Genomic DNA, 269,410 nt, shown 5'->3' with positions numbered 1-269,410 from the left:
GAGGGTATGGAGAGAGGGGAACATTCTTGTAATATAAACTGATACAGTCACTATGGAAGACAGTATGGAGACTCCTTAAAAAGCTAGGCATAAAACCACCATATGACCCAGCAATCCCACTCCTAGGCATATACCCAGAGGAAATAAAAACAGAAAAAGACACACGTACCCAAATGTTCATTGCAGCACTGTTTACAATAGCAAGAACATGGAGGCAACCTGGATGTCCATCGACATATAAATGGATAGAGAAGCTGTGGCACATATATATACAATGGACTAGTGCTGCTGCTGCTGCTAAGTTGCTTCAGTCATGTCCAACTCTGTGCTACCCCAGAGACGACAGCCCACCAGGCTCCCCCGTCCCTGGGATTCTTCAGGCAAGAGCACTGGAGTGGGTTGCCATTTTCTTCTCCAATACTCAGCCATGAAAAGGAGCAGACTTGAATCTATTCTAATAAGGTGGACGAAACTAGAGCCTATTATTCAGAGTGAAGTAAGTCAGAAAGAGGAATATAAAAACTGTATACTGACACATATATGTGGAATCTGAAGAAATGACACTGATGAATTTATTTTCAGTGCAGCAATGGAGAAACACACTTAGAGTACAGATCTATGGATAGAGTTGGAGGAGAGGAGGGAGAAGGGGAGATGTATGGAGAAAGTAACATAGAAATTCACAATACCATATGTAAAATAGATAGCCAATATTAATTTGCTGTATGACTCAGGGACCTCAAACATGGACTCTGCGAAAGGCTGAAGGGTGAGGTGGGGAGGAAGATGGGAGGGAGATCCAGGAGGGTGGGGACATGGGTATGCCTATGGCTGATTCTTGTTGATGTATGACAGAAAACTACAAAATTCTATAAAGCAATTACCTTTCAATTAAAAAATGACAAAAACTTTTTGTTTTGAATAGGTGTTCAGTGAATGCCTTTCAGGTGCAGGACCACTAGGCCAGATACAGAGCTTACGAATATGGGGGAGATGTCATAAGACCTCTATCTGCACTTGTTTACTGATCTGAAATTGTTCAATACTACAACTAAAAGAACAATAACAAGTGATGGAAAGGATGTATAGAAACTGGAAGTCTCATGTATTGCTGGTGGGAATATAAAATGGTACAACCACAAAGTTACCACATAACCCAGAAATTCTGCTCATAGTTATCTATCCAGAATAAATGAAAACATATGTACACATGAAAACTTAGTTACTAATGGTATAACACCATTATTCATGAAAAGGTAATAATTAAGGGTGTTACGGGTGGGAGGAAGCAAGTGTACACCACCTAATGAATGGATAAATAAAATCTGGTATTACATGCAATAGGATATTATTTGTAATGATAGATACATGTATGTATGCCACAACATGGATGAGCATTGAATATATTATGTTGAGTTAATGAAGCCAGCCATTGACAAAACAATATCTAAGGAGAAATTCAACCTTGTTGGACTTGATGATTCATTTCCAAATAAACCTCATGGATCATGGGGGAAATCTGTATCTGTGCAAACTATAAATTATTATATGGTCTACAGCGGGAGTCCCTAGCCCCTGATCTATGGCCTATTAGGAACCAGGCCACAGAGCAAGAGGTGAGCAATGGGCGAGGAAGAGAAGCTTGATGGGTATTTAGAGCCACTTCTCATCACTCACATTGCCATCTGATCACCACCTTCTGTGAGATTAGCAGCAGCATTAGATTCTCATAGAAGCATGAACCCTACTGTGAACTGCTCATGTGAGGGATCTAGGTTGAGCACTCCTTGTGAGACTCTAATACCTTATGATCTGAGGTAGAGCTGAAGTGATGATGCTAGCACTGGGGAACACCTGCAAGTATGATTATCATTAGCAGAGAGGTTGACAGCAGAGGGTCCATAATAAGCCAGTTGCTTGCAGACTCATATCAAGACCCTTTCAATGAGTGGCAAGTGACAAGCTGCATCTGTTGGCAGGCCGTACAGTAGCACATGAGTTGGTACTTCAATTGCACAGCTGCATCTTGTGACAGACTTTAAGGCAGAATCCAACACTAATTTTAGTGTGCACAAGGCCTGCCCATTACTTCCATCAGTGCCTCTTTCCTGCACTGCATACTGTCACAGTTTTGGTAAGCCCACAAGCTAACTTTAGCCAAAATGAGTAAAAAAAACAAACAGAGTCACATCTTCTTTGATAAGGGGGAGAGACCCAATGATGAGACAGCAAAACAGTCTAAGACTGCCAACAAAAGAAAACTTCAATTAAGATAAAGTATCAAGAGTTCTACTTCAATTACATGTTAAGTGCAACACATATATTTGCAACCAGTTTATGCAATGAAGCCATGAAACCGTCACAACTGTTTTCACATGGAAAACAAGCACCCTGCATTGAAAGACAAGCCTTTGGAGTTTTTCAAAAGGAAATACGTGAACACGAAGAACAGAAGCAATTAGTGATGGCCACAACCTCATCAAATGTGTCTGCACTGAGAGCATCATTCTTAGTGGTGAACATCATTGCTAAAGTTAAAAAGTCCTTCACTCTTACTGAAGAGTCAATCCTACCTGCTGCTGAGGACAGCTTTCATGAATTTTTAGGAGAGGCTGCAGTTCAAAAGGTGGCACCTTTCCCTCTTTTGGCTAGATGAATTCATCTAGACCATAGCTAGATGAATTGGTGAAACAGCAGAGGATACTGAGACACAATTGTAGGAAAGATTAATGAGTCACCATGGTATGCAATCCAACCTAACAAGTCTACTGATGTTGACAAAAAGGCAACAATGCTTGTTTCTATGAGCTATATTTTCAGGAGGATGTGCATGAGGATATGTTGTGTGTGCTTTTATTGCCAAGCAATACCACAGCTACAGAACTATTTAAGTCTTTGAAATTACATATCAGGAAAACTGAATTGGTCATTTTGTGTTGGTCTGTGCACACAGTGGTTGCCATGACTGGATGGCCTTCTTGTTTCACTACTTTGGGTCAAAGAGCTCACTTTTAAACATGAGTCGATATACACTGTTATCCATAGAGAAATGCTGGCTAGCTGAAAAGTGTCACCTAAATGTAACAATGTTTGCAGGATGTGACTAAATGATCAACTACATCACAGTGCGTGCCCTTAGCTCACGTCTGTTCATGCAGTTCTGTGAGGAGATGGATGCAGAGCACACACATTTCTTATGCACGAAAAAGTGAGAAGACTTTCTAAAGGTAGATCACTGGCCAGAGTTTTTGAGGTACAAGAGATGCTCCAGAGATTTCTGGCAGTACCTTTCAGTGACACAGAAGTGATTGCAAATCTTGCTTACCTGTGTGACATACTAAACCTTCTCAATGAATTAAATCTGTCTATCACTTTGGGGGAGAAGGACAACTCTGTTTAAGCCAGCAGATAAAGTGGCTGCATTCAATGCCAAACTGGAATTATGGAGGTAACAAGTGAACACTGGGGTTTTGACATGTTTCAAATATTAATGGAGATTTTGAAAGAGACTGAGCCAGAGCCTTCTTCATCCTGGCTGGTGTGTGATCACCTATTTCAGCTTTTGAAAGAGTTTGAGCATTACTTCCCAACCACAAAACACTCTTGAACTGGGAAGGAATAGATCTGTGATCCATTTGCAAATAAGCCAGGTGAATCAACTTTATCTGCTGTAAGAGAGGATCACCTTCTTGAGATTGTAAGTGATGATGATCTAAAAAGTATGTTTGAAACAATTTCAAATATCTATGTGTTCTAGATTAAAGACAGAATATCCTGAGATTGCCACAAAGCACTGAAAAGTCTGCTTCCATATTCAACAAGCTATCTTTGGGAAGCAGGCTTTTCTGCGCTAACAGCAACCAAAATCTGATTGCAGAGTACATTGGACATAAACAGTACACTTCAGATGTCAGTCTCTCCCATCACCCCAAAATGAGACTATCTAGTTGCAGAAAAACAAGCTCAGGGCTCCCACTGATTCTGCAGTATGGTGAGTTGTATAATTATTTCATTATATAGTCACAACATAATAATAAAAGAAGTAAGTACACAATAAATGTAATGAGCTTGAATCATCTCAAAACCATCCCACCCTCCCTGGTCCATGGACAAACTGTCTTTCATGAAACTGGTCCCTAGTGCCAAAAAGGTTGGAGACCACTGGTCTATAGGATATCTGACATATGGTCAAAGCTGTGTTAAATCTGCAGCAGGTTTAACAACAGAACTAAAATGGCTCAGGTGGGACAAGGCTAGTCCTCAAGCATTTTTCTATCAAGACATACATGACAAATGGGATTCACAATTTAAACATAATCCTGTGGGTATCCATAGTTCTGAATATGGTGACAATCTCTGTATCACTCCTCCTTCTAGTAATATATCTACCTCTGTAAACTCAGGGCTGGGCACCCAACTGAAATCTAGCCAATCATAATATGTCATGTCAATATGCAAAGGGATTGGCCCACATATAACCTCATGGCTAACCAGACCAATTGGATTTCTTCCTTGAGAATGTTGAGCGGAGGGTAATTTCTGTTTTCTTTTTTGCTGGAGCTAGAAAGAGAAAACCTCTTTTTTCCTTTCTGATGAGGGAGTTTTAAGGACATGACACATGATTGGTAACCATGTGCCCCATTTATTTACATGGAGAGCCTAAAAGAGTAAAGCAGGTACTCAGGGAAAGCCATACAGTCAACAGCTATTTATTGAACACCTACTATTCCAGGAACTAGGGATACATAAGTGAACAGGACGATTGGTACAAAGCAGAGTCTCAGTGACATAAGTCCCTAGGGCTCCTGAAGCTAACAGGATCCCTCCTTGGATGGTGTGACCTGCTGGAGCAGAAGCTGTTACTTTCTAGCTCGTGTCCTCTGACTCTTCTCCAGGACTAAGGAGCTCATTGCTTATCTGAAACTCTCCACTTAGGGCCTCTTTCTAGCTATGGAACCACACTGGGGCCATATGCAAAGCAAGTAAAAAACCTTGGATTCAGCCCTTAACCAGTGATGGATGGGGAGTGGGTAGATAAATGCCCCAGTGCCCTTGCCTGTCAGCTGGAATAATTCTGTCTCCCAGGGTGACTCTGAAGGAAGGAACACAGTTGCAAAAGCAGTAACTTTCTTGATAACACACAATTTTATTGGTTTCCTTTCCTTTTTTGTCTCACTTATCCACTCCATACATGTGTTTTCCTTGGATCACTTCTAAAATAAACCACTTTCATGCAAATGTTTGCCTCATGGTCTGCTACTGGGGGAACCCAAACTATGACACCTATGAGGAACATCCTTCCAATTATGAAAACTACATTAACTCTCTTGAACCCATGAAAATCCTTATTAATATTATAAACCCTGGGTTGTCAAATACAGTAACACTATTCTCATAATGATTTTGAGGACTTTAAATGCTTCTGGTCCAAATTGGGGTGTGCTTTAACAGTACAATCGGAAAAGGCAATGGCACCCCACTCCAGTACTCTTGCCTGGAAAATCCCATGGGCGGACGAGCCTGGTAGGCTGCAGTCCATGGGGTCGCTAAAAGTCGGACACGACTGAGTGACTTCACTTTCACTTTTCACTTTAACGCGTTGGAGAAGGAAATGGCAACCCACTCCAGTGATCTTGCCTGGAGAATCCCAGGGACAGGGGAGCCTGTTGGGCTGCCGTCTATGGGGTCGCACAGAGTCGGACATGACTGAAGTGACTTAGCACTTAACTATACAATACACTACACATTTCAAAGATAGCATAAAACTCTTTTTTCATCTCAATGATTTTTTCCTGTTTATTACATGCTGATATATTTCTGACACATAGTTTCAAAAAGGTCTTACTAATATTACTTTCACTTGTCCCTTTTATCTTTTTCACATGTTTATTGCAAACTTAAATTTATAGATGTGGGTCACTATATATTTCTGTGGACAGCACTGCTGTAACCAATGGACAGAATTTAACACCACAAATTTCTCTCCCACTTAAGAAAGAAAGTAAATAAGGATCATGTTAGTATTCAAATCTTGAATGTGATCTAATTCATGGAAAGAAGTCACACTCACATTTCAGAACTTTGTTATTAGTAATGAGTTACCTGTGTTACTTCCCACTGGCCCTCAGTCATTTCTGAATCATTATACTATCATATAGAGCCCTGATGTAAAAACTGAAGCAAAAGTGCTCAATGTGAGCCAATGACTTCCCTGGAGGCTCAGTGGTAAAGAATCTGCTTGCCAAGCAGGAGACTCAGGTTTGATCCCTGGGTCAGGAAAATCCCCTGGAGAAGGAAACAGCAACTCACTCCAGTATTCTTGCCTGGGAAAACCCGTGGGTCGAGAGAACTGGCAGGCTACAGTCCATGGGGTCACGACTGAGTGACTAAACCACATTAAGATATCATAATAATAATAGGATCTTCAGTTATTTTGATTTAAGCCTTTTGGAAAACTAGTTCATTATTTATATAAGTGTCCAAAAACTGCTAAGAGTTGATAAAGGTGTCCTCAGAAAAGAATATACCTAAAAAGATGAAATCCCTGTTTTCATTACACTCACAATCTAGAAAAAGAGTAAGCAAAAAGAAAATTACAGCAAAGTAATACAAATAATAAGATAATCAGTTAAGTTCAGTAGCTGAGTCGTGTCCAACTCTTTTAGACCCCATGAATCACAGCACGCCAGGCCTCCCTGTCCATCACCAACTCCCGGAGTCTATCCAAACCCATGTCCATCAAGTCAGTGATGCCATCCAGCCATCTCATCCAATGTCATCCCCTTCTCATCCTGCCCCCAATCCTTCCCAGCATTAGTGTCTTTTCTAATGAGTCAACTCTTCATGTGAGGTGGCCAAAGTATTGGAGTTTCAGCTTCAACATCAGTCCTTCCAATGAACACCCGGGACTGATCTCCTTTAGGATGGACTGTTTGGATTTTCTTGAAGTCCAAGGGACTCTCAAGCGTCTTCTCCAATATGAAAGTTCAAAAGCATCAATTCTTCGGCCCTCAGCTTTCTTTACCATCCAACTCTCACATCCACACATGACCACTGGAAAAACCATAGCCTTGACTAGATGGACCTTTGTTGGCAGTGTAATGTCTCTGCTTTATAATATGCTGTCTAGGTTGGTCATAACTTTCCTTCCAAGGAGTAAGCGTCTTTTAATTTCATGGCTGCAATCACCATCTGCAATAAGATAATATAAACATACAAATATATTCAATCTCATCTATTAAATTAGCAACACTTTTAAAAAAACAGAATCAGTTCAGTTCAGTTGCTCAGTCGTGTCCAACTCTTTGCAACACCATGGACTGCAACACACCAAGCCTCCCTGTCCCTCGCCAACTCCCAGAGTTTACCCAAACTCATGTCCATTGAGTTGGTAATGCCATCCAACCATCTCATCCTCTGTCGTCCTCTTCTCCTCCCACCTTCAATCTTTCTCAGGATCAGGGTATTTTCAAATGAGTCAGTTCTTCACATCAGGTGGCCAAAGTATTGGAGTTGCAGCTTCAACATCAGTCCTTCCAATGAACACTCAGGACTGATCTCCTTTAGGATGGACTGGTTGGATCTTCTTGAGGTACAAGGGAATTTCAAGAGTCTTTTCAAATATCACAGTTCAAAAGCATCATTTCTTCAGTGCTCAGCCTTCTTTATAGTCCAACTCTCACATCCATACATGACTACTGGAAAAACCATAGCCTTTAGTAGATGGACATTTGTTGGCAAAGTAATGTCTCTGATTTTTAATATACTGTCTAGGTTGGTCATAACTTTCCCTCCAAGGAATAAGTGTCTTTTAATTTCAAGGCTGTAGTCACCATCTGAAGTGATTTTGGAACCCCCCAAAATAAAGTCAGCCACTGTTTCCAGTTTCCCCATCTATTTGCCATGAAGTGATGGGACTGGATGCCATGATCTTAGTTTTCTGAATGTCGAGCTTTAAGCCAACTTTTTCCCTCTCCTCTTTCACTTTCATCAAGAGGCTCTTTAGTTCTTCTTCACTTTCTATCATAAGGTCATTTACATATCTGACATTACTGTTATTTCTTCCGGCAATCTTGATTCCAGCTTGTGCTTTATTCAGCCCATCCCACACTAATTAAAAGTGTGATATGCACTGTAATCTACTATTGGTAAACTATAAATTAGAATAGCCTTTTCAGATAATAATTTGACAATATTTATTAAAAGCCTTAAATTGTTCACTTTCTTTTACCCAATAGGATTTTTACCTACAAGATAATGAAGGCAAAAAAGTCATTTACAGAAAACTATTCATGCACAACTTTATCTATATACAAATGTTTCTCAGAGCAATGATTATTATTAAATTATAATAGAATTTAGAAACACCCTAACTTCAAAGTTTAGCACCAGCAACATGATTAAATAAATTATGAATTATTTTTAAACAAGTGCTTTTGAACACCTATCACACATCACATACCCTTCAAAGTGCTAAGAATCAATGGCTTACAAAACGTATAAGTTTTATCTTCTCACAGTGTTTACATTGAATTAGTAGGAGATAGACAGTAAACAAGTTAATGAATGAACAAGATAATATCAGAAGTGCTGACTCATTGGAAAAGACCCTGATGCTGGGAAAGATTGAGGGCAGGGGGAGAAGGGGATGACAGAGGATGAGATGGTTGGATGGCATCACGGACTCAATGGACATGAGTTTGGGTAAACTCTGAAAGTTGGTGATGGACAGGGAGGCCTGGTGTGCTGCAGTTAATGGGGTCACAAAGAGTCGGACACGACTGAGTGACTAAACTGAACTGATGAAGAACAAGAAGTGAGAATAGCTGGAGATGGCTGGCAAGCCCTGATTTTAATTAGGTAGTCAAGAAGCCTACTCAGATGAGAAACAGCCAAAACATGAAAACCAAGGAGTCAGTCTTCTATAAACCTGGGAGCAAAAAGAAAAAATAAAAAAACCAAAAATGTAAAAAAATGAAAAACAGTCCTTGGTATTGGATAAGATAACTTAGGTGAGTGTAGATTTAAAAAAGGAAAGGGAGACTTCCTTTTGCATCTGTCAGAGGAGGCAAACTGCCACCCCCAAGACTGGGGAGGCCCACAGGTGAACAGAGGAAGTTGAGGCTTCTCAGGGTGAAACCACCATGGTAGCCTGCGCTTGGAGAGGAAACCAGAGCCATAACCGAAAAACTGCTGGAGGCTCAGTGTGAACAATCTGAGAGTAAAAAAAACCTCAGGGGGACCTGGTAATGAAGGGACTCATAATACTGTGAACCTTGCCTCCAGGAGTTTCACAGGGATCCTACAGAAAATACCAGGGAAAGTCTCCTCAGCCTTCCTGCTGGGAGTAGGGGGATGAGGAGGAGCCAATTTGAAATAACCAGAACACTCAGTCTTCTGAAGAAGGCCTTTCCCAGGGGAAAACTAGTACTAGAGTCTAATCCTCTAGAGTATTAACTGAGCCAACTGACCCAGGGAAGGGAATACCCAGCTCTAGCTGGCTTGAGCTATTCTGTCCCATATAAGAGAAGGGGTGGGGGAGAAAAAAATGAGAAACACTTGTGAGGTTCACAGTCCAGAGGAAGAGGCTCACTGAGGGGCTGAGACCTAATCGTGGGATCTGCCTGCCCTCACATCTCACCTCCTCATTACTAAAATCCACTAATAGCAGTGCCTTTAATCCAGGACATCATGTCTACATTTCAAGAAAAAGTTACAAGGCACAGCAAAATGCAAAAGAAAAAAAAATTTTTTTTGAAGAGACAAAGCATCATCAGAACCAGACATAGCAGGGATGTTGGAAACATCAGACCAGAAATAAGCCAGAAAGAAAAACACCAATACAGCATACTAATTTATATATATATATATATATATATATATATATATATATATGGAATTTAGAAAGATGATAACAATAACCCTAAAAGCGAGACAGCAAAAGAGACACAGATGTATAGAACAGTCTTTTGGACTCAGTGGGAGAAGGCGAGGGTGGGATGATTTGAGAGAATAGCACTGAGACATGTATATTATCTGGAGAAGGCGATGGCACCCCACTCCAGTACTCTTGCCTGGAAAATCCCACAGATGGAGGAGCCTGGTAGGCTGCAGTCCATGGGGCCGCGAAGAGTTGGACACGACTGAGCGACTTCCCTTTCACATTTCACTTTCATGCATTGGAAAAGGAAATGGTAACCCACTCCAGTGTTCTTGCCTGGAGAATCCCAGGGATGGATGAGCCTGGTGGGCTGCCATCTATGGGGTCACACAGAGTCAGACACGACTGAAGTGACTTAGCAACAAAATGTATATTATCATATGTGAAATATATCGCCAATCCAGGTTCAATGCATGAGATAGGATGCTCAGGGCTGGTGCACTGGGATGACCCATAGGGATGGGATGGGGAGGGAGTTGCGAGGGGGGTTCAGGATGGGGAACACATGTACACCCATGGCTGATTCATGTCAATGTATGTCAAAACAACTACAATATTGTAAAGTAATTAGCCTCCAATTAAAATTTAATAAAAAATAAAAGCAACTCCGGCTTTCCTGGTGACTCAGTGGTAAAGAATCTGCCTGCCAATGCAGGAGACCTGGGTTCAATCCCTGGGTCAGGAAGATCCCCTGGAGAAGAAATTGGCAATCCACTCTAGTATTCTTCCCTGGGAAATCCTATAGACAGAGAAGCCTGGTGGGCTACAGTCCATGGGGTCACAAATGAGTTGAACACGACTGAGTGACTAAACAACAATGACAATAACATAATTAGTATACCAAGGGCTCTAAAGGATAAAGTATACAGCATGCAAAAATAGATGGGCAATAGAATCAGAAAGATGTAGATTCTAAGAAGGAACAAAGAAGAAATGCTAGAAATAAACAGCAGTGTAACAGAGAAGAAGAAAAAAAAAACCCTACAACTATGCTTATTATTTTCAAATTAAAGAAAAACACTTTGTCTATAAAGGAATAAAGATAAGAATTGTATCCAATTCTACTCAGAAACCATCCAAACAAGGAGAGAGTAGAGTGAAAAAGCTTTAAATGTTGAGAGGAAAAAAAAAAAAACACCAATTTAGAATTCTATAGTTTGTGAAATGATTTTCAAAAGTAAAGGAAAAATGAATACTTCTTCAGACAAACAAAAAATGGGAAAGGAGTATGACAAGGCTGTATAATGTCACCCTGCTTATTTAACTTATATGCAGAGCATCATGCAAGGTGCCAGACTAGATAAAGCACAAACTGGAATAAAAATTGCCAGGAGAAATATCAATAACTTCAGATATGCAGTTGAAGCCTAGTGTTCTGCAGTCCATGGGGTCACAAAGAGTTGCACACGACTGAGCATCTGAACTGAACTGATGATGATAGCACTCTAGAGGCACAAAGAAAGAGTAACTAAAGAGTCTCTTGATGAGGGTGAAAGACAAGAGTGAAAAAGCTGGCTTAATGCTCAATAATCAAAAAGCTAAGATCGTGGTATCTGGTCCCATCATTTCATGGCAAATAGATGGGGAAAAAGTAGAAGCAGTGAGATTTTATTTGGGCTCCAAAATCACTGCAGACAGTGACTGCAGCATGATATGAAAAGACACTTGCTCTTTGGAAGGAAAGCTATGACAAACCTAATAAAATCTAAAGGGAAGATGTAGACGTTCTAGGGATGGATTCACAACAATGTGAATATAATTAATGTCACAGAGCAGTACATTTAAAAAATGTGGAAATGATTAGTCTTAGATTATGTATATTTTACTGTGTAGGAGAGAGGAAAATTCCTCTTTCTTTTACTCTTCTAGGCTCTCTGGCTGGGGCCTTGGAGATTCAAATGATGTAAGACAGATGAACAAGAGAAATACAGTTTATTAACTTTTATAGCATGCACAATTATGGAAAAATCTTCTATCATTTACAGATTGTTATTTTTGTACTCAGATAGTATTACAAAGTGCTTCTTCTTCAAGAAGATTCATAGGAAGGACTTTTGATAAATACAGGTTTCTGATAACTTTCAGACCTTGCTGCTAAACTTTGTAAGGAATTATATAATTCTAACAAAAAGTCTGATGGGTTCATAAAACTGTTAAAAAAAAGGACTAGATGCTGAGTGAACTTGTGAATATGGTTATAATTTTTATGATTTTTGTCTAAAATATTACTGGTTTTGGCTAGCATTTTATAGATATAAGGAAACCCTTCTTTTCAAGATAATGATGACTTAAAGGGAACCCTCTTACACTGTTGGTGGGAATGCAAACTAGCACAGCCACTATGGAGAACAGTGTGGAGATTCCTTAAAAAACTGGAAATAGAACTGCCTAGAGACACATGTACCCCAATGTTCATCACAGCACTGTTTATAATAGCCAGGACATGGAAGCAACCTAGATGTCCATCAGCAGATGAATGCATAAGAAAGCTGTGGTATATATACACAATGGAGTATTACTCAGCCATTAAAAAGAATACATTTGAATCAGTTCTAATGAGGTGGATGAAACTGGAGCCTATTATACAGAGTGAAGTAAGCCAGAAAGAAAAACACCAATACAGTCTACTAATGCATATATATGGAATTTAGAAAGATGATAACAATAACCCTAAAAGTGAGACAGCAAAAGAGACACAGATGTATAGAACAGTCTTTTGGACTCTGTGGGAGAGGGAGAGGGTGGGATGATTTGGGAGAAAGGCATTTAAACATGTATAATATCATATATGAAATGAATCGCCAGTCCAAGTTCAATGTATGATACTGGTTGCTTGGGGCTGGTGCACTGAGACAACCCAGAGGGATGGTACCGGGAGGGAGGAGGGAGAGGGGTTAAGGATGGGGAACACGTGTATACCTGTGGTGGATTCATGTTGATGTATGGCAAAACCAATACAATATTGTAAAGTAATTAGCCTCCAATTAAAATAAATAAATTTATTTTAAAAATAACAACAACAACAACAATAACAAAAACAAGTTGGTAAAATTAGACCTTTGTAAGTATAATTAAAACATGTCTTTTCTTTCTACCTGATTCCTCCAAAAACTGGAAACTCTTAGGTTCCCAGCAGATTTATCAGATAAATAAGGGAGGCCACCTCCTAACAGGGGCATTCTTCCAAACTCCAGTTGATAATTATATTCTCTGAATGAAATTTTTCATCTGTAAATTGGGTACTGAAAAGTAATATCAATTTCATGGAGTTATTGTTGATGTAAAAGTGCTTACTGCAGTTCATAGCACAGAAGAGAAAATCAATAAGTAGAAACTATTACAGCAAACTATTTTACCAGAGTATTAAATTGTCCCTTGCTATGGTGTGAATGTTTGTGTAAAAGGAATGAAAATGGAATTCTTGAGGTTATAGCTAAGGAGCACTGGTGCTGGTATAAAGAGTACAGTTGGCAAGGAAAGAGCCAACCAAGACTTCCTCCACAGAAGAGAGATCAAAACCCAAGTCAGAGGCGAACAAAGGTCTGGGAATGAGAGGCAGAGAGCTGGAGAGGCCTGTCCCCGGTGATCACCATCCCCAAAGTTGAGGGGACACAGGATATGATAGAAACCCCTTCAAGTATGGCTCAAGCCTTACCTCCTGCTAGAAGCCAGCAGCGTTATCAGCTTTGTAGAGGAGACTCCCATGCCATAAACCTGTGTTATGAGTGAAGTAAAAAACTCCAATTTCCCACTTGGAGTCTGAAAAATTCAGAAAGAGGGAGACAGCAGGCTTATGGACTCTACAGCCAGGGTGAGAGAATGCCATAGAGGGAGATGAAATGTGTGTCTTCCAACTGGAGAGCAGATGAGAACCAGCTACATCCTTCTTTCTAATTGAGAAGTTCTATACACTCGGCAAAAACAGGACAAGGAGCAGACTGTGGTTCAGATCATGAACACCTTATTGCCCAATTCAGATGTAAATTAAAGAAAGTGGGGAAAACCAGTAGATCATTCAGGTATGACCTAGATCAAATCCCTTATGATTATACAGTGGAAGTGAGAAATAGATTTAAGGGACAAGATCTGATAGACAGGATGCCTGACCAAAGAACAGAGGTTCATGACATTGTACAGGAGACAGGAATCAAGACCATCACCTAGAAAAACACTCCAATATTGTAGAGTAATTAGCCTCCAAATATAGTTTTTTAAAAAAGGCAAAATAGCTGTCTCAGGAGGCCTTACAAATAGCTGTGAAATGAAGAGAAGTGAAAAGCAAAGGAGAAAAGGAAAGATATACCCATTTGAATGCAGAGTTCCAAAGAATAGCAAGGAGAGATAAGAAAGCCTCCCTCAGCCATCAATGCAAGGAAATAGAGGAAAACAATAGAATGGGAAAGCCTAGAGATCTTTTAAAGAAAATTAGAGATACCAAGGGAATTTTTCATACAAATATGGGTACAATAAAGGACAGAAATGGTATGGACCAAAAAGAAGCAGAAGATATTAAGAAGAGGTGGCAAGAATACACAGAAGAACTGTACAAAAAAGATCTTCACAATCCAGATAATCACGATGGTGTGATCACTCACCTAAAGCCAGACATCCTGGAATGTGAAGTCAAGTGGGCCTTAGGAAGCATCACTACAAACAAAGCTAGTGGAGGTGATGGAATTCCAGTTGAGCTGTTTCAAATCCTGAAAAATGATGCTGTGAAAGTGCTGCACTCAACATGCCAGCAAATTTAGAAAACTCAGCAGTGACCACAGGACTGGAAAAGGTCAGTTTTCATTCCAATCCCAAAGAAAGGCAATGATTAAGAATGTTCAAACTACTGCACAAATGCATTCATCTCACACACGAGTAAAGTAATGCTCAAAATTCTCCAAGCCATGCTTCAGCAATACGTGAACCATGAACTTGCAGATGTTCAAGCTGGTTTTAGAAAAGGCAGAAGAACCAGAGATCAAATTGCCAATATCTGCTGGATCATCAAAAAATCAAGAGTTCCAGAAAAACATCTATTTCTGCTTTATTGACTATGCCAAAGCCTTTGACTGTGTGGATCACAATAAACTGTGGAAAACTCTGAAAGAGATGGGAATACCAGACCACCTGACCTGCCTCTTGAGAAACCTATATTCAGGTCAGAAGGCAACAGTTAGAACTGAACAAGGAACAACAGACTGGTTCCAAATAGGAAAAGGAGTACGTCAAAGCTGTATATCGTCACCCTGCTTATTTAACTTCTATGCAGAGTACATCATGAGAAACGCTGGGCTGGAAGAAGCACAAGCTGGAATTAAGATTGCCAGGAGAAATATCAATAACCTCAGATATGCAGATGACACCAACCTTATGGCAGAAAGTGAAGAGGAACTAAAAAGCCTCTTGAGGTAAGTGAAAGAGGAGAGTGAAAAAGTTGGCTTAAAACTCAACATTCAGAAAACGAAGATCATGGCACCTGGTTCCATCACTTCATGGGAAATAGATGGGGAAACGGTGGAAACAGTGTCAGACTTTATTTTTGGGGGCTCCAAAATCACCTCAGATGGTGATTGCAGCCATGAAATTAAAAGACGCTTACTCTTTGGAAGGAAAGTTATGACCAACCTGGATAGCATATTCAAAAGCAGAGACATTACTTTGCCAGCAAAGGTCCGTTTAGTCAAGGCTATGGTTTTTCCAGTGGTCATGTATGGATGTGAGAGTTGGACTGTGAAGAAAGCTGAGTGCCGAAGAATTGATGCTTTTGAACTGTGGTGCTGGAGAAGACTCTTGAGAGTCCCTTGGACTGCAAGGAGATCCAACCAGTCCATTCTAAAGAAGATCAGCCCTGGGTGTTCTTTGGAAGGAATGATGCTAAAGCTGAAACTCCAGTACTTTGGCCACCTCAGGCGAAGAGTTGACTCATTGGAAAAGACTCTGATGCTGGGAGGGATTGTGGGCATGAGGAAAAGGAGACAACAGAGGATGAGATGGCTGGATGGCATCACTGACTCGATGGACGTGAGTCTGAGTGAACTCCGGGAGTTGGTGATGGACAGGGAGGACTGGTGTGCTGCGATTCATGGGGTCGTAAAGAGTTGGACATGACTGAGTGACTGAACTGAACTTAACTGTGCCCCCTCTTCATTCTGTTAATAACTGTGCCCTCTCGTTTCTATCTCAAAAGCATTCAGTTCAGTTGCTCAGTCATGTCTGAATCTTTGTTAAAAGATGGACTGTTAAACGCCAGACCTCCTTGTCCATCACCAAATCCCAGAGTTTACTCAAACTCATGTCCATGGAGTCGGTAATGCCATACAACCATCTCATCCTCTGTTGACCCCGTCTCCTCCTGCCTTCAATCTTTCCCAGCATCAGGATATTTTCAATTGAGTCATCTCTTCACATCAAGTGGCCAAATTATTGGAGTTTCAGCTTCAACATCAGTCCTTTCAATGCATATTCAGGACTAATTTCCTTTAGGATGGATTGGTTAGATCTCCTTGCAATCCAAGGGACTCTCTAGAGTCTTTTCCAACATCATAGTTCAAAAGTGTCAGTTCTTTGGCATTACAGTCCAACTCTCACATCCATATATGACTACTGGAAAAATCATAGGCTTGACTAGATGGACCTTTGTGGACAAAGTAATGTTTCCAATTTTTAATATGCTGTCTAGGTTGGTCATAAATTTTTTCCCAAGGAATAAGCGTCTTTTAATTTCAAGGCTACAGTCACCATCTGCAGTGATTTTGAAGCCCAAAAACATAAAGTCTGATACACTGTTTCCCCATCTATTTGCCTTGAAGTGATGGGACTGGATGCCATGATCTTAGTTTTCTGAATGTTGAGTTTTAAGCCAACTTTTTCACTCTCTTCTTTCACTTTATCAAAAGGCCCTTTAGTTCTTTTTCACTTTCTGCCATAAGAGTGGTGTCATCTGCATATCGGAGGTTATTGATATTTCTCCCGAAAAGCTTAATTCCAGCCTGTGCTTCTTCCAGCCCAGCATTTCTAATGATGCACTTTGCATGTAAGTTAAATAAGCAGGGTGACAATATACAGCCTTGACATACACCTTTTCCTATTTGGAGCCAGTCTGTTGTTCCTTGTCCAGTTCTAACTGTTGCCTCCTGACATGCATACAGGTTTCTCAAGAGGCAGGTAAGGTGGTTTGGTATTCCCATCTCTTTCAGAGTTTCCCACAGTTCATTGTGATCCACACAGTCAAAGGCTTTGCCATAGTCAATAAAGCAGAAATAGATGTTTTTCTGGAACTCTTGCTTTTTTGATGATCCAGCAGATGTTGGCAATTTGATCTCTGGTTCCTCTGCCTTTTCTAAAACAAGCTTGAACATCTGGAAGTTCACAGTTCACGTACTGCTGAAGCATGGCTTGGAGAATTTTGAGCATTACTTTACTCATGTGTGAGATGAATGCATTTGTGCAGTAGTTTGAACATTCTTTATCATTGCCTTTCTTTGGGATTGGAATGAAAACTGACCTTTTCCAGTCCTGTGGTCACTGCTGAGTTTTCTAAATTTGCTGGCATGTTGAGTGCAGCATTTTCACAGCATCATCTTTTAGGATTTGAAACAGCTCAACTGGAATTCCATCACCTCCACTAGCTTTGTTCGTAGTGATGCTTCCTAAGGCCCACTTGACTTCACATTCCGGGATGTAGGTAAGTGATCACATCATCGTGATTATCTGGGTCATGAATATCTTTTTTGTACAGTTCCTCTGTATATTCTTGCCACCTCTTCTTAATGTCCTCTGCTTCTGTTAGGTCCTTCCATTTCTGTCCTTTATGGTACCCATCTTTGTAGGAAATGTTCCCTTGGTATCTCTAATTTTCTTGAAAAGATCTGTATTCTTTCCCATTTTACTGTTTTCCTGTATTTCTTTGCACTAATCACTAACAAGGCTTTCTTATCTCTCTTTGCTATTCTTTGGGACTCTGCATTCAAATGGATATATCTTTCGTTTTCACCTTTGCTTTTCACTTCTCTTCATTACACAGATATTTGTACAGCCTCCTCAGACAGCCATTTTACATTTTTACATTTCTTTTTCTTGGCGATGGTCTTGAACCCTGTCTCCTGTACAATTTCACAAACCTCCATCCATAGTTTATCCAGCAGTCTGTTTATCAGATCTAGTCCATTAAATCTATTTCTCACTTCCACCGAATACTCATAAGGGATATGATTTAGGTCATACCTCAATGGTCTAGTGGTTTTCCCTACTTTCTTCAATTTAAGACTGAATTTTCCAATAAGGAGTCCATGATCTAAGCCAGTCAGCTCCCAGTCTTGTTTTTGCTCACTGTATAATGTTTCTCCATCTTTGGTTGCAAAGAATATAATCAATCTGATTTTGATGTTGACCATCTGGTGATGTTCATGTGTACAGTCTTCTCCTGTGTTATTGGAAGAGGGTGTTCACTATGGCCAGTGTGTTTTCTTGGCAAAACTCTATTAGCATTTGCCCTGCTTCATTCTGTACTCCAAGGCCAAATTTGCCTGTAACTCCAGGTGTTTCTTGACTTCCTACTTTTGCATTCCTGTCCCCTAAAATGAAAACATCTTTTTTTGATGTTAGTTCTAGAAAGTCTTTTAGGTTTTCCTAAAACTGTTCAACTTCAGCTTCTTCAGCATTACTGGCCAGGGCATAGGCTTGGATTACTGTGATATTGAATGGTTTGCCTTGGAAATGAACAGAGATCACTCTGTTGTTTTTGAGATTGCATCCAAGCACTTAATCTCAGACTCTTTTGGTGACTCTGATGGCTACTCCATTTCTTCTAAGGGATTCTTGCCCAGAATAGTAGATATAACGGTCATCTGAGTTAAATTCACCCATTGCAGCCCATATTAGTTTTCTCATTCCTAAAATGTTGACATTCATTCTTGCCATCTCCTGTTTGACCACTTCCAATTTGCCTTGATTCACAGACTTAACATTCCAGGATCCTATGCAATATTGCTCTTTACAGCATCAGACTTTGCTTCCATCACCAGTCACATTCACAACTGGGTGTTGTTTTTGCTTTGGCTCCATCTCTTCACTCTTTCTGGAGTTATTTCTCCACTCATCTCCAATAGCATATTGGGTACCTATGGACCTGGGGAGTTCAACTTTCAGTGTCTTATATTTTTGCCTTTTCATACTGTACATGGGGCTTGTGTATTCAAGGCGAGAATACTGAAGTGGTTTGCCATTCCCTTCTCCAGTGGACCACATTTTGTCAGAACTCCCCAGCATGACCCATCTGTCTTGGGTGTCCCTACACTGCACAGCTGATAGTTTCATTGAGTTAGACAAAGCTGTGAGCATAGATACACTGTTTCCATAGTGAAGAGGCCATCTTAGCCCCTTTCTCAGGAGCTCAGACCTGGTTCTCTTGCACCCTGATGCCTAGGCCCTTCCCTTCCCTATTTAAACAATACTCAGTTGTCTTCCTCAACTGCTGGGCACCAAGGACTTCCACTCATTTCAGGAACAACATCAAGCCCCTGCCAAGAGAGACTTACTTTATGGGTAAGAAAGCTACAAAACAAACAAAATTGATTATATGACTACCTTCCTTCAGTTTTAGGAAACAAATTGATTTCTTTCTTTTCATCAGGGTGATCACGACAGGAAACAAAGGAAGCCGTCATTAAAGGTGAGGCAGTGCCCTTAATATTCCAGGAGGCTGGGCACTGATAAAGCAGTCACTAGAAAAGCCCATCAATTCCCTGGTGTAAAAGTAGACTCTGGGTCTTCCCAGGTGGCTCAGTGGTAAAGTACCGGCCTACCAATGCAGGAGACACAGGATATACGGGTTTGATCCCTTTTCAGGAAGATACCCTGAAGAAGGAAATGACAAACCACTCCAATATTCTTGCCTAGGAAATCCCAAGGACAGAGGAGCATGGTAGGCTACAGTTTATGGGCTCACAAAAGAGTTGGACACGACTGAGCAACTAAACAACAAAAAGTAGAATCTGGGTCACAAAATAAAAATTTAACCTTTTTTCTTTCCCTTTGTGCTGAGTTGACTTTCACTTCTCACAGGTCACCTCCACATTCCCAGCCCTTTAGACCAGGTTCCTGGGGAGAAATGGCTGTGCGACACCTCAGCTCCGAGGGCCATGTGGAAAGACGCTGCTTAAGGTGCTGTAATTCAAGATGGCGGCCAGGGGGCCGTGTGCAGAAATGATGCACCTGGCCCTGTGATCTGGGCGCACAGCTATGCAGCTGAGCCCACCCAGCGAGAACTGAAACCCTCTCCGCTCACATGAACACAAGCAGCAGCCCCTTGGAGGGTTTTTAGGGGAGAGCATGTGCTCCAGAGCAAGTTCTATTGGAACAAGCCACACCTGGCAAAGGACACTTGAGGTCTGATGTGGGAGGGTGGGTAACAGACTAGGAAGAAATCCAACCCTCTTCTGCCGAATAACAGAATGCAATTCTTCAAGAGACCTAGATAAGGGAGAAGCAGCAGACTAGTTTTGCAAACTATTACTTAATGCCCATGTAGTCTGCATCATTCCCTTTAAAAGTGATGTTTACTCTTAGAAATGTGCCTCCCCTCCTTATAGAAGCCAGGTGAGACTTACAGACCTTCCAGTTCTATCAGGTTAAAGACATAAAGAACCAGAAACTCAGGAACCTCTCAGAGTGGCATTCTTGAGGGAAATCCGTTGTCTGGGAGACCCAGGCTCATGCTAGACCCAGAAGCCAAGAGCATCAGAGTGTTTTCTCCTTCAGACTTCCCCACCCTTCCTGACCTGAGCCCCAGGAAATACCCTGTCATGCTAATCTGAGGATTTAAACTCGAGATTTGGTGACTAACCAGGGAATGGAGCCTGACTCAAGTGATGCGACCTTCATAAGGATGAGATTTTCCTATGAGGATGTATCTCCTTCAGGAGGCAGGTACAGATTCATGTGAAGAGAGCAGAAAGGGGCCCTCAATTAAAAACAAAACAAAACAAAACAAAACAAAAACAAAAACAAACAGGTTCAAGAGGGATGGTGTTGCCCTGGGGATTTTCCCCAAAAGAAAGAACGTGTAGTTGTTCAGTCTTGTCCAACTGTTTGTGACCCCACTTACTATAGCCTGCCAAGCTCCTCTATCCATGGGATTTTCCAGATAAGAATACTGGAGTGGGTTGCCATTTCCTTCTCCAGGGGAGCTTCCCAACTCAGGGGTCAAACATGGGTCTCCCACATAGCAGGCAGATTCTTTACCATCTGAGCCACAAGGGAAGCCTAAAGGCTCAGTTCCCCTTTTTTTTTTTTTTTTATAAGGTGTGCCTTTTTTTTTTTAATTTTATTTTATTTTTTAACTTTACAATATTGTATTGGTTTTCCCTTTAGAATATAGGGAAAGACTATTGGAAAAACTTAAGCTACTTCCCTGCTTACTGAAGTAGATATTTTAAATGTATTCTGGTTCTTGAGTTAACTGAGACCATTCCTGCCCAGTGCGGGGCTGCAGTTCCAGGGAGGCTGATGGGACAGTATGGTGAGATGGGAAAGGGGAACAGTCTCCCCATCTCCACTCACTGACCTACTGCGGAGAGAGTGTCATCTTGTCAAGTGGACTGTGACTCAGAAACTCAGGTCCTGAGAACAGTCCAGTGAACAGGACAGAGCAGGAGGTAAGGGGAGAATTCCACACAGTATCAGCAGTCCTTGGAAGGGGACAGAGCAGGAGGTGAGGGGGGAATTCCCCACAGTAGCAGGGAGTTCTCCTTACTGCACAGTTAGGAACATCAGGGAGAATGAATCTACTGTCTGTCACTACATCAACCACCTGAGACATCAGTAGCCTAAAGCTGTGGTCACTTTTTCATTACTCAGTACAGTTGTGAGGGCTGATGAGGCAAGGCTATTGCTGGCCTCCTGGGCTCACTCACAGGCCTGCCCACAGCCGGGGGCCCCGCTGGCACTGGGTGTCCAGATGGGCCTCACTTCCACTGTGGGCTGAGCTGGGATAGCCGGAGGACCTGGGGTAGCCTGGTTTCTCTCCCCACTGGTCTCTCATCTCAGGCTGCTGACAGCTCGGTGGTCAGGGAGGGAGTCTGTGATGGAGTCACCTCCAAGCTGATGTCTCCTAAATGATTAGAAGGCAGCAGTGAGCAGGGAAAAGGGGGAGAGGTTGGTGAGAGGGTGGAAATTGACTTATAAGAGAGAATAACATGTGCCTATGAGGTAGGAGGAAGTTTGACACTTTCTTGAAAAACAGGAATAAGGTTAGGTTGGTTAGTGCAAGTAATATAAGAAAAGGGGGGAGGTGAGTATCAGGTCATGCAAGTTCAAGGAGCTAAGGAGTTTTTTTTCTTTGTTTTTAATCTTTGTACCAAGAGTGGGAAACTGTTGAAAAGTTTTAAATAATGGGGTGACATCTGATGTTCTCTTTAAAGAAAGAGCAGAGAAAGAGCAGTATTATGCATTTCAGGTTTTACAGGGGGACTGGCTCAGGCTTTCTCAACCTTAGCAGGGTTGACATTTGGACCAGACAAGTCTTTGTTGGTGAGGGGACCTGTACATTGCAGGGTGTGTCACAGCATCCCTGACCTCTATCTACTGGATTCAGTAGTCACCTATCCCTCAGTCGTGACAACCAAAAATGTGTCCAGACATTGTTAGCGAGATATCCTCTGGGAAACCAGTTCCTGGTTGAGAACCACTGGGCTGGAGTGAATGCAGTGTTTCCTCTGTCTTCTGGGAGAGAAATACTCCTCACCGGGATTGAGTGGTGGAGGTCAAGCTGAGATGAGCAGATGGGACTGCAGAGACCAGGAGATGAACTCAGCAGTACTCGGCGGGGGTGGGAGGGGTGGGGGGGGGGGGGGACAGACCCGTCACGATGATCCAGTTCTCAATCCTCTCTCTGCTTCCCTCCTTCAACATTCCACCTGCTCTGAGGAAAGAGTCTAGTCTTGTGTTGGGGGTACTCATAGTTGGGTGGCAAAAGGATAGTATGTGGAATGTAAAGTTCTCTTTCACCCTGTTGTAGATTGTTGATGCAACACTCATATAGTGTCGAAGTCTGATCAAGGAATTGATTGCTCACGTAGGGTCAAAGGTTGATCAAGGAACTGATTGAAAATCAGCAAGGCAGGGCAAAAACCCCCAAAAGTTAAACAACAAAAGGGACTTCCCTGGTGACCCAGTGGTTAATAAGACTATATGCTCCCAGTGCAGGAGGTACAGGTTTAATCTTATTTTCCCTGGGTGGGGGGGGGGGGGAACTAAAGTCCCATCTGCTACACAGTATGACATTAAAAACCAAAAAGAGAGAGAAAGAAATAAGGTCGGTTATTCCCAGGTTTGTTTGTTCACTTATTTTTGGCTGTGCTAGTCTTTTGGTCTTTGTTGCTTTTATGCATATTTCTTTGGTGAGGAGAGCAGGGGCTGCTCTTCATTGTGGTGTGTGAGATTCTCATTGTGGTGACTTCCCCTGTTGTGGAGAACAGGCTCCAGGCATGCAGGCTTCAGTAGCTGCAGCATGGGCACTCAATAGTTGTGGCACACAGGCTTGGATGTTCCACAGCATGTGGAGTGTTCCCGGATCAGGGATCGAACCTGTGTCCCCTGCATTGGCAGATGAATTCTTATTTACTGTACCACCAGGGAACTTGTCCCAGGCTTATTTTTGAGTGAGGGTAGTGTAAAGGTCTGGAGAGCAAACTGAGACATGAGGGCAATGGAGAGAGGGCTCTGGAATGAACTTCCTGAGGCACTTGTAGCAAACCTTAGAACATCTGTCTGCAGATGCAGCCATGTTCTTTTTAAATATAGTTGTGTCCCCATTCCGTTGGTTTTTCTTGTTCTTATTCAGTCACTTAGTCATGTCCAACTCTTGGCGACCTCATGAACTGTAGCACACCAGACTCCTCTGTCCTCCACTGTCTCCTAGAGTTTGCTCAAATTCATATCCATTTAGTCAGTGAAGCTATTTAACCATCTCATCCCCTACCACCCCCTTCTCCTTTTGCCTTCAGTCTTTCCCAGCATCAGGGTCTTTTCCAATGAGACAGCTCTTCACATCAGGTGGCCAAAGTATTGGCCAGGGACAATCCTTCCAATGAATATTCAGGGTTGATTTCCTTTAGGATTGACTGGCTTGATATCCTTGCTATCCAAGTGACTCTCAAGAGTCTTCTTCAGACTATAATTTGAAAGCATCAGTTCTTTGGCCCTCAGCCTTCTTTATGCTCCAACTCTCACATGGATACACGACTATGGGAAAACCCAGAGCTTTGACTATATGCACCTTTGTTGGCAATGTAATGTCTGCTTTTTAATACACTATCTAGCTGTGTGACACCTTTTCTACCAAGGAGCAAGTGTCTTTTAATTTCATAACTGCAGTCACTGTCTGCATTGATTTTGGAGCCCAAGAAAATAAAATCTGTTACTGCTTTCACTTTTTCCTTTTCTATTTGCCATGAAGTGATGGGATCATATACCATAATCTTAGTTTTATTTCATGTTGAGTTTCAAGCCAGCTTTTTCACTCTCCTCTTTCAATCAAGAGGCTCTTTATTTCCTCCTCACTTTCTGCCATTAGAGTTGTATCATCCACATACCTGAGGTTGTTGACATTTCTGTTGGAAATCTTGATTCCAACTTGTGATCCAACCAGCCAGGCATTTCACATGATGTACTCTGCATAGAAGATAAATAAGCAGGGTGACAATATACAGCCTTGCTGTACTCCTTTCCCAACTTTGAACCAATTAGTTCCACATCTGGTTCTAACTATTGCTTTTTGATCCACCTACAGGTTTCTTTTTTACATAATGAATAATAATTCTCTATACTGTGCCCACCTGTTAAGGAAGTATCATGAGGAATGGTGAGTTCCCAACCCTAAAACACTAGGAATTCACCTGATCAAAGACCCTGTCCTTAGTTCTTATTTGTTCATATCCTATCATGGGAAGTAGGTGTTTGAACTTTTTATTATGGAAAATTTCAAAAATGTCCAAAAGTAGAATAGCACAATGAACTTCCATGAAACAAGCTTCAACAATTATTCATGTTGTCCATCTCATTTCATCAAACTCTCCTCTTTTGCCGCAGTGCCACCAGTATTGAGCATGACTCCAAGATACATATAATTTCACCAACTGATACTCCAGTACACATTTCTAAGAACTAAACACTTGAGAAAGATAAACACAGTACCATTATCCCTTTCCTAATCACCTTAGCATCAATATATATGGGTGTGTAGCGCGGGGGGCTGCGAAGGCACACATAGTGTAGCTGAGAAGAGCTACCCCACGTCCAAAGTCAGGGGCAGCGGCCAAGAGTGCCAGGCTGCGACAGCGCAAGAACGGCCGGGAGGAGCTACCCTGCGTCTGGTGTCAGGGGCCGCGGCCGGGAGGAGCAACCCCACATCCGAGGTCAGGGGCAGAAGTCGGGAGGACCCCATGCCCGAGGGGCGGTGGCCAAGAGGAGTTACCTCATGTCCGAGGTCAGGGGCAGCGGCTGAGAGTGCCAAGCTGCGACGTGCAGGAGCAGCCGAGAGGAGCTACCAAGTCCGAGGTCAGGGGTGGCGGTGGACAGGAGCTACCCCATGTCCAAGGAGCAGTGGCTCCACAGGCACAGGAGGCCCTAGAGGAGCTATTCCACGTTCAAGGTCAGGAGGGGCGGGGGTGAGGAGATACACCTCGTCCAAAATAAGGAGCAGCCGTGAAGAGATACCCCACATCCAAGGTAAGAGAAACCCAAATAAGACAGTAGGCGAGAGGGCATCAGAGGGCAGATACACTGAAAGCATAATCACAGAAAACTAGGAAATCTAATAACACTAGCACCACAGCATTGTCTAACTCAATGAAACTAAGCCATGCCCTTGGGGCCACTGAAGACAGGCAGGTCGTCAGGGAGAGGGCTGACAGAATGTGGTCCACTGGAGAAGGGAATTGCAAATGCCTTCAGTATTCTTGCCTTGAGAACCCCATGAACAGTATGAAAAGGCAAAATGATAGGATACTGAAAGAGGAACTCCCCAGATCAGTAGGTGCCCAATATGCTACTGGAGATCAGTGGAGAAATAACTCCAGAAAGAATGAAGGGATGGAGACAAAGCAAAAACAATACCCAGCTGTGGATGTGACTGGTGATAGAAGCAAGGTCCGATGCTCTAAAGAACAATAATAGGAAACTGGAATGTCAGGTCCATGAATCAAGGCAAATTGGAAGTGGTCAAATAAGAGATGGCAAGAGTGAATGTTGACATTTTTGGAATCAGTGAACTAAAATGGATGGGAATGGGTGAATTTAACTCAGATGATCATTATATCTACTACTGCGGGCAGGAATCCTTTAGAAGAAATGGAGTAGCCATCATGGTCAACAAAAGAGTCTATAATGCAGTACATGGATGCAATCTCAAAAATGACACAATGACCTCTGTTCATTTCCAAGGCAAACCATTTAATATCACAGTAATCCAAGTCTATGCCCCAACCAGTAATGCTGAAGAAGCTGAAGTTGAACAGTTCTATGAAGACCTACAAGACCTTTTAGAACTAACACCCAAAAAAGATGTCCTTTTAATCATAGGGGAATGGAATGCAAAAGTAGGAAGCCAAGAAACACCTGCAGTAACAGGCAAATTTGGCCTTGGAGTACGAAATGAAGCAGGGCAAAGACTAATAGTGTTTTGCCAAGAAAATGCACTGGTCATAGCAAACACCCTCTTCCAACAACACAAGAGAAGACTCTACACATGGACATCACCAGATGGTCAACACTGAAATCAGATTGATTATATTCTTTGCAACAAAAGATGGAGAAGCTCTATACAGTTAACAAAAACAAGACCAGGAGCTGACTGTGGCTCAGATCATGAACTCCTTATTGCCAAATTCAGACTTAAATTGAAGAAAGTAGGGAAAACCACTAGACCATTCAGGTATGACCTAAATCAAATCCCTTATGATTATACAGTGGAAGTGAGAAATAGATTTAAGGGACTAGATCTGATAGATAGAGTGCCTGATGAACTATGGAATGAGGTTCGTGACATGTACAGCAGACAGGGATCAAGAACATCCCCATGGAAAAGAAATACAAAAAAGCAAAATAGCTGTCTGAGGAGGCCTTACAAATAGCTGTGAAAAGAAGAGAAGCAAAAAGCAAAGGAGAAAAGGAAAGATATAAGGATCTGAATGCAGAGTTCCAAAGAATAACAAGAAGAGATAAGAAAGTGTTCCTCAGCGATCAATGCAAAGAAATAGAGGAAAACAACTAGAGATAAGAATAGAGATTTCTTCAAGAAAATTATAAATACCAAGGGAACATTTCATGCAAAGATGGGCTCAATAAAGGACAGAAATAGTATGCACCTAACAGAATCAGAAGATATTAAGAAGAGGTGGGAGGAATACACAGAAGAACTGTACAAAAAAGATCTTCACGACCAAGATAATCATGATGGTGTGATCACTCACCTAGAGCCAGATATCCTGGAATGTGAAGTCCAGTGGGCCTTAGAAAGCATCACTATAAACAAAGCTAGTGGAGGTGATGGAATTCCAGTTGAGCTCTTTCAAATCCTAAAAGATGATGCTGTGAAAATGCTGCAGTCAATATGCCAGGAAGTTTGGAAAACTCAGCAGTGGACACACGATTGTAAAAGGTCAGTTTTCATTCCAATCCCAAAGAAAGGCAATGCCAAAGAATGCTCAAACTACCGCACAATTGCACTCATCTGACACACTAGTAAAGTAATGCTCAAAATTCTCCAAGCCAGGCTTCAGCAATGCATGAACCGTGAATTTCCAGATGTTCAAGCTCGTTTTAGAAAAGGCAGAAGAACCAGAGATCAAATTGCCAACATCCTCTGGATCATGGAAAAAGCAAGAGAGTTCCAGAAAAACATCTATTTCTGCTTTATTGACTATGCCAAAGCCTTTGACTGTGTGGATCACAATAAACTGTGGAAAACTCTGAAAGAGATGGGAATACCAGACCACCTGACCTGCCTCTTGAGAAACCTGTATGCATGTCAGAAAGCAACAGTTAGAACTGGACATGGACCAACAGACTGGTTCCAAATAGGAAAAGGAGTATGTCAAGGCTGTATATTGTCACCCTTCTTATTTCACTTATATGCAGAGCACATCATGAGAAACACTGGGCTGGAAGAAGCACAAGCTGGAATCAAGATTACCATGAGAAACATCAATAACCTCATGTATGCAGATGACACCACCGTTATGGCAGAAAGTGAAGAGGAACTCAAAAGTCTCTTGATGAAAGTGAAAGGGGAGAGTGAAAAAATTGGCTTAAAGCTCAACATTCAGAAAACGAAGATCATGGCATCTGGTCCCATCACTTCATGGGAAATAGATGGGGAAACAGTGGAAACAGTATCAGTGTTTATTTTTTGGTGGGCTCCAAAATCACTGTATATGGTGACTGCAGCCATGAAATTAAAAAAACACTTGCTCCTTGGAAGAAAAGTTATGACCAACCTAGATAGCATATTGAAAAGCAGAGACAATACTTTGCCAACAAAGGTCCATCTAATTAAAGCTATGGTTTTTCCTGTGGTCATGTATGGATAAGAGAGGTGGACTGTGAAGAAAGCTGAGTGCCGAAGAATTGATACTTTTGAACTGTGGTGTTGGAGAAGACTCTTGAGAGTCCCTTAGACTACAAGGAGATCCAACCAGTCCATTCTGAAGGAGATCAGCCCTGGGATTTCTTTGGAGGGAATGATGCTAAAGCTGAAACTCCAGTACTTTGGCCACCTCATGCGAAGATGACTCATTGGAAAAGACTCTGATGCTGGGAGGGATTGGGGGCAGAAGGATAAGGGGACAACAGAGGATTAGATGGCTGATGGCATCACTGACTCAATGGATGTGAGTCTGAGTAAACTCCGGGAGTTGATGATGGATAGGGAGGCCTGGCGAGCTGCGATTCATAGGGTCGCAAAAAGTTGGACACGACTGAGTGACTGAACTGAACTGAACTGATGGATATATATACTCATACTCATTACTATATCTCAAGAACATCTTAAGAAACTGACAGTTGCCTGCTAAAATCTTAATGCTAGGATTTCACTACAGTTTTCTTCAGATCCATCAACCTTTATAAGCATATGCATTTGATTCAGCATTACAATCCTTTATTTATTGAACCCAAAAGGTTGTTCCAATTATGACCGCTTCCTTTTCTAAATCATCACAAGCCATTGATTTAGTACTGCACTTGGGCTCCCCTGGTGGCTCAGTTGATAAAGAATCCACGTGCAATGCGGGAGACCTGGGTTCAATCCTGGGTTGGGAAGATCCCCTGGAGAAAGAAAAGGCTACCCACTCCAGTCCTCTGGCCTAGAAAATTCAATGGACTATATCCATGGAGTCTCAAAGAGCGGGACATGACTGAGCCACTTTCACTTTCTTTCACTTTTTCTTTGGAATTTTACATTAGGGCAGTTTCTGGAATGATTTATTTCTTCCCTTTGAAACACTGGATAAAGAGCTTAAGTCTTATTTTGATACCACTCCTTTTCTTTTGTCATTATTATGCAATTAAGCTAATGAGATAATTTTCCACCCAACAAATGGAGTCAGATAATAAACATGAGTTCAAGGGTTTCCCTGTGGTTCAGATGGTTAAGAATCTGCCTGCAATGTGGGAGACCTGGGTTTGATCCCTGGGATTGGGAAGATCCCTTGGAAAAGGTAATGACTACCCACTCCAGTATTCTTTCCTGGAGAATCCATGGACAGAGAAGCCTGGCAGGCTACAGTCCATGGGGTCACAAAGAATAGGACATGACTGAGTGACTAATACTTTTACTTTCACTTTGAGGAGAGATAAGAACAGATCAAAGACCTGGAGTATATTGGGAGGGGCTACTGGTGACATGAAGGTCAGGGGCCAACAAAGGTAACTCTTCATCCCTGTCACAGTTGTAGGGGATCTGGTTCTGGTGAAAATGCTGTGATGTTTGCCTTTGCTGTGTGTTAAGTGCCCCGCACCCTAGTTTAAAAGTGAGATAAGAAACTAATCAACACCTCAGACCCTCCTGGCTTTTCCATACTCATGGTTCTCCCCTTCCTCCTGAGCGAAATCACTCAACTATCAAGGAATAGCCTTTAAACAACAAAGAAGATAGTTTAAGAAAGATTTCAGCTCTGAGATAGAACTCTGGGAAACCTTGCATGAATATGAGAAGAAATCCAAGGGCAAGTCCAATGGCAGAGGGAACGGAAGGGTGGAGGTGCTGGGGGCAGGGCCGGGGGAGGACTGGCTGTGGGACCAGAGGACACTCATTCACCTCACCTCCTCCCCACCTCTCAGTCATGGGCTCACTCAACAGTCAGGGAGATGGGGATGGAGACACGACAAGCCTTCTCCTATCCTCAACCCTGCTCTTCTGGGGAAAGAGAGTGAAGAGTTCTCAGAGGTTGAAGGGTAGGACTCAGGGATAACCAGTCCTTCCTTCCCTGGGAGTGGATGAGAGATTTGGACACTAAAATGTGTGCCATCCCTATTTAAGCAGCTTATTTGGGGGTGCTAGAGTAGCAACCATTTATACAAAGAGACATAACACGTGTTTCCCTCGAGTTGAGTTTCCATTCACAGCCTTGACCTCAGAGCCTCAGCCTATCAGAGAACCAGCCAGAGTGAGCCCTCAGGGAACACCTCCATGGTGTGTTCATCCTGGGAACCTCTTTCACACACACAGGACAGGCTTTGTGTGAATCACAGCAACTGGCTGTTGGCCATGCTCTTCCTGAACTTCCCGGTTCTTTTCTCCCTTCTCTCACCAACTGTCTTCTATTTAAATAATGCATGTGTCCTTACCCTCCCCCAAACACCTGAAGTTTATTAGCCACTAAGTCCTAAGTCCAAGAGGAAAAGAGAAGCAAGTGGACACATTTGAGACTTGGAAAGTTGTTCGCCTACCACCTGGGTGCTTTCAAAGTCATCCACTGAATACTGAGCCCTCCTGTGCTCAGGCTCCCAGACAGGTGCTGGGGTCCCTGGAGGAGACACAGCTGCCGCTCTTCCAGGCTAAAGGAGAGGAGAAAGGAGACAACACAGGGGAGTCGGGGGGTGGGGGGGCGGGGGACAGGGAAGACAGGGGTTCATTTCAGGGAGAAAGAGTCCTGCTGGGTAGAGCCATGTCTCACTTGTGACCTGAGAGGAGAGTAAGAGTCAGTCAATAAAAGATGCGGGGGTGGGGGTGGGGGCGTTCCTTGGCAGAAAAGGATGAACCCAAAGGTCCAGAGCAAAGGAGAGGTTAGTGGATTTGAGAAACTAAAACAGGTAAGACACGTTGGAGCTCAGGCTAGAGTGAGACAAAGTCTGGAGATGAAGCAGGAGAAGAGGCAGGACTCAGCTGGTGGAGGCCTGTCCCTCTGGACAGACTAGAATCACTCCCACATCCTCCTGTGGACACAGCCTTCTGTCCTAAAGGTGTCCTTCCCTAACTCCTTACATGCACCATTAGGATTTTTCACTGAGTAGTTAAAATCCAGCCTTCCTCAGCACCTACTAGGGCAGGCCTGGGACTAGACCTGGAGGAAAAAGTATTAACACTCAGCCCTCCTAATAAGGGGGCCATGTAATTATGTTCTTTTTGAAACACCAAATATTAACCACAACGAATATACCTAAGACATAGATAAAATTAAAGACTACAAAAAATAAATAAAACCCCTCACATAATCAACTCCTTTCAGTTCAGTCACTCAGTCGTGTCCGACTCTTTGCAACCCCATGAACTGCAGCACGCCAGGCCTCCAAGTCCATCCCCAACTCCCAGAGCTTACTCAAACTCTTGTCCATAGAGTCGGTGATGCCATCCAGCCATCTCATCCTCTGTTGACCCCTTCTCCTGCCTTTGATCTTTCCCAGCATCAGGGTCTTTTCAATGAGTTGGTTCTTCACATCCGGTGGCCAAAGTATTGGAGTTTCAGCTTCCACATCAGTCCTTCCAATGAATATTCAGGACTGATTTCCTTTAGGAAGGACTAGGTGGACCTCCTTGCAGTCCAAGGGACTCTCAAGAGTTTTCTCTAACACCACAGTTCAAAAGCATCAGTCCTTCAGCGCTCAGCTTTCTTTATAGTCCAACTCTCACATCCACACATGACTACTGGAAAAACCATAGCTTTGACTAGATGGACCTTTGTTGGTAAAGTAATGTCTCTGATTTTTAATATACTGTCTAGGTAGGGCATAACTTTTCTTCCAAGGAACAAGTGTCTTTTAATTTCATGGCTGCAGTCACCATCTGCAGTGATTTTGGAGCCCCCCAAAATAAAGTCTGCCACTGTTTCCATTGTTTCCCCATCTATTTGCCATGAAGTGATGGGACCAGAAGATACAATCTTCATTTTTTGAATGCTGATTTTCAAGCCATTTTTTTCACTCTCCTTTCACTTTCATCAAAAAGCTCTTTAGTTCTTCACTTTCTGCCATAAGCGTGGAACCACCTGCATATCTGAGGTTACTAATATTTCTCCCGGCAATCTTAATTCTAGTTTGTGCTTCCTCCAGCCTGGGATTTAGCATGATGTACTCTGCATATAAAATAAATAAGCAGGGTGACAATATACAACCTTGATGTACTCCTTTCCCAATTCGGTACAAGTCTGTGGTTCCATGTGCAGTTATAACTGTTGCTTCTGACCTGTATACAGGTTTCTCAGGAGGCAGGTCAGGTGGTCTGGTATTCCCATCTCTTGAAGAATTCTGTGCAGTTTGTTGTGATTCACACAGTCAAATGCTTTGGCATAGTCAATAAACCCAAAGTAGATGTTTTTTTCTGGATCTCTCCTCCTTTTTCTATGATCCAATGGATGTTGGCAATTTGATATCTCTTTCCTCTGCCTTTTTTAAAGCCAGCTTGAACATCTGGAAGTTCTCAGTTTATGTACTGATTAAACCTCTCTTGGAGAATTTTGAGCATTACTTTACTAGTGTGTGAGATGAGTGCAAATTTTGTGATAGTTTGAGTATTCTTTGGCGTTGCCTTTCTTAGGGATTGGAATGAAAACTGACCTTTTCCAGTCCTGTGGCCACTGCTGAGCTTTCCAAATTTGCTGGCATTTGAATGCTGCACTTTCACAGCATTATCTTTAGGATTTGAAATAGAGCAACTAGAATTCCATCACCTTCACTAGTTTTGTTCATAGTGATGCTTCCTAAGGTCCACTTTACATCACATTCCAGGTTGTGTGACTCTAACTGAGTGATCACACCATTGTGGTTATCTAGGTCATTAAGATATTTTTTGCATAGTTCTGGTTATTCTTGCCCCCTTTTCTTAATATCTTCTGCTTCTATTAAGTCCATAACTCTTCTGTCCTTTATTGTGTCCCTCTTGGCTTGAAATGTTCCCTTGGTCTCCCTAATGTTCTTGAAGAGATCTCCAGTCTTCCCCATTCTATTGTTTTCCTCTATTTCTTTGCATTGATCACTGAGGAAGGCTTTCTTTTCACTCCTTGCTCTTCTTTCGAACTCTGCATTCAGAGGGCTATATCTTTACTTTTCTCCTTTGCTTCTCTTCTTTCTCAATTATTTGTAAGGCCTCCTCAGACAGCCATTTTGTCTGTTTGCATTTCTTCTTCTTGGGGGTGACTTTGATCATGGCCTTCTGTACAATGTTATGAACTTACATCCATAGTTTTTCAGGCACTCTGTCTATCAGATCTAATCACGTGAATATATTTGTTACTTCTACTGTATAATCATAAGGGATTTGATTTAGGTCATACCTGAATGGTATAGTGGTTTTCCCTACTTTTATAAATTTAAGTCTGAATTTTGCAATGAGTTCATTATCTGAACCACAGTCAGCTCCCAGTCTTGTTTTTTTCCCACTGTATGGAGCTTCTCATCTTTGGCTGAAAAGAATATAATAAATCTGATTTCAATATTGACCATCTGGTGATGTCCATGTGTAGAGTTGTCTCTTGTATTGCTTTGATGAGGGTGTTTGCTATAACCAGTGTGTTCTCTGGGCAAAACTCTGTTATCCTTTGCCCTGCTTCTTTGCCCTACTCCAAGTCCAAATTTGCCTGTTATTCCAGGTATCTCTTGACTTCCTGCTTTTGCATCCCAATCCCCTATGATGAAAAGGACATCTGTTTTTGGTGTTAGATCTATAAGGTCTTCTAGGTCTTCATAGAACCATTTAACTTCAGCTTTAGTGGTTGGGGCATAGACTTGGATTACTGTGATATTGAATGGTTTTCCTTGGAAACAAACGAGATCATCCTGTTGTTTTTGAGATTGTGCCCAGGTACCTGCATTTAGGACTCTTTTGTTGACTATGAGGGCTACTACATTTCATATAAGGGATTCTTGCCCACAGTAGTAGAAGTAATGGTCATCTGAATTAAATTCACCCATTCCAGTCTATTTTAGTTCACTGATATCCCAAAGTGTCGATGTTCACTCTTGCCGTCTCCTGTTTGATCACTTCCAATTTACCTTGATTCATGGACCTAACATTCCATGTTCCTATGCAATATTGTTCTTTACAATGTCAGACTTTACTTCCATCACCAGTCACATCCACAACTGGGCATTGTTTTCTCTTTGGCTCTGTCTCTTCACTCTTTCTGTAGTTATTTCTCAACTCTTCTCCAGTAGCATATTGGGCACCTACCAGTCTCGGGAATTCATCTTTTAGTGTCCTATCTTTTTGCCTTTTCATACTGTTCATGGGGTTCTCAAGGCAATAATACTGAAGTGGCTTGCCATTCCCTTCTTCAATGGATCATGTTTTGTCAGAAATATGAATGAAAGCATTTTTCATTTGGGAAGAAATGAGATCTTTTGCCTCCAACAGTGGTCCAGTTGGCTGCAGGGTGGAATCACCTGTGGGGTTTTATTAATAAAAAGTGTTGACTCCTGCCTTCCCTCCTTGAGATTCTGATTTAGTTGAGATGAGGCCTCAGCACTGGGATTTTATAGAGTTCTCCTGGTGATTCGAATTTGCAGCCAAGTTTACAAACCACCGTCCTTTGCCATAATGAGGATATAAAGGACTGTACCTGGAGAAGATAGCTGGATATACATGGATCAGGTGATTCTGCAGGAGCAGAAGTGTGCCTTTCTGTGTGTGGAAGGTGGGGTGAATGAGGGTGAGGCAATGCTGGAGGCCCCTCTTTTTTATTTTTATTTATTTTATTTTATTTTTAGACTTTACATAACTGTATTAGTTCGTGAGGCCTTCCTGGTCCCTCATTCCATGGCCTTTCCATGCTCCGCACCTGTACTCGTGGATTCTGCTGCCCTCTGGTGGTGATTTTCAGTATGGTACAGTTGCCCCTGGAGGTTTCATACAAGCCTAGCCTTGGTTCATCACAAACATATGAGCAGGATTCCCAAGATGTGGTTTGCCGGGAGGGAAATTCTGGGAACGAAGCCAGGGAGCAGCTCGGCAGAAACTTCAGGAGTCTCTCCGGACAGGGAAGCTCAGTGAGCTCTAGGTCAGTGGCCAAGTGCGGGTCTGACACATATCTGTGACTGGAGCCTTCCTGCGCCTGTGGTCTGAGGAAATTGGTCTTAACAGCCAATGACAAGAGCCTATGCTATTAAGTATCAAGAAGTGCAGAGGTGTAAGGTGACAAGCTTCACAGTAAACAGCAACCGCCCTGCTGTCTATTCTGCCCTGTATAGCAAAGGTGTGTTTTTACGTAATTACCATGTTTACCTGTAACACAAGCCTAGAGGGTGTTAGGATCCCCATCTCACAGACAAGGAAACAAGCCTACAGAGCTTAAGGAAATTGCTCAAGATCATATGACTCCTAATTAACAGATGCAGCCTCTGAGCCCAGGCAGGTGAGACCACACAGTCTGTCCTAGCTACTCCCGTGTCCTGGCAGGACCCGGAGTTCTCTCCTGTCCAACGATCTTCCCAGCCCTTCAGCTCGACTCCCTCGGTGGGTCCGGATGGTCCCTCCAGGCTCCCACAGCCCCTTTGCTCCTATTGCCCCTGATTTGGATCCCTTCTTCTGCAGGGCAACCCCACCCACCCACCGAAAGCCCCAAGGTCTGCAGGAGGACACCCTTGCCCTGTTCTGGCAGCTTCTCCCTGCAGCCAACTCCCCAGGGGTGGAGTCAGGCCAGGTTGTGAGAAGAATCATGAGAGAAGCAGAAAGGTGTGAGCTTGTGGTCAGCACCTTCCTCTGATCTGAGACCTCCATCACTCATGGCAGCTCCCCTCTACATCCCCCTGTCCCCCATTACAAGTGTTCCTACAACTCTGCTGTGGATCAGAGTCACGAGGGGAGGGGTCAGAATGCAGGTTACTGGGCTCCAGCCCCAAAGATCTGATCCAGAGAGTTACACAAGTGGGGCCTAGGAATTTGAATTTTTAACCAAAAATCCAGTCGGTTTTGATGCACGGGGGTCCTCTGAACACATGCTGAGAAACATTTAGCAGACCTGCCACTCATATCTGTGAGCCCTGGGTCAAGAGTGCAAATGAAGTACATACTATATGTTTAAATATTTAAAAGTTATAAATCAATCAAACAAAACTGTCAAGTACACCTACATAACTATTAAAACCTGGTGGACTGGGGTTTTAGACACTGAGCTCCAAGCCAGAAGGCAGGACAACAGAGGGAGGGGCCGCCCCAGCCCCCAGCCTTCCCCCTGCTCTTCCCCTCTGGCTCTGACACTCTCTGCCCTGAGGAATCTGCTGCTCAAGCAAGAGTGCCCCCGGCCTTCAAGTCCAAGCTTAGGCCACCCTCTTCCCACCCATAAACAGCTGTATCTTGACCACCTGTCGGGCTGGGACATGGGCACCAGGAGGGAGGCCTGCACTGGGGCTGGGAGCAGGGGTTCTAGGGTCCAGGTGCTGAGAGGATGGCCTGGAGGGGGCGGGGCTCCATGTGGCCACACCCCTTGGTCCTCTCTGGCTGTCTGAACCTGGGGAGGGTGCAACCACAGGATGATAGAGCAGGGCCTCTAAACCAGCGCTTCTCAAACTGTACTGTGAGCAGGACTCACCTGGGATCTGGAGATTCCGAGTCAGTAGGTCTGGGGTAAAGACAAGATTCCATGTTCTAATGGCCTCCCAGGCCAGCCGATGCTGCTGGTCCACAGACCTCGCTTAGAACAGCAGAGCTCTGGGGCAGGGTGGGCAGAGTTTTCCTGTAAAGGACCAGGAAGTACATTTCCAGGCTTTGCAGACCATACGGTTTCTGCTCAGAAAAACATCTACTTATGCTTCCTTGACTATGCTAAAGCCTTTGACTCTGTAGATCACAACAAACTGGAAAACTTAAAAAGATGGGAATCCCAGACCACCTTACCTGTCTCCTGAGAAACCTGTATGTGGGTGGAGAAGCAACAGTTAGAACTGCACATGGAACAACCGCCTGGGTCAAAATTGGGAAAGGAGTATGACCTGCATATTGTTACCCTGCTTATTTAACTTAAAAGAATGTATGTATATGTGTAACTGAATCACTGCTGTAGAGCAGAAGTTAACACAACATTGTAAATCAATGATACTTAAATTTTTAAAGAAACAAGAAAAAAAGCCAAGGGTGTCAGTAGGTTCGCTATTAATAATATTTACTCTGGTTACTTGCTTAGCCAGATGCTTGCCAGATAGTTCTACTTTGAAAATATAATTCTTTCCTAAAGAATTAGTCTGAGAAGATACTTGGAGTCCATGAAAATGCTGTCTCCTCCAACCCCAGAACTTGCACTGTACATTCAGACAATGATGGATTTTGTCTGAATTATTTATGACAACAAGGGCTGCTATTTTTCTGTCAATCTGTCTACATTTGTGAATTGACCTTCTACTTCAAAAAAGGGCTTTCCCTTCCTATTATCTATTTTATGTCTTATAAAAATCAGTATAAACTCATGGATTTTTAAAATTTTTAGTGTTTTAAAATGTAGGGTTTAAAAGCCATTAGTCCTCTATAATTATTTACTTATGACATTTCTAATGTGAGATAAACTCCATCTCAGAGACTAATTTTTTGTCTGGGCAGTCTGCAAAATTCAGATGAATGGATAAGAAAGCTGTGGTACATATACACAATGGAGTATTACTCAGCCATTAAAAAGAATACATTTGAATCAGTTCTAATGAGGTGGATGAAACTGGAGCCTCCTATTATACAGAGCAAAATAAGCCAGAAAGAAAAACACCAATACAGTTTACTAACTGCAAGGAGATCCAACCAGTCCATTCTGAAGGAGATCAGCCCTGGGATTTCTTTGGAAGGAATGATGCTAAAGCTGAAACTCCAGTACTTTGGCCACCTCAGGCGAAGAGTTGACTCAATGGAAAAGACTCTGATGCTGGGAGGGATTGGGGGCAGGAGGAGAAGGGGATGACAGAGGATGAGATGGCTGGATGGCATCACTGACTTGATGGATGTGAGTCTCAGTGAACTCTGGGAGTTGGTGATGGACGGGGAGGCCTGGCGCGTGCTGTGATTCATGGGATCGCAAAGAGTCAGACACGACTGACTGACTGAACTGAACTGAACTGAACTGAATGCATATATATGGAATTTAGAAAGATGGTAATGATAACCCTGTATACGAGACAGCAAAAGAGACACAGATGTATAGAACAGTCTTTTGGACTCTGTGGGAGAGGGTGAGGGTGGGATGATTTGGGAGAATGGCATTGAAACATGTATAATATCATATGTGAAACGAATCACCAGTCCAAGTTCAATGCACATTACAGGGTGCTCGGGGCTGGTGCACTGGGACGACCCAGAGGGAAGGGATGGGGAAGGAGGTGGGAGGGGGGTTCAAGACGGGGAACACTTGTACACCCGTGGCAGATTCATGTTGATGTATGGCAAAACCAATTCAATATTGCAAAGTAATTAGCCTCCAATAAAATAAATAAATAAATAAAATAAAGGGGGAAATTACCTAAAAAAAAAAAAAAAAAAAGTTTTTCATGTAATGTCCTCCAGAATTAAATATGATAAGCTTTTGGATCAAACACTGTTTTGGAATACCCAAGGCTTCCACCTATTGGGATGGATACTTGTGAGCATGGTTGCTGAGTGAAAGAGTGAATTTAGTCAGAACCATCCAATGTAAACTTCTTGTAGAACATTCTTAGTGTGTCTAAGTCTTAACCTTGGTTCTTCTTAAAAAAAAAAAAAAAAAAAAAAAAAAATCACACAATCCCAGTTTGACTCCTAAGGTGAATCAGATGGGCCTGAAGTACAGATGAAGGTCTCATAGAGCTGGGGCATGTGATTCCTATTAGTAATGTTATTTTTTATGTCTAAATTCAAATAAGTATATATTTCTCCCAGTTTTCAACACATATTGCTGTTTTAGTTTTTTTAAAAAAAGAAACACTTTCCTTAGAACATTAGGTTTAAAAAACAAAAACTCTGTTAATCCATATTCTTTCCGCTTTTAAAGGAAAATGAATAGCTTACACTTAAAACCTTGTATTTTACAAATCTCTGAAGGTTTAAAAGTAGTCTGTTGTGCTTCCAGAGACCTTGTTCAACCTTAGGATGATGCTGTTGATTCAAGAATAGAATCTGTAAAAATTCATGTACAGTATTGATTTTAGACTTGAAACAAACCCCTTAAACTTAAACAGGAGTTTACTTATTTCTAACTTTTTATTTATTTTATTTTTATTTTTTTAAATTTTATTTTATTTTTAAACTTTACAATATTGTATTAGCTCCGCCAAACATCGAAATGAATCTGCCATAGGTACACCCGTGCCCCCCATCCTGAAGCCCCCTCCCTCCCCCGTCCCCACACCCTCCCCTGGGTCGTCCCAGTGCACCAGCCCCAAGCATCCAGTATCGTGCATCGAACCTGGACTGGTGACTCGTTTCATACATGATATTATACATGTTTAAATGCCATTCTCCCAAATCTCCCCACCCTCTCCCTCTCCCGCCGAGTCCAAAAGACTGATCTATACATCAGTGTCTCTTTTGCTGTCTCGTACACAGGGTTATTGTTACCATCTTTCTAAATTCCATATATATGCGTTAGTATACTGTATTGGTGTTTTTCTTTCTGGCTTACTTCACTCTGTATAATAGGCTCCAGTTTCATCCACCTCGTTAGAACGGATTCAAATGTATTCTTTTTAATGGCTGAGTAATACTCCATTGTGTATATGTACCACAGCTTTCTTATCCATTCATCTGCTGATGGGCATCTAGGTTGCTTCCATGTCCTGGCTATTATAAACTGTGCTGCGATGAACACTGGGGTACACGTGTCTCTTTCCCTTCTGGTTTCCTCAGTGTGTATGCCCAGCAGTGGGATTGCTGGACCATAAGGCAGTTCTATTTCCAACTTTTTAAGGACTCTCCACACTGTTCTCCATAGTGGCTGTATTAGTTTGCATTCCCACCAACAGTGTAAGAGGGTTCCCTTTTCTTCCACACCCTCTCCAGCATTTATTGCTTGTAGACCTTTGGATCGCAGCCAATCTGACTGGCGTGAAATGGTACCTCAGAGTGGTTTTGATTTGCATTTCTCTGATAATGAGTGATGTTGAGCATCTTTTCATGTGTTTGTTAGCCATCTGTATGTCTTCTTTGGAGAAATGTCTATTTAGTTCTTTGGCCCATTTTTTGATTGGGTCATTTATTTTTCTGGAGTTGAGCTGTAGGAGTTGCTTGTATATTCTCGAGATTAGTTGTTTGTCAGTTGCTTCATTTGCTATTATTTTCTCCCATTATGAAGGTTGCCTTTTCACCTTGCTAATAGTTTCCTTTGTTGTGCAGAAGCTTTTAAGTTTAATTAGGTCCCATTTGTTTATTTTTGCTTTTATTTCCAATATTCTGGGAGGTGGGTCATAGAGGATCCTGCTGTGATGTATGTCAGAGAGTGTTTTGCCTATGTTCTCCTCTAGGAGTTTTATAGTTTCTGGTTTTACATTTAGATCTTTAAGCCATTTTGAGTTTATTTTTGTGTACGGTGTTAGAAAGTGTTCTAGTTTCATTCTTTTACAAGTGGTTGACCAGTTTTCCCAGCACCACTTGTTAAAGAGATTGTCTTTAATCCATTGTATATTCTTGCTTCCTTTGTCAAAGATAAGGTGTCCATATGTGCATGGATTTATCTCTGGGCTTTCTATTTTGTTCCATTGATCTATATTTCTGTCTTTGTGCTAGTACCATACTGTCTTGATAACTGTGGCTTTGTAGTAGAGCCTGAAGTCAGGCAGGTTGATTCCTCCAGTTCCATTCTTCTTTCTCAAGATTGCTTTGGCTATTCGAGTTTTTTTGTATTTCCATACAAATTGTGAAATTATTTGTTCTAGCTCTGTGAAGAATACCGTTAGTAGCTTGATAGGGATTGCATTGAATCTATAAATTGCTTTGGGTAGTATACTCATTTTCACTATATTGATTCTTCCAATCCATGAACATGGTATATTTCTCCATCTATTAGTGTCCTCTTTGATTTCTTTCACCAGTGTTTTATAGTTTTCTATATATAGGTCTTTAGTTTCTTTAGGTAAATATATTCCTAAGTATTTTATTCTTTCCGTTGCAATGGTTAATGGAATTGTTTCCTTAATTTCTCTTTCTGTTTTCTCATTATTAGTGTATAGGAATGCAAGGGATTTCTGTGTGTTGATTTTATATCCTGCAACTTTACTATAGTCATTGATTAGTTCTAGTAATTTTCTGGTGGAGTCTTTAGGGTTTTCTATGTAGAGGATCATGCCATCTGCAAATAGTGAGAGTTTTACTTCTTCTTTTCCAATTTGGATTCCTTTTATTTCTTTTCTGCTCTGATTGCTGTGGCCAAAACTTCCAAAACTCTAACTTTTTAATACTATTAAAAATCTGATCACACAGACCACAGTCTTGTCTAACTCAATGAAACGAAACCATGCCATTTGGGGCCATCCAAGACAGTCGGGTCATGGTGGAGAGGTCTAACAGAATGTGGTCCACTGGAGAAGGGAATGGCAAACCACTTCAGTATCCTTGCCTTGAGAACCCCATGAACAGTATAAAAAGGCAAAAAGATAGGAGCTTAAAAATTAACTCCCCAGGTCAGTAGGTGCCCAATATACTACTGGTGAATAGTGGGGAATTAACTCCAGAAAGAATGAAGGGATGGAGCCAAAGCAAAAACAACACCCAGTTGAGGATGAGACTTGTGATAGAAGCAAGGTTGGATGCTGTAAAGAGCAATATTGCAGAGGAACCTGGAATGTTAGGTCCATGAATCAAGGCAAATTGGAAGTGGTCAAACAGGAGTTGGCAAGAGTGAACATCGACATTCTAGGAATCAGCAAACTAAGATGGACTGCAATGGGTGAATTTAACTCAGATGACCATTATATCTACTATTGTGGGCAGGAATCCCTTAGAAAAAAATGGAGTAGCCATCATAGTCAACAAAAGAATCTGCAATACAGTACTTGGATGAAATCACAAAAACTACAGAATGATCTCTGTTCATTTCCAAGGCAAACCATTTAATATCATGGTAATCCAAGTCTATGCCCCAACCAGTAACACTGAAGAGGTTGAAGTTGAATGGTTTTATGAAGGCCTACAAGACCTTTTAGAACTAACACCTCAAAAAGATGTCCTTTTCATTATAGGGGACTGGAATGCAAAAGTAGGAAGTCAAGAAACACCTGGAGTAACAGGCAAATTTGGCATTGGAGTACAGAATGAAGCAGGAAAAGGCTAACAGAATTTTGCCAAGAGAACACACTGGTCATAACAAACACCCTCTTCCAATCACACAAGAGAAGACTCTACACATGCACATCACCAGATGGTCAACACCAAAATCAGATTGATTGTATTCTTTGCAGCCAAAGATGGAGAAGCTCTATACAGTCAGTAAAAACAAGACTGGAAGCTGACTGTGGCTCAGATCATGAACTCCTTATTGCCAAATTCAGACTTAAATTGAAGAAAGTGGGGAAAACCACTAGACCATTCAGATATGACCTAAATCAAATCACTTATGACTATATAGTGGAAGTGAGAAATAGATTTAAGGGACTAGATCTGATAGACAGAGTGCCTGATGAACTATGGACAGAGGTTCATGACATTGTACAGGAGACAGTGATTGAGACCATCCCCAAGAAAAAGAAATGCAAAAAAGAAAAATGGCTGTCTGAGGAGGCCTTGCAAATAGCTGTGAAAAGAAGCGAAGCAAAAAGCAAAGGAGAAAAGGAAAGATATACACATTTGAATGCAGAATTCCAAAGAAGAACAAGGAGAGATAAGGAAGACTTCCTCGGCGATCAATGTAAAGAAATAGAGGAAAACAATAGAATGGGAAAGACTAGCCATATCTCAAGAAAATTAGCTATACCAAGGGAATATTTCATGCAAAGATGGGCTCAATAAAGGACAGAAATTATATGGACATAACAGAAACAGAAGATATTAAGAAGAGGTGGCAAGAATACACAGAAGAACTGTACAAAAAAGATCTTCATGACCCATATAGTCACAATGGTGTGATCACTCACACTCACCTAGAGCCAGACATCCTAGAATGTGAAGTCAAGTGGACCTTAGGAAGCATCACTATGAACAAAGCTAGTTGAGGTGATGGAATTCCAGCTAAGGTATATCAAGTCCTAAAATATGATGCTGTCAAAGTGCTGCACTCAATATGTCAGCAAATTTGGAAAACTCAGCAGTGGCCACAGGACTGGAAAAATGTCAGTTTTCACTCCAACCCGAAAGAAAGGCAATGCCAAAGAATCCTCAAACTACTGCAAAATTGCACTCATCTCACATGCTAGTAAAGTAATGCTCAAAATTCTCCAAGCCAGGCTTCAGCAATACATGAACCATGAACTTCCAGATGTTCAAGCTGGTTTTAGAAAAGGTAGAGGAACCAGAGATCAAATTGCCAACATCCGCTGGATCATGGAAAAATCAAGAGAGTTCCAGAAAAGCATCTAGTTCTGCTTTATTGACTATGGCAAAGCCTTTGACTGTGTGGATCACAATAAACTGTGGAAAATTCTGAAAGACATGGGAATACCAGACCACCTGACCTGCCTTTTGAGAAAACTGTATACAGGTCAGGAAGCAACAGTTAGAACTGGACATGGAACAACAGACTGGTTCCAAATAGGAAAAAGAGTACATCAAGGCTGTGTATTGTCACCCTGCTTATTTAACGTATATGCAGAGTACATCATGAGAAATGCTGGGCTGGATGAAGCACAAGCTGGAATCAAGATTGCCTGGAGAAATATCAAGAACCTCATATAGGCAGATGACACCACCCTTATGGCGGAAAATGAAGAAGAACTAAAGAGACTCTTGATGAAAGGGAAAGAGGATAGTGAAAAAGTTGGCTTAAAGCTCAACATTCAGAAAACGAAGATCATGGCATCCGGTCCCATCACTTCATGGGAAATAGATGGGGAAACAGTGGAAACAGTGTCAGACTTTATTTTTCTGGGCTCCAAAATCACTGCAGATGGTGATTGCAGCCATGAAATTAAAAGACGCTTCCTCCTTGGAAGGAAAGTTATGACCAACTTAGGCAGCATATTAAAAAGCAGAGATATTACTTTGCCATAAAGGTCTGTCTAGTCAAGGCTATGGTTTTTACAATGGTCATGTATGGATGTGATTGTTGGACTATAAAGAAAGCTGAGTGCCAAAGAATTGATGCTTTTGAAGTAGATAAGACTCTTGAGAGTCCCTTGGACTGCAAAGAGGTCCAACCAGTCCATCCTAAAGATCAGTCCTGGGTGTTCATTGGAAGGACTGATGTAGAAGCTGAAACTCCAATGTTTGGGCCATCTGATGCAAAGAGCTGACTCATTCGAAAAGACCCTGATGCTGGGAAAGATTCAGGGCAGGAGGAGAAGGGGAAGACAGCGGATGAGATGGTTGGATGGAATCAGCAACTCAATGGACATGGGTTTGGGTAAACTCCAGGAGCTGGTGATGGACAAGGAGGCCTGGTGTGCTGTGGATCATGGGGTCACAAAGAATCGGACATGACTGTGTGACTGAACTTAACTGAAGTGAAAATATTGATAATACACAATACGGCCTTTTGAAAGCCTGTGTGCTCTAATTTTAAGTTAAATATGATGGTAACAATTAATAAAGTGAATAGTTCTAGAAAAGGTAGTACTGATTGACAGCTAATCCCATATACAGCATTGTTCAAAAGCATTGAACATATCCCACATTGTTTCTTATCTGTCTTGGGTTATCTAATTTTCATTTTCAGCCCATTGCTACCTAATCAATGATCCACTGTGCACAGCTAGTGTGCAGCTCAGCCATGGGCCCTCCCCCCCCCACCCCCATAGTGCAACCCTCACACTGGTCCCCAGGGTGTTCAGGATCCCACTCATCCTGAGGGTGGATGTCACAGCAATACAGATGGATGTGAGTTTCTAGCTTTCTTGAATTTCCTGTACTTCTAACCGGGTTACAAACAGGTCATGAACTGGCACTAGTGCACAGTCCACACTGTATCACTGTCACAGTTAATCTTGGCAGCAGCCCTCTGTGAATCATACTATCCCCAGCTCAACTTTCAAAGACACTGAACCACAGTGGGCTTCCCAACCTTAAGAGCCCACACTAACCAGGTAGCAGAACTTGAATCCAAACCCATTCAATGCCCAGAGGAGCCAGTATTTGTCCCTGACTCCAGAGCTTGTGCTTCTCCCCGTGTGCTTGTGTCATTTTAACTACATGTGCAGGAGGAACAGTCTGATTTAGGCCATCAGATGAGGCCCTCCTCAAGTACACCTTCTTCAATCTACAAACCTCCTTCATCCACACCCATCCTGTTCTCTCCTGGTGATAAGAATCTCCAAGGTCAGTGATTCCACCCTGTGTCTTTGGATGCTCTTAGTCCATCCATCATCCCAACCAAAGCGATGGTTCAAGAGCAGAAACTATATTCATTTTTCAGACAAAGAAGCTGAGATTCAGAGGTTGAGATGCTTACCCGAGCATGTAACTAAGACTACATGACTGTAAGTGTCCAGAGCCTATTTTGTAAAGGATGGTGCCATTCTAGTGTCCTGGTACCTTGGGTGGCTACTGCTTTCCCACACCCACAGTGCTAGTGAGTAGTAGAGAAAGAACCGACAGATCACTGTGACTGACTCCAAAACCAGGGCTTTCTGTTATCCCAGGCTACCTCTTAAAATCTCAAAATTATAAAATTGAGAAGGAAGGTTTGCTCTAGGTTATCAGTTATTCATTCAACAAACATTTGCTGAGCACCCTCTATGTACAGATACTCTGCTGGAAGACATAATTAAATAGTGGACAGGGCACAGTTTCAAGTGCCCTATACTAGGTGAGAAAAAGACCACATGTGACCATTCACACTCAGGGCAGGCTACATGCACAACAGAAAGAACAGGCCCCTTGTTTAAAAATAAAGTATCTCAAGATGGTGACAACAGAACACTAACCGAGTATGGTTCAGTTTAACACGAGAGGCGCTCAGGGTAACACACAAATCCGAGTTACCTAGGATGACGACTGATCTTAATGTGACTTCCTAGAAGAGGCAACAACTGGGCTGACCCTGGAGAATGAGGGTTTCTCTACTACATGGACCTTCTCAGACCAGAGGGTATTGAGGAGAATCTCTGAGTCATCATTTTGCCTTGAACATCAGTCATCAAGAGTTTCCCCCACAGTACACCCTCATCACCTACCTCTGGAGCTGTGATACATGCCCAGGGGGAACATGGAGACATATTGTCCTGACCTCCCTTCAAGGACTTGTTGTCCAGCAGCTGTAAGTGCTGCCAGTGGGTAACCTTAAACCGCCAGCCCCTGTGGGGGCAGCCTAAGTGCAATGATCCATCCAGGTGGAGGTATAAAGGCCTGGTCATTGAATGTGTCAGGAGAACCCTGAAAGGTCATCGTCACTCCAAACTCTCATGGGGTCAGCTCAGGTCGTCTGGCCAGTGATCCAGCCTGATCCTTCCCTCTGCTTTACCCTGTTTCTTCCCTCCTGATTCCACAGCGTTGACCCCAAGGGCACCCCCGATACACATCCCAGCACTAAACTCCATCCGAGTGTGCATCCCAGAGAGCCAGCCTGCAACACGTATCAGAAAATATTCCAGTATTCGGGGAGGACTTTTATTGAAAATTACTGGTTACACATGTACTTATAACATTTTAAAAACCCCCAATAAAATACAAAATGGTAGAAACAAGGACCTTTAGTGTGAATGTGGTTACCTTTGGTTTATTTATTTATTTTTTTCTATAGTCAAACACATCTTTTCTTTATTTATATTTTTTAATTTTATTTTATTTTTAAACTTTACATAATTGTATTAGTTTTGCCAAATATCAAAATGAATCCGCCACAGGTATACATGTGTTCCCCATCCTGAACCCTCCTCCCTCCTCCCTCCCCATACCATCCCCCTGGGTCATCCCAGTGCACTAGCCCCAAGCATCCAGTATCGTGCATTGAACCTGGACTGGCAACTCGTTTCATACATGATATTTTACATGTTTCAATGCCATTCTCCCAAATCTTCCCACCCTCTCCCTCTCCCACATAGTCCATAAGACTGTTCTATACATCAGTGTCTCTTTTGCCTGACCAAATGAAATTAAGTTATATATTAATAACAAAAGAGAACTATATGTTGAACCATATGAAACTGCTACTTTATAGCTTATAAAAAGATTGAATGTTAGCAGTTCCACATGGCTGAATCTAAAAAAAAAAATCTATTAGCATTTGAAATTTAGAGAACATTATACATATGAATAACTCATGGGTAAAAGATATAGTTAATGAATTAAATTAGGAATTAGAAAATACATAATACTATGTCTATTGATGGTGATGAGTACCAAAACTTGCAGATTGTAGCTAAAGTGGATTTTAGGGGGAAAAAGTCAGCTTTATATATTTATGTTAGAAAAATAATGATGTTAATAGTCTCTTTTCAATTTAAGAATTTAGAGGAAAAACCTCAAAGTTAAGGAAAAGTTGAAGGAAAGAATCATATGATGAACTAGGGGAAAAAGAGAGCATCAATAAAGCAGAAAGGTGATTCTTGAAAACATGAAAAAGTTATGCAAGATAATTCATAAAAAAGAAGGCGATAATAAAATTAAAAAGCCAAAAGAACACAGTTAGAGATGCTGCGGAGATTAAACATATAAGACATTGTGAATAAATTTATGCCAATCAAGCTCAGAACTCACAGGAAACAGATTCCTCCTAGAAAAATGAAACTTATCAAAATGACTCTGCAGAAATAACACACTGAAGAGGAAGCACTTAATTACCAAAAGTTACCCAGACCGTGTGGCTTCACAATACTGTGAATGTGATTAATGCCACTGGATTATGGGACTGAAAATGGTTATATGGCAAAATTTATTTAACCTCTGTGCCACCAGGGAAGCCTTATGTGATATATACTTTACCACAATTTGTAATGTAAAAAAAAATAAAATAAAATCCTCTATCTAGAAGACAGTCTAGCACACGTCTGTCCTTCATTAGCAAATCCCCTAGAAGGGCTCCTATTTTGAGAAAACATATTTTCTCTTCCTTCTCTTTCAGAACATATGATATTGTCCTTCTGTATTTAACCATATATTCCCCCCCCCTTTTTCTTTTTTTTGGTTACTTAAACTATAGTATATTGTATGTTTATCCTATCAGTTTTCTTTATAGTATTTTAACCAGAGGTCTTTTGGTGGAAAAATGGATCCTAGTCATGTTAAAGGAAGTGGACACAAAACAGTAACTTCACACAGTCTTCAAGTAAACAGAATCCCTGATATAACTGGAAAGTAATATGTAATTCTGGGAACAGTAAAAAAAAAACATCTGTAACAACTTTGTCTCAAATCTTAGAAAATGAGTTTGGCTCTGGAGTCTCTCAAGACACAAAACCTGGGAGACAGCTTTTATTGGTGGCCTGCACCTCTGATTTGGATAAGAAAGCAAGTAATATAACATTTAAATAAACATCATAAATCCTTTTTCAAGAGATTGAAATCATTGAGGTTGGAGAACTCACATTTTGTAATGTATAAATATTTGTTGCTGGTGTAAAAAAAAGTAGAATATAGTTTATGTAGTGCAAAACCTATTGGAAAAAAGCCTTTGGAATAGACATAAACCCATGGGAGAATCACAGTGTTGACTCAAAAATTGTGAAGGCTGAGGGCTGTCCACTGGAAACATTCATAACCCCATGGTCACTGTGAGTGATATCTGGCTCTCTCCTTTTGAGGTACACCTGAGGGAGAAAAAGACAAAAACAACATGTTTAAAAGTTTTAAAGTCCTCCTCCTAAGGCAACACATTTCTAGGTTTCCTTCTTCATGTGAAGCAATCATATTACTATTGGAGATACAGTTTTAGAAAGCCAGGGCTGTATTTATTCTATGGAGGAAGTAGCCCCATTAAAACCCCCAGTGGGGCTGGACGTAATGCCAAAAACCTGTAGATCTACTAGATTTCTGATCATTCTGATTCACAGATATGCTTTATCACTACAGCAAATTGATATGCAAAATCATTTTATTCCCTGAAATAAATTAAAAACAGGGTAACAAAGAGGATAGGAAATCTAGCATCTGAACAGGGTTTGTCATTTTCACACATAACAGCAGCATAACAGATTTGGATATTAATATTGGGTTATTATCTTTATATTTTATAAACTCTGATTGACAAGCACTGAAACACTGGCATATATGTATGAAATATCCTGGTGTTTAGTTTGTGTGGCAAAGCAGTTATAGTCCTATAGAAATGTGATCTGTGGATAGTGGGTCCCAAGAATGAAAAGAAAAGCAAATGCTTTAACAATGACTCAACCAAGAGACTTCTCTAAAATGTTAGATGATACCCAATAATAGGACATATGTCTGCCAGACCTTTGAGCTCTTGAATTCTACCAAATTCTAGCTGAACTGGAAGAGATACAGGTTTTCTCAGTGTATAAGCAGAACACAAAGGAAAGAAAGTGCCCTCAAGTTCCACAATCATCAGGTTTTAGTAGCTGTATTGTATCTCAGTTCCTTACAGATGCACATAACAAAATAAAATAATGTCAGGGCTTGTGAAACTTTCTCTGAACATGTTTGGGCAAAAAACAACTTCAAGTGAAACTCTTTTTCCTCAAAGAAGAATGTGAAAAATTTCATTTGAGTCTTTAAAACAAAAAATGTATCGTCTGTCAGAGGCTAACTCATGTCACAAAATGAGTTGCTTAGACATACGATTACAGGTCTCTTTTATAGAACCTGACTACAAGTGCATTGTGGGTGCTGTAAACAAAGGTATCATGAGAGAGAATGAACTTCACGCGTGAAACAGAAAAGCACTAGGACACCTACCTTCATAGTAAGTGCACTTTCTTACTCTCTTGTCGCTAACATATCCTGCTCTGCACATGAAATGCTATATATTTAAATGTCACTTAAGGAGAAAAGTAAACCCTCCAAGAATGCTTGGGGCCACTGGCTGCACTGGCTGAAATCTGAGACTATTTCCATTTAAGGGAAGCATTTAAGAATAAAGCCTTTGGTGGGAATGGCGGGGCGGGGGGGGGGGGGGGTGTGTTAAATCCATATCATCACCCTCTTCCATTTTCTTAAGCTAGACATATTTTGTGATTATATATGTATGTACTCTTTTGGTGAAACTGAAAAGAGTTAAAGGAACAAAAGAAAATTCATTTTCTACTGCTTAACATTCTTTCCAAAATCATCTGGTTCCTTTCTCTATAACTCTTCTCCATACAATTTTTTTATAAAGAAAATATTGTTTTTAGCAACTTTTAACTGAAAAGGACTTTGCTTCATGGTCTGAAATACCTGAACTGAATACTGCAAAAGATCTTCAGCAGTTGGGGACCCCTGATTTAGAGACTCAAAAGCGACCTAGAAGAACTATGGGTATATTTGTTTTATTATTGGGAGGCAAGGTTTCTATTTACAGCCTTTTACAAAATGATCCCACTTTTATACCATAAACCCCTCTATATTCTCAAAGCCCTTAAGCATCTTCTCTCTCATCTGATCCCTGTGATAAGTGTGAAGAAGCCAGCAGGGCTGTAATCCTGCCCTACACACAGGTGAGGACCTGAGGCTCAGAGGCCCTGGGGGACACAAGGCCACATGGATGCTAAGTGTCTCCTCCATCTATCCAACTGGACCAGGCTCCTTGAGCTAGGATATGAGAATTTTATAATTTCTGGGCTGTATTAGGTGATTTCATGGATAGACAAAATGACACCTCTGTTACACACTGGGAACAAAGAAACTTTAAAAATCCTCAACCACATCTGCTTCATCACAGAACAGAATGGATGCTGCTGCTGCTAAGTTGCTTCAGTCGTGTCCGACTCTGTGCGATCCCACGGACAGCAGCCCACCAGGCTCCCCTGTCCCTAGGATTCTCCAGGCAAGAATATTGGAGTGGGTTGCCATTTCCTTCTCCAATGCATGAAAGAGAAAAGTGAAAGTGAAGTTGCTCAGTCGTGTCCAACTCCTAGCGACCTCATGGACTGCAGCCTACCAGGCTCCTCTGTCCATGGGATTTTCCAGGCAAGAGTACTGGAGTGGGATGCCATTGTTTTCTCCACAGAATGGATGGCAGACATTTATTCTTGGAGCTGAACCATGTCCCTTCTGAAAGGCTGTTGCTGAACCATGAAAGACGCCATGATTCTTGGCCTCCAGAGGAGAAGAATTCAATTTGGGGCCAGTGATGAAGCTTGATCACTCAGAGCTTTTGTGTAATAAAGTTTTATTAAAGTATAAAAGAGATAGAGAAAGCTTCTGGGATAGACATCAGAAGAGGGCAGAAAGAGTGTCCCCTGATAGTCTTTAGGCAAATGGTATATAGCTACTAATAGTAGTAGTGTTTTGCTCAGTCATGTCTGACTCTTTGCGACCACATGGACTGCGGCCTGCCAGGCTCCTCTGTCCATGGGATTCTCTAGGAAAGAATACTGGAGTGGATTGCCATTCCCTTCTCCAAAGGATCTTTCTGACCCAGGGATCTAACCTGGGTCTCCTGTGTTGCAGGCAGATCCTTTACCATCTGAGTTACAAGGAAGATCCATATAGCTGCTAGCAGTCTGCTAATTAGAGAAAGGAAATGTGTCAAAACTCAGAGACTGGCACCAGGCCCCTCACACACAACATGTATTTTGAGATAACATTGGCACAAGGTGAATTGTCCCTGGCCATAAGATGATTGACATGAATCTTGAGGAAACTCAGGTTTCCAAGCAAATATAGTCTCACTGACATAGCTTAAGAGAACATTTGCATGAGTAAAACATACTGGTTTGTCAAGTCTGTTCTGAGTCTTAGGGGGAGCCCACTTGAATACAGAGTCTAGGGTAAATGCATAGTTCATTAACATAGCTTAAGACAAACATTTCAATAGGAAAAACACATTGGTTAGCTCAAAGTTTGAGAAAAGTTAACTTCAGGTGGAATCAGGTATCTTCATGGAAAACAAAATTTTAAAAGAAACCTCTTTTTAAATTTGCATCAGTTCAGTTCAGTCCCTCAGTCCTGTCCTACTCTTTGCGACCCCACAGACTGCAGCACGCCAGGTTTCCTTGTCACCAACTCCCGGAGCTTACTCAAACTCATGTCCATTGAGTTGGTGATGCCATCCAACCACCTCGTCCTCTGTCATCCCCTTCTCCTGCCATCTTCAATCATTCACAGCATCAGGGCCTTTTCAAATGAGTCAGTTCTTCGCATCAGGTGGCCAAAGTATTGGAGTTTCAGCTTCAGCATCAATCCTTCCAATGAATATTCAGAACTGATCTTTAGAATGGACTGGTTGGATCTCCTTGCTCTCCAAGGGACTCTCAAGAGTCTTCTACAACACCACAGTTCAAAAGCATCAATTCTGCAGTGCTCAGCTTTCTTTATAGTCCAACTCTCATATCCATACATTACTGCTGGAAAAACCATAGCTTTGACTAGATGGACCTTTGTTGACAAAGTAATATCAACTCTGCTTTTTAATATGCCAATGGCACCCCACTCCAGTACTCCTGCCTGGAAAATCCCATGGACGGAGGAGCCTGGTAGGCAGCAGTCCATGAGGTCACACAGAGTCGGACACGACTGAGTGACTTCACTTTCACTTTTCACTTTCATGCATTGTAGAAGGAAATGGCAACCCACTCCAGTGTTCTTGCCTGGAGAATCCCAGGGACGGGGGAGCCTGGTGGGCTGCCTTCTATGTGGTCGCACAGAGTCGGACACGACTGAAGTGACTTAGCAGCATGTGGGTCATAGCTTTTCTTCCAAGGAGCAAGCGTCTTTTAATTTCATGGCTGCAGTCACCATATGCAGTAATTTTGGAGCCCAAGAAAATAAAGTCTGTCACTGTTTCCATTGTTTCCCCATCTATTTGCCATGAGTTGATGGGACCAGATGCTATGATTCTCGTTTTTTGAACATTGAGTTTTAAGCCAACTTTTTCACTCCTCTTTCATCAAGAAGCTCTTTAATTCTTTGCTCTCTGCCATAAGGGTGGTGTCATCTGCATACCTGAGGTTATTGAAATTTCTCCCGGCAATCTTGATTTCAGCTTGTGCTTCATCCAGCCCAACATTTCTCATGATATACTCTGCATATAAGTTAAATAAGCAGGGTGACAATATACAGCCTTGATGTACTTCTTTCCAGATTTGAAACCACTCTGTTGTTCCATGTTAAGTTTTAACTGTTGCTTTCTAACCTACATACAGATTTCCCAGGAGGCAGGTAAGGTGGTCTGGTATTCCCATCACTTGAAGAATTTTCCACAGTTTGTTGTGATCCACAGAGTCAAAGGTTTTGGCACAGTCAATAAAGCAGATGTTTTTCTGGAACTCTCTCGCTTATTTGATGATCCAACGGATGTTGGCAATTTGATTTCTGGTTCCTCTGCCTTCTGTAAATCCAGTTTGAACATTTGGAAGTTCACAGTTCACATACTGTTGAAACCTGGCTTGGAGAATTTTGAGCATTACTTTGCTAGTGTGTGAGATGAGTGCAGCTGTGCAGTAGTTTTGACATTCTTTGGCATTGCCTTTCTTTGGGATTGGAATGAAAACTGACCTTTTCCTGTCCTGTGGCCACTGTTGAATTTTCCAAATTTTCTGGCATATTGAGTGCAGCACTTTCACAGCATCATCTTTTAAGATTTCAAATAGGTCAACTGAAATTCCATCACCTCCACTAGCTTTGTTCACTAAGGCCCACTCGACTTCACATTCCAGAATATCTGCCTCTAGGTGAGTGATCACACCATCATGATTATCTGGGTCATGAAGATCTTTTTTGTATAGTTCTTCTGTGTATTCTTGCCACCTCTTCTTGATATCTTCTGCTTCTGTTAGATCCATACCATTTCTGTCCTTTATTGTACACATCTTTGCATGAAATTTTCCCTTGATAGCTCTAGTGTTCTTGAAGACATCTCTATTCTTTCCCATTCTACTGCTTTCCTCTATTTCTTTGCACTGATCACTGAGGAAGGCTTTCTTAGCTCTCCTTGCTATTCTTTGGATCTCTGCATTCAAATGGGTATATATTTCCATTTCTCCTTTGCCGTTAGCTTCTCTTATTTTCTCAGCTATTTGTAAGGCCTCCTCAGACAATCATTTTGCCTATTTGCATTTCTTTTTCAGCGGATATAAATTTGTACAGAGAAGGGGAAAAAATATAACACTAGTAGTTTGTTTCCTCCTGCAGCTTAAGAGAGAAATTAAAAAAAATGTCTGAAACTTGCAGACTATTTCCTCCTTTTGGAGACCCCTGGCCTTCTTGCCTGTTACCCTCTCACCTCCAATTTTACATGTTGAAGCCCTAAACCCCACAGTACCTCAGAATGTGACTGTATTTGGAGATGGCATCTTTAAAGAGGTAATAAAGTTAAAATGAAATCATACAGGTGGGTCCTAATCTAACAGACTGGAGATCTCATAAGAAGAGACCAAGACACAGGCTCACACAGAGGGAAGAACATGCAAGACACAGAGGGAAGATGGTGTCTACAAGGCAAGGAGCGAGACCCCGGAGGAAATCAACCCTGCTGTCACCTTGACCTCAGACTTCCAACCTCCAGGGTTGTGAGGATATAAGTTTCTGTTTTATAAGTCACCTACTCTTTGGTTTTTGTATGGCAGCCCTAGCGAACTACTGCCCCCTTTAGCTTTTTGTATCTAAAATGTACTTTCTCTACTATTTCATGGATCATCCAAAAGAGTCAATCAGACAGTGATCAGCTCCCCTGAGCTACAAGTTCAAGAAAATGTGATGTGGAAGCACCCTCTTCCAGATGTTGGGTTTTCTTTTCAGATGAATGAATTCTGTTCTAATAGAGTGAAACCTCATGACTTAGGCTAACGTGCCCCGTGTTACAGCTCTGAACATTGCATTGATATCTGATGTTTGCACATTAAAAAAAATTGATAATCTGACAGCTTCTCCTCCTAAGAGGATACAGAGTATGCAGAAAAAATGTCAAGATGGCATGAGAATTCAGAAATGTATTTCTTTCTGTAGAGGGACCTGAGCCAGTGGCAGGACTGAAATCCAAGAGTGAAGTTCTGTCACCATGAACTTCGGTGACTGGCCCTACCTTGGCTACCAGGTGACAGGAGCAGTGTTCTCAGGCTCGACACAGAACGTAGTACCTAGGACAGCACCCAGCCTCCCTCAGCAATTCCCCCTCTGTGCTTCCTGGATCAGCTCTGTGACCTTGGGTGAACTCTGGACACGCTCTCCTCATCCATGACATGGGATAAAAATGGACCATCAGCAGAGTAAATGAAATCATACATGTGAGAACTGTATAAATTATAAAGAACTACACAAATGTAACTTACCATTAATAATGTTAAAGCAGGTGCAGGATTACTAGACCTGAAATCACAAGCTTTCTAATTCTATGACCTATGTCTGCTTCAGTATGTATATTACACTTGATTTAAAATATTTATTAAAAGACCAAATTTCTAATTCTGTGTCTGCTTCAAACTAGCTTAACACCAGTTATATACATAGGACCACTTTCCTTCTGAAGTACCTTAGTTTCCTCACCTGTACAAAGAGAGGGTTGACTCCTATTATCTTATTATCTGGGCCAATCTAAAATTCTGTGTTCCTTTTCTCATTACTCAATGTTATGATAATATAGTTTTAAAATGAAGACTTTGACATACAGGTGGGAACACTACTTTTTGATGTGAAATGCCTAAGGTCAATAGAGCAAAAGGGTTTGGGAGATTCCTGGCTCTCGAGGCGTCAGGAGGGATGGTCTGACTGGGAGACACTCTAGTGGATAAAAGCACTCTGTGAATTTCAGGCATAAAAAAATACAGAGTTTCTTCTTGTTCAGCTTCTCTACATTTGCACACAATGTAAGTACTCATGAAAAGTTCAGAACACAGACTTCCTTGTCCCTAAACCTAAGCATGAACTCTAGCTCTGTCAATTCTTCAGCCAGCTCTGGGACCAAGGAAGTCTCCTACCTGATGAGCAGTGGAAGGTCCTGCTCTGCATTTCCTCATTTCTAGAGAGGACTGAGAGGAGAGAGTGATGAACTCAGGCCGCATTTTAGATAAATCTTTCATATACAAGTACTTAAGACACTGGGACATGTTTTCTTTAAGACATTTCAAATATTACACAAATAATCTTATTCTGTTTACAAGTGAAAATCTTGGAAAGACAGAAAAGTATGAAGAATGGAAAATACATCCATAATTTAACACCCAGAGATAAATTTTCAGTGGGGAAGCCACATCCCACCCTGAGTCACACATGTTAAGGAACAAGAACACCAGACCTTCCTTCCTTCCTTCTATCTTCCCATTAACCCCAATCCCACTCCCACCTGGTTCCAGAAAGACTTGCAGATGGCTGCATGACAGTGGGTAAGTCTCTTAAACCAGACCTTGGTTACCACTACACCTCTGTTAGGAAGATACCACGTGACCTGAATGTTACTCACTGAGCCCCTTCCTCACACCACCCACAGTGCTTAGTGCCTCACACACCTCATCTCTGAGAAAGTGCTCTGTAACCTTCAGGTACCATTCAGACTACAGTGTGAAGCTATTGTGAGTTCTTGATTTGTACTGATGACAAGTTCATCATCTAGAAGGTAGAGGAAACATAGAGGGGGACGTAAATGGACCTAATTCTAAACAACAAAGAATTAGGTAGAAAGTGATAATTTCAGGTAAGAATTTTCTTTACAGACTAGGAAACAGAAGAGACCTACACCTTTCTCTGTAAGATCTTCCTAGAATCAAAATATTCCTATTTTTTTCCCCTTAAACTCTCAAATTTCCTGGATATTATTTGATGGAACTTGTATCACAATTGTGTTGAGTACCAATCAGAATGAATGGAAAGGGTCTGCAAAATGAAAATGTTCTATGTTCCATGAGAATTTGAACCCAGAGTCCAAATATGTGGAAAGCCAAATCCAAAATCTCTCTCTCAGGCACAGGTGTACGCACACAGAAGGGTGCACACATCCCGACCCCACCCCCAGCACTGCTGCAGATTCCCAGCAGACCTGCCTTCCACCTGCCATGTGTTGTTAAAGACCCATTCATGCAGCTTCCTCTCTGGAGGCTTCTATTGAAAAGAACACAGAGTGCTTGTTCCCAGACCCTTGGTGGAGATCCTGTGAAGAGTGAATCCTGGAGGCGAATTTTAATTACAGCTTCCCACAACAGCCTCACCTATTTTGCCATTTTACTGAGGACAGCAGCCTTCGCCTCACCCAGTTGTTGCACCATCTTGTAAAATAGGTTGTTTTCATCTTGCAGCAAATTATTTGGCTGATTATGTTCTTTCCGTGTCCCTGAATCCAAAACCTGTGAATAGCAGAAAGAAACCCATTAGCACACAATATCTCCCAGTAACATAACTCAGACAATATCTCAAAAAGGGGCAGGACAGGGAGAATTTGGGTGGGAGGATTGGTGGTATTTACATGGTTTGATTCCCCTGTTTCACTGGGAAACAAGAGTCCAGCCCAGCCTTTCATTATTACATGGTTATAGGAAAGGAAGAAAATGAAAGTTCTTTCATTTTCAGAAAAATGAAAGCTTTAATCATGATTATGATTACTGGAACTGAACACTCTGTAGCGTTTTATATTCTGCCCAGGGCCTTTGGGGTTGTTATCATTAGTTAGTGCTTTTAGCTCTCAGACTCTGAGCTTTGAGGGCTATTTATAAGATACACAGCGTTGGGAAATGTCTTGACTCAGGAAAATCAAACATCTGTCACTTCTGCAGCCGCTCCTTCAGGCTGGCCACTTGCCCTCTGGAACATTAGACTTTGTAGTAGATTGACTTGTCTTTATGTCCTTAGAGCTTTCAGTACAGACAATCACTTGCTTTCCAGAAAGGAAACAGGCACAGTCATCCCTCAGAGCTATTGTGGGTTCAGTTTCAGAATTCCAGAATATAATGAACATCACAGTAAAGTGAGTCACATGAATTTTCTGGTTTCCCAGGGCACATAGAAGCTTCGTTTACATTATACTGTACCCAAGCATGTGTGCAATATCATTATTGCACAATAATGAAAAAAACAATGTACATACCTTAACTTAAAAAATAAAGTATTGCTAAAAAATATTAACTATCATCAGAGACTTCAATAAGTCATAGTAGTAATATCAAAGATCATTGATGTTACAGATCACCAGAGCAACTTCAATGATAGTGAAAATGTTTGATATATTGTGAGAATTACCAAAAGGTGACACAAAGACACAAAATGAGCAAAAGCTGTTGGAAAAATGCCACCCATAGATGTGCTTAATGTAGGTTTTTGACAAACTCTCAATTTGTAAAAAAAAAAAAAAAAAAAAAAAAAAAAGCAGTATCTGGGAAACACAATAAAACAAGGTATGTCTATATTTCTAAAGCAAGCAATAAAAATAAGATTGCCTCAAAAATTAAAGGTTTGAGAAAGAACATTACTGGTGATGTTTTTGCTGAAGTGAAAGCCAACTGGTAACCAGAAGCTCTAGAAAAATATCCAAGCTTTACATCTGGGGTGAATGGAGCACAGAGGACAATCCCCAACTCTGTAACTGGGGGGTGCAGCGGTCCTCTGAGGTCTAATCCTGCCATTCCTACCAGAGGAGTCAGCAACCACAACCAGTTCAGAACAAGATATAAACAAGTAGCCAAGTTTACATCTCCTGGTGGGATCTCCCTGTGACATCATTGATGAACGCAACCAGGGAGCCCTACACTGAAGGTCTCCCAACACAGGAGTGAGAAGGGAAGCTCCACAGTGAAGGGTAAGATCCTTTCCTAGAAACAAGGTCATTCATCACAAAGGTGACAGGCTCCAAAGAGAACTCTAGCATCTCCCTTCTCCCTCTGTCTTCCCTACTCACCCAGATGCTCAGTCTCTGTACCCAGAAACCAACATCAACTTCTTTCTTTGCCCTCAGATCCCATGTTCAATCCATCATGCAGTCCACTTGGCTTCACTTCCTTATCTACCCCAAGTCCCACCATCTCACCATTGCCACCACAGGCACCTTAGACTAATCCAAAAGTCTAGAGAGGGCACACTGTAAGATAGTGAATACTGAATTTGGAGAACTGAAAGACCATCAGTGTGATTTTAGCTATAAAGGAAGGAGGGCAAGCAGAGTGGGACAGAACTAGAAAGTTGGGGAGAGACTGGCTGGACATTGTTTAATAAAAGTTCTTTAAAGATTTGTTCAAAAGCATTGATCAAGAGAGAAAAATGTGAGATTATAGAAATTTACCAGGAGATATTGGTAAGTAAAAAGACACTTGCTTTTTGGAAGAAAAGCTATGACAAACCTAGACAGTGTACTAAAAAGCAGAGACATTGCTTTGCTGACAAAGGTCCATTTAGCCAAAGCTATGATTTTTCCAGAAGTCATGTATAGATGTGAGAGTTGGACCATAAAGAAGGCTGAGCACTGAAGAATTGATACTTTTGAACTGTGGTGCTGGAGAAGACTCTTGAGAGTTCCTGGACTGCAAGAAGACCAAACAAGTAAATCCTAAAGGAAATCAACCCTGAATATTCATTGAATGGACTGATGCTGAAGCTGAAGTCCAATACTTTGGCCACCTGATGTGAAGAGCTGACTCACTAGAAAAGACCTTGATTCTGGGAAAGATTGAAAGCAGGAGGAGAAGGGGACAACAGAGGATGAGCTGGTTGAATGGCATCACTGATTCAGTGGACATGAGTTTGAGCAAGCTCTAATAGATAGTGAAGGACATGGAAGCCTGGTATGCTGCAGTCCATGGGGTCACAAAGAGGTGGACACGACTGAGCAACTAAACAACAAATCTGTAAGTAAAGCATTAAACAAATGAACATATTTTGCTAATAGCAACAAAGCTGCTTTGTTCAGAGGATACAGATGTTCACATCTGCAGATCAGGTGCTGAGTGATAACACTTTAGGACTGACAAGGTGACAGTTCAGCTCAGTTCAGTCACTCAGTCGTGTCTGAGTCTTTTCAACCCCATGGACCACAGCATGCCAGGCCTCCCTGTTCATCACCAACTCCCAGAGCTCACTCAAACTCATGTCCATCGAGTCAGTGATGCTATCCAATCATCTCATCCTCTGTCATCCCCTTCTCCTCCTGCCTTCAATCTTTCCCAGCATCAGGGCCTTTTCAAATGAGTCAGGTCTTCACATCAGGTAGCCACAGTATTGGAGTTTCAGCTTCAGAATCAGTCCTTCCAATGAATATTCAGGACTGATTTCCTTTAGGATGGACTGGTTTGATCTCCTTGCAGTTGAAGGGACTCTCAAAAGTCTTCTCCAACACTACAGTTTAAAAGCATCAATTATTTGATACTCAGCTTTCTTTTTGGTCCAACTTTCACATACATACATGACTACTGGAAAAACCATAGCTTTTAACTGAACAGACCTTTGTCAGCAAAGTAATGTCTCTGCTTTTTAATATGCTGTCTAGGTTGGTCATAGTTTTTCTTTCAAGGAGCAAGTGTCTTTTAATTTCATGGCTGCAGTCACTATCAGCAGTGATTTTGGAGTTCAAGAAAATGAAGTCTGTCACTGTTTCCATTGTATCCCCATCTATTGCCACGAAGTGATGGGACTGGATGACATGATCTTAGCTTTTTGAATGCTGAGTTTTAAGTCAGATTTTTCACTCTCCTCTTTCACATTCATGAAGAAATTAGTTCTTCAGTTCCTCTTCACTTTCTGCCATAAGGGTGGTATCATCTGCATATCTGAGGTTATTTAAATAGCTGATAAATGAAGAGAAGCTAAAGGAGAAAAGTAAAGATATACTCATCTGAATGCAGAGTCCCAAAGAAAAGCAAGGAGAGATAAGAAAGCTTTTTTCAGTGATCAATGCCAAGAAACAAAGGAAAACAATAGAATGGGAAAGACTAGAGACCAGGTGACATGTCCAAATTCTGTCCTTCCTCAGTTTCCCTAACCAACCACACATTCCAAGGTGGCAGTATTTCTAAGAATTAGATAATAAAAAGAATCTGCTACCATTAATGTCATTAATGCTATAATACCAAAAACCAAAAATAAATCTTTAGGGCACATTTAGGAGCAAAGAATTTAATTGAACAGACCCTTAATTGAGCTGGAGATCAAGCCATGTTTCTGATGCCTGCCATGTTTCTAAAGCCTAAAAAAGGGCTTGAAATAAGTAAATTTCACAGCATCATTTATTTATAATGGAAGAATGGTGCTTTAGGGGACAATTTTGAAATGCAATGTTGAGAGGTAAGAACAAAGTGACAGGTAAAATCTAGCAATAAAAGGTTACTTTTCCAATTAGCATCAAGAACACAAAATGAACGACTAAGGATGCCTGACACAAAATATTTCTGGAAATTAAGAGTTACTGTTGGGCAATCTAGAATGTCACCCCATGCCTCATGAAAGTCTGCATGTAGAGCCCACTTCCTACTGTGATGTCTAGTCCAGGTGACCAGATGCACTGTTTGGAGCCTAGAGCATACCTTTGGTTGGGGATGCCCCACTCCTGTCATCTGCCTCCCCAGAGCTCACTCCTTTGCACATCCAGCTCAAGGAGTGAGGCTACAGGCACTGCCTCAATGCTGACAGCCTGATCTACTCAGTGCCCCACTGATGTCCCATCTAACAATGCATGTGAGGTAGGATGGGAGGTGATATTCCAGGAACTGCCCAAGTCAAAAGAGACAGTTCCATTATCATCAGACATAAAGAACTGTGGGTACTATTGACCACTCATTAGTGATTATTGTCTGTTTTGTATGGACCATCAAAATACCTTAAAGTATCTTGCATTCCTTGAGATTATTTGCTGCCAAAGTTTATCCTTTGAGGAATGCTTTTCTTGTTTCATAAAGCCCCGTCCTAACATGTATTGAAACTGAGCAAGCAACAGAGGAAAAGGACAAAGAAAGAGAGAAAATGAAAAAGATAGAGAAAATGAATCGATGGAGGAAGGAAATAAAGCTAAGGAAGGAAATGTTAAATTACTACGGAAGAAAGAGCCAACCAAACCTGGAAGGAATATACTAGACAGATATACAGAGACCAAAGCCTGGAGCTTGCCATGTGTGCAGAACAGAACTATTGTGTAAGAAATTCGCTGGTTGTTTATTTAGTCTCTGATCCCTGATTTGCCTTTCTTTCCAAACTCTCATCTGTGATGCAGAAGCTGGGTCTCTGCAAGTCACTGCAGCAGTTCACTCTTTTGTCAGGTGGCCTTCGTTAGGTTGCCAGTAGGTGGCACTAGAGGGCGACTGAAGGGAAACACAGCTAATGTTCTACCTGATTCTGCTACTAGAGTCCCCTCAGCACTGGGACCTGACTCAGCTCCCAGCTATTAGCACATGGAGAACTAGCCCCATCCTGCTGCTGCTGCTGCTAACTCGCTTCAGTCGTGTCCGACTGCGCGACCCCAGAGACGGCAGCCCACCAGGCTCCCCCGTCCCTGGGATTCTCCAGGCAAGAACACTGGAGTGGGCTGCCATTTCCTTCTCCAATGCAGGAAAGTGAAAAGTGAAAGTGAAGTCGCTCAGTTGTGTCCTGACTCTTCGCGACCCCATGGACTGCAGCCCACCAGGCTCCTGCCTCCATGGGATTTTCCAGGCAAGAGTACTGGAGTGGGATGCCATTGCCTTCTGCGCCTGCCCCCTCACAAATATGACCAGCAAGCAGGCAGTGTCCTCTTCTTGGAGGTCTGAGTATCAATTCCTTAGGGCCTCTTTTGTGAGTTCTCAGGTCTGGAGATCTGTCCTAGGATATGGTAGCTGCTTTCTAAAATTGTTACCCCAGTGTTTCACTTTTCTAGCCCTTTAAATCCCTATGTAATAAATACTGTTTTTCTCACTAGGCCTTTTCTTCTCATGGACTCCTGAGAAAATCTACAACTTTAGCCATAAACCTCCCAGCAGTCTAAACTAGAGGCTAATTTTTTTTATAAGGGGATCCAAAAATGCTGAAAGAACTATGACACAGTGAAAATCACTGTGTTCTACCCCACTAAAATATGGAGCTATAACTTGGGTTTGGAATATTTTAATGGTTGGCCATCATAAAAAAAATGACAATTTAAATAAACTTTTAATACAAAAATATAAGATTATTGGATATATTATTTAATAGTGCATTCTAAAAGTATAGTTAAGTACTTGAATAACTTTCAGGAATGAGAGAAGAAACTAAGAGAAAAATTAATGGAGCTTCCTAGCAAATTTTACACAGAAGGATACATTGAAAATTGAACATAAATGGAAACAACTAAAATGGAGAGGGTCTTACCATTATCCATTCACAGTCAATAATGTTGCTCAACCTGTGTGCAATGGTCAGCACAGTGCACTGGGCAAATCTCTCACGAATTCTTTTTTGTATTAACTCATCAGTTCTAGAAACAAAGAAGTTGATTTAATTCAGTAAAGACAGGAAAAGCAGACTTAAGACTTAAAAACATCCTATGATATTTTTACAATGTTTTTTAAAATCAATACTTTAACATATAGTCTTGTTCCTAAAAAACTAAGTATAAAATGTCTACTTAGAAACTTACTATTTTTCATAAAATGATGGAAAATTAGTCTTCCCTCAAAATTTCTTGAAACTATCAGGAGCTGGATTTAGGAATTCAGCTTTCTTAGGGTGCCTCATAACAACATTAACACCATATAACATGTCTTGTTTTTTTCCTTTGTTTTCTGGAATTAATTTTATCAACTGATATCCATGAGGCCAAGTGAGCACTTAGAAACATTTCGAAGATTCACTAAATGTTTTCCATTTACCACATTTACAAGTCAATTCAAGATTTCCTGGGGCTCAGCTCCATACCTTGGATCCACGTATGATGTGGCTTTGTCAAGAATCAATATCTGATTCTTCCTGAGAAGAGCCCTGGCAAGGCACAGCAGTTGTTTCTGACCAGCACTCAAGTTCAAGCCAGATTCTGCTAATTCAGTATTCATTTTAGCAGGAAGACCTTCGATAGATTCTTTGAGTTGTACCTGTGGATTCAGAAAGAATGACATTTTTCTAAGCAAACTGCTACTGAAGTAGACATGCCTTTTAGACATTAGAGCTTTGACATCCTCAGGACTTCTTACGTGTCTTACATGTACAGCCAGGTGATGGGGAGAGCTCCTTCCAATGAGTGTTCACTGAGAAAGATGGTGGAGTCAACTCAGGACAGAAAGATCTCAGTGTCCCCCTTTCCCACCACAGGACATCAACCAACCCTGCCCCCCCCCACCCCAGGGGTTAGTTAAGGAAGTTTCTCAACAAGTGAAGCTATTTCTCCCAATATGATTGAAACAGAAAAGTTAAAAGGATCTTTATGGTTGAGTCAAGTTTCCTAAAGTACATTTTGCATAGGAATTGGTACACTAGAGAAAAGTTTTCAAAAATTTTACAGAAAATCTGGTTCTCTGAAGATATAAGCTTATTGGCCCTTTACTATTTTCTAAATTTTAATATATGCAAGTCCAGCAATAGCAAACTGCCACTTATACATTAGTAATCCTGGAGCCCATTCTGATGATGGTTCTTTCCCAAGTTTATTCCTACAAATAGTGGACCAATCAAGTGCATTTTATTCAGTGTCCTAAATGCATTGTTTGTGAATGAAAACACATGAAAAATAAAACACAACATCTTATTCCCCCCAGTATATGGATATTGTCCATATACTTATTGTCATCCAGTTGCTGAGTCATGCCCAACACTTTGCAACCCCATGGACAGCAGCAAACCAGTGTTCCTAGTCCTTAACTATTGCTTGGAGTTTGCTCAAACTCACGTCCATTAAGTTGGTGATGCCATCCAACCATCTTGTCCTCTTTCATACCCTTCTCCACCTGCCTTCCATCTTTCCCAGCATCAGGGTCTTTTCTAATGAGTCATGTCTTCACATCAGGTGGCCAAAGTATTGGAGCTTCAGCTTCATCATCAGTCCTTCCAAAGAAAATTTGGGTTGATTTCCTTTAGGATTGACTGGTTTGGTCTCCTTGCTGTCCAAAGGACTCTCAACAATCTTCTCCAGAACCACAGTTCTAAAGCATCAGTTCTTCAGCGCTCAGCCTTCTTTGTAGTCCAACTCCCACATTGGTACATGATTAGTGGAAAAACAATAAGTTTGACTACATGGACTTTGTAGTCAAAGTCATGTCTCAGCTTTTTAATATTCTGTCTAGGTTTGTTATAGGAGAAGGCAATGGCACCCCACTCCAGTACTCTTGCCTGGAAAATCCCATGGATGGAGGAGCCTGGTAGGCTGCAGTCCATGGGGTCGCTAAGAGTCGGACACGACCGAGTGACTTCACTTTCACTTTTCTCTTTCATGCATTGGAAAAGGAAATGGCAACATACTCCAGTGTTCTTGCTTGGAGAATCCCAGGGACGGCGGAGCCTGGTGGGCTGCTGTCTATGGGGTCGCACAGAGTCGGACACGACTGAAGTGACTTAGCAGCAGCAGCAGGTTTGTTATAGCTCCTCTTCCGAGGAGCAAGCATATTTTAATTTCATGGCTGCAGTCACCATCTACAATGATTTTGGAAATAAAGTCTGTCATTGTTTCCACTATTTCCCCATCTATTGCAATGAAGTGATGAGATAGGATGCCATGATCTTAGCTTCTTGAATGTTGTTTTAAGCCAGCTTTTTCACACCCCTCTTTCACTTTAATCAAGAGGTTCTTTAGTTCTTCTTCACTTTCTATGATGAGGGTGGGGCATAGACCTGGATTACTGTGATACTGAATGGTTTCCCTTGGAAATGAACCGAGATCATTCTGTCATTTTGGAGATTCCACCAAAGTACAGCATTTTAGGTTCTTTTGTTGACTTTTTTTCTTTTTTTTGCAGCCAAACAAAAATAAATTGGAGACTTGAAGCCAGGCAGCCTGGGGATTAAGTCTTGCCTGGCTGTACCAACTGGGCAAGTTCCTGAACCTACTCTATCTTAGCTTCCTAAACTCTAAGACTATAATACCATAATTATAAAGGTGTGTGCCTCCTAACATTGTTAAGAATATTAAATGAGTCAGTACATGCAGAATTTGTATCAGATCAATATATATTGTCCATTATTAATAATGCTATTGGCTAGCCCCTCCTCAAGTTCTGCTCCACCTTTCTACTTTGCATGTATCAGCACTGAGATTTCATTACATATGCATTGGCCTGCTTTTCAACTTCTTCAGGAGAACTTAAGCTCCAGAAGGACAGACATTTTGTCTCTTGATGACTGTGACAGCCCCAGAACCTGCAGCATTGCCTAACAAGCTCTCAGTAGATATTTGTTGGCTGGATGAAGGTGGGCTTCCCTGGTGACTCAGTGGTAAACAATCCACCTGCCAAACAGGAGACTTGGGTTCGATCTTGGGTGAGATTCCCTGGCTAAGGAAATTGCAAACCACTCTAGTATACTTGACTGAGAAATCCCATGGACAGAGGAGCATGGCAGGCTACAGTCTATGGGGTTGCAGAAGAGTCAGATGCGATATACAACAACAACATGAATGAAGGCATGCTGCTGCTGCTAAGTCACTTCAGTCGTATCTGACTCTGTGTGACCCCAGAGATGGCAGCCCACCAGGCTCCCATGTCCCTGGGATTCTCCAGGCAAGAACACTGGAGTGGGTTGCCATTTCCTTCTCCAATGCATGAAAGTGAAAAGTAAATGTGAAGTCGCTCAGTCGTGTCCGACTCCTAGAGACCCCATGGGCTGCAGCCTACCAGGTTCCTCCACCCATGGGATTTTCCAGGCAAGAATACTGGAGTGGGGTGCCATTGCCTTCTCCGAATGAAGACATAAGTGACTCTAATTGCGTGACATACCTGTTTCTGTAAATTAGAAAGCAATTAACCTCCAATTAAAATAAATAAATTTATATTTAAAAAATAAAATATACCATAGAAACTAAATTCATATGGATAATTAATTTATATATAACACTGTTTTCTTTTTAAGTGTAATTGTAAAAAGGATATATTCTTATAACAATTAACTGGCTCCAAGATATCATATCACACTTTAAATAAAGGAAAGCACTGAAAAAGTTATAATTTAAGGAAAATATAACAAATAACTCCTATTCAAAACTATACATCAGTATAGAATACTTCAGATTGTTTTTGAGCTTGGGAAAATAATAGAATATAGCGAAACTGAAGAATAATAAACTGGACTTTAAGGCACCCTGTCTCACCATCATCTCTGTGTGCACTCTGTGTAGTAGGTGCTGACACCTCTCACAGGAAGGGAACACAGAGGTCAGGTGGTTTCCACATTTTGTGGAACTTTCTTACTTTTCAAGAAGAAAATCTGGTGTGGGTCAGAAGGAGACACTGAAATGCAATCAACAGATGGGGAAGAGCTTGTACCAGAACAGGGCCAGCAGTAAAGGAAGTTCACCTAACACAAGGCCCTGGGAAATGGACATGTGACCTGTCTCCACAGCAAGGACTGAACCACGTGGTTGCTGATGCACAGGCTGCTGATGCCCAGGTTTCTGTATCTTGGTTTCCTGTGTGATGAGACACGCTTGTGTCCTAACAGAGACACTATCAATGTCAGACATTTAACTGTACAATTTCTTCCCAGTTTTGACAGGACATTTTTGTTATTGTTTAGTTGCTAAGTCATGGACCTTACGGACTGTAGCCTACCAGGTTCCTCTGTCCATGGGATTTCCCATGCAAGAATATTGGAGTGGGTTACCATTTCCTCCTCCAGGGAATCTTCCCAACTCAGGGATCAATCCCATTTCTCCTCCATTGCAGGCAGACTCTTCATCACTCAGCAACCGGGGAAGCCCCCATACTCTACTCTTAATTCCAAATCCAAGTGTCTAAGGTGTTTTGTTTTTGCTTTTTAATGGATACAACACATCAATGATTCACTTCCAGAGTTTTATCTACTATAACCTTTTAACCTCTGAGTGATAAAGTGCTTCATCTTCAGGCACTACTCATGTTATATTTTTGGAGCTGCCTTTGCTTTTTAGCACCCCAATAGCACTAATTTCTGGTGAACTTTTATCAGTTTACAGTAAGTTGGAAAGTTTTCAGTACATGAAAAATGTATTTTAGGCATATTTAGAAAAATAACCAAAATGAGACAGGCAGCATCCATAGGACTGTCTTCCTTCTGAGTGTCCATCTCTGCCAAGGAAGAAGGAGGAAACAGAACTAGAGGACCTTAATTTTTTTTTAATGCCATCTTTTCCTTTTAATTGAAGTTCATAAAGAGGAAAACAGTGGTTTCCTCCTACTCATTCTCAGATTAACTCTGTGAGTTTGGGTTCACATATTCAGTTAGGCATCCTTTACAAATTAATAACTAGGGTTTCTGGTGCACTTAAAAATTGACTTCATTGAGTTAGTGATACCTCTTGATGAGGGTGAAGGAGGAGAGTGAAAAAGCTGGCTTAAAACTCAGCATTAAGAAAACTAAGATCATGGCATCTTGTTCCATAATTTCATGGTAAATAGAAGGGGAAAAGATAGAAGCAGTGACAGATTTCCTCTTCTCGGGCTCTAAAATCCGCACAGATGGTGACTGTAGCCTTGAAGTTAGAAGATGATTGCTTTTTGGCAGGAAAGCTATGACAAAACTAGACAGTGTGTTAAAAAACAAAGATATCACTTTGCTGACAAAGGTCCGTATAATCAAAGCTATGGTCTTTCCAGTAGTCATGTACAGATGTGAGAGCTGGACAATAAAAGAGCGCTAAAGAATTGATGCTTTTGAACTGTGGTACTGGAGAACACTATTGAGAGTCCCTTGGAAAACAAGGGATCAAACTAGTCAATCTTAAAGGAAATCAACCCTGAATATTCTTGGAAGGACTGATGTTGAAGCTGAAGCTCCAATATTTTGGCCACCTGATGTAAACTCATTGGAAAAGACCCTGATGGCTGTGAAAGATTGAAGGCAGAAGGAGAAGAGGGAGACGGAGGATGAGATGGCTGGATGACATCATCGATTCAATGGACATGAACTTGGGCAAACTCCAGGAGATGGTGAGGGACAGGGAAGCCTGGCGTGCTTTAGTCCATGGGCTCACAAAGAGTCAGAGGTGACTTAGCAACTGAGCAACAATAACTTAGAGTGATAAATCACCCCTTTACCCAGATTCTTTAGGAATTATTTCTTTATCACATTTGTATGTTTTTCAATGAATGATTTCATAAGTTTTCTTTTAAAACAGTCATAAGGAATCAATTCCTAGAGAAACACAATGATGGGATGATTTCTCTAAGTGATATCACCAAAGTTAACAGAGCTAATTCCAAAACAATACATGAAAACGATATACTTCACTTTGTGAAATAAACTCACATTTCTTTCTTTTTATAGAAAGTTCCAAATGTAGTTTAAATAGAAGTAGATTTTAGTATTATCTACCACTTCAGCATTTTTATAATTTAGATTAACATTGTTTCTCTGTCCATGGAAAAATATATTCTAAAATTCTAGAGTAATGCTATCTGAGAATCTGTGAAAAAAGGTCTAAATCTGGGAGATAAATTAAAAAATAATTTACCAGTACTTCCAGTTATTTTTTTAAAGATGAAATTTGTCCTATGAATTCAAGAGTAGTGGATCATCCTATTGTTCTTTATATTTAATGGTTAAATGCTCTACACACCTCTTCTCTTGCAGAATTTGATTGTAAAAGACTCACAAACTTAAATGAAATCAGAGGTGCACTGCTTTTCAGGCAGGAGAAGGTGAAGCAATCAACCCAATTTAAGAAAATAAAATACACATGTTGCTGAAAAGCAGGGTGGGTGTATAAAGACTCAGCAGTAATATCCTTCAGAAACCAGAATTACTGACTGGAAATGGTTATACCTCCAAATCTGCCTGCTCACAGTCAAGGCTCATCTGTATATTACAGATTTCAGAGCTTCCATGGAAGGGTGACACTAAATGACAAACACACCAATTCAAGCCAACATGAACAATCAATCTCTCAGATTTGTGTAACAACAAACAAACAAACAGAAAAGATTTTAAAAAATATGCCACACCGCTCTGAAACGAAAAGATCAATCAAACATTTAGTAGTTATTTATGTAGAGTGTTTTCCCTGTGTTTTCCTCTAAGAGTCTTATAGTATCTGGTCTTACATTTAGGTTTTCAATCCACTTTGAGTTTATTTTTGTATGCAGTATTAGGGAATATTCTAATTTTCTTATTTTACACTTAGCTGTCCAGTTTTCCCAGCACCACTTACTGAAGAGACCACCTCTTCTCCATCGTATATTCTTGCCTTGTTTGTCACAGATTAGCTGACCACAGGTGTGTGAGTTCATCTCTGGGCTCTCTCTAGCCTGTTCCATTGATCTATATTTCTGTTTTTGTGCCAGTGCCACACCATTGTGATTACTCTAGATCTGTATTGAACTAGCCAAAAAGTTCATTTAAATTTTTCCATAAAATCTTATGTAACAAATTTTTGGCCAACTCAGTGATATATTCTGAAGTCAGGGAACCTAATTTTTCCAGCTTCATTTTTCTTTCTTAAAACTGCTTTGGCAACTTGGGGTCTTTTGTGTTTCCATTAAAACTGTAAATTTTTTGGCTCTAATTCTATGAAAAATGCCATTGGTAATTTGACAGGGATTGTATTTAATCTGAAGATTCTTTGGGTAGTATAGTCATTTTCACAATATTGTTTCTTCCAATCCAAGAACATGGTATATCCCTCCATCTGTTTTACATCATCTTTGATTTCTTTTGTCAGTACCTTGAAGTTTTATGAGTACAGGTCTTTTGCCTCCTTAGTTAGGTTTATTCCTAGGTATTTTATTGTTTTTGTTGCAATGGTAAAGAGATGGCTTTCTCAATTTCTCTTTCTGATCTTTCATCGTTAATGCATTGGAATACTCATTCTTACTTTTTTAAAAGCAAAAGACTGAGCTAGGTCCTAGGAGAAATTAGAAGTCTGTCTATGGCTTAGAAGTCTATGGTTTCTTCCAACAGTAGAACTGATTTGTAAAACTAGTACAAATACACAAAATGGTTTGTATTAAAATACAAACTGATAGCAACTTAGTAGTCAAAATTTTTTTCATGCAAGGGTGAGGAAATTCAAAGAAGCAGAGCAAGCAAAAACATGACACAAATAACAGAAAATTCTCTAGAAATGAACCTCCCATGTAAAAGCTGAGCAGATGTTCCAGGGTTCTGTTATCTGCATTCAAGCTACAGCATTAAAATGACATAATTGCCAATAAATAATCATCATTAATTCTGACTATATAATTGACCTTTATAAACACTTTCCTATGAAACTTCTACATTTTATTAGTATGATCTTGTTTATATCTTTTAGTTAATAAGGAAAAACTACTATTGTCTCCACTTAGGAGATGTTTCCTAAGACCAGAGGAATAAAATGAATATTGGAATTTAATGGAGTAATTAATTCACTAGGTCACTAGTAGAATTTGATCCCACAGTTTTAACATCGAATTGAGTACTCTGCTAAGGACAAGATAATGTGTCTATTTGTTCAGGGTTCTAGGAAAATAGCTAAAATGAAAACATGTCACATTATATTGTTGATTTTCATCATCAATACACACATTTTTAAGCATGTCCATGTCATCAGTGTTTTCCTATTACCGAAGTCAGTGAAACTGACACGCTCCCCTTAATTATCTGCAAAGCTCTAAATGTAAACACACATATACAGATGCTAACAAGTTAATTTCAGTTACTATTAATAAATTACCTCTTCTAAGGCATTCCACAGTTCATTATCCGTATGCTCATTAAAGGGATCCAGATTTTCCCTCATTGTTCCAGTGAATAAAACAGGTTCCTAAATACCCCAAAATAGTGAATGTTATTACCTTAACCTCTTTTCATTTTATTCCAATGTGTACAAATGTCAAAATTCAAATGTAAAAACATCTAAATTAATTAATTATTAATAATATAGTTGCAAATGTATAATTATAAAAAAGCATCTCTAAAATAATTTTCCATTGTATAAAGTGTGCTACAAAATATCTTTTGGACTACTGAACACTAACAGAAGAAAGTGTTGAAGAAGTTTTTTCATCTTAAGGAAAAAACTGAAGACAAAGGAAGATTTTATTTTTTTAATACTACCCTGCTAATAAATATCTGCTTAAACACTCACACAAGCATGAGAAACTTAACATCAAGATCTACATAAATTAACTGTCAATGCTGGTGTGACTGGGAAATACCAACAGCATGATTAGTAGAGGTTTGTGCCTCAAAGCAAACCACTAAATATTTACACATTAGCACTGAAGAATAAACTAGGCTATTTTCTCCATTGGTCAGACTGTCTTCTAGGGTCTGGAATCTCTCCACATGTGTGAAATGAACATTCCCACATGTGTAAGGGGAACATAAGCTCCTGGAGTCTGCAGCACCTCTGTCCATGGAGAGATCATCTCTGATTTTGGCATCAGCTGGTCCCCACGTTCTCTCACCTGTGTGTCAGGATAACCTGCCTCACAGAACCTCGTTACTAACTGCAAGGCCAGGAGGACCTGAAACCCACCGTGACCTGTGTCATGATACTTTAATTTAAATAGTTCTTCCTATCCATCTGCTTCAGGAGGAGCCATAAGTAAATTACTATGGAAATATATGTGTCCTCTTGGCTTCAAGAGAGAATCCTGTACATAAGCTCATGTAGGCCATTTACATTTTATTCTGGAAGGCTCTAGTAAGCCAGGTTATAAGAATATGGATAGCAGTGAAGAGCCCAATAAGTTCCTTTAAGTGAAGGGGGCAGAAAAGGGAATGCACTCGTGTGGGAACAAGAGGAGAACTGACTCTTCCACAAGTGCCTGGAACTGCGCTGAATCACCATGTTCAAATCAGCCTTGGGGCTGGACTTTCCTCCTCACTTCACAAAAGCCTGAGAGGAAAGATGAAGATAGACAGACATTTATTTCCCCTAATCATAAGGAAGAATGATACTCAGGAAGCCTTCCAAACCTTCTTTCAATATGGTCTAAGTTTTAAGTCTGGGGAGAGAGGAAAGAATACAGAAAACTCAGGATGTGCCACCAAAAAAGAGATATCTCTGAGCAAATCCACAATTAAAAAGACATTATAAAGGGAGATTTATTTGCACAAAGTTGATTAAGTAGCCAATATGCCTCCAAAGCACTGAAAATCACTAGTCTTACAATATTTCAGAATGAATACTGAACTGAACTAAAAAAACTCAAAACATAAATTTAAGGTCTCCCTTAAAACTTGAATTTAGAATCAAAGACTAAACAACCATCTAAACAATGGTAAGCATGCCTTGTCAGGCGACTAACCATCATTCTACTTCAGATTTTTATAAAAACTTGTTACTTTTTGTAATTATCAACCTTAAGATTCCCACATGCAGGTATCTTCTGCATGTCTCCATGAGGTTTACACAAGCGACATAGCCAGGCGAGGGGAGGCTGGTCCCCAACATTCTTCATCCTTCCCTCCATTTTCTAGGTTCTTTCAAGTAAGCAGTCTACTCCCTGCATATAATCTCAACCTGTGGTCTTTCTGGGGGACATATTTAACTACTTCAGATCCTAAGCATAAAGAACATACATACTTCAGCTACCTGTTGTGTTTAAGGAAATTATTTAAGAACTTTCATTTTTTCTTATTCCTGAAATTTTGAACAGAAGTTGAGGAGTACCTTCTTAAGAACACAGTATTCATCTTTGAAAGTTCCACCCAGGACTGATGGTCTATGTCCCCACTCCCCTGTCTCTGCTCCTACCCAGGTCCTTGTTATCATCATATCTCCCCCAGTTCTGACCTGTTCATGCGGGGTCAGCAGTGACGGGGATGAGCCTGGGAGGAAGAGAGACCACCATGGAAGCTCTCTGCTGCTTCCAGGATCACAGGGACCAGGGATCCAAGGAAGATGATGTGGGCCTGGCTGAGCTAAGAGAGGCAACTCAAAGAAACAGCACTGGGCTCCCCCTCCGCAGAGTCTGCTCTCAGCTTCCTAAATTCCCTAAATTGGGGTGTTGAGACACAAGCATCAATGCTTCCTACTCATTTTGGGGGGGAGAGGAATGTAAGCTTTTGCACTTAGACAAGTAAATTACAGTAGCCAAACTAACAGACTTTCTCCACCTCTGCAGCTAGCAAGACACTGTAAAGACAAAGGGCTCTTGGTTGGGGAGGGATAAGATTTTGAGTATCTTCTCCTGACACATATCAGCCCATGACATACAAGTGCATAAACCCATTTCTAAACTGATATTTCCAAATGAGGGACAGAGCAATAGGAGTAGTATCTTCTGGCTGTGTTCTATGCTTATTCACTCTTGCTATGGTTTGGGGAGTCCTTTCAAGTGGGATGGTAGGAAAAAGGGGGAAAATATCTAATGAGTACAACACAGCTGAAGAATTGATGCTTTTGAATTGTGGTGTTGGAGAAGATTCTCGAGAGTCCCTTGGACTGCAAGGAGATAAAACTGGCCAATCCTAAAGGAAATCAACCCTGAATATTCACTGGAAGGACTGATGCTGAAGCTTCTTCTTCTTCTTTTTTTTTTTTAATTTTATTATTATTATTTTTTTTTACTTTACAATATTGTATTGGTTTTGGCATACATCAACATGCATCCACCACAGGTGTACATGTGTTCTCCATCCTGAACCCCCCTTCCACCTTCCTCCCATACCATCCCTCTGGGTCATCCCAGTGCACCAGTCCCAAGCTTCCTGTATCCTGCATCGAACCTGGACTGGAGATTAGTTTCTAGCTTCAATACTTTGACTATCTGATGTGAAGAGCAGACTCACTGGAAAAGACCCTGATGCTAGGAAAGACTGAAGGCAGGAGGAGAAGGGGATGGTTGGATGGCATCACCGACTCAATGGACGTGAGTTTAAGCAAGCTCCAGGAGTTGGTGATGGACAGGGAATGCTGGCGTGCTGCAGTCCATGGGTTCACAAAGAGTCGGGCATGACTGAGAAGTAGACAATGTGGAGACTGGAGAGCATAGGTCTCTGTCATATGACTAGTACTTTGGATTTTACTCTGCTGAGATGGGAGTATTTGGAGATTAAGCTGAAACTCTTCGCTATACAATTGAAAGACTGTAAATCAACTATACTTCAATTAAAAAAAAAATCAGTTCAGTTGCTCAGTCGTGTCCGACTCTTTGCGACCCCATGAATCACAGCACGCCAGGCCTCCGTGTCCATCACCAATTCCTGGAGTTCACTGAGACTCACGTCCATCGAGTCAGTGATGCCATCCAGCCATCTCATCCTCTGTCATCCCCTTCTCCTCCTGCCCCCAATCCCTCCCAGCATCAGAGTCTTTTCCAATGAGTCAACTCTTTGCATGAGGTGGCCAAAGTACTGGAGTTTCAGCTTTAGCATCACTCCTTCCAAAGAAATCCCAGGGCTGATCTTCAGAATGGACTGGTTGGATTTCCTTGCAGTCCAAGGGACTCTCAAGAGTCTTCTCCAACACCACAGCTCAAAAGCATCAATTCTTCAGTGCTCAGCTTTCTTCACAGTCCAACTCTCACATCCATACATGACCACAGGAAAAACCATAACCTTAACTAGACGGACCTTTGTTGACAAAGTAACGTCTCTGCTTTTCAATATGCTATCCAGGTTGGTCATAACTTTTTGAATCCTGGCTCTGCCTCTTACTTGAAAAGTAAGATAAGCTCCCAGTGACTCAGTTTTTAAGTTTGTCAGATGAGGATAACAACAAATTGTGAGGATTAAGCAGGAAATGGTGGGATAAGAAACTAAAATGTGTTAATGATTCCATAAATGTTAGGAATTATTATTAATACTTGTGTTACTTTTCAGGGACTGCAGCAAGCACTAGAGGAACAGAAATGAGAGATACAGGCCCTGTCCTCAAAGAGAGAAAGAAAATAGTCAAGAGTGTGTGGAGGGCTGAGAAAAAGGCCAGAGGTCTTGGTGGGGGATTGGAAAGAAAGAGTTTGTACAAGCTGATAGTCAGAAAAGAAGCTGGTGGGAGGAAAGCCAGAAATCAAAATACAAAAATATTTTAGTCTGATTTTTTGCTCTTGGTGGAAAATGTTAGATACATTTCTCTGTTATACTTTTCCCCAAAATTCCTATTGTGTTGGTTAGTTTGCTTTTATTTTCTGTTTCTTGGCTTTACTATTCATATTTATGTAAACAATTTAGTTTTTATTATTAGACAATAAATATAAAGAAAATCACCAAAGACCATGAACGCGTAAACAGAAATTGAAAAGTAAAGTCATTTCAAAAGGTGTTACTCTTTTACTTAAGTAGAAATAATACCCATAAGGCCAGTGCCCTGATTCTTAAGAATAATAACATTTCCTGATGACTGAGCATTCTTAAGAATGAGACATGGGCACAAACATTATCTCACTAAATTACATCTTCATAACAAATCTGTGGGGCAATTATTTCCAGACTGGGTTTAAGTACGAGGATGTTGAAGCTTGGCAGCCAAGTGACATCAAGGCCCCACAGTCGACGAGGCAGAGCAGGAATAAACTGTGGGTCACACTGACACCTGGTCTACACTGTTACACATTCTAGCCCTCTCTGTCTCCTGAATGGCTTCCTGGGAATCTTTACACATTCCAAGTTCTCTCCAGATTCTTTCTCTTTAATCAACCAACACTGCACCTTGGAGATAAAGTCATATAAAGTGGAATCTACATGGATACAAAGCTTAGCACTATTCTGTAAGCATGCTCTCTGAAGAGTGTACCTAGAACATGCTCAAAGGAAAGATGGAAACCAACAGAACAGAACCAAAACATGCTGATGTCAAGACATGCTTAGTCTTTGCTCAGATATGCTTCCAAATATTATTGGCAGAGCCAAGATTCATCTAATGTTATTTATTTACAGAGTTATTTTATGTACACAAGCATACAAATTTTTCCTATTACAAAACATTAAAAAGAATGCAGGGAATGTTTCTAAAGCTTTGTATCCAAGGATATGAAAGGACTTTACAGACATGCCCTTTATTTCTACTAACTAATTTCACATGGCCATTTCAGAGATGAGTACCATCAAAGCATACAACTTGGGAATTGAAGCTCATTTATTTTCTACTGTAACCATAAGTCATAAATCTAATAGCCAGAGGAAATCTTTAAATATGGGGACTATCCAGGTTTTCTGAAAGGGATACCTTTGGGAAAAAATTTTTCAATTGCAATAAAATACACATAAATTTCGGAGAAGGCAATGGCACCCCACTCCAGTACTCTTGCCTGGAAAATCCCATGGATGGAGGAGACTGGTAGGCTGCAGTCCATGAGGTTGCTAAGAGTCGGACACGACTGAGCGACTTCACTTTCACTTTTCACTTTCCTGCATTGGAGAAGGAAATGGTAACCCACTCCAGTGTTTTTGCCTGGAGAATCCCAGGGACAGAGAAGTCTGGTAGGAGGCCGTCTATGGGGTCGCACAGAGTTGGACACAACTGAAATGACTTAGCAGCAGCAGCAGCAGCACACATAAATTTGCTAGATTAGCCACTTTAAGTGCACATTTCAGTGGTGTTAAATACATTCATATTGTTGAACAGCCATCACCACCATTCAGTTGTAGATCTCCTTTCATCTTGAAGAACTGAAACTCCGTACCCATTAAACAACAACTCCCCTCTCCTGGCCACTCCTGGTACCCACCATTCTATATACTGTATCCATGAATTTACTAGTCTAGGTAACTCCTATTAGTAGAATCATACAGTATTTGTCCTTTGTAAATGACTTATTTCACTTAATTTTTTCAAAGTTCATCTGTGCTGTAGCATGTGTTGGAATTTTCTTCTTTATTAAGGCTGAGTAATATTCTACTGTATGTATGCACACCACATTTTGTTTGTTGATTCATCTGTCAATGGGCCCTTGGGCGCCTCCACTTTTTGCTGTTGAGAATTATGCTGCTATAGCATGCATGTCCCAGTATCTCTTCAAGACCCTTCTTCCAATTCTTTTGGGTTTATATTCTAAAGTAGAATTGCTAGGTCATATGATAATTCCATCATTAACTTTTCTGAGCAACCAACAAGTTGATTTCCATAGTGGTTGCACTATTTTACATTCCTATCAGCAATGAACATGGGTTCTAATTTCCCTACATCCTTGCCAACACTAGTAATTTTCTTTTTTTCTCTCTCTTTTCTTTGATAGCAGACATCTTAAGGGGCGTGAGGTGGCATTTCAGTAGAGTCTGAAAAGACTATCTTGATTTAAAAATTACTTAGAGTAATCCCAAGTATTTTTAAGGTCACGGGCAGGTAGCAACAGCTGTCCCCAAGTCCACATTCACCTTCCTTTGGGTGCCATGTTGTACATGCTTCCTGATAACAGGTTTTTCAGGACACATTATACCCGCATTCCAGGAAGTACATTTGCCTGGCTCATTCTGTCTCATCTCCTCTCTGTTTCTCATCTCAAGAGGGTATTTTTCTGAGCTTCCTTTGATAGGCAGATGATTGCTAAGTATATAAATAAAAACTTTTTTTTTTTTTTTTTTAATCAGCAAGTCTGTCAAAGCAGAGGGCAGGATGATAGATGAGGACACAGGATCGAGGTTGTGCTTGGCTATATACTTGGAGGATAGTAATCTCTCAGTAAATATCACAGAATTATGTTGAGTGAATGAACCACAGGAATGACAGGAGTGTCTACCATGCATATAATCCAGTCTCCAAAACACTCCCTGAAAGTTATACTACTTTACAAAGAAGAAGAAAAGAGAACAGAATCAGAGCCCAGGAAGAGCTGGCCAACTCAACACTCCACCATCACAGCAGGCACATATGGGTCTACATGAAACACTTCACACTCATTGACCTATTTTATCCTCACAACAGATTGAGGGGGTGATACTGTTATCTGCCTTGTAAGACAGAGAAAACCAAGTACATAGAGACAGAATTCTGAGTCCCTTTCTCTTCCTCACTATTCTGTATTGCCTCCCTGGTGAAAATTATTAATTAATGGCTAAATTGTCAAAATCTCTCCAAAGCATCTGAATATCCTATGATTCTCAAAACCCCACAATTTCACAGAAAGTTCTCCAAGGAGATAATCACTTTTTAAAAGATGTCCTGGTTTCCCACAACAAAATTACATCTGTAAGACACTTATTAATAAAATTCATGTTTCCCTATAGGAACCTCTCCAGTGCTAAACAAACCATTTATCCTTCTGTTCTCAGAATTATGTGATTATCAGTGAATAAAATTGTGGAAACTAAGGAAGTCTGAGTCAAGAAATCTATCTAAGTAAGTTATTAAATCACATGCACACAAAACTAACAAATGAACAACAACAACAACAAAAAACCTGGTATCTGATGAAAGTATATATTGAAAATACCTGCTGCTAAAAATATGCTCTACTGGGGGGAAAAAAAAAGGATCAACTCATTCACTTAATTTGAAAAAAAAAAAATCAAATTAAAAGCACTTAAACTTAGATGCCTTATAAAAAGAACATGTGAGAGCGCTCTGCTGTGCGTACCTGAAGTGCAACTGACAATTTCTTCCTTAAATCGTGCAGTCCAATATGTGTTGTCAAGATTCCATCAATATAAATGCCACCTTCAGGTTCTGACAGTCGAAAAAGGGCAGCAATGAGGGAACTTTTTCCAGCTCCTGTTCTTCCCACGATGCCATACTGTAAAGAAACCCAGGAGGGATGAAGAATTAACAGGATGCCTAAAACCCAGGAGAACCCTGATTGTTGAAGACGGATTTTTAAAGTTCTATTATATATAAAGAGTAGTCTATAAGTTTCCCAGGGCTTCCCTGGTGGCTCAGACAGTAAAGTGTCTGGCTGCAGTGCAGAAGACCCAAGTTCAATCCCTGGGTCAGGAAGATCCCATGGAGAAGGACATGGCAACCCACTTCAGTATTCTTGCCTGGTGAATCCCATGGTCAGAGGAGACTGGCGGGCTACAGTCCATGGGGTCACAAAGAGTCAGACATGACCGAGCAACTTCTTAAGTTTCTCAAGCATGGCCCTGCTGACATTTTGGACCAGATAATTCATTGTTGACGGTTAGGGGCCTGTCCTGTAAATTGTATGATGATTAACAGTAGCTATGAACCCACTAGACACCAGATGCAACCCCCAAATTGTGGCAACCAAAAATGACAGAAATTCACAAATGTCCCTGATTGAGATCACCATCATCCCAAGAATACACAACATAAACTATAGTGATTTTCATGCCTTCTAAAAATGTCAGGCAATTTTATTCAGAGTTCCCTGAATAAATGTTTAATATGCTGAAGATTGTTTGATTTCTATAATTATCATATAAGGAGCAGAAGGGGATAACAGAGGATGAGATGGTTGGATGGCATCACTGACTCAATGGACATGAGTCTGAGTAAACTCTGGGAGTTGGTGATGGACAGGGAGGCCTGGCGTGCTGCAGTCCATGGGGTCGCAAAGAGTCGGACATGACTGACTGACTGAACTGAACTGATCATTATGTGGTATGTTAAAGGGGGAGACATATATGTGTATGCAGTGTGTGTGTGTGTGTGTGTGTGTGTGTGTGTGTGTGTAACTAACATTCACAAGTAAAGGAAGAAGACCTGAAAAATAATCTGCCTGCACTGAAAAACTAGCAGTCTCCTAAGTGGCCCATAAGAAGTCAGCTTTTAAATTAGTTTTATTCCTACTCCCTGGATAATTTGACCTTGAGTATTATATGGGTAATTTTACAGAGATGTCGACAAGTCAAGTCAGAGTGTTAACACAAACAAGTGCTCACTTTCTGTGTTATTTATTTAAGAGGAATTATTCTTCGGTAGAAAAATGAAATCACTTCCTGATATTAAATATATTAATTATATTATATCTTAAAAGGAAACATCTTCAAATATAAAATGCAGGTCTCAGTCTTGAAAGAGGCCAGTAGACAAAATTTCCATAATGAGATCAACATTGATACAAATAACCTTTGCTATTTACATGAGACCTTTCATCAGAGCAGGTCAAAAGGCATTTTATCAATACATTAATATTTACAACTGAACCTTGGAAAAACACATGTCAGGTGTCAGTCTATTTACTAAAACCAGAGCAGAGAGAAATTAAACGCACTAACAGTAAGATTAAAGAATCAGTACAGAGTAGGTAAAATGCTGGTGGCTGGTGGTTTAGTCGCTGACTCGTGTCCAACTCTTGCGACCCCATGGACTGTCGCCTGCCAGGCTCCTCTGTCCATGGGATTCTCCAGGCAAGAATACTGGAGTGGGTTGCCATTTCCTTCTCCCACGTAAAATGCTGGTGAGGAATAAAACTTCATTCAAATATATATGCAGAAACTGGCCTTTTTTACCAATGAATTTTTAAGTGAAAGAAAGTATTAATCACTTGTGTCCAACTCTTTGCGACCCCCTGGACTGTAGACTACCAGGCTCCTCTGTCCATGGAATTCTCCAGGCAAGAGTTTTGGAGTGGGTTGCCATTTCCTACTCAAGGGGATCTTCCTGACCCATGGATGGATCCCAGGTCTCCTACATTGCAGGCAGATTCTTTACCTTCTGAGCCACTGGGGAAGCCCAACTGCAAATTCTCTGAAGGAAGCTTTCTAAGAGATTATTTCATCTCTATTTAAAATCTGGAATTGATGATAGTGTAAGATATGCTTGGATCATTTGTAAATCAATAAAGTTTTAAAACTCATGGCTTTAAAAAAAGAACTACTAAATCTTTCTGAGCAATATAATCAGAATGCTTGGAATGTTTCATGTTTTCTGATTTGAATACTTCTAAAGTTTCAAATCTTAGTCTGTCAAATCAATCATGGCATTTCAAAATGAATTTATCTTTATAGAGATTAAACATAAGAAAAGTGGGTTTACCTAATTTTATTATCTTATAAAGGTAATACAATGACTATAAGACATTTTATTGTTGTTCAATCATTCAGTCATGTCTGACTATTTGTGACCCCATGGACTGCAGCATGCCAGGTTTCCCTGTCCTTCACTATCTCCTGGAGCTTGCTCAAATTCATGTCCATTGAATTGGTGATGCCACCCAATCATCTCATCCTCTGCCATCCCCTTCTCTTCCTGCCTTCAATCTTTCCCAGCATCAGGGTCTTTTCCAATGAAATGGCTCTTCACATCAGGTGGCCAAAGTATTGGAGCTTCAGCTTCAGCATCAGTTCTTCCAATGATTATTCAGGGTTGATTTCCTTTAGGATTGACTGATTTGATCCTCTTGCTGTCTGAGGGACTCTCAAGAGCCTTCCCCAGCACAATAGTTCAAAAGCATCAGTTCTTCAGTGCCCACCCTTGTTTATGGCCCAACTCTTACATCCATACATGACTACTGGAAAAAGCATAGCTTTGACTAGATGGACCTCTGTTGGCAAAATAATGTCTCTGTTTTTAATTTGTTGTCTAGGTTTGTCATAGCTTTCCTTCCAAGGAACAAGCATCTTCTAATTTCACAGTTGCAGTCATAGTCCACAGTGATTTGGAGCATAAGAAAATAAAGTCTATCACTGTTTCCATTGTTTTCCCATCTATTTGCCATGAAGCGATGAAACCAGAGGCAATGATCTTAGCCTTTTGCATGTTGAGCTTTAAGCCAGCTTTTTGCACTCTCCTCTTTCACCTTTATCAAGAGGTTCTTTAGTTCCTCTTTGCTTTCTGCCATTTGGGTGATATCATCTGCATATCTGAGGTTACTGATATTTCTCCCAGTAATCTTGATTCCAGCTTGAGCTTCATCCAGCCCAGCATTTTGCATGCTGTACTCTGCATGTAAGTTGAATAAGCAGGGTAACAATATACAGCCTTGAAGTACTCCCTTCCCAATTTTGAACCAGTACATTGTTCCATGTCTAGTTCTAACTGTTGCTTCTTGATCTGCATACAGGCTTCTCAGGACATTTTGTACCTTATGTTAAACTCTAATTCATATAATATTAGATGTGCCATTCTCTGCATGCAGGCAGGTTGTAGTGTGTATATATGTGGCTCATCTGTTCTGTGTACAAGCAGGCCTCAAAGATATTTTGTATTTGGCTCCAGACCACCTCAACAATGTGAATATCAAAATAAAGCAAGTTATATGAATTTTTTTGTTTCTCTATGCAAATAAAAGTTATGTTTATACTATACTGTAGTCTGCTGCTAAGTCACTTCAGTCATGTCCGACTCCGTGCGACCCCATAGACAGCAGCCCACCCGGCTCTGCCGTCCCTGGGATTCTCCAGGCAAGAACACTGGAGTGGGTTGCCATTTCCTTCTCCATTGTGTGAAAGTGAAAAGTGAAAGTGAAGTTGCTCAGTTTCGTCCAACTCGTAGCAACCCCATGGACTGCAGCCTACCAGGCTCCTCCATCCATGGGATTTTCTAGGCAAGAGTACTGGAGTGACTTGCTGTTGCCTTCTCTGATATTGTAGTCTAATGAGGTACAATAGCATTATATAAGGTAATAGTACACACTTTAATTTCCAATACTTTACTGCTAAAAGAATGCTAACCATCTGAGCATTTATAGGGTAACATTAAAAACCACTGGTCACAGAACAGAATAATAAATATAATAATAACGAAATGGTTTGAAATATTGCAAGAATTATCAAAATGTGACAGAGACATGAAGTGAGCAAATGCTATAGGAAAAATGATTCCATTGTACTTGCCTAACACAGCATTGCCATAAATGTCCATTTTTTTTAAGTATTATCTGTGAAGCACAGTTAAACAGGTGTGCCTATATTTCTGTGTGTTCTCATACATAAATCAACACACATCAGGACACAGGTGAGAACTGATCTGTGAGAATGTGTGTATGTTCCCATGTTACCAGCTCTACTGTAACTGACCCATCTGTGCAAACAGGAATATCTATAAACTTTAGGTAAATAGACTGAGATATGTTGGGGCACCAAGGAGTGCTCATGACCACAGGACTGTGAGTTCCAAACTCCAGTGAAGAGAACTAAAAAACCAGGGGACTTCCCTGGCATTCATTCCAGTGGTTAAGATTCTGTGCTTCCACTGCAGGAGGCATGGATTTGATCCCTGGTCAGGGAACTAAGATCACACATGCTGCATGGCCACAGACCCCCCAAAAAGAAAAAAGCAACTCAAAGAAAACCTGACTCTGATTATTCCAGAGTTCAGTCTTCAAAGCTATAGTCTGAATGTCTTTTCTGAGTAACCAAAGGGTTTATGGGAAATAGATGGGGAAACAGTGGAAACAGTGTCAGACTTTATTTTTTGGGGGTCCAAAATCATTGTAGATGGTGACTGCAGCCATGAAATTAAGAGATGCTTACTCCTTGGAAGGAAAATTATGACCAACCTAGATAGCATATTCAAAAGCAGAGACATTACTTTGCCAACAAAGGTCCGTCTAGTCAAGGTTATGGTTTTTCCTGTGGTCATGTATGGATGTGAGAGTTGGACTGTGAAGAAGGCTGAGCACTGAAGAATTGATGTTTTTGAACTGTGGTGTTGGAGAAGACTCTTGAGAGTCCCTTGGACTGCAAGGAGATCCACCCAGTCCATTCTGAAGGAGATCAGCCCTGGGATTTCTTTGGAAGGCATGATGCTAAAGCTGAAACTCCAGTACTTTGGCCACCTCATGTGAAGAGCTGACTCATTGGAAAAGACTCTGATGCTGGGAGGGATTGGGGGCAGGAGGAAAAGGGAACGACAGAGGATGAAATGGCTGGATGGCATCACTGACTCGATGGACGTGAGTCTGGGTGAACTCCGGGAGTTGGTGATGGACAGGGAGGCCTGGCGTGCTGCGATTCATGGGGTCGCAAAGAGTCATACACGACTGAGCAACTGAACTGAACTGAACTGAAAGGGTTTTACCAATTGCCCATGGAGACTGTCACCAGTATCAGTAACCTTACATTCTTCAATCTAAAGACAGTTGGGGGACTTCCCTGGTGGCTCAGTGATAAAGAATCTGCCTGCCAATGCAGTAGACATGGGTTCAATCCTTAGTCCAGGAGAATCACACATGCTGTGAAACAACTAAGCCCGTGCACCACAACTATTGAGCCTGCGTTCTAGAACCCAGGAACCACAACTGTTGAGCCGACGTGCCACAACTATTGAAGACCTTGCATCTTATAGCCCATGCTCTTAACAAGAGAAGACACCACAATGAGAGGCTCACATGTGGCAACTAGAGAAAAGCCCAAGCAGCAACAAAGACCCAGCACAGCCAAAAATAAATAAATAAATAAAATTATAAAGACTCTTATTTTTTTTTTTTTATGTCCTTTATAGGAATAAAAACTATTTATTTTGAGGGTTATTTTAAAGAAAATGAAATGATTGAAGTTCAGTCCAGTTCAGTCGCTTAGTCATGTCCAACTCTTTGTGACCCCATGAACCGCAGCACGCCAGGCCTCCCTGTCAAACACCAACTCCTGGAGTCCACCTAAACCCATGTCCATTGTGTCTGTGATACCATCCAATCATCTCTTCCTCTGTCATCCCCTTCTCCTCCTGCCGTAAATCTTTCCCAGCATCAGGGTCTTTTCAAATGAGTCAGCTCTCTGCATCAAGTGGCCAAAGTATTGGAGTTTCAGCTTCAGCATCAGTCCTTCCAGTGAACACCCAGGACTGATCTTCGGAATGGACTGGTTGGATCCCCTTGCAGTCCAAGGGACTCTCAAGAGTCTTCTCCAACACCACAGTTCAAAAGCATCAATTCTTCGGTGCTCAGCTTTCTTCACAGTCCAACTCTCACATCCATACATGACTACTGGAAAAACCATAGCCTTGACTAGACGGACCTTTGTTGACAAAGTAATGTCTCTGCTTTTTTTTTTTTTTTTTTTATTTTTTTTATTTTTAAACTTTACATAACTGTATTAGATTTGCCAAATATCAAAATGAATCCGCCACAGGTATACATGTGTTCCCCATCCTGAACCCTCCTCCCTCCTCCCTCCCCATTCCATCCCTCTGGGTCGTCCCAGTGCACCAGCCCCAAGCATCCAGTATCGTGCATCGAACCTGGACTGGCAACTCATTTCATACATGATATTTACATGTTTCAATGCCATTCTCCCAAATCTTCCCACCCTCTCCCTCTCCCACAGAGTCCATAAGACTGTTCTATACATCAGTGTCTCTTTTGCTGTCTCGTACACAGGGTTATTGTTACCATCTTTCTAAATTCCATATATATGCGTTAGTATACTGTATTGGTGTTTTTCTTTCTGGCTTACTTCACTCTGTATAATAGGCTCCAGTTTCATCCACCTCATTAGAACTGATTCAAATGTATTCTTTTTTTTTTTTTTTTTTTAATTTTATTTTATTTTTAAACTTTACATAACTGTATTAGATTTGCCAAATATCAGAATGAATCCGCCACAGGTATACATGTGTTCCCCATCCTGAACCCTCCTCCCTCCTCCCTCCCCATTCCATCCCTCTGGGTCGTCCCAGTGCACCAGCCCCAAGCATCCAGTATCGTGCATCGAACCTGGACTGGCAACTCATTTCATACATGATATTTACATGTTTCAATGGCATCAAATGTATTCTTTTTAATGGCTGAATAATACTCCATTGTGTATATGTACCACAGCTTTCTTATCCATTCATCTGCTGATGGACATCTAGGTTGCTTCCATGTCCTGGCTATTATAAACAGTGCTGCGATGAACACTGGGGTACTCGTGTCTCTTTCCCTTCTGGTTTTCTCAGTGTGTATGCCCAGCAGTGGGATTGCTGGATCATAAGGCATGTCTATTTCCAGTTTTTTAAGGAATCTCCACACTGTTCTCCATAGTGGCTGCACTAGTTTGCATTCCCACCAACAGTGTAAGAGGGTTCCCTTTTCTCCACACCCTCTCCAGCATTTATTACTTGTAGACTTTTGGATTGTAGCCATTCTGACTGGTGTGAAATGGTACCTCATAGTGGTTTTGATTTGCATTTCTCTGATAATGAGTGATGTTGAGCATCTTTTCATGTGTTTGTTAGCCATCTTTATGTCTTCTTTGGAGAAATGTCTATTTAGTTCTTTGGCCCATTTTTTGATTGGGTCATTTATTTTTCTGGAGTTGAGCTGTAGGAGTTGCTTGTATATTCTCGAGATTAGTTGTTTGTCAGTTGCTTCATTTGCTATTATCTTCTCCCATTCTGAAGGCTGTCTTTTCACCTTGCTAATAGTTTCCTTTGATGTGCAGAAGCTTTTAAGGTTAATTAGGTCCCATTTGTTTATTTTTGCTTTTATTTCCAATATTCTGGGAGGTGGGTCATAGAGGATCCTGCTGTGATGTATGTCAGAGAGTGTTTTGCCTATGTTGTCCTCTAGGAGTTTTATAGTTTCTGGTCTTACGTTTAGATCTTTAATCCATTTTGAGTTTATTTTTGTGTATGGTGTTAGAAAGTGTTTAAAGAAAATCTTCTGTTATTGGTTTTGCAATGGCCGCTTTCTGTTTTTCCAACCAGGTTGGTCTCTGATGATGACACAACTTATTACACACTTGCTTTTGGATCTCGCCTCACACACCAAACTCAACATATTCAACACCCAATGCCCCACACAAAACAATCCCTTCATCCGTCTTCCCTACTTTATTCTCATTACTTCTCTCCCAGGCTCACAGTGCTTAAAAAACAAATTAAACTCCTTAATCATAATCAGTGCAAATAAATTTAAAAAGTAAATAAATACTAGCTATAGCCCATCACTCTGAAAAAAAATTCTTAAAATTATATTTTTACTTTCTAGGCTGCTGTATGTATTCTTTTTGTTGTTTCTGTATTTTTTTGTATGTGTTCTTAAAGACACAGTTCACATTTTTAAGCAAAATGGGATTAATGTGAACATACTATTATATGTGTTTTCATTTAGTATTTCATAATGCTTTCATAATATTATAGTACATGTGATCATTTATTTAACAAATCCTCTATTGCTGGATATTTAGGCAGTGTGGAATGGTTACCTACTAGAAATAACTCTGTGTTAAATATCTCTGAAGCTAAATCTTTGCAAACAACCTTAAGCATTTCCTTCACGTAAATTCTCAGATTTGGAACTGCTGAGAGTCAAGTATGAACCCCTTGGACAGCAAGTATGAATCCCTTGGATAGCAAGGAGATCAAACAAGTCAATCATAAAGGAAATCAGTCCTGAATAGTCATTGGAAGAACTGATGCTAAAGCTCCAATACTTTGGCTACCTGACACAAAGAACCAAGTCATTAGAAAAGACCTGATGCCGGGAAAGACTGAAGGCAGGAGGGGAAGGGGACAACAGAGGATAAGATGGCTGGATGGCATCACTGATACAATGAGCAAGAACTTGGGCAAACTCCAGGAGATGGTGAGAGACAGAGAAACCTGGTGTGTGTCAGCCCATGGGGTTGTGAAGAGTCGGACACAACTAGGTGACTGAACAGCAACAACAAAGTATGAACATTTTCAGAGGAAGCTTTTAAGCTGCTAACCTACCCTCCAGAAGTATGATACCATTTTTTGCTCCCACCCATTGCCCTGCACATTCACAAATCCAGGTGTTAGAGATTTGTTTTAATTGACATCAATTTGATTCCAAAAAGTGGCATCACTTTCCCACGATGTCTTACTGGAGGGAAAACAGCTCCCGCCTCCCTGCCCCCTGCACCAGCCCCCTCTGGTCCATGTGCTCTCACTTCTCAGATTAAACTCCCAAATGCCAGCTCAGCATCCAACACTACACTCTAGGATGTCTCTTCTACAAAACTGTCCTCTCATACTTTATGTACATGAGTCAGCTTCCTTGGCATCACTAGGTAATTGTGAGGGTTGAATGCAAAAACGTGTGTCACACACTTGGTAGTTCATTTTCCTGAATGCTTTGCAGATGTCTAGGTCTTCATTCACTGGATCAGAGCATCATGCTTTTGCTTATTTTGGTCTCGCCTCCCAGAATGCCTTTCATATGAATTTCCACCTGCTGAAACCCTAACCACACATCACTAAGTCTGTCTCACATGTCTAATTCCTTGAAAATGATCTCCCTGTCCTCTCATGTGGGCTTGTTCCAACTCTAGCTGATGTTATGTCATTTTATATAAATGTCTATAAAAATCGTGACCTCCTTCTAGCTTACAAAGTTAATATAGCCATTTTCTTGTTTCTTCAACTAGACTGTATACATTGACATCAGGATCTGTATTGGATTTGATTTTTTCTTATTTGTATTACCTGTGGTGTCCTGAGACAAAGAAACTTCCACTGGGAGATGAGATTTTTAACTCAGGTCAGAGAAATTTATGGAAAATCTATTACCATATTATTTAGGTATAAGATAAATCAGACAGAGACAGACACAGCAGATGGATCCTATAGCCATAAATACAATTTCAAATAGCCAACAGCTCATTTTCATGGGACAGACAACACTTTCTGCAATGTAGGTGGTTATGGTCATTTTACACCCTATGAAAATGATGACCATTTTGTCCAAGCATTTACTCTGGGTGCTTTACATGTCTTATGTTGTTTAAGTTGTACATCAACCCTACAGGTTACATCCTATCACTTCCATTTTGCACAAGAAAAGATTGAGGCTTAGACGACTTAGTCTGTCTGAAATATCAGAGCCCATAAATAGCAGTGTGGGACTCATTTCCACATCTTTTGGCCTCTTTTCCATCTGCTGATGGGACTCTTTATCACCTGGATAGCCTGACACCTTATCATGTCCCTCTGTGTAGCTAGAACACAGAGAGTGGGGAGAGGTGTAGTTGCAGTTAAAAAAACAGGCCTACCATAGAGAACTTACAGTCAGAGACTTAAAGCATGACTTGGACACAAGTGTATATGTGGTGAACAGGAGCAAAGAGGGTACCTGAAGTCAGGTGGACCAGCTGTCAGCAGAAAGAACCGGCATCCACAGCCAGATTGAGAGAAACCTGCAGCTAAGTGGGACACATGATGCCTGGAAAACAGGTCAAACAGACCTCATGCCCTGCTCGGGGCAGCAAGACTCATTTTTTTATCCCATCAGGTGGTGAAACAGCCACACAAACACTGCTGCACTGGGCTGTCTCTGACTCCAGGTCCAGACAGGGCTGAGCCTGTGGGAAATCCCGCTGGTCCCTGCAGGAGGCTGGTGTGGGGAAGGAGGGACAGCAGAATGAAAAATGCCTGTGATGGAAGACAGACTCCACTGGAAAAACACAAATAATGCAGTGGAATCACACAGAATTAGATTGTAATGTAAAAGTGCAATTTATAGAGCATAAAGGTAAGGACATCTAGTGGCACAGAATATTCTAGAGCCTCCTGCTCAGTCACAACAGAGATTTGGGAATTCTTGAGTTCAATTTCCAACTGTCAAAGCACACTTCTTGGGAATCACAGGTTATCACTCATCAAAAACTGCCCATGGGAGGGAAAGGAGGAGGTTATGTTCAGCTGTAATGCTGAGTCAAGAGGTCTGGGTGAGCCTGAGACTCTGCATTTCTAAGAAGCTCCAGGAGATGCTGGTGCTGCTGCTCTGGCACCACGGTTTGAGTCATAAGGAATTAGGAGGCCAGCAGGGGAGGGGGGACAATCTGGGAGTAAGGAGAGTGCATTTTAAGGAAATATTATGTAAAAAAGGAGAAAATGTAAGAAACTAATACTTTTGCACATTATAGCACGGTCTACTAAGCGTCTGTAAAAATGTATCATCCAAATAATAGCTGTGAGCAAAAACAAAGCAAAATCAATCTACCTCGAGAGCTGGAAAATACTTTATTGCCCAGGATTCTCTAAAATGATCAAATCAACCACAAAATCATCTAAATGAAAAATGTAGCCTGTTTTCAAACTCTAACCAGGAAGTCTAGGGTCCCATTTACCTCATGTTGGCTTTTATGTTCGGCTGTTCTGGGCCCTGATTGCCTTGGAAGAGCTGTCTCTAGCTGTGATGAGTAGGGGCTACTCCCTGTTGCAGTGCACAGGATTCTCACTGAGGGGGCTTCTATTGATGCTGAGCAAAGACTTCAGAAGTTGTGGCACATGGGCTCAGTAGTTGTAGTACAGGGCTTAGTTGCTTTGCAGCATGTGGAATCTTCTCAGATCAGGGATTGAACCAGTGTCCCCTGCACTGGCAGGCAAATTCTTATCCACTGCACCACCAGGGGAGTCCTAGTTCCTTATTTTTACTTTATATTTCTTCTGTGAATTAAAATCCTGCATCAGTTCAGTTCAGTCGCTCAGTCGTGTCTGACTTTTTGTGACCCCGTGAATCACAGCACGTCAGGCTTCCCTGACATCCATCACCAACTCCCAGAGTTCACTCAAACTCATGTCCATCGAGTCGGTGATGCCATCCAGCCATCTCATCCTCTGGTGTCTCCTTTACCTCCTGCCCCCAATCCCTCCCAGCATTCGGGTCTTTTCCAATGAGTCAACTCTTCACATGAGGTGGCTAAAATACTGGAGTTTCAGCTTTAGCATCAGTCCTTCCAAAGAACACCCAGGACTGATCTACTTTAGGATGGACTGGTTGGATCTCCTTTCAGTCCAAGGGACTCTCCAGAGTCTTCTCCAATACCACAGTTCAAAAGCATCAATTCTTCAGCGCTCAGCTTTCTTCACAGTCCAACTCTCGCATCCATACATGACCACTGGAAAAACCATAACCTTGACTAGACAGACCTTTGTTGGTAAAGTAATATCTCTGTTTTTTTTTTTAATTTTATTTTATTTTTTAACTTTACAATATTGTATTGGTTTTGCCATATATCAACATGAATCTGCCACAGGTATACACGTGTTCCCCATCCTGAACCCTTCTCCCTCCTCCCTCCCGGTACCATTCCTCTGTGTCATTCCAGGGCACCAGCCCCAATGCATATATATGGAATTTAGAAAGATGGTAACAATATCTCTGCTTTTGAATATGCTATCTAGTTTGGTCATAACTTTCCTTCCAAGGAGTAAGCGTCTTTTAATTTCATGGCTGCAGTCACCATCTGCAGTGAGTTTGGAACCCCAAAAAATAAAGTCTGACACCCTTTTCACTGTTTCCCCATCTATTTCCCATGAAGTAATGGGACCAGATGCCATGATCTTCATTTTCTGAATGTTGAGCTTTAAGCCAACTTTTTCACTCTCCTCTTTCCCTTTCATCAAGAGGTTTTTTAGTTCCTCTTCACTTTCTGTCATAAGGGTGGTGTCATCTGCATATCTGAGGTTATTGATATTTCTCCCGGCAATCTTGAATAGTACCTACTATACTTTCCTATTGACTCTAACTTCCAGAAATCAGGACAGAAGAGGAAATACGGGAAAGAGAATAAAACCCCACTTCTGCTGGGCTGGCTCACTCCCATGTCCCCTGCCCACCACACCCCTCTCCCCCACTCCACAACAGCCTCTCTCAATCAAATCCAACACCAAAGGGCTGTCCTGGAGTGATGAGGGCTGGGACAGGTGAGCAGGAGAGGGAACCTGGGAGGTAGACAGGTAGAGTGAAATCAATTCATGAACACACTGCCCAGGTATCATCTCCAAACACAGAAATGAAACTAACAGTAATACTGAGTGGACCAAGGCACAGATCAAAAATCAAGTTACTGCAGTTATTAATTCAGTTTTCAAATTCAATTTTCCCTCAAACATTTCAGAATCTCAATCCCATGATTTTCAGCGTTTAGAAGGAAGTATAAGAATCTGTTATATTCCTAAGTTGTACTACAGAGTATTTTAGATAAGTCATATTTTATGGCTTTGGGGAAATTTTAAGACAAGTGCAGGTTAACAGAATTACATTTACAACAGAAAATCTGACAGACACATTGTCTAAGAGTAAGTAAACACCACCTACAGTGCTCTCAGGGAAAAGATTATATCAAGAGCTGTGGTTAATATTTTCCTGACACAGCAGTTCACATTTTTCCTGACCTATACTAAAACTGGAAGTAATTAGGAGGGAGCTTTTGCCCTGTAACTAACTGAAGCTGCTCCCTGGGTAGCATTCGGGCATTACATTGAATATTCTTTCATGTTACAAGGGTTTCATTCATTAAATTATAGCTACAGCCATTAGATGGGTCTGGCATGGTAAGCGTTTTAAAGAGCAGTTCTTTCAGTTATTTATGAAGTTGTCATGTGTGTGTGCTTGTTCCTGCTTGCTCACACCTGTGTAACTCACTCACTCTCACAACCAGCAGTCCCTCAGCACCCTCTCTGTGCCCTTTAGAATGCTACTTTCTGGGAACAAAAACGAAAACAAGATGCTCCCTGATTATAAAAAGCCTCAAAGTACTATGAGATGCAGATCCCAAATTACAAAGCATGCCACAGGTGCTGTCTTTTAATTATGATGAAATTCACATAACATAAAATTTAATCATTTAACCATTTTTAAGTGGATAGTTTGGTGTTCAGTACATTCACATTGCTGTGCAACCAAGCTTGAGAATTTTTTTTTTTTTTTTTGCTTCGTAAAACTGAAATTCTTACCCATTAAAAACAACTCCCCATTTCCCCTCCCCCAGTCCCTGGAAACCACCATCCTTCTTCCTGTCTTCTTGGATTTGACTACTCTAGGAATCTCACATAAATGGGATCAGAGTATTCATTTCTTTTGTGTCTGGCTTATTTCATTTAGCAAGATGTCATCAAGGTTTATCCATAGGTCAGAATTTTCTTCCTTTTTAAGACTGAATAATACTTCATTGTAAGGATTTAGTTCCTTCCAACTTTTGGCTGCTATGAACATAGGTGTACCATAAATGCTACCTTAAAAGAATATAAAAGACACTAAGGGTATATTAGTGTGTGTGTGTATAAAAGTATATATATACACTAATACTAAAAGTATATATATATATATATATGCACACACACACACTAATATGTATATTAGTATATTAAATATATGTTAGTACATTAAGTATATATTATGTTAAGTATGTATATTAAATATATATAATATATATTAGTATATATAAGGGTATATTAAGGGTACATTAAACTGAGGGTCTCGAAGATGCATTCGAGTTGACTCAGAAAATGAGGTTTTCACCATCCAGATGATGGAGGGCCTGGGTCTCTGAGGTAGAGGACCAGTGTGTGCACTGGGAACAGGGAGGATGTGGAGCTTTGGGAGAACCTACACACAATCCAAGTGCAGGTGCGTGTATGTCAGACATACTGGCTGCAGAGGGAGGTGGGGAAAATCTCCTAACACCTTGTCTGTTCTGGTTTAGTGTCTTCTTCAAGACTCTGTCCTAGTCCCAGGTGAGGGCCTCAAGCTGAGTGTGGAAGGAACATCACCAGCAGACATGGATGCTGACAGGTCCAGGTCACAAGCCTCTCTGCCATCTTTCACATGATCTTCTCTGCTCCCTTCAACTTGCCTTTGACTTTGAGCCAGTCTCTAGACCCTACCTCTATCTGAGGCCCTGGTTCCTCACTCCTGACTGGGTCATTATTTAGGCTCTTCTCTGGTGGACACAAGGTCACCTCACGGCCCCTGCGGGAGTGGACTTGAGGCTATGATATGGTTCCAGCAGCAGCTCACACAGCCCAGTAAGGATCAGATCTGGGCTAAGAAAGAAGCAGTCTGTGGGGGCGGCAGCTCAGTGTGGGTGAGTGGAGGACAAGGCTACAGGAAGGGCTAAGGGACAGGGAAGGAGGCTGCAACCAGAGGGAACCATGGGAGGAGGAGGAGATCTCAGAAATACAAACAAGAAAAGATGGAAAGGAATGAGATTGGAGTTAAGGTCAGGAAGACAAGGCTGACGTCCCAGACTTTGTATGAATAATCGGGTGTCACATATAGTGTCCTGAGTCAGGTTAAGATGGAGCCCCGGATCCCACAGCCCATCAACCACCATGAGGGAGCTCACAACACAGGGGGAAAATTGCTGGTATACCCTTCCCATGGTCAGTTTCCAAGAAAGATTCACCTACAATGTCACTGATCTAATCTGCATCCATTAGGAGCAAACAATCCCTGTGACATAGTGATAAGGAAGCCAAGAACAGATGTGGTGCTAAATCTTTAGCTGGATTTAAAGAGGCGAATGGCTTAAACTAACCTTTTCTCTTGAGTAAATGGATGTTTCCAGGTTCCTCAATACCAGAGGACTGTCCAAGTTATATCTGAAGTTCACACTGAAAAAGGAAATCCTTCCGTTGGTGGGCCAGAATGGTGGAGGACGATACTCAAGTTCCCAGGGTGCTTCTTTCTCAAGGTCTGTATATTCAATCACTCTTTCTACTGACATCATCTGAAAGACATATGACATCACATGAGTTAGTATCAGAGGATCCAGTTTATGGGTGTTCAGAGATTGTAAATGAAACCTCTTGCTTTTCTATGGATCAGAGTATCTCAGGTCTCTTTCTTTTTTTTTTTTAATTTATTTTTATTTTTAAACTTTACAAAATTGTATTACTTTTGCCAAATACCAAAATGAATCCACCACAGGTATACATGTGTTCCCCATCCTGAACCCTCCTCCCTCCTCCCTCCCCATACCATCCCTCTGGGTTGTCCCAGTGCACTAGCCCCAAGCATCCAGTATCATGCATCAGGTCTCAACATCTGCAAAGGACAGAAGTAGGAGTCTGATGAGGCCTTGGATGATTTTTCTCTAACACCACACTTCAAAAGCATCAATTCTTCAGCGCTCAGCTTTCTTCACAGTCCAAATCTCACATCCATACATGACCACTGGAGAAACCATAGCCTTGACTAGATGGACTTTTGTTGGCAAAGTAATGTCTCTGCTTTTTAATATGCTATCTAGGTTGGTCATAACTTTTCTTCCAAGGAGTAAGCGTCTTTTAATTTCATGGCTGCAATCACCATCTGTAGTGATTTTGGAGCCCAAAAAAATAAAGTTGGACAGTTTCCACTGTTTCCCCATCTATTTCCCATGAAGTGATGGGACCAGATGCCATGATCTTCGTTTTCTGAATGTTGAGCTTTAAGCCAACTTTTTCACTATCCTCTTTTCCTTTCACCAAGAGGTTTTTTAGTTCCTCTTCACTTTCTGCCATAAGGGTGGTGTCATCTGCATATCTGAGGTTATTGATATTTCTCCCGGAAATCTTGATTCCAGCTTGCGCTTCTTCCAGCCCAGCGTTTCTCATGATGTACTCTGCATATAAGTTAAACAAGCAGGGTGACAATATACAGCCTTGACGTATTCCTTTCCTATTTGGAATCAGTCTGTTGTTCCATGTCCAGTTCTAACTGTAGCTTCCTGACCTGCATATAGGTTTCTCAAGAGGCAGGTCAGGTGGTCTGGTATTCCCATCTCTTTCAGAATTTTCCAGTTTATTGTGATCCACACAGTCAAAGACTTAAACAACCATAACTCCATACCTTTGAGAGCACATTTTGGGAGAGAGCCTATCCTACCAGAGAGAAGGACTGCCAACAAATTCAAGTGCTTGATACACACACGAATAAGTGACAAAATGGAGGGGAGGGGTGGAGGAAGATATTAATTAAATAAACTTTAAAATACTGGATTCTTTTCTTTTACCAAAAATAAGGAATTACCCATTAAGAAGCAAAGATAAACTAGCTGCTAAGAAATGAGCTTGTGTCCAGAATTTTAGAACCTCTCTCCTACAGAGACATTTATTGTATTTGAAGACAGTTTGTGATGAATATAAAACCCTCTGACATGACATACATATGTGGGAAAATACACATATATATTTATTAACTTTAAGCAGATGGAAAGTAAAAGTGAAAGTCAGTCAGTCGTTTTCTGCTCTTTGCAACCTTATGGACTGTAGCCTGCCAGACTTCTCTGTCCATGGGGATTCTCCAGGCAAGAATACTGGAGTGGGTAGCCATTCCCTTCTCCAGGGGATCTTTCTAACCCAGGGATAGAATCTTTCTCTCTTGTGGCTCCTGCATTGCAGCCAGATTTTTCACCATCTGAGCCATGAGGGAAGCCCTTAAGCAAATGGAGGAGAACATAAAAAAACTTTGTAAGATAATGTGAAAAAAAAAAAAAGTTTTATTATTTTATGTAAGAATTGCTTTTATTCCATATAACAGCAAGGAGACCTGAAAAGGCTAAGAACAGAAAAATAAACATCACCATGTTCTCAACTTCAGCACTTTGTCTGACGCACCACTGGAACATCCCCGTGAGTACGAGAGAGAGAGACAGGACCAGGCCAACCTGCCCGAGATCCAAGGCTAAATGAGGAAGAGGAGGAATAAAATTAGTCTACTTCTCAACCCCTCACACAGCTCCTTCTGTCACTTTACAAAACGACTCCTTTATTTTTACGATTTTTACTGGAGTATAGTTGATTTACAAAGTTGTGTTAGTTTCAGGTGTACAGTAAAGTGAATTAGCCAGATATGTACATATAATCTGCTCTTTTTAAACTATTTTCCCATATATGTCAATCAGATCAGATCAGATCAGTCGCTCAGTCATGTCCGACTCTTTGCGACCCTATGAATTGCAGCACGCCAGGGCTCCCTGTCCATCACCAACTCCCGGAGTTCACTGAGACTCACGTCCATCGAGTCAGTGATGCCATCCAGACATTACAGAGTATTAAATAGAATCCCCTGTGCTATACAGTAGGTCCTTTTTAGTTATCTATTTTATTATATAGTAGTGAGAAGACTCCTTTATAATATTTAAATCATTTTCATGTAATGATAGTATCATTCATAATATTACTTCTGTTGTATGAGACAATAATACAGTAAAAAAAAAAAAAAAAAAAAAAAAACCACTATGAGGGACTTACCTGGTGGTCCAATAGCTAAGACTCCAAACTTCCAATGCAGGGGGCTCGGGTTCAATCCCTGGTCAGGCAACTAGACTCCACATGCCACAACTAAGAGTTCACATACTGCAACTAAAGTCTTGCCTATTATAACTAAGACTGAAAGTCCCACATGCCCCAGCTAAGACCCAATACAGCCAAATAATTAAGTTATTTTTTTAAAAATATGAATTTAGAAAGAACTAACAAAGTTGTTGTTGTTGTTAAGTCACTAAGTCATGTCTGACTCTGGTGACACCATAGACTGTAGCACTACAGGCTTCCCTGTCTTTTGTTATCTCCCAGAGTTTGCTCAAATTCATGTCCATTGAGTTTGTGATGCTATCTAACCATCTCATCCTCTGTCACTTCCTTCTCCTCCTGCCTTCAATCTTTCCCAATACCAGGGTCTTTTATAATGAATCAGCTCTTCGAGTCAGGTGGCAAAAGTATTGGAGCTTCAGCTTCAGCATCAATCTTTCCAGTGAATATTCAGGGTTGATTTCCTTTAAGATTTAATGATTTGATCTCCTTGCTGTCCAAGGGACTCTCAAGAGTCTTCTCCAACACTACAACTTGAAAGCATTCAATTCTTCAGCCCTCAGCCTTCTTAATGGCCCAAATTTTACATCCACTGACAGCTCTTACATGACTACTGGAAAAAACATAGCTTTCACTATATGGACATTTGTTGGCAAAGTGATGTCTCTGCTTTTTAATATGCTGTATAGATTTGTCATAGCTTTCCTTCCAAGAAGCAAACGTCTTTTCATTCATGGTTGCAGTCACAGTTTGCAGTGATTTTTGGAACCCAAGAAAATAAAATCTGTCACTGCTTTCAATTTTTTCCCATCTATTTGCCATGAAGCGATGGGACTGGATGCCATGATCTTAGATCTTTGAATGCTGAGTTTTAAGCCAGCTTTTTCACTCTGCTCTTTCACTTTCATCAAGAGGATCTTCAGTTTCTCTTCACTTTCTGCCATTAGAATGGTTTCATCTGCATATCGGAGGTTACTGATATTTCTCCCAGCAATCTTGATTCCAGCTTATGCTTCATCCAGCCTGGCATTTTGCATGATGTATTTTGCACATAAGTTAAATAAACATAGTGACAACATATAGCTTTGTCATACTCCTTTCCCAATTTTGAATCAGTTCATTGTTCTATGTCCAGTTATGTTTCTTCTTTACATGCTTTCAGGTTCTCAGGAGACAGGTAAGAGGATCTGGTATTCCTATCTCTTTCAGAATTTTCCACAGTTTATTGTGATCCACAGAGTCAAAACCTTTCAACATAGTCAATTAAGGAGATGTTTTCTCTTGAATCCCCTTGCTTTCTCTATGATTCAATGAATGTTGGCAATTTGATCTCTGGTTCCTCTGCCTTTTCTAAACCCAGCTTTTATAGTTGGAAGTTCCCAGTTCACATACTGTTGAAATCTTGTTTGAAGGATTTTGAGTATAACTTTATTAGCATGTAAAATGAGTGCAATTGTATGATAGTTTGAACATTCTTTAGCATTGTCTTTCTTTGGGATTGGAATGAAAACAACTTTCAGTCCTGTGGCCACTGCTGAGTTTTGCAAATTTTCTGGCATATTATATAAACAGCATCATCTTTTAGGATTTGAAATACCTAAGCTGGAATTCCATTACCTCCACTAACTTTGTTCGTAGTGATGCTTCCTAAGTTCCACTTGACTTCACAATCCAGCATGTCTGGCTCAAGATGAGTGACCACACCATCGTGGTTATCCAGGTCATTAAGATCTTCCTGGTACAGTTTTTCTGTGTATTCTTGCCACCTCTTCCTAATCTCTTCTGCTTCTCTTAGGTCCTTACCATTTTTGTCCTTTATCATTTAATCCCACCTGGAGTGAGATACACTTGACAGCATAATATAGTTGAGGATGCCACTGTTCAGATTTTTGTCCTTATGCTACAATTATCATTATGTAATTTCACTTTCTACATCCAATGTAACTGCAGTTGAAATCACAAAAACAAGGCAATGGATTCTAAGAGCCAGTGCTTTTAAATCTAAAATATTACTCTCATTTTTCCATTATTAAAGACTGTAATTCAGGGCTATTTCTATGGAATAGTGAGGGATGGTGAATTCATGCCACACATTCCAGCAACTGCTCATCTGGGACCCACACAGCAGTGAGGATACTGTTTTTGCTATAGAGAATCTTTCTCAGACCCCCACAACCAAGGATTCCAAGTAGCCCAAAAGCTAAAACCTAAAACCTAATCTGTACAAAAAGCTTAATAGTAAACCTGGTTCTCTCCATCCAGCTATAGGACACTACCTAGGATGTTCAGAGGCCATCTTGCTACAGTTATGTAGATCTCAACCCATTCAAAGAAAGATAAAAAGATAAAAGATCTCAATGAAAACCTACTGTCAACAAATAAACAAACTACCCAAAAGCAATCTACAGATTCAGTGCAATCCCTATCAAATTACCAATGGCATTCTTCACAGAATTAGGACAAAAATATCTACATTTTGTATGGAAATACAAAATACCATGAATAGCCAATGTAATCTTGAGAAAAACAAAGAAGAAAAATGAAGCTAGGAGGAATCATGTCCCCTGTCTTCAGACTATACCACAAAGCTACAGTAATTGAAACAATATGCTACTGGCACCAAAAACAGAAATATAGATCAATGGAACAGGACAAAAGTCCAGAGATAAACCCATGCACCTGTGTCACCTATGAGAAAGGAAGCAAGGATATACAATGGAGAAAGACAGTTTCTTTAATAATTGGTGCTGGGAAAACTGGACAGCTACATCTAAAAGAATAAAATCAGAACACTCGCTAAGACCATAAACAAAAGTAAACTCAAATAGATTACAAACCTAAATGTAAGACCAGACACTAGAAAACTCTTAGATGAAAACATAGGGAGAACTCTCTCTGACATAAATTGCAGCAAGCTTTTAAACCCACCTTCTAGAGTAATGAAAATAAATAAAACATAAACAAATGGGACTCAATTAAGCTTAAAAACTTTTACACAGGAAAAAAAAACAAAAAAAAAAAAACAAAGACAACCTGCAGAATGGGGGGAAATATTTGCAAATGAAGTGACTGATAAGGGATTACTCTCAAAAATATACAAACAGTTCATGCAATTCAATACCAAAAATAAATAAGTAAACAGCCCAATCAAAAAATGGGCAGAAGATTAAAACAGACATTCTCCAAATAAGACATACAGATGGCCAAAAAGCACATGAAAAGATGGTCAACATCTCATTATTAGAGAAATGAATATTAAAACTACAGTAATTTTTTTTTGTTGTTTTGTTTAGCAAAAAACTACAGTGAGGTTTTACCTCACACCAGTCAGAATGACCATCATCAAAAAGTCTACAAACAATAAGTACTGAAGAGGATGTGGAGAAAAGGGAACCCTCCATGTAAACTGGTACAGCCACTATGGAGAACAATATGGAGGTTTTTTTAAAAACTAAAAATAGACACACAAAAAGATGCCAGGATTCTTGGCCTCTGGAGGAGAAGAATTCAATCCAGGGCCAGAGATGAGGCTTGATCACTCAGAGCTTTTGTGTAATAAAGTTTTATTAAAGTATAAAGGAGATAGAGAAAGCTTCTGACATAGGCATCAGAAGGGGGCAGAAAGAGTACCCCCTTGCTAATGTTAGCCATGGAGTTATATACTTTCTAATTAGTTATTACAGTGAATCAAAAGAATGTCTGGAGGTTGTAAAGACCTCAATAGACCTACTCCCATAATTTGCACCTTAAGATAACAGGATTAGCCAGAAGGTTTTTTCCAGAGACTGTCCTCAAGCAGGGTACATTATTGTTATATAATCCTAAGGAATGTAGAGGGACAAAAAAAAGTTTGTCCTTTCTTCCTCCTTGAGAATTACAGACCCCTCTCTCCTTGGGGACCCCTGGACTTATCAATATGCCTAGGAATTGACTCTCTCACTACCATAAGATCCAGCAATCTCACTCCAGGGCATATATCCAGAGAAAATCATAATTTATAAGGATACATGCGCACTAGTCTTCACTGCAGTACTATTTACAACAGCCAGGACATGGAAGCAACCTAAATGCCTGTCAACGGAGCAATGGACAAGGAAGATGCGGTACCATATATGCAATGGAACGTTCCTCAGCCATAAAAAAGGGCAAAATAATGCCATTTGCAGCAACATGGCTGGACCTAGAGATTTGCATACTGAGCGAAATAAGTCTGAGAAAACTAGAATATGATATTGCTTACATATAGATTATAACAAAAGGCTACAAATGAACGTATCTACAAAACAGAAGTAGAGTAACAGGTGTAGAAAATAAACTTATGTTTACCAGGGGATAAGGGAGGGGAGGGATAAATTGGAAGAATGGGACTGACACATACATACTACTATATATAAAATATTCAAAAGATAACTAATAAGAAACTACTGTAAAGTACAGAGAACTCTGTAATGATCTATATGGGAAAATAATCTAAAAAGAGTGGATATATGTAAGTGTACAGAAGATTGACTTTGCTGTACATCGGAAACTAAGACAACAGTGTAAATGAACTATACCCCAATAAAACTTAAAATAAAAATGAAAGAATGGCCTGAGCGAGCCAAAGCAGGGGCCCAGGGCACCACAGGTCTGCTGCAGCAGGCATGTCATACCTGGTCTTTGCTCCTAAAGATTCCAAAAGTCAAAACCAGAAATTCTTTTCTAAAGGACTATTCATTTGAAGTATTAATCAAATGCAAATTACTAAAAAGAATACAGGCACCCCAATGTTCATGGGGTGTGGAAAAAGAATTTTTTAAAACGTGAATATATGTATAACAGATTCACTTGGCTATACACCCGAAGCCAACACAACATCATAAATCAACCATATGCCAATCAAAAAAAATTTTTTTAATTATCTCAACAAGGACTTACTGTAAATAAATAAGTAAAAATAAAAAAAAAGATAAAAGTTCTCATCAAGACACAAATGACTTCACATGGACACACTGTGGAGTCACATGCTGCAGACACTTTAATACAACTCATTAGAATCAAAGAGTATATATTAGACAAGATAACAACAGTTTAATAACTACAAACAAAGCTATCAAATGCAAACATACCCCAAATATTCACATGTGTACTTACATTCTACCAGAATCAGGGCCCCAAAGGCAACAACAGTGACAAAGATGGCACAGATGACACCCAGATACACAGCGAGCCATCGGGACGTCGTCAAAAGCAGGAACCAAGCCTCTGCATTTGTGAACCATAATAAGTGTAACATAAACAGAAAAAAACATGTTAGCTGCTTCTCATGAGGGAGAGCATTTTCTCAGTTGAGCTACAGAAGATTTTACACAAGGTAGGACAGCAAAGTTACACACCTGTAACTTCAAAGGAACCTGAAGATTTCAGAAAACTAGGTTCAACACAAAACAACATATGGGACATAAAGGAATCAGTCCAGTAAGCATGTTTTGAAAAGTTCAACCCACAGGTTATCAAGAGAAATAACATCATAAGAAAGAAGATGGAAAAACATCTCATTGCTGTGTTCCCTGCAGTTCTGGGCCTCAACATGAAGATCCTCCTCTCAAAGGGTCAGCTGTTCCCAGCTCTGATAGCAGAGAGCACAGCTCACACCGTTTCCAGCACCTTATGCCCTCACTACAAGGCCTGAGGTGGTTATTCTTAGGAACCAGTGTCCACATGACCATCAGTTAACAGGATCTGTATGTGACTTTCAAATGCCATGTTATCTTCAAAATACATTAATGATTGGAAAGTTTGGCCAGGATTTTATAGACTTAGAAGAAATTCTGAATTTTATACCTAGATGGAAAACAAACAAACAAATTTCACTGATACAAAGTATAATCAAGTGGGTAGCAAATCAGGAACTTATTTTCCTCAATACTTCTGCTACCCTCAATGTCTGCTCTCAAAAGACTTGGCAAAGCACACCCTGAGGGGGAAGAACAGCTACCACGTGGTTCTGAAAATAAAGTTTTATTGGAATACAGCCATTGACTAATGTATGATCTTTGCCTGTCTTTGTGCTACAATGGCAAAGATGAGTGGTTACAATAGAGACAGCACACAAAGCCTACAATATTTTCTATCTGGACCTTTGGAAAAAAGAAAAGTTTACTGACTCCTGCCTTAAAGAGACAGACATCCACAGGGCACAGTGGTGGAAGGACAATACAGGCCAGTCAGGGGAGAAAAGCAGGGCTGTGAGCGGGGAAGAGGAGAACAGGGGAACACAGAGGAGATGCTGAGAGGAAGGGGTGGGGGAGGCATGCGTGCAGAGGGCGATGTGGGCTGACACACAGAGAGGCACTGGCCAGCCAGGCCACCTGAGACAGAGGTCAGGCCTCAGAAGGGAGTTCATCCCATCCTTAGAAATCATCTCCAGAAACTTACAGACCTGAATGAAAATCCTGGTGTGCATCAAACAGCTCCTGAAACTTCTGTTCAGCTTTGTACGCCCGGATGGTCCAGAGTCCCCGGAGAGAAGATGCTAAGTGGGAAAACACCAGGCTCTGAGCTGGGGGAGCAAAGACAGACAAATAACAGGGAAAGTCAGGGGAGGTTGGATGCGAGGAACCCACTGCCTCCTGGGCTCTGTAGTCACATGTCCTGCCAAAGGGAATCCTCCATGTGACCCTCAAACTCCTGCTCACACCAAGCTTCACTTTAATGACCTGGAAATGAGAGATTCTCTTTGAAACTATCTTTGATCAAATTCAAAATCCCAATTAGATTTAGATAAAGAAATTCTTTACTGGTTCTTTCATCAAGGTCCTCTCAAACATTTCTCCCTCCATATTCTTCTGGCATCTTTCCAGGCGGAAATTGCTCACAATTTTTTATAAGTATATTGAAGTATAGTTGATTTACAATAATCTGCTAGTTTCAGGTATGTAGTATAGTCATTCAGTTCTTTTCTCTGATTATATTCCATTATAGGTTATTACAAGACACTGAATAAAATTCTTCTGTGCTTTACACTTAATCCTTGTTCTCTATTTGACATATTAATAGTAGTGTATCTATTAATCCCATATTTCTAATTTGCTCCTCACTTTCCCAATGCCCTTTGGTAACCACAAGTTTGTTTTTTATGCCTCTGAGTCTATTATTAGTTTGTGTATAGATTCATTTGTATTATTTTTAGATTCCATGTTTAAGTGATATCATATGCGTCTTTCTCTGACTTTCTTTACTAAGAATAATACTCTCTAGATCCATCCATGTTGCTGCAAATGGCAATATTTCATATTTTTCCCCATAGGTGAGTAATTATCGTTCACTAATTTTTTAACCAATAGCATTTTAAAATTTAATTCCTCATTAGAGTCCTCACCACACTGAATTTTGATGAGCTACCTGTGCATTGTTTCCACCTTAGATAAGTAACCAAGGGCTGGGATAGAGTCAGTACATCCCCCACCCTGGACCAGACCCAGACACAGGACAGGAATGAGATGAGTAAGGGAGTAGACAGTCTGCCGCCTTCCCCGTCCTGGGCCTCTCCCTGCACCTGCGCCAGGAGCCTCTGTGTGGTCATGGAGCACCCGGTACTGCACTGCCCTTGTGCCCACAGGACCCGACAGATGAGGAGCCTTTGAATGGTCTTGACTTCTGCTCTGGAAACCTGATGGGTGTTTTTATATCTTCCTGCTGGACACCTGTCCTGGTGTTTGGAAGGCACTGTGGCACATGACACTCACATCACCCTTTTATAATCTGACAGCAGCCTCAGTGTCCATCTTTTGAGTGACGTCATGTGGTTGGGGGCCTGATGTCACATGACTGCCCATTCATTTCCTGCCATCTTCTCTAAGAGCAGGGTCAGGCTCTTGCCTGTCAGGGAACAGCTGGGCTGCAGGCTGCAAGGCAGGGAGGACCCTTACATTTCTCATTCCCCACCATGAATGAGGATGCAACTTGCTATTGCCAGGGGCACACAGTGAGCCTCTGACCTCTGTCTGGGATGAGTGATAACTTGAGCTGTATCAGCAGGAAATACTGACATCACTTTGTTACCTGTGCGGGTCCTAGAGAAGACCTGTTAGTACAACTAGGTTGCTATGGGAAGTTAGTAATGCATCTTACATGAGGCTACAAAGATTTTATAAAATGATGGGGAAAGAATCCAGGGGGAAACTCCAAACTGTTTTCAGGTCCTCACTCCTTACTCCAGTATCTGAATGCCTGTCTGGTGACAGTTCAGTCAGTATAGATGTGCACCTGGACACTGCACACTTGGAGGGGTTGGGGTACAAACAAGTAAAGACACAGCACCTCCTCTTGTGTTTAGTGTCCCCAGTTATATAAAGAAGGAAGGAGCAGGGGCAGTCCTAAGATGGCAGAGGAATAGGATAGGGAGACCATTTTATCCCCCACAAATTCATCAAAAAATCATTTGAATGCTGTACAAATTCCACAAAACAACTTCTGAATGCTGGCAGAGGACACCAGCCACCCAGAAAGGCAGCCCATTCTCTTTGAAAGGTGGTCACCTCTATCTCCTCCCTGCCTCTTCTCTTCTCTGCCTAACTCTGTTGGATCTCTTTGGGTGTTCTGGGCTGTGGAGAACACTTAGGGAACTGATTACTGGTTAGATTGGTCTCTCTCCTTTTGACTCCCCCTCTTCTCCTCCTGGTCACCTCTATCTCCCTCCTCCTTCTTCTCTTCTCCATGTAACTCTGTGAACCTCTCTGGATGTCCCTCACTGTGGAGAATTTTTCACCATTAACCTAGATGTTTTATCATTGGTGCTGTATGGATGGGAAAGTCTTGAGGCTACTGTAAGAATAAGACTGAAAGCCAGAGGCAGGAGGCTTAAATCCAAAACTTGAGAACACCAGAAAACTCATGGAACACTAATCAACAAGAGCTCATCCAAAAGCCTCCATACATTAATCAACAAGAGCTCATCCAAAAGCCTCCATACCTACACTGAAACCAAGCTCCACCCAAGAGCCAACAAATTTTAGAGCAAGACATACATATCAAGCTAATTCTCCAACAACATAGGAACATAACCCCAAGCATTAAAATACAGGTGGCCAAAAGTCACACCAAACCCATAGACACCTCAAAATTCACTACTGGACACTTCATTGCACTCAAGAGAGAAGAGATCCAGCTCCACCCACCAGAACACCGATGCAAGCTTCCCTAACCAGGAAACCTTGACAAGCCACTCGTCCAACAACACTCACAGGGAGGAACCCTCACAATAAAGAGGAACCACAAACTTCCAGCATACAGAAAGGCCACCCCAAACACAGCAATCTAAACAAAATGAAAAGGCAGAGAAATATTCAGCAGGTAAAGCAACATGATAAATGCCCACCAACCCAAACAAAAGAGGAGGAAATAGGGAATCTACCTAAAAATGAATTCAGAAAAATGATCTGAATGATCAATAAAAATGATGCAAAATCGTGAAAACAAAATCAAGTTACAGATAAATAGTCTCGAGACAAGGATTGAGAAGATGCAAGAAAATTTGAACAAGGACTTAGAAGAAATAAAAAAGAGTCAATCGATAATGAATAATGCATTAGTATACTGTATTGGTGTTTTTCTTTCTGGCTTACTTCACTCTGTATAATAGGTTCCAGTTTCATCCACCTCATTAGAACTGATTCAAATGTATTCTTTTTAATGGCTGAATAATACTCCATTGTGGATATGTACCACAGCTTTCTTATCCATTCATCTGCTGATGGACATCTAGGTTGCTTCCATGTCCTGGCTATTATAAACAGTGTTGCGATGAACATTGGGGTACACGTGTCTCTTTCCCTTCTGGTTTCCTCAGTGTGTATGCCCAGCAGTGGGATTGCTGGATCATAAGGCAGGTCTATTTCCAGTTTTTTAAGGGAGAATGGCATTGAAACATGTAAAATATCATGTATGAAACGAGTTGCCAGTCCAGGTTCGATGCACGATACTGGATGCTTGGGGCTGGTGCACTGGGACGACCCAGAGGGATGGAATGGGGAGGGAGGAGGGAGGGGGGTTCAGGATGGAGAACACATGTATACCTGTGGTGGATTCATTTTGATATTTGGCAAAACTAATACAGTTATGTAAAGTTTAAAAATAAAATTAAAAAAAAATAATGAATAATGCAATAACTGAGACAAAAGCACTCTGGAGCAAACCAACAGTAGAATAACTGAGGCATAAAATAGGATAAGTGATGTGGAAGATAGAATGGTAGAAATAAATGAAGCAGAGAGGAAAAAAGAAAAAAAGTATTAAAAGAAATGAGGACAACCTCAGAGACCCCTGGGACAATGTTAAACTCCCCAACATTCGAATCATAGGAATCCCAAAAGAAGAAGGCAAAAAGAAAGGCCATGAGTAAATACTTTAGGTGATAATAGCTGAAAACTTCCCTAAAATGGTGAAGGAAATAGCCACCAAAGTTCAAGAAAACTAGAGAGTCCCAAACAGGATAAACCCAAGACAAAACACCCCAAGACCACATATTAATCAAATTAACAAACATCAAGCACAAAGAACAAATATTAAAAACATCAAGGGAAAAGCAACACATAACACACAAGGGGATTCCCATGAGGATAACAGCTGATCTTTCAATAGAAACTCCTCAGACTAGAAGGGAATGGCAGGACATACTTAAAGTGATGAAAGAGAAAAACCTACAACCCATATTACTATACACAGAAAGGATCTCATTCAAATATGAAGGAGAAATCAAAAGCTTTACAGATACTCAAAAGCTGAGAGAATTCAGCACCACCAAACCAGCTCAGATCATGAACTCCTTATTGCCAAATTCAGACTTAAATTGAAGAAAGGAGGGAAAACCATTAGACCATTCAGGTATGACCTAAATCAAATCCCTTATGATTATACAGTGGAAGTGAGAAATAAATTTAAGGGACTAGATCTGATAGAGTGCCTGATGAACTATGGAATGAGGTCCGTGACATTGTACAGGAGACAGGGATCAAGACCATCCCCATGGAAAAGAAATGCAAAAGAGCAAAATGGCTGTCTAGGGAGGCCTTACAAATAGCTGTGAAAAGAAGAGAAGCAAAAAGCAAAGGAGAAAAGGAAAGATATAAGCATCTGAATGCAGAGTTCCAAAGAATAGCAAAAAGACATAAGAAAGCCTTCCTCAGCGATCAATGCAAAGAAATAGAAGAAAACAACAGAACGGGAAAGACTAGAGATCTCTTCAAGAAAATTAGAGACACCAAGGGAACATTTCATGTAAAGATGGGCTCAATAATGGACAGAAATGGTATGGACCTAACAGAAGCAGAAGATATTAAGAAGAGGTGGGAAGAATACACTGAAGAACTGTACAAAAAAGATCTTCATGACCCAGGTAATCATGATGGTATGATCACTGACCGAGAGCCAGACATCCTAGAATGTGAAGTCAAGTGGGCCTTAGAAAGCATCACTACGAACAAAGCTAGTGAAGGTGATGGAATTCCAGTTGAGCTATTTCAAGTCCTGAAAGATGATGCTGTGAAAGTGCTGCACTCAATATGCCAGCAAATCTGGAAAATTCAGCAGTGGCCACAGGACTGGAAGAGGTCAGTTTTCATTCCAGTCCCAAATAAAGGCAATGCCAAAGAATGCTCAAACTACCACACAATGGCACTCATCTCACATGCTAGTAAAGTAATGCTCAAAATTCTCCAAGCCAGGCTTCAGCAATATGTGAACCATGAACTTCCTGATGTTCAAGCTGGACTTAGAAAAGGCAGAGGGACCAGAGATCAAATTGCCAACATCTGCTGGATCATGGAAAAAGCAAGAGAGTTCCAGAAAAACATCTATTTCTGCTTTATTGACTAAGCCAAAACCTTTGACTGTGTGGATCACAATAAACTGTGGAAAATTCTGAAAGAGATAGGAATACCAGACCACCTGACCTGCCTCTTGAGAAATTTGTATGCAGGTAAAGAAGCAACAGTTAGAACTGGACATGGAAAAACAGACTGGTTCCAAATTGGAAAAGGAGTACGTCAAGGCTGTATACTGTCACCCTGCTTATTGAACTTATATGCAGAGTACATCATGAGAAACACTGGGTTGCAAGAAGCACAAGCTGGAATCAAGATTATGGGGAGAAACATCAATAACCTCAGATATGCAGCTGACACCTCCCTTATGGAAGAAAGTGAAGAAGAACTGAAATGACTGTTGATGAAGGTGAAAGAGGAAAGTGAAAAAGTTGGCTACTAGAACACTTTCTAACACCATACACAAAAATAAACTCAAAATGGATTAGAGATCTCAACATAAGACCAGAAACTATAAAACTCCTAGAGGAGAACATAGGCAAAACACTCTCTGACATACATCACAGCAGGATCCTCTATGACCCACCTCCCAGAATATTGGAAATAAAAGCAAAAATAAACAAATGGGACCTAATTAACCTTAAAAGCTTCTGCACATCAAAGGAAACTATTAGCAAGGTGAAAAGACAGCCTTCAGAATGGGAGAAAAAAAATAGCAAATGAAGCAACTGACAAACAACTAATCTCAAAAATATACAAGCAACTCCTACAGCTCATCTCCAGAAAAATATATGACCCAATCAAAAAATGGGCCAAAGAACTAAATAGACATTTCTCCAAAGAAGACATATATATGGCTAACAAACACATGAAAGGATGCTCAACATCACTCATTATCAGAGAAATGCAAATCAAAACCACTATGAGGTACCATTTCACACCATCTGAATAGCTGCGATCCAAAAGTCTACAAATAATAAATGCTGGAGAGGGTGTGGAGAAAAGGGAACCCTCTTACACTGTTGGTGGGAATGCAAACTAGTACAGCCACTATGGAGAACAGTGTGGAGATTCCTTAAAAAACTGGAAATAGAACTGCCTTATGATCCAGCAATCCCACTGCTGGGCATACACACTGAGGAAACCAGAAGGGAACGAGACACGTGTACCCCAATGTTCATCGCAGCACTGTTTATAATAGCAAGGACATGGAAGCAACCTAGATGTCCATCAGCAGATGAATGGATAAGAAAGCTAGGGTACATATACACAATGGAGTATTACTCAGCCATTAAAAAGAATACATTTGAATCAGTTCTAATGAGGTGGATGAAACTGGAGCCTATTATACAGAGTGAAGTAAGCCAGAAGGAAAAATACCAATACAGTATACTAACGCATATATATGGAATTTAGAAAGATGGTAACAATAACCCTGTGTACGAGACAGCAAAAGAGACACTGATGTATAGAACAGTCTTATGGACTATGTGGGAGAGGGAGAGGGTGGGAAGATTTGGGAGAATGGCATTGAAACATGTAAAATATCATGTATGAAACGAGTTGCCAGTCCAGGTTCGATGCACGATACTGGATGCTTGGGGCTAGTGCACTGGGACGACCCAGAGGGATGGTATGGGGAGGGAGGAGGGAGGAGGGTTCAGGATGGGGAACACATGTATACCTGTGGCGGATTCATTTTGATATTTGGCAAAGCTAATACAATTATGTAAAATTTAAAAATAAAATAAAATTTTAAAAAAACTAAAAAAAATAAAAAATAAAATAAAATTAAAAAAAAATAAAAAAAAAATAAAGCTCAACATCCAGAAAATGAAGATCATGGCAACTGGTCCCATCACTTCATGGGAAATAGATGGGGAAACAGTGGAAACAGTGTCAGACTTTATTTTTCTGGGCTCCAAAATCACTGCGGATGATGACTTCAGCCATGAAATTAAAAGACGCTTACTCCTTGGAAGAAAAGTTATGACCAACCTAGGTAGCATATTCAAAAGCAGAGACATTACTTTGCCAGCAAAGGTCCATCTAGTCAAGGCTATGGTTTTACCAGTGGTCATGTATGGATGTGAGAGTTGGACTGTGAAGAAAGTTGAGTGTTGAAGAATTGATGCTTTTGAACTGTGGTGCTGGAGAAGACTCTTGAGAGTCCCTTGGACTGCAAGGAGATCCAACCAGTCTATTCTAAAGGAGATCAGCCCTGGGATTTCTTTGGAAGGAACAATGCTGAAGCTGAAACTCCAGTACTTTGGCTACCTCATGCGAAGAGTTGACTCATTGGAAAAGACTCTGATGCTGGGAGGGATTAGGGGCAGGAGGAGAAGGGGAAGACTGAGGATGAGATGGGTGGATGGCATCACTGACTAGATGGATATGAGTCTGAGTGAACTTTGGGAGTTGGTGATGGACAGGGAGGCCTAGCGTGCTGAGATTCATGGGGTCTCAACTTTAGAAACCAGGTATTATCTCAGCCTTGAAAACCAGGGAACCCAAACACCCCATCACCTACTTCACCTCAAACCCAAGAGTTATAGGCCAGGGAATCTGGAGCCATGAAAATCTATCCTTTTTCTTTCAAACCCCACTTAGGGCTGAGCAGAATGCCAGGATGAGTGAACTGGAAGGTCTGCCAAAAAGCTAAGCAGAACATGGGGAAAGGGGATGTCAAGGCTCTGCTGTTATGTTGCCCAAAGTAGCATCTTTTTCCCACAAGCACTGAGCTCACTGTCTTGAAGAAGACTATGTCACAGCCATAGCATCAGCCCACAGTCAGAGATGTGTAAACCTACAGTTCACAGGACTCACAGCTGTGTTTCCCATAATGCTGAGGACATTTTGGAACACACCTCACAAGTGTGGGGTGTAGATATTCCTTGGCAGGGGGACCTCCCTGGCTGATAGCCCTGCTGCAGGTTATTATTCAAGCTACGTGAGACCTGCTAGTTGTGAATAAGTTCTCAATTGCCTCTTGTTCAAGGTTCAAATGCCTTTGGTAGTGGCCAGCAGGTACTTTAAAAGAATCTACTCAAGAAATCCTCTTGAGATCCCCAGATACTAAGGGATTAAGAGCACTGACTGCCCAGTATTAACTATATTAACCCATCTAAGTGATAGACCTGCACATGAGACCCAGACTATCTTATTCCCAAGGTTGTGCTTTTAATCACAGCTGCAGTGTCTCAGAGGGAGAATAATCAGGGTTAAGGATGCCTGTGTGTGATGATGTGCATTTTTCTCCAGACTTGATTTGTGTTCAGAAAACCACCAAATCTTACTCAGCTAATATCCAACAGCCTTAGCCATTATTGCATATTTTATTAATCACCTTGTGCTCAGTTGCTTCTGTCATGTCCAACTCTTTTCAATCCCATGGACTGTAGCCCACCAGGCTCCTCTGTCCATGGAATTCTCCATGGAAGAATACCTAGATCTTCCCAACCCAGGGATTGAACCCGCATCTCTGACATCCCCTGCATTTACAACTAGCACCATCTGGGAAGCCCCATTAATTACCTTATGTTGAACAAAGTCCCTGGGAATCTGGCATGAGAACCCACTAAAACAGGTGTATTAGGATCCATGATCCTAATACACCTGACACATGTGCTAACTCTCCCCTAACAATGGCCATGGCAAACACTGCTAGTTGATCCCAGCATCTTTCAGATAGAACTTGGGTATGGCTTCTTCATCGAGGCATTGCCAAATGCAAAAAGTTGACTAGAGAAAGGCAAGCAAATGCCATCCTGGTTTTATGTACTTGTCCATGATTGACCATTGCTATGCTCACTTTTCCAAAACTGTGCCCCAAAGTCCCATAATAATCAGATGCCAATATGTCATCAGATAAAAATGTCAGCATAAGCTTCCAGGGGCAGGTGGGCCATAGGACCTGAAAGTAACTGTCAGGACATCAGTAGTCCTTGGAGCACATCAGGACTCCTTGGACTCCTTTTGCCTTCTAGGCACAGCAGTCAGGTGTCCTTCCTTTTGTTGGTGACTACAGCAGTGACCTTTAAGATGCATTCTCGCTTTCTCAGTTGCTCAATCATGTCTGACTCTTTGAGACCCCATGGACTGTAGTCTGCCACACTCCTCTGACCCTCGAATTATCCAGGCAAGAACACTGGAATGGATTGCCATGTTCTCCTTCAGGGGATCTTCACAACCCAGGGATTGAACCTGTTTCCTGTGTCTCCTACATTCACAGGTGGATTCTTTATCAATGAGACACCTGGGAAGCTCTAAAATACACTATCAGTTACTATTTAGAGGAAACAGCAGTGTTATTATTTACAGCACAGACCTACCTCCCCAGGTTGGTAGGTGTCCAATATGCAATTGAAGAGCAGAGAAATATCTCCAGAAGGAATGAAGAGGCTAAGCAAAAGCAGAGACAATGCCTAGTTGTAGACGTGTCTGGTGGTGAAAAAAAGTCTGAGCATGTAAAGAACAATACTGCATAGGAACCTGGAATGTTGGGTCCATTAATCAAGGTAAATTGGAAGTGGTCAAATAGGTGCTGGATGGCAAAAGTGAACATTGGCATTTTGGGAATCAATGAACTAAAATGGATGGGAATGGGAGAATTTAATTCAGATGACCATTATATCAACTACTGTGGGAAAGAATCCATTAGAAGAAATGGAGTAGCGCTCAGTCAACATGAGTCCAAAATGAAGTACTTGGATGCAATCTCAAAAATGAGAGAATGATCTCCATTCATTTCCAAAGCAAAGCATACAATATCACAATAATCCAAACCTAAGCCCCAACCACTAATGCTAAGGAAGCTGAAATTGAATGGCTCTATGAAGACCTATAAGACATTCTAGAATTAACACACACACACACACACACACAAGTTATTTTCATCATAGGGGACTGGAATGCAAAAGTAGGAAGTCAAAAGATACCTGGAGTAACAGTTTGACCTTGGATTACAAAATGAAGCAGAGCAAAGGCTAACAGAGTTTTGCCAAGAGAACACACTGGTCATAGAAAACAACCTCTTCCAACAACACAAGAGAAGACACTACACATGGACATCACCAGATAGTCAATACTGAAATGAGATTGATAATATTCTTGGCAGACAAAGATGCATAAGCTCTATACAGCAAGCAAAAACAAGACCGGGAGTTGACTGTGGCTCAGATCATGAACTCCTTATTGCAAAAATCACACTTAAATTGAAGAAAGTATGGAAAACCACTAGACCATTCAGGTATAACCTAAATCAACCTAAGTCAAATCCCTTATGATTATACAGTAGAAGTAACAAATAGATTCAAGGGATTAGATCTGGTAGACAGAATGCCTGAAGAACTATGGACAGAGGTTCATTACATTGTACAGGAGGCAGTGGTCAAAACCATCCCTGAGAAAAGGAGATGTGAAAAGGCAAAGTGGTTGTCTGAGGAGGCCTTACAAATATCTGAGAAAAGAAGAGACTCTAAAGGAAAAGGAGAAAATAAAAGATATACTCATTTCAATGCAGAGTTCTAAAGAATATCAAGGTGAGATAAGAAAGCCTTCCTCAGTGATCAATGCAAAGAAATAGAGGAAAACAACAGATAAGAAAGACTAGAGATTTCTTCAAGAAAATTCGGTATAACAAAGGAACAGTTCATGTAATTATAGGCACAGTAAAGGACAGAAATGGAATGAACCTAACAGAAGCAGAAGATATTAGGAAGAGGGGGCAAGAATACAAGAAGAACTATACAAAAAGATCTTAATGACTTGGATAACCACTATGGTGTGATCAAAAACCTAGAGCCAGACATCCTGGAATGTGAAGTCAAGTAAGTGGGCCTTAGGAAACATCACTACAAGCAAACCTTGTGCAGGTAATAGAATTCCAGTTGAGCTATATAAAATCCTAAAAGATGATGCTGTTAAAGTGCTGCACTCAACATGCCAGCAAATTTGGAAAACTCAGCAGTGACCACAGGACTGGAAAAGGTCAGTTTTCATTCCAATCCCAAAGAAGGGCAATGGCAAAGAATGTTCCAACTACCACACAGTAGCACTCATTTCACATGCTAGCAGGGTAATGCTCAAAATCCTTCAAGCCAGGTTTCAACACGATGTGAACCAAGAACTTTCAGATATCCAAGCTTGATTTAGAAACAGCAGAGGAACCAGAGATCAAATTGCCAACATTCATCAGATCATAGTAAAAGCAAGAGAATTACAGAAGTATACCTATTTCTGCTTCACTGACTATGCTCAAGCCTTTGTGTGGATCACAATAAACTGAAAATTATTCAAGAGATGGGAATACCACACCACCTTACCTACCTCCTAATAAACCTGTACTCAGGTCAAGAAGCAACAGTTAGTACCAGACATGAAATAATAGACTGCTTCCAAACTGGGAAGAGAGTATGTCAAGGCTGTATATTGTCACCCTACTAATTTAACTTCTATGCAGAGTACATCATGCAGAATGTCAGACTGAATGAAGCACATACTGGAATCAAGATTGCTTGGAGAAATATCAATAAACTCAGATATGCAGATACCACCACCCTTATGGCAGAAAGTGAAGAGGAACGAAAGAGCCTCTTGATGAAGGTGAAAGAGAAGAGTGGAAAAGTTGGCAGACAAATGTCTGTCTAGTCAAAGCTAGGTTTTTTTTCAGAACAAGACCCAGTTTCCCTCTCAGTCAGTCTCTTCCATCAAGAAGCTTCCATAAGCCTCTTATCCTTTGTCATCAGAAGGCAGGCAGACCAAAAACCACAATCACAGAAAATGAACAAATCTGATCACATGGACCACAGCCTTGTCTAACTCAATGAAACTATGAGCCATGCTGTGTAGGGCCACCCAAGACAAACGGGTCATGGTGGAGAGTTCTGACTAAACATGGTCCACTGGAAAAGGGAATGGAAAACCACTGAGTATTCTTGCCTTGAGAACCCCATGAACAGTATGAAAAGGCAAAAAGATAGGACACTTCAAGATGAACTTCCCAGGTCAGTTGGTGCCCAATATGCTACTAGAGATCACTGGAGATATAACTCCGGAAAGAATGAAAGACAGAGCCAAAGCAAAAACAACACCTAGTTGTGGATGTGACTGCTGATGCAAGTAAAATCTGATGCTATAAAGAGCAATATTGCATAGGAATCTGGAATGTTATGTCCATGAATCAAGGCAAATTGGAAGTGGTCAAACAGGAGATGGCAAGAGTGAACATTGAAATGAATCAGTGAACTAAAATAGACTGGAATGGATAAATTTAACTCAGATGACCATTATATTTACCACTGTGGTCAAGAATCCCTTAGAAGAAATGGAGTAGCCATCATACTCAAGAGTCTGAATGCAGTATTTGGATGCAATCTCAAAAATGACAGAATGATCTCTGTTCATTTCCAAGGCAAACCATTCAATATCACAGTAATCCAAGTCCATACCCCAGCCAGTAATGCTGAAGGAGCTGAAGTTCAATTGTTATATGAAGACCTACAAGACCTTCTAGAACTAATATCCAAAAAAGATGTCCTTTTCATTATAGGGGACTGGAGTACAGAAGCAGTAAGTCAAGAAACACATGGAGTAACAGGCAAATTTGGCCTTGGAGTACAAAATGAAGCAGGGGAAAGCCTAATAGAGTTTTGCCAAGAGAACACACTGGTGATAGCAAATAACCTCTTCAAACACCACAAGAGAAGACTCTACACATAGACATCACCAGATGGACAACACTGAAATCATATTGATTATATTCTTTGCAGCCAAAGTTGGAGAAGCTCTATAGAATCAGCAGAAAAAAAGACCAGGAGCAGACTGTGGCTCAGATCATGAACTCCTTATTGCCAAATTCAGACTTAAATTTAAGAAAGTAGGGAAAACTAGACCATTCAGGTATGATGCAAGTCAAATCCCTTATGATTATACAGTGGAAGTGAGAAATAGATTCAAGGGATTAGATAAGATAGACAGAATGCCTGAAGAACTATGGGCAGAGTTTCCTGACATTGTACAGGAGGCAGGGATCAAGACCACCCCCAGGAAAAAGAAGTGCAAAAAGGCAAAATGGTTGTCTGAGGAGGTCTTTCAAACAGCTATGAAAAGAAGCTAAGCAAAAGGCAAAGGAGAAAAGGAAAGATATACCCATTTGAATGTAGAGTACCAAAGAATAGCAAGGAGAAATAAGAAAACCTTCCTCAGTGATCAATGCAAAGAAATAGATGAAAACAATAGACTGGGAAAGACTAGAGATTTCTTCAAGAAAATTAGAAATACCAAGGGAATATTTCATGCAAAGATGGACACAATAAAGGACAGAAATGGTATGGACCTGAGAGAAGCAGAAGATACTAAGATACAGTGGCAAGAAAACACAGAAGAACTATACAAAAAAGATCTTCATGACCCAGATAACGATGATAGTGTGATCATACTCACTTAAAGCCAGACACCCTGGAATGTGAAGTCAAGTGGGCCTTAGGAAGCATCACGACCAATAAAGTTAGTGGAGTTGATGGAATACCAGCTGACCTATTTCAAATCCTAAAAAATGATGCTGTGTAAGTGCTGCACTCAATATGCCAGCAAATTTGGAAAACTCGGCAGTGGCCACAGGACTCGAAGAGGTTACTTTTCATTCCCATCCCAAAGAAAGGCAATGCCAAAGACTGCTACCACAAAACTGGACTCATCTCACATGCTGGCAAAGTAATGCTCAAAATTCTACAAGACAGGCTTCAACAGTACATGAACCATGAACTTCCAGATGTTCAAGCTGGATTTAGAAAAGGCAGAGGAACCAGAGATCAAACTGCCAACGTCCAGTGGATCATCATTGGATCATCAACATCCATTGGATCATCAGAGTTCCAGAAAAACATCTATTTATGCTTTATTGATTATGGCAAAGCCTTTGACTGTGTGGATCACAATAAACTGTGGAAAATTCTTCAAGAGATGAATAGGCAGGCACCCTACCTGCTTCCTGAGAAATCTGTATGCAGGTCAGGAAGCAAGAGTTAGGACAGGACATGGAACAACAGAGTGGTTCCAAATCGGGAAAGGAGTACATCAAGGCTGTATATTGTCACCCTCCTTATTTAACTTACATGCAGAGTACATCATGCGAAATGCTGGGCTAGAGGAAACACAAGCTGGAATCAAGATTGCCAAGAGAAACATCAAGAACCTGAGATATGCAGATGATACCACCCTTATGGCAGAAAGCGAAGAACTAAAGATCCTCTTTATGAAAGTGAAAGAGGAAAGAGAAAAAGTTGGCTTAAAGTTCAACATTCAGAAAACAAATATTATGGCATCCAGTCCCATAACTTCATGGAAACAGTGAGAGACTTTAATTTCTTGGGCTCCAAAATCACTGCAGATGGTGACTGCAGCCAGGAAATTAAAAGATGCTTTCTCTTTGGAAGAAAAGCTATGGCCAACCCAGACAGCATATTAAAAAGCAGAGACATTACTTTGCCAACAAAGGTCCATCTAGTCAAAGCTATATTTTTTCCTGTAGTCATGTATGGATGTGAGTATTGGACCATAAAGAAAGCTGAGCACCAAGGAATTGATGCTTTTGAACTGTGGTGTTGGAGGAGACTCTTGAGAGTCCCTTGGACTGCACAGAGATCCAACCAGTCCATCCTAAAGGAAATCAGTCCTGAATATTCATTGGAAGGACTGATGCTGAAGGTGAAACTCCAATATTTGGCCACCTGAGGCCAAGAACTGACTCATTGGAAAAGACCCTGATGCTGGGAAAGATTGAAGGTGGGAGGAGAAGGGGATAACAGAGGATGAGATGGTTGGATGGCATCACCGACTCAGTGGACATGAGTTTGAGTAAACTCCAGGAGTTGGTGATGGACAGGAAGGCCTGGCGTGCTGCTGTCCATAGAGTTGCAAAGAGTCAGACAGGACTGAGCGACTAAACTGAACTGAATTGTACTGATGGTTTTTCTAGTAGTCATGTATAGATGTGAGAGTTGGACCATAAAGAAAACTTAACACAGAAGAACTGATATTTTTGAACTGTGGTGTTGGAGAATACTCTTGAGAGTCCCTTGGACTGCAAGGAGATCAAGCCAGTCAATCCTAAAGGAAATCAACCCTAAATAGTCATTGGAAGAACTGATGCTCAAGCTTAAGCTCCACTACTTTGACCACCTGATGTGAAGAACTGACTCATTGGAAAAAATCGTGATGATGGGAAATATTGAAGGCAGGAGGAGAAGTGGATGACAGAGGATGAAATAGTTGGATGGCATCACCAACTCAGCCAACATGAGTTTGAGCAAACTCTGGGAGGTAGTGAAGGATGGAGAAGCTTGGTGTGCTGCAGACCATGAGGTCTCAAAAAGTTGGACTTGAATTAGGGACTGAACACTACCAACACCAGCAGCTAGAGAGAAAACATAAACAGTTCTAATCAACTGGCCACCACATGTGCTTATCTGGGGTGTACAGGAGGAGTACCTGGATTAAATTCATTGTCTAACTTACTGCAGCCTACTAAGTGCAAAAAAATCCAAATATTCCACAGTGATGTTACCAAAGTCCTCAGACTCTCCAGATCAAATATTGAGAAAATTCTGTACTGCTTCTTGACAAAAGCCTCAGGAGAAACTCTGCTCTCCACTTTCATATGAATGGGGGATGGCCCTTGCCCCAGGCAAAAATTTCTGTCAAACATTTTTTCTGGAATAAACCCTCTTTGAACATACCATAGACCTGCTTTGCAACAAAACTGTTGAATGACTCCCTTTCATGGGTGGCCTCAAAGTATAAAACATCTGAAACATTGACTACACAGAAGATTGGATGGAGCTCATCGCTTCCTCTTCTGCCTCCCCAGGTCCTTCCGTCTTACCAAGTCATCAGCAGAATGTCACACACACCTGGACTCTACTGCTCCCCCTCCATCCAAACACCTCAGAAGACCAGACCTCATAGGAGGTCACCTGCTTCGCTTGATGAATGAAAATTTCTTTTATAAATTTTATGAAACTGATGATCACTATCCTTTTCACAAATAAAGTACCTCAAGTGTTTACTATTTAAAACAAAACACACAAATGCCACACACACACACAAACTCCTTTGACTGGATTAACTGAGACTTTTTTCCATTTCCTAAGTACAGAGAACCATAGGATTCAATGTGCTGCTGTTCTTGGCTTGGTTCCTAGAAAGTAAAGTTGGTATTAATTTGCAATAATTATTCATGTTTGAGGTCTCTGCTACAAACATATTCTCTCCTTACTTTTTAGCTTTTGTTTTTATAACTTAAAAAAATGTAACAATGTATTTTCTTCATTATTTATTAATATTGATGAAATGTATGCATTAAGAATGACATAAATTTGATTCTTTCATCATCTGTGATTACCTGTAGAATAGAATAATTAATCATAAAATGTGTTCCCCATTATTTTGTTTTTTAGCTGCATCTTGCAGTCAAAACCAAGACCTTGCAGGATCTAGTCCCACAACCAGGGACTTAAGTAGTGGCTCCCACAGTGGAAGCACAGAGTCTTAACCACAGGACCTCCAGGGAAGTCCCTGTCCCCCATTATTCTAAAACTAGGAAGGTGTATGGAGTAATCAACTAAATGCATACTGAACAGATCCCCATCCTGTGTTCTCATAGGGGATTATTTTCAGCATCATTTATATAAATAGTTTTGAGAAAGGGGTATACAAAAAGTGTGGTATCACCCAAATACTGATAATGATAAATAACAAACCTGAAAATAACAGGGCTTATCTTTTCAATAGAGCTTCCCTGGTGGCTCAGACATTAAAGAATCCACCAGCAACGCAGGAGACCTGGGTTCAGCACCTGGGTCAGGAAGATCCTCTGGAGAAGGGAACGGCTACCCACTCCAGTATTCTTGCCTGGAGAATCCATGAACAGAGGAGCTGGTGGGCTACAGTCCATGGGGTCACAAAGAGTCGACATAACTGATGACTAACACACATCTTTTCAATACATTTAACAATTACAACTTACTCGAATGTGTTAAAACAATGTATTTTTTTTTTTTTAATATATCACTTCTGACATGTATTTCCTGAGGTCTCCTTTCCTTTTCCTAATCTTTTCCTTTCCTTGTCATGTCTGGTAACTTCAGGAGAAGAAAAATTCTCTATATTAGTTCCTTCTAATTAATTCCTTCTACATTAGTTCCAACATGATGAAATACTTTCAAGAATAGTATTCACAGAGTGGATACTCTGTGTAAGGAAGTGTGTCGTGAACAAGACAGAAATGGTCCCTATTCTCATGGAGCTCATATCCGTCCTCCTTAGGCTAAAATGCAAAGTGTGGCTGACCCCATCAGCTCCATTTGCCTTAAGGGCCAAACCCACTCTCAGGGGCCATAACTTTCAATCACCTAATGTTAACAGTGAGAAATTCCACAGAACAGTCTAAGGAATTTCAGGGGTCTGGTTAATTGCCGTACAAATGGAAGCCAGCATGCACTGTCATCCCAAACTGAGAGCCCAGGTACTCACTTGTACATTCCAGGCGTTTCACATCTCGTGACGTCTCTAAGAAATATCGCCAAAGAACAAAGAAAAGGATGCCAAGGGGAATCACAGGTATAGCAATCCAAGGAATTGCAGTCACCATCACACCCACCACACCAATCACAAGTAGAAATGTCTGAAATAGCAAAAATACAGAGGTTTTCATGTCAAGGATACTTTTCAAAGATAAACTTTAATGATTTGTTCTTAAGATTAAACTCCTTTCCTTGAAAAACTTGTTTGAACAGCAGGGAATGCTTTCCCTTCCAAAGAAATAAAATTATAGCTGGCCCTCATGATATTTGTTGCATGCACCAACACTTTGATAAGAACTTTCTAGGTATCAGTTCTTCTGATACACTCAGTAGTCCTTTGAGGCAGGCATGACTAGTTTTAACAGATTAGAATATTTGAGGTTCAAAGAGTAGGAGTTGAATCCCAAACTATCAGGAGTCATCAGGTGTTACTAAAAAGATGAGTGAGCAGGTATCACAGATGAATCCAGACACCTTAGCTATGCATGCAGGGATAAAGAAGTGGTTAATTACAAATTCAGTGTAAAATATCCAGTAACAGTATTATCTAATTTTAGAAATGGAGGAGTGAGGCACAGGATGAGAAGAAGCAACTTGATGGAGAGTAAGTCATGGAGCTGGAAAGCCCATGTCATGAGCCATTACGACACATTTAAACCCCCAACATACAGCCATCTTTCTATCATTAGACTAAGTGTTCAATTCAGTTCAGTTCAGTCACTCAGTCATGTCTGACTCTTTGTGACCCCATGGACTACAGCATGCCAGGCTCCCCTGTCGTTCACCAAGTCTTGGTGCTTGCTCAAACTCATGTCCATCGAGTCGGTGATGCCATCCCACTATCTCATCCCCTATCATCCCCTTCTCCTCCTGCCTTCAGTCTTTCCCAGCATCAGGGTCTTTTTCCAATGAATCAGTTCTTTGCATCAGGTGGCCAAAGTATTGGAGCTTTAGCATCAGTCCTTCCAATGCATATTCAGGACTGATTTCATTTGGGATTGACTGGTTTGGTCTCCTTGCACTCCAAAGGACTCTCAAGAGTATTCTCCAAGCTCAGCTTTCTTTAGAGTCCAACTCTCAAATCCATACCTGACTACTGGGAAAAAAAATAGCTTTGACTAGATGGACCTTGGTCAGCAAAGTAATGTATCTGCTTTTTAATATGCTGTCTAGGTGTGGCATAGCTTTTCTTCCAAGGAGCAAACATCTTTTAATTTCATGGCCACAGTCACCATCTGCATTGACTTTGGAGCCCAAGAAAATAAAGCCTGTCATTGTTTCCATTGTTTCCCCATCTACCGGCCATGAAGTGATGGGACTGGATGCCATGATCTTAGTTTTCTAAATGTTGAGCTTTAAGCCAATTTTTTCACGCTTCTTTTTCTTTTTTTTAAATTTTATTTTATTTTTAAACTTTACATAATTGTATTAGTTTTGCCAAATATCAAAATGATTCCGCCACAGGTATACATGTGTTCCCCATCCTGAACCCTCTCCCTCCCCTCCCCATACCATCCCTCTGGGTCGTCCCAGTGCACCAGCCCCAAGCATCCAGTATTGTGCATTGAACCTGGACTGGCAACTCGTTTCATACATGATATTTTACATGTTTCAATGCCATTCTCCCAAATCTTCCCACCCTCTCCCTCTCCCACATAGTCCATAAGACTGTTCTATACATCAGTGTCTCTTTTGCTGTCTCGTACACAGGGTTATTGTTACCATCTTTCTAAATTCCATATATATGCGTTAGCTTACTGTATTGGTGTTTTTCCTTCTGGCTTACTTCACTCTGTATAATAGGCTCCAGTTTCATCCACCTCATTAGAACTGATTCAAATGTATTCTTTTTAATGGCTGAGTAATACTCCATTGTGTATATGTACCCTAGCTTTCTTATCCATTCATCTGCTGATGGACATCTAGGTTGCTTCCATGTCCTGGCTATTATAAACAGTGCTGTGATGAACATTGGGGTACACGTGTCTCTTTCCCTTCTGGTTTCCTCAGTGTGTATGTATGCCCAGCAGTGGGATTGCTAGATCATAAGGTGGTTCTATTTCCAATTTTTTAAGGAATCTCCACACTGTTCTCCATAGTGGCTGTACTAGTTTGCATTCCCACCAACAGTGTAAGAGGGTTCCCTTTTCTCCACACCCTCTCCAGCATTTATTGCTTGTAGACTTTTGGATTGCAGCCATTCTGACTGGTGTGAAATGGTACCTCATAGTGGTTTTGATTTGCATTTCTCTGATAATGAGTGATATTGAGCATCTTTTCATGTGTTTGTTAGCCATCTGTATGTCTTCTTTGGAGAAATGTCTATTTAGTTCTTTGGCCCATTTTTTGATTGGGTCATTTATTTTTCTGGAGTTGAGCTGTAGGAGTTGCTTGTATATTCTCGAGATTAGTTGTTTGTCAGTTGCTTCATTTGCTATTTTTTTCTCCCATTCTGAAGGCTGTCTTTTCACCTTGCTAATAGTTTCCTTTGATGTGCAGAAGCTTTTAAGGTTAATTAGGTCCCATTTGTTTATTTTTGCTTTTATTTCCAATATTCTGGGAGGTGGGTCATAGAGGATCCTGCTGTGATGTATGTCAGAGAGTGTTTTGCCTATGTTCTCCTCTAGGAGTTTTATAGTTTCTGGTCTTATGTTGAGATCTCTAATCCATTTTGACTTTATTTTTGTGTATGGTGTTAGAAAGTGTTCTAGTTTCATTCTTTTACAAGTGGTTGACCAGATTTCCCAGCACCACTAGTTAAAGAGATTGTCTTTAATCCATTGTATATTCTTGCCTCCTTTGTCAAAGATAAGGTGTCCATATGTGCGTGGATTTATCTCTGGGCTTTCTATTTTGTTCCATTGATCTATATTTCTGTCTTTGTGCCAGTACCATACTGTCTTGATAACTGTGGCTTTGTAGTACAGCCTGAAGTCAGGTAGGTTGATTCCTCCAGTTCCATTCTTCTTTCTCAAGATCACTTTGGCGATTCGAGGTTTTTTGTATTTCCATACAAATTGTGAAATTATTTGTTCTAGCTTTGTGAAGAATACTGTTGGTAGCTTGATAGGGATTGCATTGAATCTATAGATTGCTTTGGGTAGTATACTCATTTTCAGTATATTGATTCTTCCAATCCATGAACATGGTATATTTCTCCATCTGTTAGTGTCCTCTTTGATTTCTTTCACCAGTGTCTTATAGTTTTCTATATATAGGTCTTTAGTTTCTTTAGGTAAATATATTCCTAAGTATTTTATTCTTTCTGTTGCAATGGTGAATGGAATTGTTTCCTTAATTTCTCTTTCTGTTTTCTCATTATTAGTGTATAGGAATGCAAGGGATTTCTGTGTGTTGATTTTATATCCTGCAACTTTACTATAATCATTGATTAGTTCTAGTAATTTTCTGGTGGAGTCTTTAGGGTTTTCTATGTAGAGGATCATGTCATCTGCAAACAGTAAGAGCTTTACTTCTTCTTTTCCAATTTGGATTCCTTTTATTTCTTTTTCTGCTCTGATTGCTGTGGCCAAAACTTCCAAAACTATGTTGAATAGTAATGGTGAAAGTGGGCACCCTTGTCTTGTTCCTGACTTTAGAGGAAATGCTTTCAATTTTTCACCATTGAGGATAATGTTTGCTGTGGGTTTGTCATATATAGCTTTGATTATGTTGAGGTATGTTCCTTCTATTCCTGCTTTCTGGAGAGTTTTGATCATAAATGGATGTTGAATTTTGTCAAAGGCTTTCTCTGCATCTATTGATATAATCATATGGTTTTTATTTTTCAATTTGTTAATGTGGTGTATTACCACTCTTCTTTTTCAATGTCATCAAGAAGCTCTTTAGTTCTTCTTTGCTTTCTGCCATAAGGGTGGGGTCATCTGCATATCTCAGGTTCTTGATATTGCTCCTGGCAATCTTGATTCCAGCCTGTGCTTCATCCAGCCTAGCATTTCACAATATGTACTCTGCATGTAAGTTAAATAAGCAGGGTGACAATATACAGCCTTGACATACTCCTTTCCCGATTTGGAACCAGTCTGTTGTTCCATGTCCAGTTCTAACTGTTGCTTCTTGACCTGCATACACAGTTCTCAGGAGGCATGTCAGGTCATCAGGTATTCCCATCTCTTAAAGGATGTTCCAGTTTATTGTGATCCACACAGTTAAAGGCTTTGGCATAGTCAATAAAGAAGAAGTTTTTCTGGAACTCTCTTGCTTTTACGATGATCCAACAGATGTTCGCAATTTGATCTCTGGTTCCTCTGCCTTTTCTAAATCCAGGTTGAACATCTGGAAGTTTATGGCTCACATACTGTTGGAGCCTGGCTTGGAGAATTTTGAGCATTACTTTGCTAGCATGTGAGATGAGTGCAATTGTGCAGTACTTTGAACATTCTTTGGTACCGCCTTTCTTTGGGGTTTAAATGAAAACTGACCTTTTCCAGTCCTGTGGGCACTGCTGAGTGGGGGTGATGGAATTCCAGTTGAGCTATTTCAAATCCTAAAATATGATGCTATTAACATGTGCACTCAATTTGCCAGCAAATTTGGAAAACTCATCAGTGGCCACCAGACTGGAAAAGTTCAGACTAAGTACTTAAAATGTCAATTCCAAAGGCTAACAATTATAATGACAACAGATGCCATTTACAATGTGTTTGTTGTATTTAAGGCACTGTGCTAAGAGTTCCATGAACACTGTTAATCATCACATTATCCCATGAGATGATTTTATCTTTGGAAATCATCATGGTCTTAAAAGATAGCAGGTAGAATAGAAAACAAAATAATTGGTCAATGCTACTTAAGCATCCATCTTAATCAGGAAAAGTATGATACCCTGGTGGACCGTATCAGGCAATAAGAATACAATCAACATCTAGCATCTGCCTGCTACAAAAGTGAGGTGGGGTAGTGGGGGCATGCAGATTCACCCAGTCTGGGCCAGGGTCTCTGAAGTTTGTCTCAGGTGGATACAAATTCATGATGATCTGCACAAGACACAGAGTGCTGGGAAACACAGGGAGGAATACCTGAATATTTTTAGGCAATTTTAAGACTTATGACTGATTTTGCAAGCTGCTTTACAAATAGAAAGAGTGGCATGAATGATTTGCAGGTAGTAATCACAGTTCAGTTCAGTTCAGTCGCTCAGTCGTGTCCGACTCTTAACAACCCTGGCAGCATGCCAGGCCTCCCTGTCCATCACCAACTCCTGGAGTTTACCCAAACTCATGTCCATCAAGTTGGTGATGCCATCTAACCATCTCATCCTCTGTAGTCCACTTTACCTCCTTCCCTCAATCTTTCCCAGCATCAGAATCTTTTCAAATGAGTCAGCTCTTCATATCAGGTGGTCAAAATATTGGAGTTTCAGCTTCCGACATCAGTCCTTCTAATGAACACCCAGGACTGATCTCCTTTAGGATTGACTGGTTGGATCTCCTTTCAGTTCAAGGGACTCTCAAGAGTCTTCTCCAACACCACAGTTCAAAAGCATCAATTCTTCTGCACTCAGATTTCTTTATAGTCTAACACTCACATCCACACAGGACCACTGGTAAAGACTGGACAGATCTTTGTTGGTGAAGTAACGTCTCTGCTTTTTAATATGCTGTCTAGGTTGGTCACGACTTTCCTTCCAAGGAGTTATCCTCTTTCAATTTCATGGCTGCAATCACCATCTGCAGTGATTTTGGAGACCAGAAAAATAAAGTCTGACACTGTTTCCACTGTTTCCCCATCTATTTCCCATGAAGTGATGGGACTGGATGCCATGATCTTCATTTTCTGAATGTTGAGCTTTAAGCCAACTTTTTCACTCTCCTCTTTCACTTTCTTCAAGAAGCTCTTTAGTTCTTATTCACTCTCTGCCATAAGGGTGGTGTCATCTGCATATCTGAGGTTAGTGATATTTCTCCCAGCAATCTTGATTCTAGCTTGTGCTTCTTCCAGCCCAGCATTTCTCATGATGTACTCTGCATATAAGTTAAATAAGCAGGGTGACAATATACAGCCTTGATGTACTCCTTTTCCTATTTGGAACCAGTCTGTTGTTCCATGCCCAGTTCTAACTGTTGCTTCCTGACATGCATACAGGTTTCTCTAGAGGCAAGTCAGGTGGTCTGGTATTTCCATCTCTTTCAGAATTTTCCATAGTTTATTGTAATCCACACAGTCAAAGGCTTTGGCATAGTCAATGAAGTAGAAATATATGTTTTTCTGGAACTCTCTTGCTTTTTCAATGATCCAGCGGATGTTGGCCATTTGAGCTCTGGTTCCTCTGTCTTTTCTAAAAACAGCTTGAATATCTGGAAGTTCATGGTTCATGCATTGCTGAAGCCTGGCTTGGAGAATTTTAAGCTTCACTTTACTTGCATGTGAGATGAGTGCAATTGTGCGGTAGTTTGAGCATTCTTTGGCATTGCCTTTATTTGGGACTGGAATGAAAACTGACCTTTTCCAGTCCTGTGGCCACTGCTGAGTTTTCCAAATTTGCTGGCATATTGAGTGCAGCACTTTCACAGTGTCATCTTTCAGGATTTGAAATAGCTCAATTGGAATTCCAATACCTCCACTACCTTTGTTCATAATGATGCTTCCTAAGGCCCACTTGACTTCACATTCCAGGATGTCTGGCTCTAGATGAGTGATCACACCATCATGATTATCTGGGTCATGAAGATTTTTTTTGTACAGTTCTTCTGTGTATTCTTGCCACCCCTTCTTAATATCTTCTGCTTCTGTTAGGTCACTATCATTTCTGTGCTTTATCGAGCCCATCTTTGCATGAAATGTTCCCTTGGTATCTCTAATTTTCTTGAAGAGATCTCTAGTCTTTCCCATTCTATTTTTTCTCTCTATTTCTTTACATTGATCACTGAGGAAGGCTTTCTTATCTCTCCTTGGTATTCTTTGGAACTCCACATTCAAATGGGTATATCTTTCTTTTTCTCCTTTGCTTTTCGCTTCTCTTCCTTTCACAGCTATTTGTAAGGTCTCCTCAAACAGCCATTTTGCTTTTTTGCATTTCTTTTTCATGGGGATGGTTTTGATCCCTGTCTCCTGTACAATGTCATGAACCTCCACCCATAGTTCATGAGGCACTCTATCAGATCTAGTCCCTTAAATATATTTCTCACTTCCACTATATCATCATAAAGGATTTGATTTAGGTCATACCTGAATGGTCTAGTGGTTTTCCTCACTTTCTTTAATTTAAGTCTGAATTTGGCAATAAGGAGTTCATGATCTGAGCCACAGTCATCTCCCGGTCTTGTTTTTGCTGACTGTATAGAGCTTCTCCATCTTTGGCTGTAAAGAATATAATCAATCTAATTTTGGTGTCGACCATCTGGTGATGTCCATGTGTAGAGTCTTCTCTTGTGTTGTTGGAAGAGGGTGTTTGCTATGACCCGTGCTCTTGGCAGAATTCTATTAGCCTTTGCCCTGCTTAATTCTGTACTCCAAGGCCAATTTACCTGTTACTCCAGGTGTTTCTGGGCTTCCTACTTTTGCATTCCAGTCCCCTATAATGAAAAGGACATCTTTTTGGGGTGTTAGTTCTAATAGGTCTTATAGGTCTTCATAGAACTGTTCAACTTCAGCTTCTTCAGCATTACTGGTTAGGGCATAGACTTGGATTACTGTGATATTGAATGGTTTGCCTTGGAAACAAGAAGAGATCATTCTGTGATTTCTGAGATTGCATCCAAGTACTGTATTTTGGACTCTTTTGTTGACCATGATGACTATTCCATTTCTTCTAAGGGATTCCTGCCCACAGTAGTAGATCCAAGGGTCATTTGAGTTAAATTCACCCATTCCAGTCCATCTTAGTTCGCTGATTCCTAGAATGTATGTGTACTCATCATCTCCTGCTTGATCATTTCCAATTTGCCTTGATTCATGGACATAACATTCCAGGTTCCTCTGCAATATTGCTCTTTACAGCATCAAACCTTGATTCTGTCACCAGTCTCATCCTCAACTGGGTGTTGTTTTTTCTTTGGCTCCATCCCTTCATTCTATCTGGAGTTATTTCTCCACTGATCTCCAGTAGCTTATTGGGCACCTACTGTCCTGGGGAAGTCCTCTTTCAGTATCCTATCATTTTGCCTTTTCATACTGTTCATGGGGTTCTCAAGGCAAGAATACTGAAGTGGTTTGCCATTCTCTTCTCCAGTGAACTGCATTCTGCCAGAACCACAGTTGATGGAAATTTTGACCAAAATGAAACTGGGATAAGAAGGTTGAGATGCTTGTCTGAGTTAACACTGGTTGTTTTGGGTCCCCTCAGCACCAGCACCTGAATCCTGTGCTCACCAGCCCAGGGCCTCCCCAACTTGTCACCCAGGGTCACTGGCCCTGGTGCATCTCTAAGGGATGGGTTGGTGGGTAATGCCTGTATCACAGAGATTTGTGTTTTATCATTTTACAGCTCTTCCTGATCAGCTTTCTCAGAGGATCCTCACAACTACCTTGTGAATGAGCAAAGTAAATACTATCGTTTCTATTTACAGATAGGACATGAAGTTGGAAGGGCACGTGGTGTCCTAAGTTTTCCCAAGGTATTATAGGTCATGGAGAAATCCAGGAATGGTTTGCAGTCGTGGAATTCCAGACCCACCACTGCATGTAGAAGAGTCTGGAAGGAGGAGGAAATGTCCAGAATTGTGACTCTGTGGCCAAGAACACTTGTGAACCAAACTGCATTATCTGGAAACCCATGTGTTTTTCATGTTTCTCTCATCTGTGTCATGGTATCAATATAAAAAAAAGTGAAGAGGATAGAATTCTGAAAGAATAAATTCTAATCATAAATGGGGAAAAACGGGGCTGTCTGTTCTCTCTTCTATTAGACCTATGGATGAAAAATTTCTTAACAACCACTGGTTTAACTGTGCATCCCATCCATCTACAACCTTCATATTCATGAGGAAGGGTCCTTCCAGCTCCTTCCACATCTGATCTTAAGTAAAGTCACTGGGGGTGTTATCAGTGGTTGTCAGGGAAAAAATCTGCTGAAATTTCAATTAGGAAAAAAACCCCAATTACAGGTGTTTTTTTTTTTTTTTTTTTTTTTTTAGCAGATTCACATTATTTGATTGGACAATATTCACCAGTTTAAGTAATCTGTTTTTCTATATAATTTAAAGCCTTTAATGACTAACCCAGCCTAGCAGATAACCTGGGAAGCAGAGGTAAGATCAAAATGAAGGAAGCTGTGCCAATGATCTTTCCTTGAATACCAATTATAGACTGGTAACTTGTTCTCAAAAGCTACCTAGCTTAGGTTAAGTCCTTCAGATTTCATCCCCCTAAATTCTTAAGCAATTCAAACAGACTTTATCTAAGATTTTTTTTTCTACTTGCAGATCATACTATATCCAGTCTCACAGAGGATTAAGTATTATATTATTCAAACATATGTATACAATATATGGGTTTACATCTATATTTGTGTGTATATATATATACACACACACATACACATTTGTTCATCTTTTATTTATTGCCAGCTCTCTCAAAATCTTTATAGAAGTTGGTAGAAGGCAACAATAGTATCTAAGCAAAATGTCAACACTCTTGAAGAAAGAAACAGATTTCTTGGGTGCAATAAACACTCCTTCCTTGAAGCCCATTTTATTTCTTCCTTCCGATTCCAAGGAGCTTAATCCAAGCTACACACACAATTCTCCCAATCTGATTGGATTTCAGGCCTATCTGATGGCCCACCTCACCATGGCCAATGCTTCTGCACATCTGTCTCACTACAGCACAGAGACAATAATGTGTACACAAGAAACATGTTGACCCAGAAGCAAGTGACCCTAGTCCTGATGCTCCAAGAAATAAGGGGAATCATTACTTAATATGTTTATAACCTATTTGGAGCATACCAGTTGAGAATTCTAGCCAAAGTCTATGATTCCGTATGAATAAGTGCAAAAATTCAAAGATAAAGTCACTGAGAGTACATGGTGATTTTCATCAGTCAGAATAATTCTTTAGTTTGCAGAGAATGACAACCTACACCTAGAGCAGAAATCCCCATTAGCCAAATATTGAGGTGTCTGAGACAAGGTTTAGGGCTTATTCTCTCAAAAATTGACAGGGATGATAAGACCATATACCCATTCTTAATTTTAGGAAAATCTGTGATATATCAACACTTTAAAAGGATGGTGGTGAGAACTAAATGAAATTATGTATATAAAGTGCTTACCAGTCTATGTATGACAAATAGAATAGAAACTCTAAGCCCATTGTTACCACCCTTCAGTGTACTCTGGGTACCATCAATCAGGAGAGGAAAAGTGGTGTATTAATAGATTTAAGGCCCAAAAGGCTTAATAATCCCATTAATTTGGACCCTTAGAGGCCATTCATGCTCACCATTGGAACAGCCTAGTATATCCAAAGATGTATCAGAGTGGTGTTATTTTTTTCTAGATGTGGTGATGATGTCACATGTACTAAAGTGACTGTTGCTTTTCTCTGGCCACAAAGAGAATTGAATCTGAGGTCTATTTTGTTTGGAGATGTACTTTCAAAAATACTATGACCAATAAACCTCAAGCCTACTACAGTTTTTGTCCTCTCTGTATTTTCTTCTCAGCTCTAGGCCTTCCAAGGATTGATAACCTTAGGAACATGACAGCAAGTCAACACTTTTTGAGATGTTTATTTTCTTATTCCATATTCTCTGTTTCAAGCTCTGCTTCTTCTTGGTGAAGACTTACTGTGATGACACTCTTGAGTATTTATGGGAGACTGATGAAAAAAGTGGTGGCCCTTTGAATTAACTAAACCAAACAAGATTATTAAATAAGATATTCCAAAGATAAGATCAATTTGACCTTTTCTATTTCATGTACCATGAGCTGGTATATTGATATCAATGGAAGTACAAAGGAGCTGGGATTCAAAATCAATGAAACTGAAGTTTTCTCTCCTCATTACTGAGAATGTTTTATCCTGAAATCAGGCAGCACCTATCCCTGTCCCTCTACACGTCATACAAAAACATGCAATTGATTCTGATTATAAGGGCTAATGAACCATGTGCTAAGCACACAGCAGGCCAGCCAGCTTTGGAAAACCAACCTTGGCCTAGCTTGTTGTAGCTAAGGAACAGAACTTTCACAAAATCTTTTTAAAGTAATTAGCAATCACTGTCAAGATGTGACACTGCTTTACTGAAAGACTGCTTCTGGAGATAAGTAGCATAGCTGAACCCAACAGGACACCTTTATAAAATAAATTTGCAGAAAAGAAAAAATAAACAGATATATCTTTGCAGTAAAAGTACTCTGCCTCTGAGACTCAGCTTACTTCTCACTGGTAACAGTGGAAGCCTTTGCCCATAGGTTGCACTGTGTAGATAGTCATTGCTGCATTTCTGTGTGTAGCTTTTGATAAATGCATTTCACTTCCAAAATGAACATGTGGAAAGTTGCCACAGCTTGAACCACTAAAAAGCAGACAGAACTAAACCACAACAAAAAAAGCATTCCAAATGAACATTCTAAATGAGGAGATGAGAGCTGAGATGACTCAACACCATTCTTTAGAATCTCAAGTTCACAGACAAAACAAAGTCTGGATAGGAGGTATGTCTGTGGCATTTCTGTCTTTTTTGTTTTAAAGACACCTTACAACAGAGCAACTGACACTTGAAAAGAAATGCTTACAAAAACAAAAAAGACATTTTCTGAGATGACTTTGATCCCTTACTTTAATTATTGGCTTAAAGGCTTTGTATCCTCAATAACTGCTCTTTATTGTCCTTGTTCAGCTATTGCTTTTCAACTTATCATTTATTAATCTTTTCTTTGTAAGTAACCACAGTTGGCCTTATCAAAAAAAAAAAAAAAAAAAAGGTGCAACAAATACTTGTCTTTTGTGGTAATGGGTTTCCCTGGGGGCTCACAAGAAGAACCCCTGGAGAAGGGCATGGCTAAAAGAAAGCTGAGCACCGAAGAACTGATGCTTTTGAACTGCAGTGTTGGAGAAGACTCTTGAGAGTCCCTTGGACTGCAAGGAGATCAAACCAGTTAATCCTGAAGGAAAACAGTCCTAAATATACATTGGAAGGACTGATGCTAAAGCTGAAGCTCCAATACTTGGGCTAACTGATGCAAAGAACCAACTCATTGGAAAAGACCCTGATGCTGGGAAAGATTGAAGGCAGGAGGAGAAGGGGATGATAGGGGATGAGATAGTGGGATGGCATCACCAACTCGATGGACATGAGTTTGAGCAAGCTCTGGGAGTTGGTGATGGACAGGGAGGCCTGGCTTGCTGCAGTCCATGGGGTTGCAAAGAGACATGGCTGAGTGACTGAACTGAACTGAACTGAACCCACTCTAGTATTCTTGCCTGAAGAATTCCAGGGACAGAGGAGACTAGTGGCTCCAGTTCATGGGGTCACAAAGAATCAGAAATGACTGAGCAACCAGCACTTTCTCTTTTCTGTGGTCATACGACACATAACTTAGTTCATCTAGGCTATCTTGGCACCCCACTCCAGTACTCTTGCCTGGAAAATCCCATGGATGGAGGAGCCTGGTAGGCTGTAGTCCATGGGGTCGCTAAGAGTCGGACATGACTGAGCGACTTCCCTTTCACTTTTTACTTTCATGCATTGGAGAAGGAAATGGCAACCCACTCCAGTATTCTTGCCTGGAGAATCCCAGGGACGGGGGAGCCTGGTGGGCTTCCATTTATGGGGTTGCACAGAGTTGGACACGACTGAAGTGACTTAGCAGCAGCAGCAGGCTATCTTTCCATGAGAGGTGATTCTGTTATTAAATGCCCTCACAGACACCTGGAAGGCAGAGGGAGAACCACTTACCCAGCATGTCGCTGCTTCAGACTAACCTTGACGGGACTGTGTAGACACTCCTGCCCCAGGTGTTCCTCATGTTAAATCAGCCTCCCAATCACAACTGAACCTTTCTCTTACAAACATGACCTTTCACTTAAGACAACAGGACACATTGCCAAGCTGAACGGATCACCCTCAGCCCCTGTGAAAAGACCTTGAGAAACAGACTCTGTGCTCCTCCTGTGAGAACTCTGACAGGACTGTCACATTACCTGGATGAAATCAAGACATGTCAGGGGCAGCAAGTCATCCATATGGCCAATGTCTTTAGAGAAACGATTCAAAATTCTTCCTGCAAGAACAGGACACAAGAAATTACTTCCCCAGATAAGCCCTTTAAGAGAAATAATTCATGAACAAACCAAAACAATATTTTTAAACTATATGCATTTAGTATAGCATCATATGAAATAAGCTGATGTCAGTGGTAAAGAAAGAGAAAATAGGATGATATCTAAATAGAGCTAAAATTCTACCAAACAGCAGTGGGTGGGATTTTGAAATTGAGCCCTGATTTTTAAAAGAATGAGGGGAATCTTGTGGCAGCATCCAGAAGAGTTGGTGGATTTGAGAATCTTCTCTCCTTTTAGATCCATCCTATCTAAGACTCATTCCAAGTGCTAAGTCAGTAAATAAACACTTGCAAAATACTTCAATTAATCCCAATCATTATACTAAATTTGCTTTAGTTATCAAAATTAATTTTGATGTGATGCTTTTAAAATAAACTATTATAATCTCTCTGTAATTTTTTTTTCCCCCACAAAATGGTTCACAACAACTCACATTTCAGGACATTGTAGAGTCCTGTCATCTTCATGTTGTGAGTTTCCTATCATGGTAATGTCATTATTTTCACAGGTGTACCAGATGTGACAAACACAGACTCATGCGTAAGCATCCAAGAAGACTAGAGGGACGTAGGCAGGAAAATGGCAATATTATGTAATGACTAAAGATCACTTATCATTACTGATTTTATTTCCCTTCTCAAAATCCACAAAAACAGTATATCCTAAAGGCTGCAAGACTGGAAGATTAGAATTAATTTCTAACGAATATCTCATCCTTTCATGATCAAATTTAAAGAAATTGAAGCTACACACATGCATGCAGACACACATAACTTTGGTGTAGCAACTCCTGTTACCTAGACCCCTGAATTTCTTTTATAACTGAGACTCCAGGAAGCCAGGCTGCAGGTGAGACATGGGAACCTGACCTGCTCTTCCTGACCTCTGTCAGAGATGACTTCCTCCCGAGGCCTGCACAGCAAGCCACAGCTGGACTGTGAATGAGCAGCAGCTGAGGGCTGAGTTTATGTGGCCTGAATATGGCTCTGCTGTCCTCCACAGGGCACCTGGCTAGCAGAAGCACAGGGTGTGCCCACGCCAGGAGCTAGAGCTACTGGAATATTTTACCCTTGGTCAGGCCATCACAGCCTATGTCTCAATTTTCCTTTCTCAGGTTTAGGAAATACATACTCCAGAAACTGTCTTTCAGTGACACTTTTGCAGACACAGTGACAACTTTTCTGAGCCTCTAGGAATGCCTGCTTTAGAGGGCAAATCTCAGGATTAAACAGGCTCATGCAGGTGAAAGAACCCAGTCACGATGCCATGTAAGTTACCAGGCACTCAACCACCAATGTGAGATGATGACTCTGAGACCCAGGTTCTGCAGCATCATGTCACCTGGGAAAGTCCACCAGGAGCTGCAGGAGGGTCCACGTGGTAAAATGCAGATTCTGACTCAGGAGTGCTGGGGGAGCCAGAGAATCTGCATTCCCTCCAAGCTGGCAGGTGACGCCCTTTCTGCTATTGCCTAGGTGGTTTTGAGGGGCAAGAAACTGGGTTATTATTTAATCAGTTGTGCTTCAGGAACATTAAAATCAGATGGGCAGTTTTGAAGATACTCTTACAAAAGTTGTGACCCCTCTGGTCAATTTTATACTTCTCAAAGTGGCAATTTTGAAATAAAGAAAATATATGTCAAAAATGTTTAAAATGTGGTTTAAAATGCTTGTAATTTCTTTGAAAAATGCAACTTCTTAACACTGGCAAAATTCAGAAACACTACAAGTATGATTTGGCTTAGAAAGTGTTGAAGGCAGTATTGAAAATTTTTTAAGATGAAGTAAACAGTATGTAAAAACTACCCCTTTACCTTTCTCTGGATATGTGAACCTTAAGGTCTGAGAGACCAAGGGTTGGCAAAGAGTGTAAAATACAAGAAGAACAGAAACAATGAGAAAAAACATCTCCCCACACAGTGACTACACAAACTGAACCTAATATCAAAGATCATCAAAAAACTAAGCACTTATTCACCAGTGAGCTGAGTGTAAAATAATGTGAGATCAGAAAGTTCAACAGTTTCTTCCTTGCTCTAAGAAACATTAAGAGAACACATGGTTGTTTGCAGAATATTTCCTCTGGCTTTGGGATGGACTGGGCTTCCTAAGTGACTCAGTAGTAAAGAATCTGCCTGCCAATATAGGGAGAAGCAGGAGACAGGGGTTCAATCTCTGGTTTGGGAAGATCCCCTGGAGGAGTAAATAGAAACCCACTCCAGTATTCTTGCCTGAAAAATCCTGTGGACAGAGGAGTTTGATGAGCTATACAGTCCAAAAAGGGGTCACAAAAAGGAGGACACAACTGAGCGACTGAGCACATTTTAACTACAGCTGTGATTTCAAGCCCACAGCCTGTAGTAATAAAGTTTTCTCAGAAGTCTCCAAATGAAATATTAAATCCTTATCATGAATTCCTTTCACACACATGCCGTAAATCTTCATCCAAATAACATGAGCCCCCTGATGGAAGATCTCCAGGGATATAGAGGGAAGAGGGTTAAAGATGAACAGGGGGAACCCAATCCATTTTCAGACTGTTCTGTGTTCAAGGATTTCTCACATTAAAGTGAATCTTGTCTTCTGGAACATCCCTACTTATTCTGCTCTTATAACTGCACAAGGTGAATCTAATTTCTCTTGATATGACAGCCTTTCAAATACTTGAATGAAATGAACCATATTCTTTCTAGCAACTATTCCTTGGTGCCTCAATGATCCCTCATAATATAAGGCATGGCCCTATATTGTCTGCAGTCTCTTGACCAAACTCAGCCAGCCAGTCTCAGTTAATGCCTTGTGCCCAAGTCTTGATTACTTTAGGGTAAAGTGGTATCATCACCTTCCCTCATCCTGCATAGCCAGTCACAAAGCTACAACCACAGTAAATTCTAGAGGCTAGATCATGTTTTGGACACATAACTTCCATCTGTAAACACAGGTAGATTTTTTGGGAACAATTGAACAATATGTGTAAACCATTATAAGAGTGCATCCCAAAAAAAAAAAAAAAAAAAAAAAGAGTGCATCCCTTCTGGCCCAGAAAATCCATGTCTGGGATTACATCCCCAGGAGTCAGGAAGTGCATCAATCTGTTGAATGTGGCATATTTATAAAGTCACTAGTAGAAAACAACCTGAACAAGTCTGAAACAAGTCTGTAATGTATTATGCGCAACTTTAATTTTTTTCTGTCAATTCTTATTTCTCTACACTGTGTATTACTTGTGTAAAAATGTAAAGTAGAGGGGGGACAAGGAGGAGGAGAAAGAAAGGGGTGATAGGGAGGATCAGGGGAAGGGAAGAGAGAAAGGCAGAGAGTAACAGGGGTAGAGAGATAACCCCCCTTAAAGACCATGATATCCAAAAACCAATCAGTGTCCTCCTAACTGCTCTGCTTCACAGTTTTCTGTCTTGTCCACAAGAGAGAATATCACAGAAGATGCCATTGAACTTGTCAAAATAAAAATTCATAATGATTGTATTTTAAGAACTGAGTCTATACTCTAAGCTGGATTCAGTCACCTTTAGAATTCTGACACCTGGCCCACAACTAACCTCAGGTTAGTTATAACCAAATTGTTTCTTAAAACCCTGAAGTTCCTACATCTGGTCTTTGCTCTATCTTTCTTAAGCAACAAAATTAAATATTTATGTATCATAAAATATCAAGGTACATTTTTAGTGAGGTATATTTTACATCTCATAAAATTCACCCATTTCAGGTGTAAAATTCAATGAGTGATGCAACCACTACCAAAAATCAGTTTTAAGATATTTTTATGCTCCAATTAAGATCTCTTCTGCAGTTTACAGTGACTCCCTATTCCCCCTCTCACCCTAACAACCACTACTCTTCTTTCTTTCTCTATAAGTTTGCTTTTACAGAACATAACACCCAAATGGAATCGTACAATATGGGGTCTCTGGGTCTGGCTTCTTTCATTCAGCTTAAGGTGCCTAAGGTTTCTGTGGTTCACCAAGGACATAGTATTTGTCTTTTTGAGTGCTATTTTTTTTTTAACCAAAGAACTAGTCTTATATAGTAATAGTTAAGTCTCTCAGTCGTGTCCGACTCTTTGTGACCCCATGAATCACAGTACACCAAACCTCCCTGTCCATCACCAACTCCTGGAGTTTACTCAAACTCATGTCCATTGAGTAGATGATGCCATCCAGCCATCTCATCCTCTGTTGTCCCCTTCTCCTCCTGCCCCCAGTCCCTCCCAGCATCAGGGTTTTTTCCAATGAGTCAACTCTTCGCATCAGGTGGCCAAAGTTTATTGGAGTTTCAGCTTCAGCATCAGTCCTTCCAATGAACACTCAGGACTGATCTCCTTTAGAATGGACTGGTTGGATCTCCTTGCAGTCCAAGGGACTCTCAAGAGTCTTCTCCAACACCACAGTTCAAAAGCATCAATTCTTTGGTGCTCAGATTTCTTCACAGTCCAACTCTCACATCCATACATGACCACTGGAAAAACCATAGCCTTGACTAGACGGACCTTTGTTGGCACAGTAATGTCTCTGCTTTTGAATATGCTATCTAGGTTGGTCATAACTTTTAGTCATCAGCAAAAAAGACTCTATATCAGGTCACACCACACCTGACCTTGTGAGTAAGAGCAGATGTGTTCTGTGACTCTTCAATATTGTGAACTTCTTTATATGTGCCCATGGTTAGCTTCATTAATGGTTCCTGAACCTAATTCTTTTGAAAATAATCAGCCATTGGTTTGAGAGCCCTGAAGAAAGTCTGACACCAGGAGTGCAGTGCCAAAGCCAGGCTTTGAGTCCAGTGGAATGGAGAGGGGCAGGGTGGGGAGGATAAAAAAAGACCCACTGTCCTGCTGGGAAGTTGGATCTACATCCATGCAACATAGCAAACATGCCATACAGGGGCATGGAGCAAAACTGGGCCAAAGAAGAGTAGAGCTTGGAGATGATCACCAGGCTGAAAAGGATCCCTGTGTGCATGAACAAGCCACTAAGGGAGGTGGCCCAGCATGGACTGCCTGCATCATTCTACATAAACTAATTCAGCTTGGGTGAGGTAAGAATAGGATCTCAAGCTATAAAAGTCTGAGAGCTTCATATTTTCTTTGATGTTGTTAGAATTAACAAAACTTTACTGCTGTTAAAATAGGTCATCAATATGGTGGCTGCTCAAAGAAGGTTATGAAACAAAAAGAGTAACAGAATTATTAATAGGCAACCACCAGTAGAAAACCACCAAATCATGGTCCCCTGGCCTTCAGCAGCAAGAGGCCTTTAGGCAACTCATTCAACCTCCACTGAGAGGAAAATCCTTTATCTGTAAAAGGGAGATGATGAAAATCACAGGATAAAAGATCACGAAGATGAAAGAGATTATGTGTATGCAGATACCATCTAAATTATGAAGTTCAGTTCAATTCAGTCATTCAGTCGTGTCTGACTCTTTGCAACCCCATGGACCAGAGCTTACTCAAACACATATCCATTGAGTCAGTGATGCCATCCAAACATCCCTTCCTCTATCATCCCCATCTCCTCCAACCTTCAATCTTTCCTAGCACCAGGGTCTTTTCAAATGAGTCAGCTTTTCGCATCAGGTGGCCAAAGTATTGGAGTTTCAGCTTCAACATCAGTCCTTCCAATGAACACCCACGACTGATCTCCTATAGGATAGACTGGTTGGATCTCCTTGCAGTCCAAGGGACTTGAAAGAGTCTTCTCCAACACCTCAGGTCAAAGGATCAGTTTTTCAGCTTTCTTTATAGTCCAATTCTCACATCCATACATGATCATTGGAAAAACCATAGCTTTGACTAGATGGACCTTGTTGGCAAAATAATGTCTCTACTTTTTAATATGCAGTATAGGTTCGTTATAACTTTCCTTCCAAGGAGCAAGTGTCTTTTAATTTCATGGCTGCAATCACCATCTGTAGTGATTTTGGAGCCCCAAAAGTTAAAGTCTGTCACTGTTTCCCCATATATTTGCCATGAAGTGATAGGACCAGAGGCAATGATCTTAGTTTTCTGAATGTTGAGTTTTAAGCCAACTTTTTCACTCTCCCCTTTCACTTTCATCAAGATGCTATTTAGTTCTTCACTTTCTGCCATAAGGGTGGTGTCATCTGCATATCTGAGGTTAGTGATATTTCTCCCCACAATCTTGATTCCAGGCTGTGCTTCATCCAACCCAGCATTTCTCATGATGTACTCTGCATAGAAGTTAAATAAGCAGGGTGACAATATACAGCCTTGATGTACTCCTTTTCCTATTTGGAACCAGTCTGTTGTTCCATGTCCAGTTCTAACTGTTGCTTCCTGACATGCATACAGATTTCTCAAGAAGCAGATCAGGTGGTCTGGTATTCCCATCTCTTTCAGAATTTTCCACAGTTTATTGTGATCCACACAGTCAAAGGCTTTGGCATAGTCAATAAAGCAGAAATAGATGTTTTTCTGGAACTCTCTTGCTTTTTCCATGATCCAGTAGATGTTGGCAATTTGATCTGTGGTTCCTCTGCCTTTTCTAAAACCAGCTTGAACATCAGGAAGTTCATGGTTCACATATTGCTGAAGCCTGGCTTGGAGAATTTTGAGCATTACTTTACTAGCGTGTGAGATGAGTGCAATTGTGTGGTAGCTTGAGCATTCTTTGGCATTGCCTTTCTTTGGGATTGGAATGAAAACTGACCTTTTCCAGGCCTGTGGCCACTCCTGCGTTTTCCAAATTTGCTGGCATATTGAGCGCAGCACTTTCACAGCATCATCTTTCAGGACTTGAAATAGCTCAACTGGAATTCCATCACCTCCATGAGCTTTGTTCGTAGTGATGCTTTTTAAGGCCCACTTGACTTCACATTCCAGGATGTATGTCTCTAAGTGAGTGATCACACATCATGGTTATCTTGGTCATGAAGATCTTTTTTATATAGTTCTTCTGTGTTCTCTTGCCACCTCTCATGTGAAAGGTGTTATTCTTATTATCCTTTGTGGATTTTAGAGCTTTGAGGGGCATGAAAGATAACCAGGCCTAGTCTTCCCAAAGTTTATCCTGGGAAGTATCTGAGATTTAACACAGGTGCCTTGGAGAATGAAGGAGAAATAGAGGAAAAGACACCCCATCTGTCTCCCTTACTGCCCATCCCTTGCAAACAGAGCCCTTTTCATTCATCTGGATGTTCACCTTAGAGATGGTATTTCAAGAAGGGGGTTCTAAAGCAAAGAGAAATATTCAAATTCATTTGTAGACCAAGCTTCTGATGTTGGAGGAGATAAGGTCCCACCTTGCTCAGGATGATGCAATAGTATTAAGCATACAATATTTCATCATGGGGTGGGTGCTACTACAAAGCCATTCTGAAATTTCCATCCAGCAGAGAGAGGAGACAAGGAAACTCACTTTTCAGGGCAATTTCCTGCAATATCTTTTGCTGCCTCTTATTTTCACTAGGGATAGTATCCACCTGACCTCCCATCACTCTTGGTTGTGTACCCTTATTCTGATGAAAGACTCTTTTCTCTCCTCTGTTCACCTACTAAGAAGGTCCTCAGTCCCCACCCACTCTGTCCAGATCTCAACCTAGCCCTTTATTTTCCTGAGACTCTTGATGACAAATATGGCTCCCAGGAATCTGCCACTCACTTAAACTCCTTTAACTTTATTGGACGGGCTTGGAATAAGTGCTCCTCTACGAGGAAACTGCTTAGAGCCTTGACCACAGCTAATGGAGTAAAGTACCAGGGGGTCCTAACCCATGACTAGCCACCAAGTCATTCTGATTTCCCCTCCTGAGAATTATAAGGCCAGAAAAAAACAGAAAAGTACAGCAGAGTCACTGCACCCATCAAAGGTGAGAGACCAGGAAGCTTGGGCACATGCATGCATCCTGTGGCAGTGGCTCCAATACCCATGAGGACCCCAGTTCCTAGCTCCAGGAAAGTCAGCATTGCTCCAGCTGCGCAAGACGCCCATTTCCTTTCCATCAAGCCCTCTTCCTTTGAACTAACCTGGGTAGATTCTGCCACTAGCAACCAAAAAGCCTTGACTAAAACAGTCAGCACAGGTACAACAAAAGACTGCATACTAAAATTAATTGGGGAAATGAGACGTTTTTGTAAAGTTAAATTTTCAAATTACTATTTAGGAAGAAACTATTAGTGAGAACCTTTTTTCATGAGGACTACAGAGTTTTGTCATCTTAAAAGCTGACAGAAATACATCTTTTCTTGAAACTCAGATCTAAAATTTTGAGCACCAATGGTCTCATTCGGTATTCTCTTTTCTTTCCCTTTGGTCTGGTTTAATTGTTTTTAAACATGGAGGTGGCAAGAATACGAAGAACTATACAAAAAAGATCTTCATGACCAAGATAATCACGTTGGTGTGATCACTCACCTAGAGCCAGACATTCTGGAATGTGAAGTCAAGTGGGCCTTAAAAAGCATCACTACAAAAAAAGCTAGTGGAGATGATGGAATTCCAGTTGAACTATTTCAAATCCTGAAAGACGATGCTGTGAAAGTGCTGCACTCAATATGCCAGCAAATTTGGAAAATGCAGCAGTGGCCACAGGCCTGAAAAAGGTCAGTTTTCATTCCCATCCCAAAGAAAGGCAATGACAAAGAATGCTCAAGCTACCACACAATGGTACTCATCTCATATGCTAGTAAAGTAATGCTCAAAATTCTCCAAGCCAGGCTTCAGCAATACGTGAAACATGTGAACTTCCAGATGTTCAAGTTGGTTTTAGAAAAGGCAGAGGAACCAGAGATCAAATTGCCAACATCCACTGGATCATCGAAAAGCAAGAGAGTTCCAGAAAAACATATATTTCTGCTTCATTGACTATGCCAAAGCCTTTGACTGTGTGGATCACAGTAAACTGTGGAAAATTCTGAAAGAGATGGGAATACCAGACCACCTCACCTGCCTCTTGAGAAACATATATGCATGTCAGGAAGCAACAGTTAGAACTGGACATGGAACAACAGACTGGTTCCAAATAGGAAAAGGAGTACATCAAGGCTGTATATTGTCACCCTGCTTATTTAACGTATATGTAGAGTACATCATGAGAAACACTGGGCTGGAAGAAGCACAAGCTGGAATCAAGATTTCCGGGAGAAATATCAATAACCTCAGATATGCAGATGACACTACCCTCATTGCAGAAAGTGAAGAGGAACAAAAAAGCCTTTTGATGAAAGTGAAAGTGGAGAGTGAAAAAGTTGGCTTAAAGCTCAACATTCAGAAAACGAAGATCATGGCATCTGGTCCCATCACTTAATGGGAAATAGATGCGGAAACAGTGGAAACAGTGTCAGACTTTATTTTTGGGGGCTCCAAAATCACTGCAGATGGTCACTGCAGCCATGAAATTAAAAGACACTCCTTGGAAGAAAAGTTATGACCAACCTAGATAGCATATTAAAAAGCAGAGACATTACTTTTCCAACAAAGGTCCATCTAGTCAAGGCTATGGTTTTCCAGTGGTCATGTATGGATGTGACAGTTGGACTCTGAAGAAAGCTGAGCACCAAAGAATTGATGCTTTTGAACTGTGGTGTTGGAGAAGACTCTTGAGAGTCCCTTGGACTGCAAGGAGATCCAACCAGTCCATTCTGAAGGAGATCAGCCCTGGGATTTCTTTGGAAAGAATGATGCTAAAGCTGAAACTCCAGTACTTTGGCCACCTCATGGGAAGAGTTGACTCATTGAAAAAGACCCTGATGCTGGGAGGGATTGGAGACAGGAGGAGAAGGGGACGACAGAGGATGAAATGGCTGGATGGCATCACTGACTCGATGGACATGAGTCTGAGTGAACTCCGGGAGTTGGTGATGGACAGGGAGGCCTGGTGTGCTGTGATTCATGGGGTCACAAAGAGTTGGACACGACTGAGTGACTGAACTGAATTGAAACATGGCAATATCCTTTGGGGCTACTCTTGGTTGCCTAAAATGCACTCAAACCCCCACCTATTCACTACTTTCTTTAAAATTTTATAACACTGTCCTTTCAGCTGATAAATTTTGCTGTTGTCAGCATTTGACTCCACCCTCAATCTTTATGTTTATAGCTGAGAACCAAGGAGACCCTACAAACAAGTGGGGTCCAGAACAAGACTCTACAGGCTCTTAGCAAAGCCATAAGCAACTCTCATATTTAAAAACATAGTTTTCTGATACCTTGTTTGATGTAGAACTGTTTCAGTGTCCTTTCAGATTCCACCAGAGACCTGGGTCTATCCTCGGAACATATTATAATATAATCTATTTAGTGGTTTAACTACTGTATATGTCTACTAGCCTTGAATTCACGTCCAGATTATACACCTTTTGTAAACATCAACCACACTTCACACACAATCTATAACAAAAAGGAAACTGCCAGGTGTTAGTGGCCAACTGGCATTTACTAATAATACACCATAAACCCAGTGGCTTTCCAACCATTTTTGGTTTAAGACGGGAAGCCTTCTGTGCTTCTAGATTCTTACACAAAAATAGAAAACATATTAGTAAAATGAGTATTTTAAAAGTGGCTCTTACTGAAGTAAGACTGTAAGATATGTAACCCACTTAGTGACCGTCTTGGTACATGTCAATATGTGGAAAAGTTGGAAAGATTAATTCTGATCACTACGGAGTCTACCAATGCACATGTCTTCCTTAGATCTCCCAGTGATCTGCTTAAATGTAAATTCTCAACAGCATGTGTGAGGTCTGAGATTCTGGATTGCTAACAACTCTAGGGTGATGCTGATGTTGCTGGGTCCAGGGACCATACTTTGAGTAGCAAGGAAGAAACTGAACATTTCTGATAATGTTCCTTTGTCACCCATACCCACCCCTGAGAGCTAAATAATCTTTGTCCTAATTTACCTCTTTGTTTGTTTTTAAAACATCTAGTATTTGACAGAGATGTTTTGCAGCTGTGCTTGGAGAGAGATGCTGTGGCCAACTGCCCTGAACCACCTCTAACTTAACTACAGGAATGACCGTGCACAGATGAGACTGAAACTGTCTGAAAGTTTTTTTTGTTTCATTACCATGTTAAGATTTCTATCCAAGGTGGGAATTTGTACTGGACTAGGCACAATTCCCGCCATGTGCAAAGGAGTGTGGAAGACTGCACATGTTCCAGCTAACCTGGCTGTTCCCAGAAATCTCTGTCCCTTTCCTAGAGCCCCAGTGACATGGCTGCCTCCTATCCCTTAAAGTTCCTCTACTCCCACCTCCCCTTGGGGAGAAGGTGTGTTTTGAGCATGGGCTCTCCCTTTATTCCTTAATCAATGAATAAAGCTTCTGCTCTACTATACACAACCAGGCTTAAAAAGTAGCATTTGTGATTCCAGGCAAAGAACCCATTCAGGAGTCACTGACCCAGTGGGAATCATCTATACCTTCTGTCTCAAGAACATTTAAATTGATTTTGTCTTATCTACATGTATAACTATTGCCCTTTTAAATTCCATTCTTTACTTTCAGGGGCTAACAACCACTTGTCGTCTTTTTATTCACACAAATTAAATTATAATATGGAGAAGGGGACAACAGAGGATGAGATGATTGGATGGCGTCACCAACTCAACGGACATGAGTTTGAGCAAATTTGGGGAGATGGTGAACCCTGGTATCCTGCAGTTATGGGGTTGCAAAGAGTCGGACATGACTTAGCAACTAACAATAACAACAGACATTGCTAGGACAGAGATTTTGTCTATTTTATTCACTGCTGTTAACCCAGTGCCTGGACCAATGCCTCACTGGAACACCTTAAATAGAAGGCACTTGAATATTCTGAGTGAATCAATAAAACAAGCTCTTCTTCTATAAATAAGCGGTTTGTCCTCAAATTTCAGTCTCTATTGATATTTTGAACAAATGCTCTCTTTTTTTTTAAGCTGTTGTTTTCCAACCTGGAGAAATTCGTTTCAAAGTGAAGCGTCTGGTCCACCATATTGTCACCAACAAAACTCATTAACGATTCTTATAAAATAAAGGTAGAATCTGGGAAACAAGATAAAGTCTAACTCCTTTTTGCCCTTTCGGTTTAGTCGAATTTCATGTGCTCATAGAGTACTACGTGCAGAAGCTTTGCACCTAACTCTTCAGATCAGAGTCCTTAGTGGGAAACGGCTTTAAGATGGTGGTGGGGGGCAGGTGCAATGACAAGAAACCTGTAAAACACCCTTGCTTAGGGCCGCCTTTAGGGGAGAAAGCAAGAACTATAGAGTGCAAGCTCATACCTCTCCATTCTCTGATCGAGGAATAAAGATTTCCTTTACTTCTGAACTGAACTCAGCCTCATTCTGTTGGCACAAGCAACACCAGGTAGAAAGACACATGTTGGAGACTGACTCACCCAGGTTATAGAGACTCAGAAAATTCATATCAACACATCTATGATACACAGCCATTTTACCGGACACGCTGGAAACCTCTATTAAATATCTACTACTAAAGATAAGCCAGTAACATCATGGGCAGCGCTGGTGTTAAGTTGATATGAACAGTGATGGCCAACCAGCCTTTGACAGCCTGGGCCCTTCTGATTGGGTACCACCTGCTCCACTGGATGCTGAATACCTTAAACATTAAAAGAGTTTTTAAAAGTTACAGGAATTCTCTCTTACCAAACCATAATTAAAGTAAAACATTTAAAATAACTCTACCTCAAAATTATGTAAATTACTTACGGTTGAATTAATTGATTAACAAATGAACAAATGACTGAAAGAATGAATTGGGACAGATGGTCTAAAAAAAGCATAATTGATTAGGAAAGTCCAGGACTTGAGAGCCCCCTCATCCCAGGTCTTGTTCTGTCTTGTAACTTGGGGCAAGTCACACTGCCTGTTGCTAAATATGGTCGGACACTGACCTTGAAGGAGCAGACACACCTCACACATGGCCCCAGGGAACCCCTCTGCCACAGCCACCATAAATGCTTTGGAACAGGGTGTAATTGACACTTTACTTTTTCTAAGTATCAGAGGCAGGTGTAGGGTACTGGGAAACTAGACCAGATTAGTTCCTTTACCCGTGGATAACACATATGTCACACATGCTATCGTATAGGGTTTGGCTAACAGCTCACTCACTGTCAGGAATGGACAGTGGAGAAATTAACAGGCAGAAAAATCTCTAAGACAGTGACTCTGAAACACTGTACATCTGATGAAAGCTATGGAGCAAGTCTGCTGGAAAATGCTCATGGACTCAGCTTCATGATTTCTGAGGATTCCTAAACCATGAACCACAGGAAGTGGGGTGGCCTCAGAGAGATGTGGGTCAGGTAAGAATTGCTGATTCTGAGGGAACAGAACACCACCTCTCACGGGACTCCTCCTGACATAAGAATGCACAACTATCTCCAAGAAGTGTATTTTTCCTGGCCCAGTGCACCTCAACTATCTTTCAAGGCAAAATACACAGTCTCCATCTCATATATCTGGGAGAATTTTAACTGCCAACAGATGAAACCTCTTTCCTGCAGCAGATCTCTGAAACATTAGACAGTGTACAGAAACTATCACAAAAATTCTCTGAAGTCCTTACAACCTATTTTGGCTTTCTTTTTCACCAAATTATTTCCAAGTAAGTTCTGCAAGATGATAGATTCACTGGATTTCAGAGCTTCAGGCCTCTCGTATATGACTGAGGTCAAATGCAAGACTCACTTCCTGCCAGCCTAACACAGCTACTAGCTGCTGCTGCTGCTGCTGCTGCTGCTGCTAAGTCGCTTCAGTCGTGTCCAACTCTGTGTGACCCCATAGGTGCTCTCTATCTTCACTCAGAACTCTTAACCAAGAACTATATATTTCTTCATCTCCCTCAATACCACTATATAACCCAGCCAGCAATTTACTGCTTTTAAATGATTCATTTATTAATGCTAATTGGGCAGTATTTATAGGAGAGTTGTATTTGTTCTGTTGTGTACATTATGCCTTTAACAGCTTTAAAAATATAATCTACAGTTTATAAGAACTAACCAAGAATCCTATTTTTGTCCCAGGCTGTTTTAACCATATTTTAATGAAGGAGAAGTTCTGAAGTATCAGCTGCTGCTGAGTCACTTCAGTTGTGTCCGACTCTGTGCAACCCCATAGATGGCAGCCCACCAGGATGCCCCGTCCCTGGGATTCTCCAGGCAAGAACACCAGAGTGGGTTGCCATATCAGAATGCCCATCTAATAGAAATGTAGAAGAGCTGTCCGAAATTAACCGGAGTGAACAAGCATGAAATGTCTCTAAAAACATTCTGTAAATAACGTTTGAAGGCTTGACAATCTAAAATTCAGTTCAGTTTAGTTCAGTTGCTCAGTCATGTCCAACTCTTTGTGACCCTGTGAGGTGCAGCTCACCAGTCCTCCCTGTCCAACACCAACTCGTGGAGCCTACCCAAACTTATGTCCATTGAGTTGGTGATGCCATCCAGCCATCTCATCTTCTGACGTCCCCTTCTCCTTCCGCCCTCAATCTTTCCCAGCATCAGGGTCTTTTCTAACGAGTCAGCTCTTCGCATCAGGTGGCCAAACTATTGGAGTTTCAGCCTCAACATCAGACCTTCCAATGAACACCCAGGACTAATGTCTTTTAGGATGGACTGGTTAGATCTCCTTGAAGTCCAAGGGACTCTCAAGAGTCTTCTCCAACACCACAGTTCAAAAGCATCAATTCTTCGGCACTCAGCTTTCTTTATTGTCCAACTCTCACATCCATACATGACTACTGAAAAAACCATAGTCTTGACTAGACAGACCTTTGTTGTCAAAGTAATGTCTCTGCTTTTTAATATGCTATCTAGGTTGGTCATAACTTTCCTTCCAACGAGTAAGCATCTTTTAATTTCGTGGCTGCAATCACCATCTGCAGTGATTTTGGAGCCCCCCAAAATAAAGTCTGCCACTGTTTCCACTGTCTCACCATCTATTTGCCATGAAGTGATGGGACCGTATGCCATGATCTTAGTTTCCTGAATGTTGAGCTTTAAGCCAACTTTTTCACTCTCCTCTTTCACTTTCATCAAGAGGCTCTTTAGTTCTTCTTCACTTTCTGCCATAAGGGTGGTGTCATCTGCATATCTGAGGTTATTGATATTTCTCCTGGCAATCTTGATTCCAGCTTGTGCTTCATGCAGCCCAGCATTTACCTTAGGTCAGCTTCAACTTTCACTTGTGAAATTTGCCATTTTCCATGCTATTTGAAAAAGGTGAATACATAGAAGCTCTCCATTTTTACCAGTTAAAGAATTTTCTAAAAAATAGTTAAGTTCCCACTACTCCTAATAACTACATCCACTTCCCTGGAATAATTACAATGTTCCATTTAAACAGAACCAACTTTATAAAATTTCCCACTGTCTTTCCTTAATTATAAAATATACTTCTGTAATAAACTTCAGCCATATCATATTCGAACAAAAAATAAACCAGATGCTCGGTGCTTATATGCAAAATTAAGCTCTCCCTGTGAAACCGAATTAAAATGAGCTCAGGAATGAAGTCAAGCCCTCACAAAAACAAAAACAAGCAAATGAAAGCAAGTCTGCAGATTTCGTTTTGTGACTTGTTAGTCTTACTCACTTATCTGTTTTTCTCTTGCATCTGGGAAAACACACATATCCTTCCCCACTCTCAACCTTTTTATCAAGTTATCATATTAATTCAGTTTTGTAGGAAAAAAGAGAGATTTTAAAAATCTCTAAAATTTCATCAGGACACTTAGTCCTAAAAACAATTTAAGTCAGCTATTTGCCAGACATTGCTTTAAATGCTTTACATACATTAATTCTCTTGATCCTCTCACACGCAAAAACATTTGAGATTATTATTGTACTTTCATCCCTACTGTACAGAGAGTTGAGGGAGATAGTGGTTAAATTGCTTGACAAAGGTCTATCTGTCAGCATCTGGACTGGGATTCACATTCAGAAGAGCTGACACCAAAGTCTATTTTTCTGAGCACAGAGCACCACAGATCCCAAATTACACAGTGGTTCAAAACCACTATTGAAAAATAAAAGAAATCCATTCAGTTTACTCTGGGTAAAGCCAATGATCACTTTTTTGGTTGGGCAATTTTCAAATTTTAAATTTCACAGCTCTTTAATGGAATCTAATAATATGGAGCTTATACTTGTGTGATGATCTAACACAAAAGAGGTCTGTACACACACACACACAGCTATCCCACATCAGTGCTGCTTAAGATAACTGTGCTTCAATCAAGAAGATTGTGACTGTACCAGTGAAGTGACTGGCAAACTTATTCTGAACTTCTGTTCCAGCAGAACTGAGACATCACAACATCTCCACCTACATCCCAACTCCCTCTCCATTAATAGTTTAAAATTGTTTACTGGTGACAACCAAAGTTGTCTCTCTTATATCAAACAAACAAACAAACAAAAAATGGACATAAAACTAAGGGGAGAGAAAATAAAGCTATATATTTTTTAAATACTTAATGTTTATCCAAAATATATAAGGTATTCGTTGTTTTACCTAATATTATAAACCTTAACCTCACCTTAAAAAATTTAGCAGCTTGGATATAACAGGAACCAAGAGATGATGGCTAGCTTGAAGGCTAGGTCAATTAGGCATGAAACTCCTATAGTGTCTCCTTTGTGAAAGATATGAGTGGTTAGAGCATTTGACACTAAGTGAAATTAAACTTTATTCATTTAAGTTTTAGGACTTCCTAATGTAGGAGTGAAATCTACTCACCCTGTCTAAAGATTTAACAATTGCTTAATAAACAAGAGCTCATTTGATTGTAGCTTATCTGATAAATCTGTGACTAGCTGGATTACACAGATGTTACCTTTTATTTGCATGGATATTTCTATCAACAAAATTCTATTTAATTTTGAATCAAGGAAGAACAATTTTCTAATAATACACATTATTCATTATCTTGAAATTACCATTTATTTTTCTTCCACTGATAGAGCTATGTCAAGAATAACATTTAAAAGTTGATACCAATAATGAATATTTCTGCCTACAGTATCACCCATTGGTGGAATGGATTTAGCCTTAGTTGATAATCTTTTCACTTTTATGCTAAATAAAATGGAGAATATAAGGAAGATTTATACTAGGATGAGGCATAATTTTAAAATGTTATTAATAGGATCATTTTACTCTCCAAAAATAAGGAATAATAAATTTATAGTTCTCCCAAGGGAAGTAAATTTTATGAGCCCAGGCATGTTGACACCAATAGGAGAAAAAAGAACACAATTCTGAAAATAATGGCTACCTATAAGAAAGAAAGAAATTTCCTTCTTAATTTCTCTCTTTTTCTAAATTTTTTATTGAAGGATAATTGCTTTACAGAATTTTGTGGTTTTCTGTCATACATTAACAAGAATCAGTCATAGGTCATAGGTACACCCAAGTCCCCTCCCTCCCAAACCTCCATCCCATCTGCCTTCCCATCCTACCCTTCAGCATGTCACAGAGCCCCTGTTTGAGTTCCCTGAGTCATACAGCAAATTTCCGTTAGCTATCTATTTTACATATGGTATTGTAAATTCCCATGTTACTCTCTCCATACATCTCCTTTTTTCCCTTCTCCCTTCTCCCCTCCCCCCCCATGTCCATAGGTCTGTTCTCTATATCTCTTTCTCCTTAATTTCTTTCTAAATATTTAAAGGTAATAAAAAGATTAATCCATCATCCTGAGAACTTCTCAAAGCTAAATCTATGGGGTTTTTTATTGTGAGAAAATACATATAAGGCAAATCCAGATGTACTCTGGTATCTGTTCAAACATCTTTGTGTAGAAAAGAAAGAAATGGATACCCTGTTTTCCTTACCACATGCTCAAAAAATATACATTTTCATTACATGTCTCAATCAGAGTGAAGATAATATCAGTCACTGAACCAAAAGAACACTTCTAGAAACATCCACTTGAAGTTCAAAGAGAAATCACTAATTATTGACTTAGCCCAAAATTAGGGACTTGGACTGAAAATCACCCAGGGCAGACACTCTGGTTATTCTGCTGCCAAGTCGTGTATCTGACTCTTCATGACCCCAAGGACTGCAGCATGCCAGCCTTCCCTGTCCCTTACCATCTCTCAGGGTTTTCCCAAGTTCATTTCCATTGAATCAGTGTTGCCATCCAACTGTCTCATCCTCTGTTGCCCTCTTCTCCTTCTACTGATATAGTAACAATATGCCACTCTGTAGCACTACTTTCTCCCAACAGTAGACCCAGAGGCAAGATTTTCCCATCGTGAGGAGCATGACTGTATTTGGAATAATGCCTGGATAAAGATTCCTATACATGTAACATGTCTAAAATAGACTTTCCAGGTATCCAAGTGGTTGAACTAGTTCCCCATATGATACAATATATGCAAATGCAAAAAAGAAATGAAAGGAAAATATTTCCAGAACAGCAAACTTGATTTCATGATAGCTTTCCACATAACTACATTATTTTAATAAACTTCCACTCAAAGTGTACTTATAATCTTTATTCTAGATACTAGAGTTTTGCCTAAATAAGAGGGAAATTTCTAACAGATTAATCCTGGTTACCAAGAATGAAAAGAACACTCAACAGATCATAATTGATTTCAGTACTTATGGAGAAAACATCATTGCTTACATTTCACCTACTGTCAAACATTTGTAATACACTTCTACAAAGCCTGAAGAGTGTGTAGATATTTGTAAAAAGCAACATTAGAAGTGCTAGCTTCCCTCTTCTTTTCCTAATACATTTTCAGAGATGAGCTCTAGCATCTAGACAGTCTCCAATGGGTCAGGAGAACATTTCAGTATCACTAAGAGTCTGTTTAGAAATTGAGATGAATTTTCTGTAAGCTTAGAGATGATGATCTTAAATATAGAATCATTTACTTTATTTCCTAAATTCCTTTCACTCCCACAGACATGATTTCATTTTGAAAACAATTCATCTTAAAGTTCCAAGAGAACAGTTGTTGTAAAATTTTCGGAAACCGAGGGCAACCTTTACATAACATACTATGAAAAAGATCTGCAGCATAGGGCTAGGCTTGTCAGTGTGTATGTGGTGCGTATCTATGAATTGAGATCTCCAATTGACAGCTGTATTAAAATGTGAATCTGTATCTTTTCTATATGGAATCACAGAATATTGACACCATTTGATTTAAACAAACAATCCACTACCAGCAATTATTTACGTGTGTAAATGCCTTGAAAGACAGGGACTGACAGAATTTCAGTCAAGATGGCAGAATAGAAGGGTGTGCACTCATCTCCTGCAAGAGCACCAAAATTACCACTAGCTGTTGAACTCTCACTGACAAGAGGATGCTGGAACCCACCAAAAAAAGATACCCCACATTCAAAGACAAAGAAGAAGCTGCACCAAGATGGTAGGAGGGGTGCAATCACAATAAAATCAAATCCCATACCAGTTGGGTGGGTGACCTACAAATTGGAGAACAATAATACCAAAGAAGTTTTCCCACTGTGTGAAGGTTCTGAACCCCACATCAGGCTTCCCTGCCTGGGAATTCAACAAAGGGACTGGTAATTCCCAGGAAATCTGACCTTGAAGACCAGCAGGACTTTATTATATCCACAGGACTAGGAGAACCAGAAACTCCAGTCTTGGAGGACACAAGCTAACCTTTGTGCACACCAAGACTCAGAGGAAAAGAGCAGTGATCCCACAGGAGACTGAACCAAAACTACCTGCTACTGTTGGATGGTTTCCTGAGGAGGTGTGAATCAGCAGGAGCTCAACACAGGGACAGAGGCACTGGCAGCAGCAGCCTGGGAAGGTCTCCCTTGGTATAAGCCCTCTTGGAAGTGGCCATTAACTCTACCAAAGACACAAGGGTTGGGTTGCCTCAGACCAAACAACTAACAGGGAGGGTGCACAACCCCACCCATCAGCAGATAACTGGATTAAAGCTTTACTGAGCAAGGTCCTGCCCACCAGAGCAAGACCTAGGTTTTCCCACCACCAATCCCTCCCATCAGGAAGCTTACACAAGTCTCTTAGCCTCATCCATCAGAGGGCAGACAGAAGAAGCAAAAAGAATAACAGTTCCACAGTGGCTAAAACAAAAACCACATTATATAAAGTCAATCAGGATGAAAAAGCAAAAAGTTATGTCCCAGATGAAGGGACAAGATCAAACCCCAGAAAAACAACTAAATGAAGTGGAGATAGGCAATCTTGCAGGAAAAGAATTCAAAATAATGATATGGAAGATGATTCAGGATCTAAGGAAAAGAGTGGAGGCAAATATTAAAAAGATGCAAGAAATGTTTACCAAAGACCTAGAAAAACTAAAGAAAAAACAATCAGAGATGGAAAATATACTAGAAGGAATCAATAGCAGAATCACTGATGCAGAAGAACAGATAAATGACCTAGAGGACAGAATGGTGGAAATCACTGCCATAGAACAGAATATAGAAAAAGAATGAAAAGAAATGAAGATAGCGTAAGAGACCTCTGAGACAACATTAAACACCCCAACATTCACATTATAGAGGTCCCAGAATGAGAAGAGAGAGAGAAAGAACCTGAAAATAATATTTGAAAAGATAATAGCTGAAAACTCCTCTAACATAGAAAATGAAATAGTCAACCAAATCTGGGAAGCACACAGAGTCTCAGGCAGGATAAACCCAAGGAGGAACACACTGAGACACAGAATAAACAAACTGACAAAAACTAAAGACAAAAATAAAATATTAAAAGCAATAAGGCAAAAATGACAAATTATATAGAAGTGAACTCCCATCAGAATATATTAAGAAGAGGTGGCAAGAATACACAGAAGAATGTATAAAAAAAAAAGATCTTTATGACCCAGATAATCACAATGGTGTGATCATTCACCTAGAGCCAGACATCCTGGGATGCGAAGTCAAGTGGGCTGTAGGAAGCATATGAATAAAGCTAGTGGAAGTGATGGAATTCCAGTTGAGCTATTTCAAATCCTAAAAGATGATGCTATGAAAGTGCTGCACTCAATATGCCAGCAAATTTGGAAAGCTCGGCAGTGGCCATAGGACTGGAAAAGGTCAGTTTTCATTCCAATCCCAAAGAAAGGCAATGTTAAAGAATGCTCAGACTATTGCACAACTGCATTCATCTCACATGCTAGTAAAATAATACTCAAAATTCTCCAAGCCAGGCTTAAACAATACGTAAACTGTGAACTTCCAGATGTTCAAGTTTGTTTTAGAAAAGACAGAGGAACCAGAGATCAAATTGCCGACATTTGCTGGATCATCAAAAAAGCAAGAGAGTTCCAGAAAAAACATCTATTTCTGCTTTATTGACTATGCCAAAGCTTTTGACTGTATGGTTCACAATAAACGGTGGAAAATTCTGAAAGAGATGGGAATACCAGACCACCTCACCTGCCTCTTGAGAAACCTATATGCAGGTCAGGAAGCAACAGTTAGAACTGGACATGGAACAACAGACTGATTCCAAATAGGAAAAGGAGTACATCAAGGCTGTATATTATCACCCTGATTATTTAATTTATATGCAGAGTACTTCATGAGAAACACTGGGCTGGATGAAGCACAGGCTGGAATCAAGATTGCTGGGAGAAATATCAATGACCTCAGATATGCAGATGACACCACCCTTATGGCAGAAAGTGAAGAGGAACTAAAGAGCCTCTTGATGAAAGTGAAAGAGGAGAGTGAAAAAGTTGGCTTAAAGCTCAGCATTCAGAAACTAAGATCATGGCATCCGGTCCCATCACTTCATGGCAAATAGATGGAGAAACAGTGGAAACAGTGGCAGACTTTATCTTTTTGGGCTCCAAAATCACTGCAGTTGGTGACCACAGCCATGAAATTAAAAGATGCTTACTCCTTGGAAGAAAAGCTATGACCAACCTAGACAGCATATTAAAAAGCAGAGACATTACTTTGCCTACAAAGGTCTGTCTAGTCAAAGCTATGATTTTTTTTCAGTAGTCATATATGGGCGTAAGAGTTGGACTATAAAGAAAGCTAAGCACGAAAGTATTGATTCTTTTGAATTGTGGTGTTGGCAAAGACTCTTGAGAGTCCTTTGGACTGCAAGAAGATCCAACCAGTGCATCCTAAAGGAGATCAGTCTTGAGTGTTCATTGGAAGATCTGATGTTGAAGCTGAAACTACAATATTTTGGCCACCTGATGCAAAGAGCTGACTCTTTTCAAATGAAGACCCTAATGCAGAGAAAGATTGAAGGTGGATGAGAAGGGGACGACAAAGGATGAGATGGTTGGATGGCAACACCGACTCAGTAGACATGAGTTTTGGAAAGCTCTGGGAGTTGGCGATGGACCGGGAGTCCTGATGTTCTGCAGTCCATGGGGTCGTTAATGGTCAGACACGACTGAGCAACTGAACTGAGCTGATCTGAACTCCCATTATTCTATCAGCAGATTTCTCAACAGAAAATCTACAAGGAAATAGCCTGATATATTTAAAGTAATGAAAGCAAAGAAAGTAAAACCAAGAATACTCTACCCAGCAAGAATCTTGCTTAAGATTTGATGGAGAAATCAAAAGCTATCCAGACAAGCAAAAGTTCAGAGAATTCAGCACCACCAAACCGACTTCATAATAAATGCTAAAGGAACTTCTGTAGGCAGGAAATTCAAGAGAAAGAAAAAACTTACACAAAATAAACCCAAAACAATTAAGAAAATGGTAATAGGATCATATATATTGATAACTACATTAAATATAAATGGATTAAATGCACCAAAAAAGACAGAGACTGGCTGAGCAGATGAGAACATGTTGCATGGATGCATTTCCACTTACCATGTTACTCTGCTTGATCCTCCAAAATTGTATGTGATTATTGTATATTATTAAGTTAATCATGTTCCCTTTATGACTTGCAATTTTAATTATTTTTTTTTTGGTTTGGCTATTGATTTATTTGATGAACATCTTTTACTATTGTGATTATGTAACCATTACTCACATAATACCATTGTATCATGATTGGTCAACAGAAAAATAATAGAAATCTGCATCATCATTAAAAACTGTTATTTAATACAAAACCCTGTAATCACTTTTTAAAATCCAGATGCATATCAGAATTATCTTGGAATTTTTTGAAAAATATAAATACCAAGGTATTGCTTTTTTTTTTCTCCAGAACTCCAGATGTTTCTAATAAGCAGCCATGTTTAAAAATAATTAGACTATATGGGGATCTTTTAATTTGACCTAACTTGTTTCACTCTTTCTATTTCATATTCAGTACTCCCATTTCATTTATTTGTTTTCCAAATTCTCCATCTTTTTTTATTGATGTTTTTTCTCAACCCCTTATCAAGCATAGTAGAAAAACTTGTGTATACATATATATAAATAATATGTATAATATATGTATTTTAGAAAACTGAACAATTCTTGCCTAACTAAAAAAATTATGACATTTTGATTCCACTTGTTTGACTTAGTATGAATAGAATGCTAGATGTCTAATTTAAAAAAAAAATAGACATGCAACAAGTAACAGAGGTTTACTGTATAGCACAGAGAACTATAGTTGATATCTTACAATAACCTTTAATGGAAAATAATTTCAAAAATAATGTATATGTATAACTGAATCACCTTGCTGGGCACCTGAAACACTGTAAGTCAACAATGTTTTTATATATATATATAAAGAAAAAAGTTAAAAATAAACACTTTACAAGAAAGAGGTCCAACAGTCTAATACCACAGTACTAACAATGACATCCCTCTTGTGTGGGTGTCAGGTGTTGGGAAATTACCTTACATGATTTTTCCCAATCACTTGCTCTCAGATGCTCTTGGATGGTCTTTTGCAAATTCTTTTTCAGCCCAGCAAGTTGATATCACTACTTCCTTGTTTCCAAGTTTAATAATGGAATCTCTCTTTCTCCTTCTCATTTAGACACATTATCTTTATTTGGGGAAAAAAATAACTTTCTAACTATCTATTTAACAATAGGCCACATCACAATAACCTTTGCACATGATGACTTTAATTGGGGGCACTTTTTTTGCATGCAGTATAATTAAGGATTTATTTGAAATACCTTATATTATAAACTGAAATAAACTTGGAAAACTACAAAAAAAGAATAAGAAGAAAGACAGGGACTGTTTGTCTCAATGCTGGGGACCACAACTTACAACCAGTAAATGATCAGTAAATGCTTGATGAGTGAAAAGGCCCCTGATTCTTACCTGTTAGAACCTGAGACCAAGAGAAGTGGCTGGCACAGCTCTTCCAAAGCTCTGTCCCAGCAGAACCAGAACATCTAACATCTCCACCTACATCCCAACTCCCTGTCCAATAATAGTTTTTAAATGTCTATGTATGTTTAAAAATGGTTGAATTCCTCATTATTTCTTAATGGTCTTTAGTTTGTAAGGCAAAACTAGTAGGCACCACATATTTAACCCACATAAGCACCATGATTTGCCTTCAATCCTCAGCTAAACCCCAGGGAAATGTATTACATGTCTGACGGTTTCACTTCCTTGATTGACAGACACAGAATTTGGAAGCTTGGATAGCCTGGTTCTAGGAATCAGAGCTTCCAAAGTATCAATACATGTGGTTTTCTCTTCATGTGATCACAAACCAGCAATAAAGTCCACCATAAATAATCTATTGTAAATTTTACTTTGACAATAAACTATAGGAAAGAGTTCAACTGAATATACCACTGAAAGAGTAAATAATTGATGGCCCTGAAGCCTTTTGGGCAAAGCAGGCCTATAATCTTTGCAGTATAATACTTATTTGGGCTTCTATTTTCCTGAAAGAATGAGATTCTGCTAAGAGATAGAGGAAGGGGAGGAAGACAAGCACCAGTATGCTGACTGCTCTAAGATTAGAGACTTTGAAGATTTAAACTTGATCCCAAATCCTTGAATAATAAATAAATCAGCATCTGGAGAAGCCTACAGGTCTTGAACATGAAGAACCTGGTTAACTGTGGTCATGAGCACCCAGAGGCTGAAATAACAGAAATCCAGTCCCACTTAAGGCTCCCAACTTGATGCCCATAGTTTTTACGTTAACTGACAAAGTGGAGCAACTTCACAGCCATAATAGTATGGACTTCTCCAAATACTTCCTCACTACAGCTTCATAATAAAATGAGGTCTGTATGGGCCTTTGTAGTTAACCATTCTGTGCTTGGCTCACTGTCTGGACCAAACAATATGTTTGAATACATATACACAAGATGCTTCCCTGAATAATTAGCATTAATCCTCACAAGAGTCTTGTGAAACAGGAAGGGCATGTGAAATCACTCCCATTTCACAAGAAAGGAAGTTCCCAGATAGCATTTTCTCATTATCAGTAAGGTTCACTAGTCACTGACAATGAGCTAAGTGTTGTGAGTATATTAATAAGCTTTCTAACACAGTCAAAAAGTTTATTAATAGAATCCCCCTTTAGAGATAAGAAAACAGACACAAAGAAATTAAGTAACCAGCACATAAGAATTATATTAATATAACTATAACCTACTATTACCATTTGTAACTAGCACCAGGACTGAACCCAGGCACCTGACTTCAGGCAGAGTCACACTTTTAAACCAAGACAGACCACATCCTGCCTTGAGATTTGCCTGCCCAATAGGATCCATCTGCTTTGGCCTTGGTCACATGGCGAGTTGACGGCCAGGCCAAGGCTACTACTGTCCTCCCTCCAGTCCACATACCTGCCTCAACAAGTCCTGTCAATCATCGCCTACAAAAATAAAGCTGCCCTGGACCTCAGCACAAGTCCAACCAACTGAACAAAGGGGCATGTACACTGATGAAATAACGCTTCATAGAAACCCAGGTCAGGAGGCTACCTTCAGAAGCAAAACAAATCAAAGGCCTCAAGGTGGAAGAAAAAACCACTGAGAAACCTCCAGGGACACTCATATTGAGAAACTTACTACTGAAGATCCATGTGCTATGTACTATAAAGGGTCTTACATGTCACCAAGTGTCCACTGTAAAACTATAAAGTTAGTTTCTTTGAAAAAGATGCTTACATTTTACCAATTTGGTATTTTAATGAATTTTTATTACTATTTTTATGTAAACCTCAATGCATGGGCATATGTCAGAGTTCTGTGATTCCAGAATTGGATGGGAAAAGAAAGAAACACACAGCCTGTGTCTTGCAGATTCACTGTAAGAAGGTTCTATCTAGACAACAGCCTAACTTAACACTATATGACACAGCCAGCTTTTAGAAACTGGTCAACAACATTAAAACATCTTTGCAGCTAACATAGGATATTTTATATGCCACATAACAAATGGGTTTCTAAGTCATTCTGCAAAGTGAACATTTATCTTTACACACACACTAAAATTGGAAAAAAAAAACAAAAACCTTATATGCCCCTATATTCAGATCAGTAAACTTTTTTGTAGAAAATAGACCAATATGCACAGTGATTATCTTCTAAGTATCTCATCCATTTTCAAATATCAAATGTAATCAGGAACTAAATGCATTAATAAGACATACTTACTGAGAAACTTGGTGTCTGACTTACCTATTGGATTTCTATCGAAGAACAGCATTGGCGCTCTGAAAATGGACTCCAACATTTTGTTGTGCAAAGTTTGTGAAGAATTAACAAGGATGTAGAATATCAACAAAGATCTTGTGATGCCAAAAAGGATGATACCTACGGTTAGAACTGAAATAAAGTAACATCACTCAGCAAAAGATCTCTGCCTTTCCTTCAATTATGTGAAAGCATGGCAGACAGCTTACAAAAATGTTATGTGTTTTATTCTAGAAATATAATTTACAGAATAAAGTATATATAATTTATATAAATTCATAAATTTATATAAATTCACCTATAGGCTATAGAATAAATATATAATGGATTCCATGAGAGTTTAATACATTCACTAGGTATATTTACAAATAAGAATATTAAGTATGGTTCTCTTATTAAATAGAAACAACATGAGAAAAAAAATCAGGTGTAAAATACAAACTCAGATTTTCCTAATCCAATTACAAGTAATAATAAAAACTCAGAAGAAAGAAAATGATAAAAAGTAGTATCTTCCTTTTGCCATATTTCAAATCTCATTATTTATAACATGTCCCATAATCTAAAATTGATAAATGTTTTGATACCACCATGAATTAAAAGGGAATAAAAGAGATGACTTACCATTTCCTTATAAATGGTAAATGTATATGGAAATTTACTTCCATGTAAAGTAACTATTTCCATGCCCAAGCAGCTTTAGAGTATAAAAAGACCATATTAAGTTGCAAGCAGACAATCTCTTTAATAATTGAATTGCAAGAAAACAAGTACTATATTTTACCATGAGATAATTAATCAAAATGAGCAAGTAATCTCTCACTAAGTGTTTTATAGAAACACAAAGCATGGGGGTGGTCCTAAGATGGCAGAGGAATAGGACAGGGAGACCACTTTCTCCCCCACAAATTTATCAAAAGATCATTTGAATGCTGAGCAAATTCTACAAAACAACTTCTGAATGCTGGCGGAGGACACCAGCTACCCAGAAAGACAGCCCATTGTCTTCTAAAGGAGGTAGGACAAAATATAAAAGACAAAAAGAGAGACAAAGAGGTAGGGAACAGAGACCCATCCCGGGGAGGGAGTTGTGAAAGAGGAGAAGTTTCCAAACACCAGGAAACCCTCTCACCAGCGGGTAGGTGGGGAGTTTTGAAATCTCAGAGGGCAACATAACTGGGAGGAAAATAAATAAATAAATAAACCCACAGATTATGTGCCTAACCACAACTCACAGCAGAGAAGTAGCCCAGATGCTCGCATCTGCCACCAGCAAATGGGGACTGAACAGGGAGGCGCTGGCTGCATTGCTTAGGGTAAGGACCAGGCCTGAATGCCCTGAGGATAATCTGAGGGAGCTAACATGAGACAGCAACCCAAACTGTGGGATAGCCAGAGAGAAAAAAAGAAAGAGAGAGAGAGAACTTTCCCGTGAAAAGCTCTAACCCAAGGCACTGCCAGGCCCACTCACAGAACAAAGGACTGAGTGAATACCTGAGGAGAGCTAGCCGGCTGCGGACCGGCCCATCCCCCACCAGAGGCAGAGAGGCAGGCAGGTGACAGCCAGAGCTGGAAAGGGGCAATCTCGGCCCCAGAGATGACATCCTCCACCAAATTGCGAGTAGGCTCCCAGTTACTAACCAAATGTTCCTGGGAACCTGGACAGTTGACATCCAACAGGAGGGTCACCGCCAGAGATCAGCTCCCCAGAGGAGACACACGGCACACGTGGGACGGTGCTCCCACTATGCTCCCAGAAAACCAAGCAGCTGGGACCGGGGAGGCGATAAGACGCACTGCACACCTGGGGAGTGTACTCACCAAGCACCTCGTCACCTGAGCTGCTCGGACCTGGGAAGGGCACAAAACGCAGGCCCAACCAAGTATGTGCCTTTGTGGAGTACCCGAGAACCTGAACCTGAGCAGCTTAGACCTGGGAAGTGCACGCAACTCAGGGCCCGCTTTAGACAGTTCCCCTGCAGAGCAACCTGGAGCCTGAGCAGTGTAGACAGGGAAAGCACAGGCGCCGTGAGTGAGGGCAAACCCAGTGTGGTCCAGACAATGCGAGCACTCCCCACAAATGCCAGTGATATTTGTTTGCAGTGTTCCTCCCTCCCCACAGCACAACTGAACAAGTGAGCCTAAATAAGTGACCACCTTCACCCCCTTGTGTCAGGGCGGAAATTAGACACTGAAGCAACTCGAAAACAAGAGCCGCCAAAATAAACAGACGGAACCGCTTTGGAAGTGACAGGTGCAACAGATTAAAACCCTGTAGTGAGCACTGACTACATTGGAAGGGGCCTATAGACCTTGAGAAGAAGTATAAGCTGGAACAAGGAATTATCTGAAACTGAACTGACCCATCACTGCCTGCAATAGCTCCAGAAATTCCTAGATATATTTTACTATTATCATTTTTTTAATTTTTTAATTTTACTTTATTACTATTTACTTTATAGTAAATATAGTAAAAATATAGTAAATATAGTAAAAAAGTAAATAGTAATACTTTATCACTATTTACTTTTATAATTTTACTTTATTAATCCATTAATTTTCATTTTTATAACCTACTATTATCTTACAAAAAAAGAATCTATTTTTAAAGCAAATTTCATATATGCCTTCTATAATTTTTGTGATTTTGTTTTTTTTTTTTAATATTGTATTTTTGGGAGTTTAACCTCTACTCTTGATTTTCAATCTTTGCTTTTGGGTATTTGTTATCAATTTTGTACCTTTAAGAATCCAATCTTCAGTACCCATTTTTACTTAGGAGTGTGATTACTGGCTTGATTGCCCTCTCCCTCTTTTGACTCTCCTTGTTCTCCCCCGGGTCACCTCTATCTCCTCCCTCCCACCTCTTCTCTACCCAACTCTGTGAATCTCTTTGGGTATTCTGAGATGTGGAGAACACTTAGGGAAATGATCACTGGCTAGATCTGTCTCTCGCCTTTTGACACCCCATGTTCTCTTCTTGGTCACCTCTATCTCCTTCCTCCCTCTTCTCTTCTCTATGTAACTCTGTGAAACTCTCTGGATGTTCCAGGCTGTGGACAGCACATAGGAATTTGATTACTGGCTAGATTTCTCTCTCCCTTTTTGATTCATCCTCTTCTCCTCCTGGTCACCTCTATCTCCTTCTTCCCTCTTCTCTTCTCCATGTAACTTTGTGAACCTCTCTGGGTGTCCCTCACTGTGGAGAATCTTTTCTCTTTTAACCTACATGTTTTAGCATTGGTGCTGTATGGATGGAGAAGTCTTCAGGCTACTGTAGAATAAGACTGAAAGCCAGAGACAGGAGGCTTAAATCCAAAACCTGAGAACACCAGAAAACTCCTGACTCCAGGGAACATTAATGAACAAGAGCTCATCCAAAAGCTTTCATAACTACAGTGAAACCAAGCTCCACCCAAGAGCCAACAAGTTCCAGAGCAAGACATACCAAGCTAATTCTCCAGCAACACAGGAACATAGCACTGAGCATTAAAATACAGGCTGCCCAAAGTCACACCAAACCCATAGACACCTCAAAACTCACTACTGGACACTTCATTGCACTCCAGAGAGAAGAGATCCAGCTCCACCCACCAGAACACTGACACAAGCTTCCCTAACCAGGAAACCTTGACAAGCCACTTGTCCAACCATACCCACAGGGAGGAACCTCCACAATAAAGAGGAACCACAAAGTTCAAGCATACAGAAAGGCCACCCCAAACACAGCCATCTGAACAAGATGAAAAGGCAGAGAAATATTCAGCAGAAAACGGAACATGATAAATGCCCAACAAATCAAACAAAAGAGGAGGAGATAGGGAGTCTACCTGAAAATGAATTCAGAATAATGATAGGAAAAATGATCCAAAATCTTGTGAACAAAATAGAGTTACAGATATATAGTCTAAAGACAAGGATTGAGAAAATGAGCAAATATATAACAAGGACCTAGAAGAAATAAAAAAGAGTCAATCAATAATGAATAATGCAATAACTGAGATAAAAAGCACTCTGGACGGAGCCAACAGTAGAATAACTGAGGCAGAAGATAGGATAAGTGAGGTGGAAGATAGAATGGTGGAAATAAATGAAGCAGAGAGGAAAAAAGAAAAAAGAATTAAAAGAAATGAGGACAACCTCAGAGACCCCTGGGACAATGTCACATGCCCCAACATTCAAATCATAGTCCCAGAAGAAGAAGACAAAAAGAAAGGCCATGGGAAACTACTTGAGGAGATAATAGTTGAAAACTTCCCTAAAATGGAGAAGGAAATGGCCACCAAAGTCCAAGAAACCCAGAGAGTCCCAAACAGGGTAAACCTAAGGTGAACTACCCCAGACACATATTAATCAAATTAACCAATATCTAACAAAAAGAACAATTATTAAAAGCAGCAAGGAGAAAACAACAAATAACACACAAGGGGATTCCCATAAGGATAACAGCTGATCTTTCAATAGAAACTCTTCAGGCCAGAAGGGAATGGCAGGACATACTTAAAGTAATGAAAGAGAAAAACCTACAACCCAGATTACTATACCCATCAAGGATCTCATTCGTATATGAAGGAGAAATCAAAATCTTTACAGACAAGCAAAAGCTGAGAGAATTCAGCACCACCAAACCAGCTCTTCAACAAATGCTAAAGGATCTTCTCTAGACAGGAAACACAGAAAAGGTGTATAAATTCGAACCCCAAACAACAAAGTAAATGGCAATGGGATCATGCTTATCAATAATTACCTTAAATGTAAATGGGTTGAATGCCCCAGTCAAAAGACAAAGACTGGCTGAATGGATACAAAAACAAGACCCCTACATATGCTGTCTACAAGAGACCCACCTCAAAACAAGGGACACATACAGACTGAAAATGAAGGGCTGGAAAAATACATTTCATGCAAATGGAGACCACAAGAAAGCAGGAGTAGCAATACTCACATCAGATAAAATAGATTTTGAAATAAAGAGTGTGAAAAGAGACAAAGAAGGACACTACATAATGATTAAAGGATCAATCCAAGAGGAAGACATAACAATTATAAATATATATGCACCCAACATAGAAGCAACACAATATGTGTTGCAAATCCTAACAAGTATGAAAGGGGAAATTAATAGCAACACAATAATAGTGGGAGACTTTACTACACCACTCACTTTAACACACCTATGGATAGATCAACTAAACAAAATTAGCAAGGAATCACAAACTTTAAATGATATAATGGACCAGTTAGACTTAATTGATTTCTATCGGACATTTCACCCCAAAACAATGACTTTCACCTTTTTCTCAAGTGCACACGGACCCTTCTCCAGGATAGATCACATCCTGGGCCATAAATCTAGCCTTGGTAAATTTGAAAAAAAAAAAAAAGGAAATAAATTCTAATTATCTTTTCTGATCACAAGATTAGATATCAACTACAGGAAAAAAAAAAGACTATTAAAAATACAAACACAACGAGGCTAAACAACACACTCTGAATAACCAACAAATCAGAAGAAATCACAAAAGAAATCAAACTATGCATAGAAACAAATGACAGTGAAAGCACGACAACCCAAAACCTTTGGGACTCAGTAAAATCAGTGCTAAAAGGAAGGTTCATAGCAATACAAGCTTACCTCAAGAAACAAGAGGAAAATGAAATAAATAACCTAACTCTACAACTAAAGCAACTAGAAAAGGAAGAAATAAAGAACCCTAGGTTCAGTAGAAGGAAAGGAATCATAAAAATTAGGGCAGAGATTAATGAAAAAGAAACAAAGGAGACTATGGCAAAAATCAACAAAGCTAAAAGCTGGTTCTTTGAGAAGATAAATAAAATAGACAAACCATTAGCCAGATCCATCAAGAAACAAAGGGAGAAGAATCAAATCAACTAAATTGAAATGAAAATGGAGAAATCACAACAGACAACACAGAAATAAAAAGGATCATAAGAGACTGCTATCAGCAACTATATGCCCCCAAAATGGACAACTTGGACGAAATGGACAAACTCTTAGAAAAGTATAACTTTCCAAATCTGAACCAGAAAGAAATAGAAAATGTTAACAGACACATCACAAGCATAGAAATCGAAATTGTAATCAGAAATCTTCCAGCAAACAAAAGCCCAGGACCAGATGGCTTCACAGCTGAATTCTACCAAAATTTAGAGAAGAGCTAACACCTATCCTACTCAAACTCTTCCAGAAAATTTCAGAGGAAGGTAAACTCCCAAATTCATTCTATGAGGTCACCATCACCCTAATACCAAAACCAGACAAAGATGCCACATAAAGAGAAAACTACAGGCTAATATCACTGATAAACATAGAAGCAAAAATCCTTAACAAAATTCTAGCAAACAAAATCCAACAACATATTAAAAAAATCATACATCATGACCAGGAGGGCTTTATCCCAGGGATACAAGGATTCTTTAATATCTGCAAATCAATCAATGTAATACACCACATTAACAAGTTGAAAAATAAAAGCCATATGATTATCTCAATTGATGCAGAGAAAGCCTTTGACAAAATTCAACACCCATTTATGATAAAAACTCTCCGGAAGGCAGGCATAGAAGGAACATACCTCAACATAATAAAAGCTATATATGATAAACCCACAGCAAACGTTATCTTCAATGGTGAAAACCTGACAGCATTTCCCCTTAAGTCAGAAACAAGACAGGGGTTCCCACTCTCACCACTACTATTAAACACAGTTTTGGAAGTTTTGGCCACAGCACTCAGAGAAGAGAAAGAAATAAAAGGAATCCAGATTGGAAAAGAAGAAGTAAAACTCTCACTATTTGCAGATGACATGTTCCTCTACATAGAAAACCCTAAAGACACCACCAGAAAATTACAAGAGTTAATTAATGAATATATTAAAGTTGAAGGATATAAAATTAACACACCTTGCATTCCTATACACTAACAATGAGAAAACCGAAAGAGAAATTAAAGAAACAATTCCATTCACCGTTGCAATGAAAAGAATAAAATACTTAGGAATAAATCTACCTAAAGAAACAAAAGACCTATATACAGAAAACTACAAAACACTGATGAAAGAAATCAAAGATGACATAAATAGAGGGAGAAATATACCATGTTAATGGATTGGAAGAATCAATGTAGTGAAAATGAGTATACTACCCAAAGCAATCTATGGATTCAATGCAATCCCAATCAAGCTACCAATGGTATTTCTCAGAGAACTAGAACCAATAATTTTACAATTTGTATGGAAATACAAAAAAACCTCTAATAGCCAAAGCAATCTTGACAAAGAAGAATGGGACTGGAGGAATCAACCTGCCTGACTTCAGGCTATACTACAAAGCTACAGTCATCAAGACAGTATGATACTGTCAGAAAGACAGAAATATTGATCAATGGAACAAAATAGAAAGCCCAGAAATGAATCCATGGACCTATGGACACCTTATCTTTGACAAAGGAGGCAAGAATATACAATGGAGAAAAGACAATCTCTTTAACAAGTGGTGCTGGGAAAACTGGTCAACCACTTGTAAAAGAATGAATTAGAATACGTTCTATGGTGCACTGGGACGACCCAGAGGGATGGAATGGGGAGGGAGGAGGGAGGAGGGTTCAGGATGGGGAACACATGTATACCTGTGGCGGATTCATTTTGATATTTGGCAAAACTAATACAGTTATGTAAAGTTTAAAAATAAAATAAAATTAAAAAAAAGAATACGTTCTAACACCATACACAAAAATAAACTCAAAATGGTTTAAAGATCTAAATGTAAGACCAGAAACTTTAAATCTCCTAGAGGAAAACATAGGCAAAACACTCTCTGACATAAATCACAGCAGGATCCTCTATGACCCACCTCCCAGAGTACTGGAAATAAAAGCAAAAATAAACAAATGGGGCCTAAATAAACTTAAAAGCTTTTGCACAATGAAGGAAACTATAAGCAAGGTGAAAAGACAGCCTTCATAATGGGTGAAAATAATAGCAAATAAAGCAACTGATAAAGAATTAATCTCAAATATATAGAAACAGTTCCTGTAGTTCAATTCCAGAAAAATAAATGACCCAATCAAAAAATGGGCCAAAGACTAAACAGACATTTCTCTAAAGAGGACATACAGATGGCTAACAAACACATGAAAAGATGCTCAACATCACTCTTTATCAGGGAAATGCAAATCAAAACCACAATGAGGTACTATCTCATGCCAGTCAGAATGGCTGCTATCCAAAAGTCTACAAACAATAAATGCTGTAGAGGGTGTGGAGGAAAAGGAACCCTCTTACACTGTTGGTGGGAATGCAAACTAGTACAGCCACCATGGAAAATAGTGTGGAGATTCCTTAAAAAGCTTCAAATAGAACTGAGATATGACCCAGCAATCCCACTGCTGTGCATACACACCGAAGAAACCAGAATTGAAAGAGACATGTGTACCCCAATGTTCATTGCAGCAATGTTTACATTAGCTAGGACATGGAAGCAACCTGGATGTCCATTGGCAGATGAATGGATAAGAAAGCTGTCGCACATATACACAATGGAATATTACTCAGCTATTAAAAAGAATACATTTGAATCAGTTATAATGAGGTGGATGAAACTGGAGCCTGTTATACAGAGTGAAGTGAGTTGGAAAGAAAAGCAAATACAGAATATTAATACATATATATGGAATTTAGAAAGATGGTAATGATGACCCTATATGTGAGACAGCAAAAGAGACACAGATGAATAGAACAGTGTTTTGGACTCTATGGGAGAAGGTGAGGGTGGGGTGATTTGAGAATAGCATTGAAACATGCATATTATCATATGTAAAATATATCACCAGTCCAGGTTCAATGCATGAGACAGGGTGCTCAGTGCTCGTGCACTGGGATGACCCTGAGGGAGGGGATCAGGAGGGAGGTGGAGGGGGGTTCAGGATGGGGAACACATGTATACCCATGGCTGATTTATGTCAACGTATCGCAAAAACCACTACAATATTGTAAAGTAATTAGCCTCCAATTAAATTAATTAATTAAAAAAGAAACACAAAGCATTTGGAAATGAACACAATAACCTAAATTTAACTTTATTAATGACATAAATGAGTACCTGCTATGCATACAAAAATGAAAATAGCCCTCCTAACATCTCTTGAATTCACAATGCTAAAGAGAGTGGAGAAACTTCTGTAATATACATTCCATCAAATATTTTGTTTTCCTCTTTAGCTGATGTGTCATTGTTATTTCAGCTTTAAAAGCTGTTCAAATTCCTGAATTCCATCAATAAGCATTTGCCTTAGCCTACTGGGCTTCGCTGGTGGTTCAAATGGTAAAGAATCTGCCTGCAGTTTATTGAGACCCTGGTTTGATCCCTGGGCCAGGAAGATCCCCTGGAGTAGGAAATCACAACCCACTCCAGTATTTTTGCCTGAAAAATTCTATGGACAGAGGAGTCTGGCAGGCCACAGGCATTGGGGTCATAAAGTTAGACACAACTGAGTGACTAACACACCATCCTATATGAATATATAATATAAGCCCATCTTTCTTTCTTTATGTTACCATAGTTTCTCAATTCAGAAGGTAAACAACTAATGGATTCACATTTCTTAGCAAGTGATCAACATAATAAATACCAAATTTCAATGAGTGGTTGGAGTGGTTATCAACAAAGATAACACACTCTACCTTTGTAGAAAGCTTGTATGAGGGTTTCCTGTGGGAATATACAATATTTTAGGTGAGGATTTCCTTTAAAAAGTATATAATGCTACATATATTCTAAGCACTCCTGTGAAAACACAGAGAACTGTGTTAATATTGGCCTGGCAAGCCAGATACTAATCACATAGTTGAAGACACAATAACATTGTGATCTCAAGGAAAGAAAGGGAAGGAATTCTAATTTCTAGATACTGGATTTCTCCCTGCTTAACTTCTTTCTTAAGTAGTGAAGCCCAAGAGATGAGTGTGGTGAAGGGGACTTTGCATACCTGCAAGGGAATAACACTTTTAAGTGGGACACTTGCTGCCAAAGGATTTCATTCAGGATCAATAAAAGTCATGGTTTATTCAGAAAGAATTGAAACAATCCAAACAACAGGGTGGGGATCCGTTTCTAATCCCCTTGCCCATTCATGTAATGATGTAAGCTTTAGCTAAAGCAACCTATTAGAATAGACAATAGAACATATTTCCAGTGGCTGATTTTCTCAATATGCAATGCTGGTTTAACTACCAAAATCCAGTACAGAGCAAATTAAGAGTCTTCATGCACCCACTTTCTTCTAGTAGATTTTTAAAATACTCATTCTAATTAATTCACAGAGTAAATGCAACTCAGACTCTTCATCTGTTAAGACATTATTGAATTACTCCTGGGAGCTCTAGTTGTTCACACAGGCTCCTAGTAAACACCTCAGACTCTCGTATAACAGACCAGATGATTTACCTGAGTGAACTGTTAAGTACCAGCTAGAATCAGGTATCTCAATTACCCTTCCTTTTCCATATGCCATGGCATATAGGGTACTCTGTCCATTTGCCCTAGGGAAAAGGGAAGACAAAGAAAAAAATATTACACTCTAGATAGAATTTAGGTAAATAACAGAAAAATTAACCTCAATTTAGGAGACGTGTTTTACGGTGTTTTACGGTGGAAAATGGTTCCCAGCTCACTGGACCCTGTGTCTGTCTACCTTATAAAAAGTCCATTTGAATCACAACTTTCATCTCTAAGAATGTGAGGAAGCTTCTGAGGGTCAAATACGGGGATAGTGTCACTCCATCAGCCAGAAATTTACTTCTTTTTCAGAGAAACTATGTGAGAGTCAGAAGAAGAGGCTGAACAAGCCCCAACTATCCCCCCTGCTGTGGGAAAGTGAGGCTTCATGTAGACTTCACAGCCCTTTGAGTCAGACCAGGAATCACTCACCAGTATGCAAGCCACCAATCCTGCAGGACGTAGGCAACCTGGAGCAGGAAACAACAGTTACTCACACACTGACATCACTGAGCCTCACACCCCGCTTACTAGGTTGGGAGATGGAAAGGCTCCAGAACGTGGAGATGGTCCTTCCAGCTCAGGTCTGTTCCAAGCCCCACACCCCAGATGACCACAGGTCAGGGGAGGGCATGCTACTTTTTAATATCTTTACAAGACATTCTTTTTCTTCCTAGAATCTCTCTGTTATATACAAACAACACCTCACCTCAATAAGTAAGCCTCACTTATTTTCCTCACAGATTTCATTCAGTGCAAACCAAAATTGACTGCAAAGCATAATAAAAACAGCATAAAAGTCAGGACTTTTCAAAGAAAAAAAAATTTGATAGAAACTGTGATGATCAAGTTTATGTGTCAGCTTGGCCAGGCCAGTCTCTAGTGGTTCAACCAAACTCTCATCTAGATGTCACTATGAAGGTGTTCAGTGGATATGATTCACATCATCCTCAGAACTGAAGTAGAGGAGATCACCCTCAACACTGTGGTGGCCTTGTCCAGTCAGTCAAAGGCCTGATGAACAAAACCTGAGGCTTCCTGGAGGAGGAAGAAATTTTGCTTCATGACAGCAGGGTCAGTTCCTGCCTGAGGTTCCAGCCTGTAGGCCTGCCTTTCTGATTTCACATTGACCAGCTAGACTGCACAACCTCATGAGCCAGTTCTCTAAAATAAATCTCTTAATATATATATTAAACATGTTAATAAATTAAATAAATTAAATATTAATTTAATAATTAAATAAATACAGTATAAACAATATGTAGATACCAAGAAGAGGGCACAAAACCGAAATAAATGTTCTTATTTACCTGAGCTGCGATGTTCACTAAAATAAGGAAAATGATGATAATCCAATGTGCACCGGCTGTGAAGTAATTCTCATAGGTCTTAAAACCAACTCTTCCAACCGAACGGCCCTCTAGTGGTAATGCAACCTGGATAGTCTCAGTCTGGGAGGGAGAACGGCAATGAAAACAAAATTTTAAGTAAGGAACCCTCAAATTTCAAAAGTTTGCAATGCCCTCCACTGCAAAGCTGTGAGGAAACAGATACATCTCATATGCTTGTAGGAGTGCAGGATGGTCCATTTCCTACAGAAAAGGGTATGCAAATGTCTAGCCAAACCATATATGCATTTACCCTTGGACTCAGCCATCCTACTTTCAGAAATCTATTAGAAAAAGAACATCATTTGCATGAAATTATTCACTTGTTGGGTGGCTTTGCTTAAAGTCAATCATGACTCTCAGCACAAGCACAACTACCTGATTCAAGTACAAATGCAGAAGCTTCTTCCAAAATAATATACAAAATGATATGGCACTAACATATCCCTCTAAATGACTTGTATCACTTCCAATGATAGAAACATAAAACATACTTGGTGCTCAAAATCCTAGACAAATACAGCAAAATAAGTTCACACAGGAAGTTGAAATAATGTGAGTCTGGACAGCACAGGACAGCATATGACCCAAATCTATTTAATCCCTGAATTTCAGGGAGTGATTGCTGAGTGTAGAATGTGAGGAATTAATCTGAATATTTATCAGAATCATCCAGGTTCCTAGGTCTGGATATTGTGGGCTTGGATATCAAGAAGTACCTGTGTATGTTTTTAAGAGAGAGCTAATGCTTTTCTTCATTTCTGTCTGTAGGACCTAGAATGCATTATAGAGTCACATGAGCCAAAGATGTACTCAACTCTATGATGACCACTGGACATTCAAGGTGAATAAGATGTGCTCTAGGTCTCAAAGGGTAATAAAAAAGGAAGACAAGAACTAACTCTAAAGTGTCTGGCCTACAACAAATGATTTAACAAAGGGGCAAAATATTACCATCAATCACCTGAAGTGCCAGAACACTCCAAAATATAGGAAAAGTAGCTGATTTAATGTGGTCACAGAAAGACTCAGTCTAAGGGGGTCTTCACATTAAACCTCTAGATGCACAAGGGAAGCTGGGAGCCACCAGAGTTAGTAGGATGTAACTATGGTAAACTGATGAGTTCTCATATCAGCGTGAGCCACAAACAGCTGGAAATTCATAGCAGTGTACCCACTACTGAGCTCCATAAGATTCTTCATCCTACACCCAAAGGAGAACACCAAGCAGGCTTGCTTCCTTCATGCTTTTCTAATTCTACCAAATCCATGGAATGAGACTTGGAATCTTAGGATCTACTTTGGGATAAACAAAAATGTCAGGAGAGAAGCAGACTGAAGGTCCACGAGGCCACCAAGAACAGACAGACAAGGGCATGTTGCAGGATGAGAAACTCACATCTTGGTCCTCTGGAGCTGCATCTTTCAAAGAGGGTCTGGAAGACGGTTGAGACTGAACTGAAGACTTGGAGATCAGAGTGAGTGTTCCTGGACCTGGAGATGGTTCAGCCTCCTCTATCTTCTCCCGTAAAATAATATCTTCAAAATCTATCCCAGATTTTGAAAACTCAGCAAAAGTCCCCTTTTGCATAACTTTGCCCTAAAATAAAGAATGAGAGGAATTAATTTACATTTGATAATATTAATCCAATCTACATACTAATTAAGAAAAGTTAACTAGTCTTAAATTATTATTTTCCTAAGAAAATTATCTCTAGATTTGGAATTCTGGTGAAAAAATCTAGTTCAGTTCAGTTACTCAGTCACGTCTGACTCTTTGCGACCTCATGGACTACAACACGCTGGGCCTCCCTGTCCATCACCAACTCCCAGAGCTTGCTCAAACTCATGTCTGTCAAGTCAGTGATGCCATCCAACCATCTCATCCTCTGTCATCCCCTTCTGCCTTCAATCTTTCCCAGCATCAAGGTCTTTTCCAGTGAGTCAGTTCTTCGCATCAGGTGGCCAAAGTATTGGGGTTTCAGCTTCAGCATCAGTCCTTCCAATGAATATTCAGGACTGGTTTCCTTCAGAATTGACTGGTTTGACCTCATTGCAGTCCAAGGGACTCTCAAGGTTCTTCTCCAACACCACAGTTCAAAAGCATCAATTCTTCAGTGCTCAGCTTTCCTTATGGTCCAACTCTCATATCCATACATGACTACTGGAAAAATCATAGCTTTGACTAGTTGGACCTTTGTTGGCAAAGTAATGTCTCTGCTTTTTAATAGGCTGTCTAGGTTGGTCATAGCTTTTCTTCCAAAGAGCAAAATGAGCATGGTATTCACTGTCAAACCCTATGCTAGGTGCTGGGGGATATGAAAGAAATGTATGTTCATGTTTTAAAAATGGAGGCCATTGACATAACTACCATGGGAACTCAGGGTTGCTAAAACTACAGATGTAGGTAGAAGTATCATTACAGTATTTTTGGACAATATGGAAATTGAGAGAAGCATCATGTCAAAATGCAAGCAAATAGTTAATTGGGGAAGATATTCCAGGAAAGAAACTTAAGGCTGACCCAGACGTGGCAACAAGCATATCTCCAGAGGTAATGGTCTCTTATCAAATCTTCACAGACCATTGTTATAGTATCATGTGCTCCACTGGGAGAAAGACATGTAGGAACCAGCCCTAGACAGAGTACCCATGAGCTTTATCTTCATGGTCTTTACCACTTCCCACAAATGCAGGAAGTTCCCAACTGAAAATTCAATATTCTACCTGCCATAGTATTTAAACAAAGAGGCATTGAGACTGAGGTGTCTCTAAATCCTTGACCTCCCATGCCAGCAAACAACAACTAAGAAACAATGCACTCAGATCTAACCAAAAAAAAAAAAAAAAAAAAAAAAATTAAAAAATAAAAACTTAAGAACAACCAGTCAACCAGGTATCCTCTACTCAGGCAACTGTTTAGGCTACAGTCAATCTAATCATTTTCTTTGAACACATGTGACACATCATTGCAGTTTCCCTCATTTTGTTGTTGTTCCATTGCTCAGTCATGTCCAACTCTTTGAGACCCCACAGACTGCAGTACACCAGGCTTCCCTGTTCTTCACTATCTCCCTGAGTTAGCTCAAACTCATGTCCATTGAGTCAGTGATGCCATCCAACCATCTCATCCTCATCCCTCTCTTACAAAGTCCTATAAAACAATATGCAGATACCTTCACTATATTCTGACCCCACAAAATTTGGCTCAGCTCATTCACTCAGTGTCAAACAAAATATAGGGAAAAATCACAGGATGCAAAACTAAACAGAGGAGAGTATCTCTGGTTAAGTCAGGTCAGATGGAAGAAGGTGCCCCAGGACCATAGCTGGGAGCTCTCTCATCCTATTTCTTGAGGTGGTCCATTGTGAGAAACTCAATGAAGCATTTGGGTACTGTCTATACTACAGAATTAGAAAATTATTCAGGGTATACTGTGCCTTGTTCCACTTGGGAGGCAAAATTCAAAGACTTTATTTAATGAAATTACCATTTTCTACATAGTACCTGTAAGACGCACAAGGAAACAAGTACTGGTACAAGGATAGCAATTTCACTGAGCAGCCAAGCACAGACAACTCTGAGAGGTTGAGAGGGCAACCATTCCATTTCTGCTGTTAGAGATGAACCAGACAAAGAGTAAGGATGGATCCCAACTCATCCAGGGGTGCTCATGAGTGGACAATAGTTGTTCTGATAGCACTAAAATTGGGGGTAGTGTCCTCAAAAGAAGCAATAAGGGACCCTAAAAGATCTAGGGACAAACTAAATAGGTTACTCTGTCTCCCACTGATCCTGTGCTCATAATATTGTCATCGTTGGGGTTTTACACACTAGTATCACCTTCTTCCAACATGAAATTAACTGCTATCAAATCTGAGAAACCTGAACTCCCCATTCCTGAAAGAGCAGTTAACAGTTGACATGAGATATTGCTTCTAGAGAGGCAGAGGTTCTGCATTTAATAATCTTTCTTAGGACAGAAGTTCATTTGATAAATGAGGGATCTGACCAACCTAGACAGCATATTAAAAAGCAGAGACATTACTTTGGCAACAAAGGTCCAACTAGTCAAAGCTATGGTTTTTCCAGTGGTCATGTATGGATGTGTGAGTTGGACCATAAAGAAAGCTGAGCACCAAAAAATTGATGCTTTTGAACTGTGGTGTTGGAGAACACTCTTGGACTGCAGGAAAATCAAACCAGTCAATCCTACAGGAGATCAGTCCTGAATATTCATTGAAAGGACTGATGCTGAAGCAGAAACTCCAATACTTTGGCCACCTGATGTGCAGAGCTGACTCATTTGAAAAGACCCTGATGCTGGAAAAGATTGAAGGCAGGATGAGAAGGGAATGACAGAGGATGAGATGGTTGGATGGCATCACCGACTCAATGACTTTGAGTAGACTCTGGGAGTTGGCAATGGACAGGGAGGCCTGGCGTGCTGCAATCCATGGGGTCGCAAAGAGTCAGACACAACTGAGCAACTGAACTGACCGACCAAGGGCCAGTGGAAGAGACAAGGGTTAATGACGGAGGTGCTGAGGCCCAGAGGCAAAGAAGCCAAGGTCTGAAGCATCAAACAACCAGTAAGCCTGAAATATTCTCACTAATCTCCACCCCATCCCCAGCCATGCTAGGAGTTGGGGTTGATTGTTAGCCCCTCAAAAAGTAAGTTCAAGCCCTAAACATGATGCCTGTGAACATGATCTTATTTGCATTCAGTGTCTTTGTAGATGTAATGAAGTTAAGATGAGGCCCCACTGGAACAGGGTGACCTTAAATCCTATGTGACTGATATCCTTATGAGAAGAGACTCAGACACGGGGACAACAGCCATGTGACATCAGAGGCAGAGACCACAGTGCTGCAGCTGGAAGCCAAGGAACACAAGGAAGATCTGTGAACACCACCAGCTGGAAGGAAGGATTCTCCCCTGGAGCCTTCAGAGAGAGCATGGCACTGCCAGCACCTGGATCTGGGATCTATAGCCTCCAGAACAGGGAGATGATAAACTTCTGTTGTTTTAAGTCACCCAGTTCGCAGTGCTTTGTTACAGCAGCTCTAGAAACTGATACCCTATCCTGAGTCCACACTTCTGTCTCCTCAGCTTTACTAAGACTTCTAACTTCTTCTGCTGCTGCCCTTCCAGTGACCATCAGAGGAATCTCTTAACTCCAGCATCAGACCACATTGTTCTTCTGCTCTGGACCATCCAAGGCTTCCATCCCATTTCCAGGCTCACTGCCCACTGCTCAGAGACCAGCTCCCTCCACGTTCCCCTGCTCACTCTCCTCAGACACACTGGTCTTCCCACTGTTCCTCCAACCTTCCAGGTCAGCTCCTTCCTTAGGACCCCCTGCCTCAGGCCCCTTCCCCCAGGTGTTGCATGGCCCCCATTTTCATGTCATTCAGACCCCATGAGGCACCAGCTCCTCAAGGAGACAGCCAGGATGTCACCCTCCTTGTCACATCCATCCCCATAAGAACAGGAGTCCCGTGAAGGCAGGGCCTTGTCTTCCTGCTGCACAGGCTCCCACACGTATCGGGCACATAGAGACCTGGGCAGGGAGACCCGCAGAGTGGGCATCTCTCACCCAGGTGCTTGGCTACCCAACCTTGCTTCTAGTGTTAATGGAAGATGTTCTTTAGGCAAATTGTGCTTGACAATCATGTGGATACAAACAGGTCTCAGTAGCTCTAAGTTCCAAATAAAAAACTTTGACTTAAGTTGTATAAGGGGAAAACACAAGTTATAAATAAAATAGCATCATTATCCTTAACAAATTTCAATAGAACAGTAATATTTCAGTAGTCCTGTGGTAGCACTCCTATATGCTTTAGTGTTTATGTGGCTTCAAGTTTAATAGTGACACTTTACAGGTCTTTGGATTGATCCTCAAAGACCTGAATAGCATCAGCTCTGAGAAAAAGAGGGAGTTAAATTGAGGGAGAAGAGGACATTTACCATGAATCCAAGGAGAGTGACCTGCTGGGAGGTCTGGCCTTCAACACACCTGAGTGCTAGCAATTTCACAGGCTTCTAGAAACTACTTACGTCTTTCAGTATCAGAATCTGACTTGCATCCTTTAGGTACTGCAGCTGATGAGTCACTAAGATTGTGATCTTCTCCTTCAAGACCTGACAAATACACCTACAAATGTAAAAGGTATAGAATGCAAATGCACATTAGTGAGGGTGCTCCAAACTGAAAACACATATTCTGAAAACATAATGAGACAAAAACAACACAGCAAAGGTCTATAGTTTAAATAAAAAAAATAAATAATACAAATTAAATACAAATATGTCAATGATCTTGAGTAGGTCCTCAAATTTATCAGCAGCAAATGTGAACCCAGCACTGCTAAAAAAAAAAAAAAAATCTAAAAAACAGTCCAGTGAAGGAGGCACTTGCTAAATTTTTTCTAAAAACTCAGCTTAACAATAATTTACATTTCATAATGAAAAATAATTGAGCAATACTGAGATTCCAAAACTTGACTGAACTTAATATTGTATCACTATGTGGGAAGGGGAAAAGAGGCATCTATGTTATATAAAAATGTGTGCATTTTCCTTAGACAATTTTCTAGGGGATTATTTATGATTTATGATGTATACATTAACAACAAAAAATTAATAGAATCTTGGTAACCTTTGCTAGAGTGCCTTTTCTAGACACTTCTTCCCAAATAATATTAAACAGAAAATGAATGCCAACGTGGCCTCCATCAGTCTCTACAGCAGTCCCAGTCCCATCCAGGAAACCAGTCCTCTTTCATAAGGACTGAACACCTTCCAAATATGAAAATTAAAGAACAGAAATCAGATGGCCCAAATCACAATGGGAATCATCCAACGGCCAAAAGACACACCATTTCTCGTAGGCAAGACCCTTGTGTGATCAGGCCACTCAAAATGGCTATTCTCTTGCTCTCTATACAACCCTTTCTCGACCAGTGTCTGCTTCACCTACACCTACTTACATGACTGACCTTCCTCTATGCTTGTCCCAGGGCCCAGCTAATGACAGCTCTAGCTTCAGATCAGAATCTTCCATGATGCTTGTCAAAGGGGCAAGAGGGACATGACCCTCTGCTGGTTTTCATGGTGATCAATGGCCCACCCTGACATCAACTTCCCCTATAACTGGTCATGTCCCCCCTCTCCTGCCACCTTGCCCTGGGAGCAAAGACTACCACCATGTCCTGTTCCAACGTGGGCCTCAAATGACAGGATGTCCTTCCAGGATTTCCTTTGCACATGTAAGCTGGCCCTAATCATTAAACCATATGTGTGTCTGTCACTGATTCTGGGCTCTTTCTTAAGTCTAACCTGGGCAAGTAACAGGCCTGGAAGGCTTGGAAGGCCAACAACCTCTCTCAATATCCAACCTTAAGTGTGTTTTTACAGTAACTTCTCCAATGCTTCACATTTTTAATGCAGACCCCTAGGAACTCAGCCCCAGTCTCATCCCACAAGGTCCAAACCTCTCCAGGGAAGCAAGTGGCTGGATTTGGGGCCCTGGTGACCACAGTCAGGGCTGCAAGCAGGTACTCTGGGTGCCCAAGTCCCTCACAGAGCAAATCTCAGGAACCTGGGCCAGAACTCAGCCTGTTAGTGAGTTAGATGGAGAGTGTGAAGGCAGAAGACTGCAGCTCAGTCCCTCTCATGAGCCTGATGTCAGACGAGTGATGAAACCTCAGTTTCTTCATCTCAAAACAAGGCCAAGGATAACTCACCCACAGGTTCTGAGAAATCAAACCACCAATCCACTCAGTAAATGTCAGCCCCCTTCTCCATTCCTCCCTAACCATGAGCAGTCATGTGCTTTGGACTCATGACAGAAAAGTCCTAAGGGGACACTCTGAACACTGGGTCTGTGACCAGAAGCAAGACCCCAGGATGTAGACACATACACCATTGCTTCATTAAGTCCAAAAGGATTCATTTTTCCCTTTGACATATCTTAGTTCAGTGTTTGTGTCTAAGATTCCTGAGTGAGTAAACCTCTTCAGACTTAGTACTAAAGCTTTTAATGTAACTGTTTCTCCTTAATTCATAATTACTTGCCAACAGTCCCTGAAGCCAGATGTTAATCAAATCTGATGGGTTTCTATGTTCAAGATGGAGCAACCCAAAACTCGTAAAATGTTTGCTTCCTAAAATTCCCTCAGAGATGAAGTAATATAAATAATTACAACAAAGTGGCCAATTAATGACTTTGAACTTTTCCTAAACAATGCTTTTTATCCATCTCTAAGAAGATAGCCTATTTTTCAAGTTTCAGAGTAAAGATTTCCAAGTTATGTCATAAAAATTATTGATTCAGAAACAAGTTAACTGTTAAATCTATATAAGGACTGTGTTAATTCCATTTATTGGGCTGGCCACAAAATTCCTTTGGGTTTTTCCATAACATCTTACAGAAAAACCCAACTGAACTTTTTGGCCAATCCAGTATCATTCTCTATAGGGGCTGTGTTAAGAGGAGACACATTCCATGGTAGAGGGGATACAAATAATTCAGAATCTGCACCTTCATCCATTCAATCAGCAGAGGTTTACTGAGGTGCCACTCTCTTGATGTACATCACAGGTCAAGAAAGCAGACATTACTTTGCACCATGTAAAAGGGGGATATACTGAATGAGTATAGGACATGTACTATCAGGCCATGATGTGTGCTCTGAAGAAAAAGCAAGGGGGCTGCTGTAGTTGGGGAGACATGGAAGACCTGAGATTCTCTGGGGAAACATCCCTGGAAGAAGACACAGCAGGTGCAGGGGTCTGGGACAGAACATGCTGGGCTGAGGCGCCTTCCTGCATTCACAGCTTCTAGGGGTGGGGAGACTCATAAATGGTCAAGTGCACCCACTGAGGGTTGTGGGAAGACAGAGGGCACAGGCTCCGCCCGGAGGAGTGGGAGTGAATGGCAGATCCCGTCTTCCATCTCCTTCTGTGTCCTGGCGCACTGCTCCCTGGCTCTGGGACAGAGGGGCTAGTATGTATATACAGACAGGGGTGAGAAAGGACCCCCACAAAGCCAGCACAGTGGATTATTAAGTAGGTTTGGGGAAGAGCTAGAAAGGCTGATGGGGGCATATGGCAAAGAAGCCTGTTCTCTGAGGACCTGGAGCTGCTTCCTGAACATGGGAGGAATGGGAGGGGAGGGCAGGGGGAGGTCTATGAAGGGCTGGAGCAGGAGGGTAAGCTGTGAAGATAGCAGCATGGGAGTCTGATCAGGACAGACCTGAAAAGCTGATGACGCAGGAGGCAGGGGTCTGGTGATGTGGGGCTGAACCAGGAAAGGATCCATGGCTGGACACAAGTGAGCCTGCATCAATTCATCTGAGGACTCTTGCCTTCTATAGGTAATAGAACCCACTTAATCATCACAAAATATAGTTATAAAAATCACAAACATTAGTAAGCTGGTATATATTAATATACTCATGACTAAAGGAAGCTGATAATGGCAAGTAGGAGTGTGATTCATTCACTTTTAATAGAAAATATTTACCACTACTAAGCTTCAACACGACCACCATCTCTCATAGCATATTGTTCCGTCCAATTGCCTAACTCATTGAGAACATTCTCAGTCACTGTTGAGTGATTTACTAAATTGTCTTTGTGATCCCTGCCCTAAGTTTCCCCAGAGAATGTGGTTCTGATTAGCATACAAGTCTTAACAAGCTTGCTTCTATTAAGTGTACATCCAAGATCATTAAACCAAAAGGTTGGAGAGGACTTTATAAACATGTGATAAACACCTCACCTTTATAAACACCTGAGAGAGTTTTTGTGTTCAGCACACTGATAATGGCAATCCGTAAACTTTCCCTTCCCCTCCCTGTGACAGACACAAAAGCCAGCAGAAACTGCTATTGCAGTGATGGGGAACTTGTGCAGAGGCACACAAGACAGGGTAGTAGACATTTGCAAGTTCAAGGTGGAGTGCTGGGAACAGGGAGGCTGAGCTTCTCATGATGCCAGGATAGTGGGGGATGGAAATTCATGTCTCGGTACTAGTATCCCATCACTGAACTCACAACAAGCCACAAGGCACTTCCTAAGGGAAAAGTCATCAGTGAAAGTGTTGGTCACTCAGTCATTTCTGACTCTTTGCAACCCCATGGCCTATAGCCCACCAGGACATTCTGTCTATGAGGATTCTCCAGGCAAGAATAGTGCCATGCCCTCCTCCAGGGGATCTTCTTGACCCAGGGATTGAACTCAGGTATCCTGCATTACAGGCAGATTCTTTACCATCTGAGCCACTAGGTACTTTAAATAAGAGAAAATTTATCAAATCACAATCAAAAGAGGGTGGGGAAGGAGGGGGCGGTCAGATCGGAGTGTGGGCCATGCCACATGTCAGCTGCCCTGCTCTCTTTTGTTCTGAAAGATTCAATGCTAATGTGTAATTTTGTGCGTGGTAAAATAGACATAACATGAAATTTACCATTTTAACTATTTTTTATGCATACAGCTCAATGGCATTAAGTACATTCACATCATTGTGTAACCATCACCACCATCCATCTCCAGAGCTCTTTCATTGCCCCAACACTAAGCACCTTTCACATACAGCTTTCAGTGGTACCTGCCTCATGACCCCTGCTTAATGGATGTGGAATCCCAGCTCCTCATATCCAGAGCCCAGAGTTCCTCACATATGTCTCTCAGTCACTCCACTAATCTGCTTAAGTCTCTTTATTTGCTATTTAGGATTTGCTGTGAATGAATTCTGTTCCCCCCAAAATTCATATGATGGCACATTGACCACCAGAACCTTAGAATCTGGTGACAGAACCTTTAAAGAGGTAATTGTTACCCTCAATTAGAGTGGGCCTAATCCAATATGACTGGTGTTCTTAGAAGAGGAGACTAAGACATAAGGACAGAAACACAGGGGTGTGCATGAACAGAGGGAGGACCATGTCCGAAGACACAGCGAGGAAGCTGTCATTGGAAGATAAGGAGAAGGTCTAAGGAGAAACCAAACTGCCCACACCTTGATCATGAGAATCTAGCCTTTAGAACTATGAGAGAATGAATTTCTATTATTTTCGCACTGCTCCCCCAACACTGTCATCTCTAAAAACCTGCTATGACTGAATGTTGGTGCCCTCAAAATACATACATTGAAACCTAATCCCCACTGTGAAGGTACTGGAGATGGGGCCATTGGGAGGCGAGGTCATGAGGGTGGAGTCTGCCTGAATGGGACTAGTGCCTTTATAAAAGGGACCCACAGGGCTCCCTCACCCCTTCCACCACATGAGGACACAGGAATTAGGTCCTCACCAGACACCAAATCTGCCAACAGCCTCACCTTGGACTTGCCCAGGCTCTGGTGTCTGTGAGATCAGCCTGGACAGACACAGCCCCAGCAAACTAACACAGGACCTGACAGAGAGAATTCCCAAAAAACTTCTCTCTGCTGTACAACCTGCCTCCTCCAGGCGAGGATGTGCCTTCTGTTCTCACAGCCTCGTTTCCTGTGCTTCTACTCTTCCTCCAGCAAAGGGAACTGGGTCCTATTTTCAGCCTTTACATACATACCCAGCCTGCACGCCCCCAGGGCACTTCCTGCTCAGCCCGGGGCACAGGGAGCTTTCCAACATCCACTTCCATTCAGCACTTACTATCCTGTATGCTGCTAAGTCGCCTCAGTCGTGTCTGACTCTGTGCGACCCCACAGACGGCAGCCCACCAGGCTCCCCCGTCCCTGGGATTCTCCAGGCAAGAACACTGGAGTGGGTTGCCATTTCCTTCTCCAATGCATGAAAGTGAAAAGTGAAAGTGAAGTCACTCAGTCGTGTCCAACTCTTTGTGACCCCATGGACTGCAGCCTACCAGGCTCCTCCGTCCATGGGATTTTCCAAGCAAGAGTACTGGAGTGGGGTGCCATCACCTTCTCCGACTATCCTGTATAGAAACCTCTAAACCCTGACTCAGCTGACCTTTACCCAGGCATCTGTCTTAACAAGCTCCACAATGAGACAGGTTCCTCAGAGGCTGAAATGAGAGCTGGGCTTCCTAGTCTCCCTTATGCTGCCCAGTGTGGTCCTTCCCCTCTCCTGGCTCTCCGTCCTCCTTGTAAACTAAGAGGTTTTGTGCAGGGACATCTGTAAGGGCATTGATCCCAGTGCACACAGCAGGGCATTAATAAGTGCAGCTGGAAGGCTTGTTGGCTTTAACAAGGTGGACAACAGCAAGGTAAGCAACCATGGGGTAGATGTGGATGCTGTTTTAGCAAAAGCAAGCTCATGCGGCTTTCAAAAAGCCCAGTCTAGACTCCATCAGAGGCTTCAGTCAGCGTGTATTAGGACACATTATTCACAGAAAAGCATAACAGTTGTTCTACTTCAGTCATTCTGTGGCCAGGCAAAAGCAATTTGTATTCCAGAAACACAAAAATGAGAGTCAAGATTTCCACCAGATTCTAGATCTCTAGTTACACATTCAGGTTAACCCTACATCATGGGTCTAAGTATTAATTCAAATAAGCATCCATGAAGCAATGCTAAATGATTAAATTCATACTTAGATGTGGAATAAGTTAGTCTTAATTCTAGGCCTTATTAAGAATTTCCAAACCTACAGAATAATAAGCATAAACCAACAGGGCCTTTCCACAGAAGCCCTGTGTCAGTACCGAAAATTTTGCCTCTCATGTGCCTTAAACACATGATGGAGGAAAAGGACTGACACTAAGTACTTGATTACTGGGTCCAACTCTATGATTTAAAAATCATTCATCATCTTTCTTATTTCAAGGATATGGATCCATCACAGTGTCTGGTTATCAACTGCAGGTCACAGGGAAATCTCCCACCTATTCCTCACTCCCTAAAGCACAGACCCCACTGTCCTTCACACATTGGAAGCACCTTCTGTATTTTCCTGTCTTCATGACAGGAAATACCTTCTGTATTTTCATGACCTCATCATGATGCAAAATTTCTCTACGATGGATCTTCTGTGGAGGGAAGGGAGAGGAGAGAGTGACACCAGGGCAGAGCGAGCTGAGTTTCCTGGAGCACAAAGGGTTTCCTGAGCTCTCTTCCCTGATCTCTACAGGGTTCCTGAAAAGCAGACATGATAGAAAATAGGAGCAAACTCACTGTTCAAACAAGTGTCTGCTGACTTCTGCATCCACTGTGCTGAGTGGATCATCCAGGAGGTAGATGTCTGCATCCTGATACACAGCTCTAGAAAACAGAGAGAGACATCAGGAGAGGACACGTCACACTCCCTGGGTCTCATCTCTGAATCATGATGGCTTCCAACAACTCCAGGTTCATTCCAAGAGCCCAGGGAAAGGAACAAGACCTTACTTCACACAGGCCCACCTTGTGAGCGGGTTCTGTGTGCTCACATCCACTAGGAGTCGCGGAGGAGGGGCAGGATGGCAACTGAAACCCCATTTACCTGGCGAGGCTGACCCGGGCTTTCTGTCCTTCACTCAGCGGGGTTCCCCCATCTCCTATCTCAGTTAGATCATTTTCCTTCAAAAGCTGTAAATCCTACATGAAGATAGAAAAGGAGAAAAAAAAAGGAGGGGGAAAAAAAAAAAAAAAGATCTAAAATATGTTCTGCTCCTGCCATCCTAACTTTTTAGCATCAGTGTTTGATCAACAACAACAAGTATATTTCATAGTTGCTAAACCATAACACTGAACAATTAAAAAAATCCTCAGGTTTTTTGTTTGTTTGTTTGTTTTCATTCTGCAGTTTTTCACATTTATGCATCTGATCATTCTAACATTTATTGTGGATCAATATACACCAGGCATTGTTCTGGGCACAATTAATTCAGCCACGAGGAAACAAAGCCACTAGAGTTTCTCTCCACAGTGGGGGATGAACAATAAAGAAAATTAACCTGAGTGCAAGTACTGAGGATGAGAAGGAAAAGGAAGCTGGCTCAGGGGTTGGAGAGTAAAGGAGGGAAGTGAGTCCACACTGGGGTGTGAGGGCTCTGCTCAGGGCGGGGGGGGGGCGCGGTTTGCTGAGCAGATCCGGGGGAGGGGGAGGGGCTCAGGCAGACCTGGAGAGGCTGCTCCACACAGAGGGATGGGCGAGTGCAGGGGCCACCGGGAGGTGCCCAAGGTGTTCAGGACAAGCAAGGAGGCAGGAGAGCGGAGCTGAGTAAGAATGAGGGAAGTGAGGGCAGAGACAGAGCAGGAGGAGCCTGGGGTCACTCTAGTAACAGGAGGAGTGGGAGAAGGGAGGACTGACCTGGTCTGAGATTTCTACAGAATCACTCCTGTGCTTTGCAGAAAACAAGCAGTAAGGGAGAATGAGTGAGGATAGATACAAGTGTGGAGGCTACTGGAATAATCTAAGTGAGAGATGATGGTGGCCAGGACCACAGTGGGAGCAGCAGGGATGGAGAGATGGAGCACACTCTAGACACATTCTGAAGGTAGAGTCTGTAAGACCTACTGATGGGATGGGTGTGGGTTGAAAGAAGAGCACCATGGTGTTTGAAGCATGAGGAAGAACAGGGTCACCGTTTACTGAGTTGTTACTGATGAAAGTCAAAGTGAAAGTCGCTTAGTCATGTCTGACTCTTTGTGACTCCATGGAATTCTCCAGGCCAGAATACTGGAGTGGGTAGCCTTTCCCTTATCCAGGTGACCTTCCCAACCCAGTAATCAAACCCAGGTCTCCCACACTGCAGGTGGATTCTTTATCAACTGAGCTATCAGGAAAGCTCTGCTACTGATGACTGATGCCTATTTTCTCATTAATCCAACAAGGGGACCCTATTCACAATGTGAATCACAACATGCAAAGCTTGTGACCATGAGGATAAGAAAGAGAGTGTCTCCATCATAACCCTCCCTGACAGCCACAAAGACACACAAACACACACAGGTTCCCTGCTCACTCAAAGCTTAACAAGGGAGGATCAAATGAAAAGCAGCAATTGTTCTGTCATGAAAATTCATTATTTCATCTTATTTCTTCATCAAGCTCAGAAGTTAATACCATCTCTTCCTCCTGGTTTTCATACCATTTTAAGATAGGCTCCAGCCATACATACACACACACTGTTTTCTGGACCTCCATTTCACTGTCGACAATCCTTGCAAACTGTTATTAGTTTCTATCCTTTAATTTTATTAATGTATTTTTCTGGTTTCCTTCCCCAAATAGCATCGCATTATAGTATAGCAATTGCAACATGCTCTAGAAAAGTTCACTCTTTCACTTAGCTCAGTTCGAGCATAAGAAACAGGCTCTCTTCAGCTCTGGTGATAGGACTTTGAGTGTGTTGTTGACTTAGCAAATTATTAATGGACAAGTCCAAGATGGGAAGAACATTTGAAAGGATTTGAGATAAAATCCAAGTCAGGCTAATTTCCCAGCCACGATTTTCTGATTAGGTTAAAAGGAAAAGCCTGACTTGAGCATATATTACAACACTTCCCACTGACAGGAAAGTGTTCTTATTCAGGTTATTTTCCTCTAAGTTAAATTTAACCAATTTTCACTGAACAGCAGATACACAAACTAGAGGTAAACTAGGAAATGAAGAAGCTGGTTTGATACCGTCTGCCAGAAACATACCAAGTAAGTAGAAACGCTATGGAGCAGACTGTTGAAACAGTTGATGAGCGCCCTAGCAGAGGAGGGCTAGATTCTGGAGTCAAACAGTGGAAGCCCATACCTCCCTTTACTGCTTGTCTTCCATTTGGAATTGCCCCTCCTCTCATGGCCTGTCAATATCCTGCCCATCCTTCCAGGCTCAGCCCAAACACACTCTCCCAGGAAATCATCCTGGACTCACTCTCTTCCTGCTGGGTTCCTAAGGCTTTGTGTATATTTCTTCTGAAGGACCTGTCCTATTCTGCTCAATAATTTGTATGCATGCACATAGCTTATCTCAGCTCCTGGTGGGTAAGATCTATGAACCAAGCACTGTGCTGCACCCTGATACTGATTATCTCTAATCTTTGCAACAAGCTACACGGTAAGTACTGACCCCATTTCCCAGATGAGGAAACTGAGACTAAGTGAGGTCACATCACTGTTCTGAGGGTCAGTTCAGTTCAGTTGCTCAGCCTTGTCTGACTCTTTGTGACCCCATTAACTGCAGCAGGTCAGGCCTTCCTGTCCATCGCCCATTCCCAGAGTTTACTCAAACTCATGTCCATTGAGTCGGTGATGCCATCCAACCATCTCATCCTCTGTCATCCCCTTTTCCTCCTGTTTTCAATCTTTCCCAGCATCAGGGTCTTCTCTAATGAGTCAGTTCTTCATATCAGGTAGCCAAAGGATTGGAATTTCAGCTTCAGCATCAGTCCATCCAAGGAAAATTCAGGACTGGTTTTATTTAGGATGGACTGGTTGGATCTCCTTGCAGTTCAAGGCACCCACAAGAGTCTTCTCCAACCCCACAGTTCAAAAGCATCAGTTCTTCAGTGCTCACCTTTCTTTATAGTCCAACTCTCACATCCAAAGATGACTACTGAAAAAACTATAGCTTTTACTAGATGGACCTTTGTTGGCAAGTAATGTCTCTGCTTTTGAATATGCTGTCTAGGTTGGTCATAACTTTCCTTCCAAGGTGTAAGTGTCTTTAAATTTCATGGCTGCAATCACCAACTGCAGTGATTTTGGAGCCCCCCAAAATAAAGTCTGTCACTGTTTCTACTGTTTCCCCACCTATTTCCCATGAAGTGATGGGACTGGATACCATGAGCTTAGTTTTCTGAATGTTGAGCTTTAAGCCACATTTTTCACTCTCCTCTTTCATTTTCATCGAGGCTCTTTAGTTCTTCTTCACTTTCTGCCATAAGGGTGGTGTTATCTGCATATCTGAGGTTTTTGATATTTCTCCCGGCAATCTTAATTCTAGCCTGTGCTTCATCCAGCCCAGCATTTCTCATTATGTATTCTTCATAAAAGTTAAATAAGCATGGTGTCAATATACAGCCTTGATGTACTCTTTTCCTGATTCAGAACTAGTCTGTTGTTCCATGTCCAGTTCTAACTGTTGCTTCCTGACTTGCATACAGATTTCTCAAGAGGCAGGTCAGGTGGTCTGGTATTCCCACCTCTTCAAGAATTTTCCAGAGTTTGCTGTGGTCCACACGGTCAAAGTTTTGGCATAGTCAATAAAACATAAATAGATGTTTTTCTGGAACTCTCTTTTTTGATGATCCAGCATATGTTGGCAATTTGATCTCTGGTTCCTCTGCCTTTTCTAAATCCAGCTTGAGCATCTGAAAGTTCACAGTTCATGTACTGTTGAAGCCAAGCTTGGAGAATTTTGAGCATTAGTTTGCTAACATGTGAGATGAGTGCAATTGTGTGGTTTTGAGCATTCTCTGGCATTGCCTTTCTTTGGGATTGGAATGAAACTGACCTTTTCTAGTCCTGTGGCCACTGCTGAGTTTTCCAAATTTGCTGACATATTGAGTGCAGCACTTTCACAGCATCATCTTTTAGGATTTGAAATAGCTTAAATGGAATTCCATCACATTCACTAGCTTTGTTCATAGTGATACTTCCTAAGGCCCACTTGACTTTCCATTCCAGGATGTCTGGGTCTAGGTGAGTGATCACACCATCGTGATTATCTGGGTGGTGAAGATCTTTTTTTGTATAGTCCTTCTGTGTATTATTACCACCTCTTCTTAATATCTTCTGCTTCTCTTAGGTTCATACCATTTCTGTCCTTTATTGTGTCCATCTTTGCATGAAATATTCCTTTGGTATCTCTAATTTTCTTGAAGAGATCTCTAGTCTTTCCCATTCTGTTGTTTCCCTCTATTTCTTTGCATTGATCACTGAGGAAGGCTTTCTTATCTCTCCTTGTTATTCTTTGGAACTCTGCATTGAAATAGGTATATCTTCCTTTTTCAGCTATTGAACAGAAGAGCTAGAATCTGACCTAGCTCATGTCAGTTCAGAGACTTCTGCTCTTTCACATCATACTGCCTCTAGTTTCCATGCTTATCCATGGTATTGTGCTGCCTCTCAATTGAGGAAGTTTAGAAGTAAAAACTTCTTAAAAGGTGAGCAATGGATGAAGGTGTAAGGGGACATGTAAACAGAGACTCTAACCAGGGTGATGGTAACAATAACCCTGTGTACGAGACAGCAAAAGAGACACTGATGTATAGAACAGTCTTAGGGACTCTGTGAGAGAGGGAGAGGGTGGGAAGATTTGGGAGAATGGCATTGAAACATGTAAAATATCATGTATGAAACGAGTTGCCAGTCCAGATTCGATGCACGATACTGGATACTTGGGGCTGGTGCACTGGGACGACCCAGAGGGATAGAAAGGGGAGGGAGGATGGAGGAGGGTTCAGGATGGGGAACACATGTATACCTGTGGCAGATTCATTTTGATATTTGGCAAAACTAATACAATTATGTAAAGTTTAAAAAATAAAATTAAATTTAAAAAAATAATAAATAACCAGGGTGTGTCTCTTTCTTCACCAGAAAAGTAAGGTCACAAAAGAAACAGACACACCCTGGCTGGGTCTCTGGAATTTGATTTGGGTGTCAGGAAATGGATGTGATTAAGATAAAGAGGAAATGCCTGAAATCTGTTTACTCCACACCCCACCTTACATGGAATCTAGGGTTATGCAGAAACAGATCTAAACTTGAGCTGTAAAGGCAGGGATGAGCTGTTTGATCCCTCAAGTATCAGTTTCTCCTACTATAAAATGAACATAGGAACATCAAGGATACTTATAAAGAATAAATCATGTGACCACTCAGAAGCCCACCAGCTGTGACAGACCGCGCATAAGTGCGCTGGCTGTGAAGGACCCCAAAGAAGCGTGGCCGAGAGGAGCTACCCCTCACTCAAGGTAAGGGGCGACAACCAAGAGTGTCAGACTGCGACGGTGCAGGAGCGACCAAGAGGAGCTACCCCACGTCCGAGGTCAGGCGCAGCAGCAGAGAGGAGCTACGACATGCCTGAGGTCAGGGGTGGCAGCAGAGAGGAGCGAATCCACATCCAAGGAACGGTGGCTGCACAGGTGCAGGAGGGCCAAGAGGAGCTATTCCACATTCAAGGTCAGGAGGGGTGGCCGTGAGGAGATACCCCTCATCCAAGGTAAGGAGCAGCAGCTGCGCTTTGCTGGAGCAGCCGTGAAGAGATACCCCACGTCCAACATAAGAGAAACCCAAGGAAGACAGTAGGGTTGTTAGAGCGCATCAGAGGGCAGACACACTGAAACCATAATCACAGAGAACTAGCCAATCTGATCACACAGACCACAGCCTTGTCCAACTCAATGAAACTAAGCCATGCCACATGGGACCACCGAAGACGGATGGGTCATGTTGGAGAGGTCTGACAGAATGTGGTCCACTGGAGAAGGGAATGGCAAACCATTTCAGTATTCTTGCCTTGAGAACCCCATAAACAGTAATGAAAAGGCAAAATAATAGGATACTGAAAGAGGAACTCCCCAGGTTGGTAAGTGCCCAATATGCTACAGGAGATCAGTGGCGAAATAACTCCAGAAAGAATGAAGGGATGGAGCCAAAGCAAAGACAATACCCTGTTGTGGATGTGACTGGTGATAGAAGCAAGGTCCGATGCTGTAAGAGCAACATTGCATAGAAACCTGGAATGTTAGGTCCATGAATCAAGGCAAATTCAGTTCAGTTCAGTTCAGTAACTCAGTCGTATCAGACACTTTGTGATCCCATGAATCGCAGCACTCCAGGCCTCCCTGTCCATCACCAAGACCTAGAGTTCACTCAGACTCATGCCCATCGAGTCAGTGATGCCATCCAACCATCTCATCTTCTGTTGTCCCATTTTCCTCCTGCCCCCAATCCCTCCCAGCATAAGAGTCATTTCCAATGAGTCAACTCTTCGCATGAGGTTGCCAAAGTACTGGAGTTTCAGCTTTAGCATCATTCCTTCCAAAGAAATCCCAGGGCTGATCTCCTTCAGAATGGACTGGTTGGATCTCCTTGCAGTCCAAGGGACTCTCAAGAGTCTTCTCCAACACCACAGTTCAAAAGCATCAATTCTTCTGCACTCAGCCATCTTCATAGCCCATACATGACCACAGGAAAAACCACACCCAACTCTCATATCCATACATGACCACAGGAAAAACCACAGCCTTGACTAGACGGACCGTTGTTGGCAAAGTAATGTAGCTGCTTTTGAATATGCTATCTAGGTTGGTCATAACTTTCCTTCCAAGGAGTAAGTGTCTTTTAATTTCATGGCTGCAGTCACCATCTGCAGTGATTTTGGAGCCCCCAAAAATAAAGTTTGATACTGTTTCCCCATCTATTTCCCATGAAGTAATGGGACCGGATGCCATGATCTTCACTTTGTGAATGTTGAGCTTTAAGCAAAATTTTTCACTCTCCATGTTCACTTTCATCAAAAGGCTTTTGAGTTCCTCTTCCCTTTTTGCCATAAGGGTGGTGTCAACTGCATATCTGAGGTTATTGATATTTCTCCCGGCAATCTTGATTCCAGCTTGTGTTTCTTCCAGTCCAGCGTTTCTCATGATGTACTCTGCATATAAGTTAAACAAGCAGGGTGACAATATACAGCTTTGATGTATTCCTTTTCCTATTTGGAACCAGTCTGTTGTTCCATGTCCAGTTCTAACTGTAGCTTCCTGACCTGCATATAGGTTTCTCAAGAGGCAGGTCAGATGGTCTGGTATTCCCATTTCTTTCACAATTTTCCACAGTTTATTGTGGTCCACACAGTAAAAGGCTTTGGCATAGTCAATAAAACAGAAATAGATGTTTTTCTGGAACTCTCTCGCTTTTTCGATGATCCAGCAGATGTTGGGAATTTGATCTCTGGTTCCTCTGCCTTTTCTTAAACCAGCTTGAACATCTGGAAGTTCACGGTTCACATATTGCTGAAGCCTGGCTTGGAGAATTTTGAGCATTACTTTACTAGCATGTGAGATGAGTGCAATTGTGTGGTAGTTTGAGCATTCTTTGGCATTGCCTTTCTTTGGGATTGGAATGAAAACTGACATTTTCCAGTCCTGTGGCCATTGCTGAGTTTTCCAAATTTGTTGGCATATTGAGTGAAAATAGCTCAACTGGGATTCCATCACCTCCACTAGCTTTGTTTGTAGTGATGCTTTCTAAGGCCCACTGACTTCACATTCCAGGATGTCTGGCTCTAGTTGAGTGTTCACACCATCGTGATTATCTGGGTCATGAAGATCTTTTTTGTACAGTTCTTCTGTGTATTCTTGCCACCTCTTCTTCATATCTTCTGCTTCTGTTAGGTCCATACCATTTCTGTCTGTCCTTTATCGAGCCCATCTTTGCATGAAATGTTCCTTTGGTATCTCTGATTTTCTTGAAGAGATCTCTATCTTTCCCATTCTGTTGTTTTCCTCTATTTCTTTGCATTGATCACTGAAGAAGGCTTTCTTATCTCTTCTTGCTATTCTTTGGAACTCTGCATTTGGATGCTTATATCTTTCCTTTTCTCCTTTGCTTTTCGCTTCTCTTCTTTTCACAGCTATTTGTAAGTCCTCCCCGGACAGCCATTTTGCTGTTTTGCATTTCTTTTCCATGAGGATGGTCTTGATCCCTGTCTCCTGTACAATGTCACAAACCTCATTCCATAGTTCATCAGGCACTCTATCTATCAGATCTAGGCCCTTAAATCTATTTCTCATTTCCACTGTATAATCTAAGGGATTTGATTTAGGTCTTACCTGAATGGTCTCGTGGTATTCCCTACTTTTTTCAATTTAAGTCTGAATTTGGCAATAAGGAGTTCATGATCTGAGGAATCAGCAAACTAAAATGGACTGGAATAGGTGAATTTAACTCAGATGACCATTATATCTACTACTGCCAGCAGGAATCCCTTAAAAGAAATGCGGTAGCCATCATGGTCAACAAAAGTGTCTGAAATGCAGTACTTGGATTCAATCTCAAAAATGACAGAATGATCTCTGTTCATTTCCAAGGCAAACTATTCAATATCATGGTAATCCAAGCCTATGCCCCAACCAGTAACACTGAAGAAGCTGAAGTTGAATGGTTCTATGAAGACCTCCAAGGCCTTTTAGAACTAAGACCCAAAAAAGACATCCTTTTCATTATAGGGGACTGGAATGCAAAAGTAAGAATTCAAGAAATACCTGGAATAACAGGCAAATTTGGGCTTGAAGTATTAGTGTTTTGCCAAGAGAACGCACTGGTCTTAGCAAACACCCTCTTCCAAGAACACAAGAGAAGACTCTACACATGGACATCACCAGATGGTCAACACCAAAATAAGACTGATTGTATTCTTTGCAGCCAAAGATGGAGAAGCTGTATACAATCAGCAAAACAAGACCAGGAGCTGACTGTGGCTCAGATCATGAACTCCTTATTGCCAAATTCAGACTTAAATTCAAGAAAGTAGGGAATACCATGAGACCATTCAGGTATGACCTAAATCAAATCCTTTACAATTATACAGTGGAAGTGAGAAATAGATTTAAGGGACTAGATCTGATAGACAGAGTTCCTGATGAACTGTGGATGGAGGTTCATGACATTGTACAGAAGACAGGGATCAAGACCATCCCCATGAAAAAGAAATGCAAAAAAGCAAAATGGCTGTCTGGGGAGGACTTACAGATAGCTTTGAAAAAAAAGTGAAGTGAAAAGCAAAGGAGAAAAGGAAAGATATAAGTATCTGAATCCAGAGTTCCAAAGAATAGCAAGAAGAGATAAGAAAGCCTCTTCAGTGATCAATGCAAAGAAATCAGGGAAAACAACAGACAGGAAAGACTAGAGATCTCTTCAAGAAAATTAGAGATACCAAGGGTACATTTCATGCAAACATGGGCTCAATAAAGGACAGAAATGTTATGGATTGAACAGAAGCAGAAGATATTAAGAAGAGGTGGCAAGAATACACAGAAGAACTGTACAAAATAAAGATCTTCATGGCCCAGATAATCACGATGGTGTGATCACTCAACTAGAGCCAGACATCCTGGAATGTGAAGTCAGTGGGCCTTAGAAAGTATCACATGAACAAAGCTAGTGGAAATAGCCAGTTGAGCTAATTCAAATCCTGGAAGATGATGCTGTGAAAGTGCCGCACTCAATATGCCAGCAAATTTGGAAAACTCAGCAGTGGCCACAGGACTGGAAAAGGTCAGTTTTCATTCCCATCCCAAAGAAAGGCAATGACAAAGAATGCTCAAACTATCACACAATTGCACTCGTCTCACATGCTAGCAAAGTAATGCTCAAAATTCTCCAAGCCAGACTTCAGCAATATGTGAACCGTGAACTTCCAGATGTTCAAGCTGGTTTAAGAAAAGGCAGAGGAACCAGAAATCAAATTCCCAACATCTACTGGATCATTGAAAAAGCAAGAGAGTTTCAGAAAAACATCTATTTCTGCTTATTGTCTATGCAAAAGCCTTTGACTGTGTGGATCACAATAAACTGTGGAAAATTGTGAAAGAAATGGGAATACCAGACCACCTGACCTACCTCTTGAGAAACCTATATGCAGGTCAGGAAGCAACAGTTAGAACTGGACATGGAACAACAGACTGGTTCCAAATAGGAAAAGGAGTACATCAAGGCTGTATATTGTCACCCTGTTTATTTAACTTATATGCAGAATACATCACGAGAAACACTGGGATGGAAGAAGCACAAGCTGGAATCAAGATTGCTGGGAGAAATATCAATAACCTCAGATATGCAGATGACACCACCCTTATGGCAGAACATGAAGAGGAATTAAAAAGTCTCTTGATAAAACTGAAAGAGGAGAGTGAAAAGTTGGTCTAAAGCTCAACATTCAGAAAACTAAGATCATGTCATCTGGTCCCATCAGTCATGGGAAATAGATGGGGAAACAGTGGAAACAGTGTCAGACTTTATTTTTGGAGGGGCTCCAAAATCACTCCAGATGGTGATTGCAACCATGAAATTAAAGAACGCTTACTCCTTGGAAAGAAAGTTATGATCAAACTAGATCAGATCAGTTGCTCAGTCGTATCTGACTCTTTGTGACCCCATGAATCGCAGCACGCCAGGCCTCCCTGTCCATCACCAACTCCCAGAGTTCACTGAGACCCACATCCATCGAGTCAGTGATGCCATCCAGCCTTCTCATCCTCTGTCGTACCCTTCTCCTCCTGCCCCCAATCCCTGCCAGCATCAGAGTCTCTTCCAATGAGTCAACACTTCGTATGAGGTGGCCAAACTACTGGAGTTTCAGCTTTAGCATCATTCCTTCCAAAGAAATCCCAGGGATGATCTCCTTCAGAATGGACTGGTTGGATCTCCTTGCAGTCCAAGGGACTCTCAAGAGTCTTCTCCAACACCACAGTGCAAAAGCATCAATTCTTTGGCGCTCAGCCTTCTTCACAGTCCAACTGTCACATCCATACATGACCACAGGAAAAACCATAGCCTTGACTAGATGAACCTTTGTTGGCAAAGTAATGTCTCTGCTTTTGAATATGCTATCTAGGTTGGTCATAACTTTCCTTCCAAGGAGTAAGTGTCTTTTAATTTCATGGCTGCAGTCACCATCTATAGTGATTTTGGAGCCCAGAAAAATAAAGTCTGACACTGTTTCCCCTGTTTCCCCATCTATTTCCCATGAAGTGGTGGGACCGGATGCCATGATCTTCGTTTTCTGAATGTTGAGCTTTAAGCCAACTTTTTCACTCTCCACTTTCACTTTCATCAAGAGGCTTTTGAGTTCCTCTTCACTTTCTGCCATAAGGGTGGTGTCATCTGCATATGTGAGGTTATTGATATTTCTCCCGGCAATCTTGATTCCCGTTTGTGTTTCTTCCAGTCCAGCGTTTCTCATGATGTACTATGCATATAAGTTAAATAAACAGGGTGACAATATACAGCTTATTCAAAAGCAGAGACATTACTTTGCCAACAAAGGTCCATCTGGTGAAAGCAATGTTTTTGAAGTAGTCATGTATGGATGTGAGAGTTGGACTGTGAAGAAAGGTGAGCACCGAAGAATTGTATGCTTTTGAACTGTGGTGTTGGAGAAGACTCTTGAGAATCCCTTAGACTGCAAGGAGATCCAACCAGTTCATTCTAAAGAAGATCAGTCCTGGGTGTTCGTTGGAAGGACTGATGCTAAAGCTTAAACTCTAATACTTTGGCCACCTCATGCAAAGAGTTGACTTGTTGGAAAAGACTCTGATGCTTGGAGGGATTGGGGACAGGAGGAGAAGGGGATGACAGAGGATGAGATGGCTGGATGGACATGAGTTTGAGTAAATCCTGGGAGTTGGTGATGGACAGGGAGGCCTGGCGTGCTGCAATTCATGGGGTCGCAAAGAGTCGGACATGGCTGTGTGACTGAACTGAAGTGAACTGTTTCCTGTTTATGTGTGTGCATGCACTCATGTGAGAGACAGATACAAAAATGATTTGCACATGGACTCTGAATAAATAGCCGCTATTGTCTCACTGTTTCACATTTGTTTCCCCTCCTCTTTTCTTATATAGTCTATGTACCATTTAATAAAAATCTAGCTCATTCCTCCTAACTTCACATCATTTCTGCAAAAGCACAATCTCCCATTAACACGAGCCCAAGAGAAAGAAATGGCAGCCATTAAATGAATAATTCTGTTCTGTTCACATTATCATAACATGCTGCTCACCTGATACTATCTATGGTGTTCAAGCCATTGTTCAAGCAGAATTACTATTTCCTCACAAAGAGAGTTTGCAGCCTTTAACACCAAACCTTTGAAAGTCTGCCCCAGCTTTTTCCTCACAGTATAAAAGAATAGTCAGATGTCTAAACGTCCCTGAAGAGACCAGGGTGAGCCCTTTAAAACTGTTTTTCACTGATGTTTATAACCCAAGAGAATAACAAACTATTTATCGATATTTACATTTTTCTTTCTGCCAAATTATATTCTATCAGATAAGTTTAGTTTTCCTCATTCATTCACTAATTTCATCTAAATCCTAATATAGAGTTAAACGTTTCACTTTGCCATTTTCTGTGAAAATTGATGCCCTTTCTGAAAACAATCTCTTCTCCAATAAAATGATGCAGTATTAAGAAGAGACATAAGTATTCTATTTTCTTTAAATAATAAATTATAAATAAAAAATGAAGTAAAGCAGGAAACCTACAGACTGAAAGGGATCGAGGAGGCAACAACTAAGCACAATGGACAGACCTTATGTGGAATCTGATTCCATCAAGAGTGAACAAGATTTCTCAGTGAGATGTCTAACAACATGTAAACTCTGATTGGAAGGTTGATGACATTCAGGATTTGGGTTATTTTTCAGGTGAAATAATGTGGCGATTTTTTTCCAAAGAGGAAAGTTTTTTTCTCTTAGACGAAACTAATGAAATGTAGACAGATAAACTAATATGATATCTAGGATCTACTCCAGAATAATCTAGGTTGGGGGTGGGGCAGGCAGAACGCAGGGGTAGAGATGCAGCAAGACCGGCCACCAGCTGATCTTGGCTGAAGCTGGGAGTGGTACATGAGGATTCATTACACTGTACTTGCTATTTTAGAAATTTCTATAATTGTTAAAAGTGAACTAAACTTCATAGAATGGACTGATCCCCTCAAGAAAAAAAAAAAAAGGAATTCTGTGAGTGTTTAAACGGCAATGTATATACCTACATATTTATCCAGAATAACAGCTTCAAATAATCAGCAACAATCAAAGATTTTTCTAATTAAAATAAATAAATAAATAAAAACTCTCAACAAATCTTGTAGGTTAAACCAATACTATCATTTTGTAAAATTCAAGTATATCCAACTTAGGAGTCATTACTCACCTCTTCCAAAGCACAAGCCTTTATTACGTTTTCATATCGTCCTTCTTCATATTTCTTCCCAAATAAAATGTTACTCCTCACAGTTCCTGAGAACACCCAAGGCTGCTGAGAAACATACACGATCCTTCCATGCATGCTGACCTGTCCCTGGCTCGGGGACAGCTCCCCCAGCAGAGCACGTAACAGTGATGACTGAAACAGACGGCAACACACACATGTGAACAGGCAGCACTCGGGACGGAACATGCCCCGCAGCACAGCCGACCCCACCCTGGCACTTGATACATGATAGAACGCTTGTGTTTGGAACAGGATAAAGTATAGTTCTGGCAGTTGCAACCAAAAAGGTGAAAATAACACTGTTGGTCAATGTAAACCCACAGTTGACAAGAAATACTAATAAAATGCTATAACAATCTACTGTGCCCAAAAAATTCCCCCAGATGAAGCACTATACTCAGGAAAAACTAAATAATGACCCAGAGGGATGGAATGGGGAGGGAGGAGGGAGGAGGGTTCAGGATGGGGAACACATGTATACCTGTGGTGGATTCATTTTGATATTTGGCAAATCTAATACAGTTATGTAAAGTTTAAAAATAAAATAAAATTAAAAAAAAATAAAAATAAAAAAAAAAAAAAAAAAAAAAAGAATGTTTAACATTCTTAACTAGCAGAGCAGCCCAGCAGGATGTGTATTTCTTGCATCTGATGCTTATACAGCTGTTCCTACATCTGGATATCCTTCACTTGACAAATACTTGTTCTTAAAAAGCTACACGTGAAAACTATATCCAAAGATGATTATTAAAAGAACTCTAAATTGAGTTGTGTCCAGAGAGCAAAAGTCCATCACAGAAAAAATCATCAACCTCTCATGTACACACTTACGTTTAGATTTCTGTATTTTGTTGTACAGAACACAAGAGACTAAGTGAATGTACACATGTCCTTCAAATCTTGTACACCACACAGATGTGGTGTGTCTGTGTCCCTACATCACAGTGCTAGCGCACTGGGCTAAAATAATCTGCCTGCATATCTGTCTCACCCCAGAACCTGGTTGTCTCTGGATGGCAGAGGTGTCAGGGTCTCGCTCACATCTGTTTCTTTAGCTCCAGCACATGGCTGCACATTCACTACATGTGCACTGACAGGATCAAGTCAAGTCATGTGAGAAAATGCTCAAAGCTCCCTGGAAGAGCCTTCACAACCTCCAGACTTCCTGAAGGTCACAAAAAGAAGTCCCCACTGTCTCATTCTGTCCTGAATAGATGTCACATAAATAATGTCCTTCACTGAGATGTCCAAACATCCGACAAGCAGCTCCCAACTGTGCAACATGAAGCACCAAGAAGGAAAACACAGTGTGCATTTACCCAGATTTCTGTGGCCATGAAACCTTCTTGCAAAACGAATGTCCCATGGAACATACCTAGAGGAAAGCGATTCTAGATTTGCCCAGTTCAAACTGTGTTATACACAGCTTTAGGCTCAACCCTTAAGAATTTTTTAAAATATTTATTTATTTATTTTTGGCTGTGTTGGGTCATAGTTGCAATACTTAAGATCTTTCATTGCAGCACACAGGCTTAGTTGCCCTGAGGCATGTGGGATCTTAGTTCCCCGACCAGGGATCCAACCCATGTCTCCTGCATTGGAGGGCAGATTCTTAACCATTGGACCACCAGGGAAGTCCCTCAACCCTGAGAATTTAACAGGGGCTGTGGCGTTGCAGCAAGCTGAACAAGGTATCATGGCTTACCTTTCCTGCTCCCACAGGTCCAACCACAACCAACAGTTCACCAGGTCTGACAGTAAATGAAAGGCCTTGTAGGGCTGGGGTTTCTGATTCCTGCAAATTAAAGTTTATAAAGATGTGCCCCTTTCAATAAAGTAACACACATTACTTCAGAAATTGGAGAAAATAACAAAATAGTCATTGATATGCTAAATATAGCCCACATTTTTCTCCTTCCTATTTTAAGATAATGTATTCTACAGGAATTTTTATCCAATCTTTTCTCTTCCAGGGTCTGAAACAACTTCAGTTGCCTTTAGAAGGCTCCTTTTACCAGCTATCCATATGGACACAGTATTAGATAGCCACAGAATTTAGCAGTTGAAATGACAAGCTGAAATTTGAAATGCAAATTTTATGATGTATACTAACTTATTAAAATAATATACTTAATAGAATAGTCAATATAGAAAGTTTTTAACATTTATGTTTTCATTATGACCCTTGGTTTTAACTATTTCATTAATCTCCATGATGTGGCAGCTTAAGTACATGATGAGCCTGGCCCTCTACTAATAAATTGAAACCTCCACTATCTCTCCATTTTCATTTGATAAAAAATGAATCTCAGTAATGCTAAGGAAGCAGGTCTCTTTGTATGATGAAGTCTTTCTTGGCAAAGTAACTCTTATAAATACCCGTCAAAAGTCCAACTTCACAAGAGCTCTAATTTAACACCAACAATGACAACAACAACAACAAGAAAAATAGGGAAATAAGAAATTATGACTTTGTGGGTCAGAGTGATAAGACCTCAGTTTTAATATGTGTTACATGCATTATCTGTCCTGGCTAAACAGGGGCCATAAAGTACTTCTGCTGTAAGAAAACAAAAAACATGGAGGTACATGCAATAGCACACAATCCAATGTGAGGGAGAAGTCATGCCAATTACAGGTCATATTCCTGAGAGACTTAAGGGTGTGTGTATGTCTTTACATGTTCTTAGTGTTAAGAAAATTGCCAGTAACTGATAATTTTTGTTTTTAAAGAGAGGTTACAGTTAATCAGTAAAATGCCCAAAAAACTAAAAGACAACGTCTGAATAAACTATTGGGATAATCTTAAAAATGAAAACATTCCTCTGGGAAGAACTGAATTATAAAACATTAACTTCTCTGATAATGAGTGATGTTGAGCATCTTTTCATGTGTTTGTGCTTGGGGCTGGCGCACTGGGATGACCCAGAAGGAGGGTATGGGGAGGGAGGAGGGAGGAGGGTTCAGGATGGGGAGCACGGGTATACCTGTGGCGGATTCATTTTGATGTTTGGCAAAACTAATACAATATTGTAAAGTTTAAAAATAAAATAAAAAAAAACATTAACTTGTTTTTCTTTCTTCTTCCTTTTCTTTTTTTTTTAGAAATTTTTTGCCACAGGTGTACATGTGTTCCCCTTCCTGAACCCTCCTCCAACCTGCCTCCCCAACCCCTTCTGGATTGTCCCAGTACAGCTGCTTTGAATGCCCTGTTTCATGCATCGAACTTTAACTGGTCATCTATTTCACATATGGCAATATATATGTTTCAATACTATTCTCTCAAATCATCCCACCCTCACCTTCTCCCACAGAGTCCAAAAGTCTGTTCTTTATATCTGTGTCTCTTTTGCTGTCTTGCATATAAGGTCATCGTTACCATCTTTCTAAATTCCATGTATATGTGTTAATATACTGTATTGATATTTTTCTTTCTGACTTACTTCACTCTGTATAATAGGCTTCAGTTTCATCTACCTCATTAGAACTGATTCAAATATGTTCTTTTTAATAGCTTAGTAATATTCCATTGTGTATATTTACCACAACTTCTTTATCCCTTCATCTGTCAATGGATAACTAGGTTGCTTCCATGTCCTACCTATTGTAAACAGTGCTGCAATGAACAATGGGATACATGTATCAATTTCAATTTTGGTGGGATTGCTCAGAGTGGGATTTCTGGGTCATATGGCCAGTACTTTTGCCTGGAAACTCCCATGGAGGGAGGAGCCTGGTTGACTGCAGTCCATGAGGTCGCTAAGGGTCGGACACGACTGAGTGACTTCACTTTCACTTTTCACTTTCATGCATTAGAGAAGGAAATGGCAACCCACTCCATTGTTCTTGCCTGGAGAATCCCAGGGATGGCAGAGCTTGGTGGGTTGCTGTCTATGGGGTCACACAGAGTAGGACACGACTACAGCGACTTAGCAGCAGGAGCATGGTGGTTTTATTCCTAGCTTTTTAAGGAATCTCCATACCATCTTCCATAGTGGCTGTATCAATTTACATTATCACCAACAGTGTAAGAGTATTCCTTTTTCTACACATCCTCTCCAGCATTTATTGTTTGTAGACTTTTTGATGATGGCCATTCTGATCTGTGTGAGGTGATATCTCATTGTCATTTTGATTTGCATTTTTCTAATAATCAGTTATGTTGAGCATCTTTTCAAGTGTTTGTGAGCCATCTGTATGTCTTCTTTAGAGAAATGTCTGTTTAGGTCTTTTTCCAACTCTTTGATTGGGTTGTTTGTTTTTCTGGCATTGAGTTGTATGAGCTGTTCATATATTTTGGAAAGTAATCCCTTGTCAGTTATTTCATTTGCTATTATTTTCTCCAATTCTGAAGATTGTCTTTAAATCTTGATTATAGTTCCCTTTGAAGTACAAAAGCTTCTAAGTTTAATCAGGTCCCACTTGTTTTCTTTTTCTTTTTTTCTTTTTTATTTCTGTTACTCTAAGAGGTGGTCATAGAGGATCTTGCTTTGATTTATCTCATTGAGTGTTCTGCCTAAGTTTTCCTCTAAGAGTTTTATAGTTTCTGGTCTTACATTTAGATCTTTAGTCCATTTTGAGTTTATCTTTGTGTATGGTGTTAAAAAGTGTTCTAATTTCATTCTTTTACAATGTAGCTGTCAAGTTTTCCCTGCACCACTTATTGAAGAGGCTGTCTTTGCCCCATTATATATTCTTGCCTCCTTTGTCAAAAATAAGGTACCCATAGGTGCATGGGTTTATTTCTGGGCTTTCTATCTTGTTTCATTGGTTTATATTTCTGTTTTTGTTCCAGTACCATACTGTCTTGATGACTGTAGCTTTGCAGTATAATCTTAAATCAGGAAAGTTGATTCCTTCAGCTCCATTCTTTCTCAGGACTGCTTTGGCTATTTTGGGTCTTTTGTGTTTCCATAAGAACTGTGAAATTTTTGTTCTAGCTCCATGAAAAATGCCATTAGTAACTTGATAAGGATCACATTGAATCTTTGGTAGTATAGTCATTTTCACAATATTGATTCTTCCTACCCAGGAACATGGAATATCTCTTCATCTGTTTATGTTGTCTTGAACATAAACATACTAAAAAACATTCTAAAATATGTCTAAAACATTAACAGACTGAAACAATGACAATTATTTTTCATCACTAAAAAGGAGACTTGGATATTATAGGAATACAAATCTATCAATAAGAAGCTAGATTTTTAAACATGAGAGATGTTTTTAAGCTTCTCCACTCCTTTCTTGTCTAATACTGAGAGTTATATTTTACTACTTTCACTCAGTTATGACAACAAAATAATGAGCCACATACATTCAGCTTCCTGTCTCCACACCTCACAGTTTCCCAGGGCCAGACACTGAGCTCCCTCCCTGTTCAGGCTTCAGAATCTGGCATTGCCCTGCCATTTTGTCTCTCCAGTCCTGTAAATTCTAACATTACAAACATATTTACTTTAAGTTCAAGATGAGCTAATGTGTTGAAAGCTCTCTTGAAAATGAAATAGACAACACATCAAATATCTTAGGCTGATTTTACACATAATCTCTGTTAGTTGCAAAAATATCTCTGATTTTGATAATTTGTATAACATACTTGCAGTAAATGTGCAAGTCACATTTTTACACCATGGGTAAAATCTCAAAATTCTCCAATAAATCTATGTCACAGTTATCTATTAGCAGTCATGATCTAGGAATGGAGGAATTATTACCTTATCCCAAAAAGCAGTAAAATCTTTCATGTGCACAATTGTTTTATCATCTGATGGCAGTTGAGGGTTGAGCTGTGATATCTCATCAAGTAACAAAAAGTTCTACGGAAAAAGGAAAAACATAGATAGTTTAGTCTGTGGGATGAAACACAAACAAAAATAATTGCTTCCCTGGAATTTGCAGTAAAAATCTATACAACCTACAAATTGTCTTGCCATTTGTACTTGAAGTGTTGGTTCACATCAGAATAAACTAATATATAGAATAATATACACTATTATTACAGCATATAGTATATACATTCATAATATAAGACATATAATATACATAGAGTTCTTTATATAAGGGAGTGTGTGTGTGTGTGTGTGTGTGTGTGTGTGTGTAATGTGTGTATATGCATGTGTATATATGACATAAATAGAGAGACGGCCTGGCCATGAGTCTGTCTGCAACTTTCTCAGTATTTCTCAGTGTACAAGTTTTTCCCTAAGGAGAAAATATAGCTCCAAAATCCAACACATTTAGAACCTGGACATTTATATTGCTTTAGTCTTGTGTTACCAACAATAAACATGGAAGCTGATAGGAAATTATTCCACACATATTTACTGAATCCCACTATGCACCAAGCACCATGTGACACTGCTAGGAACATAGAGAGGAAGGCCATTCCCAGGCCTTCTTCAATCAGGTGGCACAAGACAGGCTGGGAACACAAGACCTATAGAAGAAATGCTAAATGAAAACTCTGGCTCTGCCTGCTGTGGGTCATAACCCTCATGTGAGCACTTAAGACCACTCTGTTTTCCTCATGTGTGTTAAATCAATATCACTGCTTTTCATTAGCTATCACTTGTTATCATTCTAAAAAGAAAATGTTCTTATTAAATTTCTACCTCTTAAAAATACTTCACAAGCATCTTTTCACTGTCACTTATCTCTTCTCTTTAGTCAGTGCCTTCTCTCCAGCTCGACAGGAATGACTGCATCTTCCACTTCTTGCTATTTTCACAGCACTTAGCAGTCATTCAATGTGATTTAGCTGAATAAAACCAAGTCCTGTGAACCACTACAAAGCTAACATAAACATATGCCAGAAAACTCTCTCTTGCCCTGCAAATGTTAGATGTATTAATAACTCAATGAAAGAAACTACAGTGGTAGAGAAATTGAGTAAACAACTGAGACCACCTCCATTACCCACACCCCTAAGAACTATGAATGTGTGGCAGAGACTGCTGACTGTCTTCAAAATCTGCTCTCATTCTTCTGTGGTAACAAACCCTGGATTTTGGCTGCATGTGGCAGTTTGGAAGGAGGGCCTCTCTCTCCAGCCTCACAAGCAGATAGGCACAGCCATGTGGCTAAATCAAGGTCAGTGGAGAGTGACAGCAACCAGGACCTTCCAGCTTCCACCCCACCTCATGGGCCTTGGAGGCTGCCAGCGGGGTCAAGGTCACATGCAGTGGAGTAACATAATAAGACAGAAAGAGTCTGGGTCCCAACACCATGGAGGTTCACACTAGCCATGGCACTTATTATGGGGAGAGTTGTATCACCACAAAAAAGATATGTCCTAAACCCAATTAGCTCAAAATGTGACTATATTTGGACATAGGGTTGTTATAGGTGTAATCCATTAAGGTGAGATCACAGTGGAGTAGGGTGGGCCCTGAATCCAACAGGATTAGTGCCCTTATAAGAAGAGAGATGCAGAGACAGACACACTGGCAGAAAACAGGCAGATGATGATGGAGACAGAGGCTGGAGTGATGGCAATTACAAGCCTAGGAAAAACAAGGTTTGTCTGAAACCATTTAAGTTAACAGAGCTGACAAAGGAGTCTCCCTTACAGGATTTCGAGAGATCGTGGCCCTGCTGACACCTTGATTTCAGACTTTCAGCCTCCAGGTCTGTGAAATAATATACTTCTGTGATTTTAGGTCTTGTGGTTTGTGTTACTTTGTAAAGGCAGCCCCAGGAAGAGAATATAGACCCTTACAAGGACTCTTGTATGAGAGAAAAGCAAACTATCCTTGTAAGCAGCTTTAATATGGGCAATTCTAGGACCCAGATGCAAACCAAATCCCTACCAACACAGGGGCAACTGATAAAAGCTTCTGGGGATGTTTGAGAAAGAAAAAATTTAAATAGGAACCTACTCCCCTAAAATCATAAACATCTTTCAAGTCTTTGACATTCTCACCTATCACACCACAGAGCTACAAATGTGATTGCAATCTTCCTCTCCAAAAAAACAATTGGCAAAAACTGATCATGAAAACCTGCTTCTGTGCAGGAAAAAGAAAGCAGTACCCTTGCATTTCTCTCAAAGACCAGCAGTCAGGAGATAAGATCTTCTCATTTCCTCCTCCTCTCATCCAGGCTCACTGAGAACCTAACATGGGGCACAACTACTCCTCCCCACCCCGAGCCCATGTCCAACAGGGGGCAGGATGGATGGACGGTGGTCTGAGGACTCTTCTGCAGGCTCTCAATTACCACAGCCTGAGTTCTCTCTCCACATCACCTCTCCCATCATCAGTCACGTGGCAGCTCTTGTCTGTTCTGCCACAGCTCATTCATCCCCCAATTTTCCTTTTCTCTTGAAGCAACATAATTTCAGAGTCTAACTTACTATTAATCATTTCAAATACTGATACAATATTCTTGGTTTTTTTCCTGGTTCCTTCCCTGGCCCTCCCCAACAGCACTCCTTCCTGATCTCTTTACAACACCTCTGAGAATGATGCGGGGAGCCAGCGGGAGGCACTCCGCCCATGGCAAAGGTCATGAGGAAGGAGGCTCGACATACGCAAAGGCGGGATTGAGCCTCCTGGAAATCCTCGAGCATCTACCCCCATAACCAGAGCCTGCCTGCTTTACTACTTTGTGCTCTCACCTACACCTCTGACTTTACGGGGGGGTGTCCCCCACCACCTTTTTCAGAGAAGCTTCAGTTAATAAAAACTCCTGGGCATGACAAGAGTGTTTTAACCTACAAACTCCTCTGAAGGTTCTCTAGCCTGCCTGACAGGCTTGTCCAGCCACATGTGATTGCTCACAGCCTCCCAACCATGAGAGGCATGAGATGCTTTAAACCTTCTAAAAACAGGTTCCTTAGAAAAGTTAGAAAACCATTAGTATAAGTACAGTGGGCTGATTAGAAATTGTATTGGTGAAGGGTTTTTCATTTGTTGAGACAATGTTTGTTGCTAAGTCTCCATATCCCCTGCCCTTACACACATTAATGAATATATAGAAGAAATAAGTATTAACCTTTGATATAAATCACGTTAGACCTTAGGCCAAGTAAATTCTTTCCTTAACTAAAACCCACTACACCCTCACCCTATAGGAATGTAACTTTATTTGGGTGGTGTCTGTTTTAAGAATAATCACCCCTGGAGAAATAAGTGTCCTGGTTGACTGACCGCTGTCACAAGGAGAGGATCATAAATTGTCAGCAGGCCCCCTGGCCAGATGATGATGTAACATCCCTAAGACCTCTGTATACATTTGTATGAAGCACCTGACTTTGATAAAAGTCAGGACTGCTGACCCTGCGTGACTTTTGCATAACATCTCAGTGTATAAAAGTAGACCATGGAAAATAAAGAATTGGAATCAGTTTCTCGAAATACTGGTCTCCCCATGTCGCTCTCTTTCTCAAACTCTGGCTGAGTCTCCATCTGGAGTGCGGAACCCACCAAGCTTACTAATTTTGCCTGGGCTTCTAAGATCCGACTGGGGAGGCCTCAGGGTCTCCTCTCCTTTGGGAGAATGGAAGGACGCCTGCAGCCTACGTAAGTGGTGCAAACTTCTTGCTTGAAGTTTTATTGGTCTCCCGCATAAACCAAGCTACTCAGCCTCTTTTCTCCACTGAATTTCCCTACTGAGCTATCCTCATTCTATTACTCTTTACATCTCTAATTAATATCTAATTGACGCTATTGTATCCTGATCCTCGCTGACGCCATCCACACTTCAAACTCCCTGGATCAGCCGGGGCTGGACCCCGGCAGTCTACCATACTTAATATCCCCCAGTGATCCATAAGCACCTAAGTCCACACTCCCCAGGTGGCCTCTGCACCCTGAGTACTAACCCACCCACCCTTCCAGTCCATCTCAAAAGCTAATCCTCCTGGGAAGCTGTCAGGACATCACCAGCTGGCACTGTCCTCTCTACCCCTGAATCCCATGAGGGATTCTCCTATATGTCACACAGGAGATATAGACACTACATAACTCACACACTTACAGACACTAGTTCCAACTCCAACAGAGACCAAGCCTTGTACAGAGTCAGCAAATCATGGGTAAGGGAAGGAATAGATTACAGGGTTCTTCAAATCCATGCAACCTGCATTGCTACAGCTTTACATAGACTGAGCTAACACAGCAACAAGCAAAAAGTTGTATGCATATATTGTACATCTTGTCTAGACAGAATCAAATACCAATTTCAGCTTAAATGTGTTGCTAAGACAAAAACTCAATATTCAGTGTGTGCATGTGTTCAGTTCAGTCACTCAGTCGTGTCCGACTCTTTGTGACCCCATGGACTACAGCACGCCAGGCTTCCCTGTCCATCACCAGTTCCTGGAGCACGCTCAAACTCATGTCCATCGAGTCAGTGATACCAGACACCATCAGTGTGTACATAGTAGGACAGAAATTCCCAACACTGCTCCACAAATAATAGGTTTGAGTGACGAAAGATGTCACAATCTTCTAGGGGTTAAATGAGATTCCAACACATAACCAGCTTGTAAAGGTGTCAGAAGTGCTGGCTGGATTTTTTTCTAGGACTCAGGCTGGTTAAAAAAAAAAAAAAAAAAAAAAAAAAAGGCCGAAAATAAAATACAGATGATGTGCAGACCCAGAACAGATCGTGTGGGAAAATACCAAAGTCATAACTTCAGCCAAAAAGATTGACTTCCCAGTGGCTGGTGGGGGGAAACCTAAGCAGTTTTGTGAATAATATAACTTCAGAGACACATTTTACTGGATATGAAAGTAACTGGAGACTTATAGTGCTTTCAAGATATTTATAATCCTATTGGAGTCATTCAAAGATAAGATCTTCAGTCTATTTTCCTTATTAAGATAAAATAGAGGGGTTTCTGGGGCCTATAAAGTCACAGTAAATCATTCATATTTTGTACATGGAAAAAATGACATTGAAAAGCACATGAAAACAAGAAGACACAACACTATGAAGACCATGTGTAGTTCTGCCCATGGGGATGGACCACCGTACCCCATCCAAGATGGGCAGGGGTAGTGGGTTTCCTTCCTGGGGCTGCCAGACATGACCTGAGCAGAAATGCTGGATGATGAACCACTTAGTCTACTGAGCCCCAGGCTTCAGGAGGCTGTGGGGCAGCAGGGCTCAATGCCACACTGTGTTTTAAACTCTGCATGCCCACCACACCTTCAGCCCATCTGTGGTCAAATCTTGCCCAGTTCTGACCACCTGGTCAGTAAACTCAGTTGACCTTTTCTTTCACTCCTGCAGCCCTTTTCACCTTCTAGTTGGGCATCATCACATCTAAGTGAGAGGCAGGGAAAGGAAGAAAATGATTTTCTGATAATTGCTGCTACCTGTTAGAGAACAGGACAGGAGGTTGAATCCAGCCAATGGCTGCTCAGTGAGGCGGGTCTTACAGCAAACACCGAGTATTTTTAAAATGCTCTCAGAATCCAAAACTAAGTCCAGGCTAGTCATCTCCTCAGATTTCGTTCTCTCTTAACATTCCTTATCATAGTGAATCCAGGTGATTTTACAGCCTGAAAAACCAAAGCAGCCTGACATCCACCTCTCCCCTCCCCGCCCCTAATACCCAACTCAAAATGTGCCCCTGAGTGGCTCTCAAATATGGCCAAGTCTCTCTATTTCACCCTAAACCAAACCACATCATCTCATCCCTGGACCATGTACTGCACACACTGCTGACACACTCATCTCCCTGACTCTGCTCTGAGTCCCTAACACATCTCATTGCCCTGTTCTCCAGGCTGCAGCCAGGCTGAGTTTTGAGATTATAAAAACCTTAATGTTTCCTGTAGTATCTTGTATGGGCCCCTCCTCAGGCCTCTAGCTCTCTACTCTGCAGCCTCAGACATTTCTGGTTACTCAAATGCACAGATCCCCCTTCTCATCCACAAAAGGCCTTTGAAACATGACCATCCCCAGGGAAATGTGAAGCATCAGCCTCCCATCTCCCACACCCCCACACATGGAATTCTCCAGATAACTTGCTTAGCCTTCCCTGCTCAAACTTCTCAACACAACCTCCAAAACTATACCAGTGACTGACAAAGCACCTCATGGCCCCTTAGACTTTTCCTTCCAAGGACTATTGACACAGAAATGCACATCAGGTATCACTGTTTGATACTTTATTAACCTCCCACTTGATGAAACATAAATTGCAAGTAGGAAGGACTTCTCTGCAGTTGCTTACCTGCCACTGTATATACTCATCTGTACCATACTCACTGCTGCACCAGAGTTGTTATTCTGTGGAATGATTGGATGAATAAATTCAAATTTGACCCGCAAAAGTCAAGCATAAATCAAGACAGCTTTTTCCTCTCAACTGATTTTAGTTTTAAAAAGGTCCTGTTATCTTTTGCATTTGCTAAGGTACATTTTAGATTTCTTTCTACAACTAGGGTGATGTTTCCCAAATGTGATTTATTTTCAGGGTTACAGGGACACTTACTAAAGACATAGGTAAGTTGGACCCCAGCAAAGGAATAGTGAATCAGAAACTCCAAGATGTGATGATTTAGTTTTAATAAGCACACCAGGTGATTCTCATGAACTAGAGACCTACATTCTTTATAGGGTTGTAAAACTAAATGGGTTGAAGAAGTTTCTATTAATAGGATCTAAAAAAAAAAAAAAAACAAAAACAAAAAAAAAACTTCCAAGATTATTTCAACACACCATGGAGCAGTTTCCAATGCAAACAATCTCACCGCTCTTATTCTCAGCTATTTGCCCTGCCTTTACTGCAAACTACCATCAACAGATCTCTAAATTCCAAGACCACCTTCCAGCGACAAAGAGAAAATTTAGGTGTTTTTCCCAAGTCAAAGGTGTGTCCTTCATCAGGACACAAAGTAGCCTGACAAAGTCAGCACAAGGAAAATTCAAAGTTCTCCCCAGATCATAATTTTAATGTTACTGCACACACCTACACAGGAAGAAGTCTCAGGCCTTAGACATTGAGTTCATTTTAGTAGAAAAGAAGTAAAAAATCCACCCAAGTATTTGAGCACAATTCTCTGAAAACCTTCTACAGGACCCCTTTCCCACTACACTCTCTGGTGCATCACATCATCCATCAGAGAATCAGAGTTATCACTGTCTACACTTCAACCATGCTTAACGGTTAGGTATTTGCAGGTTCCCAGACATGATGGAGCTGGAAGGTTCCTTCAGTTGCACATGTTCTGATCATCTGCTATTTCTGAGCACTACAAAAATGAACAAGGCACTGTCTGTAAGAAGTCTGGATTTCTGGGAAGGAAAGAAATCCATAAACACATGGCTTAGTGAGCACAACGTCATATCTGGGAGCTCAAAGGAAGATATGGGGATTCAAGAGGATGTGATGGTTAATTTTATTAACCAGACACTTGGCAGGCCAGCCCCCAGACACTTGCTCAAACACATATTACAGTGAAAGCATTTTTAGATGACATTGACATTTAAATCAGTAGAGTCTGAGTAAACCAGATTATTCTCCATAATGTGGGTGGGCCTCATCCAATTAGTCAAAGGTCTTAAGAGAAACTAGACTGACCAACTCCAAAGAGGAGGGAATTCTGTCTCAAGAGCACCTTCGGACTAGAGATGAATTTTAGCATAAAGCCTCATGGTATAAATCTTCTTTTATGATGGCCATCAAGACAGACTATTTTTGTTAAACAAATAAGAGTGTTTATAGTTTACTACAAGGCCCAGGAGCCAGGCCAGCAGGAGCTGCATGAACACCTGGCTGTGCAGGGTACAGCTAGCTGCTCTCTTTAGAGAGCAGGTCCACCAAGTCCAGTTGGGCTGGGTTCAGATACACAGATGGATGCACAGAACAAGCAGAAGATTCAGACCTATCCCCACTCTGGATAAGATTCAGTTCCCCTGATTTGACACTCCCATCAAGACCCAATGTTCCAGGGATGCCTATCTCCAATCTGCTCCCTCCTCTGTATTTCTCCAGCTTCTAGTGCAGACTGACCCACCTTGGGCCTTTGTAGGGGCCCAGTCGTGTCCTGTAACTGTTGTCTCAGTCAATCCAGCATTTACTTGATACCCATGATGTGTCCAGCATGGACCAGGCACAACACTAAAGAACCACTAGAGACAGTCTACTGTCAAGGGCTCAGAACACTCCCAGGGAGTCAGCATCACCCCACCTGACAAGACGCTGCTGTGCACATAGATGGAAACCCCAGATCAATGTCAACAAAAGTGCTGGGAGAGGGTCATGGGGCTGCTGGAGGCTCAGAAGCATTTACTTATATCAACGACAGAAGAGAAATCAATCCAAGAGGCTGAACAGAGTGAGCCAAGACCTCAAAGTAGGGATGCATATGGCAGGTCACAGGCAAGCCCCTTTCCTCCTCCCCACCCCAGTCCCCATGTGCTGAGAAACAGACAGAGAGGCCAGTGGAGCACAGAGTTTAAAACTTGATTCTTCAAATAACAGGGACTTCAAAGGTCTTCAGAGTAAGAAAAGATGATAAAAAAACATACTTAATGAGATATTCCACATGACAGAAGGTACATAGACAGCAATGTAACAGTAGTTAAGAAATCAGGCTTTGGTCAGAATCCTACTTCTGTCATTTGCAAGCTATGTGAGGATGGGTGAGCTATTTCAACTGATACAGGAGCCTGTTTCCTTATCTGTAAAGCGGCGACACTAATGTTTACCACTCAATTGCTTTCCAGATTAAATGAGATGGCATGATGCATAAAGAGTTCAAGAGGGCCCAGACCACAAGTAGATCACTGGTAGCCACGATCAAAGACAGCAGCTGTGGCAGCAGTAATAACAAAACCACAATAGCACAACACACATATGAAGCTTCCATTTGGATAGGTTAATGCGTCACTAAGAATGTCACTACAGTCCAGGGATTTTCCTAAATGTCTTATTTGAAGATGTGAAAGCCATGAAAAAGGAATTTTTTAACAAGTTGCATGGACCAAGCCTTATAAGTGTTGCTAGACGCCCCCATCAGAAAGAATGACAAACTCAGGGGACCAGAACTGACCCCATATGACTGATGTGTTTTATGCGAAATGGTTTTTTATAGCATAGAAACTTCATCACAGAAAAGATTGGCTTTTTTGACAAGGCCCCAAAATAAAATATAATCACATGGAGAACTATCTAACTTCACTAGAGATCTATTACTAGTTGCCCATCACTGTGGAGAAGTAGAAACAAGTCAGATTTTTCAAAAGCCTAGACACTCAAGCTCATGCCCAGGCTGACTCACAAAACCAGTTTATTTTAATTTTAGATTTATTCACAAACACATGAATAACTGATCACCTACTGTGTGCCAGACCCTTGTCTTGGTGATATAAATTATTTGTCCCAGGCAATTTAGGGACAGCAGGGAAAAAAAAAACATAGTGGATATGGTGGGAATCACAAATTTGAAGGGAAGAGTCCAGCTAGAGACAGAATTAAGCAGTGAAAAGAGGCAGAGAGGAAAAGGCAGATCCAAAAGCCAAGCTCAGAAATTAACAAGCAAACCACCTATGCAGGAAAGAACCCGTTTCCAACAGAGAACTAAGTAAATCTTCCTGCCCAAGGAACAAGGAGCTCTTAGCAAGTTTTTTCCTTCCCAGCCCAGAGAGGAATCCTGTTCACTCCAGGACTGTGCACACTCACTATCTAGTCATTTAAGTTAGCACAGGAGAGGCAACCTGTTAGTTTCTCTTGTTTTTAGATATATTAATCACCCTGATGTCATCACTTGTATGTAGAGAGTCCTGTGTTGTTGCTACTGCTGCCAATAAATGAGCAGGGAACTTATGATATTTATAATATACTCTATCAAAGAAGAGAGGGGAGTACATAAGAGAGTTTGGAATGACTACCAGCTTTGGCACAGAGCTAAACCTCACCTAAATGGCACACAGTCACACCAAATAAAAGAAGGCATTTTATGTAAAATACACCTACAACTTAAAAAAGTTATTTGTTCCCAAACCTTGATTCTTCGGATACTGATGATGGCCTCTGACACCTTCTCGATGGCCATGGGGAAGTAGAGGGTGCTCGTAAACCGCAGAGCCTCATACAGCATCACCACCACAAACACTTGGCTGGCTGTAATCACCTTTTCGAGAACCACATTGGTGATGAAGGTGACAAAAATCATGATTTTGGTTACAGCAAAAAATGATGCCAGATTCATTCCTCTAAGGTAGGAACTTTGCAGACTCTTGGAAATTTCCTTCCTGGAAAAGAGAGTAGAAAATAGATTTTAAAACAATCATCGACATCCAAGGCATGAATTCAAGTGCCCTGTGTGAGTGGCCCCTTTTGAGGGAGTGGGCACAGCTAAACTATCCCTCACATCATGGAGACACTACACAGTGCACACGCGGAGGTCTGCCCCCAAACCAGGACCACACTCTGCAGCACGACTTCACTCTTCCAACTAAAAGAAGACTTAGAGTCACACTTTTTAAAACATTTTGGACCAATAAGACTGGGTTTGAACATTCTTTCAACAAGCATTCAAAACCACAAGTCCTGGGCCAGGCTCCTCACAGATGACAAAAAGACACAGCCCATCACCTCCAGGAGCTCATGAACTTGTGGAGGAACAGAATAAGACACCCCAAGACTGTGACACACAAAGACATTAGACAGAGGCAGCCACACAGCCCCCACAGGAGCTCAGAGCAGAGTTGTGTAACACGGAGCAGTGGAGTGAGAACAAGTTGCATCAATGTGGATCTTGAGAAGATAAGCTGAAGTCAGGGTTGGCAGAGGCCAGAGAATAACGAAGATGAGAGTGTATTCCCATCAGAGGGAGAGCCCCCGCAAAGGTGCAAAGAAGTGACAGGGAGATACCAGAGAATTCTAAGTACCGTGTGCTGGAGTAAAACACTCATCAGATATTTAAATGAAAGATGTAGAAAAATATCGTAGATAAGAAAATGTAGAAAAGTATTCTACAAAGAAAACAACATAGTGTTTTCATGGTTCTGTTTGGAATAAATAATAATGATTCATAAAGTTTTGCCTGATACAGTTGCATCCAATCTCTATAATCTCGCCATTTGTGCTACAGCAAACTATAGTTTTAGTTTGAATGTCATCATCTCAAATACGAGCATCTTCTGTAGAGATGGAAATGGCAACCCACTCCAGTATTCTTGCCTGGAAAATCCCATGGACAGAGGAGCCTGGCAGGCTATACTGCATGGGGTCATAAAGAGACGGACATGATTTAGAGACTAAATAATGACAACAAGCCCATCCTGTACCCTGAATTGACAATAGGCAAAAGCCACCTGCTTGAAGAGAAGAGACAGAAAACCAGGTTCTGCCCAGGATCCTGAAGTTGTACAAAGCAGAGGACGTTAGCTGGGGCATAGAGAGGAAACTGCCTCACACACAAGCTCCAATATAGGACAGATGTCAGGGAGGGACAGAAAATACACCTGCTATCATCATCAGAAAATGCTTTGGACTTTTCACCTAAAGACTGATTTCCAGCAATTACATACTCTTCTATCTGAAACATTTAACCACCATGTCTATGTTCATGTTTCTATATTGGATATGAAAATAAAACTTACCTTGTGGAGTTCTTTTGTAATTTATTTCCATATGTGAAAGACCTTTACAGACAGTGAAAAAGCTAAGGAGTATCATTAGGTAAAAATAAACATAAAAGACAGGAAAAAAATACTAACACCTTGAAATTACTGCTTTTGGGGGGGTTGTGGTACTAAGAAATACTTGGAAATTCATTTCTGTATAAGAAACATAAGCAAAGGAGAAAAAGAAAGATATAAGCATCTGAATGCAGAGTTCCAAAGAATAGCAAGGAGAGATAAGAAAGCCTTCCTTAGTGATCAATGCAAAGAAATAGAGGAAAACAACAGAATGGGAAAGACTAGAGATCTCTTCAAGAAAATTAGAGATACCGAGGGAATATTTCATGCAAAGATGGGCTCAATAAAGGACAGAAATGGTATGGACATAACAGAAACAGAAGATATTAAGAAGAGGTAGCAAGAATACACAGAAGAACTGTACAAAAAACATCTTCATGAACAAGATAATCACGATGGTGTGATCGCTGACCTAGAGCCAGACATCCTGGAATGTGAAGTCAAGTGGGCCTTAGGAAGCATCACTACAAACAAAGCTAGTGGAGGTGAAGGAATTCCAGCTGAGCTATCTCAAATCCTAAAAGATGATGCTGTGAAAGTGCTGCACTCAATATGCCAGCAAATTTGGAAAATGCAGCAGTGGCCACAGGACTGGAAAAAGTCAGTTTTCATTCCAATCCCAAAGAAAGACAATGCCAAAGAATGCTCAAACTACTGCACATTTGCACTTATCTCACACGCTAGTAAAGTAATGCTCAAAATTCTCCAAGCCAGACTTCAGGAATACGTGAACCATGAACTTCCAGATGTTCAAGCTGGTTTTAGAAAAGGCAGAGGAACCAGAGATCAAATTCCCAACATCTGCTGGATCATTGAAAAAGCAAGAGAGTTCCAGAAAAACATCTATTTCTGCTTATTGTCTATGCAAAAGCCTTTGACTGTGTGGATCACAATAAACTGTGGAAAATTCTGAAAGCGATGGGAATACCAGACCACCTGATCTGCCTCTTGAGAAACCTGTATGCAGGTCAGGAAGCAACAGTTAGAACTGGACATGGAACAACAGACTGGTTCCAAATGGGAAAATGAGTAGGTCAAGGCTGTATATTGTCACTCTGCTTATTTAACTTATATGCAGAGTACATCATGAGAAACGCTGGGTTGGAAGAAGCACAAGCTGGAATCAAAATTGCCGGGAGAAATATCAATAATCTCAGATATGCAGATGACACCACCCTTATGGCAGAAAGTGAAGAGGAGCTAAAGAGCCTCTTGATGAAAGTGAAAGAGGAGAGTGAAAAGGTTGGCTTTAAGCTTAACATTCAGAAAATTAAGATCTGGTCCCATCACTTCATGGGAAATAGATGGGGAAACAGTGGAAACAGTGTCAGACTTTTTTTTGGGGGGGCTGCAAAATCACTGCAGATGGTGACTGCAGCCATTAAATTAAAAGATGCTTACTCCTTGCAAGGAAAGTTATGACCAGTTTAGATAGCATATTTAAAAGCAGAGACATTACTTTGCCAACAAAGGTCCATCTAGTCAAGGCTATGATTTTTCCTGTGGTCATGTATGTATGTGAGAGTTGGACTGTGGAGAAGGCTGAGCACCGAAGAATTGATGTTTTTCAACTGTGGTGTTGGAGAAGATTCTTGAGAGACCCTTGGACTGCAAGGAGATCCAACCAGTCCATTCTAAAGGAGATCAGTCCTGGGTGTTCATTGGAAGGACTGATGCTAAAGCTGAAACTCCAGTACTTTGGCTACCTCATGGGAAGAGTTGACTCACTGGAAAAGACTCTGATGCTGGGAGGGATTGGGGACAGGAGGAGAAGGGGATTACAGAGGATGAGATGGCTGGATGGCATCACCAACTCTATGGACATGAGTTTGGGTAAACTCCTGGAGTTGGTGATGGACAGGGAAGCCTGGTGTGCTGCAATTCATGAGGTCACAAAGAGTCAGACACGACTGAGTGACTGAACTGTACTGAAGAAGGTTTATATAAATTTTTCCTTTAAGAAGACAGTAAGTGGAAGAGCAGGTTAAAATGATGTCTCTCCATTCTACTTAAACTTTCTGCTACATGTTGGGGGTGGAGTGCATAGTATTTAAGTTCATCATAATGTGAAAAACTTGGTAAGACTTCAAAATTAATTCAGAAAGTCAATTGTAGTAATGTAGGTGAACCTAGAACCTGTTATACAGAGGGAGGTAAGTCAGAAAGAGAAAAGCAAATATTAATGCATATATATGGAATCTAGAAAAATAGAACTGATGAACCTATTCACAGAGAATAAATGGAGGCACAGATGCAGAGAACAATCTCAGAGACACAAAGTGGGAGGGAGAAGGTAGGACAAATTGAGAAAGTATTATTGATATGTATATGCTGTCATGTGTAAAATAGATAACTAGCAGGAAGCTTCTATATAACACAGGGAGTCTAGCCTAGTGCTTTGTGATAACCTAGAGAGGTAGAATAGAGGTGGAAAGCAGAGATTCAAGAAGGTGGGTATAGATATACATATAATTATGACTGATTCACTTTGATGTATAGCAGAGACCACCGCAACACTGTAAAGTAATTATCCTACAAAAATAATAAGTAAATTCAGTTAAAAATATGGAGGAGAGTACAAAAGTATGGTGTGACATATATGAAAACTTACCTTCTCAATCTGGTAATAAGGTCTATAAGTGACTTTTCCCAAGCATACAGTTTTACTGATTTGATGCCACTTATAAATTCACTCATGGTCCTGATTCTGTTGTCTGTGAGAGTTGCAGTCTTACTCCTAAGGGGACAGACATGAGAGATGAGCCATAGTGATCACATACTAACTTTCTGTGGCAGCAGCAGCAGGGGGCACAGAGAGGGACCAGAGATCAAATGATTCTCTACAGCTCTTCTGTGCTGACATCACAGGAAGGTACTACTCAAAGTACAAATGGAGAAAAAGACTTGTAGGAAGTCAACAACTCAGCCTAATTCCAAGACTAACTCAGAGAACTTGCAGTAACAGCCAAGGAAGACCTGAAGTGAGTCAGATACAAACCATCTGCCCAAGAAGATGGTGGTTGAACAGGAAAGGCAGAAAGGAATCTAACAGGAAAACAGTTTCTGTGCTGTAATAAAATAGGAGTAAAATTCTGGGGAACAGAAAAGATGAGGCTGCTAATAACATTAGGAAAGGAGAACAAGAAAAACTTCAGAGACCTTGTACCACTGGAACAAGGCCTCAAAGGATAAGGAACATCTTTCCACAGCAAAGAGAGGAAAGGGAATTTCAAGTAAAGAAAAATACCTCACATAAAGGTACACACAGACACAAAAGAACTCACCTAGCTTCAAACAACACACCTTCACCACCTGACAATCTGGACAATGACCCACTTCCAACCCTCTGGAACCTGCCTCAGCTCTTACTCATCACCATTAGGCCCTTCATCACCAGTTACTTTTCTATCACATATGCTGCTGAGACTGTGAGACTTTATGAAAGTGAAAGTGAAGTCGCTCAGTCATGTCCAACTCTTTGCCACCCCATGGACTGTAGCCTATCACACTCCTCTGTCCATGGGATTTTTGAGGCAAGAGTATTGGAGTGGGTTGCTATTTCCTTCTTCAGAGGATCTTCCGACCCAGGGATTGAAGCCGGGTCTCCCGCATTGTAGGCAGATGCTTTACCATCTAAGCCACCAGAGAAGTCATAATAAAGACATAATTTGGCAAAATTCAACATTGATTTAAGACAAAAACCCTCCAAAAAGCAGGAATAGAAGAAACATACCTCAACATAATAAAAGCTATACATGGCAAACCCTCAGCAAACATTATCCTCAATGGTGAAAAATTGAAAGCATTTCCCCTAAAGTCAGGAAAAAGACAAGGGTGCCCACTCTCACCACTACTATTCAACATAGTTTTGGAAGTTTTGGCCACAACAATCAGAGCAGAAAAAGAAATAAAAGGAATTCAGATTGGAAAAGAAGAAGTAAAATTCTCACTGTTTGCAGATGACATGATCCTCTACATAGAAAACTCTAAAGACTCCACCAGAAAATTACTAGAGCTAATCAATGAATATAGTAAAGTCAAAGGATATAAAATTGACACACAAATCCCTTGCATTCCTATATACTAACAATGAGAAAACAGAAATTAAGGAAACAATTCCATTCACCATTGCAATGAAAAGAATAAAATACTTAGGAATATATATACCTAAAGAAACAAAAGACCTATATATAGAAAACTATAAAACACTGGTGAAAGAAATCAAAGAGGACACAAATAGACGGAGAAATATACTGTGTTCATGAATCAGAAAAATAAATATATTTAAAATGAGTATACTACCCAACACAATCTAGATTCAATGCAATCCCTATCAAGCTACCAATGGTATTTTTCAGAGAACTAGAACTAATAATTTCACAATTTGTATGGAAATACAAAAAACCTTGAATAGCCAAAGCAGTCTTGAGAAAGAATAGAACTGGAGGAATCAACCTGCCTGACTTCTGTCTCTACTACAAAGCCACAGTCATCAAGACAATATGGTACTGGTACAAAGACAGAAATATAAATTAATGGAACAAAATAGAAAGCCCAGAGATAAACCCATGCACCTATGGACACCTTATCTTTGACAAAGGAGGCAAGAATATACAATGGATTAAAGACAATCTCTTTAACAAGTGGTGCTGGGAAAACTGGCCAACCACTTGTAAAAGAATGAAACTAGAACGCTTTCTAACACCATACACAAAAATAAACTCAAAATGGATTAAAGATCTAAATGTAAGACCAGAAACTATAAAACTCCTAGAGGAAAACATAGGCAAAACACTTCCTGACATAAATCACAGCAGGATCCTCTATGACCCATTTCCCAGAATATTGGAAATAAAAGCAAAAATAAACAAATGGGACCTAACTAAACTTAAAAGCTTCTGCACAACAAAGGAAACCATAAGCAAGGTTAAAAGACAGCCTTCAGAATGGGAGAAAATAATAGCAAATGAAGCAATTAAAGAATTAATCTCAAAAATATACAAGCAACTCCTGCAGCTCAATTCCAGAAAAATAGAAGACCCAATCAAAAAGTGGGCCAAAGAACTAAACAGACATTTCTCCAAAGAAGACATACAGATGGCTAACACATGAAAAGATGCTCAACATCACTCATTATCAGAGAAATGCAAATCAAAACCACAATCAGGTACGATTTCACACCAGTAAGAAGGGCTACGATCCAAAAGTCTACAAGCAATAAATGCTGGAGAGGGTGTGGAGAAAAGGGAACCCTCTTACACTGTTGGTGGGAATGCAAACTAGTACAGTCACTGTGGAGAACGGTGTGGAGATTCCTTTAAAACCTGGAAATAGAACTGCCATATGACCCAGAAATCCCACTGCTGGGCATACACCCTGAGGAAACCAGAATTGAAAGAGACACGTGTACCCCAATGTTCATCACAGCACTGTTTATAATAGCCTGGACATGGAACCAAACTAGATGTCCATCAGCAGATGAATGGATAAGAAAGCTGTGGTACAGATACACAATGGGATATTACTCAGCCATTAAAAAGAATACATTTGAATCAGTTCTAATAAAGTGGATGAAACTGGAGCCTATTATACAGAATGAAGTAAGCCAGAAAGAAAAACACCAATACAGTATACTAACGCATATATATGGAATTTAGAAAGAACGTAATGATAACCCTGTATGCGAGACAGCAAAAGAGACACTGATGTATAGAACAGTCTTTTAGACTCTGTGGGAGAGGGCGAGGGTGGGATTATATGGGAGAATGGCATTGAAACATGTAAATTATCATGTGTGAAACAAATCGCCAGTCCAGGTTCAATGCATGATACAGGGTGCTCGGGGCTGGTGCACTGGGATGACCCTGAGGGATGGGATGGCGAAGGAGGTGGGAGGGGGGTTCATGATGGGGAACTCATGTACACCCATGGTGGATTCAAGTAAATGTATGGCAAAACCAATACAATATTGTAATGTAAAATAAATTAATTAATTAAAGAAAAATAAAGACATAATAATCAAGACCAGCGACGGTCCCAAGATGGCAGAGGAATAGGATGGGGAGACCACTTTCCCCTGACAAATTCATCAAAAGATCATTTGCATGCCGAGCAACTTCCACAAAACAACTTCTAAATGCTAGTGGAGGACACCAGGCAGCCAGAAAGGCAGCCTATTCTCTTTGAAAAGAGGTAGGACAAAATATAAAAGCCAAAAAGAGAGACAAAAAGAGTTAGGGACAGAGACCTGTCCTGGGGAGGGAGTTGTGCAGGAGGAGAAGTTTCCACACAGTAGGAAATCCTCTCACAGGTAGGTCTGTGGGGAGTTTTGGAATCTCAGAGGGCAACATAACCGGGAGGAAACACACACACACACACACACACACACACACACACACACACACAATATGCACCTAACCGCATCTGCCAGTGGAGAAGTAGCCCAGACACTCGCATCCACTACCAACAAGTGTGGACTGGACAGGGAGGCACAGGCTGCATAATCAGTGCTTAGGATAAGGACTGGGCCTCAATGCCCTGAGGACAATCTGAGGGAGTTAATATGAGATAGAAACCCAAACTGTGGGATTGCCAGAGAGAACAAAAAAAAAAGAGAGAACTTTCCCTTAGAAGGCTCTAACACACAGCCTGGCCTACGCACAGAACAAAGGATTGAGCTAACACCAAAGAAGACCTAACCAGCCCCCTAGCCCTCCCCACCTCCCCAGAGGCAGAGAGGCAGGTGTGCGACAACCAGAGCTGCAGGGCAAGGGTCTGCTGCAATATCCGCCCCAGGGACTGGCATCCTCCACCAAACTGTGAGCAGGCTCCCAGTTGCTAATCACGTCCTCCTGGGATCCTGGACAGTTGACACCTGCCAGGAGTGTCGCAGCCTGAGATCAGCTCCCCAGATGAGACACACCTCTCACATGGCACACCTGAGATGGTGCTCTTGTGGTGCACCTGGGACACCAACTGGCCAGGACCAGAGAGGTGATTAAGACACACAGCCCACCTGGGACAGTGCACTCACCAAGCACCTGGTCACCTGAGCTGCTTGGACCTGGGAAGGGCACAAAATGCACACCCAACCAACTCTGTGCCCTTGTGGAGTACCCAAGAACCTGAGCAGCTTAGACCTGGGAAGTGCCCAAAAAGGAAGGCCCACTTTCGACAGTACCCCTGCAGAGCACCCTGGAGCCTGAGCAGTGTAGACCCAGGAAGCACATGCCACCTTGAGCTTTGACAAACCCAGTGTGGTCCTTACACTGTGAACATTCTCCACACGTGCCAGAGAAATCTGTTTGCATTGTCCCTCCCTCTCCACAACACAACTGAACAAGTGAGCCTAAATAAGTGACCACCTTTTCCCTCTTGTGTCAGGATGGAAATTAGACACTGAAGAGACTTGCAAACAGAGGAAGCCAAAATAAGCAAAGAAAAGGGAAAATCTCTGAAATTGACAGGTGCAACAGATTAAAACCCTGTAGTTAACATTGACTAAGCATTGGAGGGAGCCGATAGACCTTGAGAAGAAGTACAAGCTGGAACAAGGAACTATCTGAAATGGAACTGACCCCACACTGCCCACAACAGCTTCAGAGAAATTACTATATATATTTTTACTATTATCACTTTTTAATTTTTTAATTTAAGTTCCTTATTACTCCATTTTCATTTTTATAACCTATTATCTTGCAAAACAGACCCCATTTTTAAAGCAACTTCACATATATATTTTTCATAATTTTGTGATTGATTTTGTTTTATAATTTTAATATTGTATTTCTGAGAGTCTAACCTCTACTCTAGATTTTTAATCTTTGCTTTTTGGTATTTGTTTTCAATTTTGTACCTTTAGGAATATAATCTTCAGTATCCATTTTCACTTAAGTGTGTGAAATTGCTGGCTGGCTTTATTGCTGTCTCCCTCTTTGACTCTAGTTTTTCTCCCCCAGGTCACCTATATCTCCTCCTTCCCCTTTCTCTTCTCTACTTTGTGAATGCCTCTGGGTGTTCTGGGCTGTGGAGAACACTTAGGGAATTGATTACTGGCTAGATTGCTCTTTCCCTTTTTGAGTCCCTCTTTTGCTCCTGGTCACCTCTATCTCCCTTCTCTCTCTTCTCCATGTAAGTCTGTGAACCTCTCTGGGTGCCCCTCACTGTGGAGAATTGTTTCACCATTAACCTAGATGTTTTATCATCTGTGTTATATGGATGGAAAAGTCTTGAGGCTACTGTAAGAATAAGACTGAAAGCCAGAGGGAGAAGGTTTAACTCCAAAACTTGAGAACATCAGGGAACTCCTGATTCCATGGAATATTAATAGACAAGAGCTCACTCAAAAGGATACATTCCTACACTGAAACCAGCTCCACCCAAGAGTTAACAAGTTCCAGAGCAAGCTATACCATGCTAATTCTCCAGCATAGCAGGAACACAGCCCTGAGCATTAAAAGACAGGCTTATCAAAGCCATGCCAAACCCATAGACACACTAAAACTCGCTACCGGGCACTTCAGAGAAAAGAGATCAATTTCCACCACCAGAACACAGACACAAGCTCCCCTAACCAGGAAACCTTGACAAACCACTAGTCCAACCCCACCCACAGGAAGAAGGTTCCACAATACAGAGGAACCATGAACTGCCAGCAAACAGAAAGGGCACCCCAAACACAGCAATCTAGACAAAATGAAGAGGCAGAGACATATTCAGCAGGTAAAGCAATGTGATAAATGCCCACAAAATCAAACCAAACAGGAGGATATAGGGAGTCTACCTGAAAAAGAATTCAGAATAATGATAGTCAAGATGATCCAAAATCTTGAAAACAAAATGGAGTTACAGATAAATAGACTAGAGACAAGGATTGAGAAGATGAGCAAATGTATAACAAGGACCTAGAAGAAATAAAGAAGAGTCAATCAATAATGAATAATGCAATAACTGAGATCAAAAGGCCTCTGGAGGAGACGAACAGTACAATAATTGAGGCAGAAGATAGGATAAGTGAGATGGAAGATAGAATGGTGAAAATAAATGAAGCAGAGAGGAAAAAATAAAAAAGAATTAAAAGAACTGAGGACAACTTCAGAAACCTCTGGGACAATGTAAAATGTCCCAACATTCAAATCATAGGAATCCCAGAAGAAGATGAAAAGAAAGAGCATGAGAAAATTTGAGGAGATAATAGTTGAAAACTTCCCTAAAGTGGGGAAGGAAATAGCCACCAAAGTCCAAGAAACCCAGAGACTGCCAAACAGGATAAATCCAAAGTGAAACACCCCAAGACACATATTAATCAAACTAACAAAGATCAAACACAAAGAGAAAATATTTAAAGCAGCAAGGGAAAAGCAACAAATAACCCACAAGGAGATCCCCATAAGGATAACAGCTGACCTTTCAATAGAAACTCTTCAGGCCAGAAAGGAATGGCAGGACATACTTAAAGTGATGAAAGAGAAAAAAACCTACAACCCAGATTACTGTACCCAGCAAGCATCTTATTCAAATATGAAGGAGAAATCAAAAGCTTTACAGACAAGCCAAAGCTGAGAGAATTCAGCACCACCAAACCAGATCTTCAACAAACGCTAAAGGATCTTCTCTAGACAGGAAACACAGAAAAGGTTTATAAACTCAAACCCAAAACAACAAAAAAAATGGCAACAGGTTCATAATTATCAATTACCTTAAATGTAAATGGGTTGAATGCCCCAATCAAAAGACAAAGACTGGCTAAAAGAATTAAAAACAAACCCCTATATATGCTGTCTACAAGAGACCCACCTCAAACCAAGGGACACATACAGACTGAAAGTGAAGGGCTGGAAAAGGTATTTCATGCAAATGGAGACCAAAAGAAAGGAGAAGTAGCAATACTCATATTAGATAAAATAGACTTTGAAAGAAAGGCTGTGAAAAGAGACAAAGAAGAACACTATGTAACGGTCAAAAGAACAATCCAAGAAGAAGATATAACAATTATAAATATATATGCACCCAACAAGGGCTTCCCTCATAGCTCAGTTTCTTCCTGCAATGGAGGAGACCCTGATTTGATTCCTGAGTCAGGAAGATCCTCTAGAGAAGGGACAGGCTACCCACTCCAGTATTCTTGGCCTTTCCTTGCGGTTCAGCTGGTGAAGAATCTGAGTGCAATATGGGAGACCCCGGTTCGATTCCTTGGATGGGAAAATCCCCTGGAGAAGGGAAAGGTTACCCACTCCTGTATTCTGGCCTGGAGAATTCCATGGACTATAAAGTCTATGGGGTTCTAAAGAGTCAGACACCTCTGAGTGACTTTCACTTTCACTTTCATATACCCAACATTGGAGCACCTCAATACATAAGGCAAATGCTAATAAGTTTGAAAGGGGAAATTAACAGTAATACAATAATAGTGGGAAAATTTAGTACCCCACTCACACCTATGGATAGCTCAACCAAACAGAAAATTAGCAAGGAAACGCAAACTTTAAATGATACAATGAACCAGTTAGACCTAATTGATATCTATAGGACATTTCAACCAAAACAATGAATTTCACCATTTTCTCAAGGGCACATGGAACATTCACCAGGATAGACCACATCCTGGGCCATAAATCTAGCCTTAGTAAATTAAAAAAAAAAATTTAAATCATGTCAAGCATCTTTTTGGATCACAACATGGTAAGATTAGACGTCAACTAGAGAAAAAAAAAAAAAAACTATTAAAAATACAAACATATGGAGGCTAAACAACACGCTTCTGAATAACCAGAAAATCATGTAAGAAATCAAAAAGGAAATCAAAATATGCATAGAAACAAATGAAAATGAAAACCCAACAACCCAAAACCTATGGGATTCAGTAAAAAGCAGTGCTAAGACGAAGGTTCATAGTAATACATGCTTACCTCAAGAAACAAGAGAAAAATCAAATACATAACCTGTCTTTACACCTAAACCAACTAGGAAAAAGAAACAAATGAAGAACCCCAGAGTTAGTTGAAGGAAAGAAATCATAAAAATTAGAGCAGAAATTAATGAAAAAGAAACAAAGGAGACTATAGCAAAAATCAACAAAACTAAAAGCTGGTTCCTTGAGAAGGTAAATAAAATAGGCAAATCATTAGCCAGACTCATCAAGGACAAAAATGGAGAAGAATCAAATCAACAAAATTAGAAATGAAAATGGAGAAATCACAACAGACAACACAGAAATTCAAAGGCTCATAAGAGACTAGTATCAGCAACTACATGCAAATAAAATGGCCAACTTGGAAGAAATGGATGAATTCTTAGGAAAGTACAACCTTCCAAAACTGAACAAGGAAGAAATAGAAAATCTTAACAGACAAATCACAAACATGAAAATCAGAACTATAATAAAAAAAAAAAAAAAAAGAACTATAATCAAAAATCTTTCAACAAACAAAAGCCCAGAACCTGATGGCTTCACAGGTGAATTCTACCAAAAACTTTAACACCTATCCTACTCAAACTCTTCCAGGAAATTGCAGAGGAAGGGAAACTCCCAAACTCATTCTATGAGGCCACCATCACCCTAATACCAAACCAAACAAAGATGCCACAAAAAAAGAAAACTACAGGCCAATATCACTGATGAACATAGATGTAAAAATTCTCAAAACTCTAGCAAAGATAATCCAACAACATATTAAAAAGATCATACATCATGACCAAGTGGGCTTTATCCCAGGGATGCAAGGATTCATTGATATTTGCAGATCAATGTGGTGTATCACATTAACAAACTGAAAGATAAAAACCTTATGATTATCTCAATAGATGCAGGGAAAGCCTTGACAAAATTCAACATCCATTTATGATAAAAAACCCTTCAGAAAGCAGGCATAGAAGGAACATACCTCAACATAATAAAAACCATATATGATAAACCCACAGCAAACATTATCCTCAATGGTAAAAAACTGACAGCATTTCCCCTAAAGTCAGGAATAAGACAAGGGTCCCCACTCTCACCACTACTATTCAATTTAGTTTTGGAAGTTTTGGCCACAGCAATCAGAATAGAAAAAGAAATACAAGGAATCCAGATTGGAAAAGAAGTAAAACTCTCACTTTTTGCAGATGACATGATCCTCTACATAGAAAACCCTAAAGACTCCACCAGAAAATTACAAGAGTTAATCAATGAGTATAGTAAAGTTGCAGGATATAAAATTAATACACAGAAATCACTTGCATTCCTATACACTAACAATGAGATAAAAGAAAGAGAAATTAAGGAAACAATTTCATTCACCACTGCAATGAAAAGAATAAAATAATTAAAAATAAATCTACATAAAGAAACAAAAGACCTGTATATAGAAAACTATAAAACACTGATGAAACAAATCAAAGATGACATAAATAGATGGAGAAATATACCATGTTCATGGATTGGAAGAATCAATAAAGTGAAAATGAGTATACTAACCAAAGCAATCTATAGATTCAATGCAATCCCTATCAAGCTACCATCAGTATTTTTCAGAGAACTAGAACAAATAATTTCACAATTTGTATGGAAATATAACAAACCTCGACTAGCCAAAGCAATCTTGAGAAAGAAGAATGGAACTGGAGGACTCAACCTGCCTGACTTCAGGCTCTACTACAAAGCTACAGTCATCAAGACAGTATGGTACTGGCACAAAGACAGAAATATATATTGATGGAACAAAACAGAAAGTCCAGAGATAAATCCACACACCTATGGATACCTTATCTTTGACAAAGAAGGCAAGAATATGCAATGGAGAAAAGACAATCTCCTTAACAAGTTTTGCTGGGAAAACTGGTCAACTGCCTGTAAAAGAATGAAATTAGAACACTTTCTAACACCATACACAAAAATAAACTCAAAATGGAGGAAAGATCTAAATGTAAGACCAGAAAATGTAAAACTCCTAGACAAAAACATAGGCAAAACACTCTGACATAAATCACAGAAAGATCCTCTATGACCCACCTCCCAGAGTAATGGAAATAAAAGCAAAAATAAACAAATGGGAACTAGTTAAACTTAAAAGCTCTTTCACAATGAAGGAAACTATAAACAAGATGAAAAGACAGCCTTCAGAATGGGAGAAATAGTAGCGAACAAAGCAACAGACAAAGAATTAAGCTTAAAAATATACAACCTGCTCATGCAGCTCAATACTGGAAAAATAAATGACCCAATCAAAAAATGGGCCAAAGAACTAAACAGACATTTTTCCAAAGAAGACATACAGAGGGCTAACATATGAAAAGATTCTCAACATCACTCATTATCAGAGAAATGCAAATCAAAACCACAACAAGGTACCATCTCATGATGGTCAGAATGACTGCTATCAAAAAGTCTACAAACAATAAATGATGGAGAGGGTGTGTAGAAAAGGGAACCCTCTTACACTGTTGGTGGGAATGCAAACTAGTACAACCATTCTAGAGAACAGTGTGGTGATTCCTTAAAAAACTGGAAATAGAACTGCCATATGACCCACCAATCCCACTGCTGGGCATATACACTGAGGAAACCAGAATTGAAAGAGACATGTGTACCCCAGTGTTTACCGCAGCACTGTTTACAATAGCTAGGACATGGAAGCAACCTAGATATCCTTCAGCAGATGAATGGATAAGAAAGTTGTGGTACATATACACAATGGAATATCACTCACCTATTAAAAAAAAAAACACATTTAAATCAGTTCTAATAAGGTGGATGAAACTGGAGCCTATTATACAGAGTGAAGTTAGTCAGAAATAAAAACATCAATACAGTTTATTAATGCATATATATGGAATTTAGAAAGATGGTAACAATGACTCCATATGTGACACAGAAAAACAGACACAGATATGAAGAACAGACTTTTTGACACTGTGGGAGAAGCTGAGGGTGGGATAATTTGAGAGAACAGCATTGAAACATGTATATTGTCATATGTGAAATAGATGACCAGTTCAAGTTCGATGCATGAAACAGGGCACTCAAAGCTGGTGCACTGGGACAACCCAGAGGGATGGGATAGGGAGGGAGGTGGGAGGGGTGTTCAGGAAGAGGGGCACATATATACACATGGCTGATTCATGTCAATATATGGCAAAAATCACCACAATATTGTAATTAGCCTCCAATTAAAATAAACAGATTGATTTAAAAAATTAATCAAAACTGACTTTGTCCTTGGACACTTATAAAATAATGGAAACATTGAATTAAAAATAAGACATGAATATACATACTGGAAAAATCACTCTAACCCAAGCATAACAAAAATACATGCAGCTAAGATTGAGCCTGTAAGATTATTACTATTTAATAATGTTTAAATAGCTTCAATATAGGTACATTGTGCTCAAGGATACTCTACATATTCAGGTACAGTGCTGGGAGGGTTTGGAAAATCCCATAACTTTTCCTGCATCAAGATTATCCTTCAGCTTAAAGCTGGAGCCACCACTGGCTAAACTAAGCCTGAAAGGTCTACAACACACACAAAGAAAAGATCAGAGAAGGCACTTTATTTTTTAAACAAAAGCATCCAACAGATTGTAGTTGTCACTAAATATATGTTACCTATTTTTAAAACCGGTGTTTCACTTACCGGAGTGATGAAAACCACATCCCAAAGCAGCTTTGCAACAACAGAAGGAAAATGAGAACCGCCATCCCAGCAAGACATGATATTCCTGTTTCCATCCAGAGCAGGGCAGTCACTGCAATTGCCTGCAGTGGCCCCACCCACAGATAGTGCAAGAACATCATTACCTTAAAGAAATAGATAAGCCTTCTTAGGATATTATAAAAAAACAACACAAGTAAGGACACAGTATAGAAATAACGTGCTTGTAAGGAAGATACAGGAACCAAAACAGAAATAATCACAGTGGGTTTTAAACCTGCTAAAGCAGAAATCCACACATCCACCCCAGATGGCACTGTTCTGGGGCAGCATAGGACCAGCCAGGGAGAACCCAACCAGCAGCACTGGGAGGAAGATCTGAATTTTATCCACAACACAGATGAGCTCAGGATTTCCCCAAACTCTCTTTGTTCCAAAATTCAGCCACCATCTCCCCAGGAGAGCCTATATTATGGTACCTACTACTCTCTTCAGTAATTACTTAAGTATTTACCTCCCTGACAGGCTGTGGCTTTGTGTGGGGGTGCAAAAACTAAGCCTAATTTATCCCTGAAACTGAGTAGAAGTCTTACTTCATGTTTGATGAATGAATAATTGAAGGAGAAGTGGTCTAGTGCAGTACAGATCTTACCAACAGCTACAATGCCCTGGGTAATGCAATCTATTCATAAAGTAAGTAGGGAAAAAAGAGTGTGAGGGGACGGCAGAGAGTAGGTTGTGTCTGGCTGAGGACCACCCACTTGGCATTATTCCTCACAGGCTCCCTATACAGCAGGCACTGAACAGGGAAAGAACAACTCCTGCCCACCAGGCCTTCATCATCCAGAGGAGGAGGAAGACAGCTCAGCAACACCAACACCATGTGCCAAGAAGGGCCACACCAGGAGGACCCCTAGGGACACTAACCAAGCTGGGAAAGAATCCTGCTGCCTATTATTAGAAAAACAAAATTCTCATCCACAGGACAATACACGTTGTTACATCTAAGCTGCATACAGAAGAAATGAGAGTTGGATAAAAAGGACCCTTGTCTTAGGTCCTCAACATAACCCTGGGCTGACACCAAACCCTGGCACCTGGCCTCCCAATAAGCTACACTCAGTAAGAAGGATGGGAAATGGAAGAGGATCCTTCAGGGGCAGCTTACCTGATCAAACCTGTTCATATCATTGGACAGCAGGTTGACTATCTGGCCTGTGGTGGTCTTCCCCATGGCCGAGCTACTCAGACGAAGTACCTAGTGAGAGAAAGATACAGAGAATTGGATTGCTAAGGTGATACCAAGTCAATCTTACAACATAGCAAAATGGAGTGTTTTTGTGAGGTCTTGAACAGTGCTAGGACAAAGAGAGTGATCCCAAAGAGCAGGGTTCTAGGGACCTACATTCATCCTTTTTCTCCTCAATGTGGCGGCAGCCCTACCCACAAGAACAGCAAAGGGAGGAGCAGGAGGTAGAAGCAAAATCCCCCATCCTGTTTCTCAATGAACTTGAACCTGTCTGAAGGATAAAGGGATGTTGATTTAGACTTAAGAACAAACCAAAATAAATTTGAGCCAAACTAGATGTGACTGGAAAGGCTGCCTTAAAGAAAGAAATTAGAGGACTAAAGTCAGGAACAAGACAAGGGTGCCCACTTTCACCATTACTATTCAACATAGTTTTGGAAGTTTTGGCCACAGCAATCAGAACAGAAAAAGAAATAAAAGGAATCCAAATTGGAAAAGAAGAAGTAAAGCTCTCACTGTTTGCAGATGACATGATCCTCTACATAGAAAACCCTAAAGACTCCACCAGAAAATTACTAGAACTAATCAATGACTATAGTAAAGTTGCAGGATATAAAATCAACACACAGAAATCCCTTGCATTCCTATACACTAATAATGAGAAAACAGAAAGAGAAATTAAGGAAACAATTCCATTCACCATTGCAACGGAAAGAATAAAATACTTAGGAATATATCTACCTAAAGAATCTAAAGACCTATATATAGAAAACTATAAAACACTGGTGAAAGAAATCAAAGAGGACACTAACAGATGGAGAAATATACCATGTTCATGGATTGGAAGAATCAATGTAGTGAAAATGAGTATACTACCCAAAGCAATCTATAGATTCAATGCAATCCCTATCAAGCTACCAACAGCATTCTTCACAGAGCTAGAACAAATAATTTCACAATTTGTATGGAAAAACAAAAAACCTCGAATAGCCAAAGCGATCTTGAGAAAGAAGAATGGAACTGGAGGAATCAACCTACCTGACTTCAGGCTCTACTACAAAGCCACAGTTATCAAGACAGTATGGTACTGGCACAAAGACAGAAATATAGATCAATGGAACAAAATAGAAAGCCCAGAGATAAATCCACGCACATATGGACACCTTATCTTCGACAAAGGAGGCAAGAATATACAATGGATTAAAGACAATCTCTTTAACAAGTGGTGCTGGGAACTCTGGTCAACCACTTGTAAAAGAATGAAACTAGAACACTTTCTAACACCATACACAAAAATAAACTCAAAATGGATTAAAGATCTAAACGTAAGACCAGAAACTATAAAACTCCTAGAGGAGAAGATAGGCAAAACACTCTCTGACATACATCACAGCAGGATCCTCTATGACCCACCTCCCAGAATATTGGAAATAAAAGCAAAAATAAACAAATGGGACCTAATTAACCTTAAAAGCTTCTGCACATCAAAGGAAACTATTAGCAAGGTGAAAAGACAGCCTTCAGAATGGGAGAAGATAATAGCAAATGAAGCAACTGACAAACAACTAATCTCGAGAATATACAAGCAACTCCTACAGCTCAACTCCAGAAAAATAAATGACCCAATCAAAAAATGGGCCAAAGAACTAAATAGACATTTCTCCAAAGAAGACATACAGATGGCTAACAAACACATGAAAAGATGCTCAACATCACTCATTATCAGAGAAATGCAAATCAAAACCACTATGAGGTACCATTTCACACCAGTCAGAATGGCTGCAATCCAAAAGTCTACAAGCAATAAATGCTGGAGAGGGTGTGGAGAAAAGGGAACCCTCTTACACTGTTGGTGGGAATGCAAACTAGTACAGCCACTATGGAGAACAGTGTGGAGATTCCTTAAAAAACTGGAAATAGACATGCCTTATGATCCAGCAATCCCACTGCTGGGCATACACACTGAGAAAACCAGAAGGGAAAGAGACACGAGTACCCCAATGTTCATCGCAGCACTGTTTATAATAGCCAGGACATGGAAGCAACCTAGATGTCCATCAGCAGATGAATGGATAAGAAAGCTGTGGTATGAAATGAGTTGCCAGTCCAGGTTCGATGCACGATACTGGATGCTTGGGGCTGGTGCACTGGGACGACCCAGAGGGATGGAATGGGGAGGGAGGAGGGAGGAGGGTTCAGGATGGGGAACACATGTATACCTGTGGCGGATTCATTTTGATATTTGGCAAATCTAATACAGTTATGTAAAGTTTAAAAATAAAATAAAATTTAAAAAAAAATAATAAAATAAAAATAAATAAATAAATCAAATTCCTCCCTTACCATAAAAAAAAAAAAAGAAAGCCGTGGTACATATGCACAATGGAGTATTATTCAGCCATTAAAAAGAATACATTTGAATCAGTTCTAATGAGGTGGATGAAACTGGAGCCTATTATACAGAGTGAAGTAAGCCAGAAAGAAAAACACCAATACAGTATACTAACGCATATATATGGAATTTAGAAAGATGGTAACAATAACCCTGTGTACGAGACAGCAAAAGAGACACTGATGTATAGAACAGTCTTATGGACTCTGTGGGAGAGGGAGAGGGCGGGAAGATTTTGGAGAATGGCATTGAAACATGTAAAATATCATGTATGAAATGAGTTGCCAGTCCAGGTTCGATGCACGATACTGGATGCTTGGGGCTGGTGCACTGGGACGACCCAGAGGGATGGTATGGGGAGGGAGGAGGGAGGAGGGTTCAGGATGGGGAACACATGTATACCTGTGGCAGATTCATTTTGATATTTGGCAAATCTAATACAGTTATGTAAAGTTTAAAAATAAAATAAAATTTAAAAAAAAAAAAAAAAGAGGTAGACTGGGAGAAAATATATACAAAATATAGAGATATAAGCCTATTGAGAAATAACAAGTAACTACAATGTATATCCTGAATGGGATTCCGTAACAGATGAAAAAGGACATTAGGTGGAAATCTGTGGAAATAAGAATAAAGTATAAACTTTAGTTAATAATGTACTATTAGTCCCTTATGACAAATGTACTATATTAATATATTAATAACTGGGGAAACTGGGCATGCATACACTGGAATTCTCTGTATCATTATTACTACCTTTTTAATAATTTTGTAAATCTAAAATTGTTCTAAAATTAAAAGATTATTTTAAAATGTGAAAAAAAATAAAAATAAATAAATAAATAAAATATTTTAATGAAATGTAAAAAAAAAAAAAATCTGAAACTGATTATCAATTCTATATGTGACCTCATTTAAACCCTTTGGGCTTAGTTTATTCATTTTGAAATGAGTGACTATAATGTTCAAAACACTGTTTCTGTGAGAAACCTCTGTTCTTAATGCCAGTCTACTGACTTTACAAAAAACACAGCCTCTGCTGCACAATTCCTTTATTTGTTAAGAAAAATGCCCTAGAGATCTGAGGAACCTGAACAGACACCATGAGCTTCTTCAAAGACCGCCAATCGGATCCAAACAGAGTCTCACGGTTCATAAAACTGTTTCATTTAGTCCTCAGGTTAAACAGAAAAATCAATGATAAAGTGGGAATGTAAAACCATGTAGCTGCCATAGAAGAGAGTATGGCAGTTCCTCAAAAAACACAAAATTAGCATATAATACAGCAATTCCACTTCTGGGAATGTACTCAACAGAACTGAATGTATGAACTTCAACAGATATTTATACACTTGTGTTCAGAGCAGCAATGATCACAATAGCCAAAAGGTAGAAACAACCCAAATGTTCACTAACAGATGAATGGATACAGAGAATGCTGTATATACCTACAATGGAGTATTATTCAATTGTAAAATGGAATTAAACTTGACACCTGCTCCACCATCAATGAACACTTAAGACATTGTGCTATATGACATAAACAAGACACAAAATGACAAATATTTTACAATTCCACTTACATGGGACACCAAGTCAAATTCAAATATTGAAGTAGAATGGTGATGGCCGGTAGGGGTAGGGGTGGGGTAGCTGGAGAATTAGTGTTTATTGGATGGAGAGGATCACTTTGCGAAGATGAAATTCTGGAGATGAAGAGCAGTGTTGTTTCCTCAACAATGTAAATGCTTCTAATGTCACTAAATTGTTGTTCAGTCACTAAGTCATGCCCAACTCTTTGCAATGACATGGACTACAGCACACCAGTCTCCTCAGTCCTCCACTGTCTCCTGAAGTTTGCTCAAATTCATGTCCATTGAGTCAGTGAAGGTATCTAAACATCTCATCTTCTGCCACCCCTGTCTCTTTTGCCTTCAGTCTTTCCCAACAGCAGGGTCTGTTCCAATGAGTCAACTAATGTCACTAATGTCACTAAACAATGTTTCCCAATTTAGTTAAAATTATAAATTCTATGTTGTGCATATTTTATAATAATTTTTAAATCAATGACCAAAAGTCAAAAGTAACTTTACCAAATTTGTAGAAATGATAAATCATTTTATTTACGACACATCCCACAAGATCATTCAAAGTTCAGCTAAAAAGAGCCTAAAAATTTCCCAAAGGTCACATTCCAAAGTGTTAGTGGGAAGAGGAAGAAAAACAGGTGAACAACGGCTCACCTGTGCAGCAAACAGTGAGCTTTGCCTGAACCATGACCTCACACCTAACCGAAGGTTTTCACAGTGCAGTTCTGGTGAAATTTCACACATACTTATGGGAGCTAAGCACGATCTAGAAAGACAAACATCTAGCTAACTTGTGGAGAAATCTGAGTACTCTTCTCCTAAACAGTGAAAGGTGCAAGAGAATAACAAATATATGATGGGGGACAATGAAGAACCCTGGCTAGAGTGTTCAGTCACCACTGCCATTTCCATGTCACCCAGGAGGAAACCAGCTCATGTGCCAAATACACACAGTGAGATGCCAGGGACCTGGGTTCATACAGTGCTGAGATTAACAAGAGTCTGCTCAAGGAAAGATGAGGAGACACTTTACATTTTGTCAAGAAAAACATTCCCAAGAAACAGAAGCTCTAGATAAGCAGCATAAGTAGCAACTAGGTAAAAGAAGCGATAATTTCAATTTAAATTGTTTGGTTTTAGCTTTTGATTAGGATTTTATCTTTTAATAAAAATTATATGTATTAAGGTGGACAACATGATTATTGTTAAAAATACACATTGGGAAATGATTTCTGTAGTAAAACCAATTAACATATTCACAGTTTATGTAGTTACAATTTTGTGTGTCTCCTGAGAACACTTAAGTCTTCCTTTTGGCTCAGCTGATAAAGGATATGCCTGCAATGAGGGAGACCTAGGTTTAATCCCTGGGTTGGGAAGATCCCCTGGAGAAGGAAAGGCTACCCACTCCAGTATTCTGGCCTGGAGAATTCCATGAACTACATAGTCCATGGGGTCGGAAAGAGTCGGACACAACTGAGTGACTTTCACTTTCACACTTTCACTTGAGAACACTTCAGATCCACTCTAGCAGAAAAATTCAAGTATATAATACAATTAAATAAGGATTTTTTAAAGCAAATAACCCAGGGCAACAAGATCCTGAGAAACAAGTTTACACAGAGCCTTTCAACAGTTGACATGGTGTATCTGTGGCAATTTCTTTGTAGAGACATCTGAAATCCTAGTTCCTTTTACAGTAGCTAAGATCAGGGTAAGCTGTGAAATAGTTGTGTGGCATTTCTCAATATAAAAATCACTGAACACATCAAATCAGGTCTTATTAAAACTTCTATAATGCATTCTAAAGAGAAAAAGGACACATAGTATTATGAAGATAACTTGAAAGAACAGCAACAAATTCTCTCCCAAATTACTAAAGACAATGGAAATTTTCAAGTTTTATTCAATATAACCAATTATTGTCTTTAATGCCAATAAAACAATTGTAACTATAGCATATAGCATATAGTGAGTCTGTATTAAGCCTGAGTTATATTTATATTTTTCTTTAGTTAACACAATTGTACTGAATGTGATTAAATGGGCCATTGGAAAATATAATCATTCCCTTTCTCAAATCCATTCTGTTCTCCAAGATTTAATTTTATGGGTCCAATCCTGAAGTTCACTTTTAAATACAGTTTGAAGGTTTTAATGAACAACAACAACAAAATTTCCAGAAATACTACTATGAGAACTGGGCATAAAAACATTGAAAATCAATGGGATAACTTTGATACTTTAATTTTTAATTAGATTTTATTACAGATTTAGTGGATATTACACAACAGTGGATATTATGTAGCTAAGACTCATAAAAGGTAGCCCTGATCCAATCTCAGTAGAAAACTTTTTATTATATATTGGAAAAGCAAAAAAAAAAAAAACAAAAAAAAAAAAAAAAAAAAAAACTTGACTTGGTGCAAATACCAAGCTTCTCCAGTAAAGTACAAATGATCCCAGTTACAAAATGTTTAGTTTACAGAGAACTTTCCCTAAATGTTCCTGATCCTTCAGGGGAGGTAGACACTGTGGAACCGAGTGACACTCACCTTGCGGTAGATCATATGGCACAGGGCTACTCTCAGCCTCATCCCCACACGCTGCATGTGGTAGAGGTACAAGTGGTGCAGAACGGCCCACAGGAGCACGCAGGCGCTCAGCGCTGCCGCGTAGCCATAGGCTTCCTGCAAAGCGGCAGAATCATTGGGATCATAGTTTTCAACATAACTAATCATTTTCCCCAAAAATATGGGTTGAAGTACTCTGGTGCCTTCCTAAAAGAAAAGAAGAAAGTCTTATTAGAAATGTCAGTTTTTCTTTATACAAGATTTACTTTTATCATTAGCATGTTTAAAATGCATTTTGACAAAATGCTACATTTGTGACTAATTTAAAAGAAAAATATGCAGATTTATTACCTCCCATAAGACAAGCAGGCAACAGTTTAACCTGAAGGCAAAATTTTCCATTCAAACATAGTAAAGCCTTAGTACATTGTGCTTAGCACCCCGTGGATGCTCAACAAATATCACAAACAGGCTCAATACCAACTGAGCCTTAAGATGAATAAAGAAAAAGGTGGCAGAAGAAGAGGAAGAAATCTGCTTCCACAAGAACAAGCCTGCTGGCAGCCTGCCCCTGTCCCCCATACTCTCAATGTCCCAGCCCAATAGAAAGACAATGTGGTTCATGTACGGGAGACATGTTTTTATCACCTTCTTCATGAATCTTTATGAACTGAAACACTGGCATAAACAAATTCACTCTTTTCTACCCAAAACTGTACACGTAGATCCAGGGAATGGAAACCAGCTTTGGCTGGAGTACCACAAAGAAACCAGGCTTGGCAGCTCTGCAGCCTCTCAGCTCCCGAGAGCACTGCCTCACTATGCCTCTACCCTCTAGAAGTTGGAATGTTCCTTGGAGTAAAAAATTAAACATGGTGGAGGCCAAGCTAAAAAATCATGTCTCTGTAGTTCTTGATCCACCATCCACTGAAGTTGGTGGTTTGGAAGAAATGTTACCAATCCTCTCTTCCCCAAGGCCTACACCAATTGACTCAGGGTGCACTGAGGCTTCCACCCTGAGTAAGACTTAGGGAAAGCAAGTTTCTTTCCCAAAGAAAAAGGCAAAGGAACGGCAACACCTACCCACCCTGCCAAACAGCCTCTCCACCTCACAACCTACTTCCTCTCTCTGGTCACCCCTTGAAGGTCCCCTTCTTCCTAGGACCCCTTTTTCACCATCAAGGAAAATCATTCAACAAATTCAAGTTAACAAAACTAAACACCTTGGGCTGCAATGTCATTTCCTTCACAGATTTCTCAAAAGACAAAATGTTAAAAGTTTGGAAGTCTTTCAGGAACAGGGCTTTTCCTTTTTTGGCAATCCCGCATTACTAACACAGACAGAGTAAGCTTTGCCTACCTGACAGGTATGCTTTGATAGCTCTCTTCTGTCTGTCTGAAGCTGAGGAACACACACACAAGAGGAGGGAAGGAGAATCCATAACACCAAACACCAAAAAGAAAACCAAGCATTTTCTGCTCAGCCAACCAGTGCTTGATCAGGATATTTATTCAAAGATGTCCCCATCCTTCATATGGGGGTCTCATTAAACCTTAACATTCCTGTCTTGTTCTACCAAATGCACACATGCACACACACACGTTAACACACTGCACCAACTGCCTCTCCCTCCATGAACTCATGGAGATTTTCATCTACTGTAGAGGATAAAGGGAACACTATTTAGTTGAAGAAGTGTGAGTAAGATGATCAGACCTGAGTACAATGATCAGTTCTCATACATTTCCACCGTAACCTGTCATCCATCCCAAGAGGCACAGAGAGCTCATGGAAGAGTCCCTCACACAGTGGACTGTCAACCACACTGTTTACAGTTTCCTGAGATGGAAATATGGAGGCCACACAGAGAAGCAAGAACATCAAACTGTACACACAGGCAGTCCCAGCCCAGGTGCCGCCAAGGGCAGTCCAGTGCTGGAGCCACAAACCACCAGAAGCCCAACAGTAATATCTGCCATTCAAAACTTTCCTGAAACTTATGATTCTATTTGGGAAACACTGTTGCTTGTTCCTCAGCTCTCCATTTGAGCCTAACATCCTTGTAATTATAGGAGAAATAAGAATAATAGCACTCACCAAAGATAATATGGATAAATTTAATATAAATCCAGCAAAAAGAAGTGTAAATAAAGGCAGGTCATTACTGCCTAAGCATATCTGGAGTTTTTCACTGAGAAAAAATATTTAATAACCTAATTGAGGGACTTCCTTAGTGGTCTTTTAGCTAAGACTCCACACTCCCAGTGTAGGGAAACTTGGTTCGATCCCTGGTCAGGGAAGTAGATCCCACAGGCAGAAATTAGGGCCCAGCACAGCCAAATAAATCAATATTAAAAAAAAAAAACAAAATAAAACCAAAAAACAGTTGGAGAAATAGCCTCATTAAGGTATAATGCCACTTCATGGCTCATATCTTTCACTCATCTGTGAAATCGTTTTATTCTTGATAATGACTATTATTTAATTGGGATAGAAAATTTGTTATCTTTCAAAAAGATAACAAAGGATTTCAAACATGAACTGTTACTGATGCAATTTGAGGGGAGAGTCATTTATTATTTTGGGACTTTCTCCAATGGCTCAATGGTAAGGAATCCATCTCAATGCAGGAGTCACAGGGAATGCAGGTTTAATCTCTGAGTTGAGAAGATCCTCTGAAGAGGAAATGGCAACCCACTCCAGGATTCTTGCCAGGATAATCCCATGAACAGAGAAGCCTGGTGGGCTACAGTCCATGGGGTCACAAAGAGTCAGACACAACTGAGTGACTGAGCACACATGCACAACTTTGCCTCCAGCAAGGAGCAGTCACAGCAATTCAGAGAAGTGATGAAAGTATAATGCACAAGGAATTTCCATTCTGGCATAAGTTGCAACTATGGAAAACAGAAAATTGATATTATGCTCCATATGAAAAATAGCAGCAAGCAAAAAACAATTTTCCAGTCATTTCTCTCAAAAAGAAAAAATAAAAAGCAAAATAATGAACAGCACAAAATTGTGAAAACAAAACCCCAAGTACATATAGAGAGTAAGAAGACACATATTAAATATGATTCTTCAAAGCCTCCAGAACACACAGGGCAGAAGTGACTGAGGCCATCAAAGGCATACTGAGTAAATCCAACGCCTCCACACACAAGGAAAGATTAGAGATGGAGAGTTGTTTAGCAGGACAGCTGGCAGAAGAATTTATAATCTGTGGGTGTTTCCATTTCTGACATTTGGTAAAACTGGCTAAGGCAAATCAGGCAAAAGTTTGTCCAGCTACCAGAAGATTAACTCTTACCTATGCTCAATGCTCTAGTCTAAGTATTAACTCTAAATGAAACAGTGGTGTGAATCCCAAGGGTAGACCGAATTTCAGAAGACTCTGCTTGCCTTGGAGAGCCTCTCAGAGAGGCAAGGAGTGGCTGTGGATCACCCTGGAGACACAGACACTGGTGGCAGCCATTCCCGGGAGCTGCCCCCACCACATGTACACTGCTGTGGGCAGACACCACCAAGGAATTCTCTCATCTGTATATTCCTGATTCTCACTGTTAACTAATAAGAAATAAAACAACTGAGAAAATATTTATTATCAATCATGAAGCTAACCGAATTAAAACTTTCTTGATAAGCAGGAACAAGGTCAAACGCTGTCCCTTCAACCTTTCCTCTCTGACATCAATCTATGACCACATGTACATTTTTTCCACAAACCAATTGAGAATATAGTTCTTATTCTTTCACAAGAATTCTTCACAGCTCTGAAATCATAAAGGATCTTTAAAAGAGCTGAATTTAATACCACAACATCCATTATTCATGATTATCTGAGAGTCTGAGTCTCTGAGGCAGACTTTTTATTTTGGCCACACCCTGTGGCATGTAGAATCTTAGTTCCCAGTCCAGGGATAAAAAACACTCATATCTGCATTGGGTGCATGGAGTCTTAACCACCGGACTGCGAGGGAAGCTGGTGGTAGCCATTTCTTGATAGAGTCCTTGGTATTTAGCCTCCTGAAAGCACGGGATATTGGGTCCCACCTTTTGCTTCATAGGATAACTTCTTGCAGGGTTCGGTTAGAAACTAGAACTTCTGCAGTGGATAGAATTCCTCCTCCAAGTTAAGGTACTTGAAACATTTCTCACCCAATTTCCCCACATCTCATTCATGGAAATAAACACACAAAAATAGAAGCAAGATAACAAAGAAAAACACTTGAGTGAAACATATAAGCAGAAAAGAGTGAGCTTGTAGGGAAAAATTGAACAAGCATTTAATCTTTAAAACTGGGGAGTTCTAAAGTACAGTTGAGAAAATTCCAGAGATGAGGAGAAAAATCAGTGAATCTGTGAAATCATAACAACCAGCATTCTAGATATCCTAGCCTGCCCTCATCTTTTACACAGTAGTCTTCATCCTGACTGCACCTTAGCATCACCTGGGTGGGGAGAAGGGCACTCTGATGCCCGAGGTCCAGCCTCCAGAACTGGCTTAGGTTCAACTGATTAGGGTGGAGCCTGAAGATTCCTCTCCCTGGAAGAGTCTGGATGCAGAAACTAACCCCTGATAAGCATCTGCTAACCTCCACTCTTGCACTGTCTTGGCATCTGAGCCTGAAATGGCTACACACCTGCTATGAAGGAGTTACAATGATCATAAAGAGTTTTAACCAGAGTCCCATAACACATTTCATGCTTCCAGAAAAATCCTTATAAACCCAAGTCCAGAGATTACAGCATTGAAATTGAAATTTTTCATTCTGCACAGTAGGAAAATGAAAATTTCAGATAAAACTATATTTAAAAAACATTAATAAAAAGATGAGTTAAAATTAGCCTGGAAAGTTACCTCTAAAAGGAGAAGGAGAATTAGAATAGAGTTAACAAGGATATTAGCCTTCTTTAAAAGTAGCCTTGTCTTGATTTTGGAATCATGAAAGCATTATACAGAATTATAATTATGAAAGAACTAATTTTTAAAAAAGAAATTCCTAAAATTTCAGAGTAAATTTAAATAAAAGTACCTAAATATCTGCCCATCCTGTTGGTTCAAAGAACCATACAAAAAAGAACTATCAAAAGTGGTTTTAAACAAAACAATTTGAAAACACATTCTCTGCATGAAACACCCACGTGAAGACAGTATGAACTGCCAAAAAATAAATCTTACTATGTTTTCAGAAGTCACATTATAAGGTAAAACAAATGAATAGTTATGTTGATATCATTGAGAATTGGGCTTAAACATGGGACAAAGAGAATAGATGATGGGAGAAAAGAGATATAGATGTAAGCACAACAAGATGAAGTAAAAAAACTAGTGTCCTATATCTGATTTGGATTGGAAACACCCATATAAACATATTTGTTTACCTTAAAAATGTATTCTAACTTGGTCTAATGAAAAAAAAAAAAGCCAAGAAACAATAACCAAGAGCAATAAGCCCCTCTAACATCCGGACTATAGTCTTTAAATACCATTTCACACTAAAAGAAGACAGGGCTGCTTGGAGAAATGGATGATTCCAGGGCTGAGCAAATGCTGTACAAAATGAACTAGAAACATCCTGTCACACCAGAAACCAAAAAAACAAAACAAACAAAAAAAGACAGTTAAAAAAAAAAAAAAAATCTAGCCAAGACTTCTAGAGTACATGCAAAAGACTTAGGACCCAACCTGAATATACTCCCACTGCCCAAAGATGGCCAAAGGTTGACACGAGCATAACAAATAAAATGGACTGAAGCAGATCAGAAATGCTTAAATTCATGAGCTCAAACTGACATTCACCAAACCAAACCAAATAAACAACCATGAAAACTCACTAGCCCCTCTCCTCACTAGAGGAGAACCAATTCCCCATTTTGAAAACAGGTTTTAAAAATGGAAAAAATTATTTTCCCCTACTCTCCCTATAAACACTATAGTTCAGCATTAACCAAAGCGCTTAGAACATCCCCACTTTGCAACCCTTAATAAATTAATGGACCTTGAGCAAGGATCATGAATAGCTCCAATATCACACACACACACACACACACACACACACAAGATGTTATGTGCCTTGTAAGGGAGATATACAACCCTACCTCCTACATAGATGAAAGGGGTGAAGAAAATCCAAACGAGTTATATCAAACTTCTAGACCTAAACACCAACCTAAGGTGCCAGAGGAACAAGTTAATTGACACAGGGGGAGATGTGATCAGCCAAATCCAGGCTGTGGGAACCTCTACACGTCAAACAACCTAGAGGCTTGGGGTGGAGGGGAACAGAAATGCAATCTGAATAACCTGTGTCAGCCAAGTGTACCTTATTTAATACTGCTTCCAGCAGAAGAGGAGGAAAAGACAACTGTGAGCACTGGCTAGATACTAATGATATTAGTGTTAATATTTATGCATAAAAATAATAAACTGAAAGTGAAGTTATTCAGTCATGTCCAACTCTTTGTGATCCCATGGACTGTAGCCTACCGTATTCCTCCGACCATGGGATTTTCCTGGCAAGAATACCAGAGTGGGTTGCCATTTTCTTCTCCAAGAAATCTTCGCAATCCAGGGATTGAACCTGGGTCTCACACATTGTAGGCAGATGCTTTACCATCTGAGACACCAGGGAAGTCTATAAAAATAATGTTTATGCTAAATATGTTTAGTGGGGGCAGATTCCACATCTTTTAAAGATACATACTAAAATATTTATGGATAAAAATGATTTGATGTCTTGGAACTTCTTTAAAATAATCTTAGGAAGTGAGGGTGCGTTTCAGATGAATCAAGACTGCTCATTATGGCAATTACTGAAGCTGACTTAGGGTGACATAGGGGCTTATTCCCCTTTACCCTTCTGAGTTCTTAGCTGAGGATCCCTGTAATAAATGACAGAATAACAAGAGAAAATAAAACAGAAGTTTATTAACATGTATATTTCTGATACACATGCGAAATATCAAGAAGAACTGAATAACTCCCTGAGATAGCCCAAGCCAGCACCTTAAATGCCATCTCCCACTAAAGACAAAAGAAAAGGTGATGGAGTGCCAATGAGAGGTTAGCAGGAGAAGTAGCTTAAACTACAACAGGGTTGGGTTTGTTATACAGATTTCATCCTTCTTGAAGACTGTCCTTCAACAGGATTCTGCTGTGATTTAGAGCTATCCTTTTTCTGGTACAGAGAGGGAAACACTTTACAAATGGAGATTTCCTCTATCAGTGTAAATGTCCCTCAGAAGAATAACTTCTACTCTGTCTTCAGAGTTTCTCCTGTGTCTATTTCTGAAAAACACAATCAACTCACAACAGTCTTTCTGCCAGAGAGCCCTATTCTGGAGTGACACATTGTGCTACCTTTCCATTCTATTCTATTTTTGTATTTTTGAAATGTTCTTAAAAATCTACAGGAAATTAAAAAGGAAAAAAAAAAAAAAAGAAACCCACTATAGAAATCAGGTGACAGAGGGGCCAGAGCTGTTTCTAGAAAAGCAGCTCCTCTTGGCTCTGAGCCTCAGTGGAGGCTGTGGGAGGAGAGGACAGAACACAGAGAACACAGGTCTAGCAGTCAGAGCACTGCGCCTCAGAGACCAGGTCGGCCACCTGCCAGTCACAGGACCCCAAGCCCATTGTGTGCCCTCCTGGGCCTCCGGGTCTTTATCTGTGAAAATACCCGCCGTGCCTCCCTCCGGGAATCCTGGGACACCTAAATGAGCTACAACAGCACAGAGTGCTCTGAAACCACCATAAAAACAAGGATTTTTCATCACTTTTATTATTAGAAGTCCTGGTAAGAGATTTACTCTATTCTTAATGGCAGAGGCTGGATTCACAAAGGCTTGGAAAACTTATTGTTCCTCACAGGCGACCACAGTGGAACAAGAACTCTTGAGAAAAATCATGTGTAAAACCAAATTTTCTAGACTGTAATTAAAATTTCACTTCTACCCAGATTGCCAAAATTTTTAAACATTATGAATGCAATCTTTCAAAAAGAGTCTCCTACTTCCCTGACTAAAGAAAATGGATCGAGGAGGGTGGAGGAAACAAGTGAAATAAGTGAGGGAACTTAAGAGGTACAAACTCCAAATTATAAAATAAGTAAAAGGGGATTTGGGGCAAAAAATAAATATATAAAAAATTAAAAAATAAATAAATCACGGAATTATACAACATAGGAAATATATTCAATAATATTGGAATAATTTTGCATGGTGACAGTTGGCAACTAAACTTATCATGTACTGTATAAAATATTAAATCACTAATTATGGCAGAAAGTGAAGAGGAACTAAAAGCCTCTTGATGAAAGTGAAAGAGGAGAGTGAAAAAGTTGGCTTAAAGCTCAACATTCAGAAAACTAAGATCATGGCATTTGGTCCTATCACTTCATGGGTAATACATGGGGAAACAATGGAAACAGTGTCAGACTTTATTTTTTTGGGCTCCAAAATCACTGCAGATGGTGCCTGCAGCCATGAAATTAAAAGACGCTTACTCCTTGGAAGGAAAATTATGACCAACCTAGATAGCATATTCAAAAGCAGAGACATTACTTTGCCAACAAATGTCTGTCTAGTCAAGGCTATGGTTTTTCCAGTGGTCATGTATGGATGTGAGAGTTGGACTATGGATAAAGCTGAGTGCGGAAGAATTGATGCTTTTGAACTGTGGTGTTGGAGAAGACTCTTGAGAGTCCCTTGGACTGCAAGGAGATCCAACCAGACCATTCTAAAGGAGATCAGCCCTGGGATTTTTTTTGGAAGGAATGATGCTAAAGCTGAAACTCCAGTACTTTGGCCACCTCATGCAAAGAGTTAACTCATTGGAAAAGACTCTGATGTTGGGAGGGATTGAGGGCAGGAGGAGACGGGGACGACAGAGGATGAGATGGCTGGATGGCATCACCGACTCAATGGACGTGAGTCTGAGTGAACTCCAGGAGTTGGTGATGGACAGGGAGGCCTGGCATGCTGCGATTCATGTGATCGCAAAGAGTCGGACACGACTGAGTGACTGATCTGATCTGATACATCAGTTCAGTTCAATTCAATCCTTCAGTCATGTCCGACTCTTTGTGACCCAATGAATTGCAGCACGACAGGCCTCCCTGTCCATCACCAACTCCCGGAGTTCACTCAGACTCACGTCCATTGAGTCGGTGATGCCATCCAGCCATCTCATCCTCTGTCGTCCCCTTCTCCTCCTGCCCCCAATCCCTCCCAGCATTGGAGTTTTTTCCAATGAGTCAACTCTTCGCATGAGGTGGCCAAAGTACTGGAGTTTCAGCTTTAGTATCATTCCTTCCAAAGAAATCCCAGGGCTGATCTCCTTCAGAATGGACTGGTGTATATCAGAAACTAATATAACATTGTAAGCCAATCATACTTCAACTTAAAAAAATTTTTTTAATTTTACATTAAAAACTTACATATGCTTAGAAAAAGAAAAGAAGGTGGATATAAAACCCTAATTTACAACTCAAAATCATCACTGTGGATATTAGTAACACCTAATGGCTAATCGCTAATGCTATGCTCTCAAGAACCAGCAGGGTTCACACAGCAGGTCTGCTCGGCAGGTCCCCTTATGCTTGGCTCAAGGCCCCCTCCTCCTCTCCCTTGCTGTGTGGTCCTCAGTGGTTGCTCTCAGCCCACAGTATCTTTGCCAGCAGCAGCACTTCTCAGCCTCCTGGGTTGAGCAAAGTGAGGGACACATGGAAGAAAGTATTGGGAAATAAATGCAAAGACCCCTCAGCTCTTGGGGAACCAGCCGTGAGTTGAGGCACAAAGCCCACCGTGGGATGCAGAGGATTCTGTTTACTTCCTGTCCATCAACTGAGCTCCAAAGTGAAGGTTTACACACACATGGGCTTCCCACAGCCTCCACCTGGACCAGAGACCATCAGCAAAAGTGGCTTCAAACAAAGGCCAAGTGACAGGACAAGGCTGGGCCACTTCTAAAAGTCCTGGGAAAAGGACACAATTCCCGGCAACACCTCCCCTCTCAGGGGAAGGGACTGGATGAACCCACTCTGGCTCTCTGAGATCACCCCACTTACATACCAGCAATGGAGACCTCACCTCTCAGAGAGAAGCACTGATGACCTGGGGAGGTGGTCTCTGTGACTCAGGCCCAGGCAGAGGCTTCAGGCTCCTCCTCTCCACCCTGAAAGCCGCAGGCAGGTGGGGATCTATCCTCTCCACCCACAGTACCCGTGGAGGTGCACACAGGGGCCAAGGGTGCTGGGAGCTCTCAGGCTGTTCTGTTCTAATTAGGGGTGACTGGCAAGTGCTCCATAGCCTGCTATTTGTTTCTCTGAGAGGAAGAGATACTCCTCAGTTTTCACAGGACAGCCCATGGAATTCTCCATGCCAGAATACTGGAGTGAGTGGGTAGCCTTTCCCTTGTCCAGGGGATCTTCCCAACCCCAAGATTGAACCCAGGTCTCCCTCATTGCAGGCAGATCCCTTACCAGCTGAGCTATCAGGGAAGCCCTTCTCATAGGACAGAGGTTTTCATATCTCAAAATCCTAAAACCCTAAAAGCCTCACTCTGGACAGGCGTCACCTGCTTTCTCCCACTGGTGCCGCCAGGAGTACCTGGGAGGCCCTGCTCGTGCTGTGAGTGGAAAGCCACACTGTTTGGGATCATGGATGATCCACGGGGCATTCTGTGAATCTGAGGGATTAAAAGAGGGCCAGAGGTCAAAAAGGAAACATGTTTGTGTTTTAGAAAATCCTGGGCTGAGTTTAGATTTCCATCATCTAAAATATAAAGAATAACAAGCAGTATAGATTGATCACAACACGGGAAGTTGCTTCATAAAATCAATTATTAACTAACTAGCACTGCTGCTAGTGCTAGCAGTACTGCCACACAGATGAGCCCCTAAATTTACGTCCTCTACTCCCCACTTCTCTGCCATGACCACCCAGTGACCAACCTCCTGAAAGGGCCAGGGCTCTACCAGTTGCACCTTATGCAGCCCCAGGCCTGGCCTTCCTGGATCCCCAGCAGGAAGTATTACTGGGGCTGGACAACTTTGAAATCAACACTCCCAGCACCACAGTGGGGAGGATTCCCTCTCAGGAAGAACCCCAGATCCTGCGGCCTCTCCCTCTATGTCTGCTTCTCCCATTAGCTGCCACAGCCAAGACCCAGGACTCATATTAGGATGGGATCCATCAAAAGCTCGGAGAAGGCAATGGCACCCCACTCCAGTACTTTTGCCTAAAAAATCCCATGGACGGTGGAGCCTGGTAGGCTGCAGTCCATGGGGTCGCTAGAGTCGGACACGACTGATTGACTTCACTTTCACTTTTCACTTTCATGCATTGGAGAAGGAAATGGCAACCCACTCCAGTGTTCTTGCCTGGAGAATCCCAGGGACAGGGAAGCTTGGTGGGCTGCCGTCTATGGGGTTGCACAGAGTCGGACACGACTAAAGCGACTTAGCAGCAGCAGCAGCAGCATCAAAGGCTTAGAGACCCCACTCAAGGGGCTAACAGCCCAGAACAGCAAGAAAAACCAGCAGCTCAGTTCAAACCCAGCCACATGGGCTCTGCTTTGAACCCACCTGACTCTAAGACTCTTTAGCATCTGCTACCAAAGAGAAACTAGAGAGCCAGGGGCAGCAGAGAAAGACCTGCTCCAGGATATGATCCAACATTAAACCAGGAGGCCACTCATCCAACTAGGCACCTGGCATGAGCCACAGGCAGACTCCGAGGCCCCAGGGTTTCCTGATAAGCAGAATTCATGAGAGCTCTGCTGTGTGAGGTCAGGAAATCCTGCACAAACAGGCCACACCAGCTTGCCACCTGTCTATTTTAAACAGACTTACTGTGACTATGTGGAAATTCCATGACTGGGACAGCTGCACACGAGACAAAGAAGGGCTGGGGCAGCCTGTTGGGCTCCTGCTCACTCTCCCATCCCCTCCCCTTCACAAGGCACTACAATAATTAGGTGGTCAGTGTCCTTTCAAAGGCGGCACCCTGCCCTACACACCTGTCCCACCCTCGGCACAATGGCCAATCCTTCTCTGACATCAGTGAGAACTCCATCCCTCAGGACCATCCAGTCACCTGGGAGCTGACAGATTCTCTGTCTCTCCAGTTGTGTGGGGTGGACTTCACCTTCCCCAGCTGCCCATTGGCCGCAGTGCCCTTCAACACAGCACAGCCTTTAAACCAGAGCCACACCGCCCACCTGTAAACCAACTGGCCCACCCACCAAACCCCCAACACAATGGACTGAGGACAGCTCACACCTTCTGCACCTAAAACACCCCTTTCACAGCCACAGCATCTTCCTTCCCTCCTGCTCTCACACACTCACAGCCCGCCTGTGTCCCAAAGGCAGTGCTAAGGGGCCACGGAGAGCACGAGCCACCCAGGGGGGTCTGCAGCAGACCCCCAGCAGGCTCAGCCAGAACAGGGGGCTCACAGCCCTGTGTCCCCAGGTGAACTGTCCTCTAGGGGATCTTGACCCAGGATCTTCAGGGTCATGGAGGTCACTGACTTCACAGCTTTCTGCCTCTGGCTTGCCCTGCACATTCCCTCCTACACCCTCTGCCAATGCCAGGCTATCAGGACTCCCCCTTCAACCAGGAATCTGCTCCCACAACCAGGGAAAGAAAGCAGCGTGGAGGGTGCACAGAATTCACGGTGAAGCTGGAGCTCCTCCCCACTGAGGCTTTGCTCACAGTGCCAGCTCACAGGGAAGGGGGAAGCCTGGGGCAGGGTGTACTCTTAGGAGTTCTGGGCAGCTACAGGCCAGATGCAGGGCCCTGGGTTCTGTTCCCCTGGAAGAGGAGCGGCGATGGTATCTTCTTAGAAAAGCATTTATCAGATGTGACCTGGTCAAGGTAACAATTTTTACCTTGTTAAACTATAACAAAGCGCCATAAAAGGTACTTTATTCTGGGCTCGGGTCCAAATTACCTTCCTCTAAATCACAGGGCACATATTGCCTGAGGTTGCTGGAATCTTCTTTTGGTCAAAGATCAATCAGAGTTTATACTGAGCACCAGGAACTTTCTACCATATTATAAAATGTCTTTTATTTCAAGGCCATCCTTCCACAACACTCTTTAATCAGTTAAAAGAAGAACAGTAACCCCTGGAGTCCAGTTCTTGCCATTCTAAAGATGAATACAACCTCTGAGCTCTATCATGTTTCCATGAGGGTTTATCCTCAGACCTTAGACCACTGGCCTCTCTCCCCACCTGTCCCGTCCACTTCAGTACTGAGATTCATACACCAAAAAGCGATGCACAGTATAAAAATCTTTTACCTCAAGAAATGTAAACATTCCCCAAATTAAATAGGATTTCCAGTAACACTTTATGACTGTTTTCATTAAGGAAGGCTCCTGTGCATCCTTCTGGGCTCTCTTCACTTCCTGATCCCAGTGCCTGCGATGAGAAACAGAACATAGTGAAGAACAGCGTGTCCACCAAAGGGGATAGGGCGCGGGGCGGAGTGGGAGACGAGCCCGCATTACAGGACACTCTGCGGCTGCAATAGATGCTGGCTACCTGCTCACCGGGCTCCTGAAAGATGAGTGGGGCAGACTCTGAATCACCAGAGAAACAGGCCTTGAGGGAAAAGTTCCAGATTCTGGAAACAAGTTCCTGCCAAGCTTTGCTGGACTCACAGGTCATGAGGAGCTCAGGAGTGTAAACACCCTCCTCCAGGGACCCCACCTTCAAGACAGAGCTTGGCCTCCAGGGCCGTGGCTGAGGGCTCCCTCCATGTCCACAGATGCACAGGGAACACGCGCTCCCCCAGCCTCCAAAGTGGGCTAAGCCCGGGGTCAGCCTGAGGGGGTGAGTGTGCAGTGTCAGGGGAGGAGGCTCAGGAGAACCCAGAGGAAGGTAAAGCCTCCCCCAAACCTTTAAGCCCACATGGAAACTCTCACTCTTCCTCCCTCTCTCTGATGTTTGTGCTCACCCTTGCAGCTCTTCTCCAAGGCGCTGGGAGCGATCTTCTGGAAGCACCGAATACATGTCATCTGGTTCTAATTTCCTTTTATGACCGATTTTAAACAAGGGGTTTAGCCACCTGTTAAACATTAAAAGGAGAGTGACATATATCCAAATTATACATCTCTAATTAGAAACCTACATTCATGCTAATGCTAAGTCACTTCAGTCGTGTCCAACTCTGTGTGACCCCATAGATGGCAGCCCAACAGGCTCCCCCGTCCCTGGGATTCTCCAGGCAAGAACACTGGAGTGGGTTGCCATTTCCTTCTCCAGTGCATGAAAGTGAAAAGTGAAAGTGAAGTCGCTCAGTTGTGTCTGACACTCAGCAACCCTGCAGGTTCCTCCATCCATGGGATTTTCCAGGCAAGAGTATTGGAGTGGGGTGCCATTGCCTTCTCTGCTACATTCACGGACATTGTTAAAAAAAGAAGTCTACATTTTAAATATATAAAGATACAGGGGGAATTTAGACATGTGCTTACACACATACATTCTAGGTATAGGAAAATCATGCTGGCTTATACATGGTATAACTTAAAAGCAGGCTGTTTGTGGCCTACTGAACATACACTGTACATGTTCTTTAATTATTAAGGAAAAAATATATCTAGAAATGAAAATAAAGTAACAGTATTTCAGGAAAGCAGAATAGAGCTGAATGGCCATTGTGGGTAAGGCTGCAGATACGTTCCTGTATTACTAAGGACTTAAATCTTCTGAACTGTATCAGATTCAAGGATACCTACGTGGCACTAGTGGTAAAGAACCTGTCTGTTAACGCAGGAGATGTAAGAGATGCTGGTTGGATCCCTAGGTTGGGAAGATCCCCTGGAGAAAGAAACAGCAACCAACTCCAGTATTCATGCCTGGAAAATCCCATGGACAGGGGAGCCTGGTGGGCTACAGTCCATGGGGTTGCAAAGAGTCAGATACAACTAAAGTATTTGAGCACCAGTCATATTCAAAGCAGTTTCAACCTTGATGTCAAGATCTCCTTAGATCAGCTTCAACAGAGAGGAATTTTTACAGGCAATTATCTTATGGACACAAAACCCTGAGTCTAACAGGCTCTGGACCCTGAACTCGTTACAGCCCTGTCAGACTCCCCTCAGCCAGAATGCTCACGTGAGCCTCTTTCTGATCCCAATCTTCTGTAGACAAACTCAAGATAAGTAACACCTTCCCAGCTAAAGTGCACAGTTGATTCTTCTTATGGTCCTCCTTGGTATCACTCCCTGGCAGATTCATTTATTTTAAAAAGTAACATTCAAACATCCAAAAGGGCTGAAGTTTTACTGACTGTTGGATCTGTCACCATCAGCCTCAGTCAGGGAATGAATATAGCCCATCAGACTTTCAGGGAACTCCACTAACAACTGTGGAGAAGGCAATGGCACCCCACTCCAGTACATCACCAAACTATGGTTTAATTCCTCCATGCCCAGGCTTCTGCCCGGGGACATCAAGGTTGCCCACTGCCACCACACCCCTGCAAAGGCATATGTGTTAGTCAAATCCCTGTTTTCTGGGAGTTCAACCAACTGTTCACTATGAGCCCTCCATCTACAGGCATGGCCAACTCTAGGTAGTTATCATGCTTAACAGCTGTGGGAACAGGATCATACCAAACATAGAGGGGTCTGGTTATGCAACCAGTACCCTGGATGGAAGGGTGCCACCATGAGCCTAAATTTGACTCAAGAAAACCCAAAGACAGTGTGTGCACCCCTGAGGGATGTTTATTCCTCAAGGCCCCTGTGGCAAGGGCCACCCATGTTGGACCATCAACTGTCTCCAAGAAAACTCTACCAGGGGACACTGGGCTATAGGTGGTTCACACTCAGATCAAGGTTACATTCAGATTTTAATTATACTCGCACAACCTGTGAATCAAAGGAGGCCACTCATCTAGTCAGGAGGGGAGCTGGACTGGTAATAGCAGTTGTCTCTCTTGTAGGATCCCTGATGAGCCTAGAACTAGAAACGATTTATAATCCCATAACCATAAAAAATAAAGTCAGAGACCGGCTTGGGTAAGTAGAGAACCCAGTTCTAACCTTAGAATGACAAAATCTTCACTAGACCCTCTGGCCCATATGACTCTTGACCACTACAAAGCTCTTGATTACCTGCCGGCTGATCAAGGGGGAATCTGTGCCCCAGCAACCATTTCCTGTTGTTTCTATGTTAATACAAGTGGTCTGATAAAAAAGAGGGCATCCCAACTGCCAGAGAAAGCCTCTTGCAGACTAAGACAAATATCATACGGTATCACTTATACATATAATCTTTAAAAAACGGTACAAATGAACTTACCTACCAAACAGAAATAAAGTTACAGATGTAAGAAACAAACTTATGGTTACCAGTGGATAAGGGAAGAAGGGACAATTGGGAGACTGGAATTGACATATATAAACTACTATATTTATGTCTGACTCTGTGACCCCATGAGCTGTTGCCCACTAAGCTCCTCTGTCCGTGGGATTCTCTAGGCAAGAATATCGGAGTGGATTGCCATCTCCTCCAGGGATTCTTCCCAACCCAGGGATCTAACCCAGGTCTCCTGCATTGCAGTCAGATTCTTTATCATCTGAGCCACCAAGGAAGCATATATAAAATAGATAACTAATAAGAACCTACTGTATAACAGAGGGAACTCTATTCAATACTCTGCAATAGCCTTTATCTTTTTTTTTCTTTTTTAAAGAAAATAATCTTTTTTAAAAAGTGGATATATGTATAATTGGTTTACTTTGCTGTACTCCTGAAATTAACAAAACATTGTAAATCAACTATACTCCTTTTTTTTTTTTTTTCCAGAGAGGCCACTTGGCTAAATGCTCAGAACAAGAATGGCCTGACTGAACAAATTTGTGACAGTTTCAAAAGAAAGATCCCCAGATTCCATGAGCTGCTAAGGCCATTCTTAGAGCCTTTTCCAGTTACTCTCCTTCTCTTGCTCTTTGGTCCATGATTCCTCAATTGTCTCATTAGTTTTATCTCTTGGAGACCTGAGATAATCAAGCTGCAGATGGTTTTTACCCATTCTTCCTCTCCAGATGAGGGTAAAGACCTCTGCAGATGATCTTTACCCTCCTTCCTCTCCAGCAGGAAAACTGGAAATGAGTGCCAACCAAAATCAAAGTCTCCACCTTCCATTTCTATGCATATGCATTTTCAAAATCAACAAACAGAATGTGCTTTGAGAGTTTCTTGCCCTACCTGAAATTAAAGAGACATTTATCTATTTTACTATTATTTATGGTAACCACACACATATTCCTTCTTTTAGGACCCTCTTTCTTTAAGGGACATCAAATAGCCATGAGATGTAGCCACATACACTGAATATACCACCATCAAAACAAGAATAGGAGCTGCCATCGCCCTGGGGATCCCCTAGGCTGTCCCAGAGAAGAGGTATCAGAATCTGTGGGAAAGATGAATGGGTTAGAGTTGAGAAACAAAAGATCAAGTAATCATCCAAGTGTGATTAAAGTCCAAAGGTTCAGACCTGCCTTTCTGTAGTCCCAGCTATTAGATGAAGACTTCATTTAAGAGCTTCAGCACTCTGCAGCATTTTTCATCTGTGTGTTTCCTCCCAGCTCAGGGATCCTTCAGTGGTTTCAGGACCAAAGGACTCCTGGGCAGGACCATCTACATCAAGACCAGGCACTGCTTCTCTGAGCTAGAGATCTGGATAAGACCCCACAGGTTTCATGGACCCCATTCCCAGGATCTGGTCCTCAAAGGTGGAAGTGGAGATATTTGCAATAGGGAAAGGGGCTGTGGTCAAATAGACACTCTGCTCCTGGCTGTGTGTCCCAGGAAAAAGCAAAAGGTGTTCCACAATGGTGTTCCCATTCATTTCATAAAAACAATTGTGTTTTGTACGCACATGAAATTGGCCTCAACTAGGTACCAGGACAAATAGTCAACAACACAGGGAGGGAGGCAGGGAAAGAAAGAAAGACATGGCCATAGACAGGGTGAGAGAGGTATTCCAGGGCAGTTGGAACTCAGATGTTCACCTAAGGAACATGGGGAAATGTGGGGACATTATTGGAAGATGGCAAAGGTGCAGGGCACTGATAGATAAATAAAGTTGTTTATAAGCTGCTTCCTTGGGGTGAAAGTTGCAGCTTCTTTCAGAACTGACAGTGAATTGCTGAGCAGTTCTGAGGCAGCTGGATAAGGTGGACACCAGGTCCCTGGGTCCTCCTCCCACCCCTACTGCCACCAGTCCCAAGCACACCTCTCCTTGTCCCTTGGTCCCCAACAGAAGAAGCCAGCAGTGTCAGGCATGTGCTCGCAGGAATTGTCACAGCTTAGATGGGGCACTCACCAGACAAACAGGCGCGAGCAGAAGTTCGCCTTCTGCAGCGGGTTGGTCTTCACCTCCGGGGACACGGCCAGCATCTTGCTGGCCAAGGTGGACGCAGACCGGGGTCACCTTGCTCAGGAGGCGGTGGGCCTCCTGCTGCTCCTGGAGGTGCCGTCGAGGATGCTGGAGACTGGCTGCCCCACAGGTCCACTGGGCTGGAGCCTGAGAACACCTGCTTCTGAGAGTGGAGTGCCCTTTGTGCACCAGACCTCACCTCCCAGGACTGAGAAACCTCCAGAGTCCACCTTTGAGGCACCCACTCTGTGCAGCTGCTGCCACAGGCCTAGGATAGATGCAGCGTGCCACGTGTGGGGCTGCAGGACCAAGAAGCACCCAGGTAAATGCTGCTAGGAGCCCCACGCAGGTGGGAGGCAAAGCTACCAGCTCTTTGATAAAGGCAGGCAGGCAGGCTGACTGTGGGGCACAACCAGCCCAGCTCCCTGGAGCGCACCTGGCTGCAAATTCTGCGGAAGTTCCTGCTCTGAGTCCAGGAGCTCACAGGAGGCTGGAGTCTCAGGCCCCGCCCATCTCTGCTGCTCAGAGGCTGCCCATGCGCTGCAGAGGAAACCCTGAGAAAGATGGCAGAAGGAGACAGCAGCCCACCCTCTGGACATGCTGCCCTCCTCAGGACCAAACAAGGGCACTGTGGGAAGGTCTCCAGCTGGAATGGAGTAGAACACTGAGGGACCTTCCTGGGATAGACCCTACCCCAACCCCATGACCTCTGCCTGGCTCTTGTTTGTAGAAAAGATTCAGTCTCCCAGGCCTCCTCTGAGTCACAATAGGCTGGCTCAAGGATGATTGGAAGACTGTGAAGATGTAATAACAAAAAACTTCATCGATAGATTAGCCATACAGCAGTCACAGAATCTTTACAACAGGGTCTGGTGCATATTCCTGAGTTTTTTTGCAAATGCTAAAATGTCCACCAGGTGGAAGAAGTTAACTGCATGATGACCAGGATAAACTGGAACCTAAGGATTTATGATGATAGCCCCTGTTACATTACCCTGCTCCTCAGCATCAATCGGAGTAGTGCATGAGCTAATCAAGTACCCTGGACTCTCTCCCTCAGCTTGCCTTTAAAAACCCTCCCCTGAAATCCACTGGGGAGTTCCAGCCTTCTGAGCATGAACATCATGTACTCCTTGCTTGACCCTTGCAAGGAACCTTTCTCTGCTCCGAACTCCAACTTTTCAGTTTGTTTCACCTCAGTGTACATTGGGCACAAGACCTTGGTTTGGCCAATACAAACCAGGCACCAAACATTTGACGATGGCCAACAATCGCGATGGTGTGATCACTCACCTAGAGCCAGACATCCTGGAATGTGAAGTCAAGTGGGCCTTGGAAAGCATCACTACAAACAAAGCTCGTGGAGGTGATGGAATTCCAGTTGAGCTATTTCAAATCCTGAAAGCTGATGCTGTGAAAGTGCTGCACTCAATATGCCAGCAAATTTGGAAAACTCAGCAGTGGCCACAGGACTGGAAAAGGTCAGTTTTCATTCCAATCACAAAGAAAGACAATGCCAGAGAATGCTCAAACTATCACACAATTGCACTCATCTCACATGCTAGTAAAGTGATGCTCAAAATTCTCCAAGATAGGCTTCAGCAATACGTGAACTGTGAAATTCCAGATGTTCAAGCTGGTTTTAGAAAAGGCAGAGGAACCAGAGATCAAATTGCCAACATCTGCTTGATCATCGAAAAAGCAAGAGAGTTCCAGAAAAACATCTATTTCTGCTTTATTGACTATGCCAACGCCTTTGACTGTGTGGATCACAATAAACTGTGGAAAATTCTGAAAGAGATGGGAATACCAGACCACCTGTCCTGCCTCTTAAGAAACCTGTATGCAGGTCAGGAAGCAACAGTTAGAACCTGATATAGAACCACAGACTGGTTCCAAATAGGAAAAGGAGTACATCAAGGCTGTATATTGTCACCTTGCTTATTTAACTTATATGCAGAGTACATCATGAGAAACGCTGGGCTGGAAGAAGTTGGAATCAAGCTGGAATCAAGACTGCCAGGAGAAATATCAATAACCTCAGATATGCAGATGACACCATCCTTATGGCAGAAAGTGAAGAAGAACTACGAAGTGAAAGAGGAGAGTAAAAAAGTTGGCTTAAAGCTCAACATTCAGAAAATGAAGATCATGGCATCTGGTCCCATCACTTCTTGGGAAATAGATGGAGAAACAGTGGAAACAGTGTCCGACTTTATCTTTTTGGGCTCCAAAATCACTGCAAGATGGTGACTGCAGCCATGAAATTAAAAAAGACGCTTACTCCTTGGAAGAAAAATTATGACCAACCTAGATAGCATATTGAAAAGCAGAGACATTACTTTGCCAACAAAGGTCCATTTAATCAAGGCTATGGTTTTTCCAGTGGTCATGTATGGATGCTAGAGTTGGACTGTGAAGAAAGCTGAGCGCTGAAGAATTGATGCTTTTGAACTGTGGTGTTGGAGAAGACTCTTGAGAGTCCCTTGGACTGCAAGGAGATCCAACCAGTCCATTCTAAAGGAGATCAGCCCTGGGTGTTCTTTGGAAGGAATGATGCTAAAGCTGAAACTCCAGGACTTTGGCCACCTCATGCGAAGAGTTGACTCATTGGAAAAGACTCTGATGCTGGGAGGGATTGTGGTCAGGAGGAAAAGGGGATGACAGAGGATGAGATGGTTGGATGGCATCACCGACTTGATGGACATGAGTTTGAGTGAAGTCCGGGAGATTGTGATGGACAGGGAGGCCTGGCGTGCTGCAATTCATGGGGTCGCAAAGAGTCGGACACGACTGAGCGACTGAACTGAACTGAACAACAGGGTTTAGCACATATTATGCTTATAGAGCTGCAAGATTTAGAGAAATGTGACAGATTAGAAAACTCCAAATGATTTCAAAAGATGAATTTGCTGTCATTAGAGAACTCCACAACATGTGAGATGTCTTGTGTCTCACAGGTTACATTGTAGGGGTACTCTTGTGAGCTTTTTGCTGCCCTCTTACAAGGGGGATTTGGGACAGAGAGATTGCCTTATGATTTCTTTCATCATGAGCTCAGCTCAATAAAGCTGGAGAAGAAATCTATTTTAAAGGAATCCTTAATGTATTCAAACATTTTTTATAACTCAAACATGTATCAGTGGCATATGTTATAGAACACAGGTTATGTGCATTTGTGGGGAACTTGTTTTCACTTTTAACTCAAATAATGCCCTATTCAAGGAGGTGTTATCTGTTTTACAGATGAGAAAAATGAGGCTCAAAGACAGCACTTCTCCAAGGTCTTTGAATCAGTAAATGATATATCCTGATTTGGATTCAAGTCCAAGTCCAGCATGACTGTCCCACTGGTGGATGGTCTGTGTGAAAAGTGCCAAGAATATGCTATCTGAATGAATCAATGACTGTAGGACTGAGAACAAAATCTTGGGCCTTCACTCATAAGTGATAAATTATTTCTGTGGCTGCTTTACCAGCTCAGACGCTTTTCTTCCCTTTCATCCTAAATGAAGAAAGATCAAAGTTTGTGGGGCTTATAACAAGATCACCTCATTATTCTTTGATAATTTCCCATGAACCTTGGCTAAAATGGTGTTATTAACAATGACTTTTAGCTTCAGGTTTGCAAGATGAATATGTCCTGCAGAACTAAGGCATAGCAATGTGGCTACAGTTGATAATTCTGTACTGTGTCCTTTTCATTTGCTGAGAGAGTAGAGCTTAGGGGTTCTCAACATAAAAGAAAGAAAAAAAATCTAAATGATTAAGATGTGAAGTGATAGATACATTAGTTGGCTTAGTATGATGAGCATTTCAGTGTATATGTATGTCAAGTCATCAAGTTATACATCTAAATATATACAATTTTTGATTGTCAATTAGATCTCAATAAAGCTGGAGGAGAAATCAATTTTAAAGAAATCCTTAATGTAGTCAAATATTTTTTATAACTCATACATTTAACAATGGCAATGTGTTGATTATTTTCTATTAATGGGCGTGATGGTGGTTTATTATACTATTTTCTTGATATTATTTTCTTAATTTTTATGCAGGTTTGAAATTTTCTATTGCAAAAAGGAAGACAGAGCTGAAAATCGTCAGTTTTCAATTACCCATCTTTCTGGTGTTAACTCTTTCTCAGATAATGCAATCTACAATCTAAATAATCACTCCTCACCTAATTTCCAGTTGTCTTTGAAATTCTCTACATTTTCCATCCCTATAAATGTTCAGCTACTAGTTCTTCTTCAAAGATGAAGAAATTGCTTGCTGAAGTTGGGAGTCTGGTGACTTCCCTTTTCCCAATTCCCCAGACTGTTCTCTCCAGTTCCAACTCTCTCAGGACCATAACTGTCATCTCTAAACTGTCAAATCACTCAGTCCCTTCAGCTTCTGCTGTATGTTTTAAAACTAAGAGTTTTTTGAAAATTTTTAGCACTGTTTTCTGAGTATAAACTAATACGATGTTTAGAAGAAATGTTGAAATCCAGTATTAAATTATTCAGAGAAGAGTGGCTCTAGAGCCAGGGGACCAGATCCTTCACTCATCCTACTTCCTACAGGGTTACTGTGAGCCTCAGGATTTGTGAGAGCATTTTCTAAAAACTAAAACCTAAAACAACATACAAATAAAACTTTGTTTTGAACAGACGTTCAGTGAATGCCTTTCAGGTGCAGGACCACTAGGCCAGACACAGAGCTTACAAACGGGGGAGATGTCATAAGACCTCTCTCTATCTTCACTTGTTTATTGATCTGAAATGGCTCAATACTATGACTAAAGGAGCAATAACAAGTGATGGAGAGGATGCAGAGAAACCAGAATCCTCATATACTGCTGGTGGGAAAGTAAAATGGTACAACCACAAAGTTACCACATAACCCAGAAATTCTTCTCATAGTTATCTATCCAAGATAAATGAAAACATATGTCCACTTGAAAACTTAGTTACAAATATTATAACACCATTATTCATAAAAGATAAAGGTGTGAGGGGTGGGAGGAAGAAAGTGTACACCATCTTATGAATGGGCAAATGAAATCTGGAATTACATGCAATAGGATATGATTCGTCAAGATAGATACACTGATGTATGCCACAAAGCAGATGAACACTGAATATATTATGCCGAGTTAATGAAGACAGCCATTGACTCTAATAAGGAGGGCAAAACAATATCTAAGGAGAAGTGCAATCTTGTTGGACTTGATGATTCATTTCCAAACAAACCTCAGGGATAGATGGTGGAAATTTGTATCTGTGCAAACTATAAAATATTGTATGGTCTACAGCAGGGGTCTTCAACCACTGGTCTGTGGCCTGTTAGGAATCAGGCCACATAGTAAGAGGTGAGTGATGGGCAAGGGAGAGAAGCTTGATCAGTATTTATAGCCATTCCACTCATCACTCGCATTACCACCTGAGCTCCACCTCCTGTCAGACCAGCAGCAGCATTAGATTCTCATAGAGGCACAAACCTTACTGTGAACTGCCCATGTGAGGGATCTAGCTTGCACACTTCTTATAAAAATCCAATGCCTAATTATCTGAGGTTGAGCTGAAGTGATGATGCTAGCACTGGGGAGCACCTGCAAACACAGATTATCACGAGCAGAGAGGTTGACAACACAGAGACCAAAATAAGACAATTGCTTGCAGACTCATATCAAAATCCTTTCAGTGAGTGGCAAGTGACAAGCTGCATCTGCTGGTAGGCTGTACAGTAACATGAGTTGATGTACTTCAACTGGACAGCTGCATCTCGTGATAGGCTTTAAGTCAGAATCCAACACTCATTTCACTGTGCACAAGGCCTGCCCATTATTTTCCATCAGCGGCTCTTCCTGCACTGCACACTTGTCTCCGTCTCAGTCTGGTAAGCCCACAGCTAACTTTACCAAAATGAGTGAAAAACAAACACAGCTGGAGAGCTTCTTTGATAAGGGGGAGAGACCCAATGATGAGACAGCAAAAGACTCTAAGACCACCAACAAAAAGGAAACAATTTAAGATAAAATATCGAGAGTTCTACTTCAATTATGGGTTCATTGCAACACATATATGTGGCAACCAGTTATCCAACAAAGTAAAGTGGCTGCATTCCTTGCCAAAAGGGGGTGACAAGTGAACATTGAGATTTTTGACATGTTTCAAATATTAGCAGATATTTTGAAAGAGACAGCCAGGGACTTCTTTCTCCCAGCTGGTCTGTGATCATCTATCTCAGCTTTCTAAAGAGTTTGAGCATTACATCCCAACAGCAAAAGACCCTTGAACTGGGAAGGAATGGATCTGTGACCTGTCTGTGAATAAGCCAGGTAAATCAACTTTGTTCATGCTAGAATGAGGATCAGCTTCGTGAGACTGCAAATGATGATGACCTAAAAGTATGTTTGAGACAACTTCAAATTTCTATACATTCTAAAGTCCAGGCAGAATATCCTGCCACAGGATATTCTCTGTGGCAGAGATTGCCACAAAGCACTGAAAAGCCTGTTTCCATTTTGAACAAGCTATCTTTGTAAAGCAGGGTTTTCTGCAGTGACAGCAATCAAAGCAAAATCACAAAGTAGATTGGACATAAGAACACACTTCGGGTGTCGCTCTCTCCCATCAAGCTTGGATGAGACCATTTAGTTGTAGAAAAATAAGCTCAGGGCTCCCTGATTCTGAAATATAGTGAGTTGTATAATTATTTAATTATATATTACAATATAATAATAATAGAAATAAAGTGCAAAATAAATAAAGTGATTGAATCATCTCGAAATCATCCCACTCTCCCTGGTCCGTGAAAAAAATTGTCTTCCATGAAACCGGTCCCTGGTTCCAAAAACATTGAAAATGACTGGTCTATAAGATCTCTGTCAAATTGTCAAAGCTTCAAGTGTTAAACCTGCAGCAGGTATAAGAGCAGTACTAAAATGATTCAGCTGAGATAATGCTGGTCCTCAAGCATTTTCAACCAAGACATATAGGAAAATGAGATTTACAATTTAAACATAATCCTGTGGGTATGCATAGTTCTGAATATAGTGATAATTTCTCTATCACTTCTCCTAGTGATATATCCACCTCTGTAAACTCAGGAGTGAGTACCCAGCTGAAATCTAGCCAATCATCATATGCCATGACCTTGTCCAAAGGGCTTGGTTGAGAGATAACCTCATGGCTAACCAGACCAACTGGATTTCTTCCTTGAGAATGTTGAGCAGTGAAGGGGGCAGGGAGTGAGGGTGATTTTTGTTTTGCTTTTGCTGGAGCTAGAAAGGGAAAAAACCTCTCTTTCCTTTCTGATGAGGGAGTTTTAAGGACATGACCCATGATTGGTAACCATGTGCCCCATTTACATTGAGAGCCTTAAAGAATAAAGCAGGCACTCAGGGAAAGTCATACAGTCAACATTTATTAAACACCTACTATTCCAGGAGCTAGGGATATATAAGTGAATAGGATGAGTGGTATAAAGCGGAGTCTTTGTAACATCAAGTCTTTGTAACATACTGAGGCTAATAGGATCCCTCCTTGGACAGTGTGACCTGCTGGAGCAGAAGCTGTCACTTTCCAGCTCATGACCTCTGACTCTTCTCCAGGACTAAGGAGCTCACTGCTTATCTGCAACTCTCCACTTAGGGCCTCTTTCTAGCTATGGAAGCACACTGGGGCCATATGAAAAGCAAGCCAAAAAGCTTGGATTCAACCCTTAACCAGTGATGGATGGGAAGTGGGTAGATAAATGCCCCAATGCCCTTGCCTATGAGTTGGAATAACTGTGTTTACCAAGGTGACCACAAGGGAAGGAGCCCAGTTGCAAAAGCAGTAACTTTCTTGCTAACACACTTTTTATTGGTTTCCTTCCTGCTTTTTCTCACTTGTCCACTTCCTACATGTGTTTTCCTGGGATCACTTCTAAAATAAACCACTTTCACCCAAATGTTTGTCTCAAAGTCTGTGACTGGAAAACCCAAACTATGAAACCTCTGAGGAACATCATTCCAAGTTTTGAAAACTATATTCACTTACTCTTTGAGCCCATGAAAATACTTTTTAATATTATAAAGCTTGGGTTTATAATATTAATACAGTAGCACTATTCACATGATGATTCTGAGGTCTTGAAATGCATCTGGTCCAAACTGAAGTGTCCTTTAACTGTACAATGGAACACAGATTTCAAAGACAGCATAAAACTCTTTATGCGTCAATGATTTTTTATATTTATTACACATTAATATAGTATTATTGACACATTGGCTTAAAAATATCTTACTAATATTATTTGTCCCTATTAACTTTTTCACATGGCTACTACAAATTTAAATTTACAGATGTGGTTCACTGTATATTTCTATGGATAGCACGGCTGTAACCAGTGGAAAGGCTTTAGCACCAAAAATTTCTTTCCCACTCAAGAAAGCAAATAAGTAAGGGTAATGTTAGTATACAAATTTTGAATGTGATCTAATTCATGGAAAGAAGTCACACTCACATTTCAGAACTTTGTTGTTAGTGATGAGTTCCCGTGTCACTTCCCACTGGCCCTCAGTCCCATTTGCATCATTCACTATCATATAGAGACCTGATGTAAAAAATTAAGCAAAACTTCTCAATTTGGGCCAATGGCTTCCCTGGGGGCTCAGTGGTAAAGAATCTGCTTGGCAATCAGGAGGCCCGGGTTCGATCCCTGGGTCGAGAAGATCCCCTGGAGAAGGAAATGGCAACACACTCCAGTGTTTTTGCCTGGGAAATCCCATGGACAGAGGGGCCAGGCAGTTACAGTCCATGCGGTACAAAAGAGGATGCTGCTGCTGTTGCTGCTAAGTCACTTCAGTCATGTCCGACTCTGTGCGACCCCATAGAAGGCAGCCCACCAGGCTCCCCCGTCCCTGGGATTCTCTAGGCAAGAACACTGGAGTGGGTTGCCATTTCCTTCTCCAATGCATGAAAATGAAAAGTGAAAGTGAAGTCGCTCAGTTGTGTCCGACTCTTAGCGACCCCATGGACTGCAGCCCACCAGGCTCCTCCATCCATGGGATTTTCCAGGCAAGAGTACTGGAGTGGGGTGCCACTGCCTTCTCCGACAAATGAAGATGACTGAGTGACTAAACAACAACATTAAGATATTATAATAATACTTGGAGCTTCAGTTATTTTGTTTTAAGCCTTTTGGAAAACTAGTCCATTACTGAGATAAGTTGTCTGGAAACTGATAAGAGTTGATAAGGGTGTTCTCAGAAAATAATATACCTAAAAAGATGAAAACCCTGCTTTCATTAGGCTCACAATCTAGAAAAGGAATAGGTAAAAAGAAAATTGCTGCAAAATGATACAAATATAAATGTATAAGTATATTCATTCTCACCTATTAAATAAGCAACAGTCTTTAAAAACCAGAATAGCCCACACTAGTGAAAAGTGTGATAGGCACTGTAGTCTATTGGTAAACTATAAATTAGAAAAGCATTTTCAGAACATAATCTGACAACATCTATTAAGAGCCTTAAAACCATTCATCTTTTTTGACTCAATAGGATTTTTACTTACACGATGATGAAGGCAAAAAAGTCATTTATAGAGAACTATTTA

General features: G+C 40.9%; 1 protein-coding gene and 1 long non-coding RNA gene across 2 annotated transcripts in view; both read right to left on the bottom strand.

Annotated features, from left to right (window-relative positions):
• Nucleotides 1–48,581: 48,581 nt before the first annotated feature.
• Nucleotides 48,582–252,348, bottom strand: LOC129624246 (ATP-binding cassette sub-family C member 4-like). The gene is given in 30 exon segments (XM_055541907.1): nucleotides 48,582–49,195; nucleotides 57,683–57,817; nucleotides 63,768–63,873; nucleotides 64,314–64,486; nucleotides 72,226–72,315; nucleotides 80,015–80,170; nucleotides 95,547–95,738; nucleotides 97,575–97,675; nucleotides 103,438–103,548; nucleotides 104,726–104,845; nucleotides 122,637–122,787; nucleotides 135,797–135,876; nucleotides 162,498–162,644; nucleotides 172,977–173,071; nucleotides 173,460–173,497; nucleotides 174,338–174,478; nucleotides 175,815–176,015; nucleotides 180,478–180,574; nucleotides 187,560–187,646; nucleotides 187,867–187,961; nucleotides 201,248–201,439; nucleotides 203,013–203,102; nucleotides 207,025–207,126; nucleotides 217,273–217,522; nucleotides 221,586–221,711; nucleotides 233,593–233,756; nucleotides 234,779–234,868; nucleotides 241,396–241,620; nucleotides 251,991–252,101; nucleotides 252,322–252,348. Coding segments are annotated over 30 exon segments (3,801 nt in total). The 3' UTR covers nucleotides 48,582–49,087.
• A 17,056-nt stretch (nucleotides 252,349–269,404) lies between these two features.
• LOC129624176 (uncharacterized) overlaps nucleotides 269,405–269,410 on the bottom strand; it is an 8,272-nt gene continuing 8,266 nt past the window's right edge. Inside the window, exon 3 of the long non-coding RNA XR_008700797.1 lies at nucleotides 269,405–269,410. This exon is cut by the window's right edge and continues 425 nt beyond it. This is a non-coding gene — a long non-coding RNA (uncharacterized LOC129624176).

Source organism: Bubalus kerabau, chromosome 12, assembly GCF_029407905.1.
Source record: "Bubalus kerabau isolate K-KA32 ecotype Philippines breed swamp buffalo chromosome 12, PCC_UOA_SB_1v2, whole genome shotgun sequence".
Lineage (NCBI taxonomy): Eukaryota > Metazoa > Chordata > Mammalia > Artiodactyla > Bovidae > Bubalus > Bubalus kerabau.
This window is presented reverse-complemented; position numbering and strand designations above follow the sequence as displayed.